Genomic DNA, 272360 nt, shown 5'->3' with positions numbered 1-272360 from the left:
CCCGCGCTGCGCTCGCTCGGTGACAAGGTAGACACCCGCTGGTTCGAGCAGTTCGCATCGGCTCTCTTCCTCAATGAAGCCGAGACGAAGGTCGCTCTCGAGAGACTCGGCCCGGGCCACCGCGCCCCAACAGCCTTTCTGGCCTTTGATCTTGATGGCGGCAAGGCCGTTTTCAAGACATACTTCTTCCCCGTTCTCAAGCACATTGCCACCGGCGCCTCCACGGAAATAGTCACCTTCGATGCCATCCGCTCTCTCTCCCCCGGCGGCGAGCGCCTCAAGCCGGCCGCTGATGTCACGGAGGAGTACTTCAAGAACTGCCCCTTCCCCATCCCCGTCGAGATGATCGCCTTGGACTGCATCGACCCCGCCGCCGGCGCCCGCGTGAAGGTCTATGCCCGCACGTCATCAAACGCCTTCAACGTCGTCCGCCAGGTCGTCACGCTCGGCGGCCAGATCAACGACGAGGCCACGCTCAAGGGCCTCGAGGAGATGCGCAGCATGTGGCACCTGCTGCACAACGAGCCGGAGCCCTACGGCGACGACTTTGACAAGAAACCCAAGGTCTGGGACATCCTCCACAAGGGCATCTGCTACGGCTTCGAGCTGAAGCCCGGGTCAAAGTGGCCCGAGGTCAAGTCGTACGTCCCGCTGTGGCAGTACGCCGATAACGACGCAGTCATTGCTGCCAACCTGGCCAAGGCGTTCAAGTCAAGAGGATGGCCTGTGGCCGAAAGCTATGAGAGCGACCTGCCCAAGTGCTTGTGAGTTGTTTCCGCGTTGCGCCCATATGTGATCTTTGCTGACTGGTGTTTTAGCCCCCGTTCGGACCTGAACCGTGCAACTGGTACACACTCGTACATCTCGTTTGCCTTCTCCGAGAAGAAGGGCGCTTACTTGACCATATACTATTCCATCAAGCCCAGCGACTCGGTCCCCGCTCTCTGAGTGCTGGTCAAAGATGTCGCATGGTGTTGTGGCGTATTTTGGTGATCTTCTTGGCACATGTTTCAGGGATGTTCTTGCTCTTAGGCAGTGCGCCGTGCTTGGTGGCCATGGCCACTTGGCAGGACATACTCAACATCGCTCTTTTCGTATTTATGGGTAATCTGACGAATAACGGCATTGGCATTGGATCTATTAGATGATATATGATACGAAAGATTGATATAGCTTTGATGAATTATACCTTTCTACCATCTCCGTCTCTTGTCTACGCTGTCAATGACGAGCTTTAGGTTCAGCAATTGCTGCATCTTGCGTGAATATAGAGAACCATCTGCTTGAAGTTTACGAGCAAGGCCTACAGCAATTTACCGAGCCGTCCGACATCATGACAGGCCTCTATAAAACCGGAGCATTGTCAGCCAATATCATTTCCAGGGCAAATGTACCGTAACCCCCCTGCTTGACCTGGGCGGTCATCGTTGGAACAAACAAAGCCTATTGAGGAGGTATCTTCACGGCAATTTTCTGCCAGCTCGTTGCCTCTCTATTGTCCTATACTCGCTTCAAAGTGTCTGGTGAGGAATACACGCCCGGCAAGAGCGGCTAAAGGAACCATGCACCTTCAATCACATTGGTGGCGATTTTCGTTTTCCAAACTTCCTTTAATGCAGATATTTCGTTGTGGGAGACAAATTGTCCCCGGCTTCGCTCAGCTTTTCGCCATGAGAACGATACAACAGTTGCTGAACCATACATATAGTACATCGAATAGCTTCGTTCCCTCAATTTGGACATTTCCAAGCTCTATTGCGAGAAATACAAATCTAATGAGAAGGTTTAGAAATTCTTACGTGGTCTTGGACTCGACACTATCTCGTAAACTATTGAGTCGGTTCAGCACTTTACTAAGGGAGTTTTTTATAAAAGAGCCGTGAGTAAGTGGTGCAACACGACAAGTTGAAGGGTAATGCCAGTAATTTGGAGACTCACATTATGTTCATCCACTAAACTGGCTACCTATCTAGTCAGTAAGTTCCTGTAATCGCGCAGCAAGCCCGAGGGTGTCATCATAGTTCATCATTCCCGCAGTATTCGCTTACCTAGGTAGTCACAGAGAAGGAGGGGGGAAGACCTTCCCAAGAACGGTACTTAGCGATGTGAGGTTTATCCCTTTTCCAGCCTGTCAACTCCACTCCGTGTGTTGGGACTTGCTCCCGTCTTGTTATGCGAAGCGAAACAGATGCATCAAGATTTGACTGCATCTGAAGTCGTCACACTGAGAGATCTGTATATCAGTCGCAGTACATACCTCGCTTACTTTCATGTAATGTGGGAAAGAGGCGTTGAATCAAAGCTTCAGCGACGAATGCACTGTGGCGATGTCTGTGATTCAACAACAATTTGCTGTCTTTCTGGCACCAATTCCTCATTCGCGAGGGCATTGGCCAATGTCTTCAACTACGCCAACGTCTTTCTCTCAGACGGCCCATTATCACTTGAGTATTGACTCACATCAACCACGATCGATGATCGCCAGAGACGACAAAATCCACTCCAACCCGGCATCAAGTCACTTGATGTGTAGGACTACGACGGTTCAACGTGTCCCCAAGATCATGATCAATCCATGTAATGCTCTTCAGTCCCGCAGGATATTGGTTGAACCATTCAACCGTGCTGTTTCTAGGAAGCTGCATTTAAATAAACATTGACGTGCTCTTCGACGATCTTCGCAACAGTCCTTGTGTTTCCCACAGCAGGCTGTCGCCGTGGTTTCCATCGCGGACAACCTCTTCGTGCCGATTATCACTAGAGGGTTGAGTACTTAAAGGCCTCTAGAGCGAGAAGTCTCCAAGCAGGAACGGCAATCATCGGCCGGAGTGGGAGTGAGAGGCAATGATAACGCTTGCCACAGCCCGGAAGGATGGCACGGAGTCCCCTTTTAGGTAGCAACTCCCTGTGGGGCGATGGAATATGAAGACTTCAGCTCACGTCATGTTTCGGTATCCATCATCTCTCCCAGCTTATCATCGCACGTTTCGTAAAGAGAAAGGGCAGCGGACGACATGAGCATGGTGCATGCCATCAAAAAGGGATACAGTTCAGGCTCGGTAGGTGGCCCCGATTCGATTAGGCGCTATCAACGGGAGCAATTATTGCTGCTGCTTCCCAGCCTATTGAGATTGGAGCACCTTCATTTTATCCATTTGAATGTGCCGCTAGCCACGTCCACTCTTCGTACTTTTTCACCGCTCGTGTCAATACATAAAGAACGCCTAAAACATTCAGAAAGTCCGGGTCAAAGATCAGACGCTCTTTTGGCTCTCCTTACTTTGTTGAAGCTGGCGATGAGGCTTTCAGTATGGTTTCACCACTACCACAGGGTGTGCATATGAATGAGCTCATGAAGCCATAGACACCTCTGTAATATCGTCCACCAATTATTCGAATACAACACAGGCAAGACAAGAGCTACCACAGAAAACGGCGAAGAATGAGCCTCGGAAGCAATCGCGTCAAGAGTAAGGCTCATGGTTATAATTAGACATGGATACAAACATTTCGGGCATGTTCCCATTTTGGAAATCGAAACATGCGTATTACATTCGCCCTCAACATTTATAACCCGTTGCGTGCCATGCCATGCGGCTGAATGCAGATGAAGAGCCCCAATTCGAAAAGCGTACCCGAGGGACGACAAGTTTTCTGATATAAAAGACACGCCATCTCGTTAATTTACTGGTTTCTATTTCTAATCAATCTTGTATGAACCCTTACTTCTGGGTACGTTTATCCCGGCCTGGTACCATTCTTCAACCAAGTCCTCTCCGGCGAGGAAAAACCCGTCATCAACAGCCAACAGCCAACGCCATCTCACATCACCGGCAACGTAGTCCTTGTGAATACATCAGAAATACCGAGAAATCACGACATTCAGTCTGTGTGGGAGAATAGCTACTACTACGAGCGGCCAGCTGACGCAACTTGACGGCCGCTCATCTTCTAATCGCAGCTTTTCATCAAAGCTGAGAAGAGAAGTACGCGCCGGATTCTGCCGCTGTCTCTTCTCCAACACGAATAGGACATAACTTTTTATACCATTTAGCTGCCAAATCTGCCTGGACTATGACCTCCATCTTTTCGCTATCATCCTCCAAGATGGGTGTGAAGCATCAGAGCAATGTACGACAGCCATACTCTACCTCTTTTTCAATAACAATAAAAGAAGAAGAAAGGACGTAGATTCTGGGATGAATGCACAACGAGACGGTTTGCTAGAGCAGATGTGATGGCACAGTTAGTGCCACCACGAACACCCGTCGGCCCGATAGCCCGTTCAACATAATGTTGTCAAAGAACCTTAGAACCGAGAACGTGGGAGAGCAATCTCGTGAGGCTGAGTGTCGTCCGTAAATAAAAGACCTACTCATCCCGTGAGTGTTCACCTCCGCCGACCCCAGCAATCCAATCGTGAGTTAACTCCATGATGGGCGTTGCGAAGCTTCCGACCACACTGCCCTGGACCTGAATATCTCAGTGTCAGCGCAGCACCTTCAAGCCGGTGGGTGATGAAGACAAACCTCCGCGACTCTCCATCGTGATGGTATTCAGAGCATACTCTGCTGGCGAAGAAGGACAGAAGAAAGAGCATGGTCCGCATTAGTTTAGGTTGCGTCCAGGATGCTATCGACTTTGACCTACATATCATGATAACAACGGTTGCTCACACTGAATATGCAACCGACGCAATCAGCTGCGTTTCTGTGAGTCTGCTCACCATACGCTGGCAAGACGGCATATATTTGATGAAAACGATGTCGACGGAACCACGTGGTTAACGACAGTAGCCTGCAGTCAGTACAGCGAAGTCAATGGAACATATCAGGTCTCGCCAGTACATCTCAAGTGAAGGAATGTGGGTATTTTCAAGCCTATGGATACAATCTCAAGCTCTTGAGTTATTCCGCTGGTGATGGATGCCGGAGCGAGTGTGCTTTCTGTGCTGATAACATCCAAGCCACTGCCGTCCCCAACTTCGGTCAAAACCAATAACGCAGCGGTGTTTTTTTCCTTGATGAGATATCCCCCTCCATGTAACCAACCCTTTCCTGTCCTGGTTCCAACCCGCTAACGCCGCTTCTTTATGAGATGTGTGGTTTCCTCTCTTGTCCAATCTTTGATTGTCATATGGTATTTTGATTTTTTTCAGTCCCGACCTTTCAAAAGCAAAACGAGTAAAATAGAAAGTGGTATCATCAGTTCGCACGATTTCTTGTTTCGGTTCCAGCTGCTTAGACCTGGGCTGTCTCGTTCTTGGGAGCCTCCTCCTCGTCGTCCTTGTAGGCGGGGAGGTCCTCCTGCTCGGTCATCAGACCAGCCTTCTCCTCGGTGGCAGCAGCCTCGCGGTGCGACGACTTGCGAGAGCGGCGGCGGCAGTGCTTGCGAGCGAAAGGAGACTGGCGGCGGACAACCACACGCCAGAGGCAGACGACAAAGGTGCCGACCATCATGCCAATGCTTCAGTTCGTGTTAGCGAATCTAAATCTCGGAAAAAGAGGGGTCACGCGACCCCAGATAACGGGGGTTCACGACAGGGGATGAAACACTTACATGCTAACACTGACGCCAGCAACAATGCCGATGAGGATGGGCAGGAGGATGTGCGAGGTGATGTTCTTGGCGAGCTGGCCCCAGGTGTGGTGGTGCTGTCTGAAGTGACCAGCGTTGTGAGCGTGGTGGCCGTGGTGGCCATGCTTGCCGTGACGGCCCTGACCGTGCATGCCGTGCTTGCGGCCGCCGCAGTGCTTGCCACGCATGTTCCTCAAGATGGCGGCGCGCCACTTGCAGTACAGGGTGGTGCAATCAGCGGGAGTCTTCTCGTCCTCCTTGGGGGTGGGGATGGTAGTCTCGGTCATGTCGACGTTGGCGATCATGAGCTTGCCGTCGGGGGACTTGATCAGCTTGACGTTGACGTTGGGGACGTCGCTGACGAAGCTGTTGCCGACCTCGATGATTTGGAGGTCAATCTCGAGGAGCTCGAGCTGCTGGTCCTTGTCCATCGCGACGGGGCGGACGGCAAGGCTGTAACCCAGCTGAGGAGTGTTGGGGTCGGCCTTGCGAGGGTGCTTTGTGGCAGCCTCGGTGAAGGCGGGAACCTGAGGAGCGCGGAGGGCAGAATACCAGGAGGCGGCCTTGGGGTACAACTCGAAGTTGTTGACGAGGAGGTGGTCAAGGCCGGCGGCGTCGGATTCGACGGAGAAGGTCAGCTCGAGGTGGTTCTCGATGTTAGTCATGGTGTGGTAGCGGCCATCGTGGTGCCTCATGGTAAGGGGGCAGCCAGGGCAGTCGAGCTTGACGAGCTTGTTCAGGATGCCAGTCTCGGAGACGGGCTGCTCGAAGGGGAGGGAGTTGACGATGTCGTTGTCGGCGTCGGAAATCTCGGGGACGATGACGAAGGCTTGCGTGGCCGTGATCGCCAGGCCGGCGGTGGCGAGGGATTTCAGCAACATGATTGCGGTGTGTGTCGTTCCTCAACGTCTCGATAAATCGATGGCAGAGGATATAAAATTTGGTGTTTCGCTGGGTGTGGTGAAGTGTGTTCGACAAAGGAGAAGATGCAGTGTCGAGAGGCAGTCTTCAGAAGAGTGAAAGTTTGGGGTGTCGAAGCCGGAATGGGAGGAGAGCAGGTGCAATGACATGAGTGCCGTGTCAATGGGTGGAGCACAGTACATGGCGAGTGCTGCGTAAAGGGACCACGACCAGCAGGTGCCTGCCTTACGACGCAGTACCTTACGCACCACGGCCTACGCAGCCAGGTACCTGCCGGGCAAAAGATGGGGATCAGGTGTCGAGTGGCGTTACGAATAGCGCGAGGGGGAAACTGGCACACGCTAGGCCTCTCTTTAGGGACCGAAGTCACCACCAACAGAGTTTTGGCGGCAACGGTACATGCCGAAAGGGCCGCTGATTGAGCGACTTTCCCGGAACGTGCGGAGAGGGATGGGGACTTTTCTGCGCATCCTTGACTGCTGATGCTCGCTGATGGCCAGTTTTCTGCCTGAGGTCTCAGGCCCAGTGCCTATCGCTCAGCCCGATTATGTCATTCGCCCATCCCTTCCTCTCCTCTCTCCCCATTTGGTCCCTTCTCTTCGCTTCCCCCCCCCTGCCACAGCCGCAGTGCCGCAGAAGCAACACGAAGAGTCGATCGGTCTGGCGCATTGCTCACCTTGCCTCACCCGTGGCCCAGCCCAACCACTCACAGCTTCGCATCTGCCACTCTCAGTCCCGTCTCTCGCTCACCCATGACGTGGGACCGGCCCAGCCACTCGCTGCCCGCGACGACACGACGTATCGCAGGGCCGTGGGCATTGGGCGTGTCTGTGCAGAAACGCAAACTTCCGCGCGCTTGTTGACTCTCTTTTGCCTGTCCCTCTGCTTCTGTCCTCCTCTCGACGCAGTCCAGAAAGCTTAAGCACAAAAACGCAGCTCCCTTGCGTAACCTTGCCCTTCTCTTGACATGCCATGACGTCGACGGCGTGTAACTGCGTCGACGGTGCCGACTCGACGAGAAGCGCGAGGAGGCAAGGAGGCAAGGAGCACCGTACACAGACGAGCAGCTGAACGACTCCGAGTAAGCAGCACAGAAGTCAGTAGAGAGCCCCAACTACAGTACGCAGTGCCGTGCAGTCCTGTCAATCGCTCCGCTCGGCCAACACCGTGTAAGGGGCGGTTTCGTCTGGTCTGAAACCCTCGTCGCCGTATCATCATCGTGATACAGCCACGCAGAGAACACACACATAACACACGAGCGAATCCACTTTGCCCATACAACGGAAAAATAGAGAAAGAGACGAGGGGGAAAAAGGGTCCATCCTCTGATGCAGCGATGCTGGCGTACCTCACCACGTAGTATGGCCGCGCAGCATAGCCGCAAGCGAATGGCATGGGGGCGTAGGTATCCATCTTGACAACCTCTCGTCCCGTGTCCCGAGACTCTGGGCGGGCGCTCTGCGACGTTTGGCAATTCCCGGAAGTCTGGACACGTTATTTCCCTTTCCCCGTCTCCCGTGCCGCTCGTGGCCGCCGCCGTCGTCGTCGTCGGCGCGGGGGGCTTCTGGAATAATGCACAAAATAATGAGAAACCAGCTCGGTTTTATGAGAGTGTCTTGTTAATGAAAGGACCCGTTCCTACGTCGTGTCAGTCACTTATGCACTCTCTCGGTGAAGACCGAAGGGAAGAGTATCTGTGGACAGCGCCACGTGGGATATTATCCGTCTTTATGCTTATGCTTCTTTTTGTGGCGGTTATGCTGGTGGGACGTGGCTGAGATACGGGGAGCTGTGCCCTCGGTAATGTGGCGATGAAGGCGCTCAACTGCCAGCAGCCTTGGTCAAGACGGAGGCAATGCCAACTTCCATCAAAATAAAGCGACAAAGGCCAAGGTGTGGTAGGAGTCGGCTGACTTTGGAGCTGTCAGGCAGAAATCACTAACCTAGCTTTCTACACTGAATTTCATGTCCTGTTGTTGACGAAATAAACTCTGCGATGGCGTCGTTCTCCTTTCTCTAGACCTAGGTATCAGACATATTGTCCAGGAAGAGGCGATATACTTGTATCTAGCACTCTTTTCTGCCCGTGGGTACTCAGCTTTCACGGATGTCTTTACCAGATGGAAACTTATGCCGCCCGGCGGAAGTAACCCAGATATGTAGACAGCATCGAGTAGCAAACGCAATGAACCGCGCAAAAGACAATGAACCGCACAAAAGGCAACGGTCGCGGCGAGCCTAGAGCTGGCAACTCTCATTTCGCCACTTTCATCTGCCATATCGCCTCGTCGAGAAGACCCGTTCGCACCCCGTCATAGTTCTGACACACAATAAATTCCAATCACAGTTTGCTCCCGCAACTGACTCGGTCCGACGTCCTCGCCTCGTCCGGACATGACCGCCAACGCTTCTTCCGCAGAACCTAGACTCTGCAGGCAGAGTATAGCATCTGAGGATTGATAGTGACGATACCTTCCACGAAGCTTCCGCTACTTTGGTATCCCAAGCACCGGCCGAACCTTCTGCACCCCAGAGTTCACGTCAACCTTTTGCCAAAGCAAAACCTAGACGCCAAGATAGTTGTTCAGAGAAGTCTGATAAGCCGGGCGGACGAATCAAGCATCGTCAAACATCCCCAGACTTTCAAGCCAGGTTGCCTGCGTGGCCTAAGTCCGTGGTCGTCTGTTGATGCTTCAACCAAGCGTGAGCGTCCGAGCTGGCGTAGTCAAGGTCTTACAGACGGAGCGGCTGTGCTCTTGTGATTGTCGTGTCGCGCAAGATTGAGTCCCTGCCGCTATTCCACGGCTGTTGTCCTCGACGACATACTTGACATGAGTCTCTCGATATTCGAAGGAGGCCGTAGATTTCGCGTCTCCCTCCAACCCCTATCACGGCACCACTTGGTGCATATATACTCAGGGCGGTGGCATAGGCGGTCGAGGTCTAGTGACCGTATTCGTGATCTCGACTTAACCAACCTATGTGTTTGATGTCATATCCGGACACTTCCGGGCCGTCCTCAAGCGGCGATACTGTATCATCCTCAACGCTGGCTGGTATGCTGTGAGGACTTCGACCAAACAAAATATAGAAAGTTCTCAACACAAGGTAACTTCAAGGACAGGTAGCAGCCTATGCGGTTTCTATGAGTCGAAGCGTCGGATCGAACAAGTCATGGACATACCACTTCAAAGTGTCGCACAGGAATGTCTTGACTGAAAGATCAGGACAAATGGAAAGCCAATTGCCAATAAAACCTAGTCGAAATCCGCGCTGAAAATGTCTTCTCGGCGAATAGAGAAAAGATAGTCAATTGACAATAGTTTGCCAGCTCATCTCCAAAGTATCAATCTGAAGCTGCGTGAATTTGCTGTACGCATTCTTCCACTATATTTCTCGGACATGTGCAAGGACTGCCTTGTTGTATAAAGCTCAACAGCAAGCCCCACGGAGGGAAGGACTTAAACAAGCCCTTTCAAAGGCAATTTCCGAGCATGTCGTATGCGGAAGGTCATACGCCAAGAAGGTTGATCTTCACGACCCCTTCATTGCAGTGGTACACTGTTTCGCATCAAGAGCGTCTGAATATTGCGATTTACACGCGGCGTGTTGGCAGACACAAGTAATAGCTTTTCAAGACGCCCACGACACCTTCTTTGATAGACTTTGTGGTTGGAATTGATCACCTGCGCTCAAAGTCAACTTAAGCCAATTGGATATTCAGACTTTCAGCCCACTCCCGGTACCTTAATCCTTTGGCAAGATCGACACCCCGCCGGAATGTTCGGCGAGGATGTTGACGATATCTCGGGCCGGAAAGTGGATGCCCTGGTCGCCCACTAGTCCGGAAACCGGAATAGATGTTCGTCGCACAAGGCTTCGCGAATGTCCTTACGTCAAATGAAGGGTTCTCCTAAATTAAGGAAACAGCAAACATGATCGACTTTGAGTGTTCTAGTTGCCCAGATAATCGGGCCTTGTCGTCACAATCCTAGGCACGCCAGTCATTGGATTGGCAGGCGGAGCAGTTCTTGGGATCTGTGTGTTGCGTCACGGATAGATGATGCTTGTCCACCACGATATCCAGACCCAAAATTTGGTGAACGCCTCCACACCGGAGACTAGATGGCGCCGTGGGGCCGAGGGTTTGACGTTGATGAGAGTCTGCGGGAGCTAGCGCGTTGCCAATGAGAGCAGAGCTCGCAAATTAGCTTAGAATGAACCGCCAAAGTCAAATCCTCATATGGCGCCGCGGCACGCCTTCAATATTGACACAGCAGATAGCTTGTACTTGGTAGTACTAACCAAGCCGTAGTTCGTCCCTGACACTTTGGCTCGGAGATGACGTGCCGTGGGCAGATAAACACGACCGAGGATCAGGTCAAAATCGGTGAACGGATCACCTTGGCCTGCAAACCGGGCGAATGCAGGCTCAAGATTTGTTGCTCTGGAAGACGGCAGACCCGCGTAGCCGTCGGCGCATTGTTTCGTTTCGTCCCAAGGTCCACGTGTGGATGGCGAAGACGGCAATACAAATTGTGCGGAGACGAGAAGGCGAAGAACAGTCATTCGTGTCATTGAGTTTTGTCTGCTGCTGCGGTTATGCAAAGCAAAAATTTGTCGAGTGGACGAAGCTGCGGTGGCTTCTGGGACAGGGCATGGACCCTTGAGCTCAGTCCATGCTGAGCGATTTGTCTGGACAATGCCATCCTGAGCAGACTGAAGCTTTGCCCATGCAGCGGGAGCCTTACCTCAGTATCAAGCAACAGCCCGAGGGCCATTGATTGCACGAGGGATTCGAGGGGAGATCATGGAGTTGTCAGAGCTTCCAGCTGAAAATTGGCCAATCTACGGTGGCATCGACGGATCTACCCAAGGGCGTCTTTGTACCATCAGATTGTCGAGCGAGCCACCGATTCAACAACTGTCGTTGTTGAAAGTCAAGAAAAGGGACCACGTGACAGGGAGCATTCTTGCAGGAGTTGCGCCTGACACAGCCAATTGTGACGGATATAGAGGCCGAAGTAGCGGGACGCCTTCTGAAGAGGGTGTGGCTCCTTTGGCCCTGTTCCATGCGTGCAGCATGCGTCTGGCAGCTGAAACGCGTCTAGAACTCGGCGTGCAGTCTGCAGAATAAAAAGGCGCATCTGCAAACGCATCCGCCGCTTCTGCGGTGTACAGTTGACGGTGGATGTATGTAGGAAGTAGGTGGTGGTGGTGGTGGACGGTGGGCACCTTGTTGGTAGCGGTTCCCGCGTGGCCTGCCAACCCGCTGTGCCCCCTCACGGCTTGCGCCCGTCTTGGGGCTTGTTGCTGGTTGGGTGGAGCGGCCCAGTGACGAGGGCTATCTCGATTTGTCCGGCTTGCGTTAAAGAATGCAGGTGATGAGCAAGGCCGTCAGTTTGCTGTGCATCTCGGGCCAAGGAGGAAGCGCAACATTGGGCACCCTGAACGGACGCGCAGAGATGTCGCAAAGTGACTGGTGCGCGTCGAGGTGTTCCTGGTTTTCCATGGTGTTCCTGCAGGAGGGATGATTACAGGAACTCTGGATTCTGCACACCGCAGGCAGACCCCCGCTCAAATGCCTTTAAGGTAATGCCGATCAGCGTTCTGCCGCTGGGGTTGAAGGGATCCGAGGCGACGAGTCACAATGGCAGGGCGAGATGCAGCAATGAATTCCCATTCTTCCGCCTCTTGCGCTCGCTTGGATCCGGACGGTGATATTCGTATTGGCGGGCCATCGTATTGCGCGGCGAGCCTGCATCGTGCAGCCAATTGTCGACCAAGACTCGCGAATTAGACAGCAGTCTCTATCTGCAACTGAGGGCGGTGTTGATCAAATGCCTCGGAGGCTTGCCGACTGGCGTGTCGAGTTTGAAGGCGGGAGAGGGACGGGGGCATATGTCTTCGGGGTATTTTCCTCTCATTTTTTTGTGGCAGACATCAGCTCAAGGAACGAGACGTTTCAATTCGTCCCGTCTTGACGTGGAAGGCGCCATTCGGCACAGCAGAGGTCGGGATTGCTGCGGTGGTGCGTGCTGGTGTGAGGTGTTGTTTCCGTTACTGTTGTAAGTGGCCGTCGTCGTTACGCAATGGACGGCCGGTGTTGGTTGGCGGGCCGCATGGCTGGTTGGCTGCTGTGGCCGCCTCTCATGGTCCCTTCAACGGACGGATCAGAGACATCCAGGATGAACGGTGCGGTCAATGTCTGAGTCTGGGGAAGCCCGCGCGGTGGTGATGGCAACTTGGGTGTCGCAGTTTGGCTGATGGTTTTCTTTTGCCTTTTTCCTCTTGGTCTCTTTCCAAAATTGGGTTGTTGCAGACTGGCATTTCCTTTCTTTTTGCCGCTGCACACCAACACACCTCCGGCAGCTCTGACAGGTGCAGAGAACGCTAAGCAAGCGCAGAGAAGAGAAAACCTAAGACGCGACGACGGCAGGCGAGGAGGGCATCCAAGACTTCAGGCTGTACGGATGCTCTGCCAGTCTGACTTCCTGGTGGCTTCGGTTCTGGGCATGCCGCAGCTTGCTTGCAGGAAGAGAATCATCCGTACGGAAGCTCGTAGCAGATGGGTTGAATGGTGGGAAGCGGACGCCGGGGAGGTTTCTTATCCGGGCGAATCCCCTGTCGCGTCTTTGCTCCTGGTCTTTGCAACCGGTGGGTATTTTGCCAAATGGTGTCGTTGTCGGCGACTCCTCCTTGCTCTGTTGGACGCGGTTGAGTAGAATCATCGCAGACCCTCACCCAAGTCCCGTCAGCAATCAGTGGAGCAGACAAGACCCCCCCAGATCGGGCCATCTGGACCGCAAGTGCAGGGGTTGAAGGGGTCGCGAAGGTGTGTGCCTGCGCTAGTGTTTCCGCTTAAACATTTTGAGCTCGTCATTGGCCCGCCGTGCTCTCTCTGGCCCCACCTCGAGACTCTGGGAGACAGGGGCGTGACGGAGAGTGACCCCCCAGGCGGGGCAGGAGCGTTGAAGCGTTGGAGCTAAGAAGGAGCGCCCCCTGCCCCCTGGCACGCGAAGTGCAGCCAATGGAAGCCACAGTCCCCTTGGTGAGCCGTGCTTTCCTTCCATCTGCCACTTTGGGTGCTCGACCTCCTAAAAATTGCAGCGAGAGCAGGCGCAATTGCAATTGCAGCCAGGGGCAACCCGTCACACATGCTCTTCCTCCTTTCGAAATAGCCGCCTCCATATTGCCAAGTGCCCTGCAAAAAGCGTGCCTGACTATTGAATTGAACGACGCCTCACACTTGCCATTGCCAGACAGAGTCTAGGCATTCGTAGATAGAGATGATATGATGACTGAGACTTCTCAACGGCCTATGCGTTTGCGCTCTTGTTGGATCTTGACGTGACTCTCTCTAGGGAACCGTCTCGTTGGTGACATGACCAACACCCCTCCCCCCACCACCGGCCAGGTCTTTCATTTCCCTGTTGCAGCTCCATTCTTTGATTGAGTTGAGGTTGTCGTTTGCGCAATCCCGTCCCAGGCCACGGGCACGTACCCGTATCTCGATTTTAGATAGCAGCGCATCTTGAAGTCTCGGCGTATCATTCTTTTCCTCGCACCTGCCTGTGTACAGATAGACTGACAGGAGCACTGCAAAAAGGACAAGACTGACTCCAAAACTACACACCCCTGATTACCCCCGGTGGAGCTGTGTGCTTGTCCTGCTCGCCATCAACGGACAAATGGGCTGTCACTCAGGCCAGACCACACCCCAATATTGAAGCGCACCCCCGTCGTTGATAGACCCATTCGATCCAATCCAGAGCCCCCCGAACCCTCCAAGCCTCTTCTGGCTCTGGCACCTGGCCAGCCCTTCCTCTTTTTGACTCCGGGGGATCCCTCTCATCCCCTCTTGTCCCGTCTCGACTCCTCCTTTCGACCTCTCCCCGTCGAGTCCTGTCCCGTCTTCTTCTGCCACCTCCCCGTCCCTCCTCGACATTTGCACGCCGCCGCTTGCGAGCGAACGAGCACGAACGACAGACAACCAACGACACTCCTCGTCGTCCCGTCCGCACAGTCGTCGAGTCGACCAACATCCCACCTGTCGTTGCTGTAACACTGTGAGATCGCCCTGTCCAAGTCCCTCGACAGATCCCCGATAGCCCATCTCCGTGTGTCGTCGTCGCCTACGGATACCACTCTCGCACAACACCCACAGACCCGGGACACCCTACGCACACGCACTCACACACACCGGAACCCAGCTTTTTTTACTTCTCGACTTTCTTTTTCTTACCGTTCAGTCGTCCTCGGTCGATACCTCTTGGCCTTTGCTTGCTTCTCCCGCTGCCAGCTCGGGAATTTCAGCAAAAAATAAACCGCTACCGCCTTGTCTTGAAGACAAAGCCGACCCTTCTCTTAACCCAACTGCCATCCCTCCGTCTCGGACAGGAGAAGAGGAAACAACTCGATCCCGCGTCATTGTCATTTGCTGCCGCTGCCTCGGGCTCTCTCATTTTGTTCTCTACGGGTTCCAAACAATCCATCGACCTCCCCACGCGGCCTCACCTGTCAGTTCGCACATCATATCACCCATCGAATCCACCACGGGCCTTCTTCTTCGCCTGATTGTCTCTTGATCTTCAAATCTTCAGACGTCAGTCACAAGGTTCCCCCAGAGAGGTGCTGCCTCCCCGACGCCGGACACACCCTGCCCGTTCCGCCCGTCTGAAACACTCTCAGTCCCTCTCGCCAGCACCGCAAGACCCAGTGTGTGTCGTGCACCCATCCGCGCCCGTCTCACCCACCTGATTTCTCTTGTCAAGTCGTGCAAACAGACACTCACGTCGTGCCGCTTCGCCGACCATCGTAGCCAGCACTCCTGCACGCGCTTCAGACGTCGATGCCATCATCTTCCAGCCATCCATCATCCTGTGTCTGTTGTCGACTGTCGCCGTCCAGCATCGCTGTTCAGAGCAACGACAACTACGACAAATTCTCCCAGGCGGGCGAATCACGTTGGACAACAGCAAAGTCTCGAAACACCAACTGTACGTGATCCCCTTTGGGACTCCCCCTACCCGTGGCCCGGCTGTTCAGGTATTCCCTGCTTTGGGGGGTGTGGCCGACCTGAAGCGACCCTCCCGAACCGCCGGGAACCTCCTGCTTCTGCACCTGGGCAAGAGTGGCAGAGTCTCTCACGCGGCGTTGTGCAGACAGACAGTACATGCTGCCTTTCTTGCCTGCCTTGCCTCACTCCTCGCCTCTTCTTTCTGTTCTGTTCTGTCTCTCAAACCCTTCACACTCTCCAGTGCTGACCTGGACTTTCCCACGATAGATCGTCGGAGCCTCTTTTTTCATTCTCTACTACCCTAATTAATTCATCTAGCATTCTCTTTCCCTGCTGCCGCACCCGCGGACGCAGTTCATTCCTTCTTCGCCGCCTTTCCTTTCTTCATTCGCCACCCCTCCGATCGCATTTCGCCATCGTCTAGACTTCGATTCTCGTTTTAATAGGCCTGGTTCCTGTTTTCAATCTCGCGCAGTTACACCGCCTCGCAATAGAGTTGAGCGACCTTCGTTTGATATACCCACCCGCCAGTCGTTTCTGTCCGCGAAGCTGCGTCGAGCACCTACAGCAAACCACGCTGTCATTCGAGCTTATACGAGCCACTCGTCGTCGGGCAATTTCGAAAGCGCCGCCGCATCAGCAAACTATCGGAGACCCGCAGCAATCACTGTCGTAGAATCTGCACTCAGGTGATACCGCAGGGCGAATGGTTTAATTGTCGTGTCTGGACGCGCAGGCACCTTGAAACGGAAAAGAAAAAGCAGAGAGGCAGGAAAAGGAGACTCTGATGTCGCTGGACCGAATTCACGAGTACTAAATGAGTCAACCCCAATATGGAAGAGATATGGATCGACCACCTATCGCAGGATCCGTCAAGCGGGCGCGAGAGCGGGCTCAAGCCGGATTTCCGAGGGACCAGTACGCACCGCCGTCCGCAACACGATTCCCGATAATGGAAGAGGACTTGGACAGCCCCACGGATGTCTCACCACCACCGAGCCGCCAGAACCCCGATCCCGCACCGTCACGAATCCCGAGACCATTACCTCCGGCCGCGCTACAGAACAAAGATGGCGGCATCGGCATGGCCATCTCGCGGCCTACGCAAATCCCCCAATGGCCGCTGCCCGGACCCATCCCGTCCCCATCCCCCGAAGCCGAGCCGTACCGACCTCCCCCAGGAAGGGGACCACCACCGCAACGCCCACCTCGCCCAAGTAGGGTCCCTTCGATTCTGGACAGCTCCCGAGTGCAAGAACACACTCCCGTATTTCAGTACACCCCCCAGATCGGACGAGAATCGACGCTGAGCCAAGATCCCTCGTCCGCACCACTCACCCCGTCATCGAGACATACGCAGTCGTCAATGTCTTCCGTAGGATCGATTCCGGATTTCCCATTGCCATCGACCATTCCTCCCGCTCCGATCCCGCCACCTCCTCCCGCCGCTCTGCCGAGACGGAGCGTCACCCTCGGACCTCCTCCGTCGTCTCGACGAGGTGATTCGTCCTTCTATTCCAATGCTTCATTTGTTTCTCCGATTCCCGAAGAGAGCCCAAGGTCGAGGTCGCATACCTCATTTGCTTCTAGCGCCGCTATGCCAGAGAGTTGGGGCAGTCAATCGCCAGGATTCAGCCCAGGATACCCCGATGAATTTTACGAGGATGATGCGTACTCCACGGAGGAAGACGAGGACAACAGCAGAGCAAGCACGGCACAGTATGGCGAAGGTGATGAAAGCAAGCTCGTCAGGAGCGCGAGTGTTGGTAAGATGCAAAAACCATCAATCGTCATGAACCGAGCTCCGAGCGGCGGCGACCCGTTACCGCAGGAAGCATTCAGACCAACACCATCACCTCTCCAGAACCAGCTCCCGCACAGCCCCTTCGACAACGGCACAGGCTATCTTGAAGGGTCTAGTTCCTCAGGAACGGTGCCCACGATGGCAGCTACGGCAACCACGCCTTCAGTAACAGCTGATGCCATGCTTGGAGCGTTTGCTGCTGCCAGTTCAACAAACCCCGAGGAAATGAGAAAAGTCACACCCGAGCCACGGCCGTACAACCGCCTATCGGCGATTCGTCGCCCGCCAAAGTTGGGCCTAGACATGAACTCTGTCAGAGAGATGGAGTCCAGAGGCAGTATGACCAGTTTGCCAGACTTGATCAAACGCGCAACTCGCTTAGCCGCGCTTATTGACCGAGGACGCCGGCCTGCAAGCAGATTTGACATGGACGGAGAATGGCCGGATGAGAAAGCGTTTGGGCGCGAGGGGGAGCACCAAATGGCAAACATGTCAGGTGAGTGAAATGAAGTCTTTTGCCCGTAGTCATCCGCTAACGTCGTCATCTAGCTGCTGAAAAACATCAGTCAGGACTCTCTGACATGTTGGCTGCGTTTCCTCCTCCAGCAACAACTCCTAATCCTCCCCAGCGCGGCAGCTGGTTCAGGCGTAACTCTCAAGGATCATGGCCTCTTGCACCAGGAAGCCGTGGCGGTACGCCAGTGCAACCCATGACACGCGCCATGGCAGCCAGATCATCTCCCTTGGCAAGGTTAGAGTCCAACAGCGATGAGGGCTCTGTCAAACGTAAGAGAAGGTGTTGCGGCCTACCACTCTGGGCCTTTATTTTGATTGTTGTCATCGTTTTGGGTATCATCGCCGCTGCCATCATCGTTCCTCTCGAGTTCTTCGTCTTTCGGAAGAACAGGACAGGCAGCACTCCCACTACTGAGCCGGCTCTGGGTCAATGCCAGAACCAGCTCAAGTGTGAGAACGGCGGTACGAATGTCATTTCGCAGAATGTCTGCTCATGCATTTGCACGAATGGATTTACCGGTCAGACTTGTTCTGTGGCCGGCGCAACCGGATGCACCACGACCACTATCACCGGCACCTCATCTAATTTCAATAATGTCACCCTCGGCCAGGCGATACCCCGCCTCCTTCAGCAGGCTCAGACCAATTTCACCGTCACCTTGGACGGAACCGACATTCTGGCAAAGTTCAACACGGAGAGCCTCTCTTGCATTGCGCAAAACTCGCTTGTTACCTTTGATGGGCGCTCAACTCGCCAAGGCACCACCAACTCGCAAGAGGTGGTTGCCAACGTGGGCGTCAACGCTGACAACATACCCATCCAAATCATCACGCTGCTTCCTGGGCAGGCGACGACGATTACCTTCAACTTTATCGAGACTGGTGCCGTTATTGGTCCCTCTGGCGACATTGTTGGCGGGTTCACGACCCTCTCAGGCCCATTCCGCGTCACGACGATCCACGCCTCCAGCTCGACCATGTGGGCTACCATCCCTATGATGCCCACGCCGACGACAATTAGCTCGAGCTCGACGGCTCCAGTCACGATGCCTACAATTCCGCCGGCAACCTCGGTGCCGCCAACGACAACTTCCACGCCACCGACGACAACATCAGCACAGGGCCCCCTGGTTCCCTCAGTACCTGTGTCTCCATCGCCGTCGCCCACGCCTACGTTCAGCGTCACGGAAGAGACTCTTGACTTCGCGAGAGTCGCCGTGCTGCTTATTCTCGAGAGGCAGAACCTGATGGCCGCGACGACAGCACAGACGGTGCTCCAGCGGTTCTTCACGCAGGCAGGCACAGGCAGTCGGACATCAAACGGAGGCGTCGCCATCAGCCAGGCATTGAATGTGACGCTCGGCGGAGGTAATTCGGTAGACCTGGTCCACTTCCTCGTCAACGTCCCCGGAAACACCACGACGCCGACGACGATGACGGCGACGAACAGCACCTCACCCGGTGTCGTCGCCGCAGAAGGGAGCTGAATTTGCGCCATGTGAGGATGGGGGACGGTGTTCAGTATGATGATGGTCGTCGACGGCGTGCCGAGGGGTAAACCAAAAAATGTACATAGTGACGCTTAATGAGGTGATGAGCTGCGAAACCCGAGCAGCAAAAGGATGGAATGTAGGCACGCCGGCGCCCCCCGATCATCTTGTATTAAAAAAGAAGTAGTGTGGCCCTTTTTTCTATTTCTCTATAGCTTTGGAAGTGGAGGAGGAGGAGGAGGATATCAGCACGCATAGCGTCTTCGTTGTGTACGAGTAGGAAGCCAGTCAGCGAGGGCGTTGAGACTTTTTTGGAGAAGTCGAGGAGCTGTGCAGATACCATTGATATCAATCAAGACATAATCCGGTCTGATGACAATATTTTGACTCGTTCCCCATAACTTGCCGTGAGGCTGTCATGAATTGTTCTCAAAATGCACGCAATACTGTCCCCATTTTCATTGTTTGTTGGCGCAGAGGGATATACTTCGGACCAGACGTCATTCTCATCAGACATTTTTTCTCGCTGTTCGTTCATGTTGGTCACGAAATGGCCCCAGCGGTGGGATGGTATCCACACGGCTCCCCATCAGACAGGATCGTCGTCCGGGATCGCCGCCGGAGGCGATTTCTCTCTGATTTTTAATCTCACGGAACCAAGGAGAAAAAGGCACGAACGGCATGGCATGCTCGTGGTGGGTTCAGGTTGATTCTTTTCTCCGCTTGGGGAGGATGGATGGTTCGCTTACAACTCGACGGTAACAAAAGTTTTAGCGCCGCAGGGCCGGCGATTCCCCGTCTAGATTTCTTCGACCACTGGACGATCCATGGGAGAGAGAATGAATGGGTGCAGCAGCAGGTCTGGAACTTCCTTGAAATCTCCGTTGGGTGGGTTAAGGGTTTGTGCTTTTCTGTTCTAAACTTCCTCGTTAGGGCGGCGGTTTTAGTGAAAAGGATATAGATGGAGCAGGGAGCCACCCGAGCTCCATAAATGAAGCTTCGGCGCTCCGAGGAAGGGAATTTGGCCGTGGGTTTGGATTGAGTGCGCGGTATTTTGGGGGCATTGGTTGGTGGTGATTGGGGCGTTGCGGTCGATTTCATATTGATTGGAGGCACAATTTCTATGCGACGATAGCTGTTGGCTAGCGAAGGGGTGGACAACACGTGTTTAGAGTGTTGTTTACGCTGTTTTAGAGGAAATTTGGAAAGAAAAAGAAGTGAACATCCAGGGAATGTGCGTTTGGTGGGTTCCTTTTTGGACAAAGATAGAAACCGGGGAAGATGTGTGGCCGGCCCGCTGGCATTGAACGAGTGCCGTTCTCTGGTGATGACTCGGAAGAGGTGAGCCGGTCAGGCCGGTGAGAGTACGAGAGTGCGAGTAAGTTTTGATTTATCCTTTCAGGATTGAGGCTGAAAGACTAGATTGAAGTGAGGTCATTGAGGGGGGAGGCCGTGTAGCTTTGCTTACCGGTGGAGGATGGAATGAGTCGTGGGCTTATGCTTTTTTACGGATAGAGATTGACGATCCAAGATTGCAGATTGTAAATGAGGCCGAGGCGAGGGGAAGTTGTGATGTGCGGGTGATGGTGAGGGCGCTAGGACGGATGCGGAAGGGTGGGAAGGTGGTGGTTTGCTTTTTCTCAATTTCACCGGCGAAAATTTGAGTTGCCGATGCCTTGGCGTAGTTTATCTTCAGCGTGCTCTCCGTGTTCACTGTTCAAAGTCTGTTGATATCGTGGGTTTTTGCGCTGCGCTCTTGGCTTTTCCGCTTCTCGGCTGCCCAGTTTCGGTCTGCCGGGCACGGCGTGCCAGCCTGGGTAATCGCTCTCGTCAGGGGACGCGGTCGTGGGAACACAGCCCCTCTCTGCGCGTGGTTTGAAGAAGGGCGTCGGTAGCGTGGCGTGGGGGATGGCGTCCCCCCGGGAGCCAGACTTGCAGTCTTGTTGGAGTCTTCTTTTTTTCTTGGTCAAATCAGTGTCGCTAGACTCCGTCTGCCGTCCCCAGTCACCCTCCGCCCCTCGACACCCCCTTTCAAGGCGCAGATGTGGCCCTCCATTGCAAGGGTACCTGCATCGGTGGTCCCCCCCCCGGTTCGCCATCGCCTTTCGCAATAGAAATGGGGCAGGTTTTCTGACAGGGGTGGCCCGCTGTCTGCTCCGGCGTCTGGATAAGACGGAGAAGCAAGCAACTGGGACTTTGGGAGGCGAGAGCGAAAGTGAAGAGAGAAAAAAGAGTCTGCCGTGTGGGAAGTCGTTATTGAAAGGGGGAGGAATAGTTGAATAATTGGACCTTGAAAAAACGGCCGAACCAGAAGCTGTCAATCAGTGTCATCGGGTGGTCTTGAAACCTGTCGCCCACCTATCATCCGGTCTCTGCGACCTGGGCAGACAGTTGGTTCGTCTGTGAGGAGGGTGGACTTCTCGAGTAGGAAGGTGAGGCAAGGTCGAGGTGCGGGAATAAGAGGCGTTAAGAACGACGATGTCAGCGGCAGGCTGATGGCTGAAGCAGTCGCGTACAGTACCGCAGTAGACAGATCGTAGCCGTTAGTGGCTCGACGCAACCATCGTGTCGCAAGCGGCGGCGTCGTTGCATGCCACACTGAGGAGTTGAAGAGTCAATCAATGCCGGGTGCCCTGCCCTGCCCTGCCACGTCCTGGGAAGCTCGAGCACACACGATCCCATTCTAAAGGGAAATAAGGTAGTCTTACCCGTCTCCCCCCTCCCCCCATTCGCAGAGTGCAGACAATATCCCTTGCTACGCGCGCCAGTGAGGCTGTGGTCAGATAACATAGCGGACAGTCTGCAGTCTGCAGAAGGGCGAGGTGAGGTGGTGGGTATGATTGAAGAGTCTAAAGAAGGGGAAACGGCCGAAAAGGGCGAAGGGCGGCAGGCTGGTGATGGTGGACGGGAGGAGAATTAAGTGCAAGGCCGCCAAGCAGCGTGGTAAGGCAAGGTAGCAGAGCCCACTTGGTTGCAGTGAACTGCCTTAGCCTTAGAGGGGACGGGACTGGGAGGGAAAGGGCTGATTGATGGTGCATTTTGGGTGCTGGTTGCATCCATCCATCCATCCTGACTGGACTGTCCCGGGCTGTCAATCTGAACCTGGAAGTGTGGGCTCGCTCTGCCGCTGCCGTTGCTGCTGCCGCAGCCCGGGTGACCCCTTCCTTGCGCCTCCTTCCCTCTTTCTCTCGTCCCTCATTCTCAACCGCTACCTTTCCCTCCTTCTCAACCTCCTCCTCCCCTCTGCCTTCAACCTCATTCACTCATTTGCGACACGACCGAGGGGGGAAGCGTTCCTACACACTTCCAATCGCTCACCTGCTCTACTATACATCAGAGCCTACTTCCGGTCGCTTCCTGTGGTACATCAACTACGCTACTCATTGCATTGACTCAAGGCCGGCTACTGAGGGAGGACCTCGACGCGTGCACACATCGAAAGCCTCCGTCTGGCGCGATCCCACGCCTAAGCCTTCGGGGCTCGCCCAGCACTATCTAAGCTGGGACAAAGAGACCTCTCCGCGCAGAAGCTCGACCTCAATCTCTGAATCGACATCTCATAGCTACCTCTCATATACCACTTACTCACCATCACCAACCCCCAGCTCGCCCACCATGTCCTACAATCATCAGCAGTCAGACTCCATCTCCAACGCCATGTATCCCGCCGATTCTTCCTACACACCAGGCGGCGGCGCTCAAAACCGCCAATCCACAAACTCCCTCGCCAATGCCCTGTATCCCGTCGACTCCGGATACACACCCGGCGGCCAAAATCACCACCCATCAGACTCCCTCGCCAATGCCGCCTACCCCCAAGACTCTGCCTACCGCCCCGCTGCCCCGACATCCCACCCAGACGACAAGCTCGCCATGCCTCAAGCACGCTACTCCCAGTCTTACAACACCGCAGCCATGACAGGGCCCGGGGCTGCCAGTCGCCAAGCTCCCACAACAGCATACCCTCAGTACCCGCCCGCCACACAACAACCACAGGCCTGGACCCCGACGCACGATCCGTACTCCCCTGCCGTGACCCCGTGGAGCCCCGATGGCATGTCCGCCGCGAACCCGAACCTGCCGCCACCGCCGCCGTACGACCCCTCGAGGCCCGGGACAGGAGCGACTGGCACAAGTACGCCGAGGGACCCAACTTCGCCAAACCCGAGTGAGAGCGCACTTCTTGGGCAGCAGCAACAGCAGGCGGTTGGACAGCAACGTGGGGTGCCTGCTCAATCTCAGAGCATTTACACAGCTTCGCCGCAAGTCCAGCAACAACAACAACAACAACAACAACAACAACAGCAAGCACCAGCACCCGCAGCACCGCACATTGCAGACCCAGAAGGACAAGATGGACAGCAGCCGAGGGCGTACTTGCAATCAATGACGGGTGGCATGCCTGCTTACGGTAACAGCCCGGGCGGTCTGGGGCCGGTTGCCAAGGCGCGCAAGAAGAAGAAGCAGAAGCTCGCCATCCTCGCCGCAGTTCTCTGTGCCATATTGCTGCTCCTGATCGGTTTGATTGTGGGCGTGTTGGTTGGCATCGTCAATCGCAAGGATGACAAGCCACCCCCACCAGGACCGACCGGGCCCAGGATGATGTAAACCGGAGAATTTCAATCTGAATTGAAGGCGAGAAAAGCGAGAGACTCGTTCCCGCGGGGCCGATATGTCTGGGTGGTGACGTATCGCTCCCCGGAGAGGGAAAGTCAGGGCGTTATTTACGACGAACCCGTCGATTTTGACGGGTTCGGGCAATTACTTCAACCAATACCCCGTTACGTTTTTTACATATTTTGACAACTTTTCTTTGTTTTCATACCAACCACCCAACCTTATTTCTTCTTGGCATTACTTGAGCGTCGCACGGCGGATGGGGCGGGGAGCATTGAGGCAAGCGACGATAATGTTTGATCAACCTAGGGACGGACTATGGAAGGTGTTGTGCGAAGAGGCAACGGCGATTGAGCGGTGATATATATACATACACATCATGGCATACGGGCGACTTTGCAGCCGATGGTGGGCTTATAGACGATGGACAGAGCCGCGAGAGCGTGCTATGAGATTGGAATGAAATGAAAGCGTACGTTGATCAAGAACTATGCGCCTTCTGGGATACGTGATACTTGCGATAACATACTTCAAGCCTTCGCTTTGCGAAGCACTTGGGAGTTAGCATTGGAGCTGTCCACCTGCTTGTATTGAGATTTCTGGCGACGCGAGCCTTCTCGCAAGGGCGTCGGAGCGATGCCTGATCTTCCCCCGCGCACACGGTTCTACCAACCGAACTGCGACCATCCGGGGAATATTCCAAGGATTTATGCCAGGCGGCGATGGCTGACAAAGAAAGTGATTGACTGTCGGAAACGCCGTGATAAGCTACTCTTGTCGAGGACATTGTCGATTCGACTTTTACCTAGAAAGGATCAGCTTGTCATGGTGGATGAGCGATACCATCCCAACACCGGGGCACCACAATATGTGGCTCACCACTCAGTCTTGTTTTTGGACGGACTGGCTGCTCTTCTTCTCTGTGCTTTTATATCGCGGAGCATTGGATAGGGGTCGTCCTTCGAAAGGTGAGTACGGTAGGTATATGGTAGGGTTGAGCTTGAGCTGTGCTGGGTCTTGCGCTGACGAGGTGAGGTCCGGACGTCATGATTCGAAGGTATAAAGATGGCATGTTGGAGCTTGATGTTACAATCTTCAGGAATGTCATTGCCACATGCGTCTTCGTTCAACCAGTGCTGGTCAATTCCTGGACGCTCGTCCAAAGACTTTGCTGTGATCTCGCGCAGCGGACGGGGGCTTTGGCCGGCCATGTCGGTCGTGATTCATCGTCTTCTATGTCCTAGTGTTAGGCATGAATACACCCCGACGGATATCTCGAGGTCCTGCAGGAATTGTCGTACAAGAGGCCAAAAACTCTGAGGAGCTGTTCACGATACCGGAACGGTTGTCTTTGGTCACGTCAGTGAGAAGCCGACCCGAGGATTTGTTCGTTCTGGGAGAAGAAGTCGCATTAGCATTAGAACGTCTAATATAGCACCGGTCACATCGGGTCGGGACTTTTCAGCATGAGGCTTGGTCTACGCATGGTGCTGGTGTAACTTATAAGACATCAGTAACCCATGACGTTTCTGCCCGCAATGATCGTTCTTGGTGGCTTTCGCCTCTTGAATGTGCCATGGTGGTTTAATTTGCTCCATCGGGTTGGCCTTGGCAAGGTCGATGGCAATTCCCCTTCTCCATTGGTGACACCGCATGGTTCAGAGTATTGGTGAGAAATAAGATGAGAATAGCGAAGACGAAAACTGGCAACGATGGGTATTTCAAGAATGGGCTGAGATACAGATGCGATGCAAGCGCTTCAAGAACAGAACCGGCGTGGCTTCTCATGTACATTCATCAATGATGCCCTGCTGCAAAGCATCAGGCGGACCAGATTGTGATCAAAGATGAGAGCGCAGCGACCTGGATCTTGCTTTAAATCAAATCATGAGGCGGGGCAGCTGAGGTTACGTGGGGCGGGTAGACCATGCAGGCAGGGCCGCAATCTCTATGGAGAGACTGCATAGTCCACGCTGTGAGTCAATGAATTCTATATAAACAGGCTGACCTGCCGTCTCTAGACTAAAGTTGGGAAGGACAGAAGTCATACGCTGGTGCTCGTCTGTACCTCAATGATCCATCGGCCTCTATACTGCTCGATCTTGATACTCCACAGTGATGGCTGCACGATGGAAGCATGATCCAACTTCAAAATCTTGCTGGCGATCCCTTTCGTGTTATGCTGAGATATTATGGGCGTATTCAGGACGTGCCAGGCGCCAGAGGGAGGACCCGGACGGCGGCGACGTGTATTCTGCAACGACGTGGAAGCGCCACAGGGTTGGACGTTGCCAGCGAAATACGACTTGTAGTAGGTAAAAAAGATTTCTCGACACCAGAAACTCTTGGGGCCGTTTCGTGGTTGCATTGTATGAGGAGCTCTGGCGGAAGAACGATATGCGGAGGGTCTTGTACGTTCCCCAGCGCCGCAAGTGCTCGGTGTGGGATCAGCAGTGAGAGCAACATGGCTATAAAGTGAGCCGAGATTCTGAATTGATTGAGTATGCGGACGCAAATCGTCATCTCCTTCCTCATTATTGTTCTGTTTGAGGGAATGGGGCCTGAAGGCTGTATGGCATTACACTCATGGGTGCCATTTGGATAGCACCTCGGGGTGGGTGCCCACGGTTCACGACTCCTGTGAATTTCCCCAGAATACATCCACCACGGTGACAACTAGCGTCTAGGATGCGCATCTCGAAGCGTCGGAGAAGTGGTCCATTACGGTTCATCATCTGAGCAGAATGCCTGGCAGATTGATGCTGTTGGCTAGAACAAAACAAAGGCAAAGCCCGAACGTCAGATTGTCTGTGAGGACCCAATAACGTGATGTTGGCTAGGGTATTACATGAAATTCATCGTCGTCCCAAAGCTAGAAAAATGGACTGACGTTGGCCGCTGTGCGTGTCGCTCTCGGGCTTGAGATGGATCGATCAGACCTACAGCCCGGGTTGCCAGCTGAGCAAATTTGTTCGAAACTCTTGGTGAACATGTAATTGAATTTTTATATAAACATGTAATAATTGCTCCTGTTACCATACTGAGCGACAAGAGAAATACACCCAGTTCAACGCGAGGTGTCTGTGACAAGCAGTTAATTGTGCGGCCCCCTGCATCAATGATCTTCGACATATGCCAGTCTCAGCGAAGCTCCTGGAAGACGACATTCATTTCGTTGTCCACACCTCTCTTATTAGTATTTAGGATCTTGTTGATGAATAAAATGAGCAGCTTGCGCGTGAAATGCGTCAGTCCCTTAGGGACTTGAAGCTGCATTGCTTTCACACCCTCAGTAAATAACCAACACAGGCAAGAATCTATAAACTCTTGCCTTAAGATGGTATAATTAGTTCATTCTGCACTGATATAAACATCTCACTCTTGTATTCTCTGCAGGCTGGGTTCGTATTATGGAGCCACCTCGACGAGCTGAACCATATGGACTATAAAAGCCATACTTTCAACATGCCAGCGATGAAGCAGAAATGGTCGCGTCTCTATTCATGAAGACGAACTCTCTGGGCCGATACTGGACAGTTTATAATGAGAGAATTTGGACAGCTCAGCACAGGTTCATGTACATCTCTCTCCTCAGGAATTCTCTTAACTTCATTCACAGACGACAGATGACAAAATGCGGTTATTTCAGAAAAAACGGATCTCATTTCGCAGTCCTCGAGAAACTTTTGAAACTACGCTGCAGAGCTCGAAGAAGAATGACCAATAGACTTTCGCGGCATTTCTAGTACTAAAAGCCCGTCCATGGATGTTTTCGAAGTTCTTTATACAAATTTAGGACAGCGCTTCATATTATGTTGGTCTCCCAGACTTCAACCTATATATATACTACTAATGTGCTGAAGCAAATGGTCCCCCAGTCAATTCCACCATCCGACTACTTTCAGGACTTGCTGCAATTCATCCTTAGCATGGCTTCTTCCTCGATAGCAATCAACACCTGCAACGCGTGTCAACGGGCCTCTTCACGGACACCAGCCGCTGCCGCTGTCCATCTCGCTCGAGCTGCACGTATACTGCCACAGCAGGTCGTTGAAACTGTGCAAGATAGATTGGCAACTCAAAGACAAGATAAGATACACCACTGGCTAAATAATAACAGTCGAACATTCTTTTAGAAAGACAAAGTTCAGGAATCTAGACGCCAGCCTTTCTTTTGGTCGGTAGTAGACGCTGATGCGCAGGCCTCAGCTAGGCAAACTCAGCAGTATCAAGTCATATTGTGCGAAAGAGACCAGTGATTATGCGTTGTGGTATGGGCGTTGTAGGTAGGAAGGTGTCATAGCACGAGACCTCTTAACCGTATGCTCATCAGCACCCGTCGTACTTTGAATTTAGATAAAGAACCGCCGGTATCATCCATATGTGTCGGCTTCGTTGGTTCATACCTGGTTTATCACGAGTGCGGAGTCCTGGCACGTTTGAAGTAAGCATATGACATCGCCTCAGCTACCTCACTAGAAAGATACTATAAAGACGTCAGTAATTGTCCCGCCAAAGAAATTGCCGAGTATCCGGCCTGATTGCGGCTTCTCTCCGAAGAGACCGAGTCTATAGGTCGCATACCACGTCTCTTAATAGTGAGAAGTTCCCCTTCCCATGGTCGTCTTGACGCTACGGTTCTGGCCATCCGCGGTCTCGCCTTTGTCACGCTGACATCTCATGCAAATTGCGCTTCCAACTGCGTCTTCTCTTGGTTGATAAGCGGGGTTTCTCTGTATGTTGGCTCTGCAATGAAGGTGATGCTCTTCAGCATTCTGCGAGACCATTCGAAGGAGCTGCAACAGCTTTGATGGCCCTCATGGTGGTATCGGATGTTAAATACGGTCTCAAAAAACGCTTACTGATACGTATAATTCCAAAATTGGAGAGATATCGGTGGACAGTGACGTGACCGCTATGACTCAAGGCCAGAGGCCGACGTTGTGTTTTCCAAAAGCCCCTGCCTTCATCCAAATTCTTTGAGTGTGGTTCTTGAACTGAACCTCATCGAGAGACTTTCGATGCGGTCTTCATCTTTGCTCAAACAGGATTCTTCTCTGGCAAGTGCCCGTAGTTAAATAGGATGCGTCGAATACCATCTCATCGCGGCACCTTCATGTCCAACCCCGCCAGAGCACGCAGCCAGCCTTATTTAATCGCAGACGGTACCTTGACAAAACCTTGAATTGTCCAAAATAATACACTGTCCAGGCTCGCAGTCCAGCACTCTTCAGGTTCTTGCTTGCGGCAGATATCCAGACTTCATCGCCCATGCTTGATGGCTTGGTCTCGCCAATCGACCTTTGTGACGATTGTGCTCGTGGTGTATTCATCATGACCAATACACGGGCAAGAGAGATGAAGCAGCTGTCTTTCGAATTTCACTCGTGACAGTTGAAATGTCTTCCCAACATGATGAAGTCAACAAGTTGCAGACAGCCAAGTCACTCGACCCGCCCTACGTTCATTCTTGTTGCTGTCTGCTCCAACATTATGTACGCTTGAGTTTGACTTATATACACATTCTGGTAGATTTTCCCTTCAAACAAAATGTTCTCACACCTTTCTCAAGACTAAGAGTTGCATAAAAAGGATGGCTGTTGGTGTTAATCGTCGCAAGCCACACCAACCCAATACGCAAACCCTTTTGTCCACGGCTTCCGAAGTCAGAGCAAGTGCCATTCGATGGCGGTCTGGGATATTAGACTGAGATGTACGCGTCGCATACAGATTCATCTATGAAGGGCCAACAAATAGTCCAAGAAGGCAATTTTCGTCCTTGTCCGGCGCTGATGGTATCAACAACCGGTGGGGCGAGAGTCCAAAGACGTGCCCATCGCGTTCTACCGTAGGTAGTGTTACGTTGTCCTTCACACCCACTTGGTAGCAAATCCCTGAGTTTTATGTAAAACGCTGAATAGGGCTGTATTCACAAAATGTCTCCGCCGAATTGTTTGGGAAACGTCGATCTCTCGTGATTCGGTTTTACACATATCGCTTCAACAACGACTCGACCACGTATTCTAACGCATCCTCGGCAAGCTTAAAGGGCCAATGTCGTTGCGCTTCTCGAAAATCTATCATCCAAACCAAATCCAGTCGGATGTCGTCCCGGCTGCAATAAGTCCAATTTGATGCATGTGGCAATGGTTTGCACCATCGCAACTAGCCAGCTTGAACGTCGACGTCGCCGTCCACCATACCTCAATCACAAGCTTCCCATCTCGCTGCGATCGGTTGCATTGTGGATACAACCTGGAATAGTCAACGAACAGAGAAGCCCGAGGAAAAGAGAATCCAATAATTCCCGAGGCGAGCCAGCTCGCCACCTCTTCACACAGTTCACAGTGCTATCACCGCGGCTAGGTTTCCTAAGATTGGAGGACATGACAACTTGAGCCGAGCTTTTCGAGGAACTTCAGGTACTTCAACGCCGACTTGTTATCGCCAGAATTTTGTTCCCGTCTCTCATTGTCATGTCCTGAACTACAGACAGAGTAAGATTCCCAGTCGCTTCGCCTCGATGTGCCTCGGACATGTCAAGACTTCGGTCTCACGCAGCATATAACCCGCCCTAAAACCAATGTGTTGACTCTTCCTAACCGACAACAAATACGGATCGCATCCTTGCAGTCTATTATCCCAGCAAAATGTGAGAACTCTAATCTTCTCTTCGACTCGAAACACACAAAAACATTAAGCCTGCCATACCAACCAGGCTCCTTCTCAAACCAGCCCCGAATACCCTCGAAACCAAGCGGGACGATACTGACGAACGGTGACTCATGGTCCAGCAAACTTACCACATTCGTGGATCGTGCCAGAACATGGCATAACTGCATTCTTGACAACCGCCACCAAACGATCAACGATCAACCTGGACTAAATGTGCACACTGCTTGCCATCTCGACGCAAATAACGATTTTGCATCATCTGCGCCCCTTTATATTTGCCCAAACAAATGGCTACGGAAGATGACATGAGAAGCGTATGACGCATTCCCGGCGACTGTGGTCTCACTCTCTTCCAAATGCCCCTCGTCTCGGCCCGTGCCGTCTGTCACGAGCCCGGCCTCGCCATGCGTATCTCCCAATAGCGTAGCAATAGATAGGTAGCAGAGCCTACGCACATATGAGGAAGAATCCAGCTCTTCAAACTTACTCTCACCGAAGCCAATTTGTCTGCTTCGCGATGTATGCTGCACGATGGCCAGTCAAGCAGACGTAGTTGCAAGTCCATGCACTCAACTCTCATGAGAAACGCAAACTCCACAACGTCACTAGGCCACTCACTATCATGCACTCTTGCCAGCTGATTCACTTGGGATACCCAAAGGCCAACAGCAGCTTCACTAATAATCGAGACTCGCAGACATCCTACCCTCCGCTCTATCAGACCAAAGTTCCCCAGAGGCATCATCACGTACCACAGAGATTGAGCAGTGCGGTCATCTGCATTCACTACGGCCTCAGTTCCAATTCGCGCGGCTCCCACGCATCAGCACACCTTTATAGAACTCGATATCCGCATCGATCCATCTCGTTGATGTTCTTTCCCTTTGCATTAGAGCCCCTCACCTCAGTCTACGATCCAACGACCAACGACATCCCCATCCCTAACCTGCCCGTCCACCCAGCGTCCTAACCTCCCAATTGGCATCTTGGCTTTCATGCAGTGTAACAGGAACCCAAATACAGAAGGTGTGCATGTCAGACAACACGATTCTGCATCGAGACGCGCCGTGTTGTGGGGGAGGCGAACGGCCCATGTGGGATAAAGAAACGTCGAAAGGCTGTCAGATCAGCATCGAGGAACAAAAAGTAGGGCGCATCATGGGGATATGCCGGAATCTGGCCAGGCCCAGGGCCCTTCGGCGATCGATACGCTAGTTACCCCATGCGTCCATCTCCTCCGGGCCACCGCTCGGCTCCGAGATGATGTGATGTCCGGAGCGTCGTCACATTTTGCGATCCACAACACCCAGCTAGGGTTGCATCAGTCACATGCCTCCTCGGTATAACAGTCAAGCCCACGCTTTTCGTAGTCTACACCTTGAATGAGGCCTGGAATGCCATCAATTGCTCTCGCACTCGGCAGGTCGACAGAGACCTCCGAGGGCTGTGGCCGGCAACAGCTGCCGGCCTCACTACCTCTCTGTAGGACAAAATGTATCCGGCGCAAAACCAATGTTTCCCCCCAACGCCCAGCCGCGAGCTGTGTACCAATTGGAATCTGTTTTTGTTTGTTCTTGAAACTCCCAGTTCCCCCAGTGTTTTGTTTTGTCTCTGTCCCTAGGTATGATGATGAAGAAGCAGAATAAGAAAAAGGAAAAGAAGTGAGGTATGTGGATACTGGTTCTTTGTCCAAAATTCGTGCCATCATGAAAGAATAAGAAACTTGCAAATGCGAAGCACCAGAAATGAAAACGACAAGTGGTAAAAGTATCGCCTGCGCTCTGGATCTGGATCTGGAATCTTGCTGCTGCAATGCTTGGAAAGGAAAAGCCCCGCCTCCAATGCCGTCGCTTGGATGAAGTCAATGGACGTGTAGAAATGAAGTCGTTAAGCGTACAAAAGGCCGTGTCGAAATCTGAAGTGAAATAGTTGAATGTAACAGGAATGGGTGCAAGGTGTGTTGTTTCAAATCGAGGGCTCTCGCGCGCAAATAAAAGTCGCCGTGATAAGCGAGTGTTTTCTGACGCCAAAAAATAGAAAAGCAATGCCTCGGGTTCACCGTGGTGAAGCTGCTGCGCTCCGTGATGCATCAAAGTGACATGGATAAGCAGTCTGGCGCGCTAGATGCCCCGCTGGAAAGATGGCCGTTGATCGGGCCTAGAAGGCGTCGGTTCGGATAAGGCGGCACTCGTTTAAAGGATGACACATCGGTGGCCATCTGCGCGTCTCCGTCTGCGATTCTTCCGCTTGGCGAAGCCCATGATGCCGGCGTTTTTCTCATTCTCGTGGTCGTCCTCGTCGTGGATGGCCTGAGCCTGGATCTTCTCGTCTTTCAGGAGCAGCTGGCGACATATGTCGATGAAGACGGCGTCAACGTTTGCTGAGAAATGGTCAGCAGTCTTCCAGTCGACACATTGTGGGACAGTGACGTACTCCTTGTTCTAGCACTCGTCTCATAGTATGGGGCATCCCACATTTGAGAGCAGGCAAAAGCTCTTTGTCTGGGTACTGATCGCTGCTCCTCCAAGTCGGCCTTGTTGCCGACAATAACAATAGGCACGTTGTCGTCGTCTTTGATGCGCGTGATTTCCTCTCGAAGCATCTCAATCTCATTCATTGACGAGGATGATGTGATGCTGAAGACCAAGATGAATCCTTGACCGGATTTCATGTACAAATCTCTCATGGCCACTGCTCTCATGTTAGATTAGACATATGGTAAGATGGAAGACTGGCTCACCAAACTGTTCTGTTCCTGCAGTGTCAAGGCTGCGGGCATTGTCAGATGCTGCTGTCTCATGACGCATAGTGCTACTCACATTTCCAAGACAACCTGCCGTCCCTGCGTTTGACCGAGTCAGTGATTCGTTGAGCCTAAAATGACATGGCGACTCACATCAACCTGGAGCTGTGTCCGGTAGGTGTCCTCAATGGTAGGATCATAGCTCTCAATCCACTCATTGTGGACGAATTGGGCTGCGAGGAATTGTCAGCATCAAACTCTGACCAGGAATGCCAGCTGAATGAAGTGTGGATGCTCACCTGTTAAACAACTCTTGCCAACACCTCCTTCAAAAAGGGTCAGAGAGGAGCACGTGACGAATGTTTTCTTGGCATAAACTTACCGGCGCCCAAAACAACGACATGAAGCTCGCGACTGGATGGGATGATTAGTTTGCATTCCCCACGAGAGGAGAGCTCGAAAGGGATCAATCACATACCATGATTGATAGTGTCTATTGTGGCGTGACATGTTTGCTGGTTGAGACTGCTTTTTTTGCAGCGGTGCGGGTTGGGTAAGTCTATTTGTGGTAGAAGTGCGTTGGATCAAACAGTCGAGATTTGGGCAAGTGAGTGAAGTCGCCGGTTGGTGATGCTTTTACAGCAGGTCGGCCTCGGTTGAGAAAGGACCACCAGGCTGGTATCCTTCGCAAAATGGCAATTGGCGCGTCATGCGGCAAGGCGGTCGCAAAGGTTAAATAGATTGGCGGGGAAAAGTTGCAAGAGCGAGAGGCTGGCGGAGTATTGATGAGGTCCGAAAGGGAAGCCGGTGACGAATTGGCGGCAGCGAGTGGAAATGCCGTGCAAATCTCTCTAAATCGGGGGAGAGCGATTTACGATTTGCAGACCACAGCAGCGGGCAGCAATAGGAGATGCAACAAGGTACCCGAAGTGGACGAGGGAGGATGGCGGGGGGGCCCGAATGCAATTGTAGTTGAAGCGCAGAGGGTCGAGGTTTGAAGGACGGGGGCTCGGGTCAGGGAGTTCTGGGTCTGGCCCGTCCGAATTGATTGGAAGAGTGGGGAACGAAGGAGGGGGGTGTTAGCCTGGGATATGGGAAGGGGGGTTGACGGGGAACGGGGGACGAGCAAAATGCAGATGCAAATGCAGATGCACGGGGGGGACAAGAACAGGTGCAAGGTGCAAGGTGCAAGGTGCAAGGTGCAGCGCAGCAGCAAGCTGGGTGGAAGGAAGCCAAAAAAGAATAATGGAAGATGGGGGCGGCCAAGCAGCGGCAACACCACCACCACCGTATCTAGGTAGGTAGGTAGGTAGGCAAGCAGCTCAGGATGGTGAGTAGCGTGAAGAGAGAGGAAAAGACGGAAGAGGAGGAGGAAGAGACCGAGGGTCAAGATGAGGAAGACAGGAGGCAGAAAAGAGAGATCGAATCCAAGTTCGCGGCAAGGCTCTCTCTCTCTCTTTTTCTGTGCCCAATGGAAGTTGGCTAAGGCAGCGCGCGGTAGGTCCGTTGGTACAGTGCAGCAGGAAGAGGCGAGTTTGGCTTGTCCACCCGTCGTCTGGTCTGCAAGGGCCTCTCGTAAGGTAGGTAGGTACCTGAAGCAGGTACCAGGTAGGCAGGGGACGCTAGGTCAATGTCGGGGTCGAGTGAATAGGCGAGGCGAGGTGCCCTGTGGTGAGTGAGGGTGAGCTGTTGAAGTTGAGACGTTGATGGCGGTAGCCAGAGTGCCTGGCGGTAGCAGGTAGAGGTTAATGTAGCGGCTGCCCGGTGAGGTTACCGCAGGTGAGAGACTTTGCCGCAGCAGGTTGCCTTGGATGTGGTGCGTGCCGCTGCTGGGCGGGCTGTCAGCTCAAGCATGAGGTGGAAAGGTACCTAAGTTAAGGCACCCACCTTGCGGGCCTGAACGGGTACGTACTGGGTCTGCCCCAGGTCGTGGTCCAAGTACACTACACTACTACTGTGTAGGTAGGTATGTGTAAGGTGACGGGAGGCGGAGGGGCGTGTGAGAGAGAGGCAAAATATTCGCCGACCAGGCTGAACGGTCAGGATAATGCAAAAGATAAACCCAGCTGAAGGAAGGATTTGGGAGGGTGGGGGCGTCACGAGCAGAAGTCAGGTAGCAGAAGCAGGGAGGTGAGTGATTGTCAAATGCAGTCGTCACTTCTGTCTTGCTGTAAGGTAATCGGACCTGGTTGTGCTTTTTCTTCTTGTGCTTGCAGTGCTGCAGTGCGGTGCAGCGTCGCCAATGGGGACGACGGTGTGTCCATGTAAGTAACTGGTGATCCCGGAGAAAGCCAGCAAGTGATGCGTTGGTTGGTTGGCTGGTACTGTGGCTGTCGTCCTGGAGGCCCGGGACAAGACAGGACGATTGAGGTTGATCTGATCCGATACCTTACTTGAGGTCAGCTAAGGTTATTTCCGCTTGCCGGCTGCCGGGCTCGACTGCATTGGCTGACCGAAATAGACACTGTAGGAAAAAGCAAAAGCAACAGATAGCAGGCCAGGCGGAGGGGGGAGGAGGAAGAGAGAAAGTAAAGGTAAAACGATCAAGTGATGAAGTCAGCAGCAACACGGAGAAGAAAGAAAGCTCAATGCCAATGCCGGAGCGCCAGGATTCAGGCTCTGGACAGGCAAGGCGAGCCGGAGGGATGAAGCAAAAGGCATCGAGTTGATTGATGGCAGAGCATGTGTTGATGGTTGCACGCATTACAAGACACAACCGCCAGGTGACATACCGCAACAAGGGCCAAGGCAAGGAAGGGCTGTTCCGTTTGGTGGAAGGAGCCCAAAGAACAAACGACTCGTCAGGGCTGAGAGGCGAGAGGCGACGTGTGGCGGCAACAGATGGCGAGGGGCGGGTGCGGGTGCGGTGCGATGCACGCGATGCACGCGATATACGCAGTCTCTATGTAGGTACGCGTAGGTGACGGGATGGGATGCGATGTGATGCGATGTGGGTGATGTGACTGGCGGGCGACGACGGGTGACAGGCCGAGGGATTGGACGAAGAGACGAGAAGAGAAAATGCTTATTGCTGACGACGGACGAGATGGAGACGAGACTACGCAGTACATGAGACGAGGAAGCGACGGCGGGAGGGGCATGTAAGAATCCCCGGGCGGTCCACGGTCCACGGTCCACGGATGCCTGGTCCGTACCTTGCCCGATGGATACAGATGCGCTCTAGGTACAGAGTAAGGTATCCGTACCTCACAAAGCAAACCCAAGGCACAGTGTCCGCCGGAGAAGGCGGATGATGAGACGATGCGATGAGAGAATCATCAGAAGCAGGAGGCGACCAGGAGTGGAAAGGTGTCTCGCAGCTTGGATGCTGGACTGTCTCGAAATAACGGAGAGGCTGACGCTACTGTCGGACGCTTGCGCGGTAGGTCCAACGTCGTCAATGGCCCCAAGCTATTTGGGGCAGCGGGCTATGTCGTGTGCACAAAGGAACAACGTGAGATTTGGGGATTGGCGGTTTGCGAAGACGGCGGCGGTGTTTGAGAGTGAGGTGGTTCCCCGTTTCTGCCGTTGCATGGTGCGCCTACCCTACCATAAGGTAGGTATGGTGAGGTGGTGATGTGGTCCCGTCGTTGGTGCGTGGTGTCGATGTTGATCCGGGGGTCCATCTCCACGCTTCTTTCCTTCCTTCTTTCCCAAAATGGCATGCTGTTCTCGCTATATGTCCGATAGTTGAGCCAAGATGCAGTGATATCTCCCCGATGGACAGGTTGGGTTCCAATTGGCCAGTTAAGGTGGCCTAGTGTATGTGCAGTAATACCCTGGCATCTCGTCACTGGCGAGTGTCGTTTGACCGGGCGAGTCTCATGCCGCTTAGACGGGGTTTTGGTGTCTTTGGGGCAGGTCCAACGGATGAGGTGCTCTGCACTCCGGCCTGGGCGGTGCCGTCGCTTTCGGCCGCGACGGTCAATGGCCAGAGAAGGCAAGCCGCAAGAACCGCTGGATGAGTCTGAGGTGGAATCTATGGATGCCCTGAGGAGGAGAGGAGTAGAGGAGTTGTCGAACGGCGCGGCGCGTCTTCTCCTCTTCCAGCGAGTCAGGCTGCCGTCTACCCAGAGACCCAGAGAGCTGCGACGCACGAGCACCGCTCCTGCATGGCCGGTGGACCAGCTCCAGCGGTGCTCAACCGTCCCATGTGGTAAGGTGCCTCCGGCCAAGGGGACGGTGGGCTCACGAGTGAGTTGGTTGACCTCTCATGTGTTGGGGTGCTGGCTCTCGAGCCTTTTGACAGGAGAGAAAGTGGAGTTCAGGTCGCAGTGGATGCCGACGAGTTGTGTTTTAGCGCCCTCCTGGTGTTTCTGTTTCTCAGTCTTTCCTGGCTTTTTTTTTTTTTTTTTTTTTTTTTTTTAATGGCTCCGCGTGTGGCAGCTGCAGGTGCAAGTGCAGGTGCAGGGCAGAATGGACAGGGCAGGAGAGACAGGACAGGGCAGGAGCGGCGATGGGACGGTGGACAGTGGACAGTGGACCCCAACGACTGCCTCACCTCGTGGTTCGTCCCGGTGGCTTCCAGCCATTGAAAGCCCTTGCCGCGGCAGGCCACGCTGCCCCCCAGTCTTCCAGTTCTTTTCCATGCCGTCCCATCGGCCATTTTCCTCTCGTGCAACCTACCTACCTACCCAAGCTGCACTTTCGTCCGTAAGGTAAGAGGTAGAGACCAAAGCCGTGTATTCCGTTGCAAGCTATTTCCCGGCGAAGATACTCGAGGTCGATGCAGAGTGCGCCTGCCCTGCGTCATTGACCAAGTGGGGAGCTCTCTCCTTCCTGCAATCAACGCCTCCCGTCAAATCGTGCCTACCCTAGGTACCTAGGCGATTGATTACATTACGGATCCATATACCTTCCATAGGTAGACACATTCGCTCCTTCTTCAGTCTCTGACTTGACACTCGGCCGAGGACACAGCATCCCGGCTGCTCTTTCCCACTAGCCCTTGAATCTTATCTAAGGCAAGGTAGCTATCGGCACATGGCAGGGAAAGTCTCCACTCCACGACACTCCTCTCCACCTTCTTCCTGTCCGCTGCCCGCATCACCTACGCACTCGGGGTAGTCCAACCACTGGCAAGAGCATGACTGACTCCCTCTGAATGCAGCTTCCAGCATCTCCGTATCAGAGTTTCCATCCTGCGTCTACCAAACATTTTAGCTCGCATTTTCTCCTGCTTCCTGCATCCCTTTCCCAGGGACTAAATGCACAGCCGCACTCCAGCCAATGCACCTTGGATGCAGATGCAGGGCCAATGCACAGGGAATCGGCCATGCATTCGTACCTTACCTAAGGCCTTGCTACCTGTTCCTCCTTCTCCGTCTCCGTCTCCTCCACCACCGCCTCGCAGCCGACAATGCAACAACTCGCGCTCCTTTCTTCCCCGAGCTCTAAACCTTAAGGTACCTATCTACCTTACCTGAGGTAGCTAGGTAAGGATGGAAGCCACCGACAGCAGACGGGACTGACCAAGGCGCTGCAGCTATTCCATCCTGCGAGTCTGCGAGATGCTCTGATCCACATGCACCACCGTATCCCAACACAGCCTGTCCATGCCAGCCCGGGGCATGCTTCCATGCACTTCATCGACCAAAGTCACCTTGGACACTGCCGAACACGCACGCGCTCTATGAGGGGTTAAACTGGCTACCGACTCTTCAACTTCATCGACATTTCCCGATCCGGTCACAACCTTCAACAGGAACCACCGAAGAATCGACCGCGACCCGTCTCCCACTTCCTGGACCCCAGTCCCTCAGACGTTGTCAACCACTTCATGACTTGCCAAGAGGTCCACCCCTATCAACCACAAATCCTTCGTCTACACTCAATCAATTGTCAGAATCATCACCGCGGATACCCGTATATCCACGAAGAACCCGCAACCGAACCAAATTTGTCGCGGACACTCGGAGCCGAAGACTAAGACACGTACGTCACTGTCCGCCTGTCACTTTCAACCTCTACCAAGTAGGGAGCTTGCAAAGACTCGCAAATTTCCGGATAGACGAGGGTCAGCCGCCTCCCGCCTTATCCCCGGGGAGCAATCGGCCAGTCCAGAGCAAACCAACAAGCCAAGACTATGAACTCGCCGTTAATTCGCCAATCGCAACTCGTCATTTTCTGCCTCCAACCCGCGCTCGTCATGAAAATTTTCTCTCCTTCCCAAATAGCCTGATATCAACATCTCAACAACAGGCTCCCTTGCGCCTTACAACTGTGAACCGACTGGTGGGATTCCGGGGTCCCCAGAATGCTAGCCGCAGATGCGACTGCAGTCTTCTCGCTTCTCGCTTCTCGCAAAGTCCACTCCCTTCAACTTTCTGTCACATCACTACGGCCCGATACCGAGGCCATGACGACTGCGACACTCCATTCCTCGGCCTGGGCGTCCTTTCTAGGCAAGATCCTAACTTCAACCCTCCTATCACCATCACCATGACGTTGCAAGTCCATGGCTTGTCCAGGAACCCAGGCCGGATTCTGGCCCCCAACTCGGTATGAGCTCCTGTCTGTGCTGCTGGATGACATTGTTCTCCATGCTTTTGGATTACTGAGATGAGGTGGTTTCGTTTACTCCTCATCACCCGCATATCGACCCCGTTGCCAACCAAACAAGACATCTCGATTCTGAGATTGCTGTTCCTTGACCCGCTCTCCATGTCCGGCCTGCGGGCTTTACCCTCGAAGGAACAACTTCTGCTTGAACCGAGGAACCGGTCTGCCGGGTTACAGACTTGGCAAACGGCGTCTAGACCCTGGGCCATTCAAGTGCCAGCGACGGCCTGTCAACGTTCCTCCACCTGGAGCCCTGGTCCGCCCTGATGCCTCGGTCGTTGCAGCGGCAGAGATTTTCGACAGCGGTTCGCCCCTGGTTCGTTCGATATGATCTCCATCGACATGGCTGATGTCGTTTATTCTCGAACAGCCATGTGGAAACTGACACCATACTCGCCAAAGAGCCGAGATGTCTACTGCGAGACAGGCGCCCAGGCCAATTCTCCGCCATCTCACCTTTCCACGTGGCGGAGATGAGACGGACTGAACCATTAGCACCACAGAGTTTCAGGCAGGAAGTCTAAATCCTCTAACCACCCTGACCAAGTCAATGCGCCAATTCGTCGTCGATCCCCTAAATGCTCGGCCCCCAATACTCGGTCCCAAAATCCGGGTCACCTCATTTCGACTATTGATGACTTCTGCTTCATCGTAGCAAACATCTGTCGATGCAATTTTCAACCGTCCATTCTTCTACAGACAGCTGTCATTGTCGTCCTTGGTCGAAACTCCCGTTCTACCATTCTGCCGCGGTCAAATTTTGCCAACGCAATTGCCGCAAGTGCCACCCAATATCGAGTCTTTCGATGTTTATGCTGTCGACGTTGTCCTTTGGGCCAAACCTGGTGTAGCCTGCGCCGCATTGCCATGGGTTTCCCAGTGCTTCTATGCGGAGGATCTGCAATCGCACGAGCTAGTCTCTAGTTCATCTCGCAATCCCCAGTGGTCAATATCGACCTTGCGCTAAACTGTGCAGACTTATCCCCAGGCTCTGTGCACGCATCACAGGCCTTCGCCTTGCCTGCGTACCTGAGGACAGCCAACAAACTGATCTGCCTTGGAGAGAACGCACTGGCCCGTGCTGCTATATTGAGCACTCCAAAGTCTGAGCTCGATGTTCCTTTCGCGCCAAGGTCGGGCCCGAGTCGCCCGGAATCATCAGGGACCAGAGTTCCCGAAGCGCGCGGTCAAGTTGATACCCGAAAGCGATTGAGCCTGCTACCGCCACTCAAGAAACTGCCGGGTCGGCCGCGCGGTCTCGTTGAGTGATCCCATCGCGCCGCGCCTTGCAATCCAGGACTGGATTGAAAGACGCCCTCCCATGAGGCACGGGTTTCTGCGTATCACCATGGTTCCGGACTCATCCTCCAAGTCGCTTGTCATTGCCTGACTATTGGATAATCATTCCGGGGAGGCAGGCTGCCGCTTGTCGTGTACCACCACGTACGCCACGTGCTTCGTGATGACGAGCCAGTGTGTCTCCGCTGCCACCGCCGTCCCAGGAGTACCCGACCGAGCTGGACGTCCACGAGCGGGATGCGGCTCAAGGCTGGGGCTGTGCCGATCTCGTACTATAGATCCACAGGTCACATGGCATATTCAACTCCATGGCTGGCTGAGTACGGATAGAGCCAAGATCTTCAGGCAGGTGATGGGATCATCCGCACATCGACTGCCACATACCGGACTCGACTCCGCCCCGGCCATCGTGTGAGCTCAAAGGCGGCGTAAATACGAGGCTGACACAATCACAGCATCGGGTCAAGATGCCGTAGGCTCCGACAACGACCAGCCGTCTCACCCTTGTCCGCGTCCCTGTCAACCTACCATTCGTTTGGGAGACTGCTCGATACCGTCGAGTGCCCCCACGCTGGCATGACCGGATGAGATAACGGCCACAGGCAGCGAGAGAACATCACTGCCCGACACAGCGCAACCGAGGGAGACACAACCTTGGTTTTAGAGTTGAATCGCAACCGACCTTCTCTTAACGTGATGTGAGCCCGAGATTGATTGGTCTCTCATCTCGCCGACCCACCGCGCCGGAATGCACCCCACCACGTCGCGCCCACCACCCAATACTCGCTCGACGACAACTTCCGGCCTCGTCGCCGACCGTCATATACGCACATTTCGAAATGTCTTTCAACAATTCAAATGGTTTCGTGGTGTAGTTGGTTATCACGTCAGTCTAACACACTGAAGGTCTCCGGTTCAAGTCCGGGCGAAATCATCATGGGCGAATGGTTTAGTGGTATAATACTCGCTTAGCATCGGATGATTCCATCGTCCAATATGTGAGTGGTCCAGGGTTCGATTCCCTGTTCGTCCAATCTTTTGCTATTTGGCTCTGTTTTAGGGGCCGATATTGCTTTTAAGGGTTCCTGGGAGCTTTTCAGAGCTTTAGGGTGTAGTTTTGATAGTATTCGTGTAGACTGGCGTGGTAATAGAGCTATAGCGGCATTTGAGGACGACTCTAAAGTTCTATTTTGGATTGGCGTGTGGCATATTGATATAAAAGAGGGGAAATGTGTCTAAGACGTAGATCGTCTTGCTTCCTGCTTAGATATCTTACGTGACTTGAGGTGCTGGGGAAGTGGCTACTGACTTTGAAAGGTTGGTCACCCTTCCCTACGTGTTCCTCTCTTTGAAGCTAGACACCGGGGAGCGGCATCTGCTTCACGCATGAATGTTGTTCTATGCTCCGTCAAGACACGCAAGCCCCGACAGGAAAAGCTGTTTAAATGTGGCAGTCTGTAGGAGCCACGAACCAAGTCAGTGAGACCTGATAGAGGAGCATGCTTTCAGTGGCCTTGGTAATTTTTTGACAACGGTTTGGTAAATACCGGAGGGCACCAGCACTTCAAGATTCTCTGTTTCAAGAGCCCAGGTATGTTTGAGATACTGCGACTACTTAATCATATCGGTTTCAAAAGACAGACGAGATCCCGCCAATTCCACCGCAGCGAATTCTCCTTGAGTGCCCATGACTGTGATATTATCTTGAATCTATAGGTGTTTGACGCTTCTCAGCGAGTACCCCCAAGTCTTAACGACCGATGGTGTTCTTCCCATCCACCGCCTTCATTCCTTCATCGAACATTTGACGGAGCTCCACGATGTCGACATACGATTTCTCGGCGATGCTTTGAGAGCGGCGGGTGATTCCATGCTTGGCGTCCAGATGTTGCACGACTTCCGTCACTTCATTGGAGACTTCGTGGGACCGAGGCCCATCCATGTCGCGCAGACGGTAGCTCCTCGAAACCCAGAACATGAGGACATCCCGGTACTGGGCGAGGCAGCTGTCGGAGACAGCAGCGTCGTGGATACCGGGGGGCACGCCAAAGCGCACGACGAATCCCATGAAATACTTCAGGTTGCGCGAGAGGGACTTCCATTTGGAGCGACCTGAGTCGCCCGCCTTGGGAGGAGGGAAGCATGCCTCCTCAAGCTGGTCGCCGGTGACATCGTCTGAAAGCCTCTCGAGTTTTTTGACGAAGTCCTGAAAGTGCGCCAGAATGGCGTCCTGTCGCTGCTGGGTTTCATGCGAATGCCAGCGAAAGCCAGCAGCTTCTTCCGTCTCTCGCTCGATCTCCGCCATCATCTTGGAGAAGCCGTCAACATCATCGCCAGCATCAGAATTGACACGTCGCAATCTGTCCAGCCAGTCGTCGGTGGTCTCGCCGCGCTGGCGGAATTCGCTCGGGCGCTCAGGCATGATGGGAGGATCCTGCGCCGGTTGTTAGTTGAAACTTCATGCAATGGCCGTATGGTGAAAGGACCTACGAGGACGAAATTGACAGATAAGCAGGGCGAGGAGTGTGGTTTGGGGAGGGTGTTGGTATCAGCTAGACTTGGATTTGATGGGGGAGAAAGAGGACTCTGGTTGAGAAAGAGCGAGGGAGGCAAGGGCAGACGAGAAGAAAGACCGTTAGGTGGAACTTCTCGTCCCAGTATTCTTGGTCGTTTGTTGTTCAGCTCGCTCTGGTTGGTTGGTCAAAGCTGGTGCTCAGGTGACGGCTTCCGGACTGCCTTTGGCACTTGATAAGACCAACAACCGGGTAGCAGCTGCCTGTTCCGTCTAGGTGAATGTGTGAAGGAAAATCAACCACATATATAGAATCAGGTTCAAGCATTGCTGTAGCTCTGCAGATTCAAGGCCACCTGGGAGTGTTTGAGGAACTATCCAGTAGCGTTGGTCGTTGGTCCATCGCCGCAGACACTCGTAATGGAATGAGCTTTGGGTCCTGCGTATTGGTACCTACGGTACCTACATATCCGTTGGCACCAGAGGAGTCATTTCTGTTGTTACTATATCAGCCTGACGGCAGCTAGACCGCTTGGAGCTGTATCCAGCCGCAACACAAAGTTCCCGAGGTCCTCAACGCCAGCTACATAGTCGATGTAATAGATAGACAATGGCCACCACCATCAACGCCATGAAGATGTTTCAGTGGGCTCGCCATCTTACAAACAAGAAAATCTAAAGTCAAATCGCGTGGCTGTTTTCATGGTCTGATTTAAGAGCTGAGCTACTCGAGACGTCGACTCTTTCCGTGTGAGAAGTGTAGACCGTCCACGTAAGAGCAAAAAACTACTTACTGAAACTCGTCTCGCCGGCTTGAGTACAGCTCCCCAGAATATGGTGCAGATATCCTTATTATTGAGTAGGAAAAGAGAAACTTGAGCTTACAACACAAGAACCCGAGCGGTCTGCGTTTCCATACTCAGTAACCATCTCACCGCCAACCTCGCCATCCTTCATAGTTCCCCAAGCTGTGTGGATTATTCATAAGTGTATCATATGAGCCAAATCGACCATCTTCTGCAGATCCCTTTCTGCCGAAAACACGGGTTTAATCGTAGAACGATGCGAGTGCGCCACTGACACAGCGTATTCATACTTGGCTGAAGTATGCCAAAGTCTATGATTCCCCCTTGTCTCTTCATAGCCCAAGTGGTCTTAATTTATAGTATATATGCACTACATCAGAATATCTGAAAGACAATGTTCTTAGTCTCGGCTACCTCCGGGAAACCCTGCCGGAAGTCTGCTAGACCATGCCTGTCATTGGAACATCGTATACACATGGATGTATTTAAATGACGTAGGCTTCATAGGCTTTTGCTCGTCACGAATAAAAGACTCATCCAGAGCGCTGTACAGTGGCTTTAAAGGCCTGTCATAGCAGAGTACGGGGCCTAAAGTCTTTCATACGCTTCACTTGGAAACCGGTTCCAGAACAAGGGGATATCTTGCATACACGCTGGCGTCTACCACCTCTTCATACGTATTCGGATTTTTGCATCCATAAAAATACTGGAATGTATTGGGTTCTCCATGTCAGAGATTCCATCCCCCATCGCATCGCTTCTGCTGGTCACACTCTCTTCAAAAGACATCGCAATGACCATTCGCGGTGAAGAGTACAATTTGCCGGTTCTGTCTAGAAGACCTTGAAGTTCTATCATCTGCGTCTAATTGACGTCCCCAAACAAACAGATGCAATAATTCTGACGCTTGCATGAAGCCCGAATCTTCACGCTGACGCTACGTTCTGCAAAAGTATAGACATCACCTCAAGTTTTACCTAATACCTGATGGGTCATCAAGGAACTTATACAAAGCATCAAGATTGTCTCAATATCTCTCCCCAGGGTTAATGTACCTCCTCTTTCTCCCCTCTACAACCATTCATTTCCCAGATCGCATACCCCACATCCACGGACGAAGCGTCGACATCAATGAGCTGGCGACTAGCATGCAATCTCTGCCAGACATGGAAATCCCTCCAGGACACATCGGGACGGATGTATGATCGCAGAGCAAATTAGTTTACGGCTCCCTGCTTGTATACATGTTCGGAACATGCGAAGATTTCTCATCGCTCCGATGATCTGAAAATGCCTAACGCTTAAAAGTATATTACATACTTATGATGATCATTTCTGAGTTCAACAGATTAGCGAGACTATATCAATCTTGTCTCCCTCTTTGGTTGTTATCACGCGTCAGTACATGAAGGGGTCAGTAGGCTCGATGTGAATATCAGCTCGGAGGCAAACCTTTGGAATAGACAACGGGCAACATGAGAGGATGACAATAACGTAATGACGATCAAAGGGGTTGGGGAACCAAAGGTTTTTTAGCTTGAGCTCGTCGATTGTTCTGTTGCCATCATCGATACTCTGGAATCTTCAGGCGGTGGCGAAATTAGCGGTGATCCTGGCTCAAGAAAACGAGACTCTCTGGGATAATTAGACTTATATGCAGATACAGCGAGGCCATGAGCCTGAGGCGTATACTTTGCGAAGCTCATGTCTATAATTATGCTGCTTGCTGCGGATATATCCACTCGACCGCAAAGATGTTGGTTTTAGTTGGTTTTGGTGGTGGCGCTCATCGCCTTGTTTGGCTTACTTGGCGACGACCCCAAGGCTCATGTAAGGCGCCCAAGACAGCAAGTCGTCTCCGAAGATGAGTAGTGTCTCTCGCCTGCATCGGCGTCTCCTATAATCTCAGCATTATCCGGATGTACTGATTCCCTGCAGTTCCGATATCAGAGCTGGTGTGCTGCTTCCAAGCAGCTATGTCCCATTTTACAGGTTTGAGAACCATATGCCGTCTCGATCGTGTATCATTCGGCTTACTCGGGAGCATATTTATGACATATCCTGGTGATCTTGGTCAGAACATAACCCAATTCGCCTGGGCGTTTCGACATTTACCAGCACCTCTCAATCAGCTGACACATCTTCTTGCCATTCTTCCGATAGCTTCGTCACCTCTTCCAACATATTCCTCCGCGCATACTCACGACTTTTCTCAGAAAGCTCTAGCATAGCCATTAAGCTGGGTGCAGACATGGCACAGCTTAGACCAACACAGCTGGAAGTCCATTTTCCTCTCCATTTTGAACAAAAGAGATCGACGCTAATGCCGTTCCTTGAGAAAACACCGTAGAACAGGGCAGCTTAAATCAAGTCGCAAAGGATACTTGACACTCGGCGACACAATCATCTGTCCAAGACTATATAAACCAAACACCTACCCACCACTCACTCACACCCCAAGCAAATGTCGGGATTCACAAGCTTTTAATCCATCAGGACTGCTCACCCGACAAGTTTCCGCTGCAGAGCTTGATAGATTGAGCCCCGGCAGTTTCAACTCTCTCAGGCCATAATTGACCATCCGTCAGAACCCGCCTTCTTCATTGCGTCGAATCTATACGTGTAGTAATACCCCCCTACCCTCATATTCCCGAGAGCCACTTCGTAGAGAAAACACTTCCCAACCAATCAGGGCAAGCAAATGAGCCCCTACATGAGCCATAATACACCGGGAACATCGATACTCAGGACCTCTTAGTGAGGCCAAGATCCCTTGGCCCGATTTGGTGTCGAATGCAGTTTGCGCGAAACCCATGTCTATTTATACACCTCGAAGCTTTGAGAACACCAACCCCATGAAGGTCGACGTGAACACGACACGAAAGTAGGTTCAAAACCTTCAGTTCTTTTCCGACTCATAGGTTGGTCCCCCACGCTGTGACAGCGCGGATAGTCTTCGTATAAACCAAGATGCTGACTGGACCACAAGGATCAAAAAGCTTGACCTTATTTCCCGTCAGCCGGATCGATCGACCACTACAGATCTCTCGTGTATCAGATCTCACAATGCAACATCTCATCTTGCTCAAATTGGTAATATTGCCATGTTCGTCTTCTTGTAGACATTACTAAGCCACTTGTGTGCCTCGACACGGTTGGACGCAGCGAGCTTGCACAAAAGACTTTCTCAGTGTCCCACAGTCAGCAACAACCTCCCTTCCCCTCTCACCTCCTCGTCAAGATCCCAAAACAATCCCTCACCCAACCAACCCACCCCTTGGCCATCTCAACCGTGTTCATAAGCCTAACCCACCTCCAAACGAAAGCCTCACAATCCTTGTAATCCTCCGCATAAACATCCCATGCCGCGACCTCATCCTCAACTCCGTTTTCCTCATCCTTAATCTTCGGCCCAACAAGCAGAGCCCTCCCGATGACCCCCTCGTCCGCGACAAGCCTCGTGGCAGCATCGACCACGTCCCCGAACCGCGCTCCGCCTGCACCGCCGCCGAGCAGCGCAGCCTCGCCGGCGCGGGGAAACATGTTGCTGTCGCTGATGAAGTACGGGCAGAGCATGTTCAGCCGCACGCCGTGCGACATGTACGCCGTTGCGCGCATGGCGCGGAAGAGTCCCGTCACCGCGTGCTTTGACATGCAGTACGGCGTCTGGCCGGGGAGGTGGACGACGCCGGCAATGGAGCCGATGAGCAGGACACACCGGTCCTTCGGCTTGGACGAGTCGTTTGCGCGCTTGCCGTTGCGGGGAAGCCAGAACATGCCGAGGTTCGTCGTGTAGCTTACCCCTGTGATGTTGACGGCGATGGTCTTGGTGGATGGCTCGCTGGGGGCGTCGGGGTCCGACTTGGAGGCGACGGGCTTGTCAAAGGTGCTGTTATGGCCGACGTGGTTGACGCCTGCGTTGGCCACGACAATGTCGATGGCGCCGTTTGGAGAGAGGCGCGCGGCTTCCTTGAAGAAGTTCACTTGCGATTCCCAGGAGGTGACGTCACAGTTGACGAAGTGGTGAGAGGCATTGGGGTGACTCGTACGGAGTGAGGCAATCAGGGCCTCGCCATCCGAGGCATTGATGTCCCCGATGATGATGTTGGCTCCGTGGGAGGCCCATTCCCGGGCGAAGGCGGCGCCGATGCCGAGGGCTCCTCCGGTGATGAGAACTGTTTTGGATGATAGTGTGGATGGGTCATATGGTTTCGTGGTGTCGACCGGCTCCGACAAGCCGGTTGTGGGAATGAGGTTGTGGTATCCTTGTGCGACCGTCATGTTGGGCGGTCAGGCTGCAGAAGATATGGACCTTGTTGAGACGCAGGAAGGCACCTAGTGGATTTGATGCAGGATGAAGCTGCAAAGCAGTATTTGATACGCGCCAGCCAGTTTTTGAAGAGGATGGGCCCCGGCTTTGTCTGTAAATATATTGCAGAAGACGGAGAGTATGAAAGGATACGCAAAGACGACAGAATGTCTAGTTTTCGAGATTGGACGGCATCCTCAACAAGCCATGCGATGCGAGGGAATCAATGAGGGACCTCCATCTGTTCGGTGGCTGATGACAGCGGTACTGGACCCTTGGCGGAGACGCCCCAGAGTAAGCGCTGTATGTTGTAGTGCGATTGCGGCTGAAGCAACTAGCATGTGTCAGCTCGGCTGATGAGAGCCGTTCCTGCGTTGCGTTGTTTCCACCCACGACACCCATCGTCGGCGGGAGGATCAGTCCGGCGCGGAAGACGACGAACACGGACTCGACAGACCGAACGGAACGGAGGACAGGGAAATCTTAATTCACCCATCTCGGACTCTGCCAGAACTTTTTGACAAGCCGAGTCAGCGGGTCGGTTGAAGAACCATCAACGGCCCCGCTTGCTCCTGAAGGCGCAATCCGCCAGGCCGCGGCGTTAGACTCGTGGCCGACGGACGGAATGGACCGTTTGGTACCTAGAGCAGAAACAGGCGTCGTGTACACTGCACCAGAGCAGAGTCAAAAGAGACGGGGGAATGCATCAGCAGAGCTTGGGGCTCTCAGGGCTCCGTGCCAGGCTTGTTCCACCACAAACAGTCTAGGGAGTGCCTGCCCGTATCTGTTTCGGTTGTCTCGGCGTCGCAGGGCTGGCTGGTGTTCTTCCGGATGTGATCCAAAATTAGGTTCTGGGGGTTACGGCGGTTTTCGGACGAAGACTGTTTTATGTGCTGCAGCTTGCATGCTTGGTGACAGACAGAGCTTGGGGATGGATGGAGGCTGCTGCTGTTGGCCGCTGCTTGGGACAAGGGCGGGAACCCTTCCTTGCTTTGACGAATACAAGAAACTTCAACCCTTTCCGATATGGGTTTGATGCTAGAATTTCTGCAGAGGAGAACATAATTACTGCGAAATATCAAATAGAAGGAATGAACGATGAGTGGCTGGTCGTGAAGCTCAGTCTGTCCACGCGGGAAGAATGGCGCTTTGTCTCGGAATCATGGCCGTATCCCAGAGCTACCTCTGTTTGACCGCTGGGGTCAAGGAGCCGTGAAGAAAGCCGGACCAGCATCGCGGGTTCTATGCTGGCGACAACTGCGCATGCTAAATTTCATCGAGGAAGATGCAGGTAGGGTCGAGAATGAGGCTTGTGTCGTCGACCTGCTGGCAGTCGCGTTATCGCGTTGCTCATTGCAACGGGGTCAAGCCGAATACGCCTTCGCGGAGTCTGGCCAGTAAGCTCAATATCAATGTCAAAGCTGAAGTTTGGGCTCCGAACTCATGAACATGGACAAATGTGTTCAGATTTTCTGCCAGCTAGCCATCGGTTAGCAATTGTCGCTGTGACCCTCCCCTCCAAGTGCTTCGCTTCGACAGACCTGGCCCTCGGGACGTCGGGCTCGGAACTGCATAGCAGCCAAGACGGCCACGAACGCTTGCTGATAGTGAGAGATCATGGTTGCCATGTTTTTGCAAGCCTCACAAGGCAACCCCACTCGCCGGGTTTCTCGTGTACATGAGCACCAACAATGGCATGCTGTAGAGACAGAGCCGTATCGTACTCCGTCTCCAACGCCAAGCTTTCCCAAGAACCAGTCGAAAGCCCCGCAGGCTACTTTAGTGAACGGTGGGACGCTGTGTTCGTTGTCGTATCGGAAGTCTTCCAGTGGGACACCCTTCCGCCCAGGTACGCACCCTCAACTGTCTAGGGCCGTTTTCAGTAGCCGCCCCCGCTGCCGTTCATTCTTGACGATGTTCGCAATTCAAATCATGCAGCTTCCACCGAAGCATGTGCTCATAACTCGTCATCGCGTGGTGCATTCTTCAGCCCACAGGGCGTTCGTATTTCTGAGGACTGACTGCAGGTCTCAGGATGCATTTGTTCATCGGCTTCTTCTCTGGCTCCGCTGTTGACTCACTCAGATGCTTCTGATACCGCAGAAACAGAGTTTTTGTCGACCGCCAAAGAGACACGCAGAGAGTATGCAACAAAGCCGAGAATGAAGCCGTAGACGACCACTTAGGCAACCGTCCGCCGCAGTCAATCTCTCTTAAAAAAGGTGTAGATAAGCGCGAAACAATTGGTGTTCAAAGACCAATCATGCCGGGTTTCTGGATGATGAGGCGATGCGCCATTACGAATCGCCAGCAACATGACAGATGTCAGAAGCAGGCCGCAAGGTACAGACCCGACGACAGTTCCAGTGGAGCGTTGCGCCTGCACGGTACAATATTAGTGGGATACATGACGATAGCCACCGCCGTTTGTCTCTGGCAGGCCTTGTCTCGGTGGCAGATCTGCCTACCCGCACATGCATCCACTAACTCGTCGTGGTAACCAAGCAGCGTCGCTTGGCCGAAAAGCTCTGAAGCTAGACCCTGTCGTCTTTCGATCCTTGTGCGCACTGAGTCGAACTCCAAAGTCTGTTGATGTTCAAGATGCTGTAGGCTGCGCCAATTCTCGGCCAGATGAAAAGCAAAATTATTGCCCATCTCCTTCAACGCTCTGCGTTGCTACCCATCCCATGACAACACGCTCTTCCACTGGTTTCAGGGCTCTGCATCCGGAGGTGACTGGCCATGGCATCCGTACAGTAGCGCCATGCGCTACGGCGCTGCCAGGGGTCATGGGCCAATGAAATAACACTCGTCAAAGTCTCAGTCGAGAGCTTTGCCCGTTGCGGTATCAAAACAGCTGCGTATCGAATCCATGGAGTTGCAACATGTGCGACTCCTTCCGCCAGGCTGCTGGTTGTTCTCTACCGCGAGGAGGCGATTTGTAATCTGGACAGCAGTTAAACGCCTTGGTATGTCGAAACAAGCGAAGGCGATAACTCAAAGTAGCGACGGATGTCAGAAAATCGCTGCCGAAGCGATGAAGGTTATTTTGGTCGCGGGCAAGGTCAAAACTCACGGCCTTTAAACTCTAAGTTGAGAGGAAACAGCACAAGGTGAACTTGTGCAAGGCTGTGGTTCCTCGAGAGTTCCTTGCCTCTGCGGTGTTGTGAATTCCCTTCCAGCAACGTCTCGCGTATCCTGCAGTTCAGCAAGGCCAATCCTTGGAAATTAGCAGCCGCGACACTGTTCAGTACCTCGAGTACCCTCAATAGTTGCCCAGAAGGTGAGGGGTGGTGAGAATGGTGCCCCTCGGTAGAATGGTTGTACGTCACCGTGGTGTGACTTAAAATGCCCATGATAGTGTGAGTCTGGAGAGAGAGAGAAAGAGAGAGAGACACGCGGCGACAGAGCTGGATAAGATTTCAGTGTTCTTTTCCTGTCTTTGTCGGCCCTGCGTGGACATCTCAAGGGGAGTCAGCCTAAGTCGGACATGGATGTCGTCCGTTGTTCCAATACTACCCAACCTCCGCGTGTGCCATTTCCCCGCGAAAGATAAGTCGGCATACCGGCCGCGTACCTCCAGCAGTCGTTACACGAGGGTTGCGTTCAAGCACAAGGAGTTGTTTCGGTCCAAATGCCAGGCATTCTCCTCCGCACAGAGCAAGACTGATGATTGGCCTGCATCGACGAGTATCGTCCGCAGTGCTACATCCTCGTGCTTTGGAAAGGCAACAGAGTACACTTGGGAGCATTATGACGGGACCCTTGCAGACTGGGTCCGGATAAAACTTGGTGTGGACGGTGTGGCTGTTCACACGTTGATAAAAGAGTTGTGTTGACCCAGATATGCGATGAGGAGCGGATGGCAGGACAAAACGGGTGTCACCAATGAGCCGCAGAAAACAGTGTTGACTACCGGGCCGCGCCTGGAGGAAAACCCAAAATCTCTTAGTTTGCTTGGAGATGACTAGGCCCCCGTCATGTGCAAAACGACGTCCAGGGGCGAAAGAATTGGAGGCATGTATCGCCATACATAGATCTACTAGTAGATATTCGTCACAAAAAGCATGTGAACGACGAGGTGTATGCAACATACCAGTTTCCCCAGAGCAGCTGAAGCGCTTTAGGCTTGTCTCCGACAGCATTGATCTTAAGTCCGAGAGCTGTTGCGTTGAAGATTTGATCTAAATCAGTGAAGGCAAAACTGAAGCTGAGGAATCACTTGCAAGTAACCAAGCCAAGCCAGCACAATGATGGCTGCGTACCAAGAGAGGCTGGTGTTGGAACAACACTACAGCATGGAGCTCGTAGCCAGTGGCAATTGCGGGTGTATGATATCGGCATTGGAAAGAACCAGCCAGCGGCACCGTTGCGCAGCCACAGTCAACGATGCTTTGTCCCGGTCTCGCATCTTGCATCTTTTCAGAGTTGCTGTTCGAAAGATTTGCTTACGAAAAGTTCCGGGTTTTGCAGAACGGACGTTTTGCCGAAGGCTTAGGCTCGAAGGTAGCGGGAGTTTACGGTAATAGAAGGCTTGTTTGCGGACGATTGGACGTTCATTTCGGATGATTCTGTATTGTTGTGGTGCGTATGGAGGTCAAAGTCAGCAAAAGCAGTCGAACAATGTTGATGAGGTACGTCGAGGTCGTGTGGGCAGCTCATATCAGCCTCCGTCGACTGTGCGTAGGCGTGAGGGAGAGAGGTACGTATAACGAGCAGCAAGAGAGTTCGCACGGCAGGGATGGCAGGGTGCGTCGAACGGCGCGCACCCATCTTCAAAGAGGTAGGACCCACCCAGATATCCTATTTCGGAAAGGCGCAAACCGGAAGGCGGCTTGTGAGCTAGCGGACAGGGAAGCAAGGCGCTAGGGCTGCATTGGGCAAGGGAAGGTTCTGCTGGCGTGCAGATGTGCCGCATTCTCGCAAGCATCGACGAGGTCGAGGTCGAGGTCAAGGTGCAAGGTGACAAGGTCAAGCCCAGCAGGTCGAGGTCGAAGTTCGGGCTGTGGTTGAGGTCTCTTGGCCACCCTCTCCCCCAAGGACGGGAGGTTCCAGCGTCCCACGCCTCTTGGAGGTGGCTACGGCCCACCTTCCACCTTCCCCGCCGCCGCTGCGTGGCATCGCCCTTCTTCTCGGGGTTGACACATCACATGTGCCTGGGAATAAGTCAGAACAAGAACAGTCTTTGCTGAAGAATCATGCGTGGAGATATGTTTCTTAATTAGGCGGACTACTACCGAGGTTCATCGGCGTCTAACGTGACGTTGAATAAGCGAGAGAGGCTTGCCTCACCTTGTTTCTCAGTGCCTGCCTGCGTCTGGTTCGGGTCCAGGTGGGTGGTGTCGATGCCCGAGCAGCCGATCCGGGACGAAGGTGAAAGCGAGAGAGATTGGAGACTCCGAGCCCTCGTAGCGGGAGCCGGGCAATCGGAGACCGGCAGATCACTGGCAGTCCCTTTTTTCTTGGGGTACCTTCTCTTGTCTTGGTGAAGGTACTGTGTATGTTGTTTTTGCGGGCAGGTCGGCCACCGTGGGACCCGTGGGATGCAAGTCCCGTCAGCACAGACGGGAGGGAATGCCTGCACGATGGGAAACCAGTCGTTCCGCGACTGGCTGAAGGAACTTGCTACCGCTGGCCCGCTATTGCTGCATACTTCGTACAGAGTACAGATACTACCAACCCGCGCACACTGCGTATTTCACCTAAGGTAGGCAGGAGAAAGAAGGGGGCGCGAGTGCCATCCCTGTCTTGGAAGGCGGGCAGACTTGTTTCTTTCGTCCTGCTGAACAGCAAGCTCAAATTCCACCATCTCCCGTCGCAGGCTTTCGCCTTCCATGACCACCCACTAGGAAGGCCAACATTCTAGTGTGAGAGTACTTACCTAGGCAGGTACCTCGCAGAGCCGCGTCCTCCCTCACATCAACAGAATTCTTGATCACACAATCATACGCGTCGGGGGACAGAGGGAGAGAAAGCTGAAATTGGCGATTATTAAGACAGGAAGTCTAAATCCTACCTCATGCACTTCTTGCGCGACTGGCACCGTGACTCACACGGAGTCGCAATCCACTGCCACTGCTTCCTGTCTCCCAGCCAGCAAGTGTGCCCAAGTAGCTTCAGCATCAGAGAGGACAGTGTCACACAGCTCGGGGATTCCTTGGGTATACTGACCAGACTGCCGTCTTCTGCTTGACCATCCATTCCGACATGCAGAACCCTAGGTTTGCAGATATTACCATGTCATGGGTGCGGGTGCGCTGCTCGCCTGCATACGATGCGGCTTATCATGGGTTTCAAGTCTCATGAGGTAGTATGATTATCAGTCCCGTCGAGCCGTTGAAGAGCAACATTGGCAGCCGGATTATGCAGGAGGTGAAGCGGACTGGAGATGATGCGAGTCTGATACTGGCAGAAAAGCTGACCAGAAGTGTCGGAATAGACTCGACAGCTAGGGATGTGTCTTCTTTGAACTTGACCGCAGGCGAGGCACAGACTGGCCCGCACGAACTCAAATAAGGGTTCAGGTTCAGGCTCTCGCTGCGGCGGATGGCAGACTGTCTGGCGTGCCGCCGTAGATGCCACTCCAGAACCTCAGGGATCTTGGCAGTCGAACGAGGGGCACCACGGCACACCGCACTCCGAGATCTCTGGCTCTTACCAATAACCAGAGCCCACGGCTCAAGTACGCACCACACAACTTCCTATGTCCCCGTCACCGCGAACTGCACAATGACGATCCATGATGTATGTTGCAGTGGGCTAGAAAGCCACTGCGTCGTTGATGGACGTGGATTTTTGCAAGGCTGGCAGTGGCTGGTTCTCGGCCATGAACCATGTGGTTTTCTTCTTTCTGGACGATTGTCGATGCCGATCTGCGGTAGTAACCAGCTTTGTGAAGTACCGTGGCTACCGAGCATTCGGCCGGTGTGCTCGCAGCCAGCAAGCACGGGCAAAGGGTCTTCTTGTCTGGTCTTGGTCTCTCTTCAGGTCCCTTGCTTCGCGGACGTGGTGTTCCTTGCCTAGAGGTGGAGCACCGGGGGATGTCTCTGGCTGCCATTGCTCGTGTGTGCGTCGTTACGTACCGGGTCTGGCGTGACGGGCACATGGCCTCGTCTGGTCTGTGGTCTCGCGTGGTAGATCAGGGCCGACAGATCTGTCGAGGGGTTCCCAGGAAACACACTGTACTTTGTAAGGAAAGGCATTCGTAGACCGACTGGCCTGGCCTGGCCTGGCTTTGGGTCTGGCTAAATCCGCACGGATTATTCGTACAACATCTGAGGCCACACTCCACACTCCCGCGCGGTGGTGAGCTTCTCTGTGGCCTGTCTCGACGGATACCAAGAAGCCTACCTATTGGCTTCAAGATGCCATAGAGAGGCACGAGGCACACTTCTCTAGCTCCATGCAATGACCCCGTCCCAATCCTCCCAAGTTTCAGCGGCAGCTTACGCTGCAGGCAGTAGGTAGGCGTCAAGCAAGCAGGGTAGTCGCAACAGACGGAAGAGTTTTGCAATTTTTTTTAAATTTTTTTTTTTTTTTTTTTTTTTTTTTTTTAATTCTTTCTTTGGGAAGAGGTATTTGGTTTTCTGCGTCACCCTACCTATACAATCTCCCATATGATCTCAACTGCCCCTCGAGTTAGGTTAGGTGTGTGCCGGCATCGCATTGCATCCAACAGCGCAGCGCAGCGCAGCTCAACTCTGGAACCCCGAAGGCGATAACGGCGTGGATGCAGCGCAGCGAGCCTGCCTTGAGTTCGCGACGCTCTTGCCTTATCAAATGATTTTCCATCCACGTGCGCTCCTTCCCCGATGCGTGCGTGCTGCAACATGCCAAAAAGCAAGGAAAGATCACAGGAGCACAGGAGGGCATCCAGGGACAGTGCTGCCCTGCCGATAGGTAAGGTAGGCGGCCCCATACCTGCCTCCTATCCCCGGTCCTGCCTTCCCGTTCATGGGTTTTTGAGACCTCCCGGTTGGAAACACCGCACCCGCAGTCTCTTCCTTCCCTCCTGGCCCCCGAGCGCCTCGCCTTGCTTGCTTTACATACATGATACTGCTGCTGAATGTCAGGGAGGGAAGGAAGGGCTGAATTTGTTTTGCAAGCGGAATTGGCAGGTGCTATCTCTGTGTCGTTCCTTCTTTTCCTGTTTCGAATCATCGTCTCCACTCCCAGTCGACGCCCAGAACTCAGATAGGCGAGAGACGCCGTCGTAGCACGGCACGGCAGACTGCGAAAGTGCGACACTGATGAGGTGCTACACCTCAGCATAGGTAGGAGTTGCGGTGCCCTTCTCCAGCTCGTCCTTCTTCTGCCCATCCATGCCCACCCCTGCCTTCCATGTCTTCCAAACCCCATCTGCTGCAACCACTCACAAGCCGAGCTTGGATCTTGCGAGCTTCCCCGGGACACGTTCCGCTGCCGCTGCCTCCTCTCCTCTCCTCCGTCCTCCTCTTGGAACGCGAGGCCTTCATCCTGTGTGGTTTAAAGCCGCTGGAGAACAGACAATCCTACTCTGCGTCATTCTCCCCCCAACACACAGCAAACACCAAGTAGCTTGCATATCATACCTGGTACATGCATCATCTGCGCTCGCACAAAGAGAAACCGAAGGAGCCTCTCACTTTCTGCACGTCCTCACACACTCGCTGCTCGCTCACACACACACACACTCTCTCTCTCTCTCTCCCCCACACATAGACGCACACACACACACTTTTCAAGCCCTCAAGCAGACCAGCTCATCTACCGCACTACCTTACAGACTGCCAGCCAGACAGACACACGCGCCTCCTGGCAAGCACCAGCCCTCAAACGGTGCCAGCGATCGCCGAAAGTCTACAAGACCCCTGAGCCCGGTCGCACTGCTACCACCATCTCCAACCAATCCACGCTCTCTCCTGACGCCGTTGTCCCCTCCAGAGGCTGTGCCACCAGGGAATCCGGTCTAGCACCAAGAGTGCTGGCAGGGGCCTTCCTTCCCCTTCTCTTGTCTCTCCTGCTTCGCTCGCCCGCTAGCCTACGTCCCGCCCTTCAGGTTGTTTTGTCTTGCAATTCCCATCCGTCCATTTCGATCAGAAACCTCCTCCACCACCGCCGATACCACCACCACAACCACACACAGGCCAGCACCACCAACACCACCACCAACCTACACACAACGACGGTACCTTGATGCTCATAACCTCGCTCATACGAAGCACGGTACTTCCTCCACACCCGGCTGCTGGCGCTACAACACTACTGCTGCTGCCCACACTCTTGCTGTGAGCGCCGTCTCCCTGCCTGCCCTCCCATCTCTCTCTCTCTCTCTCCCTCTCTCCCTTGGGGGATACTAAGTACATACAGACGCACGCAACAACTCCATCCCACCCACATCCCCTCGACCCGGGCGGGCGCCACTGACAAGGAGGTCGTCGACATTATTCGCCAATTTGTCCGTATCAAACACTTTCAAAGAAACGACTTTGACGACCATTCAGCGACAACCCCTCTCAAGGCCCTGCCGTCCTCGAAGCCAAAGATAACGCAATTGTCATTGTCAGGGACCGCTACGAGCTAGTCACTTACAGGCGTCGGGAAACTTCTTGGAGTGGTCGCGTCGCTCCCCACCGGGCAAGGTACACAGAAAGTATACATTTCTACATATGCCTTAGCATTGCCTTAGCCCACACCGAACCCTTCCCAACTCTACGCGATCAGCATCTGATTGGTACGATACGTCGCTCCCGAATACTCCAGCGGCGGCGCGCAATTGATACTCCACAACAACTTCCTCCCTTGTCCCTCCCCCCAACCCAAGGCCCAAGTCCAACCGTGACTGGGCTGCGGCCTGGACCAGACTCAACGCTCGAACAAGGGCCACCACCCCAAGGGAAACACCGTCGACGCCCCCGGGCCCAGCATCCAGTGGCCACTACGTCCATAGTACGACCGACTCTCGTTTCCACACACCCTCTCTCTCAGCGAGCGTTCAATTAACTGGCCTGCTGCGGGATAAGGTACCTTGGGTACGTTGGCGTGGGATCTTCCTCGATATCCCCCATCTCTCTCATCGTCCATCGTCCTGCAACAACCCTGGGCTTCCGTTTCCCCAAAGTACCTGCTGCGGTACTCAGCCCGGCTTACCTTTGGCTACACAGGCAACCGTGCCTTTTTCGATACTTTTACGCACCAAAAAACCCTACAAGTCGACGTTGTCCTGCAACATCCTTCCGCGCTTCCGCCCGCTCTAATCCCCCCTCCCCTCTCTTTGCCGTCTGCAATCGCGCAGCAGCAGTACAATTCGATATCCCCCCACCCCCGGTTCTCTCACAACCTTCAGGTACCCTTCGTCCCGGGCCCAGAAGCCCCCGTCACGGTAGTCGTTCTGTCGACCTTGCTTTAGCCGTCTCCTGGCCTCCGTCCTCGAGTCACCCACCCGTGGCCGTAGCCCCATTGGGTGCCTGTCACCATCAAGCTTCGAGGGGCCCCGGCAAGTCGACCTGCTCTAGCCTGTCATCTGCTGCATACCTACCGCGCGCCGGTACCCAAGTCCCAGTCCTGGTCTCCGTCCAGTCCCAGAAGCGACCCGACTCTCGAACGCAACCAGCAGCCCAGTAGCATCCACACCCGCAGATGCGTGCTGTTGCTTCCTTCCCCCATGCTCCTTGAACGAAGCAGGCCAGCCGCCCGTCCTCTCCTGTCCTGACGCACCGCACCGCACCGCGGCGCACCCAACCCAACCCATCAAGGCGCGCACACCACACCATACGCCATTCCTCCTGCTCTTCCCTCACCCTCGCACACTTCCCATCAACACACCTTGTCTTTACGTCCCCCCTCTGCCGTCAATACTACCACCACCTCGCGGTACATAGGCACCGTATCCTTTTCTCTCGTCGTCCCCGAACTTTAAGGCACGATATAACGTTGCGACCGCTCATCTCGCACTACTCGCACGCTCCCTCTCCCTTCCCTCTCCACCAAAACCGAGTCCAGCCCCCCCCCAACTTTTCCACATCGCCCTTGTAGCAGGCTGCATTCTTTTATCGCCCTCTGTCTCGCCGCCCCTCAGAGATTGTCGTCGACGCACGATATTTTGGAGCGCGTTTACGTCCAGCAATCTGCACCCTCCTTCTCAAGTACTCAAGGCAATCACTTCTGTGATCAGCGCGATTGTCGCAAGTTTCCAGCAATCTCCCGCAACCACAACGCAACCCCCCGGGAACCACGCGCCAGCGCATGCACCGAACCACCGGCGGATGACCGGCGAGTAAAGGTGAACCAGCCGCGCATACTCAGCCTCATTGGCGATACCTCGACTTTTCTTGAAATGACAACGAGTCGCGCAAGTCCATTCCATCCGACAAATACGATAACGAAGACTGCCATGGCTGCGCCGGCTTTTCTGCAACAATCGCACCCTTTCAGGTCGTCCAACGGCCAACCTGCGTTCCTGTCCTCCGTCAACCCCTTCGATGCGACAAAGCCCGTAGGCACCTCGTTCGCTAACGCAGGTCCCGCCGTTTCTTCCGTCCTCATTCGACGTCTCCCTTTGAACACTTCCGAAGAGTCGCTCCGCCTCATGGTCGTGTGGTCCAAGGAATTGGTGGACGTTGAGGTTCTTCCCGTGGACCATTCGGACGACAAGGGATTCCGATCGGCCATTCTGAAGTTCAGGACCACGAACGGCGCAATCGAGGCGAAAAACATGCTGGACGGAAAGTCCAACATTTCCAACGACGCGAACATGATTGTTGAGATTCTTGGAGGAAGTCCGACCACCTCGAGGCGATACGCCGAGCCTGCAGGTACTGGGCCGTCGAGCACCGCTTCCTCCGCGACATCCTCTGCGCCAACATCGCGACAGCCATCGCGATTCAACGGGGGGTTTCAGCCTCTCGAGAAGATCTCGCCGCCCCTGAACGCTATCTACGGCTCCAGCGAATTGCCAAATCCCGAGTCCAGCGCGCATTACCAGAATCTGTTCTCCCCGCAGTCACCGATCGGAAACCATCTGTCGGAGCGAACTCGCGCCACAGGGAAATCAATGATCAATGACGACGCCGGCGACGACGACGACACTGGTGAGTTGCTGAAGGACCCGGTCGCCTACGCGGAAAACGGCGCCACGTCCCAGCGACGGGCCACCGCCCCACAGCTACCCATCTCGCGTCTGGCCAACCTATCCCTCAACACCAGCTCGTCTTCTGGCCCATCATCTCTGCCGCAATATGGTCAGCAAGGGATGGGGCCGATGTCAGCTCATCCAGCTACCATGTCGCCAACCGTCTTGGGCAGCGGCCCACACGGGGGGATGCCCTTTCACATGGCAGGTGGCCACCCGTACGCCCGGCATAACTTCCCCCCGGTGAACCCAGCCGACCAGAACCCGCCGTGCAATACTCTGTACGTCGGTAACCTTCCCATCGACACTTCCGAGGAAGAGCTCAAGGCTATGTTCTCCAAGCAGCGAGGATATAAGCGCCTCTGCTTCCGGACCAAGCAGAACGGCCCAATGTGTTTTGTTGAGTTTGAGGACGTTTCCTTCGCTACCAAGGCTCTCCACGATCTCTACGGCCAGCCCTTGCACAACAGCGTCAAAGGTGGCATTCGCTTGAGCTTCTCCAAGAACCCTCTTGGCGTTCGATCTGGTCAAACTCCCGGCCAGGCCACTTCACCCATGGGGGGCATGATGACGGGTTCTACAAACGGTTTCAAGACCGCCAGTGGGCCCCCTCCTGGCCTCGCAGCTCCCCCAGGCCTAGGCGCTGGCCGCTTCAACGGTAGTTCGACCGCACAGTCGTACACTGTTGCTGGATTCCCCGCTAGCAGCAACAGTAATGTATGGAATGGGTACAGCGGCGCCATGACGGCCGGCGGGCCTGGATCTTTGATGAACGGAAACAACTCCAACTACCTGCCACCTCACATGCTGGGCAGGTAAATGTTCAGAGGATGGGCTAAAGCTGCCCTAGGGCATTGGGACGCACTGTGGCGAAATAATTGGGCGTTACGGTGTTCCTGGATGAATATACGACGACATTGAGGTAACCAGACGGACTGGGGACGGCATCGACGGACAGTCCGTCTCGGGACATTGTCTCTCTACCCAAGCTTTTCAATGGGTTCAGACCCTGGGTTTGCGGCACTCTTTGCCACACGGCGCATACGCATTTACATTGGCATCTCATCTCGGCACTCATCTTCTCATTTCTTACATCAACTTCACACGATTCCCATCTTGGCTTTGAGCGACTGGGCCCTTTTTATGACTCGGAATCGCGTGAGCTTCTCGGGAACGGCAGACGTGCATCAGGAGGCGCTTCGTTATGGGCCACCTCGGTCCAGGGGCGCGGCAACGTCGAGGTTTTGGTTGAAGTAGTTCGGTTCAACTCTCGTTTCTCTTATTCCCCCCTTTTTTGTTTTCGATAATGGCGCCGGTCTGGTTTCCTTTCTTTCATTCAGCATGGCGCGTGGATCGGACATTTACTACGGTAGACGAGCTTCGGGGAATCTAGTCTCACGTCCCTGCGGACTATTATACCCTGCGCCAACGACTCGAGGACGGAGTTTCTGGGTTCGATACGTTTTGCGATGCTGTTTTGCGAAGCATTCTCAGGATCTGGGGCAACGGGACTTAAGGACAAAGAAACTCGCGGGGGAATGGGATATTCACTGGCACAGCGATTAGCGATTGATGCGTACGGGGGAGCGTTGTGTTGGGTTTTCAGGAGCATGGCATGAGTCAACCAAAAAGAGAAAATGCCCAAAAGCACAGAAGAAAGCGAATGGATTCAAAGTTGATCTAACAGCAAAACCCCTCAAAAGGCACGGAGGCCGAAAGTCATCGTTTTAATCGCGCGCAACACACACGTTTGGGTCATAAAGGACACGGATTTTTAAAGAACGCGAACACGGAAAGAGAGAAGGCGGAAGGGAAGAGAAGGCAGTCTGGCAACGGCGCGTCCTCCATTCTGGGCATGGGAGGCAAGACTGCATCTTTTCCCTCTGTCAGGCACGCACAAAGGCATGGGTACGCATTCAACTGGGGTTCTTGTTTGGCATCAAAGACGGGAAGGGGGGATCTCCAGCATCGCGCAAAGCACAATGGTTGGGACACTCTGTGAGCAGGCTGCGTCATGGGGACCGAAGAGGCGGGGTTGGAAGGGTTGTCCTGGCGGGAAGACGCCCATTCCCGGCGTTTTCTCCAATTGTTTCGGTTTTTGACGTGTTTCCTGTGTTGTTTCCTTGCCAATTTTCTTTTTCACCATTGAGAGCGAAACATACCCCCTTATGGGATACTATTAGGCCAAGAAAGGAGTTTGATTTCTGTTGTGACTAGACAAACCGGGACTCAAGTTTGTGCCCATGATCTGGACCCATTGAGGTTGTGACAGCGCGTGACGATCCCGTTCCCGGTGGGAAGGTAAAGTTTTTGGTGGGCTAGGTGGGTTCCGCGGCCTGTTTTTCGGTTGGGGGGGAACAGTGACTGCCAACACCCTCCTGTCTCGAGAACCGCCGCCGCCACCACACCGCCCCGCTTGATGGACAGGAACCCGAAGCTGGGCCGGGTGGATGATGGATTACCTTACCTTGCTTCACGTCGCACAAGGTCGGAAGGGCCCCGTCTTTGGTCTAGTCGCGTGGCCGCCCTTTCGCGCTCGCGCGCGCGCGCGTCCACGATGTATTTTCGGGGGGCCGAGGAGGGATATCCCTGAGCCCACCCCGAGTTACAGTGTTTGCATTGCCGCGGGTTTTATTCCCCCCCCTGTGCCAGTTCCGTTACCATCGGTGGTCCCCTAATTTTCTTGGTCCCCTTCTGAATTGCTTGAGCCTTACGCTATCTCTGTCTATCTACCCCGGATGATCCAGCGGGAAAGATGGGGACGCGGATTTTTTTTTCCTTTCGGCAGTGTCTTGGCGTTTTACTCGCTCGACCCTTTCGTCTTCTTTCGAACTCGTGATTTTTTAAGAGTGCATCTTGCGGACACGAAGACAAAAAGTTGGGCATTGCGTTCATCGACTCGTCATCGGCGTTTGTATTGGACTTTGTCTGCTGCACATGCTTTCCATCCAGGTTGTTTTTGAGGAGGCGCGGTGAAGCCATAACGACGCCTTGGAATTTGACTTCCCCTCAACACTATGGCGCTCAACGACTAAGACTACGGACTACATTATCTTCATTGACGCCTTCTGCGCCGCATCAAGTATGGATGGATGGATTACATGGTCAAAAAGGCAAAAAGAATCTCCTCGACGGGGAATTGAACCCCGGTCCCCGGCGTGACAAGCCGATATCCTCACCACTAGACTATCGAGGATTGGTGTTATTGTTGGATAGATTAGTAATTTTGGTGCTCAAGACCCACACCAAAGCGGGCAAGCGGAGGTCCTCAGTTCAGATGCTCCGATTTCAAGCACTTTGAAAGTGATAAGATGAAGAAATAAAAGAAAATAAAAGAATTCAGGGAAATGTTCTCTGTGGTTTTAGTATATATTTACAACTGTATTTCCTTTTGTCTCTGTCCTCATCTCTGTCCCGCCTTGTCTAGTCTTTTCTTAGATGGTGAAAGAATACTGCCCACGCAAATCGCATGTGAATTCCAAACATCACGCATAAACATCACGTAGTCTCGATGCATGTTTGGTTCTTTGTGAGCAATCACCTGTCATAGTCTTCAAAGACCGCAGAATTTCGACGATGGAACGTCGGTGGAGTAGGTTTCCGCTTTGGATCATGCTGCCTCTACTCAGAAATAAGAAAAGTGCCATTTTGGCAGCGTGCATCTCGCAAAGGATACTACAGAAGGAATTACTGTCTCGTTGGCAGAAAAGCTCCCCTCCCACGACCACCCATCGCCCGTATCTACGTGATTTGTGACTGAATGGGCCCCCCGACTTGGCAACCCGGATCCAGCGATGTGCATCATCAAACGCATCTCCTTGCCGTCTAGATCCCGCAGGCGTGCGGTCCGAAGGCCGCAGCACACCCGGCCGCCTTTTTCTGGTCCATCGTACGATTGGTCTTATTCCCGTTATTTTTCGTCCCCATCGATTGTGCTCTAATACGTCCGCAGAGCAGTTCCGACTTACTCTCCACCGGTGATCTGCCCGCCAGGTGCCATGTATGTCTTGGACCGTTCGCCGTCGCGTTCGATTTGCATTTCTCAGATCTGCTTCCCCGTCTAGAGAGAGGGGTTTGTGTCGGGCGGCTAGGAGATATAATGAGATGGAGCGGGCCGCAAGCGCGCGCGGGATGTGACGCAACACGGGGGGATTCTCTCTTCTTTCTTCCTTTTTTCGTCTTTTATGTATTTTCTCCTGGGCTATCTATTTGACAGCGCGATCGTAATTGTTTCTGGAAAAGGACTGGACGTTAAAGACGGCGATTTCCTGTTCGAAATGACAGGCCAACAGAACCTGTAAAAAGCGAAATTTCCGACACGAGAGGATGTCCGAGAAGGCGGCGTCTCGACGCAGTTCCAAAGCCGGTTCGCCAGCCGCAGCGGCGTCCTCCCCGCCAGCGGTGACGGAGGGCCAGATCACGGCGCACCTCGACGTCGAGATTGACGCGGAAGATGTGGGGAAAGCATTTACCTTGATTTGTGTTTGTTCTCACGGCTAAGTGTCTGTTACTTACAGCCCGCGGATAATGATAGTGTTTTCGACACTGCGAGTGTAAGAGCGCCGGGCTTTCATACCACAATAGCAGAGGCTGACTTGTCGGAAGCTCGCCTCTTCAACCACCAGCGTCAACGAGTCGATTCTCAACTACCGGACGGAGAATGGGAGGACGTATCACAGGTATAAGGAGGGCAGTGAGTCTTCTGCACAAGGTCCGCCGTCGGTAGATAAGCGCTGACATTGCCTTGAAGAATACATGTATCCCAACGATGAGCAGGAAGTCGATCGACTGGGTATGCCTCATCCAGGTGACTTACACCCACAGCTGCTGACCAGTTTTTTCAGATCTTCAACATAACATGTACCTCCTCACATTTGATAATAGGCTCGGCACGGCGCCGCCGAACGATATGAACTCACATATAGGGCGTGTGCTCGACTGTGGTACGGGGAGCGGAATCTGGGCCATCGAATTCGGGGACGAACACCCGGAGGCCGAGGTATATCTGGACCAGCTCCGGCGGACCTGACTTGTAGCTGACGATTTCGATGTGCCAGGTGCTCGGGGTTGACCTCTCTGCGAACTTCCCAGAGTAGTAAGTCTGCCCAAGCAAAGTTGCCTTCAAGTCATGTAAGCTTAACACATCCAGTGTCCCGCCGAATGTCAAGTTTGAGATCGACGACATCGAGGAGCCATGGACGTGGTCGCGCCCCTTCGACTACATCCACAGCCGGATGATGACGTCTGCTATCAACGACTGGAGGGCATATCTCGCCCAATGCTACGAGTGAGTGGCCAATAGAAGTGCTCGTTGTCACGTTCATACAGCAGCTGACGCGGAACCCGATAGCCATCTCAACCCTGGGGGCTACCTCGAGCTTAACGACGCCGACGTGAACCCCTTATCCGACGACGGCACCCTCAAGCCCGACTCCGCTCTGTCGAGATGCATGTGCATGATGGCAGAGGCCTCGGAGATCTTGGGCCGCCCGTTTGTCGATGTGCAGGGGTTAAAAGACGTCATGGTGGACGTGGGTTTCGAGGACGTTCATGTCCACCGTTTCAAGTGGCCCACGAATCCGTGGGCGAGACATTCAAAGTACAAAGAGCTCGGTTTCTGGTGCGAGGAGAACTTTGCCGGGAATTGGGAAGGTATTATCATGGCGCCGTTCACGAGGGGGCTGAAGTGGACTAGAGAGGAGACGATGGTGTTTGCGATGGAGGTGAGGAAGGAGTTGAAGGACAGGAGTATCCATGCGTACTTCTCCATGTAAGTTGTATTTGAGTTGTGCTGGCGGCGGTACTGACTTGACACATAGATGGTCGATATACGGACGGAAGCCTGGAGGAAGATGAGCCGACCTCTGGCCATCGCCGAGGCACTGCATGAACACCCCAAAGAGCTGGTTGAGCGGTGGCTAGTACAACGGAAACAACTAGACTTCAATAGACACAGCTGTCAAAACATCCCTACTCTCCCTGTTGTGCACTTTGTCCTCATCCATCGGCAATGGATCAAGAGGCGCTGGTGCAAGTGGCCGGAGAAGTTACGTGATCAAGGTTGGGCATCAGGCCACCTCCAAAATCGATCAGTTGTACTGCATTTTGAATGTCTCAATAGCTCTCTTCCTTTGGTAACCAATGCGGAAGGTACACGAGAATTAGAGCCATGTATGGACATGCGTTGTTTGAGACATGGGCTCTGCGCTGGCAAAGTCACCGACCAAGCTATCAGAGACATTGGGGAACAACTGCCGTATCGCGTTAGCGACCAAAACCCAACTAGGATTGACAGCTTCTCTGAGGGTTGCAAGAGCAGCGTGTCGAAAAAAGCCACCGAAACGGCCGCTACACCCATTTCCCCGACTGACGGGCTTCGATATCGTGGCGTCTCAGACACGTAGACCAGATTTGGGAGGCAACCACGTTGCCTTTGGGGTTAGAGAGGTGTGGTGGATGGACAAGATCTCCATTGGACATAAAACCTTGGGTGCCGGTTCTCATTCGTCCGCCGCAGGGGCTAATGGTGTGAAGGCGACCTCACGCGTGGGATGTTGGAGGTGTCCTCTGAGTCTGAGGTTGCATCGCGGGCGGCGGCGATGGAGAAGGAAAAAAGCTGCCGTTTCGGGCGCCGTTTGCCTCGGCGCGTGGGACATGCGGCCTCGGCCATGGGGTGGGATGTCGGCACTTGCGCCATCCGAAAACTGCGAAGCTCGGATCGAGAGCAGCAAAAGAAATGTCATTGTGAAATGCCGTTTATTTTCCGCATTTTCCGGTATCATGTGAGATCACAGGCTAGATGAGGGTAAGCAATTTGTCAGTGCCGAGAGCGAGGCAACCGTCAAGGGCCGCGAGACATCCGGCTGCTGGGGTGCAGTTGCGCGATGGGATGAGATGAACATCTCAAGACAAGAGATGAGAACTGCAGGCAGCCTGAAGCTGCTTCTCGCCCGCAAGATCCTGCAGGCTAAATCGAATCTACGCCGCAGGAAAAAGACGCGCAGAAGAGGCGCGCCCGCGCGACCTCATGATTTGCCCTGCCTTTTCTGACGTGTTCTAGGCCGGGTTGTCCTCGGTGTGGCGCCCAGGAGTGACGGTTGCTGGCTTGCGCCGCGTGTGCGCGGGCGCCGACGAATGGCAGCGTGACAGCGACATTGTCAGTTTCGTCTAGCAAACGGACGGACGGGCGGTATGGGACGGCTCTTGTTGTCCCCTAAGCCTCCCGAAAGGGGTCCTTGGCAATCGTCTTGGTGTAGACATGTACATACTGGGTGGGCGGGGAGTGACTTGAGGTGTGTCTCGTGAGTGTGGCCGCGTTCTGTATCGCTGGTCTTGGAGCAGGTGGGCGGACGTGGCTGGTGGGATTCGCTTCACCGGTGAGGGGCCCTGGGGACGGGACGGGACCGGTGAAGGGAGGTGAGTGAGACTTGGTACGCGGTTGATTTTCGAGGTGGGATGTATGTGAGGCACAGCCATAGTGTGTGTGAGAAAAGTTGGAACCGAGGCAAGCCGCTAGGAGATGGAGGGTGGTTGTGGCAGGGGTTCTGGGGCGCGAGGAGAAAACTGTCACGCTGGGAATCGAATCCACATCGGAAAGTGCTCTTAGTAGCCCTTGATTAGCGAAAAGTGCGAAATGCGCATTCCGCATGCTGCAAGAAGCTCGAAAGAGACCTATTCGAAACGTTGAAGAAATGTGATGACGCCTGCATATGGAGATTGTCGATTTCCGTTGGCGATGGTGGTGTCGTTGGTGTGTGAGCAGGGAAAACGCGGAGGTGGCGGCGGTCTGGGCCTTCTGTTCTGCAGTGCACATCACCTCGACCAGGAAGGGGCGGGATCCGGCCCCGGGCCCGACGGGCGGGTCCGGTGGTGATTAATGTGGATCTGCTTCCACCGGTGGTCCGGGGCTGCGGTCGTGCGACCCCATCCCGTTCGAGGACGGTGCATCTCGTGCAACGGCGGTTGTAAGCGGACATGATTTTCGCCGCCGTGTAACCCGCCCGGTGTGAGCTGTCATTTGGAGGCGCTGGGAGGGGGAAACAAGGCAAGGTTCTGGCCACCGGCTGACCCTTGAGGCTGAACGTGGATGAGTTCGTCGAGAGATCATCTGCCAAGCGCGAGGGGTGAGACGATGTGAGCTGACTTGCATTTCCCGGTATACGGCGCTTGGGATAAGGAAACGAGGCACGGCAGGCGCTTGACTCGGGTGCGTGATACGGATACGAACGGCATGGTTGTCATGAGGGGAGGTATTATAGGCCTGCTCCGTCACAACAGGGTGTTGGGGCTCTATGTCCAATCAGTTCACTCTAGATTTTCGGTTTTCGTGAATGTTAGCGCCTCGAAAAGTAACATCAGGTCAGTCAAGTGGTTTCGAAGACGCAGGCATGTTCTGACTTGCGAGCCTGATGACTCGGCAGCTTGGCGTCTAAGAGAGGAACCGCTGGTTTTATTTTCACGGAGATAACCTAAAAAATTGCTTATTGCAACGTCCTATCGAGAGACGAAGGACGATGGAGCTTGAGAGTTTTACCAGACTAGAATCCGGTGGATGACCGGCTCATGAATCTCATGCTATTACTTCAACGCGTGTGTTGATGAGCCCTGTCTGCAAATATGATCCGATTTTTGAGTTGTGCGAGAATTTTCAAGCCTCTTTGAATGTGTTCATGAATGACGTGATGTTTCTCACTTGCGTCCATACCAGAGGTGGCTTAGAATAAGTCACTCCGGTGACGAGATGAGACGTATGAAGTCTCCCTGAGAGTGAAGGATGATTCCCCCCCCTCATAATCTACGGTTTTCTGATGGTCACTGCAAGCAAGCCTTTAGGGAATTCCTTGATTTAACAGAAAATAAGATACAAATATCTGAGAAGAGGGGGTGCGCAGGAAATGAAAAGTCCTCGTCAGAGAAGCAAGCTGGCATTCCAATCGACGGTTCTGTGAAGGTTCCATGCATTCTCAGTCATAAAATAGTCGTTTCTGAGGATTAAATGCAACTGTCTCTGGTGTCTGCTGAGTTATGGTTATGTACAGGAGTTTTGCTGGTCGGGCAGTGCCCCCACACACCTAATCAATCCGTAGCCTATTTCTAAAGCGACTATACTTCCTATTCTCGCTTTCGTCGTCGTCTTCGTCGTCGTCTTCGTCGTCGTCTTCGTCGTCGTCTTCGTCGTCGTCTTCGTAGTTGTCGTCGTCGTTATCCTGATTACTACTTCTATCGTTCTCTCTATAATCACGAATCATAGGGGACACTTCCCGGATAGCTAACTAACACTGCCCGACTAGCAAAACCCATGTACAATGCTCCATGTCTTTGTTTAGAATGGGTTTGATCCTTAGCACATATCAGAGCTTCAAGGCTGCCAGGGCAGCCCGGACCAGTGTGCCTAGCTGTTTTAATGTCCATTCAAGTGATTTTCAAAGTAATCAAACTATTTGGTGATCTAAGTGACGGCGTGGACGCGGCTTCGGACTCGACTTGGCCTAGATCCCAACTAGCATACCAATTGCACTCCATCAGCCATCGGCGATAAGTTCTTTGGCAGAGAAGGAAGTCACCTATGCGTTCAATGTTCGCTACTTCTCTTTTCGCTCGAATTGTTCTTTTGAATCCATCATATGCGTCCAAGCCGGGCTGAGTTGTGCTTTAGCATCTGCAATGTTGTGAGTAGCGCCTTTCACCCGAGGCCTTTCCTGCCCCAAGCGAATATGGTTTCACTCTTTGACGACTGACCATTGATTCCCTGTCCAGATATCCACGTCTGAGATTCATAAACGAATAGAAAATCTGGTAGACATGGATAGACCCAAAACAAGTCCTTGGATACGGGTTCGGTTTAGGCGTTTGTGGCAAGAAACGGAGTCACGAAATCACGTAACGACTGCTCGAGGTAAGAGATGGGATCTATTGGCAACACGCCATCTGAGCAATGGAAGCTTCTTTGATCAGTCTCAATGGTGCTCAGTATTCTGGTGATCCTATCATGTTGTCACAGGCTTCACAACCTCGACCGCAGTTGGCCCCTGAATCCGATACCGATCCGAAGCGAGATCACAGCACACCGCCCAAAATTCCAGCTGAACGAGAACAAGAGTCCAAGTAAATCTTGATCCCCATGTCTCCAGCTCAGACCATTCTCTTGGCACCGTCGCCGTCCCCCTTCTCGTCTTAATCACATCTTCGGGATGTCCTTCTTGGGAGAGTAGACCCAGGGAACGACCACTAAACCCACAACGTCAGTTCCTTCATTCTCCCTGTGCCTGTTGCTCTCGATTCATGGCCTCTCATGGATGATCACGGAAAAAAAAGAAAATGACTTACTAGCGTAGACCTTGTCGTCGCGGTACAGCAGACGGATGCGGTTCGTGCCGTCGTCCTCGGCGACGATGATCTCGACGTCCTTGCCGTGCTTGGCTAGGATCTCCTGGACATCCTTCTGGATGACGGTGGCGCGGGTAAAGAAGTGCTTGAGCTCGTCGTCCATTTTTGCTTGTGTAATGGGGGGCTGTAATGGTGTGTGTTTGGGATTTGGTCTCGGTGATGTGAATATTTGCTGGTGGGTTGTTTGGCTTGGGAGTTGTTTGGTGGAAGGTTTGAAAACAGCCCCAGGTAAAGCAGTATTTGCAGAATTTGTTTTGGAAACAAAACACGGAAAGACAGGAAGGTGCTTGGTCTGGGTTGATGGCGGGCGCACTCGCCGAGGGGAGATGCACAAGGCGGCACCCGTCGAGGGATGGGCTTGAGGGGACATGGGATGGGGTTGATACTCGAGCGGCTTCGGGGAAGATGACGGGCCACGGGAAGCAGTCAAGCTTGGCTGCGGGTCGAGAATATCAAGAATGCCACCGGTTTCTTCCAAGCCATTCAAGGCTTGTACTATTGCCCCCCCTTATAATTCATCTGTGATCTGATACCTGAATGTCATCAAGGCATGATATAATGTGAAGGAAGACTGAGCCCTTCACTCATGGAACAAGGGGGTTTGCAAAGACAAAGGGAAGCCCCATAACAAATTAGAGTCCTCAAATACAACCTCCAATGCTACTTATGCTTGAAACATATTGCCAAGAGCATGGTTCCTTATGTTCATCATCAAGAAGAGTGTTGGTATTGATTTTCTCCGATTTACGCTTCACTGTGCGCCTGCCTAGAGCCTTTCTCGAGTGTCTTGAGATGAAATCCAAAAAGATGATGATCCCGCCTCAAGTATCCTTGCTGCAAAAATCTCCCTGCCCAAAGCCAAAGTATCCAAGCTCTTTACCAAATCCAAGAGTGAACTGCTCAGTGTCCCAGCGACACGAGCACCCGTCAACCACTCCCACTGGGCGAAGGGCCAAGATTCATAGTCGCCTGAAAAGACGGGTCCAGCTGCAGAGACGGATCTTGCCCTGAACCAAGATCGAACCCATCTTGCGCCTGGTTTGGGTCCCCGGCAGACCCATCCGGCCAGTTCATCGTCATCGTAGCCCAGAGGTCGTGATACACCGGCTGACCATTCACCATGGTGGAAGCTCCGTTCGGCATCTGCTGCGCCAAACCATGCGGACCATTCCGGTTGAAATCTTGATCCCAAATCGGGAAATACGGGTCCAAAGTCCCATCAAACATCGGACACCCTCGAATGGTCCTCGGTAGCTTGTTCACCGGCGTTTCGATGTTCGCCACGCGGGCCTCGTACTTGCGCTTGATCACCGCGAAGATGACTTTGCTTGCAGACAAGACATCCATTGTCTTCGTCGCAGGGGTGAGCTCCTCGTGATTTGCCGATAGCCTCGTCAGGTAGGAGTCGAACTGCAGCTGCTCGCGAGCGCGTGCATGGTCCCATTCCGGACATAGTGGCAGAGGAAAGGAGACGCGGATCGCGACGATGACACCTTGAATGAAGCGGCCCCAGTCTATTGAGGCGAAGTAAATGAAGTCCAATTTGTCCAGGGTCAGGATGTAGTCGAAGAAGCTGCGGAGCAGGGTGAGGATCTTTTGGAGGCGGCTGACGGGCATGGGAGGTCCGAGATCGCTATCGCCTATTTTTGATGTCGAACGGAGCTGGAAGATTGGGGCTGAGAGGAGATAGATCTCTGTGAAGAAATTTGCGATGGTCATTGAATCTTTTCGCGGTTAACACATGGATGTATCAAAAGGAGCAGGAAGCTTACGTTGATCGTTGAGACTACTGGGTATGTTGCCCTGCCACTCCCTAAACTGGCTTTCAAGACCCAAGTGCATAAAGTGGACTTGCTGCTTGACCTGCTCAGAGTTCGGCCTGACTTTTGCCAGCTCTGTCGCCTCCTCAACGATATGTTGCAGGCGAGCCAACCAAGCGAGCATATGATCGCCCTTGAGTGCGGAGGAGTGCTCGAGTATGTCACAGCATGTGCCGGTCCAGGAGGTGTACTGGAGCGCCGACGTGTTTGCCCAGCCGGTTGCAAACCTAGCATCGGTCAGAGAGGTTTTGCGGAAGTACTGTAAGAAAGGCAAGACGTGCGCTGAGATCAGGTAGAAGCAGGCGAGGTAAGCGCGGATGCCGTCGAGCCGATCTGGGGTGACGGGCGACGCGGCGGTGACGCCTGACGGCGGGTCGACGAGCTCGAGATCGTGCAGTATCTCGGCGGCCATGCGGACGTATTGAAATGCCTGCTTGCTCTTTGGGCGAAGATGAAAAGGGTACCTGGGTCTGTAAGTGTATATCCAAAGTCAGCCAGATGGAGGTGGCCTACCATGCTGTGTAGATGAGGAGGCCTTGAAGGAGCTCCAAGGTCCGCTCGCCGCCAGCAACAAACTTGAGGCCAAGAATCTTGCGGAACTCTTCATCGTAAAGCGTGTGCCCTTGTAATGCACTGGAACCTGATGCTGTCGCTAGGATGGCGAGAAGAAGGAACGGTTTCGTCTTTGATAGTGATGTGACGGTGGCATCGGGCGGTAGGGCGACACACGGAAAGTTCTTGAGCATGGTCCGGAAGGTCTGCAATAGTTTCTCGGCCGAGTCTAGGTTGAACTGAGGCTTCAAACCGAAGCTCGATACCGAGACGGAGGGTCCTGACGAGGGCGGTGAAGAAATAGTGGAATGCGAGCCGCTGCCAGAGCCGCTGAGGCCAAACATCATGTCAATCGAGTCCTGATCGGAGTTCAATGGCAAGAGTTCCTCCATATACCGCTCGTGACGCGCGGCAAGACCGTCAACATCATCAGGCTCTTCCAACTGGGGCATCTCAAAGTCGATGCTAAAAGTCTTGGAAGGGCCCGGCGGAGGAGGGGGCCGCGGAGCGTCCTGGTTCCTGTCAAAGAATTAGCATGGGGACAATGGTTCCGATAGTGCCAAGATGACGGGATACGACCGCGATTGAAGGATTCGACAAGGGGAACGGGATACTCACAGTTTGGATTGACGTGGCCGGCGTGTCCTGGGGCCGGTACGAAAGACGCATTCTCGCTTGAATTCCAGACACCTAATTCGATCGGCCAACGGGTCAGTATGCACATGGACTTATACGCCGAAGCAGATCGGAAGATAGCATCTCGTCTAGCCAAGACGGAGTGGACACACACACCTTCGACATATTCCAGTCTGCACACTAGGCTGGCACTTCACCTTGGCTGCTCTACAGGCCTCGCAGGCGTTCGTGACCCTCTGTCGCGGGGGCGCATTGCTGCTGCCTGTGCCTTCAGGGTCGACATTGGATTCCATCGCGATGGATGAGGAATGAGGGAGGGTCCAGAAGGAACCGGCGGGGTGAATAGTGGACGAGCCGGATGACAGCGTGGGGAGCAGGACCGACAGCGGTTCTGGTACTTGGGGTCCAGCCAGCAGGACGGGAAGAAAGGACGAGGGACGATATCAATTGAGTCGCCGGGTCCGGACGAAGAGGGAGTTAAAGCCGTTGAACGCTTGGACAGCCGGGTCTGCCCCGATTGACGAGGCGATGGCACGAGTGGTTTTGAGGGTATTCCTTGTCGGCCGGGTTCTCGTCGACGCTGGTCAATGACCTGAGCGTCGCAGCGGCGAATGAACGATTGCTTTCAAAGCTCCACGCGTCTAGGGGTACGCAGCAGGCATCCGTCTAGTGAGACATCGCGGTGACGGGAGGTCAGCGAAGGACAATGGGATAAGAGCGACCAATGATGTTCCGGTGACCGTCGGATGTTGGCGATTGGCTGGCCGCAACAAACGTCCTCTGGGGAAGAGACGTACGTCGCGCTAATTCGACTCCGCTATTAGGGCGACGGCCAGGGGCCTCGACCGCTTGCAGGCCGACTCTGGACCCTGAGGTGGTGCACGCCGTGCGCCTTTCATCTGCAACGACGTCTGAGGATAAGTTCCGAACGACTTCGGAGTGTTGGGTCGCACAGGCACAGCAAAAGACAATCACATCCCCTGAAATACGACCCAGCTGACGGGTAAGCGGGAACACCGTTTGAGAGTTGAGTGAGAGCTTGACTTTGTCTCCTGGTTGTTTGAAGCCCGAGTCATTCACTTCAATAGTGGCAACAGCTGGAATCCACTATTTCTCATCTTGCATCCGAATAGCTTCATGTTTACTCTCAGTTCCACAAAGGATAAAATCTTTACAAAGGAACGGCAATTCAAAACCCACCGAAGGTGACAATAAAAACAAAGTCTTGTAATCGGGATCCTACATTATGGTATGCTATTCGACTTCAGCCGCTGACGTGACTGGGCTTAACGAAGGATGCATCATTACTACTACTGTATGTCCTTGATGTCAGGGTTGTTGCCCTTGAAGATGCGCTCGTACGCATCATCCAGTCCCCATACAAATTTGGAAATGTCGTTGACATGGTACTTGGTCTTCTCATCGTTGTCAAAAACCAAGTGCTCGCCCTGTGTATCGAGATCGATACCCAGGCCCTTCCAGTTGGGAATATGCACACCTTCACGATGCGCTTGGAAATCCGAGCTCGCGCATCGTGACGAGCAGTAAACTGTGCTTTGGCCTAGCTGCTCCGCGCACTCCTCGCAGATAACAGCTTCTTCTCCGCTGCCGCCCATCTCCTCATCCTCGTCCTTAAGTTGGATGCAGCCTTCGCCGGCAGCGCAGCTATGAGCGCTGTTGAGGTGCTCATCCTTTCTGCCAGTCAGCTTCTTGTTCTTCTGCCTTGTAGGGAGCATAACTTACGTATCCCTCCTCGTAACACTTCTCCGAGTCAAAGACCGTCCTCTTAGTTAGGCTCAACTCGGCAAAGATGAGACACAACGGGCATGCCAAAACGTCCTCTGGAGGCACCTTGCCCGAGCACACATGGCATGGGGGAAGGTCATAGAGTTCTTTATTGACCTGCGGACCTTGAGGAGGAGGCTGCTGCCGCTTCTGAGCTTTTAGGATCTTATCCTGCTCATGTGCCGCCTGCGCCCTCTTGAGCTCGTTAAGTGTCCGTTTGTGTCTGTCCATGTTGCCGGACGCCTGTGACCTTGCTGGCCTGTCGGCCTCGATTTGAGCCATTACTTCTTCAATATCTGAACCAGATCGTAGCTTCTCCACATATTTCGTACAGGACGGCGGAACTTCGCCCGTCTTTGGATCGCGAAAGAAAACGTCGATGAGGACGTCGTTCTCCTTCTCCGAGGGAAGATTGTCGAATTTTGAAGCCAAATCCTCGAGTTTCGGCGCGTCGTCAACGCCCCTGTTGACAGCCCTACGGACATCCTCGACAAGAGTAGCGGTTGGCTTCTCTTCGTCCTCCAATGCCGCCTGAAAGTTGGCCCTGCTCATCGCGCCCTCGGCGGTGCGGCCTGCTGCGGTTCTAGGCAGGGTCTCGCGGTACTGTTTTGCCTTCTCCTTGTCGATGCGTCCCTCAATCGCCTTGAGATCTGCTGTGAAGTCCTTCAGTTTGGCGAACAGATTGTCGAGGTCGTTCAAGAATGCGGCGTTGTTAGAGAACCACTCGTCCTTGGAGTCGAGGTATCTGCTTCTCATCGTCTGCACCACTTCCCCATAACAGTCTTTGCAGTGCGCAACGTGGGCCTTTCCATGCTGGTCGGCACATTTCGACTTGATTCTTTCGGCTGATTCGACCGCCTCCTTGTCTCTCCTCCGCTTGTCTTGCAACGCCTTGATCTTGCTCATAGCGACTGCCGTTGCTGGGGCGACAATGGCGATCTGAATGTGTTGATGCTGAGGTGTATGCCCTGACCGATTCTTGAACAACTGTGGATTACGACCACCACAAGTTGATAAGAATGAGTGCGATGATATAAACGGGGGGAAGCTCGGGTTTATGGATAAAGTCTGTTTCTTTGAGAAGTTGAATGTGAAGTTGAGAGAACCAAGAGGTCCGTGGTCGAGGTGAAGTGGATCCTCAGCGCAACCAAGGTCTGGTGCACGGTGCTTCCCTGCCATTTCGGTGAATGTCAGCCGAGCTTCAGCCGGCGCATCCATTGCAGGCAAGGTCCGGTCCTTTCATCTGCCTCAATCTGAACTTTACAGAGTCAACACAAACACCACACTTATCAGCACAGGACAACATGGTTAGTTCATTTCTTCCCTGATATCGCAATGTTGCGCTAACGACGCGTTTGATAGGCCGACAAGCTCCGCAACCAGCAAGAACTCGAGCGCCTGCAAGCCAAGTATATTGGCACAGGACACCCCGACACGACGAGTTGGGAATGGAAGACCAACATCTACCGCGACACCTACTCCTCTATTGCCGGCCACCCACCCATGCTCTCCTACATGGCTTTGGCAGAGAACGAGCCCACGCAGCTCCTTAGAGCCAGACTGATTCGGGTGCGTTCACCTTCTCGGAATAGCTCGTCCGAAATACAAAGTACAGTCTTGCTAACGTGTTGCCAGAAAATGATGCAACCAGCTGGCCCGCCACCAGTACGCGAAGATTAACCATCCACCGTACCATCATGTCTGGGTTTTACAATTGGGAGACGACAGAACGGCGTTGGGGACATGCTCATTGGGATCATAAAGGAGGGCACAGATACCCTTGATTAATCATTGCGAACAAAGGCTATTCATAAACGCGTAAGCTTGGAATGCTGCGTTCCACTGGGTATTCTTTACAACCTCTTCGACAGACGTCCTTACACCACTCGTGCCCATGGCCATCATCGCGACGGCCCCGGCTCTGGAGCCTCCGACATGTCCACGTCACCCTCTCCATCCTCTCCTTGGATGCCCAAACTGGCGCCTATCTTTCTCTCAAGCGATTCGTCTGCCTGCTCCCCGTATACCGTACGCACCAAACCAGCGACGCCATCGATACCCATCTCCTCCTGTCCCCGCGGCCCGACGAGCCAGGTGATATCCTCGCTACCGTCGTTCGCCTGTGACGCCGGATTCTTCTGCACCTTGCGGACAACATAGCCCTGGGCCTGCATCCGCTTAAGAATATCCTCTGTCTTTTCCGCAGCGACATTGGCTTCGGCGTTGACGCGGTTGAGGTAGCGCCGCAGCTTTTGGTCGGACAGCTCGCCGCTGGACAGCATGATTATGGATATGATGAGGGTGTAGAAGCCAATATACGAAGACTCGTTCTCGGCGCTGGGTGCCTTTGTAGGTGTGATAATCGTGGAGGTGCGGTATTTGGCAGGGAGTGTCGTGGTGAGGACGAAGACGCCGGAGGTGGTCTTGGGTTGGGAGCCGGATTTTAATGCTGCAAGTCGTTAGCTTTCGCCAGATCTAGAGACGATTGGAGAGCATTCTGTAGGCATACCCTGGCGCTTCTCTGCCATTGTAAACTTTTCCTTAACCGCCAGCTCTCGCAGCTCCATACCCCAGACTGTCCGGAGCTGCGATTGCGCCAAGTCGAAGACTTTCCTGAATGATCTTCCCTGGTCTCCAAGAACTGGCAGAACTGTCAGTTGCCATCGATGCCGTGCCCAAACGATGGTTTTCTTTACCTCGCTCCTTGATGCCCTCACGGCGGATCGGAGTTCGTGAAAATTCGCACGCAAGCACATAGCGCACCAACTTCTTGGCAAGCTGATCCTCCGGGGTGGCGTCGGCCTCACCGTTCTCCTCGTCCCCATATTCTTCTGCATCTTCGGAATCGTCGTGCGCGCGGCGTTGTCTACGTGCCGGGGCCTCTTCTTCAGACTCGTCTTCGACCTGCTGATTGTCAGCTTTGCCTTCTTTGGCCATCAGTGCATGCCGCGGGGCATACCTGTCTTCTGCGTCGTTGTGTAGGAGGCATCCTGTCTGCGTGAATAATGTAGCCGAATGATATTCATGTATATCCGCACAAGCCCACCCAGGAGGTATATATCGTTTCAAGAATGCAATCGAAGAAGATCCGATTGGTTGCGGAAGGTTTAGCCACGAAATGATGATCTAGACGCGCTGGGACGCGATTTTGGCAGGCGCACTTTACTTCGCGATCCACTTATCTAATCTCTTATCTTATCAGGTGCCCGCTGCAGTCGCAAAATTTGGGAGCTTTGGCTCGTCATGTCCGAACAATCGCCAAAGGCTCGAATCACTTGTCCCTAACCTTCATTGGCGGGCGCCTTTCTTCCAAATGATTTCTCGAGCAATTCTTGCTCGAAGTATATGCCTGCGATGCCAGTTGCGACTCCTCGACCGCCCCAGGGCTCTCAGCTCCCACCGAGTGGCACCTTTACGATCCGAGTTCCTCCAGCGACGGCATTATAGTAGTCCCGATTCTGCATGGGATCGCCTCGAGGCGGACTCGCAAACACAGAAAGAAGAGAAGGATGGAGAGAAACCAGGAAGGAATCGAGAGCAATCCAAGGTCAAAAGTGGTCTCGACGAGCATATTGGACGACGTCAAGACCCCGCACCTGTAGAAGACAACATCGCATCGAGTAGCAAGGACGAGAACGAGCCTCCCGCGGCGAAACTAGATGGGCCTCTGTTATTCAAGAAAACATGGCAGGATAAAGGGGACATCAGAAGAATGAGCGGCCGCGTGGTGAAACTCAAGCATGCTGTGCTTCCTGGCAACGCGCTAGGCAAGGTTGCTAGAGCGGTCATCATGCGCGATTCGAATAGGGCCATCCGCAAGCTGCCCGTCGAGCACATGGCCGCAGAGGAGCAAGTGAATCTTGCTGCAGACTTGGAGAGACAGGCGCAAGAGCTTACAGAGGAGCAATCGCTGGCCAACATTGAGGAGCTGCGTCCCAGCGACCCCATCCTCTACAGGCACGAGTTTGATGAGCTGCTACAGAACCTGCTGAAGGGCTTCACAGTCTCTCAGCTGAAGGCTTATCTTCTGGTTGCGAGCAAGACTGCTCTGAAGAGCTCTGAACGCAAGGAACAGCCGATGTACAGCATTATAAGAGGCACCAAATGCGAGCCTTGGGCGCCGTTACGAAAGCTCAAGATTACTGGGTCGCCCAAGGAAAGAATAGGATTGACTCTGTTGACGGAGGCCTGGGGCCTCCAGATCAGAGAGTACGTCGATGGTAAAGGTGTATTCAGTCCCAGAATTGCCACGAGATTCCTGCGTATGCTTTCAAGTAAGTGACGGTTATCTGACACGTGCCTAGCAGATCATCGACTGACCCATCACAGGAGAAAAGAAGCGCCTCGACGCTATCAGAAGGACGTATCTCGATGCCGAAGAGAAGATTCTTATCGGGCAATCAAGCATCAAGGTCATCGCCACAAAGGCGAAGACAGACACCATCATGAAGGAATTAGAACAGGCGGCCAAGGATACGGTTGTTCAAACCATCGACGACGTCTTTTGGGTCCCCAATGATGACGAGACCGTCACGCTTTTGGAGCATCTAGGCCAGCTCACGAGCACCTTGATCACTCACAGGCCCCAAGAAAAGACTGTGGGTTATCATTGCCAACCGTAAAGGCGACTGTACTGACCAGAAGAATCAGATCGAAGTGGCATGGTTCCGCGACGGGCCCGAGCAAAGAGGCCAAGAACGCCGTGCCGACGTCGTTCGACGTCTCCTGCTCACCGCGCTCTGGCCCAAAGAAGAAACTGTACACCTCAAGGGTCCGAAAGACACTGCATGCCGAAACATTCCCATGGTGATTGGGCGCGAGAGGCTTTCGTGGGTGGACAAGTTGACCCAGTGGTCTCGCTGGGCGAAACCCGTTGGCCGCGACTCCCGTCCTAAACCCTACATTTCAGTGAAACAGAGCGACGTCCTACAAAAGCCCATCGAGGCACCGCCGACGGAGTCGGAATTCCGCGAGAGGAGGAGCAAATCATACACCGCAACCACCGCCAGCTTCGGTCACATTCTGCACAAGAACGCCGACGCCGTCAACGTGGCCGCTGCCGCGAATCACAGTCCACACATCTTCTCTCCCACCTCCCCTCCTCCCGCCAGCCTCGCTGCCCTGTCCGAAAGACTCAACTCGTCCAAACCCGTCACCACCTCACTCGTCCTCACCTTCCGTGCCCTCCCTTCAATCCATGAGTCAAAACCTGAATATTCCTTCAGGAATCGATACTTCACCCGGATCCAAAAGCTCGAAAAGCCTAGCGATGCCGTCAAGCCTTCGTCCGGACCTGTTCGTCGTCCGGACCTGCTCGAGCTGCAACTCACGATACCCGACGACCTACCAGAAGGGCCTCTCATGTGGGACTCATGCCCGAAGCGCCTCGTCGTGGTCGCGGATCAAAACCACACCGACGTCTCCATACCGGATCAGCCCGTCGATCTGCGCATCTCCCAGTCCGATCTGAGGGTCATGTCCGCTTCTGCTCTCGACGACTCCCCCTTCCGCGAGTACATCGACACCGCCGAACTCGACCTCCTCGCGGGACGGCTCGGCCCTCCCCCAATGATACGCATCGCGGACACGCCCTTCAATCCGCCAATCAAGAACCCCTCGGAACCGACGGACTACATGTTCACGGGTCTGGAGATGCGCCGCACGCTGGAGGCAGACTACCAGGGGCACAAGCTTCTGTACACGAGTGTCCAGGCCGGCCACCACGGCGGTCGGCGCACAGAGATGGTTCTCGAGGCGCAGCCTGCTGATCCATCTCTGCCCCCAGAGGAGCAGGAGCTCCATGCTGCGAGCTTCCTGAGCCTGGCCAAGGACCTGGCTCAGGGCAAGGTGGTGAAGTGGGTGGGAGAGGTCGATGCTGAGGCGGAGAGCCAAAGGAGGTTAGCTGCCGCCAAGCCTGTGGCAGAGCCAGAGGTTTCGGACACCAGCATGTAAGATGAAGTGGATGGTAAAAGTCAAGCTGTAATATGTATTCTATGTAAAACATACAAACAAGCCTTATAGAAAACATCAAGAGTTTATGATTCGTCTTTCTCGCAACAATCTTTCGAGGGATTGAGAGGAGACCCCAACCCAGAAAAAGCCTGCCTTGATCACTCATTCAGACAGCGCCAATCCCAGCTCAATTTGCCAGCAGTGGGCCATACACAGCTCGAACAGGCGTCTCAACAAAGATTCCCCAAGGCGGGAATGAGTTAGGAGGCAAGAACGATCCGCACGTCAAGACAACAGTACCACGACCGGAGATTCACCGCGTTGGAAATTTTCAGAGTCAAACAACACCGACAGAAGCATCACGACATCAGGTCACAGGCGAAGGGGCGCAGCAGTTTTAACTTGGGAATCACTTCTAGGACTCTATTTTTGTGCTAACTAAGCACGTATCATGAGAAGTTTTTTGACGTAATCATCCATCCTTCCTCCCGATATTCGTGCTCCGAGCCATATCATGTGTCCTCATGCCACGCAAAGGGAATTCGTAAAGCCGTAGAAGTGAGTGTCCATGGCTGGTGTGCCACGGAAGAACTCAGAACCCAACCCTGGTGAGTCAAGTAACTTATTTCTTGGCAGCCTTGGCAGCGGACTTGGTGACCTGTTGATGAGAGTGTTAGATGATGACATGCGGTGGAGAAGGATTAGGAGTTGAGAACATACCTTGCCGGAACCGCCAGCAGACTTGTCGACGGACTTGATGACACCGACAGCGACGGTCTGACGCATGTCACGGACGGCGAAACGGCCCAGAGGGGGGTAGTCGGTGAAGGGCTCGACGCACATGGGCTTGGAGGGAACCATCTTGACGATGGCGGCGTCACCGGACTTGATGAACTTGGGGTTGTTCTCAACGGACTTGCCGGTACGTCTGTCAATCTTCTCGAGGATCTCGGAGAACTTGCAGGCAATGTGGGCAGTGTGGCAGTCGAGGACGGGGGCGTAACCAGCACCGACCTGACCGGGGTGGTTGAGGACGATAACCTGGGCGTTGAAGGAAGCAGCGCCGGCAGGGGGGTCGTTCTTGGAGTCACCGGCGACGTTGCCACGGCGAATGTCCTTGACGGAGACGTTCTTCACGTTGAAACCAACGTTGTCACCGGGGACACCCTCAGTAAGCTGCTCGTGGTGCATCTCGACGGACTTGACTTCAGTGGTGACGTTGGCAGGAGCGAAGGTGACGACCATGCCGGGCTTGAGGATACCGGTCTCGATACGGCCGACGGGCACAGTGCCGATACCACCGATCTTGTAGACATCCTGGAGGGGAAGACGGAGGGGCTTGTCGGTGGGACGCTTGGGGGGCTCGATGGAGTCAATGGCCTCGAGGAGGGTCTTGCCGGTGACCTTGCCACCCTTGCCCTCCTTCTCCCAGCCCTTGTACCAAGAAGCGTTGGTGGTGGGGGCAAGCATGTTGTCGCCGTGGAAGCCGGAGATGGGGACGAAGGCAACGGTCTTGGGGTTGTAGCCGACCTTCTTGATGAAGTTGGAGGTCTCCTTGATGATCTCCTGGTAACGGTCCTCAGACCACTTGGTGGTGTCCATCTTGTTGATGGCGACGATGAGCTGCTTGACACCCAGGGTGTAGGCGAGCAGAGCGTGCTCACGGGTCTGGCCATCCTTGGAGATACCAGCCTCAAACTCACCAGTACCGGCAGCGATAATGAGGATAGCGCAGTCAGCCTGGGAAGTTCCAGTGATCATGTTCTTGATGAAGTCACGGTGACCGGGAGCGTCTGAGTGACATGTCAGTGCGTGTGTCGTATGAGAGATTTACACACTGAAAAATTGCGCCCATCCAAAAAAACAGGTTTTCGAAGAGCCAATTTTCAGCGCAAGAAAGCCAGACTTACCAATGACGGTGACATAGTACCTGGGAGTCTCGAACTTCCAGAGGGCAATGTCGATGGTGATACCACGCTCACGCTCGGCCTTGAGCTTGTCAAGAACCCTGGGAAAAGTCAGAAAATATTCTCAGCGTCGCGAATAAACTGGGAACCCCAACCATGCGTATTTGAACGAACCCTTGCCCCTGTCTTCTTGTTAATACTTGAACGATCCATGATGTGATGGGACGGGTTGAAAATACAATTCGGCGGCTTTGGAGAAGTCAGTTTATTGTTCTGATGTAGGTGGATGTGGTTGTGACTTACCCTCCTTCTCGAACTTCTCGATGGTACGCTTGTCGATACCACCGCACTGGTAGATCAAGTGACCAGTGGTGGTCGACTTGCCAGAGTCGACGTGGCCGATGACGACGACGTTGATGTGAGTCTTGTCCTCCTTACCCATTTTGATGGTATTGGATCGAAGAAGTTATGTGTGGTATGTGAAAAAGCTGTTGAGAGAAAGGAAATGTCAGTGGCTGTTGACCCCGCGATGATATCGCGATCCAAGATACTGGGGAGGAAAACTCACTTTGCAGGTACACTTTCCGTGTGGTATGCTAGACGAAGAGAGAAAGAAAAAAGACGACGAGAAGTTGTGAGGGGTGGAAGAGTTTTTAAAGGATGGGTGGGATGGAGATGGATGGTTGTGGTGGATAGAGGAGGGGAAAAGTTTGTGTCTGAGGTGGACGAGGGTGAGGTGGGCGCTCTAGGAGGGGTTGAAAAGTCTTGCGGCGGGGCAGAGTGGGTCCAGTACCGCTCGCAGATGAATGCCCTAGAATTGTACCACACGCCAGCGATTTTTTTTATTTATTTTCAGATGAAATTGTGAGTTCTGATTGGTTGTTTGCGACCTTTTTGTGTGAGTTCTCGACGAGGTACCTCTGAGGCGTAGCTGGGTTGTCCCTCTCACGTACCACCCCGCCACTCGACCGACCCCACCAAGGCAACCTCCTTCCTCACCTTGAGAAGGCAATCTACGAAAGAGCGGTATTGAAGCGCATGGCAACTTGTGAATAGAGAATCAGGCAGGTCTTTCACTTCGATTTTAGTTTCGGTGTATTCACGACCGCTCCTGCCTGACCTTGACATTTAATTGTGAGTCGCGCGACAAGGACCTTCATAGCCCATGATATCACAGACGAGGGGCACCAGGAAAAAAAAAGTTGGAGGGGCAATTTCTCGACCGCTGTTCGCGGGGCAGCTACGGTAGCGTGCTGCCGCAGCTGTTCAGTGGCCTCACCTTCCCTTCTCAGCCCCCACTCCAGGGAGCTCCAGACTTTCCGCCGCAGATCCAAGAGGTGATGTCAATTGACCGGCTCCTCTCTGGCCAAAAACAAATCCATCACGATGAATTTTCAGGTCGGGAGCTAGTTGCCCGTGTCGTCTTACGGGAAGGAGGGGCGACTAGGGTCGTCCTGCAGTTTGGCCACCTCACCTCACAGTCCTTCCGATCGACCTCGTCCAGCCGTTTGTGGTCCTTGACCTTCTCCCTCCCCCTTTGCCGTCTCAGACCGCGCGCGCTCCAGACACGCAGCACACACACACAATTTTTTTCCTCTCGTGCTTTGTCCCATATGCCAGGCTGCTACGTTTGAGAGACTTGGATGTACTTGTGCGGCGATAAGGCTCCCATGGCCGCCAATTCTGCCCCTCCACCCCTCCTAATCCCTGTCAGTCAGCAAGGTTGCCGCGCAGCCCAACCTGGAACCCCCAGTTGGCAGTGCGTCCCAGGTCTGAGCCCAACTCTTCTTCGGCATGAGTCACGTAGGTATTTTGGCGCTGCTTTGGCACCTCTGGCACTGCTACGGCTGGCTCTCTGGCGCTGGCACCGCTGCGGTCTGCGGCAGAGTGCGACAGACATCATGGTCCATCCTCCCAAAACTCCAAGGCTGCTCCGTGAGGCCTGTCCTTGCCTGGGGCCCCTGTGTCTGCTATCCTTCGGCCTAAATACCATGGAAAAGTCGAGATCGTCTTCCTAGTGACAGACTGCACGGCCTCGAGATACGCAAATGCTTGTGACGACGTCCTGCAAGACCAGAACCCCCTAGCGCCTCGCCCCCTTATGACCGCACGCCGACCACACCCTGGCTCACACCGAAGACGCATAAGTCCGAAAATGTGGCTGATGGGCGCGGTCGGTGGTGGGTTTGGTGGGCAGCTGGCAATGCGGGGTTCCTCGCAGAAGCGAAAGGGACAGCAAAAAAAAAAAATCCTGGTCGATGCTCTTTCACTCGCGAGAAGGGCAGACCGGGGGGTGGCAAGAAGCAAGCAGAACAGAGATCCAGGCCAGGGTGACGTGCAGCACATTAAGCGCCTGCGCCGCCCGACCAGGGGACATGAATTTTTCCCTTTTAGAGGGGCAGTAGCATTGCATGATGCACGTTGCCATGGCGCCGGACCTCCAGGACTATTTTTTCTACTCTGTCCCAATCTCTTGAAACTGAATAACAATTCGATGGGAGGCGAATTTCCGACGCGGGTTGTGGAATCGCCCAGATTTGGCGTCTACTTGAAGCTGACCGCTTTCTTCGAGTCCAAGCCGTCCAGTGCCGTCGTAGGACAAAGCAACAAGTGAGGGGTAATCCCTTTCTAAGATAAGATAGGAATATGAGACATCTGCTGCCGCCACGTGATCTTGAATATCAAAGTTTGCGCAGCTTCATTCTTCTGATTCCTTTTGAGCTGGCGTTCGAGACAGCATGGAATTTTGTTTACCAGTGTTTACATTGCCCAGATGGTAAGTCCGGTGACGTCGAAGACGGCCCCACCCGGGACCGTCCGGATCGCACCACGTGATCTAGTCCAACCAAGACACGGCCCACTGGGCCGGCAAGGCCCAGAAGTAGTCCAAGGCAACCTCCTGCTGTGACAGGCAATGGATGGAATTTTTCCTCATCGTCAAACCCTTTCCATCGGAGAATGTAGATTTTCTGGAGAGGTTGCTCACAATTTTGTTCCATTGGAGAGAGACAGCCTATTTACCTGTTTACTCCTTCAATACTCGTATCACGGACGACGACGAAGACGACGACGAAGAAGATGGTGACAACGACGATAGTAAAGCAGAGTAAGGCGCATAAACACAGGAGAGGTGCCTTTGATTCCTTGAATCCTAACATATACGACCCGGCCTCACCGTCTGTGCGTTTCGATGAACGGTACAGTGACATACCCTCATAGCGTGATGTAGACGATAGCGGCCCCTCCTCACTTCGACTCTTTGGGACCTTGCTCGGGGTTTCTCTCTGCAACAAGCCGTTTGACGTGTTCATGCATCTCGGCGTGAAGCTCCTACTTACGAGTCAGCTTTGTTTCTCGATGGGTCAGGTTCAGGAGTGATGGCAAGAGGTCCAGCTTGACTTACAGTCAGTTTCTTGCTCTTCTCCTCGGCGGTAAGCTCGGGCGGCTTCGACTCTCTGGTCAAAGTTAAAATGGAGAATCTCACAGTTCTGCGAGCATCACTTACGTGACGACGGAGTCCTTGGCCTTTTCCCGGGCCATCTCCCTTCTTGCCCGGGGGTCTATCCAAGCTTGTTTGGACTGAGCCGCTGCAACACTCTTCGTCAGACAACCTCTCAACGACGAGCACGTAGAACATAACGAACCCCTTTCAGCCGCTATGATATTGGTTAGCAACCCGGTCACCTAATCTAATCTTTGGGCAAGGGACGAACTGACTCTTCGCTTTCTGCTGCTCAGGGGTCAGTTCACGCCATGACTGTGTCATCGTCGTCATGACTGCGTTCCCGTCAGCAGCTAATCTCATCCAGCACGAACGGCGAGAAGGGATGTCCCATGCAAATGACTTACTCTTGTCCCAGTCGACTTCGTTAGAGGCAGTCCATTCTGAGTTCTGGTCTTTCTCAGGGGCCATGACTATCGTTATTGGTATTGTTGCTGGAAGAGGAGAATCGAAGAGCAAATTCAGCCGCGATAGGTTTGGGTTTGAATGCTTTTTGGTGGTCTGATTTTTGATTTGCTCCCTTCGTCTAGGAATTCACCTAGAGCCTGCCTAATATATCCTACCAGACCCTCGACGCCGGCCGTCCCTCCTCACTTGCATTCACTGCTTGCCCTCTTTCTAACATTCACCGCTTAGCCTCCTTGGTTTTCCTTCTTTGCTTTCCTTCTTTGCTTTTCTCCCTGTTTCTACTCATCATTTCTCCCTAGGAAGTTTGCGCACGTCCTACTGAAGCTAAGCTATCTCACCATAATAACCTCATGAGCTTGGACTCCATTTAGCAAGCCCATCACGACTTCTTTATGTTGATGTAGCATCCGAGCGTCAGGAGGGATGGGTCACAAAGCAGGGTTGCTTTGGAGAGTATGGTCAGAACAAAAAAGGGCATCAGCCTCCATTGAGACTTTGTAATTCATCATGTCCGAAAATCTAGCGAATGCGCGTCTTGTGCGTCTGATGTTACTTGGCCTATTTCGGGTTACTTCACCTCTTGGTTCCACGACGACAAGACAACTGCTTGCTGGCTTTGTGCCAAACCGAATTATTATCATCGTTTATTCATAATTGCTGTCTAAATTCCCAGTCTAGCACCATGCATAGTACTCATTATCCTCCCATACGGCCTCCCCCTCGCCCTTCCACCGCAAGCTAGGGATACTCCCGTCCAACCTCTCATCGAATACAACCCTCACAGCGCCATCAGTGCGATCACTCACCTTCTTCGCCGACGCCGCGACACCGTCGTCCGGGTTCCATACCAGCACCTTGGCCAGCCCCCAGTTCGAGGCTTCCAGCACCGCGGCATGCAGCAGCGCAGTCACATCAGCCTGAGAGTCTCCCGCCACGCGGAGCACTTTGAGCTTCTTCTCGCGGAAGTCGTGGTCCCAGTAGACCCAGGCCTTGCCATCCGCCGTGACGGCCCCGCAGTTGACCACCTCCCGCTTGGCGAGCTCCTTCGCCATGAAGCCGTCCCTGGTGAAGTGCCAGGTGATCTGCGCCGCCGACGGCGCAAACGCGATGTGAGGCTTGCCGTCCGCGGGCAGATTCTCAAACTTCTTCCTGAGCAGGGCGACGTCCTTGTCGCAGAAGGCGGGGACCTCGTCCGCGGCAAGATATCGCACGCCCTCCGGCGGCGTGGGCTGCAACGCCGATGCATCATCCGGGATCAACGACACCTGGAGTGAGGGATAGACTGTCCAGCCCAACTGCGCGTAGTACACCGTTCCGATGTCGCTGTAGAGAACGCTCGCCTTGGAGTCGGTATCCATAGCTTCCTTGAGCTTGTTCAGGAGAAGCGTAGCCATGCCGTGGCCTCGGTGAGACGGATTCGTGTACACGGAAGCGATAGCGTAGGCCTTCTCCTCGCGGAAGGCTCCGGAGGCGTCGCGGACGAAGAGAGTCTTGGCGGTTGCTTCGCAGGAGGAGATGATGTGCTGCGGGTCGGCGGGGTCGAAGAGGACGTAGTAGGTGCAGTTTTCCGAGAGCTTCGTCTTGGAGAGCGCGGTCTCACGGGTGATGTACGCCTCGAGGGACATGGGCGGGGCCCATGAGACGCCGTTGAGGCGCCATGCGGCGTCGCGCTGCGCCGGGGTCGCGGGACCGAACTGGACGTTCTTCTCGGAGCTGGCCTGGGTTGTGACGGGGTCGACCATGTTGAGAATGCTTTGTAGATGAGGGTTGGTTGTGAGACTGTTTGGTGAGAGGTTTATGGCCGTGGGGTAAAGGTGAGGTTGCAACTGCGCTTCGATGGCTGCGTTTCAGCTAGGACAACCGACTCTCAGACCTGATGAGAAGTCCCTAAATATGAGAACTCAGAGTCGCAAAAACCAAACCGCTTTCAATGTAGACAATGCGTATGCAGTAAAGCTGAAGTGAAGTCAACCTGGCAGTAGTTCAAGGATGGCAGATCGCGGGCTCTTTAGCGGGCTTTGTAAGAGCCAGGGGACCTCCCACAGCGGGGTTAGGGGGCGTGTACCCCACTGTGGCAGCAGCTCGGGAGCTGGGGTATCCTAGAACCACACCCTGCAGTCGAGCTGCGATCCCACACTTCACCACCACCAATACGACTGCGCGAAATCGGAGACCTGTCCCACGAGGTGCAGCAATCCAGAGGAGATGAGAAAAAAAGAACGCATATCCCCCCGTTGATTGCATAGTTGTGGCTTGTTGCAGCCTCATTTTGAGTGTGCTTCGGGCCAATAGAACTGAGAGTGTGACCGGGGTGATGCTCAAAAGGGAACCAGCTTCGCGTTGGCCAAACTCATTACTAGTCACACATAGCCGATTGCTTTCTAAGGTCTGTCCTCGACACTCTTGTCGCCAATATCTTCAGGTCATCAGATGTTTCTTTCCTCCTGTGTCAAGTCTTGCGAAGACTCTTCGAGAAACTTTCTTTGCAGCATGATTATAACCTCATCGCTTGATTACATCCGGTATTTCCCCTCATCTCAGGATCCTCCTGAAGCAAAAGCCTCGACAAGATGCTGGAATCCAATTTCGATCGCCTTCGTAATCCCGTCCGCTACCAGATTCTTATCCTCTGAGAAGGTGTTCTTCCATCGACCGCTCTTCGCAAAATACGTCTTGGCGAGATACACAAACAGGGTCTTGGCCTCGCCCTCTTTTTCGGGACCCTCCATCCGATAATCCTCCAGGACTGCGGACAGTAATTCCTCGATCTGGCTGCAAAACATGACCTGGGTACCAGGCCTAATAGCGTTTTGCAGTTCATCCCATATCGACATCCTTTGACTTTCTGTAAGCGGCCGCGGCTCAAGCTCCGTCTCATCATCGAACAGGAGCAAATCCAGCTTCTCCTTCAAGCCCGCCTTGATGTCTGCCGGCAGATGTATGTCGACAATGTCGATATGTCTTTGGATTTGCTCCCGCAGAGCGTCCATAGACCACTTGTTCCCCGTCCACACTGATACAGCAGCATTCCAGTGCTTTGCGTCAGTGTTAGTAAATAGTTTCTTCGCCCTCCTCTCCTGCCGTTCTTGAGAGTCATCTTGCTCGTTGCTCATGACGTCCTTTTCTCTCGCCGTGTCGGCAACTTTCTTGAACGCAATTTGGATGTGCTCCACCACCTGATTAAAGGCAATACCAATCACGGCATAGCGGACTTCTCTCCAGACAGTCTCCCAAAGCAGACTTTGGATGGTTTCAGACACCTTTTTGCCTTCGTTGAGCTCTAGGACTAGGACGTGATGCATGGCATCAGTCGTCGTAAGAGACGGATGTACATCGTATTTGTCGTCCAGATTGATGACATCCTCCGTCTTTGCAAATTCGTCGCTGAAAGGATGGATCAGCGTGACGTTGATGGCCGGCCGGTCCCAAGTCTTGGCCATCGCAACAAACTTCTTCACGATAGCAGCTTCGTGTTTGCCGACCGATCCAATGGTGATGTACACCATGCACCCACCGAGAATTGTCACTAGGTGTGTGAAGAACTTCCAGAGAGCACGTGGGGAGTTGTTGGCTTCTTTGAACTGGTCCAAGTCCAGGCCCGCCTGGGCCATCACCTCCGTTTTCTGGAAGAGTATCTGGTGAACCAGGGAGGCTATAGCTGACTGCGCGGTCATGCCGCGGGTCCATATGAGATATGCGGAGGGGACATGTGAGGCGAACGTGCGCTGCTGCTTCTTCCAAATCAAGGCATGCTGGGGATCCGGGGCATCGCACTCAGCCTGAATGATCTTGGTCTCGTGGGAGTAGCCTGATGGAACATATTTCTGCTCCAACTTGAACCACTCTATCCACGCCTTTGAAGTTGTCGTCTTGTATGTGGACTCTAGCTCCTGGTGGTATCCGGCCTCTAGCTCGAATCCCCGGAAAAGGTTCTTCCTGATTGCTTCGAAAATCGCGGCGTTCGGGTCCTCGGCCATGGCTTCCTGTTGTTAGCCTACGTCTTTGAACGAGAAAATTTGAGTAGCAAACCTTTAAAGCCCTGGTACATTTGATGTCTTTGCATTGGAAGATCCCTTCGGTAATGAGCCATCGAATGACTTGACCACACTTGCATGTGTCTAACGTGCATACAAAGATCCGCGTCGTCTTTGATCTCTTGCTGAACCTTTCTCATCTTCGTCAAAAGATCACCGTACCGTACTTCAAAAGGCTGCAGAAGGTCCACCATCGCTCTTCCTGCTTATGCGTAAGTCGTTGTCTCGAATTCATTGTCCATTCTGCTCACTGAAAGGGCTCTTTTTGAAATCAGTAATGACCTTCTCCAGAAACTCTGCGACAGCTTCGTAGAGCTCGACAGTAAACTCTGTTATCCGTGGGGTCGCGTAGAGCATCGCATACCCCCTGATCCGTTCTAAGCTTCGACCGATGTCGATAATGACCTCGAAAACCTTGGAAAGAGTGTCGGAACTGGTTTTGGACATCTGCGGCATGTTAGAAATTATCTCTGAATAACTGATACGGTCCTCTCACAAGCAAGACGAGCTTTATGCCACCCCATATCAAGGGCAAGCCCGAGAAGTCGGCTTGGGAGAGGATGTCAAAGACACCTTGGTAGTGATCCAACGATTTGACGAATCTGGACATTTTCTTCTTGTCCAGAGTACCCTCCTTTGCTTGTTGAAGCTGCTTGGCAACCATAGACAACTCTTGTTTCCCATCTTGGCTTGTGGCTGCGATACTGCCTTCGTCCTTGAGGAGCTTCTGGAGTGACAGGACAGCCGCCGTGTATGATGCTTCGGCCTTTCTAGAACAATCGTCAGTAGTCCGTTGTACGTGCCGAACTTTGCGCTTCGTCTACGGGTGCTGGTTTTCCTGACAAAAACCCTGGGAAAACCTGTTGCTGCCTCTGCAATATGCGTACCAACACATTTTAGAGCGTCTATGTAAATAAAACTACGCTCAGGGTCACTCACTCGTACTTCGCCCCACTAGCTCGGACATCACCGTCCTTGGCTGGGTCGGAAAAGCGCCGAATCACTTCATCATGAGGATTCCAGATCGTACTTGGGCTGGAAACCGTCGTGGGGCTCCCATCGACGCGGTCCCAAGAAGGCGTACGAAACACGACAGCCGTGTTCAAAGAGGGCCTCTTGTGCATGGCGCCGCTGCATGCCGGCGAGGCTTGGCGCAAAAGCTTGGTGTTTCGGAAGCGGAAACTAAGAGAACAAGCAATCTTTGACGATGAGCGAAAGACTCTAAATCGTATCTTGATCAAGAAAATCGCATCTTGAAGGACTCCAAGCTACAGGTCTCCAGACAGGCTACGACGGGAAGTTCGGCGATGATGGCACCTTGTTCATGAGCCTCGGGGGGCACTAGCTAAAGAAGCGCAATCCCAACGAGAGGGAGCGGCGCTCAAAGACCCTGACCAGGCCAGACTGCAGACCCGACCTTCCCATGATTCTTTCGCAGGGCAGGGGAACCGTAAGGAGGGGTGCGTGAGACAGGGGAGAAGGGTGAGTGTAGCGAATATTGCTTATTCTCCTCGAATCTACCAATTAGCGACACAGTAAGGTCCCGTGATACACATGAAAGCCTCAGCTCGTGGTACGAAAAGGAAACAAGCTCTTTCCTGCTTGGGGTTGATCCCGGTCGTCCTACGAATTTCGGCCACCAACTCGGCGGTCTAGATCTCGGGAGCAGGATGGTACAATGCCACTGGAGAGGCGGCTGGATTTTGATAAAACAGGAGACAGGCACCCTCGACCCTGTATCCTCGACATCATCCAAAGAGCCTACCATTATTGACTCTCATGATATTTTCGTGCTGTATCATTCTCAGACAGACAGTCCGATGGGAGGAATGCAATGCGGAACGCCACTATCACCATGGATGCCGTCGTTACCGAGCAGGGGTGCCTCAGCTCGCGGACAGATCACTTGCTTGTCATTGGAGGCTGCAAGGTATTTATTGATGCATGTGAGGTCTAGCGCCGTTCCTCTCTGCGGTGAGGACCGAGTCGAGTCCGTGATGCGGGAGCACAAGCGCTATTTACGGCTTCAACTAGCAGACATCTCAATCTGAACATCCCTTTGAGAATGGCATGCCAACTTTCCGCCATCGGTGTCATGTTGTCGTCACACTCAGGATGAACACACCAACGCCCGAGCTGCCGACAGGGAACGGGAGCTACGCGAATGACAGGACCGGAGACCGAGCGAACGTAACGGGGCCGATGTGGACCCCCCTTTAGCAACTTTCCCAAACAGGTCAGCCCGGAAAGCGGGGCAACTTTATTGGAACCAATGACACTCGAGGACCCTGCGCCAACGCGGCGGAATGGAGCATCCTAATCACCGCGTGCCATCCAGGTCCATTTACAGGGGCACCTTCTGTTGTAAGAGAAACACAATCCAACTCGAAAAAAAAGGTCTCCGGTTCTGCACACGTCTCATGACGGTCTCGTTCATGATCTAGGAAAGCCGAACGAAAGCCCCCTTTCCCAACCGGCATCCGCAGCCACCGCGACTGCGTCCCGCCACCCGACACCGATGCGAGGCCTCAACGCAAGGTCCCGCGGGGACCGCGACACAGCGAGCCTCCTCGCCCCTGGGAACTACGACGACGACGCCTCATCCCTGCACAGCAACCGGAGCGATCAGGAGAGCGACAGCGACGATGACCAGCTGCAGCAGCGCGCCCGCAACAGCCGCGAGCTGCGCGCCGCCGACAGCATCGTGTTCATGGAGGAGGACGAGGTCGACAAGCTCGTCACCGATACGCGAAAGAAGAAGCAGGACCTGCATCGCCGAGGGTCGGGGCTCGCTGTTCCGAACCCGCTGAGAATGTTCGGACGTGCCGACGCCGACGGTGCCCGGCCGGGGTCCAGCAACGGGTCCTCGGAGGACTTGTTGAGCGAGAAGGACAAGAGGCAGCAGAGGCGGACGAGGCGGGAGCAGAAGAAGCAGAGGTTGATGGAAAAGGCATCGTACGGCGAGGACGGCGAGCTGATGTACGAGATGGAAGAGGGGGCTATGAAGGAAGGGAGCTCTACCGGCGAGAGTAGTGAACGAGACGACAGCGATGAGATCGACCGGCAACGATTGAAGATGAACGAGAAGACAAAGACCGAGAAGAGGAGGAGCTGGCGCAGGTCGCTGTTCATCTACGGCATGATCTCGGTCGGCTTCGCGATACTGGTGCTGGTGGCGTGGAAGCTGTCGATGAACAGGAAATCAGCGCGAAAAGCCGAGTTCGTCACCAACGGGACCGCGCTCTTTGCGCCGACGACGATTATCATCAGTCTGGACGGCTTCCGCGCCGACTTCCTGCAGCTCGGGCTCACTCCGAGGTTGAACGCCTTCGTCAAGGAGGGTGTCTCGCCAAAGTACATGAACCCGTCATTCCCCTCCGTCACATTCCCGAACCACTACACCCTTGCGACCGGCCTCTACCCCGAAAGCCACGGAGTTGTCGGCAATACCTTCTGGGATCCCGAAATGCTCGCCGAGTTCTACTATACCGATCCGGCGCGCAGCCTCGATGCCAAGTGGTGGGATGGCGAACCGTTCTGGGTCACTGCCGAGAACCAGGGTATCCGCTCTGCAGTTCACATGTGGCCTGGCAGTGAGGCGCACATCCTGGGCGTTGAGCCTACTTTCATGGACAAGTTCAACGGCAACGAGCCCCTCGAGAACAAGGTCAGTAGGATCCTGGAGTTCCTCGACAAGCCCGGTATGGAGGATGAGACGGCCAAGGTGGAGGACATGCGACCGCAGCTCATTGCGGCCTACGTTCCCAATGTCGATGCGGATGGCCATAGATACGGCCCCAATAGCACGGAGATCCGCTCCACCATCCAGGATGCCGATACCATGATGGACCAGCTATTTCAGGGGCTTGAGCAGCGCAACCTCACCGGCATCGTCAACGTCATTGTCGTTTCCGATCATGGCATGGCCACCACCGACACCACCCGCCTTATGCAGCTGGAGGACCTCGTCGATACCTCCAAGATCGCGCACACCGATGGCTGGCCTCTGTATGGTCTCAGGCCGAAGAACCCCGACGACCTCCAGGGACTGTACGATGGCCTGGCTGAGAAGGCCAAGACCAATCCCAACTTTGACGTCTACCTCCGCGACGTCAACATGCCCGAGCGCTATCACTTCTCCAACAACAAGCGCATCGCGCCGCTGTGGATCGTCCCCAAGACCGGCTGGGCAATCGTGACCAAGGAGGAGATGGACGTCGCCAAGGCTTTGAAGGACGGCTCGGTCTACAACCCTCGCGGATTGCACGGATACGACCACGAACACCCGCTGATGCGCGCCATCTTCATCGCTCGCGGCCCTGCATTCCCTCATCCGCCCAACAGCCAGATCGACAACTTCCGTAAGCTAACCTCTTATCCAGTCTTTAAAACGTGAACTGACAGAGACAGAAAACATCAATGTCTACAACATTCTTTGCGACTCCGTTGGTCTTGTCCCGAAGCCCAACAATGGAACCTTGCGCCTCCCGCTGTCACCGTTGGGCACCCACAAGTCCGAGGACACTCCTGCGGAGCCACAAGACCCCGTCCCCGCATACACCACCTCGCAGGCGCCCGCCTCTGTTGCCACACCGATGAGCGTATCACAGGCGGCTCAGTCATCCACGCCAGCAGTCGAGTCGGTCAAGACCATCCAGATTGACCCTCCTCAGCCGTCACCGACGGACGCCGCGGAGGAGAGCAACGGCGCAGACGAGGACGCCATCGAAAAGGGTAAAGAAGCCATGAAGGGATTCTGGGACTGGCTCACAGACAAGTTTGATAAAGTCTGGGATAAGATTACAGGAAACAAGGATGATGAGGGTTCGGAGAACTCAGAATGATGTGCTGCTTGTAATATTATAGACGGTTGAGACTCATGATATGGCGTTGGTGGACTGGGCGGCTCCTTTGTTTATACTGGCTGATACTCCAATTGCATTTCTTATCTCGCTGGCCATCATTCTATACCATTATAGTCTGTCTCCTTTGGAAATCGGCCCCCGCTTGTCTATACACCCTCGCTGGCCTGACTCGGATCGTATGGTGTTGTCTACATGCCAATGGCAGTATGCTCGTGATATTGCCCCTCTGTTCACAGTCAGGTCAGGTTTTGCCAAATGACAGTTGATCTTGATCCCCGAACCTGTCATGCGTTATTCAACGAAGCGTCGGCCTCCGCAAATCAAAAGCTACCACCACCACACATTCTGGACCCTGACGCCGTAGTCGACATAATCGGAATGACACTTAAACCCCGGCAGCATGTATGTGCCAGCGTCCTTCCGAACGAAAAATGTTACAGGAGGCCCGTCAGGATAAAAGTCTGCAAAAACCTCTGCCGGTCCATATGGAGTATCTGCACTATGGTTCAACTTGAACATGTAGAGTCTGAGACCATTGTCCTTGGCACGCATTCGACTATAATCCCTTATGCCGGGGTGGAAGCTGCGTCGGAAGCGGACACCGATCTCGAGAGCATCAGCCGGGACATGGACCACGGGCTGCGCAATGACGTCGTTTAGATCGATGCTGAACCGGCGCTGGATGACTGGGTGGATGGGTATCAGGTCGTTGGGGTTGCGGCCCGCCAACCGGCTGAAATAGACACAAGCTCTTGTGAACTTGGGAAGGGAGAAGCCGTTTGAGAAATCGACTTGACGCTTGAGGCTGACAGCAAAGGGCTGTTCGATTCGAGGATCCTGGACAATACGGTGGTCCATTTTTGTCAAACTGAGGATGGTACTAATTGATTATGATTCAAGCGAATGTTGGATGTCGTATTTCTTGTTGATGTGACAGGCAAGTTCTTGGACGAGGTCTTCAGAGACGCGAAGGCAGGCCAGACTTCCTTTCTAAATATTCACAACACAGGGAAGGTAGCCTACCAAAGGTGTTACCACCATATTCGTCTGCTCCGCGTGGCGCCTGACCTACTTATCTAAACGTAAAATGGAAGGCGTGGACAGGCGGAAAGTGCCTCTGGAGCACATCGACATCAAGTAAGGGGGTTTCAGTGATCTTTCTGATATCTATCCCAGCAATTGAACCAGAATCCGACAAAGACCACGCTTTTTACCAAACCTCCACGAGTCTATACACACGATCATGGCCTTTTTGACATGGTTTTCTCATCTCCATCCGCGGTACATCCCATCTTCTTCCGTATCGCCATCGTAATCAATGTCCTCCTTGTCGTACACATGTCCTGGAGTCACAGGGTTGACTTCCTTTCGATACTCTGGTATGCAAGCTCCGTTGAGCAGTAGTCTAGCAGTTCGCTTCTCGCTGTCGGACAACTGTCGATGTCCTCCAAGCACTCTGGCATATCCGAGGGATTTGAAGTCATCGAAATGCTGGTCGAGGTGCCGTTCTGGGGTGAAGGTGCACACGCGTCCGACAGACACGCAGAAGTCGCAAGCCCATACTGTCTTGCGGCTGTTGGGAAGATTGACCTGCTGCGGAGAGCAATCCAAGCAGGTGGGTGGGCAGTGCATAGCGGCGGGGTTCGACATGGCCTGGGCATATTAGTCAAGTTGGTCCTGGAGGGCATGTCTGATTCATTTACCATGTGGCAGGCATCGCATGTCTCCCTACCGCTGGGTAGCAGTTTCCGAGACCAAGCGCCGATTGACATCTCCGGATGTTCACTTGCGTACAGCTCGTCCATCATTCTTATGTTGTTCTCCACATGGATACGCTTGGGCGGCTCTTGGATCTCTCTGGGACCGGACTGGGAGATGACCATCTGCTGGGACGCGAAGCATGGCGTGATTTCTTCGACGATAACGTCGTAGGGTTGAATGGCCCAGTGCCGGAACCAACTTCTATTGGCCCACTTAACGTTCGTCAAGGCCGCGATCCAAGCCATTACGCGAGACCACGCTCCAGCGAGGAAGTTGGTATGCTCGGAACCCAGACCGTACTTCGTGTACGGGAAGGTGTGGTCGTGAGAGTGTTGGTATTGTCCGATAACTTTGCCATCCTTGATGTGATCGATCCTGAGCGCCAGGCGACGGGCTTGCTTCCAGTTGTCCCAGGGTCCGATCTCAGGGACGTTTGCATACGGTGTCGGATGCGAGTCGCTAGGGTTCCGGGTTATCTCAAAGGTTGGGATAACGTAATCGACATCGTAAAAGTCGCCGAGGGGAAGGATGCACCGAAACTCGTCTTGCCAACCAGAAGGAAACATACGTGCTCCGAGGAAGCAGTACTTGAATCCGCGCTCAAGGTTTCGGTAGACCTTCCGCGGTTGTCCAGTGAAGGTAAACATGTCGACCGTTCCTGTTTGGCTACTTGAAGTCGCAGTTTTGACCCAGAGATTGGACTGACCGAAATTGTATTTGATGAGAATATCGTACATGAGGGTGCCCATGTTGTCGTCCCACTCGACGGGGATGTCGGGATGCATTTTGTCGAAGTGGTTGTGAGAGGTTATGGGCCGTAGGAAGAGCTCTCCCAAGATGAGAGGAGTCTGGTGGTGGTAGTAGGACCTCGTGACGGTAGGAGTCTCGCTGAGTGGTGCTGGGATATTGCGGGAGACGAAGGACGAATAAAAATCATATGAGGGGAAAACCGATGGTGGTCTTCTCTTGGGATGAAGAGGAGAGGAGGGCAGTTTTTCCCGTTTTCATTCTCGATGATGGGTGAAGGTAGACCTGCTGAAGGCAGCAACGGGGAAGTAGAACGCAATGTTTTCTGGTCGACTTTTTCCTCGCGAAGATATGGTGTAATCGGGAGAATAAGAATCACCTGTCAAATGCTTTGGGGTCGTCTCACCTTGCAAAGCATCGCTTCGATGGACACGACAGAGGGATGTGAAATTCTATGCGTTCACAACAAGAGCCATGACCAAGACATGAGATTGATCGGTAAATAATGAAAGAGCTATCTTTCAAGTTATGAGGCGCTGTTTCAGCAGCCTAAATATCAAAGCAAATTAGCAACTGCAGTCTTATGCAGGATCTGTATTTCACTCTTGGAGGCTAAGGATTACAAGAGAAAGCAATGGCAGCGCCTACCATGACATCGACACACGTTACTGCCTTCCCTTCGCATGGCCAGATTGTGCAGCGTTTGAGACCTCAAGTGGTGTCTTTGAACAATGCGGCCAGAGTTCAGCCTCTGAGTAGGACATTACGAAAGCCAGAAAAGTACAGGATTGGGGCCCAAAGCAGCACTTATTCAAGTCACTTGAAGAATCAATAGGAAGCCTACTTTGTTCAAACAATGACACTAAACCATATGTTGCTATTTTGAAAAGCAGAGCCTCCATAAAATAGCGTATTTGGTCGATCTGACACCACCGCAACATCAGAGTCAGATTCTTCACTTGCTTGCGGAGTTCATATCATTTCACAACATGAGTACAGGGCTTCAGAACCTTGTAAAAGATGAGGTTGAGAGCGTATATCCAGGCCTCTGAAGACAGTTAAAATACCAGACGTTAATTCTGACTTGACGACTTTGCCAGGACACAAGGGCGGTTTAGCCAATGCTTCGGGCTTTACCTTTTGACTCTACAGGAAGACCGGCCGTATTACATCTTTTCGTGATGACATCCCTGTAGACCGTCGGTTCGAGTACCCATTACCACGGGTGACATCACTGTCAAAAGATACGGACGACGTTCAGTTACAGTAGTTTGCTGCTGTCTCCAAGGGGTATCACTTTTCGGGGAACCTGTATCATAGTAATGCAAAAATCTGAAGCGGAAGAAGTCTTGCAATTTATAGGGTATCTGCGCTGCTAAACTGGTGATTTCAAGCCTGTATGCGCAAGAAAGGATGAATTCTTTCCGGAGAGTCTCCCTCACCTACTGGTAACCTCCTACTTCGCCTATCCTTGCTTAGGTGCCCTTGAACCCACTTGAGACCCTTTAGAAGCACTTTGGCGAGTACCGTGGCCAGATATAAGAATGACGTGGGTAGGCCGAACAAATCCGGGGCGAGAATAAATGTCTCGATGCGCGACACGTTCTGGCATGCTGCCTTGTGCAGGGTCTGCTCGTCCAAGAAGTCTGAGCACATGGTGCCTTCGTGATGCAACTCATCTCCCATAAATGTAGAACCATGCGGAGTTTTCCTGACCGCCGTGAGACCCGAGGCAGTATGTATTGGAAGGGGTACTGTTGATCCTTTTACTGAGTGGGCTATAAACTTCCTCGGCATACATCGTATGGAGAAAAGGCCGGGTGAACGGGGAAGCGGCCGAATTTGCTGTTGGCATTGCCGAATCAATCACTTCCCTCTTGGCGTTTGATATGTCAGTCGCCCTCTTCAGGCATCATCGTCGTCGACCTCCTCCATCATGACCTTCCTGGGTCCAGACGGCTCGGTCTCCTCTGTAGCGGTAGTCGTTTTCAAGTAGCCCTCTCGCTCCAGTCTGTCTGCCTCCTCGGGCTCCATCAAGCCACCTTGTCCCTTGCCCTTGTCCAGTTTCATCCGAACAGCAGTTGGTACAAATGCAGCCACTGCCTCCTTTTGCAAGTTGCGCACCATAGGTTTGGCCTCGTACACGGTCTTGGCTTCCGGTGCTGGGGTTGGCGTCTTCTTTTCCTTCTCGTCTGATTTTTCGTTCTCGTTTCTCTCAGCCTGCTCGGCTTGCCTGCGAGCGCGTCTCTTCGCGTACCACTTGTCCAGCACTTCCTTCGGTATCGGCGGTGGCGTGTCGCGAGGCATCGGGATGCGCTTCACTTCATCGGGTACGTCCTCATCGCTCGTCAACTCATTGTCATTTCGTCTGCGCTTTCCTAGCACGCCTGCTGAGGAATCGCCATCGCGGTGGTAGCCTCGACCGAATGACGGAGCCTTGTCGCCGAGTGCCTCACGCGCCTTCTTTACGGCGCGTAGCTCCTTCTCGAGTCCATCCAAAACCTGCTCTTCATGTCGTGAAAGTTTGCCGCCTCCTGTTGTAATTGCTTTCAAGTCATCAATCTGCTTTTGGATTCGTTCGGGATTGCGGCGCGCAAGCTTTTCGTTTCGTTGTGATTGTATTGAAGCCTTTCCTGGATGCAAAAGTCAGTGAACGTCTGGATATAACTGTATGCGCGCGAAATTGGTCCCCACGTACCCTTCTTGATCGCCTTGGCCTTGTCAGCTTTGCGCTGGGCTTGCACCGGGTTGTAGTTGCGTTCCTTGGGCATGGTTGTGGTTCTGTCGTGTGAAACAAGGTTGATGATGTGCAGTAGATGGGTTGGCGTTGACGTCGAAAGCTTCCGTCGTCGCCAAGACCGATAAGGAGCTACGGAACCTTATCGTCTATCTTATCGCGCCTGATGAGGCGTCCAATCAACAGGGGCCCGATAGTTGCCCCTGCAACATTGTTGACTTAGGACCCCGCAACGCCCAATAACACTACTGCTTTGTTCCCGCTGCCCCCCTAAAACATTCTGGTGTCCACCCAGCGATCGACTGTGCAGTGGTCACTCTCTCTTGGGCAGATCTTGGGCCGACTCCATCCATCACCCTGGACTCCGACCCAACATCAACCCCACGGCGGAGAAGATAACAACACACTCCTCGCTTGCCAGCATCCTCTATCGCGAGTCGGAGTCCTGAACTTTATCTGTACCTTGCAGCGGTATCGACCATCCCTCCCATCTTCTCTTAACCGACCCCTCCTTACGGGTTGATCACTCTTATTTACTCCCTTTAACCGCCCTCCCCCAATCGCATTTACGAGCATCGTCAACGCCGCCACAATGTCGGGCTTCATGTCCAATTTCCTCCCTGGAGGAACAAAGGATGCTTCTGCCAGGCCCGAGACGCCCACCAGAAACAGCTTCATCAACCCCGCCAGCACGCCTCAAGGGAGCCCAAGCAAACGGACTGTCCCTCCTGGCGCCAACGAGCTTCCCGATGCATTCGACAGCGCACTCAAGTTGAACACCCCCGTCCTCGAAAGACCCAGGCTTGAGCGCCCGCTGAGCGTCATCAATACCCCGCAGTCACCAGGAAAGGGCAACTTGAGTGAGGCGAGCCCCAATGTCGAAGATAGCGTGCTGCACAAGGGCGTCGCATCCACGGGCAGCCCTTTGAAGAAGTCAAATGGCCAGGAGAACACTCCTCCGATCACGCGCCTGGGAGGCACCGATTCACCGTACCAGCAAAGTCACGCTGCCATCTCTCGGCACGAGCTATACCAAACCAAGGAGAAGCCATTGACGCCCAGAAACAAGTTCAACACCCAAAAACCGCTTACTCCTGAGGAGCTCGAGATCCTGCAACGCCCAAACGTCCGCAGATTGGTCAATGTCACCCAGCTCTGTATGTCCTCTCCCACAGGTTCTACTGATGCTTGCTAATCTACGATAGATTTCCTCGACTACTACTTCGACCTGTTGACCTACGTTGGCTCCAGACAGAACCGATTGGTGGCATTCAACTCCGAGATTCCTCCCCCACCCGAAACCGATGAGGCAGCATACAAGCAAATGTGGTCCAAGTACGCGGGCCGAGAGCGCGCCAATCTGCGAAAGAGGCGTGTCAGGCTTCGCCAGGGTGATTTCCAGATCCTTACCCAGGTTGGCCAGGGAGGCTACGGCCAGGTGTTCTTGGCTCAGAAGAAGGATACTCGTGAAGTGTGCGCTTTGAAAGTGATGAGCAAGAAGTTGCTGTTCAAGTTGGATGAGGTTCGTCATGTCTTGACGGAGCGTGACATTCTCACCACCGCCAAGAGTGAATGGCTTGTTCGACTGCTTTACTCTTTCCAAGATGATAGGAGCATTTATCTTGCCATGGAGTACGTGCCTGGTGGCGATTTCCGCACTCTGCTCAACAACACTGGAGTCTTGAGCAATCGCCATGCTCGCTTCTACATCGCAGAGATGTTCTGCTCTGTTGATGCCCTCCATCAGCTCGGCTACATCCACAGAGATCTGAAGCCTGAGAACTTCCTCGTCGACTCCACAGGTCACGTCAAGCTCACCGACTTCGGCCTGGCTGCCGGCTTCCTTGCTCCTGCGAAGATCGAGTCCATGCGAATCCGCCTTGAGAAGGCTTCCGAGACCTCAGTGCCATTTGGCAAGCCAATGGATCAACGAAGTGTCGCCGAGCGACGAGAAGGATACCAAACGATGCGCGCAAAGGACACCAACTACGCCAAGTCCATTGTGGGCTCGCCTGACTACATGGCGCCTGAAGTGCTCCGAGGTGACGAGTACGATTACACGGTGGACTACTGGAGTTTGGGATGCATGCTTTTCGAGGCTTTGACCGGTTTCCCACCCTTCGCCGGATCTACTCCTGATGAGACTTGGAGAAACCTGAAGCATTGGAGGGAGGTGCTCAAGCGACCTGTTTGGGAGGATCCCAATTATTTCCTCAGCAACCGCACATGGAACTTTATCACGACGTAAGTGACCCACAACGCCACTGTTTCTAAAGGTTTCTAACCCCAGGTTAGTTGCATCAACTCTCGGTCCAAGCGATTCTCCAACATCAAGGAAATCTTTACTCACCAATACTTCGCCGAGGTTGACTGGGAGCAGCTGCGAACGACTAAGGCGCCTTTCGTACCCGAGCTGGATTCCGAGACTGATGCTGGTTACTTCGATGACTTCACCAACGAGGCCGATATGGCCAAGTACAAGGAGGTGCATGATAAGCAGCAGGCGTTGGAGAGCATGGCGGACCGTGATGACGAAATGGGCAAGAGCCTCTTTGTCGGCTTCACCTTCCGACACCGCAAGACCACGGAGGAGGGAAGTCCGCGCAAGCCCCTTCCGTTCAACAACAACAACGACGATGCCTTCGGCACAATGCTGTAGAGCCAACCAATGTGGCGAATGGCACGGTACCACGCGCGATATGAGGCGCAGTGTCGAGCGAAGTATCCAACGCAAGCTCAGTGGTATGCGCAGACGCGGGCGCGATACCAAGCTCCGCGTCCACGGTGGAACGCTCAGGGGCCCTCGGTGACTCTGAGAGGTCTTCGTTGAACCTGAATTTGGCGAGTGCCTGTGATGATGATGATGAGGTAGACGTCATGAGATTAGAAAGCAGGTTGAGGCGGTGTTGGGAGGCAACGGACTTCTTGTATGAGTTTGGACAGCTGCAGCAACGGCTTGCTTGAGACGAAACATCGGGCTCTTTTCTTTTTTAACGTTGGAGTTTGCAGAAGGACAGGATCGGGACGACAGGCCTGCTGCATGGCATTAAGCAGGGACTTTTTTCTTGGGTCGGGATTAATTACAAGGGATGGAAAACGGCGTTGCAGACAGCCGACATCCGATATCATGTTGTACTAGAGACGATACACACACGCAGAAAATTGGCCTTGTTACTTTAGATCGGTGAGGTATCCCCCGACATCCCCGATGTAAGTCGATCTTCCGCGTCATCCGTTGAGGCTGGCGCAAGACACCGTTAGAGTTCCTGCCTTAGTGTAAGCCGTAGTGAGCACCAAATGCCAGCCTCGCCTCTCGGCGCGACGGCAGCTAGCCAACGATCTGCTGCCAAATCTGACTGGCGGCTGGGCTTTCGTAGTGGAGGTGGACACGATCAGCCCGAACCGAGCAGCAGCATAAGCACATATTCTGAAACATGGTCGTTTACACACACACACAAGTCTTCGGTCGGGCAGTCGGTGGTCACCATCTCGGCGCCTGGACAAGACTGTGGCTCGCCCTCGTGGAAGCAGTGGGATCGCGGTTACGACGGCAGTCTTGCGCGGCAGACGCAGACGCAGAAGCAGGCGCAGGCACAAGAAGCAGTAGGCAAATGGCAAAGCAACTGACCAATTCGGACGAATCGGCACAACGACGTCAGCCTGCCTCTACCTCGAGACTGGATGAGAATTTGGAGCTAATGCGACACAAGCTTAAGAGACAGAAGAAAAGAAGGATTTGACCGCTCTCCGGGGGACCGAGCCAACATGCTTGCTTCAAAGATGGTGGTTGGTTGGTCGTTCGTTTCCTAGAGACTAAGGCCGGCTCTTGACCGACACTAGGGGCCGCTTTGTCCGGTGTTCCCCAATCCTCATCCCGGACACTAACACAACAACCTACCTACATCCATCAAACCTCAGCAAACCTGTGCGAACCCACCATTCCCCGGCCAAGCAAAACCGCCGATGAGCCAGTGAGGAGCCGTCCGAATGCTGCAGTGGCTTGCTTACTACAGGCAGCCATGTGCGTTGGGGAAGCATCGCGCTTTCTCCTGTGACACCGCGCCCGGTGGTGAGCGCCAAGCCTGCCATGCAAGAGAGGGCCGCGCGGTGTTGGGCCAGCCCTTCCGCTCTCTCTCTCTCTCTGCGTGTGTCCCATCTAGTCATCCTGCGTAGTGCGCCGATGGCAGAGTGAGCTCGGGACACTTTCAGCGGGATTGGATGTATGCGCGGATGCGGCTGCGGAGGATTGCCGTTGAAGGGGGGAAGGGGAGAGGGAACCAGCTGCGTGGTAGGATCTGCGGAAGTCCAAAGACGTCCACGCGGTGTCCGTGACCGTTAACACCACAGGGACGAAGGGGGGTGAGTAGGTATCGATGTCATTGCTTTCCCTCCCTTCTGTATGGGTATTCGACTTCTCGGGACCGAAAATAGTGTACTCACAACGGCTGCACGACGAGTGGACCAGCGAAGGGGGCGGAGGAGGCGGCGGCGTGCGCCAGAGGAGAGACACAGAGAGCCTCGCCGTTTTGACAGAGGGTGAGATTTTGATATAAAGGTCTTGTTCGATCTTCGGTCATCCTGTGTTTGGTTTTGTTTTGAATCATCATCTCGGGACGCATCCTTTCGTCGCAACCTTCAGTCACCTTTTCTTCCTTCCTATTCAGTAAGCCAAGGAGCAATAACCAAAAGTCAAAGAGTCTATTTGCTGCAAAGCATAATTCGAATTACAAAACATACAAACCCATCCCAAAAAAAACTTTAGAAAATCAGTCAAGATGAAGGCTTCCATCATCGCCGCCGCCCTCGCCCAGAGCGCCGTCACCATCGCTGCCCCCGGACCCGGAGGCTGGGGCGGTTCTAACGAGAGCAACTTTGGCGGTTACGGAGCTGGAGGCGGCTGGGGCGCCGGTGGATTCGGAGGATTCGGCGGATCTCCTGCCGCTATCTGCGCTGTAAGTCTTTTCCCGTCAATTCCTCTTCTGTTCCGTCTTTTATATCAAGCTATGTGGTGGTCGGTGTGCAAAGAGCGGATGAACAGCACCCGGGCCATCTGCTCCCGCATGTTATCCCATCTTCGATAAACTCTACCTCAACCGTACAATTGGCTGACACGAACCTCTAATAGGCTTCTTGCTTCGCTTCCCACTGGCAAACCGCTACCCCCACTCCCGCTGCCTTCTGCACGGAGAACTCTGATCTGAAGTCTTGCGTCAGCTCCGCCTGCGCTACCCAGACCGCTGCCCTCTCTGCCTGGTCTTCCGTCTCCTCGTCCGCTTGCCACGCCTTCACCGACTGTGCCACCAAGAGCACCTTCACCTACACCGGCGGCTGGTGGGGTCCCGCCACCAAGACTGGCGATGCCGCCGCCGTTACCATGACCGGATGCCCCGTTGACGGTTGGTGGGCTCAGGGTGGTGCCTGGGGCGGTATGGGCCCCGGCTGGGCTTGTAAGTCACTCCCTCTCATCGTTGCCTTCCATTTCAAGACTGACACTCCATCCAGACAAGACTCACACCGACACCGTCACCAGGACCTTCAGCCAGGGCGGCCGTGTCATCACCACCGTTGGCCCCCAGACCGTCGCCCAGGCCGTCTCCGGCAGCAGCACGCTCATGACGACCTTCACCGGCGCCTTCGCCGCTCAGGAGACCGGCTCTACCAACGCCGCTGCTGCTATTGACCGTAGCGTCAAGGTCGCCGGTGCCTGCCTCGGTGCCGCCGTCGCCGTCGTCGGTCTGTTGTAAGAAGCCTCACCGCCAGCAACGGCAAGCTGAACACAGCTTCTTTGTATACCTTACCCATCCTCTTTCTCCCTCTTCTTGGCATGGACGCATGATAAGAATTGGGAACTGGGGTACATGATAAAAATGTCTCGGAGCAAATAAGGGATCCGGCTTTTGGGGGATTAGGTTTATATCTTTTACTTTCTACTTCATTCCTTTGTAATGACCCGGAGTTGGTTTTGGGCATGGCGGAAATTAATAAGGCTGGATACCTTGTGTAACGATTAGTTGATGAAGGTTCTCCATGGACGGAGACGATGACACTCATTACAATACCTTTTAGAATAGTCACGGCCGGATACGATGATAGAACAGAGATGTTTCTACTTAAGCTGCTAGATTCTTACGTGAACTGGTATATGTGACGATTAAAACCATGATTATGAGGGTTCCAAAGCGTGGGTTCTTGCCTCTATAGGCGCACCATCTCTCCTCTCATTTCACCATTGTCAATGGTGCCAAGGGATGTATTACGGGCAGTATCCTATATGGATTGAGATGTTTTGGGTTGCAAGTTGGACATTAATAGAAGTCCTCCCTCTTGTAGATATACTCTGAAACTATCATGGCCGAGGACCAGTAACAACCGAATCAAACAGCACATCGTTAGGGTTGAGTTACTCTGAGAAAGATATTCTGAGTGACACGCGATGGTCCATGGTCGAATCCGGCGTCCACCACCCGCCGGCGTTCGTTTGGGATGGCAGGCTGAACAACACAAATTCATCGATGAGGAAAGTTCCAAGCTAAGTGTATTATGCAAAGACATTAATTAACACGACGCGAACTTGGGAAGAGGGGATAATGATGCCGCTGCCTGACACTGGAAATCCATCTCATACCGAACGGCCCTCTGATCCAACACTGGATGTGCATCCGAACTTGAGGCTCTCCGACGCCCGCTTTCGGTAAGTGCCTGGATGTTATGGTCTACTCAGAAACTCATCGATAACAATGTCTTTTTGTCGCCACGAGGAGTATCACATGTCTACCCTGAGTACGGAACGTAGCAGTGAGTAGTGCAAAGGGGGTTTGAGTTTGTAGTTACGACGCAGCCCCCCCGCAAAAAGACTACGGCAAAATTCACCCTATACGCGGGCACAATTCTGGAAACACTATATGGGCACTTTGACCTGTGCCCTCTACCAATTAAGGTGCAAAGGGGTTTTAATACTCCTAAAGATCGGTTTCTCACAATGTCTCAACTGACTTGTCTTCTACAGACGTGACGCCTTTGTTCTATTCGCCACTTTGCGCTGAAGTGATATTCGGGCCTCGATAGGCGATTGAACATGACTTTGGTTATTTACCCTTTCCATGATCCGTTTTCTCACTGCTAGTCTAGTTGTCTGTCCCTAACTGATATCGATAGTCTTTCCACGCAGAATGAAGGGTTGGATGGCAAGGCTTGGACAGCAAGCTCTTGCTGTTCTTGAACACGAGTGACCAAGAAATGCATTCATGTTGGCTATGCCCCAGCAAAGCTTTCGTCACGACCATGTTGCCCAAATACCACTGGCCGATGCACATGGGGACATTATGGGGGTTGTCTATGTAATTTCAGACATGATCACACACCACTCCAAGCCGTCTGTCGTTACCAGAGTCGCATCCAAGTAGGCGTGTGCGTCAGGACAAGGTCTTGCAGACAAAACCCGCCGCGCTCAAACAGCCTTTCAATGTCGAATATGGCCGGTGTTAGTTAGCCTATATCTCAACACATAGCAAACCCCCCACCACAAATCCGAACCGTGTCTTCCTTTCTCGTATAGGCCGGCATATCGTCGCTTCGTTTGCGGTTTTCGTCGTTTGACATAATGGGCCATATCAGGGTGGGAAGCCAGCCAGAGTTGGTCCATGGAACAGAACATTTGTCGACGAAGTGCCACGACTAGACTTCTTCCTCCTCGTTTTCGTCGGTCTTTTCTTCGAATCGAATATCGCATGGGAAAGAAGTTCGCCCATCCCACACCCGCCAGAACCGCCGGCTGTATGCCGGAACGTGGAAGATACTCGGCCCCGATGACACAAAGATGCGCCGTTGAGGCTGACGTCGCACCTGGAGACGTTGGGGTGCAACATGGGACAGCAAAAGTGCCCTTCGTTACACGAACCCAATGTCGTCGATGACCTGAGCTTCTCGTAGCCCAACGGTGCACCCTCAAGCGCTGAACTGGGTAGGTCCGTAGACTTATAGAGCATGCCGCGGAAAGGACTCGGAACGGAAGTTCCGACCATGTCTCGCGCAGTTTAGCCCGAGCAGCCCTCGGTGGGATGACGATGCTTTGTCTCGACAACCGGGATATGTCTCGTGTAGCTCATAAGCCTTTGCTGGCCTGACGTCTTCCCTCCCTATACATTCTCATCATCACCGTATGAAGCATCGGCCTGGGTTCTCGTCGCTCGGTTATCGTTCATCGTTTCGGAAGTTATATGGCATGGCATTGGGTGTTTCCGAAGAGCCACATCTTTCGAGAGGGTTCTCAAGTACATAGTAGCTCGCGCATCGGCCAAGACCGGGAGTGAACAACCATATCAACGGGCAAAGAAAGAAGGGACGAACTCGACGACTCAGATTCCAACAGGACGGTGGTATCTTTATCTAGAAGGTACCATTCCGACTGGCGGCATCGAATTCCGGGGAAAGTCTGGAGAAAGGGGGGAATCGTAGATAACGGGCCCCCTCGTTCCCGCCCAGACCGCCCATCTTCAAGATAAGAAGGTCGTCTTTTGAAACAAACACACGCACAAATCCCACGCGACGGGCAGCAAAGATAAAGAGCTGTGACCTGCAGTATAGGGCCAACCTGCATATCCGCATCGCAGCAGCGCGCAGAGATTTTCGAGGCAGGTCGTTGCTACAGGCCTTACGGCTGAACCCTCCTTGCAAGAAACGGTCGACAAACGACAAGGGTGTCACGAGAGCAGCTGCCACAGGCATGGCACAGATAAGAGGAGGCAGCGAGAGTTGCTGCAGGTGTTCCAGGTACATGGGATGATAGCAACGCAAAATACAACAACGCTCGAATCAGTGATTTCCTGGTGCCTCTCCTGACCTTGTGGTGTGCGTTCACCGGCCGATAGGGCAGGTCCGAGGGAAAGATAGAGCCAAGATAGAGAGAGATAGCACCGATACCGACAGGGACACGATTGCGCACGGGAGCCGATCTCTGGCGGCATCGCATTGCTAATTTGCTGGAAAAATGGTGCAAAGAATCAGCTGCCCTATTCGAGCAAGTCGTTGGCTCAGCCTTCGTCTTGGGAGAATCGGCACCAAAGATAAGAGCAGCTTATAAGTCAAGCCGTCTTCCCTTTCTCTCCAGACGTGTGAGGTAGCGGACCATTCGACGACGATTTCGACAATTTCAATATGCTCGACACAATTTTGTGTCGACGACCGGTGCTAGGATGACCTCGGAGGTTTCGACGACGCAACATTTTCCCGACAGCTTTTCTTGGACACCAGACTGGTAATATTTCCCGAGGCATCGGCATATGCCACGAGACCACTGCCGACCTTCTTCCCGAGAGCGACCCGGGAAGCGTCATGGTGGATGGGCTCGTGGCTACAACAGATGGAGGACATGACTTCACCCGGCCATAGCGAACTGGTGATGTGGTGTTGATCATCCAACCACCCGCCATGGCAAAGGCGTTGAGTGGCATGCTGGCATGCTCCCTGCCTGGGCAGGCGCAGCCAGAGTGAACACAGAATTGATCCGGACCCCCACGCGGGGCAAGTTCATGCCTGACCACAGTTGAGGGTTTCACGGCGGAAGCACCCCTTTTCAGGTGTGATCGACCACGTACGCCCTCCCTCGCTTTGCGTTGCTCCGAAAACCATGGTGGTTTATATCCGACGTTGGATCAGCGGCCGTTTTGCACGTCGGCCGACCTCGCCCCGACGGACCCTGAATAACGGTGACATCGTCGGTAGGACAAGAGGTGGATATATGAAAGGCTCATGGGCCAGGGCACGAAATAACCCGCAAAAGCATCACAGGCGGTTGTCGGCCGAAAACCGCGAGCCTTTGAGCCTTTTAGATGACCATTCAGCAGCATTTGGTTGGTTTCTTGGATCAGCGACGACGCCGGAGGGCACACGACAAAGTCCCGCAGCTGGATGACGGTGGGGGGCACGCAATTTGACCGAGATTGCCGGGCCCTAAAATATCCAGGTGGGGGGGAACTCGATAAGAGACACCGGTCCAAGCCAATGGGCGGCGGTTGACTTGTTCTCGTCCGAAACGACCAAGTCTGCACTCTCGATTGGGAGGTATTCGTGCAGGTAGCCAGGGAAGCAAGTCATGGACCACTTGTCATCCTAGCGCAGCGACTCATGCCGATTCTCCAGGATGGCCGATGTTCTTTGACGAACAACGGTGGCGTTGCCGGGGACTTGGAGCCCACTCCCGACTCACCGCCATCCACAATAAACTCGCGAAGTAGACGCCGCCAGTGTCAATGGAGGGGTACCGGCCCAGCTCCGACATCTACTCAAGAAGGCTGACAAGGCTCGATGGCTCTGGATTCGTACTTGCATACAAGCGCTTGCTGGTGAGTCTGCGGTTTTTTGTAAACCCGCCAGTTTCACTGCGATACCGGCCAGATGCAGAAGCATTCTAGCAGGGGCGCACTCTCAGCTTCCGTATCTGTCCTCAGTTGAGCGGCAGGATGCACTTCTACCGACTCTCTTCAACAACAAGGTGTTGTTGGTGTCGCATATATCGAGTAGGCAGAAAAGGCAACGGCAGATGTAGAACTCAGCAACATTGATCTGGTATCCGACAGCGTAATGCCTGCCATGCGGCTGCCATGCACTGTTGTCGTGTGGTATCCGTGGGGCCCCAAGCCGACATAACTCATTGAAGCTGTTCATGCACATCATCAACCTCCAAATCCCCATCGGTAGAAACGGGCGCTGGTGTAATGAGACCATCACACAGACACCGGGAACGTTCTAGACCACGACGTCAGCCATAGCACCGTTGACATGTCGAATGCTTCGATCGAGGGCTCCATGCTACTCCAAATGGATCACATGTGATGCTGGCTCCCGTCGTAGTTACGTGCTGTGCAGTAGATTGAGATTAGCGGTGGACAAAGCTCACTGGGCCCTTCGAAACCATGCCAGGACCAACAAGGCTCTGGATGTCAAGAAGCGTTTCCGGAAGGGTGCTCTGGCTCCGTAAGCCATCTAGGGCTCTGGTGAAGCCAGACGCTGGGCATGTCTTGCAGTCTCCGATCATGGAGGTTGGGAGGCGTCTTTCGTTCCGCTCCATTTTCGTCGGACCCTGGCCTCTCCAAAAATGTGCGGTAGGTCGGCCGCAGCGGCTGGACGTGCACGCATGGAACGGGGTCTCCATCCAGATGTCGATAATTCACGCTGCAGCCGGGGCACCGGGACTCGGGAAGAGGAGTAGATTCATCTTAGCCTCCGGTTCATGATTCCGTGATATCCTGTTGCAGCGTCGATATTGTGTTCGTGAGCTCTCTCAGTCGGCAGCCTGAAGGACTAGGTAGTTCCACTGTGATGCGAGTTGAACCGAGTCCAGAATAGTCTGCGCAGTCGGATGCAAAAGCCCTGTGCGCCGCTGCCGCAGTCGTGGATCGGTCCATGGGAGACGGGGCCGAATTGCGCACCCTGCGCCAAGAACAAGGGTCCCTGACTGGTTCAGTCCGGCTGGGGTGTCTTCAACTCGACGGCGGACAAACAGAATTTCGTCATGAGTTTGCTTGATCGCAGTATCGTGAAGTTGGAGGCTGTAAAAATGGACATTCGTCTCTAGTGAAACACTTCCACACATGATGCAACTTGCATCGCAGAGGAGTGCATGTACCGAGAGCTGTGAGTTGCAAGTCCGAGTTGATGCGAGCCTACCACGGGGCTTGATGCCCGGCGGGATCAATTTGACAAGGCCCCTCGATGTCGCTGGCGGCTGACGTCTCTCTCATCCTTGACGTGTTAGCGTCATACTCGGTAGGCATTGAAGCCTTTGAATGGGACCTGGCTCGCTGCCGAGGTTGATGCGAAATGGAGATCCATCCGACTAGCCCAGCAGTTGCGAGATGCCTGTACATCAACAACAAGACAGACAGGGTAGCAGCAGGTGAAGAGCTCTGCTCTGTGTCACAATCCATGAACGTAAGCAGGCGCTGTGGCTCCTGGAGGTGATATGTCCCATTGTTGGTTGGCGTGTGTTCCGGCTTACCGAATTAAGAGAGTCTGAGGTTGGGAAAGCGACCGAAGCGCAGAAATCAGGTCCTACACCGACCGCAAAGTCGTTGTGTGTTGAGTTTATTTTGGTTCGGCAAGACCCAGCAACTTGAGTCGTAACACGACAATTCTCCGATGGCCACCCTTGTCGCAAAACGCCCGCCAGGCGAAAGCTGAAGGCCAGGAAGATGCCCGTTTAAGGACCCTCTGCCACGAGGAAATGAGTGAGTGCTGGCTGCCAGTGGCTGGCCCGCCCTGTCTGCCCTGTGAAGGGAGTCATGGGTGCCTCTAAAATGACTCGCAATTGGAGAAAAGGACCGGTTGGACCGTGATTTTTGGTGATTTATTCAGAATTGACTTAACGGTGGCAGGGATGAACCAAATAACGTGCGGAGCAACCTTTGATACTCGTCATTCCACGATTCAAGGTCGTACTGTAGAAATCCGACGAGGGCTTGGAAGTTGAATGCTTGGGTCGCGGAGATGCTCCGGACGGCTTTTAGACGGGCAGAATAGCGGCGGCCGTGTTCGAGACGAACCGCGGAAAGTTGTTTGTGTCTGAGGCAGGGTGCCTCATCCGAGCGAGATCCAATGTCGTGTTTGGTTGGAAGTGGAGATGCTCCGTAGTGATGGAGGTAGGTAGGCAGGCAGAAAGCTCGATATCGATATCGATATCGTGGGAAGTGTACTGGTGGCCAAGGGGAAATAGCGGGAAATGCGTCTGGATGACAGGATAGCTTTCGGTAAAAGAGACAAGGAAGGCCGTGGAGGGGAAGCAGGTTTCGGATGAAGTGAGTATCTGCGGCAGGTTGCTGGAGTAAACAGTCCCGTCTCGTTGGTGGAGGAGGAGGAGTAGGGGAGCGAAGTGAGGCGCTGGAGAGGAGAAACGGGGCCGCCGCACTGGAGACTGGAGACTGGAGAAGAGCATCGTTGTGTGAGTGAATGGAGTTCGAGTCTGGAGAATGCCGCGAAGGAGCGCCGAGACCCACTGCCGGTGTCCATCGTTGCAGAGGGAAAAAGAGGGTCACGACCTGACCGGTGTTGCTGTTGTTGTTGGTGGTGGTGGTGGCAGTGGAGGAACTTGCCCCAACGACCTCACCGTCGATAACTAGGTGTACTCTGTATCCGCACCTAGTATCATGTCAGGTCGCTGTTGATGTGTCGATGTCGATGGCAATGGCGCTGGGCTGGGCAGCTTGGGCAGGGCCCTTACTTCCTCCGTGGTGCCTGCCCGTTCCCGTTCCTGCCCGCGCGCGCCTGGCTGAGGTGCCCTGCTCCTGCCTGCTGCTGCTGCCGCTGCCCTGCTCTTTCCCTTCCATTTGTCGCCGCGTCCGTCGCTGCCATTTGTGGTTGTCGTGTGGGGGTCTCCAACATGGCTTCCCTGTCACTTCCCTGTGCTCTTTCCTGCAAGTGCTCAACTTCCCCTGCCTGTTCGGTCTCGGGTACCTGCCCGTTACATGTGCATCCACCCCATTTCGCGGTATTCCATACCTGCCTCGCGGGAACATCTCTAACTCGCCCAACGGCTGTCAACTCACCTTCCAGCCGGGCCTCTTTGCAACGCTGGCTGCACTCTTCTGCAGACCTCTGGTGAGTCTGCAGGCTTGGTTGCTGCATCTCGTTCCGTCTGCTGCATGCTGACGCTTTCCCTCGTCCCTTAATGCCGGCCGAGTCTCGCGAGCTGCATCGACCTGCATCCGATTGCCATCGATGCTCCGTCACAGCACAGCGCACCAGAGCACAACAAACCACAACACACAGCACAGCTTCGAAGCTTGAGCTTCGAGGCACCTTCCTCCAGCCTTCAGAAGAGGAGTCCTCGGTGTTCTTCCGTCGCTTCTTGACGCACTGCGGCTTTGCACCTGCCAGCCTGCCTTCTTCTTGGTGAGCCGAAAAGTCGACGCAGCCATGTCGAAACCATGTTCGGGCGGGAAGGGTGCGCCCAACGGTGCATCGATATCCCACACAGCTCGCGCGGCTCTCTTTAGCCTAAAATTACTACGCACCGCGAGCTGACCATTCACCTCTCACCTCAGTATTGCACTCTCTCATGTCTCGTCCGTGCATTTGGGCGACTCCTTACACCAGCCTACCATCGGACGACGACACCACAACCCTCAGACGTTGCCGCGTGGGGGACCAAACCCGGCTGGAAGCTGGGTCGATAGCCGTGCGGGTTTACGAGTACACCATAAAGCAGAGCCAGCGACAGGCTGAAATATGTCCCGCCATCTCCAAATCTCCAAGCCTAAGGCTGACCAGCCCCATCAACAACGTCTCCATTCCGTCTTTCCGCTCAAGCCCGGAGTGAGGGGAAGAAGAGGCTGGCTGTTATGTCCTTGGTCTGCCACACGTGCGAACTCCACTCAAGCTTCGTCATACGGCCACTGTCGACTATTTGCAGTGCTCTGCGAATACGCTCCCCAAGATCGACCTCACTTAATTCAGACCTTGACAACCCGGCGTGGACAAATTATTCATTTCATTTAACGGAAGCTACTGGCCAGACCTGCAGCGTGGGATGGTTGTCCGGGGGTCATTGTCGCCAATACACGCACATCTCATGGCGAGATGCCATGTTCCAGAGTTTCACCTACCCAACTGGCGTCTCCGATCTTGTACAGCCGCAGTGCCTTGGACCCCAACCTGTTCGAGACTATTGCATGCGGCCCCCCTGATTGGCGGCATCATACAGGCGCACCGGCCAGGGAAGAAGCAGGTGAAAGTTGGTGGGGTTCGAGCCGGTCTCAAGCCACGCTTCCCACGGCCAAAAGCGCCCGAATTCTCGCTTGCTTCTGGGTGGATGCCCATGGATCAATCAAGCAACAGATCCGTGATGAGCACGAAGCCTCCAGCCTGCAGTTCCTTGAACCCTTCATGCCTGCTCATTACCATCAGCAAAGCAACCCGCCTCAGCGGGCGCAACTCTCTTCACTAGCCACCGACACTCTGGGATTAGCTTGTCCAAACCTGGCCACGAACTGCTACTTTATTAAGGGCCTGCCGCACACTGTCATGAAGAAGGCCCCCAATGGCAGCCGGAAGCGCAAAATGTACCGCGGCAGCAGCGAGCCGCGCACGAATACAAGCTCTCAGTCCCCCCTGCTTGGTCTGCACTGAAGAAGGCCAGGCAGTGGCGCACCAGGGGCCTGGACCAATTGCTCCCAGCAACATGTGGCCCAGTCGGTCGTCTCCATGGGGCTCCGCCTGACATGGACGGGTACGACAGCCTAAGAATACAGCAGATCTCATTGACGAGAAATTGCCCCGTGTTTGGAATGCGCGTTCAACATGCGCAAGCAACAGGAATAACCACGTATTTCCGATATCAATGTGGATGATGAATGCGGGTATTGGAGAGGGGCCAAAGGAGGCAAACGGATGGGGAAAGATCTGATGAACCGACGACGGAATCAGATGCCAGGTCTGTGTCTCTTGACTGAGATGCCGTCCATGATCTATCGAATGAACGGCTTCGGTCAACCAAAACTCTCTAGAGCGACGGCTTGGCTCTGGCCCTGGAGTCAGAACCAGTCCCACCAGCGACGTCGTTGGACACGCGGGCAGGCGCTGCCAGGCCGGTGCCAGAAGGCCAGGACTGCTACGCATTGTTGTACCGCCACCAGGGACCGCCGCCCGGCGCGCAACTGCTGCAGTGGTGCCTCGATTTACTCCTCACCCATGCTTCATTAGCGCACAGTCGAAGTCCTTTGGAGTGGAGTTCCGCCGAGATGGGACTTGAGGGGCGGGTTTTTGCCCGTGCCTTGCTTGTTGCAAGTTTCCTCCCATGCCCCGACAGGACCCTGAAATCTGACCTGACGGGCGGGATCATGTAAGCTAGCTGCCATGGATTCTGGACCAGCGGCGCGGAGTCGATGTCCTTGGACTACAGACGGTCGCATCGCCGGACGTAGATTCGGACGTCGTCACGCTGGTCTGGAGTCTCGATCACGCAGAGCGGGCCACACACACGGGGAAGTGATGGAGGTCGTGTGCTGCTCGACTCTGGTCAGGAGGAACGGCCGAAGCGACGGCAAATGTTAGCTGATGCTCAGAAATCGACCAACACGGCGGGCAGTGCTGGTGATGACGCTTGTCTGTCTTGGGTGGCTGACCTGCCAGGAGGAGAGGCAGACGACGCAGGAGAGGGAGCAACGAGACAAGGCACTGCACTGAAGACAAGGTAGCGGCGAGCTGGACTGCCGGCCGGGCAGACTCCGAACGGCAGTACTGCGGTACAGACGAGTGCGTACGATTCGTCTGCCGCTGCCGCCTCTGGTCTCTAGTGGCCTCCACCTCTTCTAATTCAGTTCAACGTCCGCTGCCCGGCGCACTGGTTTCTCCCACGCTGGAGCAGTTCGGCTCGGTGCTACCTACCCTCTCAGAAAGGGCATCGTACGGTTGAGCGGTATTTTTTACCTGCTCCCCGTCGGCCTACGGCGTGCGATGGTCAGCCTGACAAATGCGTCTTATTTGTTCTTCGCGACGTTCGAAGACGCCGTGGCTTGAGATGGTGTCCGATGGAGTGGATGAAGCTCGTGCTGCCGACTGCTAGTAAGCTGTCAGGGACAAGTCAGCATGCGATGTAGGGCCGGGCGCGGCGTGTATTCGGATCAGATGTCAGTCCCCTCGGTGTCCCCATGGAGAATGTTCCCCTGAAAGGAAGGATGTCGATGATGGGCCATGTTAACGTCTCGTCTCGGTAGAGGGGTCCGACAGAGGGCGAGTATCAGGATGAAAGAAGCGGTATTGGGGATTTGGGCTCAAAGAGGGGTATTCCCAGCTCGTGGAGCGACAACGGTGAAGTAAACTACTTCCACCAACGAATCTTGAGGCTAAGCAATCTTCCCTCCGGTGGTGGTGGAAAGCCGGGAAGAGCAGTCCGCCGCTGTCGGTTCTCGCTGGGATCTGCCTGTGGCCTTGCCCCCTGGCGGAGCGACAGACCTTGGGATGCAGCGATGCCTGTGGTCTCTAGAGAGGAGGAGGGGCCCAACTGGACCGCTGCACGCTCTACCCAGCTCGAGGTAAGGTCGTGTACAGAGTGCAGCAGACAGGCTCCAGAGCGGCACGGAAGACAAGATGGGGCATTCTGCGAGGGCATCTCGAATGACAGACAGACGGACGGCGGCTTTGAGTGTGGATTATAGTACTGCGGTATTCCAGGCGCAGAGAGAGAGAGGAGAATGTAAAGCTGGGGCGTGTGTGTAGCGGCGGTCCCCCTCTTGGGCCTTGGGAGTTCTCGTTCTCCCCCACCACCTTGCTGATAGTTACAACAGCACCTTAATAATTTCGGTGCAAGATCCACCTTTTGCTTCGGTGCATTACAAGCAGCGCAAGATTGGCCAGTAAAACGGCTGGTCTTTCAGAGGTGCAGGAGCCGAACGAACTCTCTCTCTCTGTGCGAGAAGGAGGGGGGAGATGAGTGCAGCGAGAGGCACGGGAGGCTTGGATTCGTGCCAAAGTAGGTACTAAGGTACCGCGGTAGGTGAGAGGTCGATTGGGCTCCACACCCACCTCCCGCATTTGCATGGCCAGGGTCAGGTCCGGTAAGGTAGCCACTGTAAGGTAGAGGGCGACCACGACGACGTCCGTCCCACGCCGACCCGCCCACTTCGACTCCCACTCCAACTCCAACTCCCACTCACCCACCACGCTGCCCCCGTCCCCCCTCCCCTCCTGCCCCCCCAGCACCTGGCACCTAGCACACACCCTGCACGAGGCACGGCACCCACTAGGTACGCTACCTGCGCTGCGCTAAGAGACTGAGTACGTACCGTGGGTGGGCACTGATGCTGGTCCCATCGCATCCCAGCAAGCGACACCACTCACGGCTGTTGGTCGCGCGCTCCTTCTCTCAGTGGAGGTCGTCTCTGTCTCTCTCTCTCTCTCGCGCGCTGCGCTACGCAATACCGCCCACTATTCCGCCGGCCCTCGCTGCGACAAGAGATCCCTCCCGCCGCCGACCTGTAGGGTCATGGTCATAGTACAAACAAACGTCTCTTCCCGTTCTCCCCCTCGACGCTTGCTGCACCGAACCAAAAACCCAGCGCCATCGAAGAGACGGCCCAGTCATCGAAACCTTCCTCCTGATCTAAACTCCTTTCTGAACCCTTTCGAGACCTTTCCGACAGCACCAGAGACACCATCTGCCGTCAGAGTACGGGTTTTGTTCTGTCCAAACCTCTGCGTGCCTCTTCTGCGTGTGCCTTACACCACAGCCAACCTACCTAGGTAATTGGTAAGGTAAGGTACCTTGACAGAGTACCTTTTGCTGCCGACCAGCCCCAGCGAGAGAGCGAGTCGGAGACAAGCAAGCCACCCAGTCACAGACGACCACTACCAGTGTGGGAGTGAGAGTTGCAGCCAAGCGAACGTGGGGAAATTCCTTTCTTGTGACCCTCGACTCGCCGAAACCGAAACCTTTACCCTCTCCCCAAGGAAGCTTTTTTTCCTTTCCCTCTGCATCACTTGAGAGAGAGCACGAGAGACAGAACCTATTCACATGGCTGCCATTATATCGTCACCAATCTCGACGTCAAGTCCATTCACCTCAATGAATCCCACATCAACAGAACACGACTATCGCTTCCCGCGAAGGCCTGACGACCCGTTTGCTGCCATTACGTCGCAACCCCAGGCGCATTCCAAAGCCAGTCCCAGCGAGCTGCCCGCCGGCCTGAGGGACCTCAGACTCGACCTTTCCGCTGCGCTGTATCCGAATGCGCAGGACGACTTTTTGCGAAACTCGGCCTTTCCGCCATTTCAGAAGGCATCAGCCATGGAATCTAACCAGAGCCCCGAGGACATGCAGAGGGAGGATCCGCTGGCGACTCAGGTGTGGAAGTTCTTCAGCAAGACGAAGCAGATGCTGCCTAACCAGCAGCGCATGGAGAACCTGACCTGGAGAATGATGGCTCTCAACTTGCGCAAGAAGCAAATGGAGGAGGAGAAGGCGAGGTGAGAAATATCCCTTTCCGCCTTCAATTTTTTTTTGTTGTGGTGCTCTGCTATTGCTGCATTGTATGCCGTGGCCACGAGGACTACTACGGCCGGCCGTAGCTGACAGACCTGGCTAACCTGTGTGGGATGATGCAGACTCGCTCGATCTGCGCCGGCACCGCCAGCTGCATCCGCTTCGTTCGGCTTGAATGCACCCAGTGGCATTGCTCAATTGCGCAAGTCTTCAGAGCAAAACGTCAACCACCCGGATTCCATGAATCTCGACGACTTCATCTTCTCCGAGAACATTGCGACGCCAGTGACGAACCCTTCCCCTCAACCACAGAAGCAAAGCGACGACAGGAACCAGATGCACTCGTCCTTCACCTCCGCCATTCCCATCAAATCGCGCAAAGACTCAGTCGCTCAGCAGCACTTTGTCCCGCAGTCGGTTCCGTTTCCTCCTCACCACCAAAAGACCCAAGATGAATTCAACTACATTACTCGCCATCACCGTAAAACGAGTATTGACGAGAGACGGGTGAGCCGCTTTTCCCTTGTCAAAGCTGCAACCCAATTCAGCGACGCACATGTTTTTTCCCGCCCATCCATCACTTTTTTTTTTATCTCATTTTCCTGTCTGGCGCACCCCCCAGCGCCCATCGCCACACCCCCCGATATCACTGTTAGTGCCTTTTTTTGGGCTTCGCTGACCCGTCCACACTTAGACCCGTAAACGTCCGGCCGACTTCTCTCCCCATGTGCCCGCCGTCAACAGCAACACAACAAACTCCAATGACTTGGATGCAGACTCGGAACTTCATGAATATTCACTCGACAACGCCAATCAAGCCAACATGACGCAGAACCCGCATCAGTCGGGAGTTCCCTTCCCTCTCGATACCTACATCGAGAACGACCCTATCATCACCTCAGCTGGGCCCTTCCAGCAGAACTTCTCATTCTCCCCCTCCACCTCGCCCATGGTGTCCCATGGCCCCTTTTCCAGTGTCTACAATGGTTCTGGAGCCCAGCCCTCTTCGTTGAACCCGTCAGATTTCTATTCGCCCCCGGGATCGGCTTATCATTCCACTGTATCGACGCCGCACCCCATGCCCGATAACGACAACTTCTACTTTGGATCGATGGATATGCGCGGCCAGAGGTCGCAAAACTTCCGCCCGGGCTCTCAGAACATGGGAAGCCAAATGAACCAGCAGTTCATGTACAACAATGCGAACGGGAACCCCATGTTCCCTGCATCTGCTCCTACTACCGAGTCTGTATCCGCCTTCAGCAGTGCGACCAGTCCTTTTGGGCACATTGATCCGACGCAGGTCTTCCAGCAAGATCATTCGGTACGCTCACCTGGCATATCCCTGCCGAATGAGGGCATGTTCAGTTTTGGTGCCGACTCGGACGAGGAGGATGGTGGTGCATTCGCCGATCGCAACATGGTCATGAACCAAGACTTCTCTCCCGGACCCATGGACGACGGCAGCTCGCTAGGCTGGGATCCTTCTCTGCCAGGGCAGTACAGCACGCAGGCTGCACGCTACCCGGGTGGGCCGCCTCGCAAACAAGTCACCATCGGCGGCACCACTACAGACTACGTCGACAACAATGACTGGGAAGGCGGCAACTTGCCGCGATCTCAGTCGCAGTCTTTCCGTCAAGGGTCAGATAGAAGAGGCAGCAAAGTTCCGCGCACTGCATCAACTCCAGCAGGGCACTTGGGAAGGAATGGAAACCCTTTCGACCGCATGGCACAGTCGACACCGAACTCACCCCCCGAAAACAACGGCACCGTCTCTGGCTATTCATCCGTGGCTCCGAGCCGACCTTCGTCGCCGCCTGGCTCTAAGTCTGGCTCGACAACGAACTTGCAGGCTGCAGCGGGCAACCAGGGAGAGGGAAACACGCCGACAACTTGCACCAACTGCTTCACTCAAACAACGCCCTTGTGGAGACGAAACCCTGAAGGCCAGCCCCTTTGCAATGCTTGCGGTCTGTTCTTGAAACTCCACGGTGTGGTGCGACCTCTGAGTTTGAAGACGGATGTTATCAAGAAGAGGAACCGTGGCTCGGGAGCAAGCCTGCCAGTCGGCGGCACGAGTACGCGGTCGAAGAAGAACGCCGCTAATTCGGGCGTTGGCTCACGAAAGAACTCGACCCTGGCCATCTCCTCTACCCCCGTCAACACCGCCACTACACCACCTGCTGCTGTGCGTGCTGGCAGTGCGAACGAAGGCGAGAGTCCCGCAAGTGGAGCCGCATCCGGAGGCAACACTGCTGGTAGCACACCTACCAGCTACGGAACGGGCTCGTCTACCGGCGCGGCTGCTGGTGGCAAGGGCGTTGTGCCGATTGCCGCCGCGCCGCCAAAGAACACACCGGGTCCTGGCGCCGCCTCCCTACCCCGGAACAGTGGCACTTCGTCTTCCTCCGGATCATCCAAGCGCCAGCGCCGCCACAGCAAGAGTGCTGGCAGCGATGTGCTCTCTGGCATGGAAGTCGACAGCCCCGAAAACTCGACGGGTTCAAACGAGGCTGCGAAATCTCTCGGGTCCACTGGTTTTACGCCTATGCCAACAACAGGCTCCCTGGGTTTGGCCAACGGTCTTGGCATGACCCAGCGTCCCATGATGGGCGCGGGCATGATGGGAATGCCCGGTGGACAAAATGGGCCGATGATGAACCCTGGCGGTACGGCATCCGGTCCTCAAGAATGGGAGTGGCTCACGATGAGTTTGTAAGGCCCTGCGACGGACCACTCGCACGGCATCACACGGAATGCGCCATATTTGAATTTCAGCGTTTTCTTGCGACTTATAGAATCAGCGGTGGGGTACACACTCTCTCCCCACTCTCGGGTCGGAGTTCGATTTGAGGATCGGGCCATGCTTTCTGCGCTGTTTACGAATTTTGCTTGATACCAGACCTTGATATCGGTCCTTACGTGGCGGTTGTCTGTCTTTTTGGCCAGTTGAACAGGGAACATAATGGGGTTGAACGGCTGTATTGCGCAAGTCTGTTCTCTTGGATCAGAGGCACCCTCGGGATGCCTGATCTGCGAGCGATATCCCAGCTAATGCGCTGAGTAATGGTGGCTTATGCGTCAGGCTGTAGACGCCGAAGATGACGATGTTTTTACGGAGGAGCAACGGTTCTCGGATTACGAGCATGACCTGGGTTTGTTTTATTTTACCCGAGCGCGCGGCCACCATCTGGATCTTCTCCAGATACGTTGGGAGGGACGAGCTTTCTGCTTCCAAGCGTTCTAGAGCGGCGTCTTTGAAAGACCTGGGTGAGCGCCGGATATACTGGTCCCCCTTGTACGCAGAGGGTGAGAGGGTTTCACGGATTGGTCAATTTCATGTTTTTATACCTAGAGCCACGCATCGGATGATATAAACTGAGATACCTCTTTTATGCCTTAAACTTGTATTGCTAAATTAGACCCTGCGATGTGTCAATGTGGACGCTGGTGATGGTCATGCCTGACTTAGCCGATGCCGAGGTCGTGCGACCTGGAAGGACTACATACTGAGGCTTCGGCGTTTTCGCCCCACCCCCGGAGCACTGCGGGGATATACTTCGCTCCGTCGCCGGTTCCCAAGGTACGCTTGATAGGCCGGTCTGGAACACACCCTGGCAGACGGGCCCGAGATCACCAACCTCCATTGGGGCATGTTGCTCCACCCTCCCAGGTTATTTCCGGCCACCCACAACAAGCGCCGTCACCACCTCCCTTGCCAACCTAAACCAACGTATTGATATCAGTAAAGGGTTCCCCTTTGGCTTCTGTGGAAGTAAAATGACTAATTTATTACGAGGTGAGGAAGAGAGACAAGGCTTACACAGGATCCGTGACTGCACCTGTAATTCCGCCCGTTTGCCCACTGGCACGAATCTCCATTGCAAAGCTACATGTTTCCGGCCATGTTAGAAGCATTTATACAGCTTGGCGGGAATCTGGGGGCTATACTCACACCGTAATTTTTCCAACCATGCGGGCATCCCTTTCCCGTCAAGTAGGGTGAATCGGGTGAGAGGGGAGGGCGTTTCGACGGCTTTGCGGCGGCTTCTCCTCCAAGAGCGACGGCGAGGGCCAAGATGAATGCCAATTTCATCATGTAAGGCCTGTTTTCTTTTCTTGTACTTCTTCTCGAGATAGGCCCTTTGAGATTTGTAGGCGCTCTTGTTTTCCTACCCCCTTTTCGAGCTAGCTATGCGGCGAGCTTCCTGTCGCCTATGCGCCTGTTTTGACGTCGAGTTGCAATAGTCACAATCCTGGCAGACCACAGAGAGGTTGATGATGTGGAAATGTCGGGGCCAGCCCTAAAAAGACTGCTGCCCGTCGCTCTGGCTTGGTGGCTTTGGTCATGGGGCCCGACTGCAGTCGACAAGGTTGCTTCTTTGAGTTCGCCGTGGCTTTGGCGAATACCGGGGGCCATTGTTCAAGTACGCGTTCGATGTATGGAATGCGATTGGATAGTGATCTCTTCCCGTTGGTGTGTCTGTGTCTTTCGCTGCTATCAGCTGCAGACGAGATTATCAATTGGATGTTCTCTCCGTTACATATTTCATGTTGAAAGAGGTATCGACAACGCTGTTTGATTTTCGATCCTGCAGGATGAGCAAGACTCGAAAGTAACACCCACTTTTATCTCGACCTAACCACGGGAGTATCCGAGGAAGACGGGGAAGAGGGATCTATCTACGCCTGCGTGATGCATCTCCGCCACGATCCAATAGCCCTCCAGCATCGCGAGCAGACCACGATGGGAAAGAAGAAATGTGCCGACGTCTCTCGGCTTTTAGTCTTTCGATAATCCCAAAGTCTGCTACTTTGTCCAGACAGACGCAGACGGTGTTCGTGTCTACCGCAGCCCTTCTCGGCCCAGCCCTGTGGTCGTCGGCTTCGTCCTCGAGAGAGGGGGTCCCGCGTGTAGATGCCGAGTATAAGAAGACCGCACTCGTATATCTTTGGATCACGTCTCGCATGGTATGACCTGCGTGACGATCTTCTACCATAGATCCTGGCGCCAGGCTTTCACAAAAGTTCTCATCTCCCAATCCTTGAACCACCGCCATAGAGAAATTCCTCGTCATAGCCCGCCAAACGCCGCCTCGTCTAAAGAAAACAAAACGAAACAGCACCCCACGGCTCATTCGACAATGCGACTGTCCACTCTCCTCGCCTGCTTCGCGCTAGGTGGCGTCTTCGCGCAGCCCTCAAGGCATGATAAGCATCGGGAAGAGCAGCGAAAAATCGCCGCTGGGCTGCCCAAGCCAATGTTCGTCAGCGTCGCGCTGCCACCCGCGGTTTATCTAACGCCGCCGCCGGGTGTGCAGAAAGCAGAGGTTATCAGGGTCTGCAAGTCTCAGTTCGGAACGGACGATTTGGAAAAGTGCGCGGAGGCGATGAGGCAGACGGGCCCCCGGGCTTGAAGGTTTGGCAGGTTCTTGTCAGGGACGGTTTGTTTGGGAGCGCTGTGTAGGGACGAAGAGGTGGTGGGAGGGAAGGGCGGAGGGTTGCCTGAGTCGGGCTGGGATCTCAAGGTGCGCGTGCGATGGGCGATGCGTGGTGTATGTGGTAATTGACGTGGACAAACTGTAGGAGGACTACTTCGATTTCATCTAATAACTATTGCTCTTGTGTATGAAGGTGCGGACACTCTGAGCAAGGCTCTCGTCTAAAGCCTGCGCTACGAAAAGTGTTATTGTGCTTAGTAACGGGAACTTGATGGTACTAAGTAGAGTCTTGCTAGCTGGGCAGTATCGTAGACACGTCATACTTGCACAAGGACGACAGCAGTAGAGACAACAACAGGAATGGTAATAACAATAACGAAGATAAAACGATAATAGACGACAATAGATGAGGCTAACATAGGAATAACAAGTAATGACGACAGCGATAGCGACGACATAGCGAGCACATAAGGAATATATTTGCTTTAGTGGAGGATAAGCAGATTATAGATCTGTGTAGATATTGCCTAGATAGTTAACTGACACTGCCTGGATGGCTAACCAATACTACCTAGCTAGCAAAACTCCCAGAACTGTGCCCAAAAAGCATACCCCTTTCCCCTCACTGACTGTTACCGACTTGAAATAGATGCAGCATTGTCAAACTTGCTTCTCCGTGAGCCACTTGGGCGATCATTAGGCTTGGAATTCCTTGCCAATAAGGCCCTCGTGTTCCTTATCGTCATCCTCGTCAAGGTTGACGAAGGCGTCAGAGAGGTCCTCGTCAAAGAAGTCGTCGTCGTTAAAGGGGTCTTCTTTAAAGAAGTCGTCGTCAAGGGGGTCTTCTTTGAAGAAGTCGTCGTCGTTAAAGGGGTCTTCTTTAAAGAAGTCGTCGTCAAGGGGGTCTCCTTTGAAGAAGTCGTCGTTGTTAAAGGGGTCTTCTTTAAAGAAGTCGTCGTTAAAGGGGTCTTCTTCAAAGAAGTCGTCGTCAGAGATATCTTTGTCGTCAAAGACGTCTTCGTTAAGGAGGTCGTCGAGGTCGTCGAGGTCGTCGGCGGAGGCGTCATCCTTCTCGACATCCGTCTCGACATCCTCCTTGACATCCGTCTCGACATCCTTCTCGACATCCTTCTCGACATCCTTCTCGACATCCTTCTCGACATCCTTCTCGACATCCTTCTCGACATCCTTCTCGACATCCTTCACGTCACTCTTCTTGGCATCCTTCTTGACATCCTTCTTGACATCCTTCTTGTCATCCTTGAACTTGTCGTAGATGGTGTGGGCCCAGAAAGGCTCGCTCATGAGGGGGCAGTGTGCACAAGCGCCGTCTTGTTCATCGACGGCGTAGTCTCTGCAGAGGATGCCTCCCCACTCGTTCTTGGTCACCTCCCAAAAGGTGGATGCGACCATGCCCTCGTTACATCTAACGCTGTTCTCGAACCTCCAGGCGAGGTCGCCCTCCTCCATGCCGCAGAAAGGCTTCCAGGTCTCAAACGAGTTGGGCGTGCAGCTGCGTCATCCGTGTTAGCTATGTCCATCCAAAGGACGGGATGGGGCTTGTGATGGAAACGAAAGACTTACATAAGACCCCATCTTCTCAGGTTCTCCCAAAATCTATGGCAGAAGGAGCCGGCGTCGCCTTTGAAGTCCTTGATCCGGATATGGAAACGCGACCGCCGTCCACCACCGACTTGTCTCCCCCTGCTATACTTGCACTTGGATCGGGCGTCGGGCTCATCCCAGGGTCCCGGAGGCACGATGCCTTCTGATCCGTGATAGTAACCAGCGTTTGACGGCCACCCAATGGCCGCGACGCCCGAAATTGCGGTCAGCAACAACGTGGCTGCGAAGGCGAACTTCATTGTAGTGTTGCAGTAGTAGTAGTAATATTAGTAGTTGTTGTTGTCGTTGAAATCATACAACTAATGTTGGGGTGAAAGTTGTATAGGAGGGAGAAGTTGTTCAGAGAGCAAGTGAAGAGTTTGGCGGCGAGCATGTGTATATATAAGTTTTCGGCATGAGATGTCAAGGTAGCTGAAGCTTCTTGCAATCTACCGTGTGGTGCCTCGGGCTATCATACTTTGATCTGGGGCGCGAAAAACTCGCAGAGGTTGACTATCCAGGGCCATGGACGGTCTCGTCAAAAGGCAGCTTGGCAACGTCTTCTTAGGTCATGAAAGCGAGAGTCGTTCTGAACAGTCCGACTTTTTGTCATGTGAAAACTTGAATTTCTGGTCCGGCTTATCTGGAGTTCGTCGTGCCAAGCTTGAGCTGTACAACGTAGGAAGATGGCCGCAAAATGAAAAGTATCCTCCGAACAAATGACCTGGATATAATAAGGGGGTGGCAAGAATCACCAGGCATGTTCTCGCTGGTAGCTTCTTTGAGTCTACATCTTGGGTTCCCTCGGTGGGCCATCCAGCCACTTTCTCCTTCCACCTTTTCTTGGCTGCTTGGAACCCTTGGATAGTCTTATCAAGGAAAGAAGCTAATGGGCCAAAAGGAGCCACCTATGACAAGCGTATGCAACAGGACCCGTTGATGGCCAGGTATGAAACCCTTGGTAACCTGACTCCCTCCGTGTTAGAGTCGCTAGGAACGATCCAGTATCTCGACCACACTGTCTTGGGACCTTTAGTATCTCGATGTGGGGATGTCTCTGGCTGCAACCTGTTCGTCCGTCAGCAGCCACCAAACCCTCACCGAGAGAATCACAGCATGATGCCAGAACCCTCAAAGGTATTGCCAGTCACCAGGACATAGACCAATGGAGTGGCAATATCAACCGCAACTGTCCTCGCACTCAAGATCTTGGTCCAGCAAGTTACCGGCAATGGCGTGGCGTCGAGTACTAGGCAGACTTTTTTCAACGATACGCTTTTGTAAAACCAGCTCACGCCGTGGTCAAGTAAGTTCTTGATAAAGTCGTGACTCAAACTTGAGCGTGGGGTTGATCCGGGTTGTAGTCCTTTGGTAAATCAGTCTTTGCGGTGTTTCGCTGTCTCCTTCTGGACCAGCTAAGCATGCTTCGAAGCGCAATAGCGTTCGAATGGGTGTCCGTCGCAGACAAAAATGACCAACTGGACACAACGGAGGTGTGGATTCGACAAAGCTGGTTGCAGTATCTGACATTCGCCACCACGGTCAGCTATCTCGTCACGGCAGGGAACAGTAAAAGTGTTCGTATAGCAGGAGAAAACAGTCATATATTTCTCCTCGAGCGAGGGACCAGCTGGCCCAGGACATTCCGGAACGTCAGGCAGTCAAACATTGCGCATGCGGGCGTGACGAAGTAAAGACAATGCAGCAGCATGTAAAATGAATTTCCCCATTTCCGATTTGAATGCCAGAAAACCGAAATGATTTTTTACGTATTTCTGCAGTACGCATTCGTGTTTCTCTTTAATGCCAATCGTCGAGCCGAAAGGGGCGGGGAGACTTCCTCCACGTTTGCAGTGCGTGGGCACTTCCTCCGACGCCGAACGGGGGCATTTTTCCCATAAAAAAGATTTCTCCATTGTTCGCCAACCACCACCCTTTTTAACAACGTCCCGTCGATTCCACCCTCATGTCGGTGTGGGCCCAAACGTTCCTAGAGTCGTATCGAATGCATTGTGGGAAACAGAAAGAGGGCAGGGTGCTTAAGAGCCGGGGTTGGGGTTCATCTGTGAGTCGGTGGCGTTAGTCAAATCTGTGTTTATCGTCGAGGGTTTCTGAAGACGGAGCGAGTCTTCATCGAGGAAATCGTACCTTGCGCTTGCCACCGGTGAGGGTGACGTTCACGAAGCGGCGGGTGTATGTGAGACGCTTCTTCGCGCGGCCCTTGGGGGTCTTCTTCTTCTCCTGGGGCTCAACCTTGGGGCTATCGAGAATGTCAGCATCTCATCGTCTTTCATCGATTAAATGTCCCAGCAAAAAAGGAAGCCCGGTCGGTCATTCGTTTTCTCATCGTCCATAAATCTTCTGTCGTCTTGCGATGGAATAGCCTGCACGCGTTGTGCGGTGCACCGAAATGATTCCTCCTCTTTCCGACCGACCGGTGTCTTTTCCCCCTCATCGTTTGCCGCGATGACCCAAGCGTCGCCTCCTCCTCCCAAAAACAAGCAGAAAAACGGCCGGGACAAGACTTACGTCTGAGACTTGACCTTTCCGGCACGCGCCAACGATCCGTGAACCTTTCCCATGTTGTCGGCTTGGGGTGGTGTTGCTGTGATTGATTTTTCGGTGAGTAGGGTTGTCGAGAATACTCGCGGGCGATGGGCGTCGGGTTGCTTGCGATGGGGTGAGGGCAGGCTTGGAGCGAGGGCGAATTGTCCGTTTGTGTGCGTGGACCCTGGTCACGTGGGGGTGGGGCGAATCGGGCTTTGGCGAGCAGTGCATCCTTTGTTTTTTTTTTTCCCTCTCCCAGCGATTGTTTGGCTTTGGCGGAGAGAGTGGCCCGGCAAAAGTTCGGACTTAGGAGTTAGGACCTTCCCAAAGCGTTCGTGGCACGCCGAATGAATCATCGGCGAGAATTAGGGGTGATACTAGACTTCGCTTGACTGATTGGAAGAGGTTCATGAATATTTTGACATATATGGTAACCTTTCACTCATGTTGTTTTGTCTATGCCATTCCGTCGTTTCCAGGCGCGCGCCGGGTATCTAATCATGTACTCATCCATAATGTACTAGAGCATCGATCTCACACATCCCCGTCCTCAGTTTCCTCCGGGCCAGGGATCATGGCCAGCGACTCCCATTCAACCTGAACGCCCGTCTTGGGGTGGGCGCAGAAGCCGTTGCAGGCTTTGCACTTGTCCATCTTCTTGGACAGCATGTCCTCTAACGACGTAGGATGTAGCACCAGCTCCCTGGACTTAAGGTTCTCGTTGATGAAGATGAATGGTCCGCGGTAGTCGCCTAGCAAGGTCTCTGGCAGGAATGCCAGCTCGTTTGGGGTGTTCTTGCGGGCGACACTCGCAAAAGCGTCCCTAACGCGCTTCTCTACGCGGAACTCCCATGTGCCTTCCCAGCTGAGAGTTGTCGACCTGTCGTCTACAGTATAGCGGAAGACGGCGGCGCCGAACTGGTCCACCTTGTAGAGCTCCAGCATCTTGAGTGCCGGCATGTGTTTTGCCGCTGTAGCTGTGAGGAAGAGGACGGCGTTGATGTTCTCGGGTTGCACGCCAGAGATCATTGTGTGGGAGGTCAGAGTCAGCAAGCGCAGATTTTGCCAGACTGGGGTTGTGGTTTTGCGGCCGAGGACACCACCAAAGAAGTCCAAGGCGTCGGCAACATTAGATACGGCCATCTCTTCAGCCTGTAAACTGAGATATCCGAGATTCTGACCCAAGCTTGGACAGGCTGTTCTTGGTACGTCGCCCTGGTCCTCGGCGTCGTTGGTGTCTGCATTGCCGCCTCCATTTGCCCCTGCCGCAGCATCATCATCACTGTCGGAATCTGCGTCTTCCCATTCTTCGCCACCGGCACCGTCGTTGAAGGCGTCGAAGTGCTCGAAGATGCTGAAGCGCTTGATATACGACGGCCAAAAGGGTAGACCTCGCGCGTGGTCTTTGAAAGTTAGCATCACATGCGAGCAACTATAAAAGGGGGGCAAGTACCTGAGTCGACCTCCAGTTGTGCCTCCATATCCACTTGATGCCATGGCTCATATCGAACCTCCCTGAGATTGGGCAGACTCGAGTAGATGGTGAGAAGCGACCGGGATGAAAGGTTGCGATGATTCTGTCTAAGCACCTGACAGCTTGACACCACGGAGACCTCCGGCAACCCGTGTCGTCCAATCTGCTCGCATGCCGCAGTGATGAATGAAAAGTCCAGATCATGATCGAAGAATCTCGAATTGCCGTCTTGGTCGAGGCCCGCTTCCCCAAAGTACTTATTCTTATCGCTCGGTGAAGCAGCGCTCAACTCGAGCTCGATGCTACCTTTCCCCGTCGGCTCCCACTTGCTGAGGATGTCGAAAAAGGTCCAGATGGCCTGCGTAAAGGCGATCTCGTTGGCGTTCTGCTCTTCGTCGGTCTCGGGGACCTTGGCGAGCTTGAGGGCATAGCGGGGTAGCTCGATACGCAGGGCCAACCGGCGAAGCAGCGAGCGGCGACGGGGGTCCTGGGTCAGCTCGTCGAAGCGCGAGAGATCCTTGGCGGAGTTGATCTCGAGCGAGCTAAAGTTGATCTCCTCGATGAAGCCCTGCCACTGGCGACATACGACGGCGTAGCTGCCCATGTCGTGGCGGTTGGCCTTACTCCGCCAGATTTTGGAGCGACGCTCGGCGACGGCGCTGTTGGCCAGGTGGCCGAGGATGAGGCCTCTGAGCTCTACAGGGAGACCGTTCCATGTTGCCATCTCGGTCTGTCTTTCCATCTCAATCTGGGACTTTTTGGTGTCTGCGAGGGCTCTTGTCCACTCCTTTAAGTCCGTGGCGGACGAGGTCGACTGAGATGAGATGCAGTTTTTCAGTGGGGTTGATTGAGAGTGAGACAACGGGTGCTGCCGAATGCCCTCCTTCGTACCACAGAGGGCGCCGAATGAAGATCAAACTCGAGAATCTCCCCCCGGTGACCAAGGCGCGCCTTCTATAGCGGTTCAATGTCGTCGCGTCGTCAAAAGAAGGGCTCAGTTTGTACAGTGTTGCTCCCCCCTACGTCGTGGTGGTGTCTTTGTTGGCAGAGCGCGCCTTTCAGATGCCCCGCTGAGAAAACACTGCTCCACCAATCAAAGCTCGCTAGCGACAAAGCCCTCCTTCCCCTCCAAGGACGTTAGGTACCTCTCTGGGTCCCAGGCAAATCAGACCCTTTTACATCTAATCAAGTATCTACGTAATGCCATGTGGTATGCATAAATGACCAGACGTCAGTTTGCTTCGAAGAACTTTGTGTGACATTTTGGAAATCCCCGTTCAACGCTATTTGTCTGACGCAGCCGCTCCTCGTGCTCATTCCAGATGGTGCATTCCCGGTTTGCTCTGCATGTGGCTGGCGCTGAGGGCAAGAACCGGAGGGGAACATGCTGCGATTTCCGCGCAAGAATGATTCACTGACGGCACGCAGATCTGAGCAAACCATGTTCTGGCAGGCTGTTCGTCCTTTCGCCCTCCCAACCAACCCATCAACATCACACATGCTCCCGTATCGAACCACTCGCTCCCACCATACATCGCAAATGATCATGCAACATCTTCCGTGCAAGGCACACACACATACACGCACACGTACACACAAACTGGTCTAACCTTCTCGGCCCAAGGCCAAGTGGGAGACCGACGCTCAACAAGCGATAGAGAGAGGGAAAAATCAACCAACCTGCAGGCTCGCATACAGCGGCCGATGCCCCTACCCATGCCCGCATGATGAGCCTTCCCAGTGGGAGACCCAGCAAAAACCTTCTGACAATTTGGCGCTAGGCGACGTTTGGCTTATCAGATCTAAACCACCCCGGCCAAGCGTCTCATCCCAGACATCACATGTCCACTCTTCCTCCTCATGGCCGCTGCGGAGTCTGCTTGCTAAACCAAGACCTGAGGTAACCTACTGACCAACCCCTACCTAGCCAACCTCCGTCCCCATCACGCCCGCTACAGAACCCGACTCGTCCAACACGCCGTGCTTCGCTCGATCCAGGGCTCTATTGCGATTTCTTCATTACGTACCCCGTATATTGCCGCCCAGCGCGGACCCCGACCGAACAAGACCAAGACCTCCGTCTCAAAAGAACCTCCAAAAGCAGGCATCGTCCCCGCGCCGCATCTGCACTTCAATAGCCTCTCACCCTCACCTAGGCGACTTCCCAAGACAAACTCTTGGCCCTCCTAGCCTTTCCGACCCGCCAGCCCAACCTCGTACGATCCGATCCCGTCCTCCCTGACCGACCGACCGACCGAATAAAGGAAGCCTCAAGTAAGGGACTACATAAACCGGCTGCTACCCCCCTCGCACAACTACAGTTATCTTCGTTTTTTTCCCCCTCTAGGACAACCACCGACCGGCTCTCTGAAAATGAAGTCCATCGCCTCCCTCCTCGCCCTCGCGGCCTCCGCCTCCGCCCTCCTGCCAGCGGGAACCCCCTCCCACATCCTCCAAAACCCAGACGATGCCGCCGACGCCCTCACCCGCATCCCGTCCTCGTACGAGTCCGCCGTTATGGCCCGCCGCATCCTCGCCCACACGAAGCTCGCGGAGCTCTCTACGGTCTTCCCGGCCGGCGCCCACTCCGCCTCCGGCTCAGATCTCTCCGGCATGCCCATCGGCCTCATGGACTACGTCGCCGATTGCGAGGACGAGGGAAACCCCACTATCCTCGCAATCACCATCGCCACTTCGTTCAAGAACGTCCGTGCCGGCTCAAACATATCCCTCTCCATGCACTGGGTGCCGCCCTTCCCCCCGGCCAAGCGCATCTCTCTCCTGTCCTCTCTGAAGCAGAAGATCTTTGGCGGCGACCAACAAATCATGGACGGTCCCGATACCGTTCCCTACTCCGCCGCGAACCTCCCCCGCTTCTCCCTCATGGGCTACCTCGAGAAGATTCCCGTCGATCCCATCACCTCCCTCAAGCTCGCCGGCTGCTTCGTCAAGAAGCACCCCGACAGCAAGTACTGGCTCCCCGGCAGCCCCGTCCACGAGTCCGAGTGGGACCGCTTCGTCGTCACCTCCGTCTACTGGATCGGCGGCTTCGGCGACCGCGCCTACATCGGCTGGATCCCCCTCGACGAGTGGCAAAAGGTCACCCGCGACGAGTACGAGGCCATCAAGCTTCCCGGCGAGGAGCGCGGCTGGAAGGAGTGGAGCGTCGACAGCTGGTTCGACGGCAGCGACCTCTAAGCTGGAGTGGGTTGGGATGGGGGAGAGGAAAACGTTTTCGTGATGCGCAAACGAAACAGAAGAGGCTATTTGTTTGTGTGCGTGTGTGTGTGATTTGGCATGATACCAATGTAAAGCTTCCAGATTGTGACGATGCGTGGTCTGCGTCGTGTGCATCACTTGCGATGATGAGTCTTTCGAGCCCGTGGTGCGGCTGTTTTCAGTGTAGCATTCTTGGTTTACGTATCCGTACCTGACTTGGCCTGCAGTGCAGTGCCACGCGACATAGCACACTTTCGTTAAAACATGCAAATAAACTGTTTTACTTTTTTGCAACGGTCAAGCCACGAACGGGCGCCGCTTTCCCTATTCAGTGCAGCAGCGTCTGACACCCACGTTACCTTCAAATGTTACACAACCGATGGGCTGAGGAGAGTTGATTATCTTCTTTACAGCGTATTTGTATATCAGGGGGTATCTCGCACTGCCGCTTTTACGTAACTATGCAGACACCTCGTTCCGTCTTTCTTCAGTCATTCCTTGGAAGCAACGCTTTATATGCCTCTCGTGTGTGCATGTGTACGTCGTGTACTCCATGTAGTTCCGTCCCAGATCCCCGTACGCCCAAAATTGAAACACTGAAACCGTCTGCTGTCAAGCTTTTACATGTACGAATGAAATAAAAGGGTGGCCTTCTACTCGACGCGAATGATGACCTTCCATGCCAGTGCCCCGGCCTCTCTGATGGCACAGGCAAGGCAGCCTCGTCGACGTCGCGAGATGATGGCGTTCCAGCCCTTCTCGGCGCAAAAGGCACGGACGAGGATCTCCATGTCGCTACCAAACTGACGACGCCGCGACTCGAGGTGCATCTTAGCCGCCGCGAGGCTGGCGCCGTTAGCGGTCCGCTCCAGGATAGGCGACGTCGGAGTCTCTTGCGTCGGCGGCTGACGCGTGATACCCGTGATGCAGTCAATGACCAGGACCCGGGGTGTCGTATTAATGGTTGGCGTCAGAGAGGGGCGCCGGACTGAGGCCGTGTTGAGCAGCAAGTCGTCCAGCGAGGCGGCCGACTTCTCGAGCAGCTCGGAAAGGTGGATCACCGTGTAAGTGAACATTTTGTGCAGGGGATGTCCTGGAAAGGGTAAGTATACGTGGCTGCGCGGCGAGAGAAGTAGGCAACTTACCGGTGATGGTGGCAGGGCTAGAGCTCTTGCCGCCGATGCCGGTGCCGTCCACATCGATTTGCTGGATTGTGGGGCTTGAAGGCGACCTCATCACCTTGACATGAGATGATGGAGCACACGGATGCGCCGTAACGAAATGGATATCGTTGGACAGCGCAAAATTGTGCTCTTTGGACTCGCCGCCGAGAGAGCCGACGGAAAACGAGATGGAGGACGGATAAGTGTGGATCTCTGAGCTCCGAGTCACATCAGAGAGCGGAGTCACGAATTCCTCAGTGGGTGTTGTGTCAACCGAATCCACAGGCGCAGAGAGATTCAGAGAGAGGAAATCAATGGTCAGACTGGGCGGCGGTTCAGAGTAGTTGTTCTCGTACGGAATGATGAAGTCCGCAGGCAAGACAGAGCTGGGATCAGCATCCCCCAGGACGCATGAGTCCCGCTCAACGTGTGTCTTACCCCACAGCCGAGCTTGTCTACCCGTCTTCTTCATATCGGCTGTCACAAGAATCAGCAATTACGCACAAATCAGAACTGTCTGTTCACTTACCGGAAACATCGGCAACGTCAATGTTGATCCAGCCTTCGCCGTGGCCTTGAGGCGTGATGTCGCTTGAAATCCAGCCCATGCATTGAGCAGAGCCCTTACCAGCTGCCAAAACACGGCCAACGATGCAAGCTGTGCTCCAAAAGCTTTTGCCCCGGTAGACAAAACCGCCACAGAGGTTGGCCATTGGCCCCAGCTTTGCCATTGCTTCTTTATCGTTTTCCAACAGAGTGGACATGATCAAGTGGTACAGTCCCTCGCCAGGAAGCATGAGTCCCGACACATAGGACTTGGAAAGCCAACCAGACGGGTGGAGAGCCGCAGAAACGCCACGCTTGCCTGACGAATGCTTCGTGACGCTGGCTTCTGCCCTGCCGCCACCAAAGTAGGACGATCTCCGGGTGTCAATACTCAATGGGGTTTCCGCGGGCGTATGAATAGGGGTTGCCTCCGACACCTTCCCCACGGTTTCTTCGATTTGCTCGGCGTAAATGTCCGATTCAATATCAGGCCATCGCAGTTTCCGCGCAAAGTGTGTGAGGCCGTTGACTTGTCTCTCGCTGTAACGACCCTGGATAGTGTAAATGGACATGCTCTCTCCTGAGTTGGCATGGTTGTTGTGATGGTGTAGGCTCATCTTGCCAGTCAACGAAGCCAGCCAGCCGCCAGAGTTGCGTTTCTGGCCAACATTGGCTGGGTCGACCTTGGCCTCGACAATCTCGATGTTCTCTAGCCAAGCCCGCGCAAGGTGTAGCGACCACTTGACGGACTGGTTCGCGTCCTTTTCGAAACGGTGAATCTCGGCGGGTCTAATGCTCTCAATCCCTAGCTCTTCGCCCTCGGTAATTGCGTCTAATCTTATTAGAAGCTCGCACGACAGGAGTATCTGAAGCAGCAACCAATATCTCTCTTCTTTACGTTCTTCGTTGGTTTCGGTGTCGTCAACTTCAGGATCGGTTTCAATCTCGTCGCCCTCAAACGAGCCCCAGAGAATCTGGCCTAGACGAATTCTCCATTCCACATGCGCAAAGTCGATCCAGACATTAGGCGCTGCAAGCACCTTAACGAGGGCCTGTATCTGGACCGAGAGGCTGTAGGGGTCGTGGTGATCGATCACCCGGGTGGGCGGGTGCAAGATGCCAAGGAACAGCTCGTTGTACAAGGTATGGGATATCTTCCTGTGAATCCGGTTTTCCTTGTACCTCGCGCCATTCTTAATAAGCTGGTCCAGTATAGCCGACTCCTCCTGGCGGCGAAGGCCGTCCTTGGAAGCAAGCAGCTTCTGGCGCGCATCGATGATGGCGTTGGCCTTGGATCCGAGAGTGCCAAAACCGAACTGTTCTTCCTGAAGGGCATCTCCAACGGGAACCTCGAGAGCGGCCTGGTAACCCATGGTGCCCTTCTCCAACCCCTGCATGCTCAGCATATTAGGCCGTTCTCGACATCGGGGGTAGAAGTGGGCGCGCTTCCTCTCTCTGGCGCACTTGATGGCAGCGGGATTGCTGTTCATGTCTCTCGTGATATGAGGCCATGCTGTGATGCAGCTCCAGGCGGCGTCTTCGATCTGAACATGGTCGGTCAAGTCGCGGATCTCGAGGGACTCGTCCCAGGGAAAGGCAACAGAAGGATGCGGGGCACCGGTGTAATGGCCCTCGGAGCGGGCAAAGTACTGAGGAGCTCCGGAGAAGAGCTTCTCAATGTCGTCGTCGCTGAGGGTCGCCATGATTTTGGTCAGCTTCAAGACTGGTTTGGCCTTTTGGCCATTGGCTTGCTCGCTGTCGGCAGGAGGCGGGGAAGGAAGTGGCTTGTTGGGGTTAAGAGGGGGCGGCGATCGAGAGGAGCGGGATTCGGCACTGCTTTGCGGAGGGGAAACCTGGGGTTTGCTGGTGAGACACAACGGCTTATATTTTTTTGCAACGGCTGAAGCGAGGATGATCCAATTGGACGAAACTGAAGTAGAATGGTGGTTGGCAGGACCGGGTAGGCTTCTTTGAGGGGGTGGAAGTGAAGTCTTTGTTCTCAATGGCTTGACCACGCTCGTGGCCTGTCTTGAAAGGTGTTGTATATCGGTTGACAAGCAGCTTCTCTGACGTCTCTCACACAAGAAGACAAAAAAGAAAAGGAGGAAGTTGCGTTTTACAAAGACAAAAGGGGTGCAGGTGGGCAATTGGAGCTGGGTCCCGGATGGTGGTCACGCGGTAGAGCAACATGCAAGGGAGCAACGGGTACAGATCGTCAGAGCATCTCGCATCTCAGACCAGGGGAGAGGAGCAGCGGAGGTGCAGGTTCATCAAGCGAAACATCTCGGAGGACGTCACAGCAACAACGAGTTTTTTTTTTAACACCAGCCGTATCCATCCAGTGGACTGTCGAGGACGGGAATTGCACCAGCGTGGTATATGAGGTGGGCAAGAAAAGAAAGACAGGGCATTGAAAGTGGCCTGATGCAGCTCCCATGAAGGGATTGGATGAGATGATGGCGGGGAAGTGCCATGACGGAGGGGAATTGGCAGTGACGACTGTGGTTTGGTTGCCATTGCCGCAGTAGGTAGGTATTCTTAGCTCCGAGGAGGGGACAGTCTGCAGCGGCAGCGGGACCCAGGGCAGGCACCTCACCTCAGGTGCAGGACCCAGACCCAGACTGGACCCGGGCAGGCCCTGGTGGGGAGGGCGAGCGCCGACGACCGACGACGGGGACACCACTGACACTGGAGCATCAGCAGGGCGTTTTTTGCAGGGAGCAGCTTCAGCCCGCCCAGACCCAGGCCCAGGGGCTGGAAGGCAAGACCCACTGGGCGTCCCCACGTTGCACGTTCGGTGCTTCCACGTCCACACTGAGGTGGTGACTGCCCACGTCCATTGAGGCATGGCCAACGGCAAGCGTAGGCTTAGCGCACGGGTGACGGAGCCCAGCAGCCAGCCTTAGGTAAGGCGAACCCACTGACGCCGCTGACCTGACCTGAGGTGAAGTCGGGTCACTGTGAGATGGCACCTCAGTCTCTCAGACTCACTCAACAGAGAGGAAGCGGGGTGAGCTGAGGGGTGGGTGACACTGAGATGCGTCCACTTGCTTTGGCGTGCTGCTGTGATTTCTTGCTGCGCGCTGCTTTGCCGCGTACATACATCATCATGCTGCGCCAATCTGCCGTCCTCTGCAACCAGGAGCAGGTAGGTATTCGCACTGCGTAATGTCTATGCATCTCCTGCCTGTCTGCCTGCACTCATCTGGGACTTCCCAGCACACCTGCTTCTATTCCGAGGACTCCCTCATTTCCCACTTCCAGACCCTTCCCCCTCCCGTCCTCTCGCCGGCGCGATCGGAGCATCGGAGCATCGGGAAACTGGAGATGGGCACTCGCCCGCCCGCCCCAGCGAAAATGCACCCTTCAGGGACCTTGCTTGAGGGGCACCGAAAAGCCAGAACCACAGCGGGCCACTAAAAAGGTGGAAAATAGAACCACGGGTGTGTGTGGATGATCTCTGAATGTCAAAGGAGGGGAGGGGAAAGGAACGGAAAAGACACCAAAGAAAAGGATGACATGAGTAAACGCGCGAATGCCGACTTACAGGAAGCTTGGTTGGTGATTCGGCACCGGTCCCCCGCGCAGAGCTGGCCGGCGACGACGTCGATGTTGTCGGCGTTCGACTCCTGCTGCGACCCAAGAGCCCGCCAAAGAAGTCCCGTTTGGACGACTTGCGCTCCCGTTCGCCCGTCCCTGATCCTGCCAACGTTCCTGCGCCTGCGCCTGCGCCTCCTACCACCGATCCGAAGCCAGTACCCGTTCGCTGCACTCTCTCATCTTCTCTTCGCGGACTCGTCTGTGGTGTGAACGGTTGCTGCTGCTGCTCGTGTCTCTTGGTCGTCCCCCGTCTTAGGAGCGATAGCGACGGCATCTTTGTTTCTCGTCGTCTAAGTCGTCTCTTCTGGGATGAGATGAAGGTGGCTGCCGTGTTCGTCTCATTCGTCTCGACTTTTCCTCGGGGTTTCCAACTTTGACCTCTTCTGGGCCCTGTCTTCCTGGACCGTCCCTCTTTTTCTTTCCAAGTAAATTCCCTTCGAGTCTTGGAATACTTCCCTCCTTCCTGGTTGTCGTCGTGGTCTTCCAAGCTTCTCTTGCTGTCTCGCCTGGCCGTGGCTGGTTCAAGGTGGCGTATGAGGGGGGGAGGGGGGCTGAGGTCCTATCCCGACGTGCAAGGCAAAAAGCCGACTCCAACTTTTCTGCAAGGCGACCTTGGAGTTGCAACCGAGAGGGGGGCACCGCGGGACAAAATGGTCGAACCAAGTACTGACTGCTGCAATAAGACAACAATGATGGTGGGGGGTCGAGAAACGGGAAACGGGAAGAGCAGAATCGAGATGGGGGGGGAATGGATGACGGTAGGTGAAGAGAATAATAGTGTGTGACTGCGAGAAGAGAGGAAGAGAGGAGAGGGAAGCAAGGCGACGGGATGTTAAAACAAGAAATGCGAATCAAGTGAGAGCGAGAGACAGATAGAGAGACACACGCATACATACACACACGCAGCATACATGCACCACGGGCTGCCAAGGCAGGGGAAGGACATGTTCCTGTTATCGTCCACTCTCCACGTCCACCTTATCCTCTCTTCCTTCACCTCTTTGGGCAGCATCTGCTGCGCTGGTGTCTGTCTGGCTGGGCTGGGCCTGGGCTGCGTTTTCCCGCAACGACCCTCCTATGACTGGATGGTGACAGATGGCACAGGATAAGACAGGCACTGGATAGGACAGCCCGCGCTGCGAGATGTCCACTTTGTTGGTGCACCCCTCGTCCTAGCCGCACGCGCACGCGCAAGGGCAACATGGGCCTGACTGGCTGGTCTGTGTTCTGTCCTGTCACGCAGGCTACGGGAGTCCTTGAATTATTATCCACGTATCTGAATATAGCACCCCCGGAGCTGGGGGAGGAGGACGACGAGGAGAAGGGCAGCAGCATCAGCGCCGGCGGGACGATTGAGGAGGGGCGTCCAGACTGGAGATGGGCAGAGATGGAGACGTTCAGGGATCTGGGCAAGGACAAGCGACGGAGCCCGGCAGTCTCAGATCCCAGATTGTGCGATTTAAACGGGCTAAGGCTCGTCTTTCTCGAGCAATTCGAGGCGACAATCAGCGACGCGAGGGCTGAAGAAAAAAGAATAGGTAAATAAAATAATGAAAAATAACATGCAAAACAAAACCATCAGGACCTCTGATAGATCGCTCGTCATCTCCGCTATGCGAGTTGGGGGGTGTGGGTGATCCGTATCTTGCAGACAACAGAGCATGTACCATTTTCCCTCTCTCTTCGACTTCGCCTTCACAGCCTGCCTTCCGTGCTCTCATCCGCCGGATTTGATCCTGACCTGGTGCTGCAAGATGTACCAGAGTGATAGAGCCCAGGACCATGTCCCCTGTCCCGCCTTGCGTCGTGCTGCCTTACCGTGGGAAGCTAAGCTAGCATGGAGGGACACAAGAAAGCGACGGTTCCATGGCACGGGCTGTCACTCTGATTTGCAGGCCTATCCCATCTCCCATCTTCTCATTTCGCGGTACGGCAATCTTCGTCGCACAGGTAAAAAAGTGCGAGAGCTATAGCACCGCCGCCGGACGTGTTGTATGTATGTCCCCTCTCCCCTTTCCTTTTTGACGATGTTAGACTGCATGATAACGCGCTGCGTCCTGCCGAGGCCGACTCCCGGGAACGTGTCAGGCCAGTGCCAGTGCCGGAATGGAAGACAAACATCCAGGGACAGAGACATCGAGACCGGTGACAGGTAGCAGACAGCAAAGACAAGACACAGACGGCGCCAGAGCACGGAGGCCGTAAGTGGGTAAGGGATCCATGGCCACGGCCGCAACAACACATCACTTTGGGAAATCCACCCCAGCTGCTTGACGTCTGTAGATTTTGATCTCTTCTTTCCTTCCGGAGAACCAGCTGGGAATATCAATGGCGGAGAAGGCAGAGCTAAAGAAATGTTCGGTGGAAAATGGAGCTCCAGCTGAAGATGAAGTTCCTGCGAGAGGCCAGAACAAGAACGAACAGCCACCAGGCGCGCATGTGAATGAAGTACACGACCGGGGTCTCCAGCAGATCTCTGATTAGGTGGTTTCGGGATCCGCAACATCACTCTCCACTTGTGCAGGAGAGGGTGTGAGGCGAGTCCAGCGTTGCCCAACAGGTGTCATCGGTCCCCGTCCTCCAAGAGATGACGACCTGTACGGAGATTTTACGTAGCAGTGGGCTCTTTCGTATGCTGAGTTGTCGCGCTGTTGATCCCTCAACTGCCTTGGTTCAAATTCAAGACTCACCGGCTTAGTTGGATTTGGGTTGGCCTTCAATTTGTAATACGGGCTGTGCAAAAAAGAAGCACCAGGGAAGGGGAAAAAGCAAGAAACCACGTATCATGCCGCAGACTAGAAGCTCGGCGAAGCTCGCAACCCTGGCAACGCCGTGCGGGATCGAAGCAAATTGGCATTGCCTGTGCCGTGGCCTTGCAGAATTGAGGGAGCAGACGAAGAACATAAAAACGCCACCATCGTCAAGACTCTGTCGGCCGGTCGCGTATCCTGGTGAAGCATGCCGTGTGCCACCAGTGGATAACGCCGAGATACATTGTTCCTCTGCAATGCGTGCGGATGTGGCTTCAGCCTTCCTTGCCCGGGGCCCCCCCTTCCCATGCTGCTTGCTTCAGAGTTTCCAAACACAGAGAATGCAAGGAGTCCTTCAATTTTCTTTCTTTCTCGAACATCTTCTAACATTCGATATGGGGTAAAGAAAACCGTTTGCCGACCAGGTTCGGGGTCCGTGGTGGAACCAGTGCGGCCCAGCACTTTGAAGATCCCCCCTTCCCTATGCTGTATCTGGAACTATTTTCGAGACTTTTGAAACGTCGAAGACGGGAGCTCTTGACCGCAAGGCTTTCGTCGCGGCAGACTTTCTTCTGCTGCCTCCCTCCGCCACGGCGGAAACCAAACCACACCCCCTAGCTTACTGCGGTATCAGGCTAAAGTTTTAGCCCCTGTATAGGTAGCTATGGCTCAAGCAGACCAGGTGCGGTACATCGATCGCAGGCGAAAGGCCGGCCACTCAGCAGTTATTCCAGAGCTTCCTGTGGGACCGTCAGTCCCCACGATACGTGGCTCGGGGCTAATACTTACCCATAACACCATAGTAGCTCCCCAAAGCTCCAGAGAGGTATCCGCAGAAGCATTGGGCAGCTGAGGGCCCTGATCTTCCTTGACATGAGACGACAGTGCCATGGGTGAGAACGTCAATTCACGAGTGGTCGTCTGCGTACTCTCTGCTCTCTCCAGTGTTCTCGAACGTGGTTGTCTCAAAGTCATCGGGAACGGGGTCGAAGGGAGCATGCGAGGACACCGGGAAGAGGGCCGGCTTCATCCATCAAGTTGCATAAGATGGCACTCGACATCGCGAAAACTGTTCAAGTCTAGCAACTGATTGCGACACTTGGCGAAGGAATATGTAAACAAAACCCCGAACAGAGTTCAAATAGGTCGTGTCACTCCAAAACGGAAGGTTACACTACAAGGGCACCCTACCACAGGGCAGCACCAAAATTAAACACGCCTCGCAGCGAACCACGCCCAGAAAAATGCACGAATAGGTTAAAAAAGTTTAAAAAACTTCTTTGCCCACAATCTCTCGTTACGAAAGAGCAACTCGACACGATGACGAAAGGGGGGGACGGGGGGCAGGCCGGCGCCACGGAGTGCCCGGCAAGGATTTCCCATAGCTTGCTGAAACGAGATTCCCATTTCCCGCCTTTGCATGTTGGACCATTTTCTTCACGTTCCAAAAAGTTGTCCGTGGAAAGATTTCTCTGACGCGAGGTTATGAAACCTCGACTGCCGACTGGTCGAAACCAGGGGATGACGGCGGCGGCTTCCAGAGAGACAGGCCTTTAATCTAATCCTAGGCTTGTTATAAGCCCCCAAAACGAACGAGGGGGTTGTTGCTCTGAGGTGCGTCTGGTGTGGTGTGTGGATGGGTGGTCCTGCGTGCGGTTGGACGCTTAAACCAACCCACTTCCCGTCGACGGTCTGTCGCGCCACGGTTCTTGGTACCAAAACGTGGTGTTCGGTGAAGAGATGTCGTTCGTGCTTTCGGGGAGTGAACGACAGGAGGCGAACGGACCAGTTTGATGTTTTTGATGGACAAGTCCGCCTCGAAGCAAGGACTGGCCCAGAAGATCTCGGGGAGAGAAGCCGGTGGCTTTGTTTACGCGCTATTTCAAGCCGGCCAGTCCGGACCTCGTTTTCTCGTTTTCTCGACCTCGTTTGACTTTGGGCTTAGGTTTGCAATTCATCTTATATTCATATTCGTCCAACAGCGTCGAAAAGCTAAGCTAGTCAAGCAAGCGGCCCGGACGTCGTGACCGCACCCGCCTTGCCGACCCGGCTGGATTTCCGGGCCTAAATGCCATGGTCATGAATTTGTAATTTCAGGGTATCATTCGTGCCTCCGCGCCGCCCATCGACAGCCCATGTCGATTCGCCTGCCTGCAGCAATCTTATATGCATGTGTGTTTGTGCGTGCCGCAGAGCTTTCCGTCTTAGTCTTCGCCAACCTTCTGCACCGTAGGTAATCTTGGAGATGCCCTCATCTTCCGGCCTGCCCAATGGGCTCCCCTGCCCGCTAACATGCATGCATGCATGAAGCGCACTTCGCTCGATGTGGTCAAGAGGAAGGGGCCTCGTGAAACGCCAGATGAGGTCGTTCGTGATGACTGAGCGCGCCTCTCAAGCAGGCGGTGTGTCGTGGACAACGATGAGGAGGTACTTTGGATCCGGCACGATGACCAGCTCCTGCTTCTTCGTCCGTAGTCTCAACAGCTTCAGCTCGTCCTACCCCCGATACGTCAGCGCCAGCTCTCCCAGCGATTTTCCAATGTTGCGCTCCGAGTCTTGGGGAATGGGTGTCCTCACCTCTGTATCCAAGTCCAACACCAGCGTGCCCGACGCATTAACCCAGTTCCATACCTTGGCTGCGAAGTCTTCCAGACCTTGCGGCTGATCGCCCTCGCCTTCACCGTTCTGCTGCTGCTGCGCAGCCGCACCCTCCCCTGAGAAGGAGCCGCCGCTCGGCAGCGCTGAGGCGTTGAAGGACAGCTGTCCCGTCGTGCGGAGGATCGCGCCGGTGGCTCGGTCGAGGATGACGACGGCCTTGACGCCGGGCTTCTTGGAGAGTCGACTGAGAGTCTCGTCGAGGGCATCGGGGCCGTTGGTCTTCGTGTTGCACGCGCGCGAAGGGCGCGCTGGATGTCAGCTATGACGACATTGGCAGAGGGGTCTCGAGGTCGCTCACGGGTACTGATTCGGCCATTATGTGTGTGCTGCGACGGAGGCGGGGTAGGTGGCCAAGGTGGTGGTGCTCGTCAGCCCGCCGTACTTGAGGAACAGAGGTCCAAAGTGAGTGTGTGACTCGTTCTATCGTGGACGGCCGGTTCCGTAGAGCTCGGGTGTTTGGTCCGTAAGGCTGGATCAGCTTAAGCTCGGTCGGTGCTGTTGTACCTTACTGCTGCTAGGATTCACTGGGTAACAGCGTACCAACGCCTTGGTGGGGCCGAGCGCCGCTCAAATTCTGCCGTTTCTGACCGCTGAAATTTTCTGGCACCCGTTCTGGCAGGGGTCTGATTGCTGTGACATGCTGCTCTCATGTGAAAATCTCAGTAAAAACATATCAGACACGGTTTTGGGAGTTCTTATGCTTGACCGAAGGCGACATCATCACCGAAATATTTCATTAGTCTTTAATTACTTACATACACAGCCACCATGGGTTCCAGCACGAGGAAAAAGAACCAAAAGGCCAAGGACTTTGCGGTATGAGAATCCAATGAGGCGTGGATGGACCACCTTCAACCCCGTCATGGCTCTGAAGCGTTACTGACAGCATGGTATAGAAACCAAAGTTCAAGGTCGGCAAGACCAAGGCCAAGCCGGCCAACTTCACAGACACCAGCTTCAAGGCCAAGTCCATTGTGATGGGCCAGCAGTCCCTCGCAGAAGAAGCCCCTGACGTCGGAACACAATTCAAACACCACCTCTCCCTCGCATCTACCTCAAGATCAGACAAGGTGCGAAAAGAAGCGCTGGCACATCTCACGAGCCAGGTGGGCTTTGGCAACAACCCCGTCGGCACCGCCACCATCCTCGGCAAACTCCTGCCCCTCATCTCTGACGCCTCAGGTCCCGTCCGCAGTCAACTACTCAAGCTCTTCCGTGAACTCCCAGAAACCGAAGTCAGGCATCACGCCGAAAAGTGCATCATGTACATTCGCGCCGGCATGACGCATCTTTCTGCCGACATCAGTAACGATTCCCTGTCAGTATTGGAGTGGCTTCTTGATGTTGCGGAGGACGAGACCGTCAGCTGTCCCGGCGGCTGGGTCAAGACGCTCAACAGCTTCTGCGCGCTGATGGGATGGTCCGTAAAGTCGAGTACGGGGTGGACGAGTGCGCCAAAGACCGGCCTGAGATCTAAAGACTCGCAATCGCACGCAAGGCAGGTTGGAGTGCTAGCGAGGTTTCTCAAGGCAGGGCTCAAGCCAGAGGTTGCGGCGCCGAGTAACCCGAACGCCCTCTACGACAACATGTACCGCATCCCACGGGCACCAAATCCATTTGCGTATCTGAACCTATTCGGGACTCGTAGAGACGAAGAGGCGGAGATGTACAACGATCGCGAGTCTCGACAGCGTGTTTTTCATAAGAGGTTCTCGGAATCCTTCAGCCGCGGTATTGAGCAGGCAAAGAAGGAGGGCGGTGCGAGTGGTCGATCTGCCATCACTTTGGAGAAATCATTGAAGGAGGATATGGAGGGATATGAGCCTACTTCCGCCGTTGACCCTCAGGATTTGCTGGATTTATGGTAAGGGGCATAGGAGCATCCGACCGATGAAAGGCTTCCCTAAAGTCAGGATTACAAACAGGAGAGATTCCGTCGTCATTGTGGAACACCATCAGCCATTCAGCAACTCCTTAGAGCGACAGTTTGGCCCCAGGTGTCAAGCAGCTTATGGTCCGAAGCAGGTGTGTACGCATACGTTGGAGTCTGTGTTATCGCACATGCGGTCCAAGATGAAGGCTGGAGACTCAACCTAAGCTTCCACAAGATACCCTATAGATACGCCTATGAACAGACAGCGTTTGATAGATGTGGATGGATACATCAATGATACCCGCTCACCTCGGTGAGAATTCCGTTTCTATGTTTCTATGTGTCTGCCCTGGGCTTTGTTGAAAGTGAAGCAGCCCACCCCTACTAAATGTCTTTCTTTTTGGTCGTCAAACAGAGCCTCTCGTCTCTTTCTGCTGTGGTGACATGCAGGCTGCCTGCTGGGTACGGCAAGATGCATCATGCAGTTCGGTTTGACCTGAGCCCTCTTCTAGAAAAGTTCCAAGCCTCAGGAGTTCGAGAAGATCTCGTCAAGCCCAGTAGTTGTGGACCAAGACGTAGGCTATCAAGAGATGTGAGATTGGCTTGTAGACTGATCGTATCCAGTGGTACAGATTCAGGAGGCTAACTAGCCGATGACATTGGATCTCGAGTTCTCACGCCAGGTCTCGACCAAGACCACCTACCTCAGGCAGGACCACGTCGTGTCTATGCCCTGGGTCCCCTTCCTTCCACATGACGCCCATGACGACTGCCCTTCTGCCCTCTTTCACTCTTGCCCTGTTGATTGCCGCCTGCCTGTCTACCTGCCTGCCTGTCTCGACGCGACGACCCTCGGGCCACCCGCCTTGCCGCGCGCCCTTCTTCCCTCCGAGGTTTAATTTCTTCCCTCCTCCAAGATTCAGACTTCTTTCTCTTTTCTTCTCTCCACACAACACAGCCTTTCGAGACGGGAGGTTCACATCAGAAGATTTGCCTGTCTTCAACAACGTCGTCAAGCATCACGAGAGGTAGGTTACCCCCATATCTTCAGATCACCATCACCATCGCCATCATCACGTCTTCGTCCATCTTGTCTTCATCAGATCAAAAGCGTCACTTCGTGATCCTTGGCTTGGATGCTTCTCGTTTCGCAGGTCATGCCTCTTTCCTCCTGCAGACCTTTCCTGGGTTCCCTCAACCCCCCTTATCCCTCCTTCCTACCCAAGCACACCTCACTTTCCTTGCGCTTCGTTGGGGCGCGTTCTTTCCTCCAAAATCACAGACTCGAGTTCGGTCGGCTGGATATTTTCGCCTCGCTTCCATCCGACAGCACTCTGCCCTGCCCTTTTCCTTCCCACTTACTTGTCCGCGGAAGCTGCTTCAATCCTTTTTCCCTTTCTCACCCAGCCTTTTCGGTTTTCTCCTCAACAATTTCATCCTCAAATTTTTTTGTGAGCGTTCTATCCTTCCTCGGCTAACAAAAATCATCCAGCCGGAAGGATCTCGTCCAGTCTTGCCTGCGATCATCAGATCAGTCGCCCTTCACCGCGTTCTTGACCATCACTCGACCTTGGTAGGTTCAAAAACCAGACACCTTTGCTTTGATTCCCACTGCTAACTCCTACTTCTTTTAGCAACTCCATCGCCATGTCTTTCTCCGTCGGTGAGATGGAGGCGGCGCTGCCTGCCGCCTCTGAGAAGCCTGTCGCCCTTGACGCCGAGGGTAAGGAGTGGTCTAAGCCCGAGACGTACAACTACGAGGAGATGGCCCAGTCAGGCCCGATCGAGAACGGCAACTGGGAGGGCAATGCTGCCATCTACGAGTGGGACGAGGAGTACGGTGAGGTCGGTCCTCAGCACCCCGAGCTTGAGCTCATGCTCTTTGGTGACCCGGCCACTCGCCGTGACCACTCCGGCCTTGACTTTACCGCGTAAGTATCCTTACAAAAAGCCATAGATTGAAGCTGACATTGATAGCATCTCCGAAGTTGAGGTTCACCAGGAGGGCGAAACTCGCGTCAACCCCATCGCTTCCTACAAGGATGGTGGTCTTCACCCGGTCATGCTCGAGAACATTAACCTGTGTGGCTACGACGCCCCCACTCCCATTCAGAAGTACACGATCCCGGCCATCCACAAGGGCCTCGATGTCGTTGCCGTCGCGCAGACTGGTTAGTTTTCTATCCTAATGATGGTATCTTCCACACACTGACTCCCTGATCAGGCTCTGGCAAGACCGCCGCCTACTTGGTCCCTATCCTCAACAAGCTCATGGGCAAGGCGAAGAAGTTGGCCGCTCCGCGTCCCAACCCTGCCTCGCTTCAGCTGGGCGAGGCTTCTGTTCGCGCCGAGCCTTTGGTTGTCGTGGTCTGCCCTACTCGTGAGCTTGCCATTCAGATCTTCAACGAGGCCCGCAAGCTGTGCTACCGCACCATGCTTCGTCCTTGCGTCGCTTACGGTGGTGGCCCCATTCGTGACCAGATTCAGCAGCTTGGAAAGGGCTGCGACGTCCTCATCGCGTCTCCTGGTCGCCTTTGCGACTTCATCCAGCGCCCCGACGTCCTTTCTCTGCGCCGCCTGCGCTACATGGTATTCGACGAGGCTGATGAGATACTTCAAGATGACTGGCGTGAGGAGTTCGACGTCATCATGACCGGTGGTGGTAAGTCTCGCCCTGATCTTATTTAATAGACCAAAGTTTGACTCTTTCCACAGAGCAGCAGGAGGGGAACATCAAGTACATGCTGTTCTCCGCCACCTTCCCCAAGGCTCTTCGTGACCTTGCGAGGGAGCATCTCAGCACCTCCTCCAGTGTCCGCATCAGCGTTGGTCGTATCGGCAGCACTCACACCAACATCCTTCAGCGCGTGATCGAGGTGGCTCCTTTCGACAAAAAATCGAAGTTGAAGGAGCAGATTGAGTCTCTCGCTGCCTGCCGCACCATCATCTTCGTGAACAGCAAGCGTACCGCTGACGAGCTTGACGACTACCTCTTCAACATGGGCTTCCCGTGCACCTCCATGCACAGCGACCGTACCCAGCTGGAGCGTGAGGCTTCTATGCGTGCGTTCCGTGCGGGCAAGGCTCCCATTCTCATCGCCACTGGCATCAGCGCTCGTGGAATTGACGTGAAGAATGTCAAGCATGTCATCAACTACGACCTGCCTAGCATGGACCATGGTGGCATCGAGGAGTATACTCACCGCATCGGTAAGACACACTCTGACTAGTATGGCCTATTGTATACTGACAGAACATCCAGGTCGCACTGGTCGCATGGGTCAGCGTGGCATTGCTACATCCTTCTACACCGAGCGTGATGAGCCCATTGCCAGCGTTCTGGTCCGTACCCTCATGGAGACCAAGCAGGATATTCCCGAGTTCCTGGAGCCTTTCAAGCCCACTGGCAAGGGTCTTGAGAACCTGAAGTTCGAGACCGAGTCGGACTTCGACCCTGAGGAGGCTGGCATTGCTCACCTCGGTGGTGGCGGCTGGGGCGGTGACGAGGCTGGTGGTGACGCTGGCGGTGACTGGGGTGGTGATGCTGGCGGCGATGCTGGCGGTGATGCTGGCGGCTGGGGTGGCGGCGGCGATGATGCTGGCGGTAACCAGACGACCGAGGCTCCCGCCTCGGGTGCGTCTGCCGGTGGCGATGGCTGGTGATTGGTGTTTGGACATTTCGGTTCGGAAGTTTAGAGGATTTGAAGGTAGCTTGCCCACAGACTATTCGGAATGCTTTGGTGGATTTTTAGACGGCCAAAAGGAATAGGGTTTGGAGGCAACTAATCATAATTCTCTCGCGCATGTTCTGACTGTTGGCTTTGGTGATATGTCTGCAATGATGGTCCTGTTACAAGTTGTCCAAGCTTGAGAACAACTACGGCTCCTAGATTCTATTGAACCGACGTCTACGCCACACCTATGATGCGACCGTATACCTAGATCCACGACAGGAATTTGTGAGGACACCACCTGGAAAGGCACAGTCACGTAAGATGAGACAGAGCGAGGATTCGAACAGACCAAACAGCTTTTGATTACCAGGTATTAGAATATGCTTTTCGCCGCCTCTCGCCATATTAATATGCGTCTATCTACCGTCTGTCTAAGATGCTCTAAGAATCGTGAATCATACGTCTCCACTCCTGTACTGTAAATCAAGCATTCTTCATAATGTCCAACAGACCCTTGATCTTGCCAACAAGACCGATAGCGTATCCCACGCCGACGACGCCCCTCGTGAACCTCCAGCTCCGCTCCTGGTCCGGCACTGGATACTTGACGGGGGTTGGGATGGCGGTGCGGACACCCATCCAGCCGAAGCGGTCTGCGCAGATACTCTTGACGTTGCAGAGACCCCGCAGGCCCTCTTCACCGGCGAAACGTCCGTAGCCGGAACCGCCGACGCCACCAAAAGGAAGCTGGACGGCATAGGTCGCGCCAAAGTCGTTAATGGCCACCATGCCCGTCTTCAGGCCGTCGACAACGGTGCGGAGGACGGGGTCGTTGTCACCGCCAAAGATCGAGGCACCAAGGCCGAAGTCGGGAGCATTGGCAACCGAGAGAATGGACTCCGCGTCAGGACCAGGCGTGCGCATAATTGTCATGACGGGACCGAAGCACTCCTCGTTGGCAATTTCCATGTCGGGAGTGACGTCGACGAGGAGAGTAGGGGTGAAGTAATGGCCCTTGGGGTGTTCGGGATGGACGTGTCGTTTGCCGCCGGCGAGGAGACGAGCGCCTTGCTTAACGGCGTTGTCGACGAGGGACTCTAGCCGGGTGAAGGAAGCATCCGAGACCATGGCGCCGACATCCGCTGTGGGGCCGAGGCGGAGGGCTTGGACTTTGGGGGCGAGAGTAGCGACGAGTTGTTCATAGAGTTTAGGGGTAGCAATGATACGTTCGATGCCAATGCAGTTCTGCCCAGAGGCCTGGAAGGTGCCGCGCATAAGAATCTCAACAATACGCTTCAAGTCCTTTGCAGCAGAGTCGAGAACGATCGACGGATCCTTGCCACCCAGCTCTGCGATGACCGGAGTGAGAGACTTGGCGGCAGAGGCAGCAACCTTGAGACACACGGGACGAGAGCCGATGAAGGTGATGTGCGAGATCTTGGGGTGGGACGTGATGTGATCCGCGTTGTTGGGCCAGCACGCCACGGTCTGAACCAGGGCAGGATCATGTCCATGGGCAACGAGGGCACCTCTGGCAATGCTGGTGAAGTATTGCGAGCTCCATGCTGTCTGCTCAGACACTTTGACCAAAACGCCGTTACCCGCAAAGATGCTGGAGATGATGGGTCCGATGAGGTTGTGGAAAGGATAGTTCCAGCTCACAAGCGCACCGACAACACCGAGAGGCTCGTACCGCACCTCATTGCGCTTGTACGCCATCAAGAGGTTTGTGGGCCTCCGCTCAGGGGTGAGCGCCTTCTCGCCGTGGTTCAGCGTCCATGTAAGCTTCTCGACGGTGACCAGAATCTCGCCCAACTGGGCGTCAACCATGGTCTTGCCAGAATCAAGGCAGGCGGCGCGGCAGATGGCCTCCTGGTTATCGAGGACGTGCCGGAGCATGGAACGCAGAACGCGGCGGCGCTCGCGGAAGGAGGTGTGCTTCCATTTGGCCTGGGCCGCATGGGCGGCATCGACGGCGCGGTCTATCGCAGCAGGTGTTGAGGGGTTGACGAAGCCGAGGAACTGGCCAGTGGCCGGGGCGTAACATTGAATTGCAGTGGTTCCGGAGACCTGTAAAAACCATTATCAGCCATGTTCAGGCGCGCTCAAAGCGTGGAGTACCCGCGTACCTTGATGTTCGTCTCCTCGACGATTGTATGCTTCTCGGGAAGCTTGGGTGGATCGACACTGTAGACGATTGCCTTGTCCTCGTTCCAGAACTTAGCCAGCTGTAGGAGCCAAATGCTAAAGGCAATTGCGAGTGCCGCGAAGGCATATTGAGGCGCGCCGGGTCTGCAAACAAAGTGTTCAAGTCAGCGGGTGCGTTGAGCAGAAAGTGGCGCCATTTGGCGGGCGGTAGCGTACGGCATAGCTTCGACGAACCAGTTGAGCCTCTCAGCGACCTGGTCCCAAATCTCCGGGTCCATATTGGCGTTGAACTGTGCCAATGGTCACCAATTGGAGTCTTGTCGACGATGCTTGTGAAAGTAGCCCGCGCGGTGTTGAAGTGGCGGTTGGCCAAGGTAGCTACTCCGTAGCAGACAGCCAAAATATTGGTGGTACTGGCGGACCCTGAATGAACGCCGCCGCATCGGATGTTCTTGGCCAAAAATCAGCAGAGCTCGGGGGAGCTTGCCCCGGTCCAGGGCCCCCGCTGATGTGGATATGATTTTGCAGGGGCATGGCGTTCGGTGCAGGGGTACCGCATCTCAGCATCGTACCTGCGTGCGGTGTGCGGGGGAACCACGTTTACTGGCGGTTTGTAACACCACGAGTAGGAAAGAAGAAACACGAGACTGGATTGATAATAAGGAGGGAGCGTTTTTCCAAGTTGCTGGAGAGCCCTGAAGTGTAAATGCTCTTCGCGCACCGAAGCAGGCAGGGCGGAGATAACTACGGGGAAGATAAGGCCTGCAGGAGGCAGAGAAAACAAATATCGCTACCTACAACAAGGCTGCATTTGATTACGATCTGTAATGGGTGTTGCATTGATGTTATGGCTGCTTCCGAAATTGGCCCGAAAATGATTTTATACCCTTATTCGAGGCCGAGACCAAGTCAAAGCGGCTGTGTTTGAGGTCGTCACATGGGAATAGGCTTCTTTGGAAATATCCTGTTTTAACGATTCAAATAATGGCTGGCTTCTGTCCGCTGCTCATCTCCAAGCTACCCCTGAGGTATTATGTGTTTTTCGCTTCTTTTTCCTCCTCCTCCTCCAGTTTGCGTGCGTATGTACAAAAGGCGTCAGCAGCTGGAGCTGTGCGCCATCACTTTCTTTGGCCCGCCCAGACAAAACGCCATGGGGCCGGCCTAAGGAGAGACTCCAGCACCTTCAAACGGACTGGTTCCTGGCGCCCCCTCTCAAATCTAGGATGCACACCAAACTCGTACAAAACAATGCCATCCGAGTCTTCCTTTCCTTTGCCCTCCTTTGAACGCCGTCGCCATAGGAAAACCCTACAGAATGAGAAAAAGAAAGCCGAAAACGAATTCCGCGAAACCAATGAAAGAGCAGAGGCTGGGGTGGGGGTGAAAGCATCGGGTGTCGCTGGTACGCGACGGTGGGAACGTCGTAGATCGCTCATGCAGATCGTGATGCATCGGGGGATATCAACAAAACAGCAAAGAAACAAGGCCCTATTCGGAAGGGCATGGTGGATGGTATAATACAAGGAGTAACTTCGGTCGGTGGTTGTCAAGTCGAGGTGTCTATATGTTGTTGCTCTTTGTCAACGACAGACCTCTGAGCCGTCTCGGATGGAATCGGTCGCTGTATGATTGGCTAGACTCTATTCGTGAGAGACGAGCCGCCGAGGTGAAGTCGCTGCTCGCCTCGAAGCTCGCCCGGGTGCGATCCATCGAAGATCGCATTCGGTCGTAGGACGGTCGGGCTCGATCGTAGGAGGGGCGTACTCGATCGAATGAGGGCCGCATCGGTGGTGTCATATCGAGCGATTGCGTTTGCACCATGTCCATGGACTGCCGATGACCCGTGTAGTTGGTCCCGTCGCTTCCGTTTTGACTCCGTGGGTTGTGCGTCGTGTGTGTCGCAACTGAAGGTGGATAGATTGGCCTTCTGTCTTCATCCACACTGGCGTAGTGTATGTGCTTACCCTTACGCGAGCTAACTGACGAGTTTGACGGCGTCTTGCTCGCCGCTTCTTCTCCAACAACCGTTGCCTCGTCTCCCTGTGTGAGACGGGAGAACTTGCCTTGCCGCTCTTGCTCACGGATGATGTCGACGTCGTAAGGGAAGTAGACCTTCTGAATCGCCTTGATCGCGAATCGGGGGAACAGGCAGATGACGGGAACGATGAAGAAGACTGCCCAGAAGGACGCCTGAGCATAGATCTGGGGGGCAGCCTGGTAGAAGAACATTGATGACTCCGTCGCGGTGTAGATACCAGTGACGATGAAGATCATCAAGTCACTGAGGACGACGATAAGGATCATAACCCAATCCCAACGGTAAGTATTCATGATGGTGTAGGCGTTGATTGTGACGACGGCAGGGTGTGCGATATATGCGCCGAGTCTTGTCCGGTCCTCGATGTTCAAGCCGTTCTTGGTGACGAAGCTGGTGCCTACCACCGTGAGGTACGGAATGTAGAAAACCATGACAGATTGGTAAACGCCGTCAAGCATGTACATCCTGCAAACCTATTAGCACCATATTAGTTATCTCGCTCATGGTTTGACTTACCAGAATTTGGTCTGCGTCCATTCCAAACGCTCAATGCCTCGGCGGTAGAGCTGAGGCACTGCCAGAGAGACCTTGTCTGAAACGTCCTGATCCAACACACCCATAATGACGACCGGAACTGAGGTGAAGAGAAGGTTAAAGGTGAGGATGTAAGTGTACTCGTAGATGTACGTAACATCGAAGTCGCAGTAGATCTGGTACCAGAAGATACCCAAAACCCACACGACGTTCTTGTAGAAGAAGTTGGCGACAGTTTCTCCAAGGCGGCGGTACGACCAACGGCCGTGGACGAGAACCAAGCGTTGAAGGAAGCGGAACTGGGCAATGGCGTAGTCCGATGACATGACGGCTTGTCGACCTTCTTCACCAGCAATACCAACACCTACGTCGGCCTCTTGGATCATGGCGACGTCGTTGGCTCCGTCTCCAATGGACAGTGTCATGACGTTGAGGCCGTGCTTCACCATAGAGACGACGGCGGCCTTCTGGGCAGGACTCACACGACAGCAGAGGACTGATCTGCATTGCTTGCAGAGAAGCAGGAATTTCTGCTTCAAGGCATCATGGAGAACCCACTTCAGCGTGAAGCCGTCGATGACGAGACCGTGGGTCGGGCCAGGTGGTTCGTGGTTCTTCTTCGCCTTGGCAAGATCGTCGTCATCGCCCTTCATGCCAAAGACTTCCAGGTACTTGTCGAGCTCCTGTTCAAGTTGACCGAGGAAATGGTGATCAGGTGTCTCGCCGGTCTCATCCTCCTCAACCTTGAGATGAATCAATTCCATGTCGTTGCTCAAGAGGTTGCATGAGAAGCCGATGTTGATAGCGGTCTCGACCTTGTCGCCAGTGAGAACCCACAGCTTGATACCAGCATCGCCGAGCAGTTCAATGGTGTCAGGAACACCGTCTTGTAATCTGTCCTCGATAGCCGTGCCTCCAAGCAAAGTCAGATCGCGCTCAAGCTGGTCGGCAACCTCCTCCATCTTCTCTTCACGGTTCTCCAAAGCGGATGCCGCAGCGTTGTACTCCTTTTGCCACTTTTGATATTGATCCTCGGTGAGCTCACGCTGAGCAATGCAAAGCGTCCGCAAACCCTCGCGGGCGAACATTTCAAGGTGCTCAGCGGTAATCTTGCGCAATTCTTGCTGCTCACCTCGCTTGAGGCGCGAGTAGATGATACTGTCCGCGCCCTTGCAGATGAGAAGAATGCGATCGTCGGGCATGCGCACAATGGCACTCATTCGCTTTCTGCTCGAGTTGAATTCGATGGTGTTAAGGATAGGGTAGTGACGGTCGACGCCCATCACGTTGAGATTGATGCCCTCGGAGGTACTGCCCAAAACGGTGAAACCCATGTCGCGAGCCGTGGCGACCAGAGCGGCCTCATCGGGAGACTGAGCCTTGAAAATCATCTTGGGAGGTGAACCGGGTACCTTTTCGGCGATGACAGTGTGGCAAAGGGCGAGGCAGAGCATAAAGTGTTCGTTGGCGATCTGTTGCTCTTCTCCCGAGTCGCCGGCCAGGTCGGAAACATAATCAGGAGCGATGAACGTAACATCGTCGTCGTGCAAGTACGGGTTGTCGTGCAGGTTCCGGAGACCGTCGACAGCTCGGATTTTGGCGTCCGCGATCTCGGCTCGAGCTTCAGCAGCCTGCTTTTCCACATCCACGCCCAATCGTTTTTGCATTCCAGCCTGTGCCTCCGTGTACGCCTCTCCGTATGGCTGGCCATTGATAGTTGCCTTCTTGAATTCCATGACATTCTGGGTCAGCGTGCCGGTCTTGTCCGAGAAGATGTATTCGATCTGGCCAACATCGTCGGAAATATTCCAAGACTTCGGAATGCAAGGTTGGTCGAGCTTCTCATAATACATCTCGATGTCGCTGTAGATAAAGATAGCCTGGAGTAGTCGGACGATTTCGAGGGTGATGTAGAGAGCGATAGGAATCAAGTTCTGGAACACAATGATGGCGGCGAAGAAGGTAATGAAGCCAGACATGGGCGCACTGCCTCCAATGGATCCGAAGTCGAAGAAATACAAAGAAGCGTCGGTCTTTGCCCAAGCGGCACCATTGATAAGGGCCGACAACAAACACAAGAGGAACAAGATGCCGAAGTTGCAAATGACGTTGAAGTTCATCTCGCGCGCAATTCTGGGGCGCTTACTGGGCGTAATGCCAGAATTGATCATAATCTTGGTGTCGTGTCCCGTGAAAACGACGACGCCGAGGGCCCATTCGGTGTTTCTCAGATTGCAACCGCGAAGAAGCATGTTGTCAATGGTCATGGGCTCGGTCATGAGCTCGGGTTCCGAGTCACCATCGAAGGTCTGATGCCATCTGATAGCACCGTTGTACTTGTAAAGGTTAGGTTGAGGAGGCTCGCTCTCGATCCAGAATTGGGCCCGTTCACAGTCGCGCGCGTGCTTGAGCGACTTGCCGCAGCGAAGTGCCTGTCGAACCTTGAGGTTGGTCTCTCCATCGAGGTTTTTGGTCTCCACGTAACAGGCTCCGTCGGGGTCCGAGGTTGACAAAACGATGATGTCGGCGGGAAGTTCATCATCGTTGTAAATTCTCACGAAATCTCCGACCCTGAGGTCCTTCCAAGCGTCCTTGTGGAATCGAGCTTCGCCCTTGGTGGGCAGATTACGGTTCAAAACATCGCCCTTGCGTTGCATCATCTCCCTCGCTCGAAGATGGTCCTCGGGCTTCGGTACGTCGAGATTTTGGCGCGGCTGAGGAGAAGGAACAGGCGTCATTTGGATGTCCTCCCTAGCAGAAACGAAGGAATCCCGGGCGGATCTGGGTGAGTGGTAGGAATCGCGTGGTGCGTGGGTTTCGATCGATGGTCGTGGCGCGTCTGCTGATGCTTGCGGGGCTCTCCGTCTCGCCATTTCCTCCCTCGCCTTCTTGGACCAGAGACTCTCGATAGTGTGCCAGATCATGCCGAAGAAACGAGAATTGGCCTTCTTGATGCGTCGCCACAGAGAAATGTTGTCCTCCTCCACGTTGACGTTGTCCCATCCTCGCAGACGGTGGACGGGAGCGTTATTGAGCTCGATATCGAGTGCGGTTCGACGGTAGTCTTCAATTGCATCTTTGATTGCAGTAACGGTGACGATGAAAATCAAGGGCACCGCGCTGAGGCCTGGATTTTCACCTCCGAAGATGGGGAAGAACTAGAAGAGGTTGGAAACGGTTCAGCGGACACAAAAGAGGAGAGAGCCTCGAATCTGACTTACCACCAAGATAACGAGGAAAAGGAAAAACACGTTGGCAATGTTTTGGAACTGGAACCACAAGTTTTTCGGAACAAAGCTTAGGGGTGTATACTTTGCGGTGCGAATCTTGTTCCTCGTGAAGTGCTGTGAGGGATGGCCCTCCTCATCCTTGAGTTCCGGGGGCAAAGGGAGGTTGAAGAATAATTTACGACCGCCATGGCCGTCGTCCTGCTCGGCAGCCGTGTGATCTGTCTGTAGCGAGTCGCCGCCGCCTGAGCTGCGACTCTTTTCACTGTTCTTCTTCTTGTGGTGGGCGCGGTTCATTAGAGAGAGCCTCTTCTTGCTACTGCTCTTGATCGTCATTTTGCGAGTAGCCCATCTCGTGCGCAGGGTGGGATTCTCGGGATCGGGCGGAGGAGGACCGGCTTCGCCGTTGACGGATGCCATCGTGGCCTCGTTGTGTGCGGGCGAGAAGCCCGATCAACCCGAGTTGTCCTCCAGGATGGCCTCGTCCGGCGGCAATGTTGGTCCCGATTGGGGAGGGGGGACTCGGTGATGGTGCGGCAGTCCAGATCGGGTTGACTGCAGTTCGAAGGGCGAAATTAAATACGGTTGATGATGCCTAGGACGTTGTGAGAGGAAAACGAGTGACCGTGGATGTTCAGCGTAACGTCGTCGTCGTTGTCCGTCCGAGGTTGGGTGTTGTGGTGTTGGTTGAAGAGAGCGTGGTTCGTGCGAGGGAGTAGCAGAATTGGAAGGGAGTGGTCGGAAGGGGGCAAGAATTATTTTGGCAGAAGGGGCCGGGAGGCGCTGTCGCGGTGTTTGATGACAGCGTTACCCAAAAACCCGCTGAGAGGGGGTGTGTGCTGGGTACTGGGGGGAGGGACTGGGAGCGGTGTTATGCTGGGGGGGGAGAGGGGAGGGGGGGATGAGGTATGTACCCCGAGTCACCCTTTACAGAACGGCGTACAGAGGAGGAGCAGCAGTGTGCAGCGGTTGGGCGGTGCTTGGGGTGAGAGGATGAAAGTTATCCAAGGCTGGATAAAATGCGCCAAGGAGATACATATGGGTATCTCGCTCTTACTTAAGGCGCAGGCATACATAAGGTACCTACACACACTACTTTTTAGACACCCACGCACACACGCAGTACACTTGGCAAGGGGGAAGGAAGCGGGACGGGAGTTGCGGTACCTTAGGTAGTTGGCAAGCGGTACGTATCGTGCAGCTATCTACCTAGGAGAAAAGCAGGGTACTTGGAAGGAGTGTGGCGGTGGAAGTATCTCGCCCTACCGTTAGGTGGCAGTCTGTAGCAGAAACACCCTAACCAGGTACGGTCCTTGAGCACCTCAGATCAGGTACCTGTCTTGTAAATTGGTTCCTGTCTGCCTACCTATGAACTGTCTCTGGCTCGGCGGTGCTTTTTCTTCCCATCCCTCTCTACGAGGCTGTCCGGCTCATCGTGGACTCGTGGCAGACACCTGAGGTCCACCGTCCACGTTTCCAGCAGAGTCTTACGAGTTACGGAGAGACAGTGTATCATGGAAGATTCGTAGGGAGGGGACCACATCTCGCTCACTAAGTCCGGGAGAGAGGGAGGCCGGCACAGGATGGGGAAAGGGAGGAGGATGACCGACGAGGGAATAGGAATAGGTTCATCGGGGGACGGGAGTCTGACAAGGGCGAGGCCGAGCAGCGGCTTCCGTCCTGCGTGCTGTAGGCAACGCAGGTAGGGTAGAACCAGTCAATCAGAGCCGATGAGAGGACAATGGCTGAGAGAAAGACTGGAGAAAGGAGCGCGAGATGCAACCGAAGCGCGTGCCCGTAGTGTCCGCAAAGCCCGCAGTGCCGCGTCGGCCGGGCGAGCTCCCACCTCTCTCACACCTTTTTTTTTTTTTTTTTTTTTTTTTTTTTCCTCGTCCTGCTTTTCAGTCCCGCAGATGGAGTGTTGTAGATGCACCTCAGGAAGAGCAGAGTGTGAGAGAAACAGCTGGTGGTGGTGAGGTGCTAAGTGGTCACGGTAACAATGGATGGAATCCATCGCAGCAAGCAGTAGCGTTCCTGCTGCTCCGGGAGGGAAAATATCCCAGATGGGACGGAGGATGATGCAATGCGAAAGTCACTGGCTGTCACTCGTTCGCGATCAACCCGCCTCCGCGCTGCAAGATGGTTATGCCAGGTACATCGGGGATACGCAGCGACGACGGTCGTGGAGTGGCCGCCCGCCCGGATGGCCCGGGGACTAGCAAGACTCCACGTCCGACCTTGGACTTTTAGGGGAGGTGGTTGTACAGCGCTAATACTGAGGGCAGGTAGGTGAAGTGCGCATCCCATCCCCATGATCCATCCCGCCCATCCCTTAGTTGTCTCGCCGAACAGATCAAATTTGACTTGACAAGCACGACGTGCCCGCCAACCCGCCCAGAAACCGCCATGAACCCTGGCAAATCGCCTGCAGCACGCAGCTTGCAGAGCGCTAGCGTGTAGGGTAGTCGGACTGGCGGTCGCTCCCAGAGTCCCCAAGTCACCGCTCTGAGTCTGCAGTGCGGTCTGAGGTGGATGACGGATGTGCGCAATTGGTAATCAACCCACGACCCTGTCCTGTCATGGGGGCGCCGGGGGGAGGGGAGGGATGCGATTGCGCCGTGAGAAGTGCCTCATTTTCGCTACCACGGTGACAGCAGAACACCACCAAGTCAAACCAGGATCTTGCTATGGCTGGACCCTTCTGAGCTCGCTTGAGTCGCTGGAGATCCCAAGGCTTTTTGTTCTAGTCTGGCTCGAGGTGGAAACTGGATGTGCTCGTCTACAACATCGTATCGCTTGGGGGGGACGGAACGCCTTGATTTCGATAATGCCATGGATACCGACGGGAGTATATCTGTCTTTTCCCGTCGCAATAAACTAGCATCGGGCTCCAGAGATTCCCATGCTACCTTACCTTACTTTCCACGACCCTTCTCTTGCCTTTTCCTGGATTCACGCCTAGATCCCTTGCCTTTCAAACTGTCGCAGCCACTTGATAATGTGAGTTGTGCATGAGAAACAAGAAAAGAAAGGCAAAGCGACATCCGGTGGTCTTGGTCTTCGTCTGTACCGCGCAGTATGTATGTACAGTACCTTGCCCTCTGCACCCCAGTCGTCGAGCTGTCCCGACCAATCACCGCCGCCAAATCTCCGGCTTCTTCATCTCGCCGCAACGATCCCTGTCGGTCGCCTACAACCTTGCTACTCAGCTGCTTTATAATCAAGCACCACGGATTTCTGCTTCTGCCTCTGCCTCTGCTTGCTGAGCTGGTGACGGACAATGGCTCATCGGCAGCTTCAAGCAAAACGCTAGGAGCGAAGCAACACCGGACCAAACCAGCACTGAGCGGACCGTGGCCGTGGCCCCGAGCTTGCAATGCAAGGTCTTACTGTTAAAACCAATCAACGCAGTCCGGCGCATCGTCTCGTCAGTCAATACCCACCCCCGACGTATCGCAAGCCGACGATGAGGAGAGTAACATGACATGGAACAATCACTGCCTCCTCCGTTTTGCCTAACGGTTGAGCGACATTCTGCCCAACTACCGTTGTTGGACCAGTGGTTGCTCACATCAGCACTTTTCCATGTTCCTGCTCGTTGCGGCAAGTCAGCGGAAAGGAATACAAGCCAGGTACATCCTATGTGCTTACTGCTATCTCCGGAGAACATCATCAACGCGCTAACCCAGCCGATCCGGATCCGAACCAAAAACCAATTCAAATATCTGCGACAAGACCGCCCCGAGGACTCAGGACCAAGGTGCAGGAGCGGATTTCTACTAAGCGCACCGAAGCCGCCCTCGCATCGTAGGTGTATGAATGCGTTTCTGCAAGCGGCGATGCGTTGCCCTGCATCCTGCTCCTGGGTCTCGGCTGCCGTGGTCTGCATTGCACAACCTTTACCTATCTTTCTCCCTTTCCGGCCGCCGAATAATTCAAAGATGGATGCAAGAGCCTTTTAGGCACGGAGAGCACAAGAGTATGCATGCACGCGATCAATTGGCGGATGGATTAGCATAGCCTAACCTCTGCTTACTGACCCAGCCCAACCGTGTGCTACATAGCAACAACATTACATACTGCCCACCACGAGGCAGATCTCTCCTCTAGTACGCCGTACTGCTGCAAACCAGAGCGACAACTACAACACTGCCGACTGGCACCTTGGGACGGGGTTCCCTTTTCATTCCTCCTCGTCCCAGGCGAATCCCGACCTCTAGGCGGCAACTTGTCGAACCTGACCGTCGCAGTGGCCCGCGGCGAGCCAGCGGTCCGGGATACACCCAAACCCAGCTGTTGCGTTACAGTTGTCCACTCCTGCGTTGCACGCCGTGCTGCTTGCTGATCTGAAGATTGAGGCTGAGCCTCGAACCGTGTTTATTACGGGAAGCAATCGTCGTCATCCTGACCCCCTTCCAATGCCCATCCATCGTCCGTCCCAACCCATATGGCCCTTACACACGCAGGAAAGGGGGGGAGGAATGGTTCCAGACGCAAGACGCAGGCGCACACGCGGGCCCTCGCTGGGCCTCGCCAAACATTGGAGAAGCTGGTGTTAAATAACGACCCATACTTGGCCCCCCCAAAGGAGAAATTGGCCAAGCATGTGTCAGCCAGGGGAACCCGCGAGAGGTGAGCGAGTCTTTTCCCACCCCAGAGTCGCAAAGTGGCACCCAAGTCTTGTCTTGATGACTGGCGGAGCACGAAACCCGGCGCCTTTTGATGAGCCACCGATGGCCGATGGCCAACTCCAGCCTCTCTCTTCGCAACTTCTCGCTGTGGACTCCGCTCCGTTTCTTGAAATTCGATTGAACCTCAAATAGCAAGCGACCAAGAGGCTCCATCCGTTGGCCCTTGATGGTTCCAAGTGGGAAAGAGAAACGGGTCTCAGGGTTGCATCGTACCCACGGCGCCCGGACAAGATCGCGAATCTTTGCGCCTGTGCCACTAGGGCCTGTTGGGCGTGCGGGATTGAGATGCGCGGTCGACCAAGCCGGTTCCTCACCTGAGCCAAGCTTTCTTTGGTCTGCTGTGTCAAGTTACAGAAGCAACGCTCACGGCCAGACCACCTCCTCTACCGGCGCAATGGGAGGGGGGAAACAGCTTGGGGCCGTGTGAGGCTGCAGCATAATAGCATAACAAGACATAAAAAGTCAGACACACAATCGCATTGCAACATCTGCTTGTAATCCTCCGTTGGCGCAATCTGAGCAATCTGATTCTGAGGCTGAAAGAGATGGCAAAGCGACCCGCGATGAGGCGATCCTATCCAGATCCCCCCTCCCTCCCCCCCTCCACTCAACCGTCCTAGCCACACGGGAAGGGCAGCTTGAAACAAATCTACAGCCGCTACTCTGTACAATACACACTCAGTCAGTCACTCAGCGCACCTCGGCAGGGCCAACCTTCCCTCCTCACGCTTGCTCTTGGCAGCCACTTCTGGGATGACCTTTGCTCACAGATCTGTCCGTGTTCTCCTTTTGCGACGGGAAAAGAAGAGCAATGCTTGAATGAACTGCTCACCGCAACCAGGGGCCACCGTCGTCGTCGGCCTCGGCAACGGTTGTCATCGTCTAGGGGTGTCCCCTGCGTTCTTCTTTTCTTCCTTTCCAATCACTGGGGCGTAGGTACGGTCACTGCGCCGTAAAAAACCACCCGACCTTGTTGCCCCCAGGCCCAGGGTCATGCCAAACCCGGGCCGGCCAGCATTGCCAGCAGGTTAGCTCCAAATCTCCCCTCTGCCCATCAACACGCAGTCTGGCCATTCAGTCGAGTCCATCTGCGAGGGAGGCTCCACCGTAGGAGTCGTCAAGCCTCCGAGTCAAGGGGCGCCCACTGGCAATCAGCGTGCTACTACATCGCAATTGGACTATGGAGGAATAGTGGAGGGAAATGCGGACGGGCATTCGGGGCTTACGACATGCCCATTCGGAGGTAGGACGGGGAATGGCGGGCCTTTGCAGGGGATGCAGCCAGCTTTTCTTGCAGCTCTTCTGGCGAGTTTGCGGCATGCTTCCACGGCGCATACGGAGCTCATTGCGCGCCGAGGACGAAGAGGAGGGTGGGGGATGAGGAGAGATTAGACCTCACACGCCGAGCCCTTCATCGCTGCAGGCCTTCCATGAGATCCATGAGGAACGACGCACAAAACGGACGGCACGCGACAGACCAGATGCCAAACATATGACAGGTGGCTCTTACTGATGGCGGTTGCTCTGCTTGTCTACTCTGCTTCCTGGGCTCTCGCTCTGGAATTCTTCCAAGTCGCGTCTTGTTACACGAAATTTGCGCCGGGGATTTCGTGCGACTCAGACTCAAACGCGGAACCAATCTGACCCAACGCTCACATTCCTCCACGCCCGCCAGATTGGTTGGTCTCATCCAATCCAGAGGGCAACTCGAACTTAGCCATGCCCCTCCCGCAAGAAACAGACGGAGGACACCGGATGGGAGGCGGGAAGGCAGGATGTGGCCCTGAGTTGGGGAGCCCACGCCACTGGCTTGCCCTACGCTCGCCGATGGTGCAGAGAGAGAAGTATGCCCATCCCCAAACCTGAGGTCTTCGAAGTAGCAGGAGGTTGGGCTGGGCGGCTTACACGGGACACACGGGTCGAATTAACCTTCTGGGATGATCGCTTTGATCGCGGCCCAAGGTCCTGGAACAGGTTCATCGATGCACCTCTGACCCGGACCGCCGTTTCTGCGAAAGGGTTCCTTGAGCAAAAATTTGGTCCGATGACAAACTCGGCGTGGCTTTGGGAGTGTCCCGAGCGCCTGGGCAAGTCTGGGCCAGCGCAGTCTCCAGGCCGTGACCTTCCATCATCATGTGCAGCAAGAGGGCGGAGACAAGGGACGAGAACTACGCCGTAGACAAACTCCCAGGCCATCCATACTTTCCCAGAGCCGCCCAGGGAAGTCCCAAACTGCGCCGTCATGCACTGCGACCACCGTGACCACGATGTCCCCTATTCCGGACACCTTCCGACCCCTGAAACCGAAAATCTGAAGAGCATCGGTCTCCAACGGTTCGCGGCTGCTGGCAATCGTCGGGCATCTTCTCTTGGCCGCGTGCCTTTTGGAGGGGGACCGGGAGTATGGAAAGCTCAGCAGCCCGCTTCCGTTCGTGCCGTCCTTTCTCTGCGGTCATGGTCCTCGATTTGTATCAGATCTCCGAGATTTTGGCATCCGTCGCCGGTGGTTCCGTAGTCGCATTTCGCATGCCGAGATGACTCCGCCGTTGCGGACACCGAAAGGGCCAGCCAAATCTGTTCGTCTGACAACGACATGCCGAGTCGAGTCATCACCGTTGGCAAATTTCCTTACCGGTAGACATATATCAAGCCAGCGTGCATGGAGCAGGCGGCGCTTGCCTTCTTACAACGGCTTGATGCCTGCTGGCAGGTGTCAGGCGCAGTTGTCGTTCATTTGGGGGAATGTTGTAATCGCCTTTTGGAGGAGCATCCATGTCGCATCTCACCACATGTTGAAACGCGCTGAGGCTGCCACAAAGAGACCACCTGCGAATTCCATAGGAATGTTTCTCTTCGCCATTCAACGACCTGTCATGCTTTCAATCAATTACTACGCCACCGAGTTCTCCCCAGAAACCCAATGCCCATCGGAATTCTATTTGCGCCATATCAAAGAAAGGCTCCTGCTCGTAACAGTGTGATGACATAAGCAAGGGCGAGAAGATGGGAAAGCGCGCGGGCTTAAGTGGTTCCCCACTAAAATGGTCCGCCATTTGGCGACCGACGCGAAAACGGCCTCCTACGCGTCGGACCTTACACCGACGTCCTATTCCATCTGCACCGGCTTCATGCGCAATCATGTGACTGAGCTCATCAACATCGTCGCATTATACACCGTACACCTCGTCTGTCTCGTTCTGAAATCATCAGTGGTTCCCGCAGCGTTGTGCTTATCTGTCTGTCGGTGTAACCTCCGATATGGCACGTCCCAAGGGAAGCAGCGGCCAGGCTGCCGGCGCAACAAACGGTAACCGAGATATTAGGAGTTTCTTCGGTGCGAGACCAGCTGTCAAGAAGACACAAAACACCTTGACTTCGTCACAAGAGACCGGGGCCACCGGTGCTTCTTCTGCATCCCCGGCCTCGTCCCCAGGCGCTGAACTTCCGCCGACCGCATTATCCAGCACTCAAGTTCGAGATGTGAAGCAGGCGCCATCGCCAAGGCAGACGCAAGGCAAACGCAAACGGGCGTCCATGGTCCAGGACGAGAATTCGAAGCCGCCAGCTGATCACTCGGGCGATTCAATCACGGTCAGCGTGTCACCGCCCCAGCCTGCTCCAAAAGCGTCAGCAGCAGCCAGTCTTCACACTTCGACTTCATTATCTGAAATTCGCACCACATCCTCACTCTTCCCACCGCAGAAGTCCTCGCTTCGCACACCCGGACGTAGGAGTTCGGGAACAAAGGACTCGAATATGCCGCCCTCCGGACGGGCCACTGGCTCGGCGCGGAAAGTCCGGTTCAGTTCTGCGCCCTCCACGCCAGGTCAGTCTTCTGACGTTGAGGCGACGACACCAAAACGACTATTATTTTCGGGAAGCAAAAAGCCTACAAGCGTGAGCCCACCTGAGGCACTTGCTGCCGACCTACCTTCGTTATCATCTTTGAAGAGGAACGACCTGCTCGGCACGCCCAGACGCGGCCAGACAGGACAGGCGGCAGGCAACGACACTCCTAGCAGCCTCCCATCGTTGCCTGACCTTCCCAGCTCTCCAAGTGAGCCAGTTTCCCCGTCGACAGCAAGAAAGCGTACTGCCCTGGACAGGGACGCAGTGATCAAGGGCTCAGATGACGAGGATGACGATGACTCGTTCTCGGACTGTTCTCTGCCAGATCTCGACATGTTGGGCCCGAGGAAACCAGGGGCAGATCCATGCGGCACGCCGCGCGCCAAAAGGAGGGCGATTATGGTTCACAAGTCGCCTTTGACAATTCAGCCGAAGCATAAGTTTGACTTCAAGACGTTGGATGCACACTCAAGAAGACACGACGTCAAGTTCGACAGCCCCAAGCGGGCGCCAAAGGTTGAGGTCAAGGACGAGATCATGGTGGACGCGAGCCCTAGCAAGTCTCGCCAGAAGCTGATTGAGATCGCCGGCGTCAAGACCGAGGAAGACGCAGACAAAGCGATGAAGGCGATGGAGCGAACCAACACATCGGGCTCCAAGACCAGATGGTACTTCTTCAAGGAGGTTGATGCTCAGACTCCTCTGCCCTTCCCAAAAAAGAGCGCCAAGGGGTCCTGGTCGTTCCTCGAAAAGGCAGGAACACGAGATCGACACATCATGTCTGGGATGCCTACCAGTCTGGCGGCGTCTATCGGCCTTCCTGATCAGCTCTACCTCTGGGTTCTGAACATGGTGAATGTCGAAAAGGTTGGCGTCCTGAGAGAGGAATACTGCAGGCTTGCCGCTGCCAACAAGAAACAAGTTAGACGTCTAATCACGCCTAAACAATTGTCAGAGGTTTTTCGTCAACTGGGTGCTGCGGATCATATAGGAGATGAAACGCTGCAGCCAGTTCGCGAAATTCGAGACATTTACGAAGAGCGAGATTGGAAACCTCTCCAGTCATGCCTGGAGTGGCTTCATAATATAGCTCGATATCTTCGGCATGATACCATCGCGTACGCAGTCAATATGCTTCTACGTATGGCGGCTGATAAGATGGTCATCGAGAACCCGGACGTGCTGATGGCACATCAACTTGCCTTGGCCGAACTGGTGGACAATGTTCAAGATGGCGTCTGGAACGAATTCGTAAGTGAGCCTCCTGAACACGGAGTTTACCATGTTAACATTGCATAGTGCACTGAGATTTGCTCAAGTCTCTATCATGGATTTGACAAGGCTTCACTGCGGATTCTCCCGCTCACATGCATGCCGGTCACCTCGTCAAAGCTACATGAGCTTCGAAGACGCTTGGCTGTCTCGTTCTTCCTCCGGGACGCCGCGCTTGCCGACCAGCACCCAGACACTACCATGTCCCTCCGCCTCGTCATCGCCCGGGTCAAGGACAGCGATTTCCAACTCAGCCGCAAGACCGACTACGCCGACCTCAAGGCGCAGGTCTTGCTCCTGGACATGGCGGTGGACGACGGCTCCTTCACTTCGAACAAGGATGACCGAGAACATGAGAAGAACTTCAACGCCGAGATAGATGACCTGGCTCAGCGTCTTAAAGCTATTTGGCGCGGCATCAATGACACGGGCGCGGCTAACTTGACTCGTACGGAGGCGAAGAGCGTACTTGAATGGGTCGGACAACGCCTGTCATACTCTGTTCGCACTAGGCCCCCACCAACACAGAGCATCTTTGGGGATCAGGGGCCATCTTCAGCCAAGAAGAGGAGACAGCAAGACTTTATGAAGAAGTTTGTGCACGGTCGTAAGAACAAAGAGGTCACGAAAGAAGAATCTTCGGACGCCGACGAGACGTTCGTGAGTGCATTAGGGTAATGATAATGCAATTGTAGTATAACGACAACTACCTAATACGCCAATGGTTGGCCACGATCATACAGCATCTAAGATACACCACAGGAAGGTTTCAAACAGGAGGCGTCAGGAGTCCTTCATGCAGCAATGGTTTATCCAGCCCAAGGAGGGGCTGAAGGGAGGGTTGCAGGGCGCATTTCGGAAAGGGGTTTGGTTACTTTAGTCGGTGAATCTGCGGTTGGGGTTCTTTCCAAACAGAGTCTGTCGCACGGCGGGCAAAGAGGTGTCCTGGAGAAGGTTTAGACGCTCCTCGAATGTGTTGTTGATTTCGATCTTTCCTTGTCCACCAATGATGAAGATTCCTCCGGCGCTGTTGATAGCGTTAGTGATGCTGTCAGATAAGATTCCACCACAATCGCGTGCGTATGTGACATACCTTTCCGCAGGCAGGGGCTCGGACTCGTCAATCTTGGCCGCGGTGTCCTTGCCAACCTCCTTCTTGTACTCCTTGGTCGCCTCCTCGATGGCCTTCTTGACGGCGTCATAGTCGGCTTTCCGCGCGCGGATCTGGACCTCGGGCTCGTTGAGGGCGTAGAGGCCCTCGAGGACGAGGTTCTTGAGGATGCCCTGGTACTTGGCCTTGTCCTTAGTGGCGGCGGCGAGCTTCTTGCGGGCATCCTCAAAGATGTCGTCGAGGAGCTCCTGGCGGGCGCCGAGGACCTTGAGACGGGTCTTGTTGGTGACGGTGGAGCGGGTGATCTGCAGCGACATCTGGGCCTGCTTGAACTTCTTCTCGTACTGGGTGTCGATGGCGTCCGTCTCCTGGCGGACGAGCTTGGACTTTTCGATTGCGAACTCCTCGTTGGCCTTGATCTCGATCTCGCGGGCCTTTTCCATCGCCTCCTGCTTGATGAAGGCCGTCATCTTGCGGAGCTCCTGACCGACCTATTTGGGGGTGAGCCATCGCATCAGCATTTGACCTTGATTGACGGATGCGTTCAGAGGGGGCGCTGTCGTTGGGCCATAGAGAGAGGACGAGGGGAGCTTACTTGGTCGTCGGTCAACGGTGCGTGCGACATGTTGGCGGTTTGGGGGGTGTTGAGCGACTTTCTTCGATTAGGTTATCGGGAACGAGGAGGAGAGGATGCGATTCGGGATCGCGGGAAGGTCGGGATGAAGCTGAAGAAGCCGTCGAGGTCGTGGGGGGAGGGCGGATGGGGTGCGGGATGGAGAAGGGTCGTGGGTTGGATGAAGCTGTTGTTGACGAGTGTCGATGCTCCAAGCCGCAGCAGCAAGCATCACTGGACGTTCGGCGCCGGCCCAGCTCCAAGCCCAGGACAGGAACCGCTACCGCTACCGCAGGCAGGCAGTAGGGAACAGCCACAGCTGGCGGACACCACGGGCACCTGTCTGACTGGCTCACAGCTGCTGCTGCACCAGTGGAACAGTTGCTCCACTTTGGATGCCACAGACCGAACTGGTCTGTGCGCGAGGTGCTCGCTCTGCTGCACCAGCCTCACTTCTCATCAGTCAGGGCCAGTGACATCACGCAGGGCCTTCTTGACTGGACACCTCTCTGAAGCAGCCCCCAAGGATGCCCAAGCATCACCAGCGATTAGATTAGCCGGCAGCCGGCGGTCAGCTGATGCCGGGCCGAAAAGCATCCGCACCGCCACATGCGCCCTCATGGACCTCAGTGACCTTGGGTCCTGACCTGAATAATGCAAGGCGGGAGGCGGGAGGGTCGTGGTGCGTTCTGCGCTGCGTTGCGGCGTTAGTGTACCTTGGGGCGCTCACTGGGGGTGTGGGTGCCTTTCCCCCCATTCGATTCGCAGCAAGCAAGCAAATCAATGGAGAGCCGGCATGCCCAGCACTATTTTGGCCAGACCTGACCGACGGGACAGCGGGCGGCCATTGCGTCGTGCATTGCCAACGTACGTCTGTCTGGTGTTTCGAGCTGAGCCATGATCTAACAAAGTGTTCACCGACTCCGGCCATGTGGAAGCTCCGTATTTTATAACGCGCATTAAAAGTACACGCAAACATCTTCAACAATCCTACCCCGTCTGGCGTTTCTGCGTCACTGACCGACCGAAACCGAGCAACGCGATCCGCCCCAGCACTACGTACAATCTCGCTGCAAGCTTGGTCTTGGCGGCTAAAGATCATCATTCGGCCGGGAGTGACCTTTTAGAAGTGGCGGGCTATTGGGCAACTTTGCAACCACCTCTGCGTCCCGCAACGGCTCATACTTTTGTCCCGTTTTCCTGAGCATTTCTCAACTACCCTCCTCCATCCGCAGAAGCGTCCGACCGCCCGAACCCCCCGACGTCGATTGCCATCCGGCCCCGGATCCAGCGAAGAGAGACACGGCACGAAAGCGCTAGCACAACAGGGAGGGCAAACGGTTGCGCGGATACAAGGGACAGCACAAGATAAATCCATGAGACCGACGGCCTTACGCCGCTGCTTCATTCTCGACCACCGCTGCCAGATGACCGACAGCTAGCTCTTGCGCGCGCAATGGGGTCCCTTGGCGGCATCTCCCCCGGGGGGACAATCGCCGTACGTCCACCTCCCCTTCATCTCACCTAGCCTGCATTCGTGACGGGCGACGCTAACACTTGAGCCTCTCTCCAGATCGGAATCATCGTCGGTCTCTTATCTACCAGCGTCCAGAGCCTCGGCCTGACGCTACAACGAAAATCGCACATCCTCGAGGATGAAAAGGGCCCGCATGAAATACGCAGGCCGCCCTACCGGAGGGGCAGGTGGCAGCTGGGAATGGGAATGTTCATCGCCGCAAACCTGCTCGGTAGCTCCGTCCAGATCTCGACCCTCCCTCTCCCCGTGCTGTCGACCCTTCAGGCCTCCGGCCTCGTCTTCAACTCGATATGCGCCACCCTGATACTCAACGAGCCCTTCACGCGCTGGTCCCTCTGGGGCACTATGCTCGTCTGCGCTGGTGCCGTGCTCATCGCCGTCTTTGGAGCCATCCCCTCTCCTGCGCACAACCTCCAGGAGTTGCTTGGCCTGCTCGGCCGCCGATCCTTCGTAATATGGATGATCATGCAGGCTTTGCTTGTCCTCTCCATCGCCATCACCATCGACTGCCTCGACGCCTTCACGAGCCTCTCGACCAATTCGCGATTCCGTTTTGTCCGTGGCCTGTCGTACGGCTGTATAAGCGGCATCGTGTCCGCGCACTCTCTGCTAGTCGCCAAGTCCGCGGTCGAGCTCATCATTAAGACGATCGCTGACGGCGACAATCAGTTCATTCACTGGCAGGCCTGGGTGCTGGTTCTTGCGCTGGTCACCCTGGCCCTGAGCCAGCTCTACTACCTCCACCGCGGCCTAAAGCTTGTGTCGACGTCGGTCTTGTATCCAATGGTCTTTTGCATCTATAACATCATTGCCATTTTGGATGGTTTGATCTACTTCAACCAGACCGACCTTATCAGCCCCCTCCGCGGTGGAGTCATTGCTCTAGGCACCGCCATCCTACTATCAGGCGTGCTGGCGCTATCATGGCGCCTTAGCGACGAACAACATACACCGGGAGTAGGCCAGTCTTCCCTGGCGCCCGGCTTGGGTCTCGTGGAGGACACCGAAGACGAGGAGGAGTCTCTCCTTGGCGGCGACGACTTGTACAGCCTTCACGAAGAGGACGACCCTCTACCCGTAACATACTCAACATTTAACGTAGGGAGCGGGGAGACAACCCCCCTTACGCCTAGCCGTCCAAAGAAGGGCAGGAGATGGCAAGAACGTGCCGAGATCTGGGGCGAGCTCGAGGATCGCGATACGTCAAGCCCGCCCATCTCGCGCAGGCGATCAAGCACGATGCCCGACATCACCGAGTCGACTTCCCTCCTCGGCCACTGCCGCACAAGCGGCACCCAACCCCAAACATCCTCTTCAGCAGAGGCGGGCCCCAGTAGCGAGTCCCCTTCGCAGCGTCGACCCGCAGGCCGCAGGCGGCGCAAGTCGACCGGGTTCCCGGGCTTCACGGCTCGCCGCCGCCGCAAGAGCCAGAGCAGCCAACCGTCCCTGCAGGAGGCGCTTGGGGGTATCTGGAAACTCAAGTGGTGGCGGGGGTCCGGCGGAGGAGACGAGGGTGCCCCGCCGAGCAGCAGCGGGAGCTGGCCCGCGTTCTTCCGCGACGAGGCGAGGCCGGAGAGCAGTAGTAGTGCTCACGGGCCACGGAGGGGAAATGGAGGCGGCGGTGACGACCGGGCCCAACAGCATGATAGGGGGCGGGGCGGCGGCGGCGGCCGGACCAGTGATGATTTGCCTGTATGAGTATTGGAAAGCCACTTTGTCACGTCATTATTCACTTTATCCTTTTTTTACTTCCTTCATTTTCTTTTCTTCATGCTTCATGCGAAATGTTGGCTGCCTCCTCCTATTTCTCCTCCTGGCAGGTTGCCCCTTTTTCTCATCGCATGCCTCCCTCCGACGTAATTCCCATGTGTACATTTTGGTGTGTGTGTGTGTGAGCGTGAGGCTGGCATGATGAGATTGGGTGACGGGTGGGCGTTTGTCCCTCAGTTGTTTCATCTAGAGTATATACACACGTGGGTTTCGGGGTATATCGTAGGATAGGGTACCTGACCCACGTTCCGAGCTCCCTTGGCGAGACGGACTTTTCGACAGTATGATATTTATTGACCATTCTTTTCAAAAGAAGAAAGAAATGCGAAGCTTTGGCGAGGACTTTTTGTCTGTGAACTGTGCGATGTATGTGGTTGCTGTAGAGCTCATCATTCGAAGTCTCTCGCACGCTAGCCATTCTTCGCCATTTTCGATTCAAGCCTATGAGCAACGTGTATCTCTGCACCAAAGACCCCGTGGGATCTCTGTTTCTTTCAGGATCTAAGAGACAAATCCCTGTGGTTAATTTCGTTATTGCAATAATAGACGTCCTCGATTAAAGGTACTCATAGGGAAAACGGGAAGGATATGCTGCCTGGCAGTACATGAGATAGTCCGGAGAATATCAACATGGCGCATTGGGTGCTGCTGGCACATGCCACTCGGAGAGGAGGCCTTCATCGTGGATGAGACGGTATGGCTGTCTCTGCGGCCAGGACTTCCTCTTCCTAAAGAGCTTGTAGTTCAGCCAGGCAAATCCTTCCGCCGAGATGACCCGGACGCAGCCTTCCATCCCCCAGCGCGACATTCCCAGTCCCGCTTGATCTTAGGGTCACTTCACTACCCAGGACATTCAGCCGCTTGCTAGTAATTCCCAAGGGATGTCTTCTCATCCTTCTCGTTGTCCAGGTTCTTACATACGATTGCTCAGGCTACAACCTGTGAGTTGTTCTTGAATGAAACCAGCAAGGCAGATGAGCTCGCTTGGCCTCTTGGCTTCCTTGGCGCCTTTTCTCTAAGATCTGCGTGAAAGCATGCTATCTGGATCTCGACCGTGGTCAAATTGGCGAGCTTGGCAAGGGCTTTGACGATGACATCTTGTGGCGTCAGACCGGCTTCCCTTTCATGATCATGGCTCGGATCACTCGAGGACAGGGTGCTTCTCAGCAGGGGGACTTCGCCGTTGACAAAAGGGTCCATCACTGGAGCCTGGATATGGAACGCGTCGAGCTCCCTTCTTCTACCGACAGGTTTCGGTGGTTATGGTTCTGTGGAGGACGATTCGCCATCCATCCATTCTGATTTCTATAACTAAACACAAGGCAAACTTCTCTCGCAATTGACGAAATTCGCTCTTAGCACGAGGGTGGTCGAGGGGTGTTTCTGTACACACAAATGTTCACTTAGAGATAGAATGGTTTACAAAGTTGAATCTCGACTCGATTCAATTTTACTCCACGACAAATAACCGACGACTTTACAACTCAAAAGTGGGATCAAACACCGCCAGAAGTTAAGAAAGTTCCAAGCCTTCACTCCCTACACCAGGCTCTGAGAGAGGTTCACAGCCCATCAGCGTTCTACGTGCGGCTCCCAATCTATCAATAACATAGTTCGCACTAGCAAAAAGACATGACAACGTCTCGCGGAAAGTGTATGTGACGGCATGCCAAGTACGGTAAGTTCGGCACAACGGAGACCATCGGGCTGACTCGTTAGCATCGGCCGTGTTGACGGTGACACGGAAGAGCTGAAGTCATCGGGGGTTCGTGCGTATACGTGCATATATTTCGGATGGTGGTGGGTTGCACTCTCTTCGGACATATTTGGCGGCTACGGGCATGTGGGAGGAAGGAGGCGGACCATAGTCGGTGGCGCCGCAGACTCAGCGGGTTGAAGGTTACGTCGTTTTTTCTTATTCTTTGACGGCTGGCTATTCTGAGGTAATGGAGATGATCGACATGTGCAACATGTGTCTGGCGGAGAGATGCAACGCGATTCCGTCATTATGAAGAAGAGTATGGGTAGAGGAGTCCAGTCGACAGCGCCCTTGATGCCGATGGAAGAAAATACTGTCACCTCGACGGAGAACGGCAACTGGCCAACTTCGCAGACCATAACAATTCATCAAAATACAACGTCCCTCTTCTTCCACATCATCCTCGAGATCGTCATCCAATCTACCCGAACCATCCATCTCGTCAATCTCCCGTCGTCGTTGTTTATGCGGGGGGTGGAGGTGGCCCAGATCGTTTATATCTCACGCACCGACGACAGGGCCCTCCGCCCGCTTCCATTGGCCAGACTCCTCATCATGAACCCGCTTAGGTTTACTTGGCACGTCTACCCCAGACGCTGTTCGTTCTATTTCGAGCGCCTATCAGTTTACATCTTGCCAACGACCTCTTGGATTTTGGTCTTGATTCGTTTATCTGGGCCTCTGGGGGCCTGTGGCAATAGATTGGGGACTTCTTGGCTCTCTTAGCTCTTCACGTCAACGTCGTCGCAGGTAAACATGCTGTAGAGTGACCCAAATGGATCGGAGATTGTGTATATATGCACTCTTCTCCCCTGGGAGGATTCTGTGTAAAGAGCTCCTGAACACACTCGACTCTGGCCGAGTCGCTCACGGCTCAAATTGCATCGAATCACACACATATTCACATCACGGCGCATAGGAACGCAATGTATAGAAACAGGATTGACTTCCAGGGCAAGTTCCCCCCTTCTTACAGAACAGAGATAATCAACACTAAAAATCTATATATGATGTCCACACAAAAAAAGGGGTCTGAGAGAGGTAGGTTTGGAGAGAGGAAGAGACAAGTGGCCGTCACACAAAACAGACTTTCGCTCGAATATCTCCGTCCAGGTTTCGTTCCATACGTCAAGAGTCGTAGCCGTGTCCCTCGAATTAGGGACTGGCTCAGAGGATGCCAAAAAGGGGGGAGAAGGTTTGATTTCTTTTTGCCTGTCCACGTTGTCTAAGAAGGCGGGTTGAACATTAAGACCAATCAATGGCCGCGGGCGCGGAGCGGTAAGGCGATTTCAATTCAATCTTCCCCATCCGAAAAAGACAGAAAAAAAGGGGGTCGCGGTTTTGCTCTGCTTCCAAGTTTCCACAGCAAAAAAGTCGTCCAAGGAGAGACAAGAAATTCGGTTCCGATTCATTTGGCCTGCGGCTGTGCCCCAAAGGCAGAAGAAGGGGGACCCATGGAAGGCGCCCCTTAGAATCCACGGTAGCCTGCCTTCTCGTCGATGTGGCGATAGCGCTCGCGCTCCTTGCGGTCCTTGAGGAGCATGGCGGTGCAGACGACGAGGAGGGCGTCGATGCCGACCATGCCGAACACGGCGGTGAAAATGTTGTCGACGAAGACGTTGGCGAAACTCGTGATCGGGGCGGCGCAGCCCTTCTGGAGTGCGGCGGCGGCAGGGCTAGGGCACTGAACATCGGTGACGAAGGCAGGAGACGTGCTGTTGAAGTATCCGCAGCATTGGAACTAGCCAGTGTTAGTCCGCATTCTTTTGCTATGCAGTCGACGAGGGCACTTACAGCAGTCTGCATGAGTTCTTGGACGCTAGGGTCGGCGGCAATCCAGAGCTTGCCAAAGTCGGCCTTGGTGGTGAGAGTCGTGACCCAAAGGTAGGTTCCGAGGACCAGACTGAAGAGGCCGCAGAAGGTGACGAGATAGCCCGAGAGCTTGAGCCATCCACGGGCGGGAGTGATCATACCCGGGATGGTCATGAGGAAAGTGACGAAGATGAAGACGGCGTTGACGACACCAGCTGCTTATTGTTAGTGCTTCATGTTCCCACGATATGCCCATCGCCGAACCATCGCATTGGCGCTCGAGTACGTACCGGTCAGAGGGAATTGCTTCGTGAGCAACTTGGTGGCGGCCTCGACGCCCTCTTTCGGCGCTTCGTTCACGGTGTTTTGGTTGATGAGGGAGTAACCGAGGAGAATGGCTCCGGTGATGACGAAGACTGCGTCGGCGGCCACGTAGGCCAGCAGCACCTTGTTCGCCATGGCGGTTTGCTGTCGTGATAATGAGCAGCCACGAGACCCGAGAGAGATGTCGCCCGGAGAGACTTGGCTGCCCCTCAACCGTTCCAGATAATCCTCCTCTTAGATTGTCCTCCTCTTTCGAATAGATTTAAGATTTTTCGAGGTTTTTTGGTTGACGACCGGCGTCTTTGTTTACGGACTCAAAAGTCGTATGCGGGTTCGTCGGGGTCGGTGTCGTGGGTAGAGGACTGTCTTCGACCAGCAAAAATACACGAAACCTCCACGACCCAGCGGGGGACGATCGCAACGGTAAAATAAAAAGGTATAGAAAGAGAGAAGGTGACGAACCGAAGGTATCGCCAAAGAAGTGAATAAGGTCGGATTGAACGATTGTACAAGAAGATGAGTATGGCCAAAGGTCGCTCTCCAAAAGGAACCCAGCTTCGCGTAGGACTGGGAGGAGAAGAAGGGGAGCGAAGGAGTAGAGGCGCAACTGGAAGTCTGAGGAGGTGGAACGGGAGAGCGGCCGGTATCCACACTGCTGTCTCGGACGAGACTGAGACCTGAGAGACTTGAGCTGGCCAGGGAGACCCCAGAGAAGAATCGCCAGATTCTTGGTGGCAGGAGAGGGGCCCGTATCGAGAAGGGAAGTCAAGAGAGTGGACGAGAGCCAGTGAGAGGGCGACCAGGGGTGGGCGGCTCTTGGGTTGTCTTGGTGGTGGTCTTGGTCAATGGTGGCAGCGTCCGGTGGGTTACGTATTGGGGCGCGGCGGCAGGGACCCCTCTCGACTTTTCGGTGGCTCGAACAGCAGATGGGAGAATGAGAAACGCACCAGAAACAGCTGGGGACCAGCCCACCGGTGTCACACTGTGTCTAGCGCGCTGGAAAAGGGGAAGAAAGGGACGAAAGGATAGTGCGAAAAGAGACTGCCAGAGGGGGGGGACGGACTGTGGACGAGGAAAGGGAGGTCGTGATGATTCGAATTCCCTGACGAGACGTGTTTCAGGGCCGAGGGGCGCCCTCATGCAGGCGGTACAGGCACGCGCCAGTGCAAGAGCCGTGCAGCCACCGATCCGGGGCTTGTGGCCAATCATGACGCTCAAAATGTCCAAGAGTCGCCTGATTGGGGTGGTCGTCCGTTTGGCCCCGTTGCTTAGGGCTGCTGCTGGCTGGCTTGGGCCTGCCGCAAGGAACCCGCTGACCTAAGGCCATGAAAGTCACTTTTCAATGCAAATCAGCACAAACGATACATCCTCCTGGTCCCAAGCACTGCCTTATGTAAGGTCTGCTTCCCACTTCACGTGGTAAAGCATGGCTGATCCCTGCTACACCGGGGCTTACTTCAGCGGGAGCGACGATTACAAGGGAACCAAACGCGAACTGCACTGCTGAGTCTGAACGGACGACGGACTTACATCATCGTCTCTGGAGCAAAAGAGAAACAGGAGACGACCAGCCAGCAGAGCCTCCCTCTTCTCTCCTCGAAGCCGTGCACCCTTAGCACGTCGAATATGCGCTGCACGGCATTACGGCACTTGCAGAGGAACCGTACGCGACATCAGCCAGCGAGACATGTCGCAACCGCTCGCCAAAATACCACTCTACACGCGCGTTCATTCTCCCTCCCTCCCGTTCATCGGTCAATTTTTCCCCCTTCACGCTTCACAAAACCACGGCTTCCTCCGAGCTCTAGCGCCCGGTGCCTCTCTCTCGTACGAATGACCCCGGAACAACTCTACGGATTGAGGCGAGGTTGTTAATTGATTTGCCCCTCATGGCACCATCTCGCCCAACCATGTCGCTGTTCTTCAGCGGCGGTGGCACGACATTACCGCCCGCCTACGTCCAATTTCCATACTCTTGGCTCCCCTGGCGAACCATGCTTAAAATGCTGGACACTTGCTACAGGCCGTCTCCACTACCTTACTCCGATCAAGGTGTGTGCCGGAGATGGGCGACTAAAAAAGGCGCTGTGGGCTCAGCCTGTGGGCTGCGGTTGCGGTGGTGCTCGGGAACGACGCCAGGGATCAGGGCCGTTAGTGCCATCTCGGGCCCTCTTCTCTTTTTCTGCTGTCTCTCTTCATTTCGTCCGTCCGCTGCCCCGACTGCGCCGCTGAAGGTCCAGAGCCTCAACATGAGGAATGTGATTTTCATACACGAATTGCTTCCAGGTTTGTTTGGACGCCCAGACCTGTCATTCTCGCTTCTCGCTTCTGCTCCTTGCATCTCATCGCGTTGTCGTCTCCTCGCAGCCGCAGAAAACCCTCCAAGTGGGCATTAAATGCACAGCCGTTGACGCGCCTGAAGGCCCTGCATCACGTTTCGCCCAACTTGCGCTCCCGTTCCCGTTCCGTTGCGTGTGTCGATTCATGGGATCATGAGAAACGAGAGCGCGAGCCTCGGGAAACACCCAACTCCACCGGCAACTCAATGCCGTGCGCGGATAGGGCTACATTGCATCTTGCGGCTCATCTTCTTCGACTCTTGGTCTGTGACTGTTCCCACGTCTGACAATTTCATGGTTCGCTACCAAGATCGACTGCTGATTGCTGAGGGGCAATTCGTTTCGATTTGCACTTTTTTCCCCTGGAGCTGCACAATTGCACATTGTCTGCTCAGTCCTCACAAACAAGACCAGGCTGACTCGACGAAACAGCGAGGTCTGATTTCATTCACATATCCGGGAGAAACTATTAACGAGTTGTAATTGCTTTCAGTCGAAATTTTCATCGTACGCTAAAATGGACGAGACGTTCCTTTCGACCGTTGAGTCACTAAAAAAGCCACCCAACGGCGTCGGTCTGACGCTCACCGCCACATCTGCACAACACGCAAAAAGGAATGGGCCCTAACCAGGGATCGAACCTGGGACCTCTCCCAGATCGAACCATCGAACTGACAACCCTAAGGGAGAATCATACCGCTAGACCATCAGGGCTGATTTTATTGATGCATGCTCGTTGCTCGTTGAGGTCGGCTGGGCGAAAATTCACTCATGTCGGGCGCGTGTGATGTGGTGCGGTGGATTCGCACGACTAAGGGGAACGAAGACACGACAGGGATGGCCCCGAAGGACGGAATATCGGAACGGCCTGAGACAACTGCAACGGCTCCAATGGAGTGAGCAACCCGCTTCTGCCCGTTCACCACCCTGCGCCACGTTCTGGCATGTCGGAGAATTGTCGATCATCTCGGTCTACTATCGAACTTCATGGCCGCGCTCACTTCCCTGCCCTAGCAGTTCTTATCTATCGTCAATTGCGCCCCCAACAAGTGCGCGTCCACACTAGCAGTATGGCAGTGAAGTGTCAGAGCAGCTCCCAGGGATGAACTTCTGGCCCGCCTTCGGCCGGTCGGCTTCGAAAAGCTGCGCCGAAGGGTCTAGGACTCGGTCGGTGATGTGGACAGTACCCTGGTTTTAATCCGTTAGTCAGTCATGCCGCGAGGGGTGACAGCAGCGCGTACCTTGGTTACCCTCAAGTCCCCCTCTGTGACTGTTGCTACGTCGTTAAGCCACAGCGTGCCGTCTTTGATCTGCGTCCTGATGTACAGATACGACCCGGCCTGTATCCGCGACGCTGTCTCGTTGAAGACGCTGATGTTGAGCTGCGTGTTGGGGATGTAGTGGTGCTGTATGAGATTGCCTAGCCACCACTTGCCCTTGAGTGTCGGTGTGAAAGTGTTGAAGTACTGGCCCGTGTGCTTTGCAAAGGCCTCATTGGAAGGGGCGAAGAAGGTGAAGTCCCATGTGGGGGTTGTGTCGAATGCTTCAAGAAAACCTGCCGTTCATTAGCTTCATTCCTTGGGTAGCCGCGATGTGCTCTCAGAGGTTTTGTTACCTGCTGATCCATTCAGGACTTTGGCCAATTCAGTCAAGTCGCTTCTAGACTTGACGAAATCCAAGAGTGTGGTAACTCCGTCAGCTTTCGCGGGCACATACGTGCCGTCTGGCTTCGGGGCATACGATAGCGGCCGTCTATCGGAAGAGCCCCTAGCACAGACAACTCCAAAGACGATGAAGCCCAAGACCGTAGATAACTTCATGACGAGATTTCTTGAGGGCAAAGCCTCCCAGCCCGGGATGAAGGTTGGGCGGGAATGTCTATTTATGTTTTTGCATTCCTGTAGTCCTCCATCATGAAGAGAAGGTTGAGGCACATGAAAATCGGATCACAGTCTCCCGGGCCGGCGCCGAGCCCCGATAATCATCCCGGAGTTGCGGGGTACAACTTTACCCCGACATCCCCCGCAGATCATCGGCGAATCGGGACAACCCGCATCGGAGGATTCACCGGACGATTCAGGGGAGTGACGAGTTTGCTATGTGCCATATTTCTTGATATTTGTGGCTACATGCTGGTATATGAATGTAAATATCAAGATGAGCTGGCGGATATTGGACATTGGGTCTGTCTAATCTTGTCCCTGTCGCCGGCACCATGATTTTCTTGCTCTGCTTTCTCGTCACAGCTGCTGCTCCAACCCTGGGAGCTCCTAGAGGCATGGCTTCCCGGCCGCAGATGGGTAAGCCTATAGCGCAACACGCGAGCAGCATGGCAAACTGATGTTGCATCAGGATGGAACTCCTGGAATACATTCAAGGCAAACATCAACCAGTCCATCATCGAAACCACGGCCAAAGCCCTTGTTGACACGGGGCTTGCAGCAGCAGGCTACAAGTACCTGATCATGGACGAAGGCTGGCAAGCCGACGAACGTGCCACGGACGGGCGCCAAGAGTTCAACTCCACGCGTTTCCCCTCGGGAGGCTCAGCTCTCGTCAACCACATTCACGACATGGGCCTCAAGGTCGGGATATACAGGTGCCTGCGCTCCCCCCCTTTTTTTCATCACATTAGGCAGATTAACTGACATCTTGCCTGCTCAGCGATTCCGGGATCTTCACCTGCGGCTTCGCCCCCGGAAGCTGGGGCTACGAGGACCTCGACGCCAAAACCTACGCGGACTGGGGCATCGACTACCTCAAGTACGACAACTGCGGCGGCTTCCACGCGGGCACGCACACGCAGCAGGAGCGCTTCCAGACCATGTCCAACGCCCTCCGCAACACCGGCCGCGACATCTTCTACTCGCTGTGCCAGTGGGGACACCAGTTCCCGTGGTACTGGGCCGACCAGGTCGGTGCGGGGTCGTACCGCATGTCTGGGGACATCCACGCCTCGTTCGCGCAGGACAAGGCCGGCGTCTGCCCGACTGCGTACTGCCTGAACACGGGATATGCGGGGGTGAGTGTGCTGACGATGATCCGGAAGATGAGAGAAATCTCGCCGTTTCAGGAGAAGGGGCGGATGTCGTGGGCGGATATGGACATGCTTGAGGTTGGCGTTGGGAACGTCATGAGCGAGGTCGAGGAGCAGACGCACTTTTCGTTCTGGGCGGGGTTGAAGTCGCCGCTTATTATTGGTGCTGATGTGACCAAGATTCGAGAGCAGTCGTTGAAGGTTCTTCTGAACCGGGACATTATTGCCATATCTCAGGACCAGAGGGGCGAGGCGGTGAAGTATTTGCCGGAGTTGTCGACAGAGGGCAAGGTGCAAGTCTGGGCAGGGCCTGTCGACACTGGAAAGTATAGACACGTGGTGCTGGCGTTGAATTATGGGAACGATCTGGCAAATATCAATGTGCCGCTTGATGGCATCGGGTTGGAAAAAGGGTGTCCTGATGGGGTGAAGGTGATGGAGGTTTGGGCGGCGGAGGATGTGGAAGTTTTGGAGGGCAAGGTTTTGTTAAAGAACGTGGAGGTTAGGCAGACCAAGGTGCTCTTGATATCTTGTTGATCTCAAAGGTTTGATCATGGGAGATCTCTGTCTTTTGCGTCGATTACACCACTCGAGTATTGTGTTACAGTTTTGCATGGACTCGTTTTGACACGGCTTTACTCTTAGGATGCCAGGCGTTGAGCCCGAAATGATGCGAAGTACGATACAAGAAATCCATAAAAGAAGCTGGTAAAAAGGTCTAGAAATACGCTTCAAATACAAGATCGAGATTAATCAGTGACAGAGTATACTGTTAACTGTAAAATCGGTATGGTTATCTTCGCAGCTACCTATATTGTCTCGAATTGGTATCTGTGAAGAAACGCCCAATCACTTCCAAGGCAAGCAACGGGTTCAATGCTTCACGCTATCAGGAATGTAACCGTCATCTATGAAGAACACAGTACTGCTCTTTGGTTCTCTTTGGTTCTTTCTTTTCTCGCCACTTCGTTTTTAATCCTTCCTACAAAAGTAACCTGCACGTTCATTCCAGTACATGCTACCTCCCTCAAGAGCCTACCATATATCTAACAACCACACCAGGAAACTTAATCGAGCACTATCCGCTTATTATTCAAAGATTTCCTGTCGCGCCTTAACGCGGGGGATCCGAATTGCGGAAAGATGATGCTAGATGGAATACGGCATGGCCTCCACCGACCGGAGCCGGGGCATATACCGGAGCATTCTCCGATGGCGCCGATGAACACACTACCCTAGCACATCATCATCATTGACGATCTTTCTAATGGTCCGACGGCCCGAAATCTCTGCCGAGAACGAATCAGTGTTCTTGGCATGCTCTGCGGAGGGCAACAAGGCAAGTCGCGCCTAAGAGAGCGCTTTCTCGTGACTAAGTCCGTTCGGGAGGAGCGCCTACTTGAAAGGCTTGCCCCAAACATGAGAGTCTCCTGAGTTCCGAAAAATTCCAGCTTGGTCAAATCTTCGGCCGAAGATCTCTTTCACGTTTTGTGGCGGACTTGGCCTCTTTCGATTTGATATCCAAGACTATGGCACCCGACACAGGTACAACTACTGGCGTCAAGAGAGGCCGTGCTGGCTTTGAATCGACGATGAACGGGACTGCTTCGGTAAGATAAGAGAATTCGTCTAGAGAAAAGATTTAGGACTTACATGACATCAGATACAGAAGCGCAACAAGGTCTACCATGAGCATGCAGAAGAGACAGACGGTCTAACGACTCCTCCCCTGTTAACGAACAGCAGCGAGATACCCTTTTCGTACATGCTCTTTTCTACAAAAGCAGCCGCCAAGATATGGGGTGTTGCCCAGCAGAGATTTTCCTCAGTGAGCAGATGCAACCGCCCTCCGCAGGCTGGAAGTGGCAGGCTGACCGACTATTCCTAGCCCGCACCGCCAACTTTGTTTCCGGAGTACACCAAGCCAGGTGGTACGAAGTACGTCTATAGGGAGCTGGACTTCTGGACGTCGGGATTCTTCCCAGGATGTCTGTACCTCCTTCTAGAGCGACGACGGAAGCATACCCACCTGCTGAGGCATCTGGGACAACGCGGCGGACAAGAACCCCACCAGATGCATCTGGAGTAAGATTGCAATTTCTCAAAATCCGATTCCTTAATCTGACCCAAACTGCAGGTTTGCCTGTACATGGTGGACGGAAAACCTCCATCCCAACGCACATCTCACGACGACCCATGACCTCGGTTTCATGATTTTCCCATGGGCTCGCCCGGCGTGGGAGCTGAACCATGACCGACGGGCGTTCGAGTCCGCCATCACGGCCGCGAAGTCTCTCTATAGTCGATACGACAACACCGTCGGATCGATTCGGTCCTGGGACGTCTGCGTTACCAAGCGGTACAAGTTTCTGGATCCAAGCAAGGACTTTCTTGTCATCATCGTAAGGGATCCCCAACACAACCAGTCATCATCAGGAGTACTAATGGCCCCTCTAGGATAACATGATGAACCTCGACATGGTCTTCTGGGCTGCTGCCCAGCTCGGAGACCAGGACATGTACAATGCCGCTGTCAAGCATGCCGAAACGACCCGGACCCATCACATCCGCGAAGATTTCTCGACATTCCATGTGGTGAATTTTGAACAGAAGACCGGCGTGCCGAAGGAGAAGATCACAAACCAAGGCTACTCCGACACATCCTCCTGGTCGAGAGGCCAGGCATGGGCCATTGCTGGCTTTGCGCAGACATACAGCTGGACTCGTGACGTCTCCTTCCTCGAGACCGCCATTTCTTGCGCGGAGTACTTCATCGCCCAGCTTCCATCCACTTGGATCCCTCCGTGGGATTTCACGGCTCCGAAGGACGAACCGCAGCCTCCGGATGTCAGTGCCGCGATGATCACTGCCTACGGCATGCTGTTGATCCACGAGGCCTTGTCTTCTCTCGGAAGAGAGTCGACGTACCTGAAGCATGCGATCAAGCTCATTCGAGCCACATGTAGTGTCCATATGAATGGTGGCGGTCGGTATCTGAAGTCGAAGAGGACGATCGACACCGTTGAGCATGGGACCGTGGAGGAAGATATCGGCTGGAACGTGGACGGGGAAGGTGAGCCTGAAACGATCTTGAACGGCGCGACCATCAACAACTATGAATTCGCACCGAGAAGATGGGCAAACCACGGGCTGGTGTACGCCGACTACTTCTTCTTGCTGGCAGGGAACAAGCTTCTAGAGATGGGGGTTCCAGAATTATTCGAGGAGCGTGCTTGAGTATACAAAGCAAGTGCATAGATCCAATAGATTGTGACCATGTGTATACTTTCCATATGAGATTATGCTACGTTGGGGGCAAAACAAGTCTTCTCCTAGTGATTGAAGGGTGTCGTTCCATGTTATTCCTTCTCCGCCGCCCCAGAAAACATGCTCACCCGTTGATTCGGCAGGAAAGAGTAGTCCAGGTAAGCGTTGAGGTCCTCAAATTCTCCAACCATGCTTTGTCCTCCATTATGACCATTCGGAACCCCAATATCGTAGTGATTGTAAGCGCCCATATGAGGTTGCAGGTTCGCCGGCACAGGTGATGGCATTGCGGTAGGCCCTCTGCTGGGGTTCTGAGCATGGAAAGCCAGAGGAAGCGGGGGGAAGGCCATGGAAATGCTGTCAGGAGACGCTTCTTGATCAAAATCCACAGCAGAGGCGCCGAATCCGTCCACATACGCACCGCCAGGCCTCGGAGAGAAGCCATTGTTGGGATGACCCGCCCCGGAACGGACGGCGCCGGGCGGCCCTAGACTGTTGCCGGACAGCGGAGAGGATATTTCGTGCCTGTCATCCGAGTATACAGCCTGCCTGATGTCCAACATGCCATGGCCTTGTTGACGAGCTTGGACAAGCCTCCCTGCAAACTTCGAAGCCAGGTTCTCCGACGTGTCGCCAGGGCCATTCCACCTCTTTGCTATCGTCCGCAAGCTCCCCACCAGCAAATCAAAGCCACCTGGCAGCGTCACGCTGTAGTAGAGTGAATGCGCCAGGAACATGCGTCCGCAGATGAAGAGACAGAAAGCAAATTGAGGACTAACGACGTGCTGCGAGTCCTGGAGAAACTTCTCGGCTATGATCGCGACCTCTGTAGCAGCTGCGAGACATGTTTCTGAGCTAGAGGCGGATGGTAATCGGATGCGGGTGGATTGCCATTCGGGCAATGGGTAGGCGATGCCCTGGTGGAGGAGAACAACAGCGGTATTGTGCGTTACGTGGGCCAAGGACAGATTGGGGTCCATGATCCCATCGTTGTTGAGGACGCATGCTTCACGCCATTGTTCGGGCAGGAATATCTTCCATCTGCTAGTGTCAGAAACAGCACGTATTTTGGCGCATCGAACCAGACTTACTGCACTAGACGCAAGTCAAGCTGCTTGAACTTCATCAGCCAGACCTGTATCTCATGGGGCTTTGAGACATCAATCGCTTGCTGGAGGAAGAATGACGTGACCAGACTCAGGCTTTCAGTGGCCTCTATGCAGTACGCAAACCCTCCCAGCGAGTCTTGGGCCGCTTCCTCTGGTCTCGCGGACGGGAGTGTTCCGGTGGCACCGCTTGACTGATCAGCGACACCGAAATACGGAGTCGGTGTCTGGAGCGGCTTGCCGGTCTCCCAGAGAGCACCTTCGCATGGAAGGCGTCTCTTGACATCTGCACTGGTCAATGAGAAGTTCCATCCAGTCGCAATGCTGCAGAACCGGTCCATTAGGAAGATGTTCCAAAACACTCGCCGCCTCTCTTCTCTTTCACTCCAAAATCGACAGGGTTTCAGGAACTCCATTCTCTTTATGAGACGTTTCGAAGCCGGTGGCTGGTCTTCGTCTTCCACGCTGAGTTGCAGCTGCTCCACAGTTCTCGTCATGCTTCCAACGATTGACTACAACATCAGCTTTGTGACGGGGAAACTGGCAGGATGTCTTACCCATGCAGAGGGCCCTCGGCCGCTTCCAATCTGTCAAGCCGCTGTCAGAACGTGTGACATATTTAGGGTGAGCTGATGGACTAACAGTATCAAACGCAATAATCGTCAACGCCTGTAAATTTTCCACCGAGAAAGATTCCATGCTGTTCAAGATAACGAACTGCCGACATCGTTTTGCGTACCGAGTCTTTTCCTCGGGAGAACCAAGACGGGCATCCTGGGAGAATCTCGCGCAGAGGCTCACAATGGCATGGAATATCGTACTCAGTTGCGGTCGTTGTTCGGGATCCAGCATGCGCTCGCGAAATTGGCGGACATGCAGCATCGGGATCCAGGGGTGGATATTCGCAAAGTAAATTTCAACAAGATTGTCCACGAGGTCCGCCTCAGGAAGTAGAGAATCATCAAACACGGAGTCCAGCTTGGCGTTGGCGCGTGTATTTTCTTTGGGCGCTGTCGTCTGTGTTTCTGGATTCTTCGGGCGCCAAGCTGCGAGAGTTGCCATCGCCGGCTCCCCACCTTCAGCAAGGGTCGCGAGGGTGTTCTTCAGCGAAGCAGCCGTTTCGTTGAGCGACGGGTTTAATGACTCCTCTTGACTAGGACTGGAAGAGTTGAGGTGGGTTGCGGTGCTCAAGGCATTGAATACTTGCTGCCATAGGACTCCTTGGCCTAGAAACATGTTCTCAAGAGTTGCTGTGAAACGTCAGTCATCAAGTGAAGGCTTTGGCGAATGATCGGAAATGTTGATGGATACTCACCGACCCGCTGGCTGAGATTCTCGACAGCCCCAGTTCGAAGTCCTGGCTTGGACCTCCTGTCGTCGTACACGCATTCGACATCTGGGGTTTGATATCAGAGAATTGCTCCCATAGATCCTGGAGATATGAACCAACTGTATCGCACGCAGGCAGAGCAGGGTTGTCGTCTGGAACAGCGCGCTTTCTTTTTCCGACACGATTGACAGCTGAGATTCTTCGTGAGCCAAATTACAAGCGTACCAGAGTTCGTTGCGCGAGAAATTCTTACGCTGGGCCTTCCGCATCACAGCCATTCGTGTTTGAGTTTGTACGTCTCTTCTTGGACCGCGGCTGGCCATCTTCTTCACCGCCGGAGCGACCAGACATGGCCTCGTCATCGTCATCGAACGCCATTGAACCCGAGACCACGGAAATCACAAAGCACTTGAGGCTGGTAAATGGAGTTTGTAGGAGTCAACATTTTGATAATAAAGACGTGATCGGGCGAGCTATCCAAGTTCAGAAAAGGGTGCCGTTCGATCCAAGCTAAGTTGGGGATCGAAACTCGAACGTGGGGAAGATGTGCGGGGAATGCAGGCCTGTCACAAATAACATGCCACGCTGATGGACCGCTGAGAGAAAGCCACAGCGGGTTGGACCCTTGCTACGCGTCCTGTGATTTCCGCTCGTGCACTCGCTGTAGCTGTGTCGATAGCCTACATGATAGCTTCCTTGAACGGACGAACAAATGTCCACACAAAATTCTCCCACGAGGATTCCAACAAAAGTCTCTTCCTAAGAAGCAGAAGGTTTGGCCAGAAACATACCTAAGTAAAAGTCCGATTCTTTTGTATGGCTAGTCTGCCCTCTGCCACCGAGCCAGTAGCAAGACGCAGCATGTCCGGGACACGAGAGGTTCTTCGACGTCTTCAGGTCAAGACCTCGGTTCAAGTGCTGCTTGCCATCAACCGCTCCAACCAGGAATCACCATCACATACCACCAGCCCATAAAGTTGTAGTACAGGAAAAGATTCACCAGCCAAGGGGGCAGCAAACAATTTAGCGGCAGCCAAGTTTGCATTCTGAAAGCTCTGAGGCCTAGGTGGCAGGCCCAATGCAAGGCAACACCCGAACGACGATCCGCCCACCTTGAACCAACCCCCCGTCTCCGGGCACCGGGGTAGGTACCGGAGACGTGTCCGAGCAGCCATTCCGCCCGCGTCCCACCCCCGGCATCACCATCAGCTCACCTTTCTAGCGCGAGGAGCTTCTCTGACTCCGCCGCTCCGGATTTGCAAAAGTTGGGGTCCCCAGAAAGTCTAGCATCGTCTGCATATAGGAGGCTCACTAACCAGGTCAAATCCGGGGTAAAAGGGGGCATGGAGACACACGACCAAGCCATTTCGATATCTAATCACTAGAGACCTCACCGGATCCACGGAACCCACTCACAAGACATCATGAAGCAAGGTACACCGGCTCAGGGAGGCAACGCCATTACGCCTGTCTCTGAAGTTCCCGTCGAGCATCGCGAGGGAGACAAGGAGGTCAGCCTAGTGTATTCCGAAGGACACCCTGACAACACCACTAACAACATTTTGCTAGACCCATGAATATGCCGGCATGACGGCAACCTATGTCGATGAGAAGAAAAGCAGAGAGTTGTTTTGGATCATCAACCGCCGCATTCTGGCCTGTATGCTGGGCACCTACTTCTGTCAGTCTCTCGACAAGGGCACTCTTGGCTTTGCTTCTGTGATGAACATTAGACAAGATGCTGGTCTTACGCACAATAACCAATTCAGGTGTGTCCATCTTACTAAGAAAGCTAAAGTCAAGTGTTCTGACATTACCGCAGCTGGCTCGGCACCATCCTCTACATGGGCGTGTTGGTCGGAGAGTATCCGACCAACATGTTGCTGCAGAAGTTTCCGGTCGCCAAGTATCTCTCCGTCAACGTCTTCTGCTGGGGCGTGGTCATTGCCTGCTCTGCCGCCGCCAAGAACTTTGCCGGGCTGATGGTTGTTCGGTTTCTGCTCGGAGTCTTTGAAAGTTGTGTCCAACCTGCCTTCATCATCATGTACGTGGCTCTTGATCCTCGAAACTTTTGTTGGATGTGCTAACATACATTACAGGACTTCCATGTGGGTATGCTACTAACCCATTTACCCCCTGAGCACCCAAGTTCAGCTAATCTAATTCGCGTCCGCAAGTACACCAAGAGAGAACAATCCATTCTCACATCGCTTTGGTATTGCATGACTGGTGTTCAGTTGATGGTATGTATTACGATATGCTCTGACGGCTACTCGAGATTAAGTTCCCCAGTATCTAGACTTGATCGGGATATCCGCAGACAAACACGATGCCCTTCAGGATTACGAAGTCAGCTGACACAACCACAGGTCGGTGGCCTCATCGCATACGGCGCGTCGCACTACAACGGCCACGACATCAAGTCGTGGCAGTTGCTTTTCCTCGTCCTGGGCGCCGCAACCTGCGTCTGGGGCTTGTTCATCGGGTGGTGGCTCCCCGACTCGCCCATGGCCGCGAAGTGCTTCAACGAGGACCAGAAGCGTCTTATGATCGAGCGTGTCCGCGCCAACGAGACCGGCATCCAGAACAAGACGTACAAGCGCTACCAGATGGTAGAAGCCGTGACCGACCCTGTGGTCTGGTGCTACGTGTTGCTCCAGGTCACTTCGACCTTGATCATCGGCGGGCTGGGCGTCTTCTCCAACTTGATCATCTCCTCGTTCGGCTTCACGTATCTCCAGACACAGCTTCTGAATATCGCCCAGGGAGCGGTCACGATCATCGTCATGCTTGGTAGCGCAACGCTGGCGACCTGGTCGAAACAGACTGCTTGGGTTATGCATGTAAGTCGGCGTCAACATACCATCTCTCCCCCATCATGACCTCTTGTACTGACACCGCTTCCCACAGGCTTGGACAATGTAAGTCCTAGATCTCTCCCTTCAAGCAGAAAACTAACTCGCATCCAGCCCCGCGATCATCGGCACAGCGGTAATCTACAGCATCCCGCCGTCGGGGTCCAATCGCATCGGCCTCCTGATCGCCTTCTACTGCACTCAGTTCTACCTCGCCGAGGGCAACCTCATCTTCTCCCTCATCTCCCGCAACATCGCCGGCCAGACCAAGAAATCCACCACCTTGGCCGTGACCTTCATCGGCTGGGCCGCGGGCAACATGACGGCGCCCCAGATCTTCCAGGACAGCGACGCGCCGCGCTACCGCAAGGGCTTTACGGCCCACTTCTGCCTCTACGTCCTCTTCAACCTTTTCCTCGTTCTGATGCGGTTCCTGCTTGTCCGCCGCAACAAGGCCAAGCGCACGGCTGCCGCCGCCGCTGCAGACCCTTCGAGCCTGGCCGGTGAGGAGATATCCGAGGATGGCAAGGCTGGTGTCAAGGGGCATGGGGGCGAGGACGAGAAGATTGAGCATTCGAACGCTTTTGCGGACTTGACGGATAAGGAGAACCCCGATTTCAGATACGACTTTTAAGGTGACATGTCTTCAGCATTGGCAAGTAGGTGTCAACAAACAGAGAGGGCTGTAGGACGATGGTGAGTGTTTCCGGGGCAGCATGTATGAAGAAACGAAACTATGTGGTTTCTTTCAATCATAACCCGCAGATGGACTGAAAGTAGAAGACAATCATTCAGTCTGCGAGAATTAGCAAGTTTACTTCTATGCAGCATCAACTTCTCGTCCTAAGAATGAGCATATAGCCCCACAACTGCTCGGTTGTATCAACCCTCGACAGTGTTTAAGTATGGGATCTATTGTCCATGTTTGGCTCCTGATCCTCAACTTGATCTTCGTGGTCATTTGAATCCCAGTATTGGTAGTTGTCATGAATGCCTTTGTAGACAGCGAGCTGACCTTCCTTTGTCTTGCTCGACATTGGAGTAGGATTCTGTCTTTGAATTGCCCCTCGTCTACACGGCATCGTTCGTCTTTAGATTGTCTCTCAACTGCCTTTTGATGCTGTATTTTTTCAATTATCCCGGCCAAGGTTATCATCAATTTCTCGCCGATTACTTATCTTCGCCGCTGTCCTGCTCTCTGCTGTCCCTCTGTTTGACAACCTCTCTTTCGGCATTTCACTCCGGAACACTTCTTTGCTTCAGACTGTGTTATCTCATTGCTTATATACCATGCAAGATGAGACAACCTCGGAAAGTCAGCAACAGATGGTCAAAGATGCTTCAGCTGTCGCCAACCAACACTGAGCCTTGAATTATATCAACGAACACATGCAACCAAGCACAGCGTGAACGTGACATTCGGCATGTGAAATAGACCGTAGCATATCACCTTCCCTAGAAGAAGACGCTTGCCCAATTCAAGATGATTTCGCGAAGATATCATGCACTTCGTTTCCCAAACGCCAGAGACCTGGGCCGTCTGGAGTTAAAAGACAATGCAAAGCCACCAAACAGAAGCTTGATACAGTGACAGGAACCATCGTCATTACAGACCGAAAGATTTGGCAGCTGCCATGCCAATGCTGTCGTTTTTCAGCGCGACACCCTTATCAGCCGCCGAGGTTTTTCGGTCTCTTCCTCTACGAGAGGGCCGAGGCATGAAACTTGACGCAACATGCCAAACAGCCCACAGCAAATCACCAAAGAGAGTTCAGAACCAGAGACCTGGGACAACTCTGAGTTGCTTACTTTCCCAGTCAAACTCAAAGCAATGACACCGCTGTCAGAGGGAAATTTAGGCAGGCTCGGGCGGGAGCCAGGGAGGGGGGCTTCAGTGAGGAATGACGTTCTTGGGAGCGTGTGGTCTCTGCCTCTCCGCCGTCAACTCAATTTTCGGAGGTCTTGAGATCAGAGAAAGTCTAGGGCAATTGCTGGCTGTACGATCTCCTTCGGAAACGTCCACGAAAGAGGCAACCCTCTCGCAATTGTCACGAGCCAGCTGGCGAAGAATGCCCCAAAGAGGTTAAAGGCGTTTGCGCGCCGGCGCGCACTTGATGGACTGTCACATTGACCGGATGAAGACGGTTGAACACAGTCTGGAGGTTACGGCACATGCTCGGACAAAGCTCTCGCTCAGGGACTCGGGCTGATACCGAAACCGAGACTCTAATCGGCATCATCTCTCTATGTTCCTAGCGATGCGCTGAAGGCCTGAGAAATTCTGGCATGAGATGAGGGCATATTTCGAGTTTGAATGTGAAGCGAGAGACTCGCCACTGTGTGTAATTACATGCAAAGTGTTTAGAGGCATTCCGGCGAAGTGGCGACATGCGACAATCGCTATTTTGGAAGACGTTAGCCGCATGAAATGGGTCCGGGAGCAATAAACGTTTGTCAGCACCGTCGTCTTCGGAGATGCTTTTTACATCCGTCAAAGGCGGAAGAGGCAGCCGAGCCAAGGCTTAGGATCTGTCGAGGAATCTTTAAGCAAGACCGGGGCTGCGGAGTGAGGTTGGACCCGGAGCTGTGGAGATGGCACCAGGCGGGGTGACACACGGGGCCAACAGCTGCAGCAACAGTGTCTGAACAGTTTGAGGTCGCCGACCCCTCGAATGAGCAGCTGTTCGAGAAGATGCATGCTTCTGCACAGTTCTCGCCAATCCGAATTCATCGATGGCGAGGGGTCCGTCTGGAAGTGAAGCGTTCGCGGGATTGACAGCTCAAGGGGCATCCTCTCTGGATCCCTCAGGAACCGCTAGCAGCACGGTCTTTTTGACGACAGTGCACATGCGACGCGTACTGGACTGGGGCTAGTTGGCCATGCGATCGTCCCAGAAACGTATGGTTCAAGGCCATGGCCGTTGAACAAGGCAGCCCGCCAAGCTGGATTCGTTGTCCATAGAGAGCATAGCGTGATCGAACTCGGCCGATAGACTTGGACAACCGGGGCCGTGAATTTCATGGAAGAGCGGGAATCGAATTATCGTTGACTACACGCGCCCATCGAGGGTTTGAAAGATGCAGATTCTCCTCAGTGGCGGCAAGGCCTATCAGTCCTGTCGGTTGGTAGGCAATTTGAAGCCCCCAAACCTGCCCTGCAACATTCCTTTTTTGGAAAGTACTTCGCAGAAGTAATAGCCACACGGGCCTCGTCTCTTGGATGGGTAATGGCTTAATCTTCTGAGCTGAAGTCAGCGCAGTCAGCCGTGCCACATCCACGGCGAGATGCTGCTTGTTCAGTTGCTAAGATGACGTTCGTAAATCAAGACAGCTCCTTCGTGACAGTAATGATAAGATTGATCCGGGCCGAGTTCGTATGATAGTTCAAGACATCAGCAAAGGGACATAGCCCCTCGGAACTACGCTTCATAGGTTCAAAGGTTGCGTGAAAACTTGCTCGCTGCAAGTGCGTATACCAAGCTAGAGCATGCAAGTTGACATGTGCGCACACCGCAGGTGCCCGATGAGCAGGGCTGCGAATCTCAAGGACCCCAGAGCTCCCGAGATAGGCCTGAGAGCCGCTGAGATGGCGCATGGAAGGTGCGAAGAGGTTGATGATGAGATGCCACGTCTGTCACAGTCTGCTACCTGTTCTAGGCCTGGGTGCGTGTTGTGCTGTGGTGGTCCAGCCCCCAGCTGACAAGTGAGGCCATCCCTGGGGGAGAATATGACAATAGACACCAGACGGTCGTTAACGGGCTCAGATCCCACAAGATTGAGTTCATGCACCTCGCTCAACTTGTAGCATGAGCCGGGTTCTGAGGAGAATTCGGCAAGCGCAAATCGACAACTCAGGGAGCGAGATTGCGATGATTCCCGCGAAGCACTATCGAGTGCCAGTGACTAGCCCCAAGCCGAGTCGAGGCCTCGATGCGGGAGCTTACAGGCCATGGCGTTGAGCGTGTCTGCGCCGAAGGAGTCTCTTTCTGCCGCGGGGATGGACGTAAGACATGGGGGCACGTAGGCGGGCGCTGGTGCGTGAAGACGGAGAGGGTGTGAAGGCGGGAGAAGGCGCTGCGAGATGTGAGCTTTGAACCCAACCAGCGCCGTGTTCGACGCAAGCGAAACGGGCATGATGGCATCCCGCAAACGAATACTGCGTACATGCTTTTCGCATGCATGACCTAGGGAGAGACTGAGGGTCGATAAATCGACAAACGTGCTGAGCTCGGGGTCATCCAACGAAACGAAACGCAGAGTGAGTTGCAGTCCGAAGTTCACCGGGGACCTGCAAGGAAGCGGGCGGATGTGATGGACGGCGTCCTCCCGGGGAGTGGGGAGTAAAGATGGATGCGATGCCCTGGATGTTGGGTTGGCGGCAGCAAAGAAAAAGACACTGTGAAGGTGCAAGGAGCTGCTGTGAGGTCTTGCAGGAACGTGCAGGCAGAGAGGAGCAGCGAGCAGGGTATATGGTGGTGAGTGAATCAGGCGCGAGGTGCTTCACCGGAATCTCTGACGCAGGACCCCTAGCTAGCCGCCCGGGGATATGGAGTCACGTGCACGGAAAAGGCCCGGTAAGACTGGGTTTGACTGGGGAAGGTGCAGGGAGACGCAGGGAAGGCGCGGTAACGGTAGGGTAGGTGCCGCAATACATCCATCCTACGGGCTGGTACTGGGCGACGTACTGCACTATGTACTTCTCCGTCCCTTGCCCTTGGGGACTCGTGGGCCTCCTAGGCCTCCTGGGAGGAGGAGCTGGGAGGAGAAGGGCCCTGAGCCTTAAGGTATTTTTTCTTTCTTTCCTTCCCTTACCATCTCCTCCTCTAGGCTCCTACACGTGTAGGTAGGCTCCTCTCGATCGGCAACAGCTCGCCAGCTTTCCGGGACCTGGGATGGATCTGACATGGACTGACGGGACGCTGGTCGTTGTCGCTGTCGCCGACGCCGACTCCGACTTGCGCCTGAGGCCTGCAGCCTGCCGCATGCTACCTACCCACGCGCTGCTCCCCCAGCCCATCTCATCTCATCTTTGGATGTCTCGGGACGTCTGGAGCGAAAACACACTGTGAAGCTGTAAGCTGTTGAGGGTGTTGAGGACATGCACAAGGGCGGAAGAGAGAGGCAGTGAGTGAACGCTACGCACTGCCGCAACATGTTTCCAACGCCGCTGCAGAACGCTCGCTTCCTGTTCCAACGGTTGTCCTAACCTCAGCCCTCAGCTCGCCCGAGAGTAAGCAGGGTGATTCCATTGGCGACAGGGTAGGTATGGTCAGCGGTTGACCGCGGCCGGTGCTGAGGAGACGAACGGACCACAGAGCAGACCTTGCCGCGACTTGACACCAAACGCGCAGCGCAGCGCAGACCGCAGGGCAGGGCAGGGCAGGTTCTTTGCGCGCCCGAAGTCCGAGTTCGTTTGATGGTTGATCGAGGCTGGACCGCATACCCTCAATCTGTCTCCTTCTCAATCTCAGGTGGCTCGCGCGCTAGAGGAGAAATAGCGTGCTGCACATCCGGCCCTGGTCCCGGGAGATGGAGCGGTATGGGGTCGTGGATAAGATTGATATTGATGTTGATGTTCATATGTCAGGTAGGTATGTGTAAGTGAGGCATCCGCAACCTATTAGCTTCCAGTTAGCAAAGACGGTCACTGGCGATTCGCAAAAGGTAATTAGCCCCCCTCATGAGCCTGAGCAGCAGGTCAACAAGACAGACGCTTGCCTGCCTGTCTGCCTGCTTGCTTGCCTGCCTCCATGGCCATGCTGCTTGCTGTGCTTGTTTGCCTTGCCTTGCCTTGCCGTGCGCACAATCCATTCTTTCATTTACCCTGCATTCTTTTCATTATCCTCGACTCGGGCTTTGCCTACGGCTAGCGGATCATGTACCCCGACAACCCTGCGAAGGACGCACACTGTGTGGGGTCTTCAACTCCTGCCTGATGAGGAATGGTCGGCTGTCCTTTTCTCGCTCTTGCCTCACAGCAGTAGCAGTAGCAGTAGCAGTAGCACTAGCACTAGCACTAGAACTGGCATTGGCACTGGCAGCTGTGGCAGCAGCCATCATCTCTCGAATATGCCTGCCATCGCGTGGTTCCAGACGCCGGGCGCCATCCACCTCATACGCAAGCCTGGTCCAACACAACATCATCGCCGTCCATCGCCATCGGTGCGCCGCCCGTCTGATGGATCTCGGCTGGGCCCTGGAGATAGATAGCCAGCCCACAGTCCGCTGGACGTTCTCTCCGGAGCGGATGCTCACATACCCATGCAGTGTACCATGCGCCTGCACCTCTTGCCCGTCGTGGAGGCCTTCCCCTTCCTTCGGGGGCACCAGCCCACTGTTGCCTGCCCAGTCAGGTAGGTGAAGGTACGTACCTTCCCTGCTCACCCCCTGTCCCGCAGCACGTTCGCGTCTCCATGTCCCCCCATCCGTATCGCTTTCTTTCTCTTCCTGGACGGTTTGGACCAATCTCGGCCCCCTTGCTCCCCGCTTCGTTCCACTGTCCTATCTGTACACCACAACCTCGTGGGCACTCTCAATCTCATTCCACCCAGCTCCGACCCGACAGCAGATCCAGCACCAGCACCAGACGACCAAAACTCGCAGTTGGTTGCTCGTCGCTCGTCGTCACTCTCCCGACCCTAAGGTACGAACACCGCTGTTGGCTCTCGGACTCACTGAGTTCGGTCCAGTTTCCCTGCCCGCCCTGGGTACCCATACTTGACAGAGTGCTCTTTGTGATCACTGATCAAGCAAGCAGCCAACTGCCTCCACGCTTTCGACAGCACGCGCCGCCCAGGCCCAGCATGGCAAGCCCAGCAATGTCCGGGTCCGTGGTCCTTCAAACGCTGTCCTGAAAGCTGTCAACGACGAATCGAGCAACGTCCAGATCTCTTATTCGGGAGCACAAAAGTCAAAATCGACACGCCTTACCTTGTCAGGCTTGACATCCCACCTTGTTTAGGCTTCATCTATCCCTTCCCGCCTCAGCCTCTTCAACCTCACACGAGCTTACCACAACCTCATGCGACTTTCGTTCTTTCTTCTCTGCCGTCCGCCAACCCCAGTTTGATCGATTCCCAAGTTGCTTCCGACACCCAGAGACATTGCCAAACAAACCAAGGCTTCTCTGCCCAAACCTCCTTGACCGATTCAGCTTCAACGGGCTGCTCTCACACTCACCGGTGGATGATCTCAGATCTTGCTTTCTTTTTCCCACCACTCTGCCGTGGTCCTTGGAAACACATTGCTTTTTCCAACTCACTCTCCACGTGCGGGCAAACGCCTGCCTTGTAATTTTACCTTTTCCACATATCCTACGTACCTGTGGACGGGTCCAAGGCACGCTCCGGCAACGTGCAATCGCGGAACTTGCCTCGACACTTGTTTCGACTAGCATTCTCAAGTCTGCAGCTTTCGCTCGACAGGACGCACCGAACCGCACCTCCCGTCCTCGGCACGCACACTGCGGTTTTCCCTTCTTCGACAGAGTGCTGACCTGCACAAGTCAGAAAGCATCTGGCCCCCCAAGGGCTCAGGGCGCAAAGCGTATATTGCTTCCGTCCAATCGAGGCTGATGCTCACCGCGCTGCGAGGAAACACCTCCGCGACCCGAAGTTTGCCTGCCCTGAGCCCTGACAGCTCCGTCTGCCCATCAAACATGTGCTCCTCCATGATCCGCCCCGAAGCTCCGAATCCTCTCCCAGCATCGACCCAGTCTACTTGACGCCGTTGAGCACTCAGGTTGGCCACTGAGTTGCATCCATCAGAGAATCCCTGGAGACCGGGCCCTCGACTCCACCCACGCTCACGACATTTGCTCCGTGCCCGTGGCCGCTGCAATCACACGCTACCCATCCTTAGCCCGCCCTGGCTGCCCCCGCTCTGGGGCCACGTTCTCGACAGCACGTCCCATGTTGAGCACCAGCAGCCAGCGCCGCCAGCGAGCACTGTGTGCTGTGCCGCAACGCGAAGGCACCGACAGGCGACTCCCATCCCCCTTCCCCATCAAACCACCAACCAGACCCTGGTTCGACGACACTCCCATGCCCGCGCCGTGTCGTGTCGTTTGATTTCGGTCAGCGACGGCGTGGGGCATCTATCTCGACCGAGCGAACGAACGAACGAACATCGACCCGCCCACAGCCAGAGACACATCAAAGTCACCCCTCCGAGCTGGGTCTGGCCAGCGCTATCGATTCTGCTCTCTTGGATCCCGCCGTCGAGGGACACACAAACTAATCCATTGCCAATTTCCGCCAATCACTGATTGGTCAGGTTGGCCCTGCAACTGCCACCTCTGCCAGATGATGAGAGTCGTCTACATAGTGCCATAATACGCTACGGCGCGGCGTGATCGTGCGTCCAACGTCTTTGTGGCCCTTGTTCTGTCATTTTCTGATGCAGCTTGACATCGATAGTCTCTGCAAATCAATGGAGTGATGTGTGATAATGATTGCTGGGGGAGCATGTCATGCGCTTCTGAGCAGGCCATGATGCGCAGCGGGCCATCCGTCACTTCTCTCGGCCGATGCAACTCGCACTTTGGGTTGCTTGCGGACGTCGCTGAGCGTCAATCCTTCGCCAGCCAGCCTGTCGCGCCGCACGCTACGATGAGCAAATTGCCCCATGCGGATGACATGCCACGGCTGGCCGCTGATTGAGGCAGGTTTCTAGAGCTCTGTGCCGAGTATGGGCGCAAATGAGCCTAATGGAACAAGAGCTCTCCAAACCAGGAAATCAGCTTCCTAGCGGCACCTGGGACTACCCCTACACCCTTTTCGAATCCCTCGAGTTACCAAGCAGACTGTTCACTGTCCAGATGCCAGACACCAACCAAATGCCGTCGTAGGGTTCCACGCACTCCCGTCTCCAGAATGCAGTGCAGGATACCGACTACGTACCCGCACACTCCTAATTAGAAGCGCTGCGATGCAATGCGCAATGCAAAGGTGTCCAACGAGCCGACGTCCAAGCCGGTGCGCTGTGGGTAGTGCTTGCTCACCAAGGACCGGAAGCCTTACGCGCAGACCTTGCTCCAACCAGGCCAGCGGGGGCGTGACAAGTTGACATTGGAAAGCAGCCCTCTCTCGACTTGAGCATCATCCAGCTGAAAGCAGCCAACCCGAAGGGCGATTGGCGGACGTGAAGAGAACGGAAAGCAGACAAAGACAAGCCGAGGTCCTCGATACCGCTAGTCGCGGTAAGCAGCAGGGGCGCAATTTTGTGCCTTACACACTGGTCGCACTGGGCGCTTTCCCGATCATTCATTCCCCCATGATCCCAATCAACAGGCCGGCAACAGACCCACCTGGCCCAGGAATCATTAATTATTCGTTGGCGCGTTCGTTCAATATTGTGCGGTGCCTCCTCGTGTCTCTCGAGGTCGAGGCCATAGGGGCTCCTCTCTAGAGTGGTTCGGTCATTTTGTTTGGCTGGACATTTTTTCTCCCATCGTCGTTGGTCCCCTCTTTACGGGAGCAGGCCCTTTGGTCTATCGCGCTGCCATTGAAGCCACAACGCCAATGGAACCACTCGGGGACAGTCGCTGCTATGACCATTGTTTACGAGTCGCCATGGTGCATACTGTGTTACACTGTACCCATACCACGATCGCTTATTTCCCATGGATGCCACTGGTAGTCTGGCCCTGGGATTGAGGAGCTAAAAATGAGGGGCAACAGTGAGTGCGAGACATACGCAGTAGAGAACCGGTGGTTGGAGTTGGAGCCGTCGTGGGTGTCTTTCTTCTGCTGACGTGACTGACATGCTCGCCGGCAGAGACAGGGTCTGTCCCCGGAACCAAGTCGACGACAGATGGGCGGCGCCGTCATGGTTCAGCGCATGGCGGCCAAAGCCATTGGAAAGGCAAAGCCACGAACGCGACCGCAAGCGAGAGAAGCCAAAAAGAAGGCGTTGACAGCGCCAGTACGAATGTTCTAGGTTCTGACAGGACGTCGACCTCTGCCGTCAACCCTCTGCCTTGCGTTAGCCCGATACTCGAGGAGAGCAGTTTCGAGACACAGGGAGCAGATCCCAAACCGGACAAGTCAGGTACGTTTCCTGCACACGGTCCTTGAGAGCTCGAGCTGCTCGGCACGAACCAGGAGACAGGAAGGTTGAGGAAAAGGGAAAAGAAAGAAAGGACAAGATTCGACGCGTCAAATCGACGACCCCTTGTTCATCGCGACGGTTGCACCGCGTTTGCCCGCCCGCCCCCTTTTCAGGAAAATTCTACATGACATAGATGACCCTGTAAATGCCTCTGAATCTAAGCGTACAGATAGACAAGCAATATTGCTCAGGGCCGTACCTATTTACAGGTGTACGTACCGCAGCCAACTGCCCTACCTGTGCGCGCATCGGCGAGACATGGGAGAGTCAAGCTGCAGTAGGTACGAATGCTGCGCACGCCGCAAGTCATGAATGAGTGCGGAAACAACCTAACCTTCGACGTCCACGGGCCAAAGACCATGGGCGTGGGAAACTCCCCAAAATCCGCGTCCAGAAATCCAGCCAGCCTAGGGCCGCGCGAGTCTGGTCCGGTCGGCCGCGACCTGACCGACATGCCCCACAGCCATGGCGGGACGCAACCTAACAGTGTCAATTGGCAGGGCATGCCATCGCTTGGCGTCTATCGGGGACGGGGACTACAACCGGGGCTGGTGCTGGGGGTTTCTCTGGTATCGTATTGCTCAGAAGTTGAGTTGTCTACTCGTACCTATGTGCTGAGGATACAGATGCGAGGCGCGAGGGTTGGGCCTGGTGTTGCTCAAGGCACCACAATGCCGTTTTGGAGGCGCCGAATGTCCAATACATGACGGGAAAGACCATGATGTGTTGATAATAAAGTGTGGAAGAGAACGAGGCAAGAAAGAGGAGGTCAAGTTTTTGGCACGGCAGGCGGTACATGATGAGTAAGGCAAGGCAAAATACATATTGGATGCGGGTGGTGCTGCCGCGCTGCCGGTACTGATACGTGCGGATGCAGATGCGGGTAGTCGAGATACTGACTGATAGCGATTCCTACTGATGCTGATTCGCAGTGCTCTCTGTATCTTGTGCGAATGCCTGTACTGCGTACTTGCGCTTGAGCTGGGAGAAAACCTTCTTAGCTGCAGGTGGGTGTGGGCTAGTATCTCTCCTCATCTCTCGTCCCTCAGCAGGCTGCTGGGGGGCCCTGGAAAGACAAGAGGAGGGAGTACAGATACAATGTGCTTTGTTGATTGTCAGTGAAGATTAAAAGCGACCGTTATCGAGACTTTGCTAGTATTCCGTCAACGCAGGCATGGCGAAGTGGGCGAGAGAAGACGCCTGCCGGATGAACGAGCCTAACTGGGAGCAGGAGGCAGGTGGTGATGGAGGAAGGAAAGGGCTGAAGAAATTCAGAGCTGAGACCTGAGGGACGGAGTATCTCAGGATAGCGGAGAGAAACTCGGGATGGAGCGTGTGATGTGAACGAGAGAAGGGAACAGTGTAAGGTACCTGGGAGGTCGTCACTTTGTGGAAGGACCCACTCTCCTCTTTCGACACCACCTCACCTTCTCGACCAACCCCGTTCGCTCGTCTGGTCCTGCTGGGAAGGTACCCTATGTACTTAGTATTCGTACACGCGCTTCCCTGGACATCTCCCCGCCGCCGTTGTCTGCGTCCGTGGTGTAGCCCTTCCGTCGATGGTGTCCTGTTCCGGACTCAATTGTCTATTCGCTCTTGCGGTTTTTGGATCACAGATGCCCACTGCTCCTCCCATCAGCTTATTGTATCCGTTGATTGAAATGTGATTAGATAAGCTGGAGATAGAGTGACCTATGCGAGGAAGGAGGGCAGCATCCCGGAAGAAAGGCACCAGAAAAGCAGAAGCAAGTGGGAAGCAAAAGAGAAAGAAGGGGAAAAAGAAAAAAAAAAAAAAAGTACGGATACGCACATCCCATCCGCCCATCCCATCCCACCACCTCTTACCTAGCCAAAGGTACCTGACCCCAGGCACCCTCACCATAACCACCATCATCTCAGTCTCTTCATCCACCCATTCAACATCCATCACAACCACCCCTCCCACACCCACCCCCTTCGAGGCCAGGTATCTTGTATCGCGCACTGTACGCTACAACCTAGCTAGCACTCGACACCCTGGTCTCTCCCCCAAGGCCCCCCCGTCGCGACTCTGAGGTCTCCGTAGAGTCCCAGAGCCCAAGACCGCCACCCCCCCGCCTTTCGTTTTTCCTTAAACTGTCTGGTCGTGGCCGCAGCCCGTGCTACCACCTCACTATCCTCTTTTCATTCACTCCGCAGTCCCCTTCGCCTTATTCTCAATCGAGCTTCTTCCCCAACTGACACTTGTTGCTTGTTTCTTGAGCAGCAGGGGAAACTACTTGACAGCCAGAAGCGTCTACCAATACGCATCGACCACCGAAGAGAGGAAGAAAAAGAGACGCCAGTATCAGCGGCATTTCTCGATTTTGACCCTTTATTCTGCGTCAAGCCAAACCCGTTTATCGGTTTAGTGCAAAGGCAATCACAAAAAAAAAAAAAAAAAAAAAAAAAAAAAAAAAAAGAAGGACCATTGCAGCACATTCCCGGACGTGTTGTACCCATCTCAGTTTGCCAGGCTCCCAGGCACATTATCACCCTCGATCTCAGCTCACTCACCCGTGGGCCCCCCAACCCAAACTCCGACCCGAAGAGCCAGTACCCAGTCCCAGGTTCCTCGAGTCGCGTTTTTCCTTTTTTCTGCGCGCCCACCCACCCTCCAATCCACTCGAGCGCACCCGCAGAACCGCAGACCAACACCACACAAACCAAACCCGCTCGGCTCATAACCCGCACCGCAGCCCAGTTCGTTTCGCAAGGCCAAGCCTCTCTCCCACCTTACCTCCTTGCCTTGCTTCGTACCCGCGAACCAGAACCGCGACCACCACTTACCCTTTTTAAACACCACCACCCCATCCTTCAACCACACGGCGCGCCTGTCAAAAAAGATAGTCGATTTCGACTACCGCCGACCTAGACAACTTCTGTTCCTTCGCTGCCCCGACAAGCACAAGCGCATGCCAGGCACGGCAGCCCCAAAAGTCAAACAAAGCAAATAAAAAAATTAAATCAGCAAATTCCTCGCTTCCGTTGGTCGGCAAAAAACGCACTACACGCACTACCCACCTGCTGCCACCACTACCCGAGCAACCTACACCTGCCTTTCCCGGTTGTGGTTTTGGCTCTTCGCCCTACTTCCTTCCTGTCCCTCCTCTCTACCTACCATCCTTCCACCTGCCACCACCCTCCACCACTCGCAAGGCACCAACCACCACAAGGCCACCGCAACCGCTCTGCACCAGACTCGATACAGGTTACGTCCCGTCCCGACCTGGTTTCTTCTGCGACAGAATCAAGCTACACACAACAACAGCCCTTGCCTCCTGATCAAGTATAGATCAATCGGCACCACGCTCAAAGCAGCATCCCCACCGTTATTTTACTTTTTACTGCCTCGTGATACCATCCCACAATCACAAAGTCCACAATGGCCGACATCACCGATCAACACGACCAGACCTCGCCCACCGACCTCGACGAGTCCCAGGTTGGCAACGGCAACGCTGCCGAGAACAGAGGCGTCAAGCGCCAGCGTCCCAGCACCGCTGACGATGAAGATGATGATGACGACAAGGGCGGTCGCGAGCGTCGCAAGATTGAGATCAAGTTCATCAACGACAAGTCTCGTCGTCACATCACCTTCTCCAAGCGCAAAGCAGGTATTATGAAGAAGGCAAGTACCCGTCGCATTCCTCCACACGCCTGCTTGTTATCACCATCACACTTCGCCTGGCCGCATGCAAACCATCGTACTCGACGCATCAATTGCTAACTTGACGCGTTCTCTAGGCCTACGAACTCTCTGTCCTCACCGGTACTCAGGTCCTGCTTCTCGTCGTCTCAGAGACTGGTCTGGTTTACACTTTCACGACACCAAAGCTGCAGCCTCTCGTCACCAAGGCTGAGGGAAAGAACTTGATCCAGGTATGGCTTCTCCCCGTTTTCCATCCGGAGTGTGGACCTTGAGGGCTAACTCGCGATACAGGCATGCCTGAACGCTCCCGAACCCTCTCAGGGTGGTGAGAACGGCGTCGACGACTCGAACCAGGTCGACTCTCCCGAAGAGCCTCCTCAGCAACAACTTCCTCCCCAACGCCAGGGCATGCCCCATAACCCTCACATGCCCCCCAACTACGGCATGCCCGTCGGTGGCATGGACCCTTCGCAAGCGCTCGCCTACCAGAGCTATGTTCAGCAACAACAACGGGGTGGTGGCTACGCGATGCCTCCGTCTGGTCTCCCCCAGCACACGTCGCACCAGTCATGATAGCCAACAACAACAACTCCATGACCAATGCATTTCTCGTTGATACCTGACATCCTCTGCATTCTGGAGACCTCGCTCGTCGGCACCGGACATGGTCGGCATTTTTTTACTCAAACCCGAGGCTCTGGCGGTTTGGCGTTAAAGTTCGGTGTTACCACTTGCTGGATCTCGTTCCACTACGTTTCTTTTATTTCCCTTGCTCCCGATTTCCCCTTCTTCGATTCCGTCGCCAGTGCGCGGTGGTCTGAAGTCCTTGGCCAATGACCACAGTCGCAGGCTTTGGCATTAAACGAGGATCAAAGACTTCTGCGCACTGCCCTTATTACGGAGCGAGACCTAATGCTATCTTGTGGTGGACACCTGGGAGGATGTGACGAGAACACGGCACCATGGATCACACTCGATGAGAGAGAAGTCATGACGGACGGACAGGCATTGCGCAGGCGGTCTCGTTGAACACAACATTTTTGTGCCGTGGGCCTTTTCTTTCTGATGCTGGCTCCAGACGGGAGGTTGGAAGCGTGGCGCGTTAGTTTGTATGGCGGTGCTAGCCAAGTTTTTCTCTCTTTCGTTTATGCGGGGGAGGATGTTCGCGTGGTCTGCCCTTGAGAAGGGGTAGGGAAGGAGATTCCGGCGCGGGTGGATTAGGTTTTTTCAGCATGAGAGCATGATATCTCACGGCTGGGGCAGGCACGTTTTCCTGGAATGGGACTCTGATGATTTCTGTCGTGGATCATGAGCCAAGACGCGCGCGACCTCCTCTTTTTATTTTCTTGTTATTCTTCCACAAAACCTCCCCTGAGGATTTTCGTAGGACTCGGCTTCGATACCCCGGCCCTGGGCAAATCAACAAAACAACTATACACTCACATACACACTCTTTGTCTGTATTCTTGCTCTCTCTCTCTTGAGAGAAAAGACCTTGCCTCTATCGCCCTTCCGCGCCCGAATTGTTTTTGGAGTCAGATGAGATATGCCCAGGGGCACAAGACGAGAGAGACGAGCTGCTTCGGAAAAGGGGAAACGAATCACGATGCGGACAAGGAGGGGAGGACCGGGCCATGGGAGAGGGGTTGGAATCAGTTGAATTGTATGATAGCACTGTACTTCCTTGACCTTTTGCGCGGCTGTTTTTCTGTTACTAGAAAGTCAGGGCCTGACCTGACAAAACTGCTAATCACTTTCACGTCTTCACGATGTTGCCTATTTCCCCCCTCTCTCTCTCTCTACCGTCTACCAAGTATTTTGTCCACAGTGTTTAACCCCCCAGGTTGCGAGTAAACGAGGAAACGGCCCGTGAAACAAGTCGGCGGTATCCTTACAAATCAGCACCGCCAATCATTCGTCGTCTTAGGAACCTTGCCGTTTGCGGAAGGGGAGGTAGGCAGGTAGGTGTGGCGAGCGCTGGTGGTGGTGGTGGCCGTCATGGTGACATGACAAGTGACTGAACTCTAACGGAGTGATGCGAGACACTGTGAGCTTCCTCAAGGGCGGGTTCGCTGCAATTAAGATTTTTTCTTGGGATGATTCTTTGTGTGTAGTGTGGACGTATCTTCTTAAAATCCATGTTGCGTCGATGTCCCTTTGTCATTGTATGGTTTTTTTTTTCTCCCTGGAATTACCGTATTTATCCAGACATCGGGGGTTGGGCCGGACTTACCTCACGGAGAGAATGCAGCATCCACATGCGAACCCGCTCTGAGCGAGTACGGTCGGTATTTGAACAATCGCAGCCAGCGGGCGGGCGGACGGGCTGATGTCGTCGGATTGGGAGGGAAGTAAGCAACATTGCAAGCCACCGGGATTTCCTCAGCAGGCAAGGCGACATCTTTCGCGCCCAATTATTGAAGAGAAGTGATCCTCGCTCGGGCCTGGGCTGATCGGGTCGAATGCAAAGGCAGCTAGCTACAGCTGAGAAAGTCGAATGCTGCTTTTGGCTGTCTGGCGGATTGTGATTCGGCGGCTGGGAGGCCCGCCCGCCGCGCCGGCCTTGCGCTGCGATCGCTGTCAGTGGTAGGAAGGGTTAGACTCAGCGGTTTGGCTGTGGACCTGACAACCCTGGGGGGGCCTAATATCAGCGGCTACTATCCGGGGCGCACTGCTGCCCGTGGTGCTGGTGCTGCCGCCAGTGTCTGCAATGCATGTCCGCACGGCGGGCAGCGGGGTAACTGGTAGCGCCTGGGTACGGATGCTTCCAGGTGCCTTTTGGCGGGCTGGCTGTCTTTCAGCTGAGGTGGTGGTGATCAATTGTCTTTTTGTGTGTATGGATACGGCTGCTAAATCGACTGCGGCTGCGACGATGACTTGGCGTGGATCGTGTCAAGAAAAATCACATGTGTTTTATCCGAAGCTTCATTTTGCGCTTTCTTTTTTTCTTCTCGCTCGTCGCGTCTCTTTAGCGGGGTAGAAAACGCGTTTCCATTTCGGTGAAGCTGTCGATGGTGGGGAAGGTCCTGCCTGGATTGGGACAGGATGCAGGGACAGCTCGTTGCCTTTTTGGGCCTGGTGGGCTTGATGACATTCGCGGCCGCTTGTGACGGGAGCCTTGAGCATAATTTGGTTGGTGTATTTGAAAAGACACAGCAGTCATATTTTTTTGTGTCTTGCCTGGCTGACCTTTGCGGAAAATCTGTAGGGCAGGTCGTTTGTCGTGATACCTTTCGACGAGGCTACAGCTGTGGTTATGGGAGATGCCATTGGCAGCAGCACCGCTCAGGAGGAAGCACCGGCCAGAAGATAGTCCCCGTGAGCAAGGATGACCAAGAGCGAGGTTGATTTTGAGTTGCGGTTTTTGCGACTTTTCGGGCCTACGCAAAGGCTATCTTGCCGAGTTCCAAGGATATATCTCCTTGATCGGATACTGCTCCCGAGGTCGTCGTTTTGCCCTTACTGAGTGGCCTTCAGTAAGTAATCAAGACTGACAATGGATGGTTCGTTCTCTGTTTTGACTGTTGACAACTCCAAACACTTCTCATGCTCAGTTCACCTGTCAGACTGCGATCATGAGCCAGTAGGAACGTACAACGGAAGTCGCTTTAACGCTGCCCGGAGCCCGTCGGACTCTGCGTATCATGCGCCGCCCTTCCGACGTTTGAAATAACGGCGTCCGCGCGCTGCCCTCCGGATGGTTGGGCTGCATTCTCCACCGACGTTTGTCTGCCAATTCAGCCTCACGCCTGGGTCCTTGTCCTTTCCAGACAACCACGAACTCTGCATCATCCCAACGACAGCCGCTGGAGTCGGACAGCATCGTGGAGGCCCACATTCGCCCGAGGTCCGTTGATGGGAGATATGTACCACACAGTGCTCGGAGTTGCCGTGTCATTCCCTCGCTTTTTTGTTTTTTTGACATGGACAAATCCGTCGGGTTTGGGGACCTGTCATACAGCCGTCAGAAACATTTAAGGTCTAGTCGACGTCGACATTTCCATCGTCCGGTGTTCTATCCCAAAACCCGTGAAGCCAGTCGACGAGCGGCAACGCTGATGATTCTGAACAGGCAAGGTTCAGCCAACCTCCAAGTCACCAGTCAGGCCCAAATTACACCGCAAATAGCAGCGAAGCTGGCTGAGAAGCTTCTTCAGAACTGCGCCAACAATCTTCTCATGAGTTGCCTTTCGGTTTTTCTGACACCGACGCAGGCGGCGACGATGTCTACTGCGGTACACTCTCGTAGCTCAGCCATTCATAGCCTTAGCATGGAGAGGGGATCTTGGGACAGCATCATTCGCATGCTTGCTGTACGCCACGTGGAACTTTCCGAACTCGTTCGTGGATTGGCCAACCGCGTGGTTTGAGTGGCAGCCAGCGTCGGGGCAGTGAAACTTCGAAGTGCTATTCGCACAAGTGGTTCAGATGAAACGGGCAGAAACAAGCTCTCTGGACAGACGGGCCCTCTGAAAGTGCGGCAATCAAGACCTCCCACGGCATGATCGGGGGTTGCGCCTGGTCCGGGTGACGTTGCCCTCAGGCCCCACGACTCGGAGGTTCGGAAGTTGTGGAGGGAGGATGCTTGCTTGTCGACAATCATAACGTATCCGTACTCGTGAGGATGTGAACATGTGAAAGAATCGACGATATCGGAATATCGTACCCAGGGCGCCCGAGTAACGTGATCCAGGAGCAGAGCAAGTGTTTATCCAAATGCCTAGCGTGGATCTTATCGTGGACGATGGGCAGATTTCCCCAAGAGCATTAGCTTCTGGTCGTCGTCTGTGCAACCTGCAGCGGTGAGTGGGCGCTGGGTCCTGGCTGATGCAATCGACAGCTTACCTAATAATCCGTGTTTGGTTGCCAACACTGGTGGTGTTTACATGTCAATCCCGTTGAGCGAGCGGCTCACTTATTGTCCGGTTCGATCACAGTGGAAATGTATCACATGAACAATGGATGGCCTGGCGAGATGGCACTGGTAGGGTCCATGATAGTGTCTCGGTTAGTGAGGAAGCGTAATTGGGAAAGGGCTGAGGGGGTTTGAGAAGGTTTCTGCACGGACCAGTTGCTGGCCCCAGCGGATTTGTACTTTCTACATTCGTCACTATCACTTGCAGGAGGGCAGGAACACCACGCCAGGCATTTGGGGACCAAAACTCGCGACGGCTTCATGTCATAGCTGCCAGATTGGCAGTACCACCATCACAGCAGTATGTGATCGTGCTATTTACAGCACCTCTGAACGAGTGTCATATACTAGCCACTGGATGCCTGGAGGCTCCCTTGACAAGGACCCAAAAGAAAAAAAAAATCCCAAAAGTCTGAAGGTTTGTTGTTGAAGGTTAAGCTGGTTGGTAACTGTCCGTACTCGTGGTCGCATAACTCGTTTCCATCTTTTCAGCATCCACGACCGCTGGTGGATTACCGCGGAAGAAGACCTCGTCAGCCTGTCAACCAGACTGCAGCCGGTCATGTCCGCCGCAAAGTCGTCGCAAATCGGGGTAGCCTAGTGCTCGCCCATGGTGGCAAACCGGCCAACAGCGAGACTGCCCAGGAAGACACCGCCGAGAACCGAGAGAAGATAGCCAACATTCATCGTCATGACAGCCAGCATACTATGTGCCCATTAGTACCACGTTTGAAATCGAGTGTGGGTGATGATTGCTCACAGCAGATATCCAACACCAGCGATGGCCGTGTCAATCAGTGCCCGGACGGGATCAACCGAGAATCTCCATGGTCGCCAAATACCGTGCTGCTTCTGAACGACGGTGACATTTTCTTCGACGCCATTCTCGGAGAGGACCATTTTCTGCGCCATGCTGTCCGATGACATCTTGTCGGCCATTCCCAGTCTGCCGTTCACACTGACGTATCGGCGCTTGAAATCCTTGTCCAACCACCGCTTCTCTTGAATGGACTTGAGGGCAACCATACTGCGCATGGCGAAAGCGAGGAAAATCAGGAAGATACAGGTGGCGGCGTAGGTTCCAACGCTGTTCGGAGTCCAGGTCTCAGTGTAGAGCGGGGTCCGGAGGTTGGTTTGGAAGATGGTCATCATCATCATGCTCATGCTTGAGCCGCTGCTGGTCGAGCCGTTCATGTTCATCGATCCGGATCCCATATCCATGCCGGGCATGGCATCGGAGGCGGTGGCCGTTCCCGTCGTCGTATGCTCATCTCCCCCATGCCTTGCCATAAGAGCGTCCATGGTGGCGGTTCGAACGTGCGAAGCGGTCGACGCTGTCGTGAAGGAAACAAAGCGCTTGATATTAGAGTGTGACGAGGGATAGATATTCCAACCAGGCTCCAGTCCCGGCCGTGTATTTAGATATTAGATCTCGAAGCGACGTATGTGAAAGAGAGCGACGTGATCTTCTTCGGACGGAGCGTGGAGGAGAAGGGTCAGGCGGCGAAGACGGTGATATAGATTGGCGGCGAGAAGGTTTGCGAGGGATCTTCAGACGCTTCAAGCAGGGAGGGCGTTACGAATGGGGCCTCGCAAGGCGACGGCGAAACAAGAGCATGTTGTGCATTAACGCGAGGTGACTTGGCTCGTGCCAAGATGTTGGAGACGGGCAGATGTGACTTTTTGTCGTTCCTGCCGACCGGCCATGGAGCTTGGATGGTCCTAGGTGAGACGGACGGCTGGACGCAGATGGTCCTAAGATGCCGTTAGCAGCTCGCCGTAGCAATGATGCCGAGACGCAGATAAGGGGTCCCGTGAAGTAAGTTACTGGCCTCGTGGGACGATCCCCTGCCAAACTTGCGCAGATATGGAGTTTGCGACAGCGCCAAGGACGGATAGTAAGCGGAGGCCCCCGAGAAGCTCTTTCTGATTGGCCGATCTCGGTTTAGTGTTCGCCCCGCCCGGGGCAGAAGAAAGTACTGCTACCTGGCCCTGCTAACAATTTTTACCTCGAGTGACACGCGAACTCTAACGTCCAGCCACTCTGCGCTCAAACAACCTGCTCATCTGGGATGCCGACATCAGCCTTTTCTCTACTTTGCCTTACGCCGTAGTCTCTCGCTATCCACACAGACTTCGAACGAATGACGAGACGAAAAGATGCAGAGCTGCAGCTAATCACGATATACTGCACTTAGCTGCCCGACTACCCAAAAACACGACCAACAGACCCCATTATATGCGCCGTGGTATGCCTTATCCTCCGGCGGAAGACACCGTGGATGACTCGAACGCCTCTGAATTCCCAGAATAGAAAACTCCCCCGGGTTTCTGAACCATTTGGAGACACGAACATGGGCCGCCGAAGCAGATCAGTCCAGCCAAGCCCAGGCCTGACAGAACTCAAATACGCACCCTCGAACTTGAGATTGCGTGCGAGGTGGAATGTGCCCGCCGGCGGTCTGGTCAGTGAGCTTGGCAAAATCAAGGGGCCCTCGTTTGAATCAATATCACGCTTATTCGACACAAGCTCAGGGTGCACTTGCGGCTGCTACCATGAGGCTCAGAGATGCAGCTAGACTGTCTCATGTGTCGTCACCAAAGCATGATGTTCAGGCCAGTCTGAGCATTCGTCCGAAATCAAGACAAAACCCAACCTATTCTCGGCCGGTCTCCCCTTTGGAAAACAATACTCATCCTGGCAGTCTGATCCAAACCCGCCAATCGCATCCGTTGGAACTCGGTCTTTGTTGGGATTGCCGTTCAGTTCTTCGTCCGAGAGACGTGATTGGCGATCTGCCTGCGCATCATTGCCCCGATACTTTGATACCGCCCCACTTCTCGCGTGTTACCATGATTCTGTTCCTATTGAACGTGGCGATGGCGCGAAGTTCGGGTTGAAAGTTCTTCGGCCGAATCAAGAACTTCACTTCATCTACCCAAAACAGCAATCAGCTACAGTTTCACGATGAACGGCCGTATCGAAGGACCACAAGACGGACAGATGATGAAGATATTCAATCACGAGTAGTCCATGTGTTTTCATACGGTCAAACAACGGTGACCCGTCTTCAGTTCTCGGAAACGTCCTAGAAAACACCTACCCGTGTCTGACCCACCAGCGGCTTTTGAAGTTGTCGTCAGCAGCGGCTCCTCGGCGCAGCAAGAAACGAATCCACAATCTTGCCTCTGCGCCTTTGTTGCCAGCTTGGAGCTGATGCAAGCAGTATGGCATTCACAAGGACTAATGTGGCTTGAAGCGGCACGAGTCTCAGCTAAAGTCGGAATCATCAGCTCCCATCTCAAACCACCAGCCTCATCCAAACTCTCTAGTAGAGTTGCTTCTAGTTGAGTTCAATTGCGGGCGTATGCTTGTCCTGACGAGTCAAGACGTTTGGTTTGCTCAATCCAGACAAAACCTGCCAAACAAAAGACCCTCAAACTCAGACATGGAAAAAGAGCCGTGTACCCCCTATTCGTCATCGGCGGCTATAGTAACAATTGCTCCCAACATTTCCACGGCAACGAAGAGCCAGTTTGTGGAGGGTATGCAATACTCGATCGATTCCATGGCAGTTTGGCATTTCGCAGCCTGCCGACTCCGATGGCGATAAGCAGTATCTTCCTTCAAATCTTTCCATCAACGCAGGAAAGCTTTTCCCTGTCGAGTGAATTTCCACCTCTGAACCGCTCGGATACGGCGGTACTTGAATCACGCCGGCAAATGGACTGTGCTATTCGTGCTTATCCCGCCCCTGAGCCGGCCACCGGGTTTCCTGTGGGTTGCGATCGACGAACTCTCCGGATGAGCCATGCCGGAAAACAACCTATCCTGGCAACGATTCACAGTGCTTCGGGAATGCTTGAAGATGAATTGCCCGATGCCCGAGCCGCTACACTGCTGATTGAACGCATCCTTGGCTTGCTGGCTAGGATGGGACATGGAACCGTCAATGGTGTTGGAACACCTGACCAGTGGTCTTTGCCATGGGGCAGTGAATCGACTCGAACACCAAGATCTTATTGACTACCTAGATAGCGCATGTGCAGTCAACATCTCATTCGTTATGACTGCTGCCGAAAGGATTATTGTAATCCCAAAGCCCCATGCAGCTTCCCGTCAACCCGGCCATCCAGAACTCACCCGCTTCTGACGCCGGCGCAGCCTACAATAAAGTTCGGCGACGTCAAGTAAGTGGTTTTCCCGCTCCGGCCGTTGAATTCCTTTGGTTGGTACTCTTGGTGACCTGTCTCCGTCAGACATGGGGAATGATCTGCACCAAGCGTCCACAGAAATTGGGTGGGTTGGAGCCATGGTTGGTCACAGGCGGGGAACACAGGCTATCACATCCCCATCTGCATCCAACCCAAACCGCGGAGCCGGGATCAAGGGGCGGGTGAAGCAGGTTGCCGAGTCTATTTCGACGACTTGCAACGGATGCCCTGGCTTCTTTTCCGATGAATGCCCATTTGGTTCACGGCGAACGGCGTTCCGTTCTACCCAATAATTTTCCTACACTCTCGACCAGGATGAAGTCTTCATCTAGAAGGCTCAAGGTGTCGCTCTTCAGTATCGACGGATGCATTCGGTCGACATCAAGCAACTGTCAGTCACCATCCTTGAAGTGATCGACAAGTGCGATGCCGTTTTCCTTAGACAAGGAAGGAAATATCCGAATCTGAGGAGCTGTCCGCGAAGATGACATTGGGCACATGCCTGGCCTGGTGACCGTTGTCCTCGGCTGCATGTGCGAGACTTTGCTGCTTAGAACAGACTCTTACAATTGCGCGAGCCTGCGCACTATTTTAAGTCAGTCGTTGTCAAACCGAACGACAAATCAACGTACACAATTGCGCCCACCACTCATTGACATTACATGCTGTACTCTGTGCTAAAACGTTCTACCAAAGAGGTGAGGCCGATGATGGGTGGGAGGAAATGACTGGCTTACAGATAACACGAGCGGCAAAATTGACGCGGACGCCATCTTCCACGAATCATTCCCGTTCCAATCAACTAGGGTTTGGATTCTACTCGGGTATCAAATACTGTCCTCTGGTTGAACGAAAATGGGTCGTCCCAATTGAAGCAGGAAGCCGTACAGCATTAGCGGTGTCACTGAAATAAACACCACGCCGTTCATCTGACCAAAGAATAATCAAGAAGACGTCGCTCTGGAATTGAGCTTGTGCTTTTCGTCATTGAAGGAACTTGATCGCAAAGAGGACATACGGCCGGGGTCGACAAAGTCACCGTCAGCTTACTGCAGGCAATTGAGTACCATGACCTCGAACGATGCGATGGCCATTACGGTGGCTGTCTGGATTCGAATACTGTTTGAAGACGAGATATAGAGCCGCAAAATGCTTCTTCCGCTCCCGTTTGCGCCCTCGTTTTGCGGGATCTCGCCGACGAATTGCCGGAGCGACGCGTGTGTCGTCCGAGGCGCCCAGATGCTCAAGGTTCAGCCAGTCAAATCTCCAAGAAACCCACCTCCGCTGAGCAAAATTCACCGTGTTCGTTTGGTTCGGACGCAGAGGTGAGATTGGTGGGAAGGAACGCGGCGGAGCTGTAGCGCAGGACATCGATGGAATTCCCCAATCCCGCATCCGGACGTTCAGCCGCTGCCGCCGGAAGGTAGCCACTAGCCTTAAAGTGGAATATCGAGCAGCATGACGACTTATCTTCCCTCCGAGTGTGCTGATCTGTACGAGATACCTCGCCAGAGTGTGCTCCGCCTTGTCAGCGGCGGCACATTTGGCAATGCCCCTGCCGACAGCCGGCGGTCCTCCATCCCTTCATTCCTCCTCGTGGACACAGCGTTCACCCGGCTTCGGGAACCGCCTTTGGGGCGTACGGCATCGTGGACATGCCTTCAAAACGGCGTCTCTCAGGAACGACGTGGCGAGCAGGGCTTGTGCCATACCACGCCGACTCGAAGAAAGAGAAGAGGAAATGCGAAAGAACACCAGGAACGTCCGCCAAAACCGGCAGCCACGGCGCTGAAGGACGGCGTGGCATGCCTCTCCAAAACGGAGGAGTGAAGGAAGTGGCCACCGCCTCCGACTGCAATGCTTATTGCGACTGGGATAGGGAAAGGCATGCGTCCTGCTCGCCAAGGATACGCGCATATGCGACATCGCAAAGTCGACCGGCCGCTTGGGGGGAGAGGAAGCAAGGTCCTTCTGCCTGCCGTGTCTACCCACCCTACGATGTGCTCTGGGTAGTACAAAGGACGATCAGGAGTCGACGCGGTTAGCCCATGGTCGTCAAGTGGTCCCCCACTCGCACCTTCAGAGTACGAAGTAGCACCACACCAACATGGGATGTGAGGGACCCGTTGGACACCAAGGGCTATAATGCCAATTCGTTCGGATGCAATCATGGAGACAAACTCTGAGAGCCCCCTCGTGCAAAAATGGCGTGGCTCCTTCTAGCTCGTCAACTAGCGATGCCACCAGCATGCCACCGAAACCCAGGTAAAAGGGGACAGGAGAGCGGAGGAGGGGAAGGCTAGAAGCCCCCTCGTCCTCCCGAGTGGGAGGCGCTGAGTGGGAGGCGAGAAAGAGTAGGATGGTTGTTCTTGGACTGGTCCCCTAAAGCGCCGCTATTCTTCTATTCCTCCGCGTGAGCATGTCTCAGCTCACCTCAGGTTTGGTTCAGCTTCCAGCCAGCCGTCTCGCCTCTTCAGCCACGCCCCTTCACCCTTCCTGCCCTACCAAAGGCATTTGGGACTGGCTTTGTTCACCCCGATACTCGGGCCATCTCCTCCAGAATTGAACGCGTCCAGCTCCGATGCGATAACCCTTTTGGATCAACACTTGGTGAGGGATTTTAGCATTGGAACGGGAAAAAACAAACCGCAAAGTCACCTGTCAATGATCACTCGCTGCCGCATCTACGACGACGCAAGGGGTTCACTAACACCGCATCACCTGTCGTAACAGTATGAGGAAAGTTAACTGCAGCCTGCATCAAAGGCGACTCACCAACCACATGCTTCTGCTGCCACCATCACCACCACCACACCTTAGCGGCTGGCTGTGATGGGCGTTTTTCTCAACGCGGGGAGGAGGCACCAGGTGAGCTGCGGTTCTTTTCAAACCTTCGACGCCTCGACGCCTCATAAAGCTTGATGTATGGAGTACCAATATTGGTCGATAAGCTTCCAGATTCTCCAGTTCATCTGGACTTGCTGGACTTGCTGCTCCTGAGCTGCAGAAAGAAACAATCTCTCCCGGCCGGAATGGGCGAAGCTCCACGACCGCCGCGCGTACTAATCTATCGAGTATCACAGAACGAGTAAAAATATGGGTTTTATTTTCGGTTATGGCAAAGGACATGCGCGGGGGAGAAGAAGATGATCTACTGCGCGCTTTGTCGGTAGACTTGCGCTTTCCGCGTCCCATCATCCGATCTTCCGACAAGCACTCAGAATCTAGGCTCTGCGTCTGCATGGTCCCGGCCCTCTCTAGCCTTGTATCTCCGGTTCTCTCTCTGGCCCGCCCCTTTACCCGTTGGTGGTTGAATGGCAGAAAACGGAGAGGCGAAACCATGGCTGACTAGAGATACCGCCCTCCAACTCGCTGCCCATGCAACCGTGCTCGTCGCCGCGCCCCCCAAATCTCATCTCATCTCGTCTATACGCCTCTTTTGTTTCTCTCCCTATGCCTCCGGTCCTGTCAGCACGCCCGCGCCGTCCTGACTTGGGGAGCTAAAAATGTCGTTCTTTTTTAGTCTGTGAAGCTAGATCAGATGAAAGGGGGGCTCCGGGCGCGGGGGGGGAAGGGGGTGGGGCGTGAGGCTTCACCGTACACTGTACCCGCAAACCTTCCTCAACCTCACCTTGCCCGTTTGCTTGCTTGCTTCCGCTCTGCTGCTACTGCGCGTCACGATATAGCTCCATGGTTTAAGTCGTGGAGCAGTGATCTAGGAGATTTACGGGCACGTCAGGAAGGGGACCCGAGTGTCCTCCTGTCTGTGGTTTCTCGTCTCTGCCTGACACGACGAGGCTATCTCGACCGCGGACCACAGGTCATCGTGATGACCGTGTCTGCGAACCTGGGTTGCCGAATTCCCCCACGACCTTGTTCACCCATGACGCGCAGCTCGTACCAGTCAGTCATACGGATGCTGCCATTGCGTGATTGACTTTCACTTCCGGCAGCATGTCGGTCATGATATCTAGGGCAGAAGGGTTGTCTCGGGCCAGCTGATGGAAGAGGTTGGTCACGAACCGCATGTTTTGACATCATCGACCATGACTATCCACGACGCGCGGTCACTGGCCTACAGAGCTTGCGAGTTGCTGTCACGCGAAAGATGAGTCTAAGATATGTTCCTAAAGTTTAATCGATCAAGGTAAACAACCCCGGTTTTCAAAGTTTCTTTTGTACACAAATGACTTCTTATTCACCTGTCCAATTTTCTGAATAGATCCCCACAGCACTAGATGTCCCAGACAGCCTTCCCCACCCCGTATGGTACATTGTACTGGTATCTTTGAAGCAATAACAACAAGCTGTGATTTCCAAACACCGTATAGCATTTCCGCCTGCTGCAATCTCCAAGGCCCTACCCTCTTGCGCCGAGTTCCGTGTCCGATCCCATTATTCCCCTTTATGATGGTATGTTGCGTGTGTCGCCCTTCCTGAGCACCCAAAGTAGATGTCGCAATCCGTTCCTTCGCCACCGATTCCGTTGCCCATTGTCGTGATTTCTGACCCAGAAAGTGAAGCCTTATAATAAGGTTTTGGTATCCCCGGTGAAACGACCCTTATAGCCTCACCCCGTATTATTAAACCCGAGAAATAGTAAAGTGTCGTATAGAAAAAGACCAATTCGATTTGATGGAATCGTGATCTTGCTTAATTTGTCGACCCATTTTCCGAACGCCATTGACGCCAACGTGATTCAGTTTCGTAACCAAGGCAGCCATTCCACCTTGGGGGTAGATGAACGTTGAAAGTGGCTTGCTTGAGAGGCACAACCTTGACAGCCACGTCCCTCGCGCGCCACCGGGATAGGCATCAGTTCATGCCTCGCGCTTGACCGAGGTGGGTGTCCCGTCATCGGAGTGATCTCCCGGCGAACGTCGGTTGTTGTCGGTTGAAGCATTCTCGCCATCCTTGTTTCCGCAGCCCTTGACGAGGCGGTGTCTCTACAATGTTCGTTAGCGATGTTTCTCAGTGTCAAAGATTGAAATATGAGAATGGGAAGCCATACCTTCAAGGCATCCTTCCTCGAAAAGCTCTTATCGCAAAAGTTGCAGGGGAAGGGCTTGACGGCCAGATGGATTCGCTTGTGTCTCTTCAGATCGTGGTTCCTGTTGAATGATTGTGGGCACTGGTCGCACTTGAAAGGGCGCTCCGTTTGGGCGTTTGCTTGACTGCCGTGGCCGTGACCATACATCGAGGGACCCATGTGGTGCGGGTAACCAACGCCCATACCAGATACGAGAGACATTTGATGCCCTGGGGTGTTGAGGTTCGACATGATAGGCCCTCCCATTGGAGGAACGCCATAAGCGTATCGACCATATGGCTGAGGAGGTGCCATCCCGGAAGGGTGGGGCATAGAGGCCAACCCCCTTCCCGGTCCGGCAGAAGTCGTGGGAGACGGTGCGGTCGGGGATGTGTGCGATTGGAAGCCGGGGAATCCAGATTGCTGAGGAGCTGAGGATGCGTAGTAGGATGGTGCAATGGATGGTCGGGACTGCGCATATGAGTCAACATTCGAAGATAGAGCACCAGGCGTGGGAGGCTGCGTCGAAACTGGGGTCTGAGAACTGAGAATGGCTGTTTGCGCAGTTTGAGAGGCCTGGGAAGGCAAACTAACTGGAGTAGATCCTGCTTGGGAATAAGCCGCTTGGGAAAACTGGTGACCCTGGCCGTAGGAGGGGCCCGGGAGACCCTCTCCGCCGGTTGCTGGAGACTGAGAAGTGCGGGAGTATGGCAAGGGGGATTGCTGTTCGTAAGTGCTCGCTCGTGAGGAACCGTACGGCGATTGCTGGATGGCTTGCGGTGTCCCAGAGCTGAGCGCGTAGGAAGAGCTCTGAGGGGTCGGCCATGCTCCGTGCTGCGAATAGTAGTGTGAGCTTTGGGAGCTGGTGGTGTTGACACCAGAGGAGAGGGGGCTGAGCCCTTCGCCCGTCACTCCTGAAGGTGATGTTAGACCTGAGCTGGCGGTATTTGGAGAGTGGTGCGCGTTGGAGGCTGCGGAGGAAGAGGAGGGAGGAGCCGACGACGGATTCGTGCACGTCGCCGGCCATGGTGAAGGAGTGTGTGTAATCTGATTTGAGTAATTGAAATAGTTCCTCATACTAGGGATATCTTGGTTTGTCGATGGTAGCTGGAAAGGAGGCAAGGCTTGGGTCGCCTGTCGGCGAGCCGTAAAGCTCTGGGAGGTTTCCATTGCCATTTTGTAAAGAATGATCTCCTTTCTTTGAAAAAAACCGGGAAGGTCGATTGTCAACCTCTACGGAGAAGGTTTGTGGTCTCCGTGTGACCCGCTACCTTGAGCTGGGCGTTGCCTGATGGTGTAGCTTCGTCGAAAGGGTTGATCCTCCCGGAAAATGCTGATGGTCGAAAAAATGGGGCCGACGGCTGAAAAGAGTTGGCACTCAGGCGCAGGCACTGAGGAATGAAGGAGCGGGAGCGGTAACTCTTATGATTCTTCTCGCTCCTGGCTGCTGACTTGTCGGTGTCGATTGACTTCAGTTACCCCGTGCCAAACACGATCGTGAGTCTGCTGCTGCCGACGTGTCCAGAGAAAGACCGGGGATTATTGCAGGTAGATGTATGTCCAAAGACGACTGAGTTTAAGGGTGTCCAAAACAAAGTTCAGAAGTACTTGGCGGAGTGGAGGAAACTAGATCGATGGTATGCAGGAGATGATGATGAGAAAGAGAAGATGTCCCTCAGGGTAAAGTATGTCTGCCAATGGAAAGATCGAAGGAGGCTTTGTGCAGGTTTTAAAAGCTATCCTGGTTGGGATGTCGAAAGGAGTTATCGTGCGTCGATCACCTTAGGGCGCCAGTCCAGTCCGTCCCTCCATCCACTGTGGAGGCGGCTGTCGAATATATGTAGCTTCGCAATGGTGCGGGACTTCGTCTTGGGGGCTAACCCAGGTTTTGTTAGGCCAAAAGCCAGCCAGGCTTTAGTCCGGGAGGGCTGAAGGGGGGCTTGAGAATGGGTAGTCGGACACCAAAAACTGAGAAGACCCTGGCGCCTCAGCTCCAAGTACCGGGGGTGTACTGTCTGACAATGGATGGGATAATGAGGAGGGTAGCTTCTGCCCTACGGAACGAAAAGAGTAGTATAGAACCTCGCGATTGGTTTCTTTGCTCCGCTGGCGGAGGCGACAGCGGGAGTTGTTGGAATGTCTGAGGTAGGTGAAGCGGGGAGAGGATGGAAGAGAGATGTGATCAAAAGTATGCTTTTCTCTCTCGTTCAGTGTCTCTCCAGCAATTCTGTCTCTGACTTTCCCTCTCTCTCTTCTCTGTTATGTGCCGTCCGGGCTTATCATTCATCGAGGTCCAGCGGGAAGAGGTACCAAGGTCTAGCACCACGCAGCTGGGTGGGTGAGAGTAAATCAAGTTCAGGTAGTTCTCAACACTCGAGATACCTACTGACCTCCGCACTGCTGGTACCTTACCTGGAAGACGGGCGACAGTGGCGTATTGAATGTCCCTTAGCTTGGGGCAGCAGAGTCTGGGCGTTACAGGTCGAAGACGGAATACAAGCAGGCTGCCGGGACGGTGGGTTTGAAGAAGGGGGTGGGCTTCTCAAAAAGTAGGCGCCAGTCTCTGGAGATTAAAGGTTAATATTTCATTGACGGACGAGGTAGTCAGCCTCTGTCTGGTGTGTGCTAAGTACACAACCAAAGGTAGGCATCAGGAGTGCGCGAGGCTCCTTGCCTTGGGGAAACACACGGACGAGGAGGGTGAGTACAAGGAGGGAGGGGAGGGGGTGAGGAGCGATTGGCAGCCAAAGAGACCTGGGCAAGGGGGGCTCAAGGGTGTGGATGCACAGTAAGAAGACGCATGTATCTGTGGATTGGCTTCAGTGATTGGGTTGGAAATGGAAGTGGAAGAGGGAGTGCGAGAGTGGATGGGAGTGAGGCAAGTGTCGTTTCTGCAGAGAGCAAAGGCCGTGTTCCAGCCAGGTCTGTCATCAGTCAGTAGCCATTGCTGAGGAAGAAAAGTAGGGGGGAGGGGCCAACCTGCCAGCCGGAAAAGAAACGATGAAAGAAGCAATAGGCGGCGTGTGCGAGTGAAAGAGAGAAGGATGGGGTGTCGTCTGAATGGTAGACACGGTAAGGAAGATGGGTAGGTAGTCGACGACGGGCCCTACTTGGAGTCTTAGACGGGAAATAGAGAGACAGGCAGTAGTAACATGCTGGAAAGAAAGAAAAAGGGACAGAAAAACGGACAGTCAAAAATGTCGAGGCCAGAACCCTGACCTCGAGACTGGCTGCAAGGCAGAGGTGCTCTGTACAGAGGACGGATACCTGGCTTTGCTTTCTTGTTCAGGCGAGACTCCCCAAATCCCCCTCCATGCACCAACGCCAGCACCAGGCCGCCGGATTCCCATCTCCCTTGTCCCCTGAGTTTGACCTTTCCCAGTCGAGCAGCAAGACGCATGTGCTTGGCTGCTCGCCCGCTGGCATCTGGTTTGGGGTCTGGGTCAGGTCTTTGCCCACTCGTAGCGGGCCAGAAGAAGAATAGCGAGGTAGCTTTTTGCGGCGAAGCGACGTAATAAGCTACATGGTATCATGCTCGAAGCGTGTTTGTTCTGGTGCTCCAGTCAACCTTCTTTTTCTTTTCCCCGAACTGGCAGACTTTGGACGACGTCGAGTACGAGATTGGAATTGGCTTTTCGGAACGAATGAGCCAATGTAACAACGCCGCCAGCCTGATGATCGGGAGGGAAAATGACCGTGTGGGTAATATACCGGGAGACGAAGAGGGACGGCTATCCTGCGGGTGCACATATGGGCGGCTGCCTGTAAGTAAGGCAAGGCAGTGACCGAGCAGACCGGCTCGAGGTACCGTGCCCGCGAGTGCAAGCACGAGCGCTGGCAGGCAATGAGAAAGAGTCCTGTACCTCCATCTCGGGTTGGAGAGCTGGGATCCCATCAGCTAGGGCCAGCACAACCCCTGTCCCGGAACCTCAGCTTATTCGCACTTTGACCCGTATTATTGCTGGGCCCACCCTAGGCCATTGTCCTCGGGCGCGACCTCCTCATCCCAGAGACAGTGAAGTGATTGCTTGCGTAGGTAGTTGCCCACCGTCAGGTACAGAGAGCATCGTGCTGTGTGTGGGTGCTGACAGTCCTGTTCTTTGCTCTGCTCTGCTCTGCTCTGCTTTGCTGTGCTGGACTGGACTAGCACTGTCAATCATCTTGCCTTGGGCGGTGGGCTCTGTTGGGTTTGGGTGTGTCTCTAGGATCGACTACACGCACCCGGGGGTATCCCCGGGACAAGCGACATTGACGCTGCCTCCATGTTCTGGGTTAGGCCCTGCAGCTGCTCAACCCTTTACCACAGACCCGAGGTCACTATCTGGGTCCAACACGCAGCCTGGTCTGCTGCGGTGTTGCTCTCCCGTTATCCCATCTCATCTCATCACATCCCACCTCCTGAAGCGATGTGATGCTGGCGGGTGCTAACTGGATGGCCAACGTCATTGCGGTGTCTAATGCTGCCGTACAGTGTGCAGCCTGCCTCAACCATCTGGGTACAGATGATAGGCCAACGGGGGGAGGCTCTACCAAGAGCAGATACCGTCACAGACTCCTTGGTGTTTTTGGGCACGAAAATCGGCGTGTGGCCGTCCACTCGTCGTGATGGGGAAAGCAATAGCTGACAGAAGCCAGGTCCTGCTTGGCATGGGAGCGTCTCGCCACATCTTAGATGACACCTGGGCTCGTGCATAGCCATGAGCTCGAGCGGATACCGGGGAATGACGGCGCTGGGACGCGGTATGAAGACCAGTGCTGAAGACCGCCCGTGCGATCAAGGGCCAAAAAGGATCATCGTTTGGGAGGTTGCATTCAAGAAGCGAGACCTGATGCGCTTTTGGATTTTCGTCATATCTAGCGTTCCTGGAGTTTCAGCGCGACGAAGTGCAGTGGCTGTTTTGTATCCCACGCAGAAGGTAGTTACGGATACCAGGGGCGGAATCCGGCCAGGTAGGTTTGCCCGTGGGTGAAAGAGAGTGATGGGAATGGGAACGGGCACACGCCAGCGGTTCCCTTCGCAGTGTCGTACCCAGGTATTATCAGACGAGGCCTTCCTTTCTTGTTGGCTTGAGAGGATTGATTGATGCTTGTTTCCTCGGCAGATCGGGGCACATGATACCGTTGGATGATGTCCCGCTTGACCCGGCGGCACATCTTAATCACCCGTTTGGCGTCCGTGGCCGATGGCCGAGATCCCATGTCGGCACAGGTCATGCCAATGTCTGTCATCGCGGAACGAGCAGAGAGAAGCAGACTGACACTTCACTTGTCGACGTTGGGGTGCATCGGGAAATCTGAGATGTGGGTTGGGTTGGTTCTCTCCCCCAGCGGCGGCGCTCAGCTCGCGCTTCAGCCCGCAGGGGTCGAGCCGGGTATCTTTTTGCTGTCTCCACGGGCCCCTGGCTCTGTGTCAAGTACCCCAAAGACGCCCGCCAGGGTTCAGCTTGTTCACAGACGAGGTAAAGCGAGAAACGCTATCGTTGCTGGTTTGGTTGACCCGTCGTTGCGCGCTCCCCAATTGAAGCTCGGACAATTTTGCGCCCCAGTGCCATCTGATCTGATGAATGATGAGATGGCTCGTGGGCTGGCTTGACAGGCTGTCACAGGCGCATGTACATACATGGCAGCCCGCTGCGGCTGCTCGAGCTTTTGCACAACGCCCTCCGTCATGCATCCATCCCATCGTCAAGCCCAAGCCGCGCGACTATGCGGCGGCCCGGTCCAATACCTTCATAAGCTTGACGTGACGGCCGCTTCAATACTTCAGACGAAGTCTTTGCCATCCGGACTAGAGAAATTGCATATGCAAAGCAAAGTCTGAGATGCCTCAAAGCACGTCCGTTTTCAACTTCAACACCTGGAACTCCCCGGAGAGGTCGGTTCACTGCCGCCTTCGACCCGGCTTCCTTTCTTTGCTCTTTTTCCAGTTGCGTCAATCCCGATATCATTCGATGTCCACTGGTCTTTCAAAGTGTGTGTGTGTGTGTGTGTGTGTTGTCTCCTTGCCTGCCTCGGCCATGTAGAATGCCGCCCCAACGTCCAACGTGGGTGTCGTCGCTTGGCCGGCAGGCCGTCTTCTTGCTTTTCCCTGCAATTCCGTCTAGTCCTGGCCATCGGTTTCCTGAGCCAAGGCACGCCAAACGTGACCGCCGATTCCTCTGCAGACCGCCACGCCCTCAGCTGAACCAATTCATTGCAGCATTTCGAGGCAGGGACTTGCTCCATTCGCTGGGACCAGGGATTCCCCTTGGACTTGGCCCAGCCGTGTCTCGCTCTACTGGCCATTCCGCCAGGTGCATGCGCTAGCCGCCAGCTAAGAGCGCCACTACTGCATGGTCCAGCTGCGTGGGAATGCATACGGCTTAGCATTGTCGAGGTGCCACGGTGCCACGGTGCCGGCGGGGAGGGGAGACCATCTGCACGTTTGATCGGGTTTGTTCTGTTGATCATGACATGGCTAGATTCCGTTCCCACGAGCGAACCGAGCTGGGATGCCACAAGGATGCTTCCGTTCCGAGCCAGCGAGAAAGTCGGCATTGAGCAGCAGAAGACCACGTTTAACGTGGCTTCTTTTTCCCTGCGAGGAAAAAGGGAAGAAGTTGGGTAAGCGGTGCACTCGATGCATGCCTCGGCCCTGCACCCATTGCTAGTCCACATTGCGACGGGAACTGTGGTGACTCGACAAGTGACAGCAAATGCAATGTCCTCATCATAAGCCTGCAGCTTCCTATTGATCATGCAGAGGCTGTTCCTCATGTCGACGAGGGGCCTTTTGACATTGTAAACACCCGTAAGCGTGCCTCACATGGGTTGGTTGTCCCATCCCTCACCGCAACGGTTGAAGTTGGTCTTGTCCTTGTGCACTTTATGTCTCCTGCGTACCATCATGCTGCATGAGCCTGGTCGACCATCGGTATTAGACCTAAGCGACGTTGTAAGTGCTTTGCGGCGGAGGGGGTTCGCGTCGTTGTCATCAAAATTGTGCCGGCGCTGCTTGTGCCTTGTGCGAGTCCCATGCACCCATCCACGGGCCCACTCCCACGTCGCACTCCTCTCCCAGACGGGAGGGACGCCGGGGTTCCATGTGCGTGGTGTCGTTCCGCTCTTGGCTGCCCCGACACCGCGTGCCTCTTCATGCCTCCCTCAACTCCTGTCTCCCCAGGTTTGTTCCAGCTCCCCTCCCCGACTACCGCCAGAATAGTCTAGTCCCGACTCGTCCTAAAGCCTGAACTGGACGATGGGCTTACCTCCTTCTGGGAATTTTTGACGAGCGTTAGGGAGCGTGTTCTGGGCACCCTCCTTTAAGGTCGCGCGCGTAAAGGAGACATGACCTCAAGATTGAATGGTGTCGAGCTTCTCAAGCTTGGAGAGTATGGCTACTGCATCACCAGCCGATAATGAACTCGATATGTCTATATTGTTTCCAATTTTAGTGCTTTGCGAAATTGACTGACCTACCCATGTAAATTGGTTACCTGGAGTAGGTCTTTTTCCGCGATTGCGGATTGGCGTCACATCTTGTGTAACCCATTTTGGGCTCACGTCGGGCAAACAACGACGCGTATGTAGTGTCAGTCAAGTTAACGGCACGGCTGCGCTGCTTCGCCGTTACACCTTTTTTTATTTTACATAAAGTTGGACCTTTTGTTGATGGTGGTAGAAATTCTGCGAGAAGATGGGTTTGACCACGGATGCATGTGTTTGGCCATGCACACCGTTGGAGATTGAAACGTGGGGGCAAGATCGTGGCTTTTCACAAGCCGTCATGTATGCGTGAGAAGGACAGGACGTGCTCGTTGAAGTGAAAAGCTGGTGCTGGGATCGTCGCACCCATGGCAAGAGCCAGGAAAAAAGCCACCACTGCCCACCAGTACATATGGCTACGTAGTGCAGATCGAGGTTGCAAAACGGCAGTGAAAACTTTCCCGCCATTTTGCCATAAGCGGCAGGGGTTTGTTTCTCGTCAGACAGCCACAGCAGCAGGTCCCACGCTGATCATGCTTGATTAGTGAGGCTAGAATGTCTCCGTGGCTCTTCCTAGCATGTAACACGCCTGCGGAATCCAACGATGGGAGCTGGGGGTACACATACGGTTGGAAATGGGCCAAAGAATGAGCCGTCCTTCTCAGAACAGACGACATAATCAAGCCTCATTGTCCGATCCGTATCCTGGGCCGTCGGTGCCTCGAGACAAGATGGGGCTTTGCGAGGGCATAGATGGTGCTTGTGAAACAAAACATCATATATGGTGCCAATGCCGGGCCAGGTCGACCAGATCCGTGTATCGTCCTTTTGAGAGGATACGTGTGAAATAGGATGACACGCGGACCTAGTGAGATTGGGACGCAAACAGAATTGCATGCTGTTCTGCTCAGACGGGTGGTTTATCCTCCGTTGCGACCTTGAGTCGACGTACCCTCAAGAGAATGGCGTGGGAGATTGCGGAACTCGTGTTCTGTCACGGGGAATCGAGAGGGAAGAAAGAGCTGAGACCGCAGGCGTTGCGAGAGGTGACAGAGATCTAAAGACCGCTGAAAGATTGTGTGAGAAGCATCCTCTGGTAATAGCGACGATCTGGACATTTCGAAACGTCTTTCTGAAGCCATGGTCCCAAGGTCAGCACTCGTAGTAGTGTATTCACAGAAGCCTATGTTTGAGGAGTCTTGGTTGAGCAGAGGCGGGCGGGCGAGGCGTGGCAGAGGCGCGTCGTCGGGGGTGTCGATATCCGCCACACGCAGCATGTAAGGCAAGGTAGGGGGTAGGGAAGGCCCTGTCGGAAGGTGCCATTGAGCTGTAGGCAGCCAGCGATACGGACGTAGTGTGGTTCCGAGCCCTGTCACGGACAGGGGATAGTGTCGATTGCTGAGGGAGCGTTTCCGACCTGTCGGGCGAGCCCCCCGGATGGTTCCTGTTTGGTGTTTGTATGTGCATGTTAGGGACCTCATCCGGGCATCCATCGCGTCGGATAGACACCTGACACGGATAACGAGTGACGGCGGATGGTGACAAGAACAAGGGTGAGGAAGGGCCATGGGCAGGATGGATGCCCATCCCGCCAGCGAAGGCAGGGAGAATGAATGAGCGAAATGGTGGAAGTTGAGGCTATCGTCAGTTGCTGTTGCAGGCATTGGTACCCGGCGTGGTGGCAGGCAGGCGGCAGACGCACAATAAGATGCGGCGCATGGGAGGCGTATCGGCTTCGCAGGCGGAGGATCAGCGCCACCTTGGGCGGGCAACAAACCATGGTGGTTAGAGGGCAGGCCTTTTCAGGGGTCGAGCGGGAAGGCTTTCAGAGCTAGCAAGACCGTAGACGGGCCAAGGGCAGGCCGGGCCAGACCAAGTCAGACCAGTGCAACGCGGGCAGGGTGGCATCGGGACCGAGATGAAAATTAGATGGGCGGGCGGCGTGTGATAGGTTGGGAGTCTCCGCAAGTTGGGGGTGACGGGCGACTGGTTTGTCTGTCTGTCGAGGGGCGGGCTCTCGTGGTGCTAGGAAGGGGCAAATGCAATATTTGCTGCGAGTTGTCGGCGAGTACGACTGATCAGGACGGTGGGTTGGCGAGCTGTGATGTTGGTCCGGTCCGGCGGTGACAGCTTTCAGCTATTACTGCGGCGCTTGGCCAGTTCCGGGACGGGGTTCTGGTCGACAGAGAGAGGGGGGCGGTCATGTTCTCGGATCTTGGCACATGATGCGAGAGGATCGGGTGGGTTGAAAGGGTGCTGAGTAAGAGAAAGAAAGGGTCTTGATTGAGGTGACGATGCGTCGTGGGACCCAGTTTGGAGGATCGAGGTGAAGAAGCTTTGGGGTCTGTTGGTTTGGCTTGGGGTACTGTATCCAAGCGAATCGTTTGAATCCGAGAGTTCGGTCGGGGCTGCAACGGCTGGCAAGCCATGAATGGCAATCTGCGATCAAGACGGAGGCGACTCAACACAGGAGGCGTTCTGGCCCCGACAATGAGGCACGGGCAGGGAGAAGAAAAAGAACGTGTTCATCGGCGGGTGGTGTTGAAGTTGGGTGGAGATGGAGGGAGGTAGGCCCACGGGTGGAGGTAGAAGGTGGAGGTGGCAGCAGCCCCATGGCAGATGGCAGTCGCCCCATGGCAGTCGTACCTGCCTTCCTCACTCTCGACCTCCCTCTTACGCATTGGATACTATTCGTACCTAAGGTGAGGTCCGGTACGGATACGACGAATACCTACCTACCTTTGGGAAGGAACGAGCCACCCGCAACGGCAGGCACCCCGTAAGCTGCCATGACTGCACCTATGACACTGGAGTCTCAGGGTCCAGCCCGGCACCACCCCCCGCGCTTCAGGATTTCAGGACTCCCTCCAGCAAGGCAGGCCAGTCGCGTCTGGACTCCTGTACTTTGTTTCTTACTTTTGCCTTGTGCTACCTCACCTACGGATACCTCAACTAGCTTACCTACCTGCCGATGTACATAGTATTCGTCTGATGTACTCTGTATCCCTCTCCACTTCCCAAAGAGGCAAGGCATCTGGACTCCACACACAGCACAGCGGCACAATGTAAGCGCCAAAGCCACTCAACCCAGGAAGCCGGTCCCTTCCTCTCTCGAGGCTCCCAGTGAGCGCCCCCTGACGGCCTGTGCTTGTTTGCTTGTTGATTCGTGCTTCATGGCTTGCAGCGGCCGCCTGCCATCCCAGCCCGAGTCCAAGTCCAAGCAAAGCCAAGTAATGGGACTTACCTTGGTCCAAGATACCTTACCTTACCTAAAGCGCCTTAGGTAAGGCAGGTAAGTTCCCGGGGGATGACTGCCTCAGCCCCCTAGCGACGCCCGTCCCGGCTGTCTGGTTAGGTTTGAGTGAGGGTCTTGGTGGCACGCTTCAGAGACGGTCCACGACACAGGCCTCCTGTTCGCTCTTCAGGTTTCGACAATCGCAATCAAACTATCCCAAAGTACTGCACCTTAGCCATCCTTCCCCATCTCCGAATCATAGCCTCTCCACCCTCTCTCTCTTGGTCACATCACATCATCGGATTTGCTGCTTCCCGTCATCGTCGATCTCCATGTTCCTCTCCTGCTACCTCACCTTACTCTACCTACCCGCGCTACCTATTACGCAAGGTATCTACGCCAGCGCCACCCTCCAACGGTCTCTGAGCCATCATCGCGGCAGCCGTCAAGATGTGTTCCTTCCCTTTGCCAGCCGCCAACCTCTGCAGCCCACACCTGCCCTGAAGCAGCACAGCGTGTTCACGCCTCAAGCCTAACCTGTCCAGAAAGAGCTACGCCACCACGAAAGTTGCCTGTCTCCTTTCAGCCTTGTCGATCTGGAGTTCAGTCTTCACCATCTCTCCTGCTAGCATCATCTCCCACGCGAACCACCTCCCAATATGCCTCTCTCTTGTCACCACCATTCGACAGCCCTCCCTTTATTCTAATTTCCCTTTGAACCACCCTCTCTTGCCATCTCTCCCACGAAGCTTGTCCCAACCGCCTTCCATCTAGTTGATCTTCAAGGTTTAGCTGGACAGCGAAGTGGCACTTTCAAAGAGATCATCCTTGCTACGCTCATATCACACCATCCTTTCCTGTACCGTCTCCCCCGCGCCCGCACTTGTCCACATACGACATCAGTTTTTCTCAACAAACCAAGCCTCTGGCCCTGTCTAGGAGCCTGGAGCTCGGTCAACACGATACTTGGAACGGACTTCCAACGTCCTCGGTGCCTTGGTCGACATCATCTTTGTTACCTCTGTGTCGATCGATCCCAGATCATCGTTCCGGCGATATTGTGCAATGACTGGAAAAGCCTACTAGTACACTGGCGGCCCTGGGGCACAGAGAGTGCGATTTCGACACCGACGACGACTTTGGTCAGAAATACTGCTCTGTAACGCACACTAGACCCAAGCTACATGTGCTCAGAGGGGCTGCCCAGTCAGAGAGCAAGTGGCTTACCTCCCATAGTCATTCGACTGTTAGCAATTGCTCGCTTTGTCGGTCATAACTACTGTGCTACGTTTTCTCTACGAGAAAACCCCGGTTTTGTTTGGCTGCGTATCTGGCGAGCTGTACGAATGAACAGCACATGACACTCTCGCTGACGCTACACCGACGTCTTTTGTGCGAACCACCAATACGAAAATCGAAGGTTTCGAGGCTCCGTAGGCTCGGTAAGTGTGCTCGTTCGGGTCACTCCAATGTAAATTTCTCGTGGTTCTGTTGCATTAACCAGAATGTCTTAGACCTTGGGTCCAGGTTGCAGGATTTCCCGATTATCTGGCTGAATGGCCTTGAAACCACGACATTCGACGAGATTGTAAGTATGCATACGCTTGCAAGCATCAGCTAGCTATCCCGAGCGAGAACCAAGTCGGCGATTTCTCGTCCTGGGCCGCCATCCATTGTTCATGGTCACTACGACGTTCTACAAAAGACATGGCCGTTTTGCGTTCGACACCCTCAGCTGCGTTCGCCCTGAATCAGTCTGCTGGTAAGTGGAAAGAGGCATCATTAGCCAAGAAGATGTATTCTTCATGACATCTTCCTTGACCTCCCATTTTGGATGTCACAGCCAATGTATGTCATGAGCAAATACACGAGATGCTTTTGGCACGCTCAAAAGAAACCAACGATGCTTCTCTCTGGCTCCGGACCGACGCATTCGCAGCAATGTGAGGTGGTCATTGGCACTCCCAATTGCGCTGAATGAAAGAAGTGGCGCTGTCAATGAATCCTGCGAGCCGTAGTCTCCTGAGACGATGCTCTTGTTTTGTGTCAGCCCTGCGTATGCGAGACGGAACCTCGATTCACCAAGGCCGGGCATAATCGTCCTGTACATGAACACCTGGGCGCATTTGTACCTCGCTTCAAGTACGGAGCATATTGAGTATACGAATCGTTCTCGCAGCCTCGCGGCTCGTCATGCTCCGCTCAACATCAATAGCAACGATAGTCTGGACAGTTTATCGGGGGCGCATAGGAGTAAAGAGTCCACCGCGTCCTTTCACGCAATATGACCGACAACAAAAACGGACCACGATCTCGCCGAAAGATCACCTATCAGGTGGTCTTGACTATTCAATACCAGTAACGAGCAATGACAAGTTCGATGGTTCGTCACGTTAGAGCGAACGGATTGATGTCTTGAAAGCTTATTGCAAAGATTGCTGCTATTCGAACGAGTCCAACTGGGTTGGCTAGAGACTTCCTCAACATACTCCAACAAGTATCGAAGAATTGCATTAGATGCATCCCTTCTTTTCACTAAGCTCTGGATCCCGTTCTTCTGAACACGACAGTTCGCTAGCAAAAGTAGCTATGATACCCCTGCATCACAGCTGCACCGCGACCTTCACTGCCTCAATGTTGATACACACACCTGCGGTCATTTTCGGGGGGGGGGGGGGGGGGGGGGGGGAGTGCAGCACAATGCGCTAAAATGAGGTCTGAGACGCCCCCATTGCTTTTGGGAAACACAATCACACTAACATGACATTCTTGGGGCAGAGAAAGACCGCTAGTCTCACGTCTTTCATACTCGGGCTCACCATATTTTCCTGGTATCCAGAAGGCTCCTCTCCCTCCTGTCGACCGTCCCGGTCATGCCCGTATCAAATCCGGTGAAACTTGTTTTCCAGATGGGGTCGACGCGATCCTACTTGCAGCCGCGGTTCAGTGCTCATCAGTCAATTTCAGCCCTCCACACGACACACTTGTTCCGGGCTTTGGAACCCTCCGAATTCTTCACGCCTATTGGAATATGATGCCGTTTACATTGCCTCCGTTGTTGAGATAACTTGATCGCTCTCTCTTGCTTTGATTTGTCCTTCAATAGGCGCAACAGTCAGGTGAGAGAAACACACGGAGAGGACGAGATATTCCCCACCTGATTTTCCGCATTTGTCCGCTCTTTTACCCGGGCCATCATAGCCTACAGGTCCTAGACTACATGGCTCGTTCGCCAGCTGGCGGGAAATCGAGATTGGGCCTTCAAAATTGTCTCGGCGAGGGCGACGCTGAGGTGACACCTGGACCATCCAGACAGATATGGCAACTTGCCTTTTTGGAGGAGAAACATGGCCGCCTCGAAGCATTTGTTCTGTTGAGGCTCATTTAGGGGTGACTCTGGCATATCTGCCTATCAATCACCGAAGAGCGCCGAGGAGGCAAGAGGAAACAAACATCGTGCCGGTCTCTCTTGACCTTTCTTTTAGGCTATGAGGCTTTTCCAGCGACACGGAAGATGAGAGTCGCGGCCCAGAAACAACATCAATCGGGTGAGACCAAAGCAAAACGCAGTAGCTTCTTTCCTTATTTCTTTTTTCTCGGCGTTCTTTTCCTTCTTGTCCTTGCCAAGTTGTGCCGTCAAGATCAAAGACACCGAGATCTAAACACCGCAAAGGCTAAACGCTTGCTTTGTGCAACCATCGTAGGAGGGGTTTATTCCCAATCGATGGATCATAACACAACCTCCGCCCGGCCGTCCAACGCCGTCGCGGCTCGTCAAACCGTCTCGCGCCCTCTTTGGGGGGCTTATCACTTCTATCATATCTGATCAGACTAATAAGCGAGGCAATCGAAAAGAAACGTTTGTCGCCGTCGTAGGGTGCGAGTTATAGTTGAACCATGTTTAACATATTTTGAATCTTGACACAGACATCTGGAAACACTCCCTTTGCCCTCACTTTCGCTCAGTATGACGCATCACATTGCTATGACTTGCGGCAAAGCCAGTGAATGTAGGAGAAACTGAACACCGAGAAAGAAAGAACCAAAGTCACCCGATCAACAGTTTGACCCCGTACGGAGGGGACACTTGCCAATCCCAAAGTGGTCAAAACAACGATCCAAGATATGGCAACCCATGCCCCCCCCCCATCACCTGCCCAGTCCGATGGGGACTGCAAAGATCATCTTCGTCTTTGAACCAATGGCGGTAGTAACGTACATGAGGCAATCGTGGGCGTTGGGAAAAAGAAAACGCTCCGGTCGTTCCGGCGGTGGCGAGTCCACTCCCCTCCCCCTCTCCAACTCAGCCTTCGGTGATGGCTTCGGTGTCGTGCATCTATTTGTCTACCGGAGGCCAAACCGATCCAATCCCACCTTCCATCGTTCACTGCCGACGGCCCGCTCCGTCCTGGTCACGGGGCCTCCAACCTTTTCTCGACGACATGAACCCTCGACACCCTCCTCCGCGCGCGAGGGTCTTACTCTCTCTGGCCTTGGAACCCGAACTTTGCAGAGTCTCTGGAACGCAAGAATTGTGACAGGTCAATTAAGCAGAAACCATGACGATGTGATTCCCGACCAATACCTCTCGCTTTCACTTCGTCTCTTCACTTCGTCTCTTACCAAACCCATCACGCGTGCGTGAACGACAACCACCACCACCACCACCACCACCCCTTGTGTATGTCGCACATGCGGGCGGCGGCGGCCCGCGCTTCTCTGTGGGTGGGCGACGCATCGTGAGACCGTCCTCCTGCATAGCCATCGAAGCACGATTTGTCTGAACCTCATCTTTTGAGAGGGGGTTCCCATCTCAAGCGGCCCCCGAAAGAGTCCAAGACGTCACCACTCTACCCCTCCGGCCGGAGTCAACGCCGAGACGAGCGTCGACGCCGACAGTATGTCTGAGGACGCACACAAACGCACATGTGTATAGATAGGGGTCTCATCACCGGCCAAGCAAACATATCGGCTCGGGGGTGTGTATTTCATCGTGTGTTCGTTTCTTGTTCCGCCGGTTTTTTTTGAACCACCGTGCCGCAACGCCCACCAGGAAGCAAGACAACCGGTGGAGTGCCATATCCAATCACAACCCAAAGTTATGGTGTGCCCCGACCATCCCGGTGATGAGCAACTTCGAGACGGGAAACCTTGGCCCGCGTAGGCGATGGAGGGCGGTGGCTTACGTCCACCAGATAGGAGCGGCATGTTGCCAAAGAAAAGAAACGGTTTCTGACAATATCATTCATTCTTACAATCGTGAACCAATACAACCAAAAGTAGCTTCTCTCCAAATTCCCATTTCAATAGCTTTTCTCAGTATTCTCCAACGAAGCTTTCACCCCGAGACCTTTCCGTCCAACCGAGAGACATCCTTTGCCCCGACTATCCAATTGCCTTTCCGGAGTCGGGTGGCTCTCAGCTATCAGATCATTTCAAAATCCATCACGCATACATTCTCGCCTCCCCCGTTTCACATCAGACATCGATCAAGCGATGGGTGCCGAGGCAATTACAACTTGGAAGCGGGGCGGGCGCTGCCCACAGCCGTGATCTCGTCGTAGAGCAACCTGTCAAGTCGTTAGTACATGCGATAGTAGATGCAATCACCGGAAGCCACAATGAAGAGTCATCGCCGACAGGGAAGAAACCTCATAAGTTTGGGGCGATGATCGAGAAACGGTGGGTGTAGCAAAGGGGGGGTAAAACGTACGTGGTGAGGAAGTCGGCGTAATCCTCGCCTGTGACCTGTCCGGCAAAATACTGCGCGGCGAGGTGGTACTTGTTGCCCTTGGGTGCCTTGCTGGCGAGCTCGTCGGCGGACTCCTTGAGGAGCTTGAGGGCGTATGCCTTATCGACCTTCTTGCCCTTGTCGGTCGAGACGCCGTGCTTCACCCACTGCCAGAGCTGGGAGCGGGAAACCTCGGCGGTGGCGGCGTCCTCCCTGCGTCTTGTGAGTTCCTCGGTTCCTCTCATGATCTGTAGTTGAGCGGGTATTCACTTACATGAGGTAGTTGATGGGAACGCAGCCGACGCCACGGATCCAAGCTTCCATGTAACCGAGGCCGATGTTGAGGTTCTTCTTGATGCCCTCCTCAGTGATGCTGCCGGGGACGTTCATGTTGAGCAGGTCGTTCTGGCCAATCTTAACATCCTCACGGCGGATGAAGAGCTGGTTCGGCGTGGGCATGTGCTTGTTGAAGATTTCAGAAGCAATGGCGGCCAGGGCAGGGTGAGCAACCCAAGTTCTGCAACTCCGTGTTAGTGGCTGACTCGACGGCGAGGTGAGGCAGTAGAAAGAGCGAACCCATCGTGGCCGGCACGCGCTTCGCGTAGCTTGTCGGCGCGCACACCCTCCATGGCCTTGTCGTTGGCGGCCTTGTCATCCTTAATGGGGATCTGAGCCGCCATGCCACCCATGGCGTGGACGCCTCTCTTGTGGCACGTCTGGATGAGGAGCTTGACCTGTTTGCAAAGTAAGTGTCCTGCGTATCAATCGTAAAGGGACAATCCACTGACGTATGCGTCCATGAATGGAACGGTCATAGTGACGGCGCTGCGGTCGGGCAGAACAAAGTTGGAGTTGTTTCTGAACTTCTTGATGGTGCTAAAGATGTAATCCCAGCGACCGCAGTTGAGGCCGGAGGAGTGATCTCTCAGCTCGTAGATAATCTCGTCCATCTCAAAGGCAGCGAGAATGGTCTCGATGAGGACGGTACCGCGAATGGTGCCGCGGGGGACGCCGACGTAGTCCTGGGCGAGGTTGAAGGCGTCGTTCCACAGACGGGCCTCGAGGTGAGACTCCATCTTGGGGAGGTAGAAGTATGGGCCGATGCCAATCTTTTGGGTCTGGTGGGCATTGTGGTAGAAATAGAGGCCAAAGTCGAAGAGGGAGCCGGAGATGGGCTCGCCGTCGACAGTGACGTGCTTCTCTTCGAGGTGCCAGCCGCGGGGGCGGACGATGAGCGTGGGAAGGGTGCGGTCGGTGCGCAGCTTGTATTCCTTGGAGCCCTGCTTGAAGTCGACCTGGCGGCGGTTGGCGTCGTAGAGGTTGACCTGGCCGTTGACCATGTTCTCCCATGTGGGCGCGCTGGAGTCTATGCAAGGAAATCCGTCAGCTCTTGAAGGAGACAGTCACACCGGATCACGACGTTTGAAGACTCACCCTCAAAATCGGCCATGTAAGTCCAGACATCTGAGTTCAGGGCGTTGACGACCATCTTGCGGTCGGTCGGGCCGGTGATCTCGACTCTACGGTCGACCAGACCGGGAGCCGGAGGGGCGCCCTTCCATGTGGAGTTCTCTCTAATGTGCTTGGTCTCGGGGAGGAAGTCGGGCAGGGCGCCGCGGTCAAGCTCGGCCTGACGGAGCTTGCGGCGCTCAAGCAGCTGCTTGCGAGTGGCATTGAAGGAGCGGTGCAGCAGGGCGAGGAAAGCGAGGGCATCGGGGGTCAAGATCTTGCGCTGGGATTCCTGAATGGAACCCAACACATTGACGCCCTGGAGAATCGTTTCGGTAGTCGCCATGTTTGCGATGTTTGGTGATGGTGTTTACTGTGTCGTCGTCGGTTGTGGTCGGATGGCTGGCTGGTAGGTACGGGTTTCACGTGTTAGAAGAATGCGCAGCTAAGTTGTGAGACAGGACGACAGTTGTGGTAAGCGTTTGTATGGAGGGGTATCTTTAGAGGTCGAAGTTGAAGAACAATTGATCACAAAAGGGTTGGGAAAGGAAGAAAAGGGTTGACGTTCTGGAAGAAGTAGGCGACAGGACGGAAGTTTGCCGGCTACAGATGACGAGAAAATGGTATGTAATTGTGGTAGTCAAGAGCTTTTTGGACGGGTCTGGTTCGAGGAACGAGTGCCGCTGTCGCAAGCTCGGCACAGTCGCCTCGAGCGAGGGGTTGGCCGGCGCCCATCTCCCATTCATGACATGCCCCCCCGGCCTGGGGCATGATGCATGCGAGGAGCAGAAGAGGCAAGACGCAAAGACCCCAGGAACCTCACCGGCTCCACTTGAGGTACACGCAAACGGACCCCATGGACGCCGGCGGGGGATGTATCATGACCTTCCATTCAAGGTACCCGTCCAATAGCGTCCGCCCTGCTCGACGGTAGAGTGCCTAGGGACGAGCAGCCAGCATCCAACCTTGGTCGGCAGTGATCGGGCTGGTTCGGGTGGATGGAGAGCTTCAGAGCCGGACCGCGGGGAGAAGAGGAGGAGACGTCCATGCGCCTTGTGGTGTTGGACAGCCATCCATGAAGCACGGAGGGTTCATCAAAGACGCGCCTGGAGTGACGCTTGTGAAAGTGTGGGGAAAAGGGAAAGGTGTGAAACCGCAGAGCCGAACTGCAGACAAGATGCCAGTCTGTGACTTTGCATGTGCTTGCCCGCCTCGCCCGCTGGAATGTACCTTATCCCATCCTTCCTCCTGCGGAGGTGCTCTACCTTCTTCTCCAAAGCGTCGGTGCATTCCGCTGCAGCGAAATGGCAAAACCAAAATCAGAACTGGGCAGGGATTGACCACTGGCCGAGCAACAGTGACCTCATCCTTCTTCTGACACCTCCACTGGACGGGCAGACGGAGGAGTGGGGTCAAACACCGATAAGACCTTCTGTGAAAGAAACCTTTCATTAATAATTCAGTCTTTGATTCGGGAGCATGCATCGTGAATGTGCACTGATGTCCTGACTCGAGCATCTTTGGCTGCTTCAATTCTGTTACTCGATCCTATCGAGCAACTCTGAAAAATGTTTTCCTGTTGAGGCTTGCGTCTTCATATAAATCCAGGGTCCTGGAGACTTTTTTGCTCCAGGTCAGGGCCGAAGTCGGATCCGCCGCGATAAGGACAGGCACATGTCGCCGGCGCCCAAATTGGAGCCACGGCCACGGCCCGCAATTGAAGCTCTTCTGCTGGGGTGCAGCTGTGGAATTCCTACCTTGGCCGTCAATTCAGCATCAACCGCGATGCTATGATAATTACCATATTCCACACCACCACTGAACCACGAGTCCATTCCAACTTCCCCACCATCTGTATGCTCGTGACGCAGAGTCAAGAACATCCGAGCTCTGCCACAGAGCTATGTCGATCCGATTCACCGAGATGCCGAGGTTTGCTCTCGATACCCCAGCTTCTCCTAGGCCCAATCAGCTTCCCCACCAAAGCCGACTGTTTCCGGGCCTTTCCGGCATCGATTGTAAGTGCGTTTTGTAGCTTCATCCTACTGACTCGACTCCTGGACATATCACTGTGCTTTGAGTCCAAGGCTTCTATCGTCACAATCAACTTTTGATGTGCAGCTCGAATCTATGGACTGTGGTCTGCCAACCGTACAAGGAATCTGAGTAACCATTACCGCCCTTGGCAAGGCGGTCTCCAATCACCCAATCCTCCAAACTTCTGTGTATACAAGCCACAGCTGTATACCACTGGGCAAGTCATCCAACACCATTACCTTCCTCCTGCCAAACCAACCTGAAATCTCTGTCGAGCCGCAATCCTCATGCTCTGGTGAATCAAGCCCTTGCCGCCCATATGAAGTCCTGGCCATTCCTGGATCTGGACGTATGTCCCAACGTGAAAATGAAAGAGAAGTAGAAACTCCGGGCATCATCGCTGCCCGATAATCAAGCAACCCGCCCAAACCGGCCATGAAAGAATGTCGCCTCCGTTTCTCTGACGCCAAAATGCAATGTCGTCCACTCTCAGGAATTGAGTGTCTTGATCATCATCTTCTCCTTGCGTTTGTCGGCAACAAGCAGCGATCGCGATCCGAAAACCGTTCGGACCGTGTCCACCACTCGGTGGAAACTGCTGGCCGCTCCACGCTCTTGTGTAAATCGTACAATGCATAGGTGTCCTTTCTTTCCATGCTCAATCACTGTCATAATCTCCGCGGCAAATGCAACCTCCTTGATGCTTAAGTCTACTCCTTGTCAGCCATGATAGCGTCTCGGGTCGACTGTTGGACTTACAATTCTTAGCCCCTACGCGGGCGAACACAATGTTTCTCTCCTTGTCGACCTGGATATCTCTCATACCATAACGTCGCCAGTCTTTAAGGAGAATCGCAATTTCTTGGCGAGCTCGCTTGCGCGATATGGCCAGGCACACGTAGCTCGTGGCGGGCTTCACACCAAAAAGCCGAGCCAGCCAATTCTGCTGCACCTCAATGTTGCGCACCCCGCTCTCAGAGCCATTCCAGCTTCTAGCGGAATTTCGGCTCGGCTTGTGTCCAATACCTCGGGTGGGCTCAGGAGAGTGAGAATCGTCATATTCCGGGCCTACAAAAACAGCTGTGTCAGTAAAATAAAGTCAACTGGAGCAAAAACATTACCTGCAATGGCCATCGTGTTCTCTGATTTACCCTTGTTGCTCTTCCAAAATAGAAGACCAAAACCTTTCTTCTTTGCCGGCACCGGTGGGGGTACAACATGAGGCTGGATCTCTGATCGAGCAGGGTCGGTGGACTGGCTTGTCATGCTGTACGCCTGTGTCTCTTGGGTCGCAACAGTATGGATACTGCCCTCTTGGGAGGTGCTGTCCTTCGAGGATCGCTTGAACCACAATGACTTCTTCTGCTTGCCGGGCCCGCTGCTGTAAGTTCCCGTCGATGGCGTTGGCGGCTCGTCTGTGCCGGAAGCTCCGTGCATGTATACATATCGTTCGTCAACTGGGTCACCTTGAGCTGGGCGGTCGGCCGTCTTCTTCCGCACGTTGAGCGGCTTGGGAACGGGGCTCGTCGCACTAGGAGAGTTGACCACCCGTATCGTGTCGCCTCGTCCGACAAGATACTCCAACCCATCTGCGTTGGCCCGGCCACTTGGGGTCTTAGGCGGGGCAGAGACGATGCGGTTTCTGTCATTGTCCCCTGGATAGTATGAAGACTCCGACTCTCGTCCATTCTCATTGATTGCTGGAAGACGGGCAGATGTCATGCCGTTTTGACTGGGTGGAGGTGCAGAAACAGTACGCCGGTCCTGCTTGGCCATCAAAGAGGGAAAGCCCAGGCGGTTGACTTGATCGACAAACTTTCCGACTCGGCCAGTCTGATGTCCATCTCTCGTCTTATCATTAACCTTTTCGGTCTTCGCCGTCACAGGTATAGGCGGAGCTTGCTTCTTGGGAGGAGGCAGAGGGGGCAGAGGGCGCGTATCCCACGGATGGAAGGGAGTATTCGCTTGCGCGGATGTTGGAGTCGGAATGGTGAACGAAAGTCTGGAGTCTCGCTTTCCATCTGAACCATCGTCCGTACCTAACTCGCTAGGTTCGTCGGCGATCATCGAGTTCCCGAAGATTTCGTCGCAGTCTTTGGCAATGCTGTGACTGAAGTTTCGCACTTCTTCGTTGACCACGTGAACAGGATCCCGAGGTTTAACAATCTTCAGCTTCGGTCTGGGCCTGTCCATGACCGAAACCTGCTTCGGGGGGCTCACGGGACTGACGGGACTGACGGGACTCGTTGGAGACTTGGCCCTCACCTCGCCCTCGGTGGGAATCGTGAGGGGAGTTCCCCGACGCCGCTTTTCGCCGTGCTCGTTGGACTTTCTTCTTATGTGAGAAAAGTCGATACCGCGCTTGTGGCGAGAAGCTGGCCGTGCGTAAGGCGTTCCCTGTCTGCTGCTGTGCAGGGAATTCATGGAGTTGCGAGGAGATTGGAAGCGAGAGGCAACCGTACGCTGAGAGTTGACGCGAGAATGACGAACCGTTGAGCCAGTTTTAATGCGCGACAGCTGGCTTGTGTGGGTGTTCTCTCGTTTCATGGATCCACGACGAGTGCGGTGTACTACAATCTTGGCATGACTGGCCTGAGAGTGGCCACGCATCGGTTTGCTAGAGTTGTAGGGATCATAGCTTTGAACCGTTCCGTCATCTGTCTCTGCGACATGAGAGATGACGGTGAAACGAGAAACACTTCTGCCAGTGCCGTCTGCACGAGGCTGATTGAACTCGACCGTCGACACCCTCTTCTTCCAGACAGGCTCATGAAGATGATGGTAATCGCTCGGAGATTGGGTGAGTTCTGGAAGAAAGTTCTCCAGTTGCTTCTTCCGATAATCATACAGGAGCCAATAGAAAAGCTTTTGGTCATTTTTCCTAAGGGAAGTCAGTTCAATGTTCAGACGAGATGAGTGATGGGATGGCATACGCGGAATCCATAAGCTTCAACTTGATCTGGTGTTCTGTGAGCATGTGCCACATGGACCGAAGTTGTCTGACCAGGTGGGGGTCAACTTCGTGGGGCTTCAACGGGGTGTAGTGGAAGCTCTTCCGGAGGTCCGTTGATTGTCCGTTGGTGCTGAGGTTGTCGAGGTAGTCATATTTACGGATCAGAGGATGCTGCCACATGTCCTTGATGGAGATTCTTGTGTCAGGATTGGCGATGAGCATACGCCGAATGAGATCCTTGGCCTCCGGACTCAAGAACTCTGGAATCTCGTATGTTCCCCTCTTGGTTTTCTGTAACAGAGCTCCGATGTCCGGGTCGTCGAATGGAAGACATGCAGCCAGCAAGGCATAGAGAATGATCCCCAAGGACCAAATGTCGGCCTTGTCTCCTCGATAATGCTTGTGCTTCAGAAGTTCCGGGGCAGCATAGTGAGGACTTCCACAGGCAGTAACCAGGCGATGATCCGCGGATTGATGCAGGGCAGCCATGCCAAAGTCGGCAATCTTAACCTTGTTGTCGGCCGTCAAGAGGATGTTCTCGGGCTTGAGGTCACGATGACAAATGTTGAAGGAATGACAGTATTGCAGTGCGCTCATCATCTGCCGAAAAACGAACATGGCGCCTTCCTCCGAGAAGCGACCATGGGTATTGATGTAGTCGAATAAGTCACCCTGTTCGACATACTCGAGTACCAGATAACTAAAACATCATTAGTCTTACACATTGAGCGACAAGAACATGGAAGACAAACATTTCTGAGCGATTCTCCCAGATATCATACACCTTCATAACGTTGGGGTGGTCGACCAGCTTCAAGATGGCCACTTCGCGCTCGATGGACAAGGGCACGCGCATCTCGCCATTGATTCTCTCAGGCAGACTGTCGTCATAGTCGTGTAGCTCTGCGAGGCTACCGGCCTGAATCAGGTAGGCGGTTTTCTTGGGAACAATCTTGACGGCGGCCAATTCGCCAGAAATGCGGTGCTTGCAAAGCCTCACACGAGCCGAAGAACCCTTTCCAAGGGTCTTGCCGAGTAGCCATGGGCCGATGTGTGTCTTGTAAGAGTAGCCACTGCTTCGTTTGCTAGAAGCAGCGGTAGAGGCCTGCGATACCTGCGAGTGTCGCTTCGTTGGGTCGGTGTCTTGCGACGCTCTCGCTCTTGCCACAGGGTTACGAGAGCTGGCGGCGGAAGCTGCTGCTCGCGCATGGGTTATGGGGAGCTCATCGGATGTGATGTTGTGATGGGCTCTGCTCGAAGATTTATCGCGTGACTTTGATGATTTGACGACGGGGACTTTGGATGAAGTGTTGTTGACGCGCTGGGTAGCATCTGCGAGGGGCGGCCGGGCATTGGAAGCCCTTCCGCGGCCAGTCTCCGACATGATGGCGAATTTGTTTTGCGATCAGAACATTGTCGGTTGTCGGCCCCAATTGGTCTTTTTTTTTTTTGCCCCTTCTTGTTGTAAGGTGTTGAACAAGGGAGGGTAGAGAGATTGGAAGATAAAAAAAGTCTCGGTCAAGTAAAACGAGTGAGGGAGAGGAAGGAGAGGATGAAGACCAGAGACCTGAACGAATGGATGGATTTGATAGACTGGTTGCCAAAAAAAAGCCAGACGATACAGTGAGGGTGTGGATGAGTTGGGGATTTTGGTAGTGAAGATGGAAAAAGGAGAGGCAGCGCGAAGTCTCGGGGACGAGTGACGACTGGGACGCGCAGAGACAAGCTGAGGCGAGTCCAGTGTTGTGTAGATTGGAATGCAGGTGGACCGCCTTGGTGCCGGGGCAAGCGAGGAAGTTGAAGCAATCGGCCGGCGGAAATAGAAGGTTCGAAGGGAGGTTGATGGACGAACGTTGCCCCCTTCCCACTAGCGACCCCGTTGAAAGCACAAGTACAGCCAACGGCAGAGGTCTCACTGGGTTTCACGACTCGACAGGCAAGACCGTCTGGAATGAGGTCCAAGCTCTAGAATGCAGCCAACAGCCTGATCCGGGCTGACTTCTGACCTGGTGGAAAGAGCGAGCCAGTTGGGTGATACGTGACCTTGGTCCGAAATTCCCCAGGCATGAGGTGGAGGATGACCTCGACGTCACTGCGGCTGCTTCTGACCTTATCTTGCCTGCCCGAGCGCGGATAGCGCGGTCCTTGAAGATTTTTTTTCTACGATAGATGGAGAAAGAAGGAGGTAGAAAGAGGGGCAGACTATGTTGATTAGTGAATTCCTGGCAGCCATCGTCGACTCAGCCTTCCTTTCTCATTAAGACGGTGGGCAGCTCTTTCTTCGCCTGTCAAGGGCTGAGGTGCCTTATTATAAAGTCCGAGAAAGACATGACGAGCCACTTGGTCAGCAAGACTACGAGGCAGAGACATCACAAGGGCGCTCTTGGTAGAGATTGAGGGACAGGGCAAAGTCAAACACATCGGATGACAGATCAACGGTCGACTCGCGAGGGATGAAGTCGCAGTTGCAGTTGGGCCAAACTGCCTTCCCCAAGCCACATCCGACCAAAATCGGTGCGGCATTAGCCCCACCAGAGCTCCGTAGCAGCCCCCACTTCGGTTGACGCACAGCTGCATCTCAACTCAGCATCTGCACGCCGCACTGACTCCGATCTCACTTACATAATCCGCCGGGATACCCTCCATCAAACTTGGCGCACCCTTGAGGCTTGCAAGGGGCACGCGGGGTGGACAGAGACGCGTCTGAATTAGGTCTCGCGTCGCACTCAACTTCACCAACTGCCTCATTGCGCGCTACCTGCCAAAATTATGCCCAAATCGACCACGCCTTCCACATCTGTCACCACTCCGATCTGAACCACGCGAAAAACTGGCTGTGACCTCGAAGTTACAATCGACCCCGTCGTGATGTCGTCCTTCCCGGCGAGCCGTCGCCGCCGTCGCGAACCGGAAGACGAGAGCGACTCTGCGTCCGATGCCTCCGATGCACCCAAACGCCCCCGCCTCAGCCGGCGTGCTGACGATTCCGACGATGACGATGGAGGTGTGCAGAGAAGACCCAGAACGAACGGCGTCAACGGTGTCAAGGTCCAGCATGACTTGGATGGATTTCAGGCTGGCGCTATTCGCCGCGTTACAGTCAAGAACTTCGTGACGTACGAGATGGCAGAGTTTTTCCCTGGCCCGAATCTCAACATGGTCATTGGACCGAACGGAACGGGAAAGAGCTCGCTCGTCTGCGCCATCTGCTTGGGTCTGGGATTCAGTCCAAAACATCTTGGCAGAGCTGGCAACGTCAAGGAGTTTGTCAAGCACGGGAAGTCGTCGGCCACCATAGAGATCGAGCTACAAGGTCGACCGGAGGATAGACGAAACCCTGTTATCAAAGTTCAGATCGATCGCGAGAGGAACAGCCAGAAGTGGTGGCTGAATGGCAAAGAAGCCACACATAAGACCATCCAGCATCTTATGAGGGACCTTAAGATCCAGGTCGACAACCTCTGCCAGTTTCTCCCTCAGGATCGCGTTGTCGAATTCGCATCTGCCACCCCCGTTGACTTGCTACACGAGACTCTGCGCGCGGCGGCGCCAGAGGAAATGCTCGACTGGCAGAAACAACTGCAGGAGCTGCACAAAGAACACAAGGAAATCCAGCGCGGCTCGGCAAATTACGCTGAGCACCTCAAAAGTATCGAGGACAGACAGCATGATATGCAAAACGATGTTGACAAGCTCCGCGAGCAGCAGGAGGCCCAACAGCGCATTGCCGACCTGAAAGACGCCCGGCATGTTGCCGACTACCTCGAGGCAAGGTCACTTTACCAAACGAAGAAAGCCGAGGAAAAGGAGGCGAAGAGGAATTTGAGAAGGTTGGAAGACGAGGCAGCTCCGTCTCTGCAAGCTGTGAATCAGAAGCAGGTTTACCTCGAGAAGGTCTCCGCAGCCGTTCATTCCCGCAAGGGTCTGGTACGGCGTGCAGAAGCTGAGGCAGACACATTGCTCAATCGGGTCGAGGACGCCGATGAGCAAATAAGATCAATTGCCGCCAATTTGGAGACCAACAAGCGTGGATATGATGCCAAGAGGCAGGAACTGGGCAAGATTCGTAACAGGATTGGTGTACTGGAAAACCTGCAGAAGAACAAGCCCGCGGAGTTCAACCCTCAAGAACACAACACCCAAATTGTACGTTCAATCCTGGTCCTGAATCATGATCCTGGAGGCTGAAGCTAACTTGAACGTAGCGGGAAAAAGAGCATCAGCTTCGCGAAATGGAGGCCGAGACGCGTCAAATCGACGGAAAACTGAGAGATATCAAAGAACAGGGCCAAGCAAAGAGCCACATCAGAAACAAGCTCAAACAAGATCTCGAGAATCTCGATTCCCAGCAGGGGCAGCTTCTCAACTTTCTGCAGAAGAAGTTCCCCGATGTTGCCAAGGGCTGGGCCTGGCTGCAAGAGAACGGCGATCAGTTTGAAAAAGAAGTCTTTGGACCACCTGCTTTGTGCTGCTCCGTCAAAGATGAGCGGTATTCGGACCAGGTCCAGGCACTGCTGCACATGGACGACTTCCTTTGTTTCACCGCGCAAACCAGAGAGGACCACAAGAAGCTGAGTGATGTCTTCTACAAGCAACTCAGTCTCTCCGTCAACACACGCTCCATCTTGAAGCCCCTGGATGACTTTAAACCTAGGATGTCACGGGAACAGGTCAGATCTTTCGGTTTCGATGGTTTCGCAATCGAGATGCTGTCGGGTCCGGAGCCAGTTCTTGCGATGCTTTGTAATGAAAAGAAGTTGGACGTATCTGGCATTGCAGCGGGAGAAATCAGCGATGCTCAGTACGAGCGTCTGGTTCAAGATGCTGTTATCAACAGTTGGTCAGCTGGCCGGCATCTATACAGAGTGTCTCGGCGCAGGGATCTTGGCCCCCAGGCGGTCTCCACAATGACCCGAGGCATCTCCAAAGGCGTGTTCTGGACGGATCAACCTATTGATGAGGCAGAGAAGAATGACATCCTGCGCCGCCTGAGGGAAGTCGAGGCGGAGTTCGGGGAGCTGAAGACGCAGAACACGGAACTCAAGGAACAGCTTACCGCGATAAACGGGAGGAAGAAGGAGACACAGGAAGATCTCGTAAGTCTAATGAAGGAGATCTACGGAGCAAAAGTTAATAAGGCGCCAGAAATTACTCAGAGATCGAAAGAACGAACTGCAGAAAGCACACAATGCCTACCAAGCTATTCCCATCAAACTTGGTAAGGAGCCTACATGGTACTAAGTAGTTTCCACCACTGACGCATATTTGCAGAGTCTGAAAAGAAGTCACTGGAACAGAAGAGGGCAGAGGTCGAAGAGGCGAGATCAGCCAGTTCCAAGCTGGATGTCGACAGAGACAACGCTACAGTGGAAAAGCTCAAAGCTGTCCTCCGCCATCATGCGGCAATCGCCGCGATTCGGGATGCCCAGGAGGAATTGCTTGAGGTTCAGATTCGTGAGATCGAGGCCAAGTCTGATGTTACGGGTCTCAAGGCTAGGAACACCGACCTGATGCAGCAACTTGAAGATGAGAAGCGACATATCGGTGCCATCGCGGAAGAATCTGCGCGATGCAGAGCCCGCGCTGAAGCAGCCAGAAGCAAAGTGGCTGACTTATTCCATGACGACCCAAGCAGGAGAGAGCTCCTTGAAGAGCTGGCCAAGGAAAAAACTGTCGAGGACGTCGACAACGAGATCGCCGCTGAAGAAGGCAAACTCGAGCTCATACATGTCACCAACCCCGGCGCCCTGCGCGAATTTGAGAAGCGCGCTCGAGAAATTGAGAAGCTGCGCCAGAGAATGGAGAGCTCGACGAACAAGCTGGATGAGCTGAACCGCAGGATATCGCGGATCCGCGACAAGTGGGAGCCAAAGCTTGACGAACTTATCAGCAAGATCAACGACGCGTTCAGCTACAACTTTGAGCAAATCAACTGCGCCGGCGAGGTTCGGGTTCATAAAGATGAGGACTTTGATCAGTGGGCCTTGGATATCATGGTGAAGTTCAGGTATGTTTTAACCCGCGTTGAAATATAACGGAGCAGCTGACAGCAAGCAGAGAAAACGAGACACTCCAACAGCTCAACCAGCATCGTCAATCCGGAGGAGAGCGTGCCGTGTCTACTATTTTCTACCTCATGGCCCTCCAGTCCATGGCGCAGTCTCCGTTCCGTGTTGTGGATGAAATCAACCAGGGTATGGACCCTCGCAATGAGCGCATGATACACGAGCGCATGGTCGAGATTGCGTGTCGCGAGCACACATCACAATACTTCCTCATCACACCCAAGCTTCTCACAGGATTGCGCTACGACCCACGTATGCGTGTTCTCTGCATCGCAAGCGGAACGCATATGCCTGAGGACGGTAAAAAGCTGGACTTTGGCCGCTGCTTGCAGATCCACAAGCAGGTGACAGCCAGCGCCTAATCTCGGCGGAGCTCGGCTCTGTGGGGACCTATCGAATTATAGTCATTTGGCCGGAGTTTTTAGGCGTTGGTGAGGGCAAGTGTCAAGAGGTCACGATACCCTGGGTTGCGTACGGTAGGTTTTAGACGGCACAGGAAGAGCAGAGGGTTCAAGCTCGTTCATGATGCTGGGGCTTGGTGGTGATCTTTACGTCACTCATGCTGGTGTATCATTCCATCTTTTAGAGCGACAGTGCTGCATGTAGAGGAACAATGCTTAAGGGAGAAGCCTTCAGGGCTTACATGAAGACATCTAGGAGTTTTCCCGCCTTTGTCACGTCTACACATCCACCTGGACGGCGATTCGCTTCGGAGCGTTTTTGGCAACAGGGATAACCCAAGCAGCATATCGGCGAAGCATGCTTGGCTCTCCCGTCGAGATCGATACCTATGTTCTACAACTCATTTGCCGGGGGGTTTCAAGAGCCCACAGACTAGCGAAGGCGCTAGACACGAGGGCATTGCGCAAGACGTCGCTTCGTGGACATGGATGATTCGATGCCGGAAGAAACTCGCTTGTCTTGAGGCGAGCGGCGAGTGGGGACGGTCATGGTCTTCTCGGCCGACGTCTACGATGACACAAATGCCGGGACAAGGAGTGTATTCTTAAGGTCCCGGCCACTCAGCCCGGACCGCGGCACTCTTCTTCTTACATCGCCTCCTCTTCTCGTCCGCCTCGCCGTCTGGCCCTCTCGAGGGCCCGGGCCAACCCCGTACCTCAGCTTCTCCATCCCATGACGCTCAATCCCCTCACCATCTCCTCACGAGACCCCAAAGTCTAAAGCCCAACGACCTGCTTTCGTCACAGATTCTCCGCCAAAACCCAGATCGTGTCGGTGATCCGGGCTTCCAGAGTGTGGGACGCCTTTCTAGTGAGACGGCCTCGAGGTCACTCGAGAAATATCTCCTGTCAGTCGAAATACGTCGCCAATTTGCCTGCTCGGAATCCTTCAGCAAATCTGACGCTGTGGGGCTGGTTTGAACATCGGCCGCTAGAGGACCAAAGTCCCGGAACGGCTCATGTTGCCTGATGTAGAATAAATGAGCTGACGTGAGAAGTGTATTCTTGACAAGACGGCCGTGCTATTGGACAATCTGTTATGGCGGAAAAGGCTGTGACATCCCATCTCTAACTGACCTGCCCGCACCCCGATTCCGTCCATCTGCTACAAATCCCTGAATCAGTCTCTATTACAATACTTCCTCCCATCCTTCTACAAACCCCAATAGCTCTTACTTCCTGTCTCGATTGTTTCTTTCATCCAACATCAACATAGTGATACCCCCTCATCAAATACCAGTTCATAATCAACCACCATTACGTTCAGTTGAACCACCACCGCCGCCATGGAAGCCCTCCGCTCAAAGATCCAGGCCCAGATCCCGGAAAACATCAAGCAGCTCCCCTCAACCTTCAAGCCAAAGCCACCCACGCACCTCGAGAACGGCGCGGAGTCCATCCCCGCCTCGCTCGCGCCCACCGTCGTCTCCCCGACGCTGCCCACGCCCAGCATCGGCCACGAGGGCGCCGTCTTCACAATCGCCTACGCGACCCCGATCGCCAAACCTCCCCTGGCCGTTCTCGCCACCTTCATCGACCCGTCCACCTACCCCTCCTGGAACCCCATGTTCCCCAAGGTCACCGTCACCAAGCCCGCCACCGGGCCCGTCCCGCCGCTGCTCGCCGAGTCCACCGTCGCCAAGCACAACCCGGCCGACCTCATGCTGCAGGGCGCCCAGGTCGCGTTCGAGGTGCACCTGACGCTGGACCCGGCGCGCGTGACGTCCAACTCGCCGTGCATCATCACCAAGATCGAGGACTTTCACAAGGTGACGACCTCGTCGGCCGGCGAGGAGCACAAGGGCCGCAAGGGGTACCGCGTGGTGTGGAAGACGACGGGGTACACGCCGCCGACGTTCCTGTTCAAGGCGGAGCGCGTGCACGAGTTCCTCGAGAGCGAGGACGGCACCGGCACCGAGTACCGCCAGTACGAGACCTTCTTCGGCCCGCTGGCGCACGTCGTCAAGCTCACCATGGTCGGGCAGCTTGAGTCCGCCTTTGCCGCGTGGATGGACGGGCTGAAGAGGTTCATCGAGGCTGGGGGGAATGTGGCGGCCGCCAACAACACCGATGGCGCGACTGATGCCGCGGCTGCCCCCGCTTCTGCTGCCGCCGCCGCTGCTACCGCTGCCTCGTGAAGGGTGGTGACACTTGATCTTTGGGAGACAATGTTGCGACTGGCTTTGCTTTGGGAATTTTGACGGCTCGCACATACGAAAATGGGGTGGACAAAAATTATACCTGTTGGAGGAGAGAGTGGAGAATCGGATCTGAAGGTGCGTGTTTCTATGTATGCTAGTAGCTTGATACCTGTCCATAACCGGCAACAAGGAGTTCTTTTGACATGTATGAACAAGGGGTTACAGGTGTGTTATGAGCCACTCTCCTGTTTATGCCCTCGGGGAGGCCGGCATTGTCGCAGTGAGAGCAATCCATCTCCATGACCTACACCTCCACGATGCACCGGTTGGTCCCCATCTACAACGATGCAACAGCCTCGGGCTTGAAGTAAACCGACATGACGCCGCCGACGGTGAGGTTCTCCTTGACGAAAGACTTGAGGGCGCCGTGGGCGGCGCACTCGTCGTCGTAGTATTTCATGTCCTCGAGCGAGGCGAACTCGGTCTTGGCGACGATGGTGAAGCCCTGGGCGCGGGGGTCGTCGACGGCGGGGCCGACGACCATGGAGAGGATGTACGGCTTGCCGTCCTGGGTGTTGTTTGTTAGCATCGTGAGTCATGTTCTAATTGCCTCCTTCGTCTGTTCCAGTCCCCATCTCTCATATTTTGCTTGAATTTTAATAATGCCATTGCCCAATATCTTTGCCCCCACGAGAGAGAGGTTGTGTGAGAAAGGCCAATGGAAGGACGTCAGGATGCAAGTCAAGCTACCTTCTTCTGGGAGTCTCCAAGCTTCTTGTACTGCTCAATCAACTGCTTCTTCTGCCCCTCGTCGGCAATCTTGAACATGGTGACGCGATGAACCCGGTCCGCCATTTTGATCGTCTCTCCGTCAAGCTGTCTGAGTGTAGAAAAGGTCTTCGGACTCCTCAAGGGCGCTCCTATCCGTCGAAAGGCAGGCGGTACGAAAGAAGACGTCTTTTGTGTTTTGAAGGGACCTGTCTCTGTCCTGGTCGTCGTTGTCGTCGAGAAGTGGTGGTAGCCGAAGCCGGAAGCGGAGGTTCGTAGCGGGGTTCCGTTGATGTTCCGAAGCCGATGGATACAGGTATGGCGGAAGGTGAAGGCCGGGGAGACGGGGGGCATGGTTTTCCTTTTAAAAAAAGAGTCTAAGGAGACGGAAAGAGGCGGCGGGATAGGTCTCTAGCGGGGAGGAGGGGAGTGTGCAGCAGAAAGAGGCTCTCGGACCATCCCCAATTGCTACTGCGAAAGGTACGGGCGGCAGGGGGCATGGCGGCGGCCGGCTCACACAGCAAAGAGGATGGATGGATGGATGGATGCGTGCGGGTTTGTCGGTTGAAGAAGGCGCGGCGGCGCCCTGGGACGGAGTCGGGTGGAGGAGGTGCAGTGAGTGTGCATTGAGGGTGGCCCATGCAGAAGCTAAGCTCCCCGAGCTACCTATGTACCCATCGTGGGACCTTGCTCATGTTTGGGGACGGGGTACCTCTGCTCCGCCTGGGCCTGTTGCTTCGCAGGATAGGATATCTTCGCCGGCAGTTTACATAACTGAAAGCCAAGTTCTCTTCAGGTTATTGTTCATGTGAAATGGATACTGTCTGGTTGTGTCAGCAAAAGGGACCCCCATGAGTGGGTTGAAGCTTCAGATGCGGATGCCCGGACCGCCCCACGAAGCTTCAACCCACAGGCCGACACTTACACATACTGCAATACACCTATCTAAGGTCCCTACCTCAGCATGCCTTGGCGCTACGATTGGACTGCTTATCGGCGCTGCCTTACTGTCGACTTCAGATGGTCCCATCAGCAGTGCCGAGGGCTGCATTTCCCTCTCACCTACGCACTCCACTCCCCATCAGACAGCCCCCATCACCCATATCTTCCAGCCCGTCCCCAGGTTTCCCCGTGTAGGTAGGGCGGAACCATTGACAGCATACGCTCGCTCAAAATATCCCCTTCATCCCACTATGCACTCAGGAGCTTCAACGCATCTTGAAGGTCCACATGTCTCAATGAGAAAAACCTCCATCGGGGCTTACATCGGCCCTGGCCCCCGCACCCAAGCCCCGCGAACGTCCGCGGTGGTGGGGCCGGTGGCTTCTTCGTTGCAATCTGCAATCTGCACCCGCACCCGCACTTGTGCTGCAAGGTGCAGCAGCAGTCCCCCTCACCCCTCCCCTCCTTCAAAGCCAAGACTCAAGAAGAAGAAACCCCCTTCCCACCAACCAATCACGAATTTCTCCGTCTCATCTCACACTCTTTCTCGTTGACCTCCTTCCTTCCCTCCTGCGCCAGAGGACTTCACCTCATTCACCTACACTGACTTACAGCCGACTTACACGAACCTCACCTGATGCGTTTGTATGTAATGGATTGTCTTGGTTTGTGGACTGGACTGGACAAACACCCTTTGCCAAGCAGGCACACCCGTGACGAGACGGAAAATTTTCCCAACGCCTCCTCGCAAGAAGCAGACAAGCCTTCCCAGAGTGCGGCTTGCAACCCGCCAAAGGGACACTGCGGCGGACCCGACGACCCCTGAAAAGCCTCGGCCAAGCCAGGAGACTCATACATCGTCCCTGGGATAGGGGACGCAAAATCCCGTGCGTTGTGTGGTTCACATCTTCTAAGTGCGGGCATTTCTTATTAGGCCGTGGTATTATTCCGTCTCATCATCTAGGCCGTTGATGCCCATATGCTCATAGAGAACGCTCTTATGCGTCCTTCCCTGAAAGCATTCCCGGGAGAACATCATCTCTCATCTACGCCAACTGCCCTAACACCTATAGACGTGGCCAGATTGAACCAAATCGTCAATGCCAAGGTTCCTGGCCAAGCTCTCGCGTGTGGCATCCAAATGCTACAAGTCACCCCTGTTTGGCGGCCAAGCCTGGTATCTTTCGTCCTTCCCACCAACCGTCACCGCATGACATGAAAAAGGTGCAACCGTATCAGTATCCGGAAGCACTCCCAAGTTCCCGAGCCCAGTCCTGCTGCGGCCCCCCTTGAAATCCCCCAAAACGCCATATCCGTCTTTGCATAGACCGCCAGCTCTTGGTGGTCCATGTGATCAATCCCGCCATTTACCCCCTCTTTGTCTACATCATCCTTGACCAGCCATTATAGTACGGGCGACGCTGGAGACAGTCCCCCCATCCGACGGACGACCACCTGCATCTTCTCAATCAGCTCCGGCATCCGATAGGGCTTGACGAGCACGTCGTCACACCCCGCGCTCTTGGCTTGTTGCATCTGCTCCGGCCTGGCGTTGGCGCTGACGGCGATGATGGGAATTCGGCCGCCACTGGCGCAGAACACCTGCCCTTCGCCTTCCAGCTCTCGAATGCGTCTTGTGCATGTCAAGCCGTCCTGGATTGGCATCTCTATGTCCATCAGGATCATGTTGATAGGCACAGGGGGGCCCTGAATGCTCGAGACGCTGCGGCTAAAGTACTCGTGTTCCTCCTGATGCTGCAGCGACGTGGACTGCATGAGCCTTTCCAAAGCTTCGACGCCGTGATTGGCCACATCAACCTGGAAGCCTCGGTCGCAGAGGCCTCTCCTGGTGATCTGCTGATTGATTAGGTTATCCTCCACAACCAGAATGCCATCGAGGCGAGGATCGTGGATGTTTGGCTTTGGTCGTGAGCCAGGTGTCCTCTGGTCGTTTGCGTTGGATTTGGTCCTCGGTGCCGAGAGTGGAGTGCTGGTTGCAGTGGCCGCTGTTGTCATTCTTACAGCCGCGGCCGCGGACTCGGCCTCTCTCCTCGATGCTTCCGACGGGACGTATGCCTCGATGAAGAAGGCAAACGTCGATCCAACACCTGGCAGGCTTGATACGCCGATCGCGCCCCTTTGCAGCTCCGTCAGGCGCCTTGATATGAACAAGCCCAGACCGGAACCGCCGTATTTCACATGTGTACGCGAGCTTGCCTGCACAAACCTGTTGAAGAGGTTCGCCTTCTCATCTTCCGAGAGACCCTGGCCGGTGTCCTTGACCTCAAACATGAGATACACCGGGTCCCTGCGGTCGTCAAGGGCGGGCTGTTCATATTCCGATTCCTCTTTGCATGACCGCGGGATGAAAGTGACCGCAGAATCTTCGTCCGTGGGCCGTGTTCGGGAGGCTTTGATGCTGACTGATACATTCCGAATAGAGCCTGACTTGGTAAACTTGAGGGCGTTGGTGAGTAGATTGATGAGAACTTGCTTGACGCGAGACGGGTCGAGGTCGAGAAAGTTGTAGCCGAGCTCTCGGTAAGACTTATCAACCTTCATTTTGAGGTCGATATCCACGCGACGTGCTTCCACGTCAAACATCTTAATAGCTTCCTCTCCAATTTGTACCGGGTCGACCGTGCAGGGCGTGACAGCCAGCAGCTTCGAGTCCAGCTTCGACATAGTCAGAATGTCGTCCACGATCCGCTTCTGGTGCTGAGCACAGGCAACAATCGTCTCGGCGTTTTCAATGCTGTCGGAAAGCAGCTGTTTCACGTCAAAGTGCCTGTCTCCATCCTCCTCCGTTGATGGCTTGTATTTTGTCACGGGGGTACGCGGGCGTTCAACAAGCTCCTCGCATCTCGCGAGGGAAGCAATGATGGCGTCAGAACAGTGGACAATGGCACTGAGAGGGTTGCGCATTTCGTGAGATGTCATGTCGATGAAGTTGTCCTGCTGCCGCTTCGAGTCGATGGCTTCTTCGGTACGTTGCGTTTCCAGCTCAAGCTGCCATTTTTGCAGAGAAACATCGCTGATGCAGCCAGTAAATGATTGGACGATGCCATCCGAGTTGCTGACTGGCATGAAGGTGGCATTTACCCATCGCGGTGCCGTGATCTGGTTTCCTCCGGCATCGTCAGCTGTCCAAGTGGTTTTCAATCGGATTTCAGCGGTCTGCGGCTTCTTCACGGATACGAGGCGGTTTAAGCTCTCGGTCAGGATCGGGAGGTCCTCCTGGACCACAGACACTTGCCACGGCCTCACTTCGCGTTGCATTGGATCAACCTTCTCGATGCCACACAGCTCGAAGAAAGCATTGTTTGCACCAATCAAACGTCCTGCGGTATCCATGTCAAACATTCCCACTGTTGCCAGCTCAGCCATTCTCTTCAGGTTCTCTGCCTGCTGAGTCCTCCTGGTTGCTTCGTCAGCCGTTCTCTTGTGTGCTGTGACGTCCGTCAGGCAGGTGAAAGTTCGAATAATGGTCCCGTCCATGGAGCGTTCCGCCTTTGCTTGGGCCATGACATACCGCTCCATTTCATCATCGAGGTCGCTGCACAAATCGGCCTTGAATGGTGAGCGGCGCGAGAGGAGTCCGTTGGTGTGCTCAGTTCCTCGTACGCGGAACTCAAACTCAACCTCGTCTTTTGTCCGCAGCTCTTTGTATGCCTCGCGTATCTTTTCTCGATCTCCTTCAAGAACATAAGAGAATGCGCCCCCATCCTCAGCCTGGCTGTCGGGGTAGCCTGTGATGCGATACCAAAGGCCATTGGCGAATGTGATGTTCCCTTGGTGGTCTCCAATAGAGAACCCATTGGGGATGAAGTCGGATACGGTTTGGAACAGCCTTGTATACTCAATGGCCTCCTTTGTTTGGTGAGCAAGCTTTTCTTTCAGCATAGCCTGGTCATAGGCGGCCTGTTCAGCTGCATTTCGTCCCCTTCGCCTTTCTTCCTCCAACAGGACAGTGCATGCTAATGATGTGGTTAGCTTTTGGGCGAGAAGCTGGATATACAGTGTGTAGGCATCGTCATATGGCCGTCGAGGGTTCAGCCCAAGCACGAGCAGCCCCATGACTTCTTCCTCCTTCGTCGGTCGGATGGGCAAGACGATGGCTGCTTCGCACGGGTCCCCAAAACCACGCCACTGCAAGCCCGTCAGCAGCTCCTTCGGCAAGCTGCCGTCGGAGGTGCTGATGATCAGTGGTCCCTGGCTGCGCAACGCTGCACGGTACTGCGAGGCCAGACCCGCGTCTGTTTCCTTTAGACGCAGGTACTCAGGCATGATCGGGTGGTGGGCTGGAACGCCGAGAGCCCCCTCCAAACGGCAGATGTAGTCGAAGTTGTGTCGCGACTCGCTGCCAGATTCCGACGAACCTTCGCGCTCAATCGAATACAGCATAGCGAGCGGGATGTCGTACGCCGGGTCGCATTCTGAAAGCTCTTCGATGAGCTTGCTCCAGTACGATTTGACGTCCTTGGCGGTCACCAGTTCCTCGCCCATGTCGACCAGCATCTGGATTCGCCTGCGGAAAAGGTGGTACATGGTTGTGTCGGATATCAGATGGATGAATCCGAGGCATTCGCTGTTGTGGATGACGGGGACGAGGGACCATTTCAGGTAGGTTTCCAGAGGAGGGCCGTCTCGTTGTTCGACGAAGAAGCAGAACTCCTCCTCGCTGCTTGCCCGGCGACTCTGTCCTGGATTCTCCATCATGCCTCTCAACTGATCCGTGATTTCTGGAAAAACTTCCGTCACAGGACGACCAAGCAGATTGGGGTGCCGCGAGCCGATCATCTCTCCGTATGCCTCATTGTAGACGGTGGTAAACTTGGGTCCCCAGTAGATGGCCGTGGGCTGGGAGTTGCACAAAATCTGGCTGTAAGACTGATGCAGCATGGAAGGCCATCGGTCCATGGGTCCTAATGGAGTTGCGCTCCAGTTGACGCTGTCAACCATATCGAGGAATGGCTCCTGATCCGGCATGAAGTCGGGCAAAACCAACGGAGGCTCGGTAGTTGCTCGAACGATACGAGGATGCGGGAGATCCTCTTCAGATGAGTCTGGTGAAGACATGGACGGAACAGTAGAGGTGTGCGGGTGCAGGATCCCGCTGCTGGATTCTCGTCCTCGCGATCCGTCGAGGCGTATCTTCCTAGGCGGCTCTGTCATGGGCGGGAAGTCGTTGGAGCTCACCACGACCCATTTGGATTGTACAACACTGCGAGTCCAGAAGTGGTTGTTATACAAGAAGGACTGCGGTGGGTTTACGTCCTGTGCGGTGATCCAGTCCCAAAATCTCGTGTGGTCGAGGCTCGATATGGACTGTAACACCTCGAGAAGGGCGGGCTTGCCTGTCAGAGCTGGGTTGTTGTAGACGACCTCGGCGCGAGAGGGATCCTTGAACGAAGCAGCAAGGGCAACAACAAAGCTCGGTCGGGGGTCGGACTCGAGCAGGTCAACGACGCCCACACCGAGGAGCGGGGGAGGATGCATGGCGGCGGGCAGGATGTGAGTCGTCCGCTCAGCCAAGGGATCGGCAAGTGTTGTTGTCAGTATCTGCGTTTTCTCTCATTCTCAACCAATGGGCGTTTTTGGATCAGGTCCTGGACTCAGACCAATAACACTCTTGGGTGTGTTTCTTGTGCTTCTTTGCTTGGCTTCCAAGTCGGTGTCGGTCCCGCCGCTGAAGGTAAGTAAAGTTCGAGTCGGCAGGCGCGATGTGCGAGCAGGGCGAGTCACGGCCTGGGGGGGATTTTGTTTCTCGATGCAAGAGAGGAGATGCGGGAGACGCGCAAGGCAGGTGGACGAGAGAAAAAGCGCCAGAAGCGAGCCGGGGTGGTGTGCGCAAAGTGGCGCAAAGTGGATGAGGCAGACGAGGGTGCCAATATGGTCGGTCCGGAAGCTGCGATTCTGCTTTGCCGGGTGGAGACGAGCGCGCACCGCGGCACACCCAGCCTGTTGTTTCCTGGCCGGGGGTTGACGTTGAGCTTCAAAGCCGGTAAATTTAGGGCGGGTCAGGACCAAGTAAAGTACTGAGCAGGCTGCAGGATCCCCGGCCAACCTTGTCGGATCAACTGGACGCGCGGGATGTTCGCCGTGAGATGCGCTGTTGTCTTTTGGAGTTGTGGTTGTTGTGGTTGTGGAAATCTGCAGTGCTGGATGTGGATATCGGACCTTGGCCGACGTCGCCTTGGGTTGCGACAGAGTGAATCCGGAGGAGGATGGAGAGGAGTAGACAAGAAGAATGCGAGTAGAGAACTTTTTTTCTGCTTCTGTCTGGGAAGGCCTGCGCGTGGAATGATGGAAATATCCAAGGATGCAAGCGTCCCGTCTCGTATGTGGGAGAAAAGACGAGGTGACAACCAGGCGGGAGCGGGAGAGGTAAGACGTGGGAGACGGTCGAGGAGAGGACAGGCCAGGACGGAGGAGAACGACCGTTCTCGGGGTCGGTTTGGGGGCTGAAGGAACGGCGTCGCAATGTGGCTTGTTACGCAGATGGCGGTCTTGTCCAAAATAAATTTCGACCTTTTGGTTGGTGATCTTTGTTTTTTCTGTCTTTTTCGAGACGACGGCGACCGTGACTCTGACTCCCCCGTGTCGATCCCTCTGCTTTGTCGTCCAAGAGCGGCCAGGGCAGACCTTATTTCTGGTGGCACCGTACCTACGAATACGCACTTGTGCGGTGGTCACCTCCGTTGGATGTCGGGGGTCGGGGAGATTGGAAGCTCAAGGTGACAATGGAGGTGATAAAAAAAGCAGAGAGATGGCCGTAGCTTACGGAGTCTGGTCCTAGGGCAGGTGGAAGCCGGGGTTGTTGGGTGGGCATGGGACTGGGGTGGAAGAAACTGAGGTGGGCGGGCTGGGCGGGAAGCAGACCGCAGCGATCACCGGTGACGACAACGGGAAGTGACAGACAGGAACAGACTGAACGGGAGGCATGTCTCTGCTATCGTGACTGACCAGACGGAGCTTTAGCTAAGGTAATCGACCTAGGTAGGTAGCTACAAAAGAGGACGCAAAGCCTCGGGAAACGCACTGGAAACGTCTCTAGTCGATCAAGACTTGACTTGAATAAGCGAGGGGCTGCGGTGGTAGTAGGTGGTTTTGAACGGCCTATTGCTGTAGTGCTTCCGTCGCTTTCCCCTTTTCGATGGCGCGTCTCAGCCCTCGTCGACGGCAGCAGCGTCTCTCTCTCCCTCTGCCTCTGCTAAGGTAATGCTAAGGGCCAATGGCAGGGACGGCGGTGACGGCAGCGTGATAGGCAGGCAAAGAGGTGAGAGATCGTGATCGAGCGGACCAAAGCCACGCAGCACACCGCGCACATCACACAGGCCGGGCACACAGACCAACAACACAAATACCATGTAGGCAGGCACACCCACACGGTACGGGGACACGGCTCCCGGAATCCTAGAATCGGGACTCGGTGAGCAAGGCAGACTCTGTCAGGTCTCTGTGTCTCTCTCTCTCCATTGTACCCATCTATTTTTTGCTGCTTTTTCTGCCTGCTGCAAGTCAAGTCTGCTCGCTGCCAACATCGCATCCCCGCAACGCAGATTAATGGTGAGATGATGTGGGATTCGGCGTGGTACCCGAGGTTTGGAAATGTTCCAAATTGGTCCAATGTGTCCAGTGTCCCGGCGTCTCTGCCAGGAAAATGGAACCGCAACCTGCAAACCTAGAGGCTACCTAGGCAATGTAGTGCGCACCGCAACCCGGCACGGGGGCAGGCAAAAAAGTGGACGGGGAAAAGCGCACTTGTCCCACCCGCCGCGAGCAAGGAATTCGCATCGTGCAGCCAATCATGCTCCCCCAGCGTGGTATCGTGGCGTCCACCCCCTGGATCATGGATGTCTCTAAAAGCTTCGATGAGAGGGGTCCAGCGCACCATTGGAATCAACCAAGACGCCATGCGCCGTAAAGAGCTTTTTGCGTGAATCCGGCGGTGTTGAATAGATCGCTCCGTGCCTCTTCTGACCATTCTCTCTCTTTACTTGTATTAAATATCTCTCTTCACAAAACTGTAGCGTTCTCTAGTAGGACATCGGCTAGGTAGCACCGGCGCCGTTCATTTGCCAGTGACGTTATTGCCCCACGTCATCCCGACTTCACACGTGGAGTAGCAATAAGTCCTCCGTTATCCCCCCTTGTCCAACCTTTTCCCACCACTCCCCGGTCCCCGCGACCTGTCTTTTTTTCTCTTCCTCTTCTCCTCAACTCATTACGGCAAACCAGGGCCAGGCTAAGCTCGGTTCCCGTCTCCTCCACCACTAACAAGCCTCATCCAATATTTTCATCTTGTCCGTAATTGTGCCTCAGCCTCACGCGGCTGAAAACATAGGAGAGACACTGATGGGATGCGGTCGGACGTTGTCGTCACATCTGCCTTCCGCTCCCGAAATGCGTGTGATGTAAGCCCCAAGTGGCCTCTGCGCTCGTGACGTCACCTCCCCCCTAAACAGCATCCCCCCTGTTTCCCAACGTGGAAGGAGAGCGGGAAGGAAAAAAAACCAGAGTTGAGGTGCCGGCTGCAGTCGTCTCTTTAGCCAATCAGAACCTCGAGCCCGGCTGCTCACCGACACGACTTCCATGGCCAATCGCACACCGGCCGGGAGCAAGCTCCGGAAGGTCAAAGACCGCACTCGACGCTAACATCCTACGACCGCCCAACCGACTTGTTATTGTTGGTTTTGCTCCCCTCGCAAAAGTTGGCCGAAAAAGGGACCACACACTCCCCATCCATCTAAAGCATATGAAACTAGCATCGAATCGATCGGCAGAATCCGCCCAGTCGGCCAAGAAACACCCTTCCCATCTCCACTATCCATCTCATGTGGCCCGTTGATGGTGTGTTTCCCGCGATATGAACACGACTCGAGTTCTCCATGTCAGGAACATTTCAACCGAAATGTCGCAGGTGTGAGGAGGGCACCATGTCCTGGCTATTTCGTTCAACGGCCCAATCACGGACTGTGGAATACAGAGTCCCTAAGAATGACGTTACACAGAATGCCAATTAGGATATCTTACTACTGCAAGGCATTGAACGTCATCCAAGCCGGGGAACCACTTGACGTCTCACAAAGGGCCTGACGAGGAATAATGAGTCTCATTTCAAGAGATGACCAAGCCCCCTTCAGCCAGCCACATGGCTTCTCAGGACAGCATTTCGACCATGTGCTTCTTTCCCCCACCGTATCGGCATTCTCATAAACCTGGATGCCACTCCATGCAGATTGAAAGCATCATGACTCGGGGGATGGGAATTCGGGTTTACATAAATGAGACAGATGCTGGCGTGGGGTTTTCTCGTCGCAAGAATTTTCAAGTCTCACCTGCACATCAGAACCGTCCCGGTTTGTAGTGCGTATCGTACCAGAGTGTCTCACCCAAAAATGGCAGCATCGAGAACCATCGGATTTGGGGCCCGGCTCCGGTGCCATGGATTATATCGCACGATGTCTTCGTCGCTGAAGTCGTTCAATATCACGGTCCAGAGATTGTCTGCAAGATGTGATGTTTATTCGGTGCCTGGTACTCAATATGTGAGTTGATTTATCCCGTTCATCTGAGATGAATCGATTTTTCATCCAAAATGAGGTGCATATATCTATGTTCTTCACACTCGGGTTCACTGTATGCCACCCCATATTATAAATTGTCCATCTCGTGACCTACTGAGTTTCCAAGTCTTACGTTGTTGCTATAGTTACAATCGCAGCCTTGGTAGTCACAAGACAGCCTCGGGAGACCTCGCATGACCAAGCCTCGAGCATATCTCAGGCCTTCGAAGGGAAGTTTTTGTTAGTTTCACATACGACTGTCTCGCGTCTGTAATGAGATACACCAGGTCACGGGTATAGCTCCGACCTGAAACGCAAGCCATCGCCCGCAACTGACTCACTGTGAGGCGTTTGGGTGTGAGCTCAGCTCGGGCATGTCTTCGGTCTATCATCTAAGAACCAAGGTATAGAAGGCTGTTCTGCATCTTGCACTTCCCAACGTCTCAATCCCCCAGCATATCCGTAAAACAAGTATAATCGCAGGTTTCGGTCCCCGTCCCCTTAAACGCCTCATCCTACCCTGCAACGCTCTAGAATGACACGAGTACCTTCTCGACGCTACATGCTGCCGTTACAGGCGTGCTGAGCTGACAAACTTCAGCTCTGACAAGAGCATATGTGTGTTCTCTCGCTGGAATCCAACCCCCTTCATTGCGCCGCAACCAAGCTCATGTAGATACCCCACACGACACCAGCCAACGCACCAACCAAGTTCCTCCCCTCAATGCTCTTGATGAACACAAAGTTGATAAAGCTGACCATCGGCCAGAGCTTCAGCCCGGCGACGAAGATGGGCCAGAAGTCGTCCTTGGCCCTGGCGACGACGGACTGCCAGTCGACCTTGCTGTAGTCGACGGCGCCGCGCGAGACGAGGAACTTGGCCGAGGCGGACGCGTGGGCGAGGTGCTCCGGGCGCGCCATGGCGGCCTGGATGCTGCCGACGAACATGCTGAAGGCCAGGGTGTTGAGGGCGGCGCCGACGGTCTGGTCGAGGAGGAGCTTGACGACGGTGTTGCGGATGTTGAGCTTGGGCTCGACGAGCTTGTTGTCGCGGGCCTCGCGGTCGAGTTCCTTCTCGTCGTTGGCGGCCGCGGAGGCGATGGCGTCCTTGGTGGGGGAGACGTGGTAGGCTGGGAAGCTCTGCTCGAGGAGATCTTGCCTGTGACATTGTCAGAAGTCTGAGAAGGGGGGGGTGGGTAGTATGAGAAAACTCACCACATGAAGTTCGGCGGCGTGCACACCACCGCGTTCATGATGAACTGGACGACGGGAACCCAGTCGATGACGAGTTGGCTCTGGTCACATTAATCAGCACTGAAAACGCAGGCTCAGACGCCCTTGAAATGATAGCTTCGCATCGCGGCACGATGCGGGTGAGTCCCAATGCGGATTTCATACATCGGTACGATAGGCCGTCAGTGCCTGCGCCAACAAATTTGAGGTACCGGCGAGGACTGCGGACTGCAGCGTCGCATTCACAATTGGAGGAAGAGCCATGGTTGCGACGCGAGTGTGCAGCTATTCCGAGGCTGTGAGAGTGGTCTTTCTTGGTGAATAATTGAAGTTGATAAGAACCGGTGTCAATATGCAGCCGGCCCGGTTCACGTTTCTCGGTTTCTGATGACGTCGTTGATAAGCGTCGAGACACAAGAAGTGTGTAAACCCGAAATGCTTGTGAGGCAGTCGTTTTTAAAGAGCAAAAAGCGAGGCGAGGTTGGACAGATTGTGGTCAAGAGGTTCCCGTGGGAAGTCTATGTACTCGCGCCAGCAGGACCAACCACAGGGAAGACGGGATCTAGGACCGGAAGTCGAGCATTTGGCGGGGTGAGGGAGGACAACGTGCCCCGGTTTGTGGAGTTGGCCGGCCGAAGTTCGGGCTGGCGAATGGGGGGCATGAGCTACGCCCAATTGCGGGGCGATTGTGACAGCTATCCGAGTCAAGCTTACAAACAAACAGCTTGAAGAATAAGCTTGACGTGTCAAGCTACGCCTTTGGCCTACCGCGCGGCTGCCTGTCGGGTGTACGCCCTTGTCCAGGGCACTTGCATGACCTTCTGGCCACGATATTCAATGCGACCCTGCGATGCAGATCACCAAGACTTGCATTGAACGTAGATTTCGGCTTTGAATAGTATTGTTTTTAAGTACCTGTGTCGCGGCCTGTTCCTGGGCATGACGACCCTTATGCTGCAGGGAATGAGCTCTTGGTCATCCCTCAGCGTGGCACAAGGCCTTCCCCGACGCGACGAACATCTATGAGAACACCAAACAAACACCTGCGCGCTCAACAAAGTGACGTGTCGCATAATCGTACAGCTCAGCCTGGCATGTCGGGTCGCATCGGCCATAGCCATGCGCCTCCTATGGCCGGCAAATCCCTTCCTCTATGTGTCTTCTTTCCCATGCTCCCTGGCGCACCTTGACTCCTTTCCATGACACCTTTTTGACGTGGTCCTTCTGAGTTCCGGATGAACTGCGTGACGTGGATTTAAGGTCTAGACAGGATCCACATAAAGAGCAGCTGGACGATGTATGAATAGAAAAACAGAAACTGTGTCCTCTGGTTTCGCTTCGCCCGGGAATCGCCAGTCTGCATAGGACCGGCACCATTCGCCGAGTTCTCAGGAAGCAGGACGTATTTCAAAGAGCGCATCTAAAGGTGTTGTTAGTCCTCATGTCCATCAGTAGAGAGCTTGGTTTACGCACCAGGAACAGGGAGTTGGCCAGGAAGGTGTAAATGAACACCGACCACCCGACCCAGCCGCCGGTGCCCTGGCCCCCGTTAAAGATCTCCGCCACGGCAACGGTCACAATAATGCCGACAAACTTGTAGCCAGAGTACGCGATCAGGTCGTAGAGCTGCGAATCGTTCGAAATGCCCAACAGATAGCAACCCAGCTTGAGGCCCAAAATCTCAGCCACCACGATGACAAGGGCCGTTGACGCCGTGTATCCAAGGAGCTCCGGCTGGAACTGTCCACGGAGACCGGCGATGAGGGTGGACAGGAGGATGTATGTCACAACCGCCATGACGGGGATGTACATGTCGGGGCTGTTGATGTCGTCGCGCGGCGGCAGGTACCAACCCTCCTGGCCGCTGGGTCCCACGGACTGCTTGCGCGACCATGGCTTGTGCCTCCAGGGGAAGAGGACGAGGAATAGCTTGTTGATGACATAGGAGTTGGAGACGTTGAAGTAGTGCTTCAGGGCATTTACGTTGACGTATCGGTTAAACTAGTAGCGGTTAGCTCTGGGGTCTGTTGCAACTGTCACGAGGCTTCGCGACGTGTACTCTCGATGCCAAGGGCTGAGAATCAACATACGTTCTGTTCCATGTACTCCTGACCATGCTTGAAGGCCGTCTGTCCGAATTGTGCTGCAACTTGCGCCGTAGGGTCATTCATGAACTGTCCGTATGCGCCAAAGACGTTTCCGCTTGAGCCGCCCTGCTGCTGGTACGGGCTGCCGTAGCTTTGCTGCGATTGCGTTTGCGACACTGGGGGAGGCGGCGAGCGCAGCTGGGGAACGGTCGAGACATGCTGGGGTACGGGGTGGTGCAGAGGAGGCGACTGGCCGTATGTTTGAGGGCGCTGCATGATGGGCTAGCTGTTGGGCAATCGATGCAATAATCTGCTTGGTGTACGGGCGAAAACTCGTTCGATTTTCGAGGGAGAAGACCGCGGATTCGAGTCGAGCAGTTGCGTTGTCGCGGGCTTGCAAGTGGGATGCCTCCCTTTTGGAAGTCGTCTGTGATGGGGGGGCGCAGGCAAGGTTGTGGATGGAGCTGCAGCGGTACCTTATGGAAATGTGTTTACTTCAGCGCATGTCATCGGCGTGGGCCCGTTTGGGAGCTCTGATATTCGCACCGTTCTGATATGACAATTTCTCGCGTCTGTACAGTGCCACAGGCTCGTTACGGATTATCCCAACCTCCGAGGGCTTATCGATACCTTAGGGGTCCATCAATTGCGAAAGCTATCGGCCGACCCGTCTTATCGGTCCCCGTCTGCGCCACAGGCCAACTTTCTGGATCGCCTAGGAAGTTCGCCTCCAACTCAGCTTCCCCCTCTCCCTCTACCTGTCGCCAGTCGCCCAATTGCCAGATTACGCCGCGATCTCAGGAACAGAAGTTTGCGAACCATCATGTTGGACACTTTCGAAATCCTGACCACATCAGGTGTGGTCCTTTGGTCAAGGACATATGCGCCGGTCAACCCGTCCGTCATCAACAACTTCATTTCCGATGTCTTCATCGAGGAAAAGGCCGGCGCTGCGTCGAGCCAGTCTGCTGCCAGCAACCCACCGTACAAGCGCGACCAGCACACCCTTCGGTATACCTTCGTCAAAGAACTAGGTGTCATCTTTGTGGTCAGAACTCTTGATGTCCCCAGGCGACGAACGACATGCTGACATAACCGCGCGCGGGCAGGCCGTCTACAGATCTCTACTTCACCTGTCGTGGATTGACAAGCTGGTCGACAACATTAAGACGATTTTCGTGGATCTGTACGGCGAACAACTGACGAAGCCTCACACAACACTGGTGGAGTGTACCAAGTTCGACGAATACTTCGACCAGCAGATGCGCGAGCTGGAAACGACAGGCCCCAAGGGTGACTCCAACATCTCGGACGCCGACTTTGCTAAGGAGGACGAGACACTTTCTGGAAACCTCGGCGATGAGCCTCCACTTCCCTCTGGTCTTCATTACAGGGGTAAGCAAATGGCCTACATACCCCTATTTCCCGCGGGGTAACACAAAGCTAAATACATACTCTAGGACGTGGTATCAACGGCGCAAACGGCGGCGCTTCCACAAACGAATCGACCCCGATTATTACGCCGAACACGTCCCGACCCTCGACTCCTGGTGTCGTGGTCGGCAAGCCTGGCCCTGCCGCGAAAATGTCCCGTCGTGCCCGCAAGGCGCAAAACCCAGGAGCTGTCGCTGCTTCCTCCGGTGACGAATCCTCTGGCAGAAGGCCCCGGCCAGCAACCCGATCTTCGACGAAGAAAGGCCGCAAGTGGGATGCTGATGGTTTGGCGGATGAGGAAGACGATGTCCAGCTTGACTACTCGGCTGCTCCGAGATCGGCAACTAGTGACTCCGAGGCCGAGGGGACTGCCGCGCGCTCCTCCGCTCTTGAGCATGTCGACGCCTCGACATGGGGCAACAAGACTTCCAAGGGCCAGTTCATCCTTAAGGATCTCGACGACGAAGTCCACAACATTCTCGCATCCGCGCAGTCCAAGACGGACTCTTCGACCGAAGCTTCGAGCGGACTTATCGGCTCCGGACTCAGCACGATCGGAGGCCTGTTCCGCAATGTTGTGGGAGGCAAGACTCTTACGAAGGCCGACCTCGACAAGGCAATGAAGGGCATGGAGGAGCACCTTCTCAAGAAGAATGTCGCGCGCGAGGCCGCAATCCGCCTGTGTGAGGGCGTCGAAAAGGAACTACTTGGTGTGAAGACAGGCAGCTTCGAGAGCATTAACATCAAGATCCAGTCCGCAATGGAGGCTTCCTTGACCAAGATGCTCACCCCTACTTCTTCTCTCGACCTGCTCCGCGAGATTGATGCCATCACCGCCCCGCCCGCGACCACACTGCGTAAAGCTCGCCCCTACGTCATCTCTATTGTTGGCGTCAACGGCGTTGGAAAGTCCACCAACCTGTCGAAGATTTGCTTCTTCCTCCTCCAGAATAAGTACAAGGTCCTCATTGCTGCTGGAGATACCTTCCGTTCTGGCGCCGTTGAGCAACTGGCAGTCCACGTCCGCAACCTGAAGGAACTAACTTCCCGTGAGGGAGGCCGCGTTGAGCTGTACCAGAAGGGTTACGGCAAGGACGCCGCCACTGTCGCTCGCGACGCTGTCTCTTTTGCAGGTCAGGAAGGTTTCGATGTCGTCCTCATCGATACCGCTGGACGCAGACACAACGATCAACGTCTTATGTCTTCTCTGGAGAAGTTTGCCAAATTCGCTCAACCCGATAAGATTCTCATGGTTGGAGAGGTGAGAGCCCTTTGCCACTAAAAATATTTGCAATCGTATAACTGACAATGTGAAAAGGCCCTTGTCGGAACCGACTCCGTAGCGCAAGCGCGCAACTTCAACGCCGCCTTTGGCGCTGTTCGCTCCCTCGATGGATTCATCATCTCAAAGTGCGATACCGTGGGCAACATGGTTGGCACTCTTGTCAGTCTTGTTCACGCAACTAACGTCCCTGTCCTATTTGTCGGCGTTGGTCAGCACTACTCCGACTTGAGGAATTTCTCTGTGAAATGGGCCGTCGAGAAGCTACTAAGCAGCTCTTGATTCAAGAAGTGGTAATGAGATATAATTTTATACGTCTTTCTAATACGAATTCAATGAGATCAACACGGTTTCTTCTGGCGGAGACCTAATGATACCCCGAACAACTGAGCCCTCGCGCCTTGCGATTTATGCAATTGTGAAATCCCGCAGTGAGGTCACCAAACATACATGCGCTAACTCTAAACTTAACCCCGGTTATCATCAGTCATATTCGCAAACCAAAATCCCGATCTTCTCGTAGGACGGCAGAGAGCTTTCGCCGTATAGGTATGAAATATGAAAATAATCGCCGAACACAGCATCTGATCCGTCCAATGCGCCATTGACTCTCCACACGGGATTTGACGGTTCAAGGCCGTCGCGATATTCACAGTAGTCCTGGGGATTTTCTCTCGGCACAGCGTAGTACTTGCACCCTTGGCCCTCGAAGACGAACTGCTCTTCGGAATCCGAGTTCCAAAGTATGGCTCGTTTCTCCGGGTCAGACACACAAGCCTTCAAGCGTAACCTGTAGTCCACCACCCACAGGTACAAGAACGACCTTCCTGGGCACCAGATGGCCTGTGAGATTTCCCGATACGCTCGATACTCCGTGTTCGTAATTTTGGCGTTGTTCCTGCACTGTTTAACCCCTTCCACACTCCATTGTGGATCGAACTCGACTGCAACGTGAGTGACCCCATTGTATCCAAATTTCGGGGAGTCGAAGGGCGCGTTCTGCAAAGTAGAGGAAAGAATGCCTACGTCCCCGAAATCCTCGAAACGTCGGAGCACAAAGAGGTCGCGCAGCGGGAGAACCGTCAGGTGTACAGGGCTGCCGTCACCATTTGCCGCAGAGAACGTCACAGGGAAGTCCTTGCGGTCTTCTCCGTGCGAGTGCCAGGTAGAAAAGGCTCTAGGGCGGTTGATTTTCTGAATTGAGTCCTGTCTGAGCCGGTCGTATCCCTTGTAGATGGCCTTGTAGGAGTCTCTACAGGCGGTCCAGAGACCAAAGTCGGCAGCGTATGTGGATGGGTTACCAACATTCCACGACGGCAGCGATGTGTCGTTTTTCGATGTCGGTGCGCTAAGTATAAGGGGGAAATTGCTGCGATTCGAAAAGTAATCCGCCTGCTGAACGACAAGATGGTCTCTGAACTTTTCGTCGGAATGTACAGGGTTGAAGACGGTGAAGAAGTGGACGCCGGCGTGATCTGGGCTGATGGGGCGGACGGCGTCGCTCCAGATTTGGTCTCGAAGCTCCTGGGGGAGCTTGGGGAATTGAGGGAATGATTGCGTAGACATGTTTATGTACGCCGAGTGAAACTCTTGGTATGTTACTACTTTCAACGGGGTCAAGAACGAGACATGAATATGCAAACTTGGAATAAGAGAGAGAGGAAAACTTTGAGAAGTCTCAAAGTTTATGACGACATAAGGGTGTTTACGAATTTCTGGAGGCCCTGAGCCGTAAAGGTGTCCAGCGAGAAAAAAAGTGCACCAAGCCAATAAGCTTTCGTAATACACGATGAGATGATTGCATCGTCTTTACTTTTGTTATCTCTTTGAGTCTTTCTTTAGTCAAGTGTGAAGGAATTTAGCTCCGCAGACAGAGGTGCGATGGATAGTCTTCTCCGTACAACATAATTCCAGCTGGAGAGCGATACTGTCTTTATTTGATAGTGTCAAGATTCCCCGAACAGCTCTTGGGCGCCATCTATCTTAATTCCCTAAACATACTGCGCAGTGACACCATTGTCCGTTGGATCTATGCATGGATATGAGACGTCAAAGAAGCTCGTGGGGTCCGGAGCGCTACTGCAGGTATCCCGGACCGCGACTAGACCGTTGACCCACAGTCGCTTGGCGCCGAACCACCGGACGAACGCCGGAGCCGAGCAGCGGCCCGGACCGGAGTGGAGCAACCTAGCGTCTCTTGAAGACCAAGGACGGATGAACAAAGAAGCTACAGGATGCTTTGTGTAGGTTGCTACACAGCTTTCATCACCCGCCTGCTTTGCACGAGTAGTTTTGGCGAGGGTTTGCGCCTTTGGCGAGGCCCCTTTCTGCCAGTATATTGATCGGTACTTGGCTACCGTGCATAAGGTAGTCAATACAGGAGCTCAAACAAGTGAACGGTTCATAAGTAAGTTATGTAACCTCGTATGGATGGTGGGGCCGAACCGTTATGCCTGGCCACCCTCCCGTATCGAATTGCTCTGGCACGCTCCAAGACGACAAATTTAGGACGGCAAGACCACTAGTTTGGAAATGACTTTCGCGGGTCCTCGGCCAATCCGTGAGGCCAACGCTCGCCGCCGGCCGCCCTCTCGGGCTCCGTGAGTTACGGACAGCTTGGTGCCAACACCCCAATGACGCGGGAACAGGGCTCTGGCATGACAGAACAGGGCAAGCTGCGATTTGGGGTCCAAACCCAAGCCCTGCCTCCTCTGCAGTGGAGGTTCGGTTGTCTTGGTCTCCCTTCGATTCTAGGCATCGAGTGTGACGCTCCACGTCGCGATGCAGCGGGATGGACATCACAGCAGACTCCGCCCCCAAAACAGCGCTGCCTTGTCACTGTGCATGCAGGACACAAACAGTAAACATTTCAGGTCGCTGGCCAATGATGCCTCGTGCAGCGACAGGGCATTCTCGGTGGCACACTCGTCTGACAACAGCAGCATCAGCTCCCAATGGCAGAAATATGCGACGGCACGCGTTGATGAAGCAGGCGAAATTCCTCCCACAATTCAGGGGACTTGACTCTGCCGTGTCTGCACAGGAAAGTCAACAACAGCGCACCAGGCTCCAGGCTCCAGCATAAGGAAAACATGGAGAACGAAACAGAACTTATGGATTCAGGGGAGAAATGGGGTGGTTCCGTCATGGCCCGCCCAAAATTGCTTGCCTTGGACTGCCCTATGTGCGTTACCGAGAGTCACGGTCTCACTGGAGAGGTAGGGAGCGCGACGCTAAACAGCAGCGCTGGGATCACTGGGACCACTAGCAGGGCAGAGGGGACCACCCTCGGCAGGGATCCAGACCATCGGGGCAGTGCTGGCTGGATCCCATTGGCCACTGGCTACACCACCGGACGAGGCTGTCCCCCCTCCC

The 272360-nt window shown here is 54.4% G+C and overlaps 63 protein-coding genes across 63 annotated transcripts in view; 25 read left to right on the top strand and 38 right to left on the bottom strand.

Annotated features, from left to right (window-relative positions):
• Window positions 1-948, top strand: part of ltmF (Indole diterpene prenyltransferase ltmF) — a gene marked incomplete at both ends in the record, with an annotated part of 1443 nt that extends 495 nt beyond the window's left edge. The window contains 2 exons of the mRNA XM_032019401.1: window positions 1-764; window positions 819-948. The exon at window positions 1-764 is cut by the window's left edge and continues 495 nt beyond it. Coding sequence (XP_031892802.1) covers window positions 1-764; window positions 819-948 — 894 coding nt within the window. The remainder of the gene's footprint in view (window positions 765-818) is intronic.
• Window positions 949-5240: 4292 nt separating this feature from the next.
• Window positions 5241-6458, bottom strand: CGGC5_v010967 (uncharacterized protein; the record flags this gene model as incomplete). The annotated part of the gene is made up of 2 exons (XM_032019412.1): window positions 5241-5466; window positions 5560-6458. The coding sequence occupies 2 exons, from the start codon at window positions 6456-6458 to the stop codon at window positions 5241-5243; spliced, it is 1125 nt and encodes a 374-aa protein (XP_031892801.1).
• A 9903-nt stretch (window positions 6459-16361) lies between these two features.
• On the top strand, window positions 16362-19324 carry CGGC5_v010966 (uncharacterized protein; the record flags this gene model as incomplete). The annotated part of the gene is made up of 2 exons (XM_066152443.1): window positions 16362-17817; window positions 17871-19324. The coding sequence occupies 2 exons, from the start codon at window positions 16362-16364 to the stop codon at window positions 19322-19324; spliced, it is 2910 nt and encodes a 969-aa protein (XP_066008272.1).
• A 3618-nt stretch (window positions 19325-22942) lies between these two features.
• On the top strand, window positions 22943-23935 carry CGGC5_v010965 (uncharacterized protein; the record flags this gene model as incomplete). Its single annotated transcript, XM_066152442.1, has 1 exon — window positions 22943-23935. The coding sequence occupies one exon, from the start codon at window positions 22943-22945 to the stop codon at window positions 23933-23935; it is 993 nt and encodes a 330-aa protein (XP_066008193.1).
• Window positions 23936-32811: 8876 nt separating this feature from the next.
• Rap1 (Ras-related protein Rap1) lies at window positions 32812-33872 on the bottom strand (the record flags this gene model as incomplete). The annotated part of the gene is made up of 8 exons (XM_032019458.1): window positions 32812-32999; window positions 33053-33310; window positions 33360-33388; window positions 33439-33461; window positions 33516-33595; window positions 33662-33688; window positions 33745-33776; window positions 33841-33872. 8 exons carry the CDS (start codon window positions 33870-33872, stop codon window positions 32812-32814), a joined length of 669 nt encoding a protein of 222 aa, XP_031892523.1.
• Window positions 33873-42972: 9100 nt separating this feature from the next.
• Window positions 42973-44226, bottom strand: CGGC5_v010963 (uncharacterized protein; the record flags this gene model as incomplete). The annotated part of the gene is made up of 3 exons (XM_032019480.2): window positions 42973-43656; window positions 43713-43884; window positions 44201-44226. 3 exons carry the CDS (start codon window positions 44224-44226, stop codon window positions 42973-42975), a joined length of 882 nt encoding a protein of 293 aa, XP_031892460.2.
• Window positions 44227-47765: 3539 nt separating this feature from the next.
• Window positions 47766-48821, bottom strand: aflH (5'-hydroxyaverantin dehydrogenase; the record flags this gene model as incomplete). The annotated part of the gene is made up of 1 exon (XM_032019491.1): window positions 47766-48821. The coding sequence occupies one exon, from the start codon at window positions 48819-48821 to the stop codon at window positions 47766-47768; it is 1056 nt and encodes a 351-aa protein (XP_031892526.1).
• Window positions 48822-52827: 4006 nt separating this feature from the next.
• Window positions 52828-53267, bottom strand: CGGC5_v010961 (uncharacterized protein; the record flags this gene model as incomplete). The annotated part of the gene is made up of 3 exons (XM_066152441.1): window positions 52828-52891; window positions 52946-52998; window positions 53115-53267. 3 exons carry the CDS (start codon window positions 53265-53267, stop codon window positions 52828-52830), a joined length of 270 nt encoding a protein of 89 aa, XP_066008194.1.
• Window positions 53268-58023: 4756 nt separating this feature from the next.
• CGGC5_v010960 (uncharacterized protein) lies at window positions 58024-58411 on the top strand (the record flags this gene model as incomplete). The annotated part of the gene is made up of 2 exons (XM_066152440.1): window positions 58024-58115; window positions 58198-58411. 2 exons carry the CDS (start codon window positions 58024-58026, stop codon window positions 58409-58411), a joined length of 306 nt encoding a protein of 101 aa, XP_066008195.1.
• Window positions 58412-60220: 1809 nt separating this feature from the next.
• scw1 (Cell wall integrity protein scw1) lies at window positions 60221-61777 on the top strand (the record flags this gene model as incomplete). Its single annotated transcript, XM_032019502.1, has 1 exon — window positions 60221-61777. One exon carries the CDS (start codon window positions 60221-60223, stop codon window positions 61775-61777), a length of 1557 nt encoding a protein of 518 aa, XP_031892472.1.
• Window positions 61778-65284: 3507 nt separating this feature from the next.
• Window positions 65285-66814, top strand: LAE1-0 (Secondary metabolism regulator LAE1; the record flags this gene model as incomplete). Its single annotated transcript, XM_066152439.1, has 9 exons — window positions 65285-65413; window positions 65476-65511; window positions 65564-65651; window positions 65709-65750; window positions 65803-65957; window positions 66016-66053; window positions 66108-66245; window positions 66309-66728; window positions 66778-66814. The coding sequence occupies 9 exons, from the start codon at window positions 65285-65287 to the stop codon at window positions 66812-66814; spliced, it is 1083 nt and encodes a 360-aa protein (XP_066008072.1).
• A 4321-nt stretch (window positions 66815-71135) lies between these two features.
• CGGC5_v010957 (uncharacterized protein) lies at window positions 71136-71447 on the bottom strand (the record flags this gene model as incomplete). Its single annotated transcript, XM_032019535.1, has 2 exons — window positions 71136-71185; window positions 71285-71447. 2 exons carry the CDS (start codon window positions 71445-71447, stop codon window positions 71136-71138), a joined length of 213 nt encoding a protein of 70 aa, XP_031892520.1.
• An 824-nt stretch (window positions 71448-72271) lies between these two features.
• CGGC5_v010956 (uncharacterized protein) lies at window positions 72272-74645 on the bottom strand (the record flags this gene model as incomplete). Its single annotated transcript, XM_066152438.1, has 5 exons — window positions 72272-73068; window positions 73117-73628; window positions 73678-74235; window positions 74335-74406; window positions 74509-74645. 5 exons carry the CDS (start codon window positions 74643-74645, stop codon window positions 72272-72274), a joined length of 2076 nt encoding a protein of 691 aa, XP_066008073.1.
• A 1017-nt stretch (window positions 74646-75662) lies between these two features.
• Window positions 75663-77043, bottom strand: CGGC5_v010955 (uncharacterized protein; the record flags this gene model as incomplete). The annotated part of the gene is made up of 2 exons (XM_032019558.1): window positions 75663-76043; window positions 76096-77043. 2 exons carry the CDS (start codon window positions 77041-77043, stop codon window positions 75663-75665), a joined length of 1329 nt encoding a protein of 442 aa, XP_031892829.1.
• Window positions 77044-77441: 398 nt separating this feature from the next.
• Window positions 77442-77817, top strand: CGGC5_v010954 (Uncharacterized protein; the record flags this gene model as incomplete). Its single annotated transcript, XM_032019569.1, has 3 exons — window positions 77442-77444; window positions 77500-77706; window positions 77773-77817. 3 exons carry the CDS (start codon window positions 77442-77444, stop codon window positions 77815-77817), a joined length of 255 nt encoding a protein of 84 aa, XP_031892828.1.
• Window positions 77818-78038: 221 nt separating this feature from the next.
• On the bottom strand, window positions 78039-79126 carry nse3 (Non-structural maintenance of chromosome element 3; the record flags this gene model as incomplete). Its single annotated transcript, XM_032019580.1, has 4 exons — window positions 78039-78586; window positions 78647-78778; window positions 78834-79041; window positions 79097-79126. The coding sequence occupies 4 exons, from the start codon at window positions 79124-79126 to the stop codon at window positions 78039-78041; spliced, it is 918 nt and encodes a 305-aa protein (XP_031892827.1).
• Window positions 79127-79450: 324 nt separating this feature from the next.
• CGGC5_v010952 (uncharacterized protein) lies at window positions 79451-82089 on the top strand (the record flags this gene model as incomplete). The annotated part of the gene is made up of 3 exons (XM_032019591.1): window positions 79451-80411; window positions 80467-80735; window positions 80788-82089. 3 exons carry the CDS (start codon window positions 79451-79453, stop codon window positions 82087-82089), a joined length of 2532 nt encoding a protein of 843 aa, XP_031892826.1.
• Window positions 82090-82711: 622 nt separating this feature from the next.
• On the bottom strand, window positions 82712-84438 carry TEF (translation elongation factor EF-1 alpha; the record flags this gene model as incomplete). The annotated part of the gene is made up of 6 exons (XM_032019602.1): window positions 82712-82747; window positions 82810-83882; window positions 84000-84097; window positions 84152-84178; window positions 84236-84245; window positions 84300-84438. The coding sequence occupies 6 exons, from the start codon at window positions 84436-84438 to the stop codon at window positions 82712-82714; spliced, it is 1383 nt and encodes a 460-aa protein (XP_031892825.1).
• A 2804-nt stretch (window positions 84439-87242) lies between these two features.
• CGGC5_v010950 (uncharacterized protein) lies at window positions 87243-87909 on the bottom strand (the record flags this gene model as incomplete). Its single annotated transcript, XM_032019613.1, has 6 exons — window positions 87243-87326; window positions 87400-87451; window positions 87502-87583; window positions 87641-87652; window positions 87714-87773; window positions 87846-87909. 6 exons carry the CDS (start codon window positions 87907-87909, stop codon window positions 87243-87245), a joined length of 354 nt encoding a protein of 117 aa, XP_031892824.1.
• A 671-nt stretch (window positions 87910-88580) lies between these two features.
• Window positions 88581-89648, bottom strand: CGGC5_v010949 (Lysine acetyltransferase; the record flags this gene model as incomplete). The annotated part of the gene is made up of 1 exon (XM_032019624.1): window positions 88581-89648. The coding sequence occupies one exon, from the start codon at window positions 89646-89648 to the stop codon at window positions 88581-88583; it is 1068 nt and encodes a 355-aa protein (XP_031892823.1).
• Window positions 89649-90443: 795 nt separating this feature from the next.
• On the bottom strand, window positions 90444-93064 carry CGGC5_v010948 (uncharacterized protein; the record flags this gene model as incomplete). The annotated part of the gene is made up of 5 exons (XM_032019635.1): window positions 90444-91885; window positions 91936-92142; window positions 92192-92387; window positions 92437-92710; window positions 92880-93064. The coding sequence occupies 5 exons, from the start codon at window positions 93062-93064 to the stop codon at window positions 90444-90446; spliced, it is 2304 nt and encodes a 767-aa protein (XP_031892822.1).
• Window positions 93065-94458: 1394 nt separating this feature from the next.
• Window positions 94459-96784, top strand: CGGC5_v010947 (putative pyrophosphatase/phosphodiesterase; the record flags this gene model as incomplete). Its single annotated transcript, XM_032019646.1, has 2 exons — window positions 94459-96301; window positions 96351-96784. The coding sequence occupies 2 exons, from the start codon at window positions 94459-94461 to the stop codon at window positions 96782-96784; spliced, it is 2277 nt and encodes a 758-aa protein (XP_031892563.1).
• Window positions 96785-97132: 348 nt separating this feature from the next.
• Window positions 97133-97663, bottom strand: CGGC5_v010946 (uncharacterized protein; the record flags this gene model as incomplete). The annotated part of the gene is made up of 1 exon (XM_032019657.1): window positions 97133-97663. One exon carries the CDS (start codon window positions 97661-97663, stop codon window positions 97133-97135), a length of 531 nt encoding a protein of 176 aa, XP_031892830.1.
• A 408-nt stretch (window positions 97664-98071) lies between these two features.
• Window positions 98072-99351, bottom strand: CGGC5_v010945 (uncharacterized protein; the record flags this gene model as incomplete). The annotated part of the gene is made up of 2 exons (XM_032019669.1): window positions 98072-98458; window positions 98509-99351. 2 exons carry the CDS (start codon window positions 99349-99351, stop codon window positions 98072-98074), a joined length of 1230 nt encoding a protein of 409 aa, XP_031892537.1.
• Window positions 99352-101218: 1867 nt separating this feature from the next.
• On the bottom strand, window positions 101219-102084 carry CGGC5_v010944 (uncharacterized protein; the record flags this gene model as incomplete). Its single annotated transcript, XM_032019680.1, has 2 exons — window positions 101219-101946; window positions 102012-102084. 2 exons carry the CDS (start codon window positions 102082-102084, stop codon window positions 101219-101221), a joined length of 801 nt encoding a protein of 266 aa, XP_031892538.1.
• A 558-nt stretch (window positions 102085-102642) lies between these two features.
• sid2 (Serine/threonine-protein kinase sid2) lies at window positions 102643-104709 on the top strand (the record flags this gene model as incomplete). The annotated part of the gene is made up of 3 exons (XM_032019691.1): window positions 102643-103207; window positions 103256-104294; window positions 104346-104709. The coding sequence occupies 3 exons, from the start codon at window positions 102643-102645 to the stop codon at window positions 104707-104709; spliced, it is 1968 nt and encodes a 655-aa protein (XP_031892539.1).
• Window positions 104710-106825: 2116 nt separating this feature from the next.
• CGGC5_v010942 (uncharacterized protein) lies at window positions 106826-107794 on the top strand (the record flags this gene model as incomplete). The annotated part of the gene is made up of 3 exons (XM_032019702.1): window positions 106826-107002; window positions 107176-107497; window positions 107553-107794. The coding sequence occupies 3 exons, from the start codon at window positions 106826-106828 to the stop codon at window positions 107792-107794; spliced, it is 741 nt and encodes a 246-aa protein (XP_031892540.1).
• A 12809-nt stretch (window positions 107795-120603) lies between these two features.
• On the top strand, window positions 120604-123745 carry AREA (Nitrogen regulatory protein areA; the record flags this gene model as incomplete). The annotated part of the gene is made up of 3 exons (XM_032019714.1): window positions 120604-121007; window positions 121146-121530; window positions 121718-123745. The coding sequence occupies 3 exons, from the start codon at window positions 120604-120606 to the stop codon at window positions 123743-123745; spliced, it is 2817 nt and encodes a 938-aa protein (XP_031892541.1).
• A 3418-nt stretch (window positions 123746-127163) lies between these two features.
• Window positions 127164-128332, bottom strand: CGGC5_v010940 (Protein TIC 214; the record flags this gene model as incomplete). The annotated part of the gene is made up of 2 exons (XM_032019748.1): window positions 127164-127980; window positions 128052-128332. 2 exons carry the CDS (start codon window positions 128330-128332, stop codon window positions 127164-127166), a joined length of 1098 nt encoding a protein of 365 aa, XP_031892544.1.
• A 2821-nt stretch (window positions 128333-131153) lies between these two features.
• On the bottom strand, window positions 131154-132817 carry CGGC5_v010939 (uncharacterized protein; the record flags this gene model as incomplete). The annotated part of the gene is made up of 2 exons (XM_032019770.1): window positions 131154-132022; window positions 132073-132817. 2 exons carry the CDS (start codon window positions 132815-132817, stop codon window positions 131154-131156), a joined length of 1614 nt encoding a protein of 537 aa, XP_031892546.1.
• A 1649-nt stretch (window positions 132818-134466) lies between these two features.
• CGGC5_v010938 (uncharacterized protein) lies at window positions 134467-135291 on the top strand (the record flags this gene model as incomplete). Its single annotated transcript, XM_032019781.1, has 1 exon — window positions 134467-135291. One exon carries the CDS (start codon window positions 134467-134469, stop codon window positions 135289-135291), a length of 825 nt encoding a protein of 274 aa, XP_031892733.1.
• A 674-nt stretch (window positions 135292-135965) lies between these two features.
• On the bottom strand, window positions 135966-138724 carry CGGC5_v010937 (uncharacterized protein; the record flags this gene model as incomplete). Its single annotated transcript, XM_032019792.1, has 4 exons — window positions 135966-136405; window positions 136458-136952; window positions 137005-137853; window positions 137920-138724. 4 exons carry the CDS (start codon window positions 138722-138724, stop codon window positions 135966-135968), a joined length of 2589 nt encoding a protein of 862 aa, XP_031892732.1.
• Window positions 138725-145762: 7038 nt separating this feature from the next.
• Window positions 145763-146345, bottom strand: DYNLRB1 (Dynein light chain roadblock-type 1; the record flags this gene model as incomplete). The annotated part of the gene is made up of 3 exons (XM_032019814.1): window positions 145763-145867; window positions 145949-146248; window positions 146328-146345. 3 exons carry the CDS (start codon window positions 146343-146345, stop codon window positions 145763-145765), a joined length of 423 nt encoding a protein of 140 aa, XP_031892734.1.
• Window positions 146346-146797: 452 nt separating this feature from the next.
• On the top strand, window positions 146798-148126 carry IPI1 (Pre-rRNA-processing protein IPI1; the record flags this gene model as incomplete). The annotated part of the gene is made up of 3 exons (XM_032019825.2): window positions 146798-146845; window positions 146926-147893; window positions 147955-148126. 3 exons carry the CDS (start codon window positions 146798-146800, stop codon window positions 148124-148126), a joined length of 1188 nt encoding a protein of 395 aa, XP_031892729.2.
• Window positions 148127-149549: 1423 nt separating this feature from the next.
• drh-9-0 (ATP-dependent RNA helicase ded1) lies at window positions 149550-151565 on the top strand (the record flags this gene model as incomplete). Its single annotated transcript, XM_032019836.1, has 5 exons — window positions 149550-149833; window positions 149880-150073; window positions 150127-150564; window positions 150618-151112; window positions 151165-151565. The coding sequence occupies 5 exons, from the start codon at window positions 149550-149552 to the stop codon at window positions 151563-151565; spliced, it is 1812 nt and encodes a 603-aa protein (XP_031892728.1).
• Window positions 151566-152059: 494 nt separating this feature from the next.
• On the bottom strand, window positions 152060-154002 carry CGGC5_v010933 (putative aldehyde dehydrogenase-like protein; the record flags this gene model as incomplete). Its single annotated transcript, XM_032019847.1, has 3 exons — window positions 152060-153646; window positions 153706-153868; window positions 153941-154002. 3 exons carry the CDS (start codon window positions 154000-154002, stop codon window positions 152060-152062), a joined length of 1812 nt encoding a protein of 603 aa, XP_031892731.1.
• A 1282-nt stretch (window positions 154003-155284) lies between these two features.
• Window positions 155285-159943, bottom strand: DNF1 (Phospholipid-transporting ATPase DNF1; the record flags this gene model as incomplete). The annotated part of the gene is made up of 4 exons (XM_032019858.1): window positions 155285-155628; window positions 155689-156227; window positions 156279-159454; window positions 159518-159943. 4 exons carry the CDS (start codon window positions 159941-159943, stop codon window positions 155285-155287), a joined length of 4485 nt encoding a protein of 1494 aa, XP_031892730.1.
• Window positions 159944-167472: 7529 nt separating this feature from the next.
• Window positions 167473-170013, top strand: CGGC5_v010931 (uncharacterized protein; the record flags this gene model as incomplete). Its single annotated transcript, XM_032019869.2, has 2 exons — window positions 167473-169314; window positions 169363-170013. 2 exons carry the CDS (start codon window positions 167473-167475, stop codon window positions 170011-170013), a joined length of 2493 nt encoding a protein of 830 aa, XP_031892737.2.
• Window positions 170014-170211: 198 nt separating this feature from the next.
• On the bottom strand, window positions 170212-171071 carry vma-4 (V-type proton ATPase subunit E; the record flags this gene model as incomplete). Its single annotated transcript, XM_032019880.1, has 3 exons — window positions 170212-170362; window positions 170429-170937; window positions 171042-171071. The coding sequence occupies 3 exons, from the start codon at window positions 171069-171071 to the stop codon at window positions 170212-170214; spliced, it is 690 nt and encodes a 229-aa protein (XP_031892736.1).
• A 1444-nt stretch (window positions 171072-172515) lies between these two features.
• On the top strand, window positions 172516-174294 carry CGGC5_v010929 (putative magnesium transporter NIPA8; the record flags this gene model as incomplete). Its single annotated transcript, XM_032019892.1, has 2 exons — window positions 172516-172557; window positions 172633-174294. The coding sequence occupies 2 exons, from the start codon at window positions 172516-172518 to the stop codon at window positions 174292-174294; spliced, it is 1704 nt and encodes a 567-aa protein (XP_031892450.1).
• Window positions 174295-177593: 3299 nt separating this feature from the next.
• CGGC5_v010928 (uncharacterized protein) lies at window positions 177594-178396 on the bottom strand (the record flags this gene model as incomplete). The annotated part of the gene is made up of 3 exons (XM_032019903.1): window positions 177594-177866; window positions 177920-178152; window positions 178228-178396. The coding sequence occupies 3 exons, from the start codon at window positions 178394-178396 to the stop codon at window positions 177594-177596; spliced, it is 675 nt and encodes a 224-aa protein (XP_031892451.1).
• Window positions 178397-181662: 3266 nt separating this feature from the next.
• On the bottom strand, window positions 181663-182420 carry CGGC5_v010927 (Uncharacterized protein; the record flags this gene model as incomplete). The annotated part of the gene is made up of 3 exons (XM_032019914.1): window positions 181663-181788; window positions 181842-182155; window positions 182216-182420. The coding sequence occupies 3 exons, from the start codon at window positions 182418-182420 to the stop codon at window positions 181663-181665; spliced, it is 645 nt and encodes a 214-aa protein (XP_031892448.1).
• Window positions 182421-182896: 476 nt separating this feature from the next.
• Window positions 182897-184174, top strand: AGAL2 (Alpha-galactosidase 2; the record flags this gene model as incomplete). Its single annotated transcript, XM_032019925.2, has 3 exons — window positions 182897-182900; window positions 182953-183199; window positions 183265-184174. 3 exons carry the CDS (start codon window positions 182897-182899, stop codon window positions 184172-184174), a joined length of 1161 nt encoding a protein of 386 aa, XP_031892449.2.
• Window positions 184175-185166: 992 nt separating this feature from the next.
• On the top strand, window positions 185167-186874 carry CGGC5_v010925 (Unsaturated chondroitin disaccharide hydrolase; the record flags this gene model as incomplete). The annotated part of the gene is made up of 5 exons (XM_032019936.1): window positions 185167-185247; window positions 185301-185465; window positions 185526-185722; window positions 185775-186039; window positions 186095-186874. The coding sequence occupies 5 exons, from the start codon at window positions 185167-185169 to the stop codon at window positions 186872-186874; spliced, it is 1488 nt and encodes a 495-aa protein (XP_031892446.1).
• Window positions 186875-186996: 122 nt separating this feature from the next.
• ctnR-0 (Citrinin biosynthesis transcriptional activator ctnR) lies at window positions 186997-189718 on the bottom strand (the record flags this gene model as incomplete). The annotated part of the gene is made up of 7 exons (XM_032019947.1): window positions 186997-187945; window positions 187996-188522; window positions 188568-188597; window positions 188653-189260; window positions 189326-189406; window positions 189461-189531; window positions 189594-189718. 7 exons carry the CDS (start codon window positions 189716-189718, stop codon window positions 186997-186999), a joined length of 2391 nt encoding a protein of 796 aa, XP_031892447.1.
• A 1046-nt stretch (window positions 189719-190764) lies between these two features.
• CGGC5_v010923 (putative transporter) lies at window positions 190765-192829 on the top strand (the record flags this gene model as incomplete). The annotated part of the gene is made up of 8 exons (XM_032019958.1): window positions 190765-190851; window positions 190910-191109; window positions 191163-191384; window positions 191440-191452; window positions 191518-191583; window positions 191710-192183; window positions 192251-192261; window positions 192310-192829. The coding sequence occupies 8 exons, from the start codon at window positions 190765-190767 to the stop codon at window positions 192827-192829; spliced, it is 1593 nt and encodes a 530-aa protein (XP_031892444.1).
• Window positions 192830-201861: 9032 nt separating this feature from the next.
• On the top strand, window positions 201862-202271 carry CGGC5_v010922 (uncharacterized protein; the record flags this gene model as incomplete). The annotated part of the gene is made up of 2 exons (XM_066152437.1): window positions 201862-201874; window positions 201973-202271. 2 exons carry the CDS (start codon window positions 201862-201864, stop codon window positions 202269-202271), a joined length of 312 nt encoding a protein of 103 aa, XP_066008210.1.
• Window positions 202272-205708: 3437 nt separating this feature from the next.
• On the top strand, window positions 205709-206548 carry MCM1 (Transcription factor of morphogenesis MCM1; the record flags this gene model as incomplete). Its single annotated transcript, XM_066152436.1, has 3 exons — window positions 205709-205940; window positions 206126-206205; window positions 206267-206548. 3 exons carry the CDS (start codon window positions 205709-205711, stop codon window positions 206546-206548), a joined length of 594 nt encoding a protein of 197 aa, XP_066008208.1.
• Window positions 206549-209434: 2886 nt separating this feature from the next.
• On the bottom strand, window positions 209435-209798 carry CGGC5_v010920 (uncharacterized protein; the record flags this gene model as incomplete). Its single annotated transcript, XM_066152435.1, has 2 exons — window positions 209435-209515; window positions 209571-209798. The coding sequence occupies 2 exons, from the start codon at window positions 209796-209798 to the stop codon at window positions 209435-209437; spliced, it is 309 nt and encodes a 102-aa protein (XP_066008209.1).
• A 1689-nt stretch (window positions 209799-211487) lies between these two features.
• CGGC5_v010919 (uncharacterized protein) lies at window positions 211488-212192 on the bottom strand (the record flags this gene model as incomplete). Its single annotated transcript, XM_032020006.1, has 2 exons — window positions 211488-211596; window positions 211651-212192. 2 exons carry the CDS (start codon window positions 212190-212192, stop codon window positions 211488-211490), a joined length of 651 nt encoding a protein of 216 aa, XP_031892755.1.
• Window positions 212193-215543: 3351 nt separating this feature from the next.
• CGGC5_v010918 (uncharacterized protein) lies at window positions 215544-216034 on the bottom strand (the record flags this gene model as incomplete). The annotated part of the gene is made up of 3 exons (XM_066152434.1): window positions 215544-215684; window positions 215843-215921; window positions 215994-216034. The coding sequence occupies 3 exons, from the start codon at window positions 216032-216034 to the stop codon at window positions 215544-215546; spliced, it is 261 nt and encodes an 86-aa protein (XP_066008093.1).
• A 3891-nt stretch (window positions 216035-219925) lies between these two features.
• Window positions 219926-221310, bottom strand: ZNF808 (Zinc finger protein 808; the record flags this gene model as incomplete). The annotated part of the gene is made up of 4 exons (XM_032020017.1): window positions 219926-220051; window positions 220117-220605; window positions 220729-221048; window positions 221214-221310. 4 exons carry the CDS (start codon window positions 221308-221310, stop codon window positions 219926-219928), a joined length of 1032 nt encoding a protein of 343 aa, XP_031892754.1.
• A 1474-nt stretch (window positions 221311-222784) lies between these two features.
• On the bottom strand, window positions 222785-223534 carry CGGC5_v010916 (uncharacterized protein; the record flags this gene model as incomplete). Its single annotated transcript, XM_066152433.1, has 3 exons — window positions 222785-223058; window positions 223114-223240; window positions 223324-223534. 3 exons carry the CDS (start codon window positions 223532-223534, stop codon window positions 222785-222787), a joined length of 612 nt encoding a protein of 203 aa, XP_066008092.1.
• Window positions 223535-236345: 12811 nt separating this feature from the next.
• On the bottom strand, window positions 236346-238359 carry acu-9 (Malate synthase, glyoxysomal; the record flags this gene model as incomplete). The annotated part of the gene is made up of 6 exons (XM_032020030.1): window positions 236346-236403; window positions 236547-236777; window positions 236839-237081; window positions 237141-237298; window positions 237353-237930; window positions 237999-238359. 6 exons carry the CDS (start codon window positions 238357-238359, stop codon window positions 236346-236348), a joined length of 1629 nt encoding a protein of 542 aa, XP_031892753.1.
• Window positions 238360-240539: 2180 nt separating this feature from the next.
• Window positions 240540-244387, bottom strand: HSL1 (putative serine/threonine-protein kinase HSL1; the record flags this gene model as incomplete). The annotated part of the gene is made up of 5 exons (XM_032020042.1): window positions 240540-240760; window positions 240810-241118; window positions 241172-242931; window positions 242984-243703; window positions 243756-244387. 5 exons carry the CDS (start codon window positions 244385-244387, stop codon window positions 240540-240542), a joined length of 3642 nt encoding a protein of 1213 aa, XP_031892752.1.
• Window positions 244388-245871: 1484 nt separating this feature from the next.
• Window positions 245872-249430, top strand: smc5 (Structural maintenance of chromosomes protein 5; the record flags this gene model as incomplete). The annotated part of the gene is made up of 5 exons (XM_032020053.1): window positions 245872-247149; window positions 247209-248099; window positions 248149-248221; window positions 248275-249010; window positions 249061-249430. 5 exons carry the CDS (start codon window positions 245872-245874, stop codon window positions 249428-249430), a joined length of 3348 nt encoding a protein of 1115 aa, XP_031892759.1.
• A 1385-nt stretch (window positions 249431-250815) lies between these two features.
• CGGC5_v010912 (uncharacterized protein) lies at window positions 250816-251667 on the top strand (the record flags this gene model as incomplete). Its single annotated transcript, XM_032020064.1, has 1 exon — window positions 250816-251667. The coding sequence occupies one exon, from the start codon at window positions 250816-250818 to the stop codon at window positions 251665-251667; it is 852 nt and encodes a 283-aa protein (XP_031892758.1).
• A 340-nt stretch (window positions 251668-252007) lies between these two features.
• CGGC5_v010911 (uncharacterized protein) lies at window positions 252008-252525 on the bottom strand (the record flags this gene model as incomplete). The annotated part of the gene is made up of 2 exons (XM_032020075.1): window positions 252008-252238; window positions 252421-252525. 2 exons carry the CDS (start codon window positions 252523-252525, stop codon window positions 252008-252010), a joined length of 336 nt encoding a protein of 111 aa, XP_031892757.1.
• Window positions 252526-254784: 2259 nt separating this feature from the next.
• dhkK-0 (Hybrid signal transduction histidine kinase K) lies at window positions 254785-258879 on the bottom strand (the record flags this gene model as incomplete). Its single annotated transcript, XM_032020086.1, has 1 exon — window positions 254785-258879. The coding sequence occupies one exon, from the start codon at window positions 258877-258879 to the stop codon at window positions 254785-254787; it is 4095 nt and encodes a 1364-aa protein (XP_031892756.1).
• Window positions 258880-263597: 4718 nt separating this feature from the next.
• On the bottom strand, window positions 263598-264446 carry CGGC5_v010909 (PXMP2/4 family protein 3; the record flags this gene model as incomplete). Its single annotated transcript, XM_032020097.1, has 3 exons — window positions 263598-264108; window positions 264165-264244; window positions 264348-264446. 3 exons carry the CDS (start codon window positions 264444-264446, stop codon window positions 263598-263600), a joined length of 690 nt encoding a protein of 229 aa, XP_031892761.1.
• Window positions 264447-265437: 991 nt separating this feature from the next.
• Window positions 265438-266545, bottom strand: hrf1 (Protein transport protein yif1; the record flags this gene model as incomplete). The annotated part of the gene is made up of 3 exons (XM_032020108.1): window positions 265438-265602; window positions 265656-266183; window positions 266273-266545. The coding sequence occupies 3 exons, from the start codon at window positions 266543-266545 to the stop codon at window positions 265438-265440; spliced, it is 966 nt and encodes a 321-aa protein (XP_031892760.1).
• Window positions 266546-267092: 547 nt separating this feature from the next.
• CGGC5_v010907 (Signal recognition particle receptor subunit alpha-like protein) lies at window positions 267093-269267 on the top strand (the record flags this gene model as incomplete). Its single annotated transcript, XM_032020120.1, has 4 exons — window positions 267093-267317; window positions 267379-267664; window positions 267730-268964; window positions 269022-269267. 4 exons carry the CDS (start codon window positions 267093-267095, stop codon window positions 269265-269267), a joined length of 1992 nt encoding a protein of 663 aa, XP_031892496.1.
• A 201-nt stretch (window positions 269268-269468) lies between these two features.
• CGGC5_v010906 (uncharacterized protein) lies at window positions 269469-270551 on the bottom strand (the record flags this gene model as incomplete). Its single annotated transcript, XM_032020131.1, has 1 exon — window positions 269469-270551. The coding sequence occupies one exon, from the start codon at window positions 270549-270551 to the stop codon at window positions 269469-269471; it is 1083 nt and encodes a 360-aa protein (XP_031892497.1).
• Between the last annotated feature and the right edge of the window lie 1809 nt (window positions 270552-272360).

This window comes from Colletotrichum fructicola, assembly GCF_000319635.2.
Source record: "Colletotrichum fructicola Nara gc5 chromosome Unknown KSG_Nara_v1_contig06, whole genome shotgun sequence".
NCBI lineage: Eukaryota > Fungi > Ascomycota > Sordariomycetes > Glomerellales > Glomerellaceae > Colletotrichum > Colletotrichum fructicola.
Note: the sequence above shows the minus strand (reverse complement) of the source record. Positions and strands in the feature narration are given on the sequence as shown.